The sequence below is a fragment of the Achroia grisella genome, unplaced genomic scaffold (genome assembly GCF_030625045.1).
Source record: "Achroia grisella isolate CSIRO2021 unplaced genomic scaffold, CSIRO_AGI_Agris_v1 utg445, whole genome shotgun sequence".
NCBI classification, from domain to species: Eukaryota; Metazoa; Arthropoda; class Insecta; order Lepidoptera; family Pyralidae; genus Achroia; species Achroia grisella.
In genome coordinates this window covers 314352-602709 of record NW_026712860.1, presented here as the reverse complement: position 1 = coordinate 602709, position 288358 = coordinate 314352, and the positions used below count along the sequence as shown (strand labels likewise).

General features: G+C 30.3%; 11 protein-coding genes and 1 non-coding gene across 16 annotated transcripts; 6 read left to right on the top strand and 6 right to left on the bottom strand.

The window, feature by feature from the left end:
* Nucleotides 1–15739: 15739 nt before the first annotated feature.
* On the top strand, nucleotides 15740–15812 carry Trnav-aac (transfer RNA valine (anticodon AAC)). Its single transcript has one exon. It is a non-coding gene; the product is annotated as a tRNA-Val (tRNA).
* Nucleotides 15813–84261: 68449 nt separating this feature from the next.
* LOC131844996 (Kv channel-interacting protein 4-like) lies at nucleotides 84262–194698 on the top strand. The gene is made up of 7 exons (XM_059194005.1): nucleotides 84262–84278; nucleotides 84344–84528; nucleotides 129733–129753; nucleotides 178632–178826; nucleotides 188666–188739; nucleotides 189470–189682; nucleotides 193616–194698. Exons 1-7 carry the CDS (start codon nucleotides 84262–84264, stop codon nucleotides 193724–193726), a joined length of 816 nt encoding a protein of 271 aa, XP_059049988.1. The 3' UTR covers nucleotides 193727–194698.
* LOC131844969 (small ubiquitin-related modifier 3) lies at nucleotides 184993–187402 on the top strand. Its single transcript, XM_059193966.1, has 3 exons — nucleotides 184993–185166; nucleotides 185320–185436; nucleotides 186840–187402. The coding sequence occupies exons 1-3, from the start codon at nucleotides 185149–185151 to the stop codon at nucleotides 186978–186980; spliced, it is 276 nt and encodes a 91-aa protein (XP_059049949.1). The 5' UTR covers nucleotides 184993–185148; the 3' UTR covers nucleotides 186981–187402.
* A 3512-nt stretch (nucleotides 194699–198210) lies between the features above and the next one.
* Nucleotides 198211–202202, bottom strand: LOC131845029 (delta(14)-sterol reductase TM7SF2). Of its 3 annotated transcripts, none has more exons than XM_059194048.1 (4): nucleotides 202001–202201; nucleotides 200588–201935; nucleotides 199780–200200; nucleotides 198211–199201 (listed from the first exon to the last, which is right to left on the bottom strand). In XM_059194048.1, the coding sequence occupies exons 2-4, from the start codon at nucleotides 201911–201913 to the stop codon at nucleotides 198915–198917; spliced, it is 2034 nt and encodes a 677-aa protein (XP_059050031.1). In that variant the 5' UTR covers nucleotides 201914–201935; nucleotides 202001–202201; the 3' UTR covers nucleotides 198211–198914. The 3 variants fall into 3 exon arrangements, with proteins under 3 accessions (XP_059050031.1, XP_059050030.1, XP_059050032.1); XM_059194047.1 differs by having other exon boundaries at nucleotides 200588–201914; XM_059194049.1 differs by having other exon boundaries at nucleotides 199019–199201; nucleotides 199926–200200; nucleotides 200588–201914; nucleotides 202001–202202.
* Nucleotides 202203–203964: 1762 nt separating this feature from the next.
* Nucleotides 203965–207322, bottom strand: LOC131845032 (uncharacterized). Its single transcript, XM_059194052.1, has 4 exons — nucleotides 207169–207322; nucleotides 206367–206575; nucleotides 205770–205933; nucleotides 203965–204892 (listed from the first exon to the last, which is right to left on the bottom strand). The coding sequence occupies exons 2-4, from the start codon at nucleotides 206569–206571 to the stop codon at nucleotides 204749–204751; spliced, it is 513 nt and encodes a 170-aa protein (XP_059050035.1). The 5' UTR covers nucleotides 206572–206575; nucleotides 207169–207322; the 3' UTR covers nucleotides 203965–204748.
* Nucleotides 207323–207506: 184 nt separating this feature from the next.
* Nucleotides 207507–210336, top strand: LOC131845030 (uncharacterized). Of its 2 annotated transcripts, none has more exons than XM_059194050.1 (4): nucleotides 207507–207635; nucleotides 208977–209182; nucleotides 209343–209506; nucleotides 209995–210336. In XM_059194050.1, exons 1-4 carry the CDS (start codon nucleotides 207544–207546, stop codon nucleotides 210136–210138), a joined length of 606 nt encoding a protein of 201 aa, XP_059050033.1. In that variant the 5' UTR covers nucleotides 207507–207543; the 3' UTR covers nucleotides 210139–210336. The 2 variants fall into 2 exon arrangements, with proteins under 2 accessions (XP_059050033.1, XP_059050034.1); XM_059194051.1 differs by lacking the exon at nucleotides 207507–207635 and adding an exon at nucleotides 207760–207879.
* An 898-nt stretch (nucleotides 210337–211234) lies between these two features.
* LOC131844967 (iron-sulfur cluster assembly scaffold protein IscU) lies at nucleotides 211235–212945 on the top strand. The gene is made up of 3 exons (XM_059193964.1): nucleotides 211235–211456; nucleotides 211846–212149; nucleotides 212600–212945. Exons 1-3 carry the CDS (start codon nucleotides 211367–211369, stop codon nucleotides 212674–212676), a joined length of 471 nt encoding a protein of 156 aa, XP_059049947.1. The 5' UTR covers nucleotides 211235–211366; the 3' UTR covers nucleotides 212677–212945.
* A 237-nt stretch (nucleotides 212946–213182) lies between these two features.
* On the bottom strand, nucleotides 213183–226264 carry LOC131844968 (protein Son). Its single transcript, XM_059193965.1, has 14 exons — nucleotides 225384–226264; nucleotides 224868–224960; nucleotides 221906–222091; nucleotides 221075–221238; nucleotides 220650–220825; nucleotides 219767–219913; nucleotides 219282–219361; nucleotides 218760–218836; nucleotides 218396–218472; nucleotides 217957–218037; nucleotides 217284–217394; nucleotides 214414–214605; nucleotides 213813–213983; nucleotides 213183–213410 (listed from the first exon to the last, which is right to left on the bottom strand). The coding sequence occupies exons 1-14, from the start codon at nucleotides 226250–226252 to the stop codon at nucleotides 213297–213299; spliced, it is 2538 nt and encodes an 845-aa protein (XP_059049948.1). The 5' UTR covers nucleotides 226253–226264; the 3' UTR covers nucleotides 213183–213296.
* A 2200-nt stretch (nucleotides 226265–228464) lies between these two features.
* On the bottom strand, nucleotides 228465–250564 carry LOC131844989 (uncharacterized). 2 transcript variants are annotated; one of them, XM_059193997.1, is made up of 6 exons: nucleotides 250372–250564; nucleotides 234889–234949; nucleotides 233982–234085; nucleotides 232758–232874; nucleotides 230833–231065; nucleotides 228465–230701 (listed from the first exon to the last, which is right to left on the bottom strand). In XM_059193997.1, the coding sequence occupies exons 2-6, from the start codon at nucleotides 234920–234922 to the stop codon at nucleotides 230308–230310; spliced, it is 882 nt and encodes a 293-aa protein (XP_059049980.1). In that variant the 5' UTR covers nucleotides 234923–234949; nucleotides 250372–250564; the 3' UTR covers nucleotides 228465–230307. The 2 variants fall into 2 exon arrangements, with proteins under 2 accessions (XP_059049980.1, XP_059049981.1); XM_059193998.1 differs by lacking the exon at nucleotides 234889–234949.
* A 49-nt stretch (nucleotides 250565–250613) lies between these two features.
* LOC131844990 (transmembrane protein 230) lies at nucleotides 250614–255215 on the top strand. The gene is made up of 3 exons (XM_059193999.1): nucleotides 250614–250694; nucleotides 253018–253174; nucleotides 254019–255215. Exons 2-3 carry the CDS (start codon nucleotides 253150–253152, stop codon nucleotides 254378–254380), a joined length of 387 nt encoding a protein of 128 aa, XP_059049982.1. The 5' UTR covers nucleotides 250614–250694; nucleotides 253018–253149; the 3' UTR covers nucleotides 254381–255215.
* A 627-nt stretch (nucleotides 255216–255842) lies between these two features.
* LOC131844971 (dnaJ homolog subfamily C member 21) lies at nucleotides 255843–261084 on the bottom strand. The gene is made up of 7 exons (XM_059193974.1): nucleotides 260604–261084; nucleotides 259229–259373; nucleotides 258721–258868; nucleotides 258189–258403; nucleotides 257613–257837; nucleotides 256851–257213; nucleotides 255843–256526 (listed from the first exon to the last, which is right to left on the bottom strand). The coding sequence occupies exons 1-7, from the start codon at nucleotides 260792–260794 to the stop codon at nucleotides 255987–255989; spliced, it is 1827 nt and encodes a 608-aa protein (XP_059049957.1). The 5' UTR covers nucleotides 260795–261084; the 3' UTR covers nucleotides 255843–255986.
* Nucleotides 261085–261705: 621 nt separating this feature from the next.
* On the bottom strand, nucleotides 261706–274384 carry LOC131844995 (MORN repeat-containing protein 5-like). Its single transcript, XM_059194004.1, has 7 exons — nucleotides 274341–274384; nucleotides 273333–273407; nucleotides 272464–272588; nucleotides 271203–271389; nucleotides 266046–266213; nucleotides 263099–263300; nucleotides 261706–261980 (listed from the first exon to the last, which is right to left on the bottom strand). Exons 1-7 carry the CDS (start codon nucleotides 274382–274384, stop codon nucleotides 261876–261878), a joined length of 906 nt encoding a protein of 301 aa, XP_059049987.1. The 3' UTR covers nucleotides 261706–261875.
* Between the last annotated feature and the right edge of the window lie 13974 nt (nucleotides 274385–288358).

The following is a 288358-nucleotide window of genomic DNA, read 5'->3' as shown; positions in this document are numbered from 1 at the left end:
TCGCTTCTGCTATATGCTTAGATCTCTTAAACTATGAAACGGAGTTTAATGCATTCAAGAGGAAGGTTTATATGTTTCATAGATGTACATCTGTGCAGAGCTGGGGCGTGTAGCTAGTAATAAATAAAGACAGCACAGCACTTGAAGACTTAAAAATAATTATTAGTAAGGAAAAACAACATATATTTAGTTACTTATTAGAACAAAAAGACATTTAACAGTACCCATCTATATTTTATACCTACTATAGAAATATCATAATAGAGTTGAAATTTCTAACATATAATGTACTATAAATTATGATTGAAGTTTTGACTGTGACATGGTATGGAAATAACATTAGTTTACAATCTACGCAGTATATGCGGCCATTAATCATTTCTGCTAAAACTATTTTTAAAGCTTCATATCTTGCAGTTCCAGTTTACATTGTTACGTGTCTAGGGAGCTAATCTTGACTAGTTCAGTAGCTTCACGTTACACCTTGATCTAAATCCACACATGACATCGCATTACGCTCCACTGAGTGCATTGTGCTCATATCAGTCTTTTTACAACTAATCACTGCTCAGAGTTAACTATTATTTACTAGTCTGTATTATTTTATTTATACAATTTATATTTGAAATGTAATTCGTGGACGTAGTAGTTTACGTTCCCGACTTCAGCCAAGACATCGTAAGTTGAAATGTGGCGGACACCAAAAAAAGATTTTCGTGTCAATTTATATTTGATTTGTTTGACTTGGAGAAAGGGAATTGTTAGTAATGTGAATTGCTATCAATGGAATTATTAACTTTATTGCTAGCAATGTACCATGTCAAATTGACTTCCACGATGTTCCCTCTAGAAACCATTATATTAACTTCCTGCTGAATATACCACGATGGGATAACTGACCTGGCCTCATACTCATTTTATCATCCTACACTGGTGCTCCGCCAGCGCAAGCAGGTGCACCATTCCATTATCATTCAATAGAAAATAAAGACTGCGGTAAAGGAAACATATATATTATACCAAAAAATAAAATGAGCGAAGGTGTTGCGGTAGATTCGTCTTTTGCCATTTTGAACACAAATATACCCTATGAAATGTGACCATGTGAAGCGTTGGCTTCACCACAACATCGATAGTTGACAATGCCTCTAACTACCCCCACAGAATAATAGTCGTGATCGTACCTATATTATTATTATTACTCAATTACATTTTGTCTAGATACTGACTCATTCTTTTGATGTGGTTCAATGAAAAGGAATTCATCGTCATGCATTCCTAAATAAACAGAAGTATAAGAAAAAAAGTAAATGAAATAAAATTTATCTTATTAAGAAGTAGATAATAATAGTGTAATACATATGGTTACTTGTATGATTAATAAAAGAGTAATTACTTAAGTGTAATTTATGATAATAAACGCTTACCAAATTATTTTTTTCTAACAAGACAATTCAAAAAAATACTGTGAGTAAACATAATAAATAGCATTCATTTATTTACTGTGCATCTATCCATTAAATATAAATAATACTACAGTTACAGAGGAGTATTTTACAAACTATTAATCCCAACTCCGAAACAATTTTCGGGACAATCAATTTCATTGAAGGTTGGGTGAACTCCCCATCGATATACCGCCCTCTAAATCTGTGGACAACTTAAAACAGTCGTCCTCGGAAATAGTGGTTGGTGTGTAATCCATGAATATCATACAAATACATGTATATATTTGTATCTGTGAACAATCTTTCATCGACTATTTTAGCTCTTCCAGGTTATTTCTTGAGATAAAAGATAGCCTATATCTATCCTGGTGATATATTTGTTGTACTTATTTTCATGTAAAGTTTTATTCGGCCATTTAGCAATAGCAAACAGACAGACATAAGGTCACATTTGTAACATTGGTAATTAAAATTGATAAATAAAAAATACAAATACTATTTCAATTAATTTTAGGCATAGAAATGAAATTTGTTTCGAAATAATCTATGAACTTTCTGCTGATGAGTAGTTGACTATATACAGATGTTTATCTTTTGGGTTCGTATGGGCTTTACACCTAGTTCTGTCTCTTACTATACTCCTAGGATGAAACAGTGTGGTGACACATCGTTGTTACTCCATCACTATGTGAATAATAAATGGGATAGGTAATGACATTTTGTTGATTTACCATTAACCTGAACGTAACACTCACCAATATTTTACCAACCATACTGGTTAATAATTGACCTAACAGAGGGTTGGCCGACCCTCTCTCCGATTAATTAGGTTTGTTAACGGTAATTAACGCCGATAATGTTATACTTACTATTAATTGTGAAATAAATCACGTATTATATAAAATGATTAACTTAAGGTAATATTAGATATTAACTGACTCGCGCAACTTCGACTATCTTTTTAAACTATAGCATATGTTTCATTCTGATCAAAAATATATTATTATAAAGTTCAATGACCGTTCAGTAGTTTTTGCGAGAAAGAGCAACAAACATCCATTCATCAATGCTCATGAACTCTGCGTTTATAATATTAGTAAAAAGTATTTTTTAATTAATTACAATTAAAATTGTTTATAGCATAGAGTACATATACATAGTAGCATACTACTGACGACTACTATTAGATCTTCTTCTATATTAGAATTATATAATATAATTTCATACTATTATTATTGAGATTAAACTTACTTTGAGACTCGTGCTACGCCTCTAAACGAGGCGTCATGAAGCGATTGATCGTTTGGCCGATCGCTTTGCGTAGTATTAAGTGTTCGGTTTCCATATACAGACGAGACATTCGCAATTTATTATATTTGTGTATGTCAATCAACACCGCGCCAAATCATTGTAGTCTAAAAGTACTTTCCGTGTGTTGATTTAAGAACAGATTGTACCCATCGCACCTTGTCGCATGCCTTGTGGTGCATCATTAGTACATGCTAATGGGAACGGAAATAAAATAACCTAATTTAGTGGATTGGACTACCGGAAAATTAATCTTATCTCATTTTCAGGTTAAAAAATATGCATATAAGATATTTCAATTAAACATTATAAAACCCGAATAACTCAACGATTCTCCTTGTAACAGATATAGTAGGGACTATCTATTGTCATATGCTATTCGATAATGACAATGTTTTTATATTAGACTAACTGTTAGTCACGACTTCGTCCGCGTGAAATTTAATTTATTATTTATTGAAATAAATAAAAGTAAAAGTTACTCTTTACAACATTAGCTATCTGCGAATGAAAGTCACATAAAATCGATCCTGCTGCTTTTTATAATATTTTTATATACATGTAAACACCGTATATACTTTCATATAAAAGTGAAACAGTAATTACAAACAGATATTTAAATTTTATTTGTATAGATAATATGCAGATTTATAAGCCACACATGAGTTTTCGGGCCAAATCCAGGGTCTAATATACAATAGAGAAAATGTAAGCAATAATGTACCCAATAAGAAACAAACGAATGTAATTTACTATATCTATTTTTCTAGTTGCATGCAACCTTTTCGTTCAAGAAGTTTATGTTGGAATCCTATTAGTTAGCAAATTAAACAACTTCTTTTATCTCAGTTAATGAGATAAGTATTAGGTATGCCGGAGAAAGTTGAGTATGAATAATCTGGAGCAACAAGCAAATTACTACGTTTTTATAAACTGTAATAAAACTATTTAATAATGTTGAGTCCTATTACAATTTATGAAATGTAGTATTTTATATTAATGTAATATATCTGTATAAAACGGTATATACTTCTATTAGAAACCATTAAGAATATTTACGAGAGTTAACTAATTGATAATATAACATTATATTTATGTGAAGCAAAAATATAAAATAAGGTAAAAATAGGAATTAATTCACCACATAGAAAAAGTTGTCTACACTCAATTACGCTTCAGCTACCTCTTTCTTTCTATAAGAATAGGAGAGAAGTAAGGAAAATTACATCGACACATATTATTCATATAATGAAACATCGAAACGAGCAACTTGGGAACTTATTAAACTTTCCCCGGATTCCCCAATTACGACTCTTTGGCCAGTCCAAAATGTAAGACAAGGGTCTCTTGCTTTACTTAGTTACAATCAAATTGTTTTGGAGCAAAATCTCCGCTTTAGTAATTTGCCTGATCTATAAAGGAAATTACTATCCCTAGAAGCCGAACCGTAGAAGTTTAAACTAATTGATGGTCGAAGCCTCCGTTAATCACAGATTAAATATACTTGATCGATCTGGTCAGAAATTGAACCATTACTGTATTGATTTTTTTATTTGCCCTATTTGTATTTTACGTAGACATGTATTTAATGAATATAGACATTTGGATAATGACCCAAATATGAAGGTAAAATGCTTTGAATGTTTGAAATGTGGGGACGGGGGTTAATGGAAAGGATTCTAAATTTATAATATTTCAATATATAACAAGTGCACATTAACACATAAAATACGTTTGAACACAGACATGCTTTGTATATATACAAACTTCGACAATACCGGTAAACGAATTATGTCTATTTTATTACAAAAAAAGTGACCAGACCCGGATTCACACGGCTAAACAGAATATTTTTTATACATATTTTTTTTCCATGAAATTCTTGTGTATAAAGTTGTATCTGTTACGTTTTATTTCACTTTTATTAAATTTCATGGAATACTGTGAAAACCTTTTAATAAAATAGGCTACATGTTGTTTAATTGTATTCGCCAGAGAGCCGGCTCGGTTTACATTCCAATCTTAATTATTATGCCACTTCTACTGTGTAAATGTAACTTGCAATGAAAAAAAAATAACTTGGATTATGTTCTTTTATTTACACAACAGAAAATAAAAGGCCATTTCTGTGTATTACCCAATGCCAATTACTTTATTACAAAGTTACAAAACCCCGCCGCTTAATCTGGAACTTTTTGAACATAATTCCGTTAAAAATAAAAAACAACAGAATTTCTTTTATACCATATATAAAGATTCGCAATAGAGTCACAACCCTTAGCAATGAGAGAACTAATAAAGAGAAAAAATATTGCGTACAATACGCATACCATAAATTTTAATGTACTTGTAAATTACGTACCTATTTCATTTGTTATATAATTATGGTGGCCAATGTTACCTCTATATTTTTTATTTGATGACAATGGAATGAAGCATCTACCTCCGCTAGTGGGCCCGCCAGCGGGCTGGGGCACCAGTGGTGGATGATAAAATTAACACGAGATCAGGTCAGTTAACCCATCATGACAAATTCACGAGGAATTATTTTCATAAATTGGAGGTCAACCTGACGTATCATACATTGCTGGCTGGGTTCATTAGTTCACATGATTGACAATCACATTCCCCTGTTACCTTAATTGTTCATGATAGCTATTCGACCATGTACACAGTCCACATCAGTAAAATTTATATAAAAAATCTTATATCGTGAAATTAATAGGTATCTTATTTAAATCATCACTAAATAAAAAATGAATTAAAATGTGCACGCACTCAGAGTAAATCTAGGCTCAAATCCCACCTGCACCCCTGTGTATAATTTAAAAGATAATTGGCAGTCCTCCTCAGACCTTAATGGTGTGCAGTTGACCTCTTTATGAGATTGAGGTAGTCGGTTAACGTGCTCGTTACTGGACCGACAATTCTTCTGAGCCTTTATTTTATGGTAGCTTAAGCAGTCTGGACTCCGAAGAAGCTTTCTTTAAACATGTAAGTGTCTAGTTAGCTATCATAACAGTTTTTAAGTAACCTACACTAATATTGTAACAATGAATGGAATTTTTATATTACAGTTGTTTGTTGTAATGGAAAAGTTAAGTTTGTGAGAAAGTATTTCACAAATTTAATAAAAATCTGTAAATAGAAAATTATTAGCGAGTAACATAGACTGTATTCAATGCAGACAGAGTCGTGGTATATATATAGGTATTCCTTCAAAAATTCCAAATAACGCTGACATTGCCGGATTATTAGTGATTGTTTTTACGATTATAACAATTTATGCAACATAGCCTCATGGTATGATGATTACATTTTAATATCTCTACGGCTTCGGATATATTACTGACGTGACAGACATTTTGATATAATTTTTATTGGCTACCGATCTCGAGGCCTAATATAACATTTTCTTCCATTAAACACTATATAACTGTCAAAAACGGTCAGCCGGAGTGGTGCCACAGCGATATGAGGATTAAAAGAACTTAAATCTCATAAACAATCACAAAAACTAAAAACGGGCTTGCGACACTAGGAACAAAATATTGTTTTATATGAAACTCATATATTCGTAAATATTTTTTAGCACGACACACTTTCAAGAAATTGTTTGCATTTTGAAAGTTTTGTCTACATCTGTAAACACAAAACAATATTTTTTTTAATGTAAAATGTGGCAGCTCTTACAAAACGTTCTGTTTATTATTCTGTATCTCCAATCATATTAGATTTTCATTTTGATATTTTATAATTTAATCTATACAATTAGTCGTACTGTAATATGCATCTAACTAGTTGCCTGATATAAAAAAAAATTAAAGAGAACTATAGAATTACTATAACAAAAGGGACATTAATTAAGACATTTCCAGCTAATTAGTAACATAAAAGAGAATTCTATTATTATAAAAAGTTTGTCTATGCTAGTGACATACAGTACCACTGCATGGATTTTAATTAAAACTCGACATTGTGGTGGCTTCCACGCTAGCTCAACGCAAAGGATCCTTTTATCTCGGAAAATCAAAAGTTTTCAACGGTTAGCCAGGTAATAGCTAGTAGGTATGGTATACAACGGGTTAATTATAATAATATTATGTGAAAGAAAATTTTGGAACACGAGGAAAAGTATTATGATATTTTACCACATTATCAATATATGAATTAATTAGATTAAATAATTGAATTATTTATTTTTTACAGTACTTCTTTTCTTTTTTGCATTTTCTCCCTCTCTTTCTCTAAGACTGTTCCACTTTACGCAACATTATATCCTATCCCATATGATAATAGTGATAATAACACAAGAAAATTTATATTAATACATATATCTTATACACTGTACTACCCCTTAATAAATAAATAGCATCAATCCATCCAATAGCATCAATTTTTGGACTCATAAGTTAATACTTATGAGTTCAAAAAGGAAATTGTTTTATTTTGTGGTACAAAATAGCAAATTCGTTACTTTTAATAATTTACCTTAAAATAAATAAAAAGTTTATAATTCGATGACTTACCCAAAAAAAATTAAGAGTAACTTATGGAACTTAATTACAATAATATACAATTTACAAGTTTGTCCTCAAAAACATAGTGTTACATATTCAATAAAGGTAATTGGTTCAATTCACAGAAATGCTTGTAATTACTGCACCGAGGCGATACGATCACTGTACTCTGCCGATTAATTTTATTAGTTAGATAGCTATAGTATTTTCGTACTATACATTGTGATTTTTAATTTTTACCCTAGTAAGCATAAATATGATGTAATCTAAAAAAATCAATTCATAATATATTAAATTGAGGTACAATCTATACTAATAAAATCTATATAAAAACTGAAAATTTAAATGTATATATAATGTATAATAGCTTGAAAAAATATGTCTTAGCAGACATTATATCATTACGTTTAGTAGTGCAAAAACGTTAGCTAAAGCTATATCTGTTTAAATCAACTGTCTAATCATTGATTCTTTATGGCTAGCTGCTTATAGTCCACATTTCCTTCAGATTTGTTTCACAATTCTACTTCAGTAAGTTATAATATCCAGAGGACTAAGATAACATGCCTCTTATCCTGTAATTTCACTTCTCATGCGCTTTTAATTGTGTGTTATATGTTCTTAATTTCATTTCTTATACGTAATATGGACCCCATAACCGAAACAACGTACAAAGCAAGCTGCTTAGTGACTAAAATACGTGAGATTTAGGTACCGACGTCGACGACTTTTTACTTTCTACCACTGGTAAGAATAAAAAACAGCTAAACTAATCGTTGTAAAATTTTACAGCGTAAATTTTATACCGTGAACGTAGTTATGAAATTACAAGGAAAGTGCTGTGTGTGTACACTTCTCAAGTTTCGTCCATCCGCAATGCGCCGGATAGCTGAGCATTTGTGTAAACCCTTGTCTATTCAGGTGCAGGGTACACGGTCCTGTGTACGGCGGCAACATTGTTATAGCAGCTCGTGTCGGTACTCAATCAAGATCATATGTCTTATGATATTAAAAAAATCGAATTAAAAAGGACAATAATATTCAATATATTCTGTCTTTTTGTCGGATTCAAGAGATCGGATTAGTTATAAATAAAACTAATGAATCTATTATTGTTCATTTTAACAAAATATATCCTCTCAATATGGTCCCCTCTAGAAAATATCGTAATTAATTTGTAGTGAACACGCTTGGACGGGCTAACTGACCTGACTTATCTTCCATCATTCACGACGTACGTTGGCGGGGCACTACCCCGCCAACGTATACTATTAGCGCAGGCGGCTACACTATACCATTAAAATGCTTTCAAAAAGGAAGTAGAAATTGGTGAAAAAATTTCTAAAATGTATTATGAATTTATAAAATTTATCTATTACAAAAAGATGTTCTACCAATAAAATAATTAATATTAGCATAAATAATTTAGTTGGAACCTATTAATTAAGATTAGATATACACACGAAACTAGACTAATTTCTAGATGTAAATTATAACACAACAGCATGCAAGAATTCAGTAGCGATACGGCCTAAGTACATAATTTTGACCGGTCTAGTATACAACTCTACACAATTATTTTGGCCCAGTGCCACGCTGTCATGCTGCCTATCGTATGTTTGTTTTCAGTTACATTACTCGCCAACATTTCAGCTTAGAAATCGGTTAATAAACGTTTTATTCTGAGCACGGTCTAAATAAAAAATGTTATACACAAAAGATAAAATATTTTACTTAATTACATCTTATAAGTAATAAATAGTCGCAGCATATAGTAAATTAAATCAAATAAATTTTAAACTTCTATAAATATGGAATCATAGATGGTGTCTTTTGAAATTATTTTAATGAACACATAATAATAGTATAAGAAATTTTTTTTTTGTTTTAAAATTCAATTTGTGTTAATATATAAATGCATTCTATTTTTTACAAATAAATATCCTTGAATTGATTATTATCTTATCTCTATGATAATCTTATTGTACTATTATGGAATAAGGAAAGTAATTAAATTATATTTTATTGTCTATTCAGGTGCAGACTACATTACATTTTTAAGAAATCCTGTATGATTGGTAGACACATATTTATTACTAAATTACATAATTGAAATCAAAAAGTACTATTTTACTTTACTCAAGCATGCATTTCTGTTATAGGAACACTTGAGCGTATCTATTCTTGATTAATAATTTATATTATTACGTATTTACTTACTGTGCTACATCTTTTATCTTTTCAGATGCACCAAATTGACAAGACCGGAATCAACTCTTGGTAAGTTCTTATTACAAATTTATAAATTTCATTAAAACAAACGGGTCGAAACTACTTTAAGTATGTTCTAGTTCTAGTTAAAAGATAAATATAATTTATTTTTAAAGAAATAGTAATCCTATATAGTTTAGTCTTTAATGTACTTGTATGAGGTTTTTCTTAAAAAAAAGTGCTAATAACCTTATCTTAGAAAAATTGGAACTGTCATTCCCATACAGTGCCATTCTGATTTGGGGTTAAGAACATTTTAATGGAATTCTCTTTCTTTTCTATTCGTGGAATATACCGATAATGTTTTGTTCGTGATTTCGCATTATGCTGTTTTTCTATAGCATTTCTACCATATTAATCTTACATCTAATTTTATTTTCAAATATAATACTGATACTCTTTTTTGGCCAAATATTTATTCCTTGTCCTTAAACTTTCAACGTAAAGAGTTTCATATTCAACTTTGATGACTATTTGTAATTATATCAATTTTGCTTTAGATTGTGAGAGATTACAAGTACTATATGTATATGAATAGTATATTAATAGCATGTAACAAATATTATCGCAGTGTGTTACAAAATACAAGTGTTAAATCGGACGCCATTACTTATTTATACAAATGGACATCGTACAATACTCCACATAACTGTAATAGTTGTAAAAATTTTTTTTACTATCTAAAATAATTGTGTATAATCATTGTACTTCAATATAGTTGCATTCATGTGAAAAGGAAAGTAAATTAGCTTATTTTTCTGATGTAAACCAGTTCAATATAAAATAGTCATGTTTTTCTATGGAGCCAATGTTTCGCATGGAGCCAACTTCAAAGATTTTCTGTGATTTGGATTAACTTCAACATAAATTAAAGTTAATACTTAAGTAGTTACGAATTTCAAACAATATTACAACGCGTGTTCATTGCCTCACAGCAAACAGCGGTGTGGTGTACTCGTACCTAATCAGGCGATTCCCACAAAATTTTACTACCAATAAATGTTCCTATCCCTAAATACAATAAACAAAAATCATGAAGATCTTACAGCTACACTGGCCGAATCTTGCTGGCGTCTGTTAGGAATTTCCTAATGTAATTTATTAGGGTGCCAATAAAACTGTCGCCATAACGATTTATAACCATTGTCTTTGAAGGTGGTGTGAAGCGATTACTTAGTTTTCTATCGACTTTTATTGTCTCATGAAAGCGAAATGTATCGGAAATTCGGGAACGAACTTACCGGTAATATATCAAATATGCAAGATTCCAAAATTAATTACATTATTAATTTCCTTATTGTAATGAGTTTGTCTGAAACCAGTGTCTTAAATTTAAAAATAGTATCTTTGAATAATCCATTTATCAAGGAAGGCTACTTCGCATAAAGCAAAAACCGAGCCAAAACGGAACACAGACGAAACCACACGAATTTGCTAGTCGTTAGTATTACGATAAAGGTTATTAAGTATATTTGATACATTACATAAGTAATTAGTACTACTAAATAATATTACATAGTACTACTAAATATCTACATTAAACCTTTTGTTGGAAACTTTGAAGCATTACTTGCGATAGCATATAAAATTATTATTCAGATATACTTTTTTTATTTTAACATTATATGGCTATCAAAATGTTTAGTTATAGAATAAACAATTCAACTGTGTCATAGGGGTGTACTATTTTCCAAATACCTTTAGGTACATTCTATACCTCGAGACATCTGTACTTAGTACCAATAAAATATTACCTACTGATAGCTTGAATCCCCCGACAATGGTCATAATGTGTCAAAGGATATCGTATACCTAATGGATTAATAATTTATTAATACGTTTCTGGCCGTCTAAATTTCAACCTAGACACATTATTATCTTCATTTTCAACTTGAAATGCGTATAAAAAATTATTAGAAAGAGGATATGAATTTTATTTTATTTTTACATGCAATTTAACGTGACTTTAAATTGTGTGTAAAAATAAAATTATTTCTATGTTTGTGTATTTGTTGTATACATGTATAAAATTTATACCTGAATAATTATTTTTCAAAAATGTCTCAAAAAAAACTCTTTTAGTATGTACTAAATTTTAATATGAAAATAAAGTCAATGTTCTTAATTTCTAATGCAATTTCTAAAGATTTAATGGAATCTAGTAATGGAAAAATAATCTACAGAATATTACGAATACTTCTTAATATGACGATGTCTATTAAAAATTCCCTTACACCTTAAATAATAAACGTTTAGTATAAAAGTCAAAGGAAAATAAATAGAAGGAAAGTATAATCTCGTCTCTAAGGTGGTTCTATATAAAAGAATAGGATATATTTTTGTATTTGCAAAAGTACTTAACAGTAATTATTGGATTCCCCTTCGTCAAAATGAATCTACATTTACATCTGGAATTCGGAAAGGAATACTCGATTCTTGAATGATCACTCAATAAAAGCGAATACGGAGCGATTCTAAATCATATTTCTAATAAAAAGGTACGTAATTTCCTTATCTGTTACAGCAGACATTCAGTATGATGTTCTAAGAATAAATAGGCTTTTGTAGCTTCTCTCTTCACATGTCAGGTTCGTCTGGATTGATTTAATAAGCGTAATATAACATTCATAATAATTTATCTTTTTTTCGAGTTAACCAAGCAGGGCAGGTTTTTGAAGCAAGATACTAAAATATCAAAAGTATTTTAGTATCTTGTTTCAAAAACCTAATAACATATCCTAGACTCAATACAGATTTATAAGTATACAATGCAAGAAAAGAAGGAATGTTTTTTCTTGTTGATAAATGCGTATCCAACATGAAGTTGATCTATTCTCATGCATACATACAGTATTTTTTTGTATATTTATAGACTTGTATAAACCTATAATAGTCAGAACCCACAACCATACTTACATCAGATGATCTATTTTAAAAATAATATGTAATCATGATAAAATTTAATACAAAAAGATTTATCAGCCATTTCCTAACAGTGCGAACGCGGCATGAAGCGACGTATGCCGAAAATTAATTCGATAAGGTAACGCGTAGATTTGTTCGAATACCACGTCATTGGGACCAAAGCTATTAATTTTATGTAGTTAAAGGATCTTTACGTAATATGTATAGGTCCAGTAGCTACATAAAATTAATAGCTTCATTATTGATCTGGCAAGAATAAAAAGGAATCCATTTCTGATAAATAAGTAGTACTACCTATTGATGGCTGTTAATATGAGAATTATGGGAGCCACATTAATGTTACTGTAAATGTATATATATGTAAATGTATTCAATTTAACGTGGCATTACCACAATATTTGAATAAATAATACAAAAAATATCTTGCAAATCAATAATAGAAAAAGCAAACAAATCGTTTCCCACGTTTATAAAAGCATTGATAGACAGACTTATAACCACGTACAGTTATAGATATATTAAAACCAAACGTATCTAAGAGACTGCGCTCGGTGGTAATGCTGCCATGCCACGTTAAATTGAATTATTTTTGGTTACAAACAACTCTTGGCATTACATGAAGTGGACTTATTAGGCTCTCTTTACGCTATCAGCGAGCGATAATTTCTGAAAGCATTTTTATAAAACTTATAATAATTAAACAGTTAAAAAATATGTTGTAGTAGTGTAGTAACTATAAAGTACTAATATATGGAGTAGTAATCATTTAATAATACCTACTTAATTCATAAATATACATTCTAAGTTGCATATCATTCTGTATGACTGTGACATTACATATAGAGACAGTCGACGACTAGGCGAGGCTAAATAGGGAGGCGGTGGTTGTCACTTTCCATTCCATTAGATGGACCGTCAACTTGTTTGACATTCTCAGCGCGAAAAATATACCATATGAAAAATTTGTTAACATTTGTAGGGAGTGGCATTGAAACAGAGTACAGAATAACCGTACCCTAGTGATTGACCCACATCATGGGCGTACGAGCAACGGGTATAAATTGAAAAATATTATATATACATATTATAACATATAATATAGAATTGTAATAACCTATCGCTATAGCGTTGTATTGAAATTCAGACAATTGGACTACTTACTGTTTATTTTAGACTGTGTACCTTGACAGACGATGCTTTTACACAATATGTATGTTGTTTACCATTCCGTTTCTAAAACGGAAAACTCTTACTGATGTAAAATGTTCTCTAATTTTACAGACATAGAAAAGAAAATCTATACAATGCTGATCATAGCTGAAACGATACAGTAGCAGAGGCTAAAAATGTTAGCAATTGGAGATAAGATTATATTTCAAGGTTCTTGCTCTTTGATTTTTTATGCGCAATAAAAACACAGGCATAAAAATTGTGGCTACAGGCATCTATGTTTATATTTTGCGGCAGTACAATATCTTAATAAAGCCTATTCTAGTATGTTGTCTGTGGTACGATGATGTTATTGCATTTGAAGTCATAAAGTCTCTTCTTGTAGTTACTAATTGGAATACGTAACTCAGTCGCTAACTATCATATGGTATCGATATAATAACACTTTTTGCAACAAAGCTACATGTAACCCAGTTTACAAGTGAAACTGTTAAAAGTAACATACGTGTACGTACCTAATTGGAATACTGCACGTTTCAATCAATTTGAAACGTGAATTACTATGAATTGTATTACACAGTCTATCCACTGAAATATCAATATTTTTTTTTATGATTGCGATTCAATATAAAAATAAATGGACACAATTGTATGGCGTTCTGAGGATTATTATAATATTACACATAGGAATAATCTATTTATATTATACATTTTGACCTTTATTCTCTATTGTCATTTTTAATAATAACGACGTCATATTTCAAGCGTCGAATTCTATTTGCATTGTTTTATACACGTTTTGCTATTCCCATTATAATAAAATGTTAGAAAAAAAAAATTAGGAACACTATTGATATTGCGATGTTGCGATAGCATTGCCATCCTAATTTTAAAACAAAAGAGAATGTTATATTTTTATCAAGTATTATTAACAGAATCAGGATCAGCCAATCAAAAATTACATACATAGCTTGTTTTTGTTATACGGCATGTTAAGCAAATAATTAGTGAATAATTAGTGAAGAGTTTATCCATCTATCTAAATATTGTATATATATAAATAATATGTTCACCATGATAATAATAATTATTAACTCCCGTTTCGAAACAACAGTGTTTTTGATAAATCGCTTGTATCTAAATATTATTTTGTAAATACACAAAAGTATGTTCAGTGAGTTCTATATCAGCAGCTTATGGAAATTTTTAGAAGGGAAAATAGTTGGAAATGTGTCTTTCGATGTCGACATTGGTGAGATAAGGGCCAGCTCGGTTGGGTCTTCGCATAAATCTTAACTCCCCGGGGATCGTTATTGATGAATTTACTGCGAGTTTAATACTCCTTTTCAACTTCAATGTAGTGAAAATTTCACTCAAATTTATCGGATATATTTCACCAGTATATTAATATAACTTTGTAATTTTTATCCAATACGTTTATTTAACGAGTATATGTGGAAGAAAAGTTTCTAATGCTTAAAAGGTAAACTTTATGCAAATTCATATGCGTCACCTCAGTTTTACCCACTTCAGCCGCCAAGCAACTTGCTTTGTAAGCTATGCTTCGGCTGAAAGGTGAAATTTAGCAATGAAATTATGCTATATGTACCATACATAAGTATCTCGGGCTGATATAACGTCTACGGTATTATATACATCAAGCCCCCAGAAATTCATTACATTCTAGTAATACAAAACCAAACGGTATACTTACTCGAATAAACGATATAATTTGCTGGTTTTAATTTGCAATTTAATATATTTAATAATAATTTATAAAATTATTTAATTTACATTAAAACAAATTAAGAACAAATTTGGAGTCGTGTCGTATCAACTTTTGAAGAGAATGGTGAAAGATCGTGGGGGGTGGCAAGAGTGTGGCTATTAAATTATATATTAATTTATTATTGTATAAAATATTATATAATGCTTAACCTAGTATATAATACTTATAAATAGAAACCCAGCATTAATACATACCTGTTTAACAACCTACTATAGTCACTATCTTGAATTTTAATCAATCGCGCAATAAATTTACTGTCACAATCATTTTATCAACTATCGGTCTTAAGTTTGCCACACCACGATATAGTTTCCGTGGTGTAGCGGTTATCACATCTGCCTAACACGCAGAAGGCCCCCGGTTCGATCCCGGGCGGAAACATTATTTTTTATTATTTTTATAGTACATTACTGAGGTACCATTCTTTTATATTTTATATCTAGATTGATACAAAAATTTACTCAGCTGTAATTCTAGTACGATATGAACAAATATTGATTTTTATACAATTTCACTTTACTAATACTAAATAAAACCTTTGAAATAGTATTTTAGTAGAATGCCTATAGGAATGTGGCATGTGTCCCAACAAGTAAAATTCTTTGTTTCTCTATGACTTTTAATTAATAGCGTACAGTGTTTTCGAGTACTTTTAATCAGAGACGACTATTTTTATATTGTCATTCAAAATATACAATACTATATTTAATGTACATATATAGATATACAATATATATATAATAAATGTGAAAGAGTAACTATCAGTTTGACTATTAACTTTTCATTATTAAATGACTCAATGGATCTTAGTAAAACTTAATTTGACATTAAAATAGATTTTAATTTTCACATACATGGACGTATTAAGCTATATTTGATCTTAAAAAATAGACCACATCGCAGATAAGATCATGCTTGTATGTACATACATAATAAGTTTCATGTCGGAAGTTTAAACAGGGAAGTATAGTTAAACTTTTTTTTAAATACATCTATAAGTTAAAAGGTACTGTTAAATTATGTTAAAATATAACAGGCGAATAGAATGAACTACCAATTTGCTACTCGTAGCTCTGATTATATCACTATAGAGCAATAACCCCCTGTAATCAAATTGGAGTGGATCCGTGATAAGATCCGTCAGTCCTTTTGATAGCACATTGTTAATAAACGACTCAAAGGGAGGATTCTGATGCAAATTAGATACATTAGCGAGGATGCCAACTCGCCAGAATGGTTAATGCATATCGATTTATATTATCTGTATTTATATGTACTCTGTAACTTATTGAAATGAAATGAAATGATATTTATTCAGTAGAAAACTAAAACACACATTAAACAAACAAAAAACAGTACACAAATTACGTGTGTGCGCGTATGCGTGCATGTGTATGTCTGTCGAAGCATCTACTGAATAGGTCCGTGCTCAGCATAATGCTGCAGCGGCTGGAGCGCTGCAACGCTGTTTTTCAGCACAAGACCTGGGGTGGTGTATTGTCGTGTTGTACACGATTTATGATATGATACAATACTTAATATATAATAAATTAATATACATAAATACACATTTAGCTAAAATAGAGATAGTACACAAATGACAAGGCGATAATAGATATAAATACAGTCCAACAAAAGAGATACAGGAGAGGGTATATAAAGATACAGATATATAAAGTAGTAATGTATTTTTGGCTAGATTGATTTTTGTACCTGCAAGAAGTATTTTTTTAGGTGTCATTTAAAAGTGTAAATTGATTACACTTTTAATTAGTTATTGAGTAAGTTATATATATTTACCATGATAATACGAGTGTACCCAAGACCAACACATTTGTACGTCAGCGTCGAAGTACCGGGAGCTCATAAATAATATTATCACGGTAACTATACCGTATAGATATGTGTATATATGTATATATATAACGAGTATGACTGTAATAAAAACACGAAGAAACTTTAAAACAAAGTTACACTATTATTATTTAATAAAAGATTAAGTTTAAAACTTTTCATTAGAAATACATTATTTTTCGTGGCATAACGCGAGCAAATACCATTTTATATTTTTTAAGTAGAGTAATGATCATTAACATTTAGAAAACATACAAAATTACAACACACATGTAGTATTCTCAGTGTAATTTTAAGCTGACACTAACTGCGTATTGTGTCGTCCTAAACAAAATACGAGCACATACGCATAGCTTGTTGCATTATCTACAGAATATGTATACAGTTATAGCATATATATATAGTATAATTATATATATAGTGTAGTATAGTAATTTGAATACAACAGTAGATACGTTTAAACTACGTTTGTATACATACTACCTACACGTAAAATTTTATGTGTATACATTTTATTGTAATGTGTATGTATCTACTCAATTAAATATAGGCATAATATCGGATACTCTTTATTACTATCTGCTTTTGTATTTTTTTTTTAAAACTTACACTATGAATATTTAGAATCCTAAAAAATATCATATTAGATAGTCCGTCAATCTCCTGCTCTGACGATAAATTACATTGATAGCTTATACCAATCATGTTATATTATTTTCTTTTTTATGTAATTGGAATGACAAACAAGGTGACGGTCCACTTACTGGTAAGTGGTAACTATCACTAAATATATAGATGAACAGCACCACGGATTCCACCCCATCTATCTCAGCGTCATATCCAGTGATTTAACTCGCTAATCCTACTCTTGAATCAAAAACCAGCTTACAAAGCAAGCTTTTACAGGCAATTGAAATAGGTGATACTAAGGTACTCAAAGAGTCGAGTTTTTACAAAGCCTACCTGTATACAGTATGGCATTTATAATGTGTATACTATTTGTTTAGACGGAAAGGGTAAAGGTTCTATTCAAGTTTAGGAGGGAGTGATACTGTAGACGGAAACATGAGCAACTAAATCCGATATAAACAATTCCAATTCAGTACGAGGCAAGATAGTTATTATTGAATGAAATTCACAACAAGATTCCGTGTCAAAGGCACTTTGCTTGGTGTCTTTTATGCTAATATACCACAAACACGATATATATACTTACTATGCTTTCACAAAATTTACATTTCAGTGGGTAAAGGCAACTCAGATAAAGGCGAAAGAAAAGGAATTCTTTCTTGATCTCGTATTATGTTCTGATGCCCTTTTAGTACATTCGTAATATATTAAGTGTGATTTGTAAGGAGCCCCAGCATGATTGCATACTTTCACAACGAATAAATAAGGCACTGGCTATTTTTATACACTAAATACTGTATAGATGTAACAGCAACAACATTAAAAGTGACTACTAATATGATTATATTCAATATCAATAAATAAACCTTTGACAATTCTTTTTACAATAAAGCTTAATTAGATAGAATAATAATAACAGTGCTTGTAACAAGAAATTAAAAAAAAAAAAAAAACAGTGTATAGAAATTATAAAAAATATTTCTTTTTTACATCTTTCATCTATTTATGAAATATTGTAAAAGCGACAATAACATATTAAATGTATAATTTAGTATCTACAAATTTAGGTTTTATTACAGAGTAATAAAATATTGCGTACTGTAGCCTAATTTCATTACTGATGCGGATTGTTGTAAAAAAAGTTGTCCTGTGAAACCCTCTGAGTAATTTATACCTATAATGATCCAGGCGTCAGAATGAACGTTACTAATTTAATTTATTTCCTCTAACCTAAGTGAAAATGTAAAACAGACGGTATATTTTAGAACAGTTTTAGTTTTAGGTATTTTTTCTTAAAACAATATAATAAGTAATAATATTTTCATTGATACCACATTTACAAATTTACAATCATATTCTCCTATACTATTACGTTCTTCTTATTACATGGGTAATGCTACCCATGCAAATTATCTGCAATGTATGTACATTGCAGATAATTTGCCACTAAGCTAGACCGAGCCTGTATTTCAGACAGTAAAAAGTTTATAAAATGCAAAAATATTATTAATGGTCCGGCCTGGACTTGCCTCATAACTTTAGAAACTTTAGAAAACTTTATATATGAACATAAAACATTATATATCACTCTGGAATATTATACCTTACAACATTAAAATAATTTCACAAATCAGTATACACATAATACATATTATCATTTCATGATATATGTACATCCAGATATATATTGTAGTATCATAATGTTCTCCATTTCCTATATTAATTATACAAAATTACCTAAAGGTTCGCTATACAGCCTTACAATATTACAACTCTTTGCGATTCGTTAACATTAATTGAATATTTAAGGGACTGTTTACAAATTAGACCCTTACCTTAATACTGAAATAGACGGTAATTAAGACACTCTCATTTAATTCATTGTTTCCAAGGTTACATCTGGAAAGAAAATCTTGTAATTAAAATATTTAATATATATATTTAAACATAAGACATCTCGCCTCGGTATTGTAGTAATATACATATATGACAAAAAACCACTCCTAGTATTTTGATTGGGAAGAGTTTAGCGCATGACTAAAATTATGATAAACTAATACTCTCTCAACCATTTATTTATACAGAGAATATTCACATATGCGAAACAATTTTGTACATTCTTTTTTTAACTATATAGTCAACTTCTGACTAGTATATATAATATAATAGCTTCAGCAAAGAGGATTTGACATGGCTCTGAAAATCTAATAGATGTATTATATCTAAAAATAAAATAACGCTTGTAGGTATGATAACGACAAACAGTTAATTTTATCGACCATAGTATTAAATAATGTTTATAATCATAAATTTATTTATGATAAATTGATATTTAGATAAGGATCATAATCCAGCGTATAGGCGATAATAAGACTTAGTATAACAGTATAGTGGTCACGCCGTGTAGTTATGACGTGGTGTAATTTCCTGAAACATTGTATCTCGAGGTCGCCTCATGTACGGTTCACAACTCTTTTCTTTCAGGACCTAACAGCAAATAAAATTTTAAATACTCTTGCTTTTTCTTAATTTTTAATTTCGTAGCTACAGTAGGTTTGAATAAAGCGCAAATACATTACCAGCAAATACCATGTGTATATATTAGAATAAAATCACAATTTATACAAGTATAATCACGTTAAAATAAAGATGATAGTCTAATATCATTAATTAATAATTAAATTGAGGTAATATTTAAGAAAGAAGAATATTTAAACAACGTATTGTGTCTTTATTTTATCCTGCAAAATCCGCCGAAATAAAAATGCTTGGATACACTAGCCTTGCCCTATTTACCGTAATTACGAATATAAGACTTTTATATCTGTTTCGGGTCAGTAATAATATAGAAAGGGTTTGTTGCTTTCACAATGTTATTAATTAAAGTATCTATGTTATACGTATGTATCTAACACAGAAATGTATCTAGTCTATATCTACTTTGAACCTTTATACATTTCCTAATTATAAATAATAATCGTTAAAAGTAGAATCTGCAACACGAGTAACATAGGCAATGCATTTATTAGAAAAAAACTCCATGTAGTAAATTGCACACCACCATCAGCGCACCGCCTTTATATAAGATAGTTGACAGTAATACATTGGAAAATTAATTATTAATTTTGTGTATTCTAATAAGAATAAAATGATAATTGAAGCAGAATTTCCATTTCACAGTAGACCCTTAAATTATACACAGACTCCGCCTTTGTAAATAATGCCGTTATTTGGATTAACCTATTCAAATATTATCTTAATATCTCAGAGTGTTTTGCTGTTGCCTAATTAATTTCAATAATATAAATCTAAGGGAATGATTGCCAAGTTTGTAATAGCTTATCCGATTTGAATTTAAACATGTTAAAAAGTCATTGGAATAAAGAACGCGAATATAATATGTCTTTTTATTAAATATAAAATACTCTGTAACTTAAAAGTTATATATTTAATAATAAATTAATAGTAATAAATAAATCTTCACACAAAAAATCACAGTGTTCTCCAGCAGGTAGTCCTGCAAAGCGCAAGAATACGTATCACAAAAGACCACTAATATATATATTACTACTATATCCTACTAACAAACCTCTGGTACGTCTCCTAGTAGAATATATTAGTAGTGGTATACACATACACCTAAGACGCAGGTCTCAGTGGTTTAACGTTTTAACATACCGCCTTACCTCCGATAGTCGCGGGTTCAATTCTTCGCAACATACAAGCATTTGTATTATTAAGCATGATTGTTTGTATCGGTGTGGGTTTTTTCTATGTATATATATATTGTATATGTATATATATTTAAAAAAATATATATCTAAGTATTTCAATAATATTTTAACTTGTTCATAACACAAGTTTTGCTTAGCTTGAGACTAGCTGGCGCTCTGTGATAATATATTATTATATCATTATTATTAATTCTCTAAACTCAGAAATTACAGAAACGACAATTATTTCTACTCTAATAATTATGCATTTTATTATTACTAGATAAGAATTACGATCTTTCAGTCCATTCAGTTCAACAACATATCGTCAAGTGACTATAACGAACAATGTTCAATAATGACTTTTTACTGACGGTTAGACTGACGGACTGACGGAGTGCCTTCCATCGTAGGTGGACATAGGTTACCCCTGAGATGGACGGATTTCAATGTGTAATGCCACGTCAAAGAAAAAGGTTGTTACAATTACAAAATTACAGATGACTGTAATAAAATAATCAATAAATAAATGTCACACAGTTAAGTAATATAGACAGTCTGTATTTATTTTCTAAGTATACTCTGTTCTCTGGCATTGCAAGAATTGGTTGATCTACAAGCAAAAAGAATAACCAAGAATATGCATACTACATGTAGATACAAAAGTAGTTCTTTTGCTAAATTCACAATTTTAAGCGTTTCCACACAAATAACCTCGTAACTGAATGCAAAAGCTAGCTAGCACAGAATAAGCAGGTACTCCATACTCGAATGAGCTCGAGATTCGTATTTAGAAATTGTTCTAGCGTAACACACTCCCTGCATTTGCCTTGAAAAGTATACCGGGATTTAAGCAGCAATCTGTCGCTACCTTTTCCGTAAGATATTAAACAATTTTGAAATGGGAGATCTAGTTAAAATTAATAAATTAAGGCAATGAAGTGGGTAGGTATTATTTTGAAATGACAAGATGTAAATACCAATATACATTTAGTATAATATCGTATTCATAGATTTTTAATAAATTCTAAAAAATACAGAAATAAGCAAAATTCTTGCTAGTTCTCCCAGTCTAAGTTAAGACTAACCTAGTTAGCTAGAATTTGGTCTCCATTCGGATGTTTTTATCGTAGTCATTTTAATATAGGTTTTTAACACTTACAACAATTATGTGTAATTAAAGCCATGTCTATTAGTTTATTATTAGTGATGTATCTTTTAGTCGTCAAAAATGAAGAATTTATCAAATTAAAGGTGTTACGATTATATATAACATAGACTAGTATATATATTACTTACTACTTATTTATATACTTGATAGTTGTAAGTACATCGAGCACTAAAGCACCGCAGAAGGGACAACAATCGTTAAAAGTTTGTGAAAACCTGATACGATACGGTGAACTTACCCTTTTCTAAGTTTGTGACGCTTCGATTAGAATCGATTGAAGTTCCACTAGAGTTTCATAAATCTATATTGTATATTGCTTCTTTTAAAAATGAGTTTGGTTCTTCTTTTAAACTTAGGTTATCCCTAAATCTATTTGATATATCAAGTATATAGTTATATCAAGTAACTTCATATTTGAATAATTCCATTTTATTTTCATTTTCCGTTATTTACCGGATGATATGTTTTAATAGTATTCTTTTAATGCCATTCATTGTATGACTTAGAATAAAATAAGGCTAAAACTATGCGTGTGTAATAAATAATTATAAAATAAATTATTAAAAATAATAACATTAAGTATTGTCAAATAATAACAGATAAACTAGCCTTCACAATTTAATATATGTGTAGATTTATAAGTTATTCTTAACCACAAGAACTGACGTAAAAGTTGGGTACCTCACGGAAAGTAATCCATTTCTGCATACCAAATCTCAATAACAAACAGCCACAAAGAAATTTATCCAATAAAATAGCATATAACTTTATATTTCAGGTAACCTTTTTCTTTCAAATTCTATTTGTTGTTCAGTGATTTCTCAACAACTTTATTATAAATTCCGGACCAGTACATCTCGGTGTTGCTTACAGTTAGTGATAGTTTAAGATCCTATTTTGCCACAAGAAAGCTTTTTGTACACTGTTTCTTTTTTAAATTAACAACTAATGCAATGCAGACATTTCATCATCCCAGTATCACTTTCCTAAATAATTAAAAATAGCTTGGATCACTGGTACGCTCATAGGCTTCTTGTATATAAAAAAAATGGACGAAATATCAGATAGTACATTTTGTAGTGTACACGAGAACGTACAATCTCATGAATGACTTACCCTTTTTTAAGTCGCTTTAAAGAAAGGAACGATCATCCTAATGACTTAATACTGTTGAGAAGGGCGTGGGAAATAAATCGAGCAGACATAAGCCACCATCTGCAAACCAAAAACGTATCTAAATAACAAAATCTAAGTATTGCAACTCATTCAACTATGGGGATGAATAATTTTAAATTAATAAGGTAAATCTTTGTTGGTAACGCGATACTAAAACTTTTGATTATTTAAAGGTTGAAATAATAGCTGTTCAAAAAAAAGGTATTGATATACGTACCTACGTACTGATTGTAAATATACTGTCAGTCACTTGTAATCGATTTTAGAAAAAGAAAATATATATTATATCTGGTTTGATACGTAAATATTTGTTGCTATAATTGGGTAAGACATTATACGTTACTTTATAATAAACTGCATTAAACCTGAAAATTATTTTACTAGAAATCGACTAGAAGTATAAAATTGTTGTTACAATTATTTTTAAATAGTTACCCCGGCTTCGCGCGGGTGTGCATGTAAAGATTCTCTTGAAAATCACAACACCTATCTATTAAAAAAAAACAATTTTATTCAAAATCTGTTGCGTAGTTCTACAGATTTAAGCATACATAGGGATGGACAGACAGCAACAGCGACTTTGTATTATGTAATAACGATGATTAAAGCAGTTTATATCAAGTATATGATGATTCTTTATGTATAGCAAATTTCATTCATATTAATCACGTTTATGTCACTAAAAACAAAATGGCAAATATTGCGTTCACCAGAACATATACAATTTCTCTACCTACTTTATCATATACAGAAGACATGAAAGTGTATATATAAAAATAAATAACCCGGGATAATTAACACAGCGCCATCTAGTCCCACGGTAAATAGAGCTTGTGTTATGGGTACTAGACACTGATATTAATACTTAGTTTTTTTTTGTAGTTACATACATAATATACATAGAAAATATCCTGACCTATACTAACATTCATACTCATGAATACAAATGTTTGTACCGTGTGAAAAAACGAACCCAAGACTATCGAAAGTAAAGCGGTGTGGTATACCGCCAAACCACCCAGGCCGTCATATGTTATATAATATTTTGAATATAGAATGTCATTTAAAATGTTAGGCTTAGAAATAATCGAGTAATATAATTTGTGCTCGACTGGCCATAATGCGGTTGGATCGTTGGCTTTGGGAGTTGCGGTCACCGATGCCCATGCCATTTACACATATAGATTAATTAATCCTAATCTAATAATAAATTCATATGCAGTAAAAGCCCAAATTTATACGCAAATGCATTTACTGTTACTATACTATCAGATGGCAATTGTTAGTAGCTATGACATGGTCTAGTGTCTTGAGTAGTCATGCTCAATAAAATGTCCAGACTTGTGACGGCGTAGTGGGCCGGGTCATTGGGCTCCTTAATATATGGTCGAGCACAGTGATGGCTAGCTCATCGGTCATACTCGTGATCGGGTGGTGCTTGTAGGGACTGGTCTGCTCTAATCACTATGACCGATTTCCTCTTATTAATTGTTTAACCAATATACAACATATTTAATATTTTGTCTATTTGAGTATTTAATTGAATTAGTATTAATTGGTACTAATTCATTCGGAAAGTTGTCTCATCACAAGAAAAACGAGCAAGAAACTTGCATGTTGCTCTTTTAAATAATTTTATTCTTACTTTACATTTTTAAGTTTAAGTGCAAGTTTCTTGCTCGTTCTTCTTGTGATGAGACAACTTTCCGAATGAGCGAAAGGTTATTCAATAGATGTATCAAAAGTATAGAAATAAAATGTCGTCAAAATACGATAAATATATATATATTATTATATATGTATATACATATAAAACTAACAGAGACGTTTAGTTAATTAGTTAGTTATTATATTTTTGTTGTATTACTTATTCCTTTTTTGTGTTGTTTATAATTCTGTGTGTGTCACATGCATTTTAAAATACTTTATTCAATGATAGCAAATCCTACTTTGTATGTTTTATATGTCATAGTTTAAAGTTAACTTAATGAAAATGACACTTTCAAATCAAAGATACAGAAAAAGGTGTAGTTGATCTGAAAATTTGTTTAGCTTACAATCGATAAAGTAGCATTATACTAGAGTGCTACTTTATAAAATAATATTCCGTATAACACAAACAATTATACACAAAGATATAAAAATGTTTGAATCGAATCGAAATCTCGACCATCAGTAGTTACACAGTGGGTGCAATCGCTAGACCGCCGAGACTGTCAATTATATTATTAATATTCTAAGAAATATATACGCTGTCCAAATAATTCTTAAAATAAATTCCCAAAGTGTGATTGGTCGATTAACTGCGACTCTGAGTATATTATCCGTATCCGATGCCAGCTAACTTCATAAAGTAACTATAGGTAGTTATAGATATTGTGAAAGGATAGACTTTTTCATTACCTACTAATGGGTTCCTTAATACCATTTAACCTTTACCATGCTACATTTAATATACGGTCTAACACAATAAATAACGGCAAATGAACGTTAGTTCTTTTAACAAAGAGAGAGGCGTTTCACCTAAATCTACCCATAGAAAACTTTTGTACGGGTATCATTCGTCATGATAAATGATAATGTCACGAATAAGTAAGCCATCGAGGTTTGTTGGATTTCACATGATATACCACTTTAATGTATTTGTCTGATGGAATAAATATACATTACTTAAGTATTACGGTGACATGGTAATAATATAATGTACAGCCACACCTCATTATACATACATAGTATATGTCGTATTAGGTCTCTATGTAATAGACCAACATAATCTTTAAAAATACAATCAATTGCGGAATATTTGTAATCGCATCATTATACGTAAGCTTCATCTGTTGACCAATTCCTTTTTATATGTATTTATACTTGATATGACAAGGATTGTTTGGAAGAAAATGCTTGAAATACCGTATGTACAAATAAATGTAAAAATAAACACCTTGTTCCCTTTTTCTCACCAAAATATGTAAAATAATTTATTTCCCACTGTTTCGAAGTAAATTACCTGCCAGGAATGTTTTCTTTTCAGTTGCATTTGAAATTTCTGTAATATATTGTGGAAACCAACCACGTTGTGGAATCATCTTCCAACAATAGTATTTCTAAACCGATACGATATTGAAACCTTCAAGAAAAGAGCTTATTCCTTCTTAAATGGCTAGCAGCGCACTCGCAATTCCCCTGGTGTCACCATTAAGTGAGCCGCAGGCTCGTTTATATGTGTATCTCACAAACAAATAAATATATATACACTATTAAAAAAATTAACGCAAACTAATAAATTATGTCTGAGTGGCGTTTATTTGTATGTTTTTTAAATGCTAAATTAATTCTCGCAGGTGGAAATCTCAAAATAAAACCTAGTTCCTTTACCTTTTCTTATTAAACAAGCTGTATCCATAATTTCACCTCCTTTTTAATTTACAAGAAATCGGATTAAGGCATGCAATGATCGGCTCATCTCGATAAAACTCGGTTCGCGTTCCACGGCCGGGGTGTACGTCACCCTGTGTTATCTTCTTCACAACGCCATAATTGTCTATTATTTTTTAATATAATATATCTTACCGTACCTTTTATAATATATTACAATAATAAATAATAAATTAAATAACGTATTCATTATTTCATTATCAATTAAGTTGTCTAGCGCACACCTATGTTTGGGTGTGGCAATATTTTAATACCTCCAAATGGAAGTATTAAAAAATTGCCCCACCCAAAGACATTGCTACATTCATTACTTTGACTTCTATTAGGTTTCGTTAAATATGTATTCTAGTATAATAAAAACAACGTTTAAAAAATATATATATTAAGATTATTATAACCTCTCACACATATGTTATTCAGTGGTTACGACCTTAAATTAATAAGTAATTAACTTGTGAAGTGTTCATTAAGTATTTAAATTCTTAATTTATTAATATCTTAATATTTAAATTTACAATTTAATGTATTTGGAAATATTATTATCAATGTTTTCCGTCGAAAATATTGTCTCTTCGAAATATTTTGCTTTTCATATACATACATCCACACTTACATACTTTCATTACAATGGTGATTTAGAAATTTAAATGTTTTTTGTATATTCTTTATAGTTACTTTACAGTCAGTTAAAATACCCATTTTAAATTGTTACAGTGCATCTAAAATAAGAAACCGACCTCGTCCCAGTTAACGCTACAAAGGATTTATTTGTAGACAAATCACTTAGTTACATGCTAGTGTCGACCACAGAAACCTAACAAGCATTTTCTCACTAAACCTGTTAAGTGTGCGGGTCGAGGCCAAGATGTTCGCAGGTTACATTTGTCTCATAAGAGAAGGATTTATTTTATATTAGCTTTGGTCCTTTATTTAGCGTGAAGATAGATTGATTATCTTTTATCTAATAAAACCGGTAACTATAGCGACGTATACTGTAAAGAATTATCTGCGTGGGAATTCAATCTCACCTATATTAACCTCTAAGCAGCTAGCTTTGGAAGCTGGATTTTGTTTTTGTGAAAATTCAGTGAAATTATAGTATAAAAGACATCTTTGACATCCTTGGCTACACATAGGCGGTATTACAGGCATGACATTATAACTTGATGCCCGTAGCGCTGTTCGTGTATATAGGCAACGGTTACCACTCGCCATCAGCCTGTTTGCCATATCAATAACATGATAAAATACATTGTATTATACTATATAATCTATATATAAATTTCAAAGACCGATGCAATCCAATTCGATTTGTCTTTCATAGAAAATGTAGATTGTTCGGGTAAGTTACCGACTCGGGGGGAATACAATAAAGTTACTTATAAGTTATAACGCAACAAAGTTTTCCTTGTATTGCTATATTCCAGTAGGAAATATTACTAAACATGGGGTTAATTTTGATATTTCACCAACTTCAGAAATAAGATGCGCGGTTCTACTGTATTTTTTGTGTAATTTATATATACAAAATATTAAGTTTACTATTATTACGATTGAAGTCTCTTTCTACCGTAATATTTTAATACAATTATTGAATTACTTCTTATAATCGGATATTTGTGTTAGATACTTAAAAAATTTTCACCGCTTGATTTATTAATAACTATTTTCCTTAAAAAGAGATGTTTCGGCATCGACATGTTTGTATTTGTAGTTGTATTTTATGCTAAATGTTACCTACATATTAAAAATAGTACACATATGCTAAATGTAAATATTAGTATATTCTTGGCCATACATATAAAATAATATATAAGGAACGAAAACTTTCAATCACATTAAAACCGCTTAACTAGTAAACGATTTAGCTACTTTCTAGCTATTTCGTAAACCAAAAATTAAATATATATTTCGTAGCACTAATAAAAATGATAAATTTGGCACTGGATTTACGCGCGATTACGTTCACTGAGTTTCTGCGCTTTTTTTTATTACGTCCCGGTTTAATTTATATTTTTCGTTGTAAATTAGGTTAATTACTCCTAGGGTTAAATGATAAATGTTACTCTTTAGAAATTACGTCGTGCGAAAGGAATTAAAGGTCGTTAGTGTCAGACAAGACGGAAAAAGTGTCACCTCCATTTCGCCATAGAGTTGACTACCAGTAGAGTTGAGAGATTGGGTGTACTTTTATTTTTTTTTAAGTGCCATACATAATGTACTAAAATATATCAGAGATAAATGTTAATTTGTATCACAGTGATATGTTCCCTAAAAGTAAATATATGGTGGCCTCAGTGATTGCGAGTTCGATTATAGCACGTTACAAACATTTGTATTCATGAGTACGAATGTTTTCAATAGTCTAGATATTTTTATGTATATGTTTATAATAAAATAAAAATTTTATCTGTCGTTTAGGACGTTTAGTAAACGTTTTGCTTAAATTGCCACTTTATCCTGAATTCTTTCATTAATTCTAATTTCTAAAGCATAATTTAAATTACTCGAGATATTTTCATAATAAACCCTTGATAAGTTTGACAATACTATTTACAAAATTGTGAATTGTATATATAGTTTGTTGTATGCAGTAGATATTATCTTGTCTGTCATATTAGTTACTATATTACTAATTTAGATTTTTGTTCCATTCTAGTTACTTATATCTCTGCAAGCGGGCTCACTTCAAGATGAAATATTGACGTTAAGCGCCGACATCGAATATTTCATTAGGGCTCGTTACTTGGAAATATCCACCTCTCAGCGTTAACGCTATTAGGGTTAAACATCCAGAGAACGCAGTGCACATCTTAAGACATTTGTTTTCTTTAATATATAATCTTTTAATAGTAAGTCTATGGTATACCCTTGTAAGGCATCAGTTGATAGCATCCTAATTAATACGCTGCATCGTAAACTACAAAATACAGGCAAACTATAAAGCAGAGGTATAACATCTTAGTCGGTCAGAATGGTTATGCATGAGTGGTACAATGTGTGTCATATGATAACGTGATGGTATATATAGTAGACAATTATCATTTTTAGCATAGCATAGCATAGGGGACAAACGAGCTTGCCTCTCACCTGATGGTAAGTGATTACAGCCGCTCATGAGCACCAGTAATTGCCGGCATTTTCAAGAAGGAATAAGGAAGGAATAATTCTTGAAGGTTTTTATCATGAAGTAAATTAGATTATATATCATACCAATTAATAAAAAAAAACAGTAAGTAACATTATCATGGTTGTATCCAGTAGAAATATAGATTAGATAGAGTTTTGGTAAGAAATATAGAAATAAATTATTAATAAATTTACAATTAAATCGGCTTCAGTACCATAACAAAAAACTATTATAACTATTTTGATTCATTACGACTTAATATGACTTATGGCTCGGGTCGGTCCATCCATACTATTATAAAATATTAAAGTGTGTCGATCTGCCTATTTGTTTCCTTTTCAAGGCTAGTGGTAATGAAATTTAATTCGAAGATAGTTAAACGAAGATGACTCTCATATATGGCAATCTTTTCTCTCAAGAAAAGCAGTTGAAGTCGTGGTCACTAGCCAGAGATTGATCCGATCAATATCTCATTCTGCTTGTAAACGAATGTATCTCATTAAACTCAGCCAACAAACTAGTCTAAGTACAACAAAGTCGTTGTAACTTAAGATACGAAAACTTTAATGCATCTCCACCCTAATATAGTAAATACCCAGAATTGCTTAATATGAAACTTGCTCGAAAGTTGGATGAAAACTCGTGAATAGATTAAGTTAATTTGTTGACAGCTGCATGAAGCTGTTGCAAGTTAGCAAACCAAGCCCCGTCTAACTTACTACTTCTTATTTAAGTAAGTTCTTACTTAATATTAAAAAAAACTCTTAACAATGCTTCAAAGTAAACAAGTACTTTAAAAAATATATATAAAAATCGTTTATTGCCTGGTAATAAATAATGTGCATATCTAGTAATGTGTACTGATTATGATTATGAGAAGTCCAATATAATATTAACATTATGTTGTACATTTAAACCCGTACAAATGTTGCCACAAATAAAATTGTTACATTTTTTTTCTTACATAAATTTCGTCGCAAAAGTTTGCACGACATATTTGTCTGTAACATAACATCACTATCTTTGAAGTGTCAGCTTATTCTTTATAAGTGTGTTACGTGACTGTAATTCATATAATAGTTGCAAACAGCAAAGTTGCTGTGGTATTTGGCATTAATTTGAATACACCCACGTCTTATTTATCTACAACTGTAAAGGTCAGATAAGATAAAGAACCGAGTATTGTAACGTATATTTTTATATAAAAGAAAAAAAAAATATTATATTGTTGTGTTGTTAAATATATAATTCGCTTTCGCTATATTCCTTTCGTTGAGCGATCAGATATCCAATGTGGAAGATGACGAGTAATCATAGTCAGTATCCATCTAAACTAACATATGTTTTTAGAGTGAGCGGGAATCAAACATAAGATATAGTAGGTACGTAATATGCATTGAACGACTAAACCACAGTGCTTTCCCTATAAATTTCAAAACAGCAATAAAACGCTGAGAAAAGTGGCTAGAAAATAGTCCGGTCACGTAGTAACACTCCGAAGTATCCGACTCACTCACAGCTAGTGAAGTTGTATGTTCAGTTTCATTCGGTTCATGGATTTGTCTTTGAGATGCAATAACAGTAATTCAATTGACTCAGTTTTCCTCACAAATAATAATATGTTGCTGTTCATTTTCAAACACAGCAAATTAATTTAATCATAATTATATCTATATGTTTGAGGCTTGTCTCAACTAACTGATCTACAGTTAGTTGAGACAAGCCTCAAACATATACATACACACAATACCAAATAGATATAGCTAATAATTTTATATTTTTAATGCAAATTCATTTTAAGAATGATATTATAGCGATGTAATCTTTGTATGAAGTCGTCTGCGAATCTCTATTACTTATTTCAGCCGCCAAGCTATTTGTTTCGTAAAATGTATTTCAATAGGGAGTGAAATTTCAACATATTGAGGCACATAAAAGTCATCAGAAGACTGTCGCACCGTCTTCACTATATGACGTTATGTTCTGACTGTATGTATGCATATGTATATTACCGATGGCGCAATTGATGGTTAATAGTATCTATTTATCGTCATTTGCGCCATCGGTGTATTAACCATTCTAATTAGATAAAATATATCCAAGAAATAACTCTGAAAAAAAAGTCCAAAATTCTGTATTTCCAAAAATGGCCATAAATGATTTATGTGAACGAAGCCGCAATAACAGTTAGTTGGACATATAACAAGAAGGACCCTCAGTCAATATTTTCGCATACCTTTCGCTGTTCACGTATTCAAATTCGCCATTTTGGTTAGCTTAAACGCAATCTTAAATCACTTCTAGAATGAGCATTATTTTTATCTGAAATTTCCAGGTGACGTAATTCGCCATTTTCGGATAATTCTATTCTTTATGATCGATGTGGTGAACTCATTTTGAAGATAAAATATTCGATTTTATTTTGGTAACATTCTAATTTTAGCCATCATTATGTGGAATAGTAGACTTTCATACTATTTTTGTTATTAATAAATACTAAACAAAGATGTTTTTGACAAAACACAAGAAGAGTATATATTCAAAGATTAACTATTTATCATTACGAATTTTGTACTATTTTAGTATCATATTATAGAAAATACTAAAATTCTTGAAGTCTCTAGCATATTATAGGAAATTTTCTGTTAAAAGTTTTCAGATGTTTGCTAGACGATGCTGTCCATACCATTTACGAGTATACCATATATAAAAAAAGACTTTGTTAGACTAATTATATTATTGGCATTTACTAACAAAAAAACCTGGAAAATTATTTACTGAAATAAATATAAGATGTATAAATGATAAGAAACTAGGTCAAGTAAATTTACATAACCTCTATTCAACTTATCCAAATAAAATTCAAATAGAGTGCACCTAAATATACATTCAATTTAAATATTAAATGGTGAGTTAATGATGAAGTAGCATATCGTCCACATTCCAGCGGCGAATAAAGCGAACATTATAATGTTACCCAAGGCGAATATAGCTCTTAATGCTTCGTTTCTGTTTTATTGTACAAAGTTAAAAGCGTCTTCCTATTATAAATAAGAGACGTTACTCGATTAATTAAATAAATAAATAACTAAGAACGTCTATAACGGCATTATCTGGACTCAGTTAAACTAAACACAGTTTTTACTCGTAAAATTTATACCACAGAACTATACAACATGTATTTAGACACGTGATTGATCAATACAAATATTAATATTGTACACAGATTGGGGTACCACCGACTAACGTGTACATTATGCCTCACAAAAATATTTTTTTATCCTCCATCCTTGAAATAACAATTTTACATAACTCCACTACAACCTTACCCTACACATGCAGTTACATACATTCCCTATCTCATACAGTTTCCACCCAAATATCTCACACTTCCCTCCATATCATACAGGATACATCCCCTGATGACTGTAGAGTAAGCGAAGCACTAATGGGAAACACAAATTCATAACAAGGCCAAAAAACTTAAACGGTACACGTTCTACTGTGGTACTAATTGTAACGTACCTTATTTATGTTTTTCTGTCTATAGACCTGATGTGCGTCTTTTTCTTATGAATATGTTTTGAGTGGCACCGTTATTTAGCCAAGTGTATTCCAACTCATCGTAACGATAGACGATCGTACTAGTCCTCCTCCCGGATCAATAAACTCTGTTAATGATACTTACTCTCTGGAGTTACCAGAGTGACTTAAACAAACAAACTCATATTCACTGGGATAGCCATTATAAGAAAGGCGGTAAGTATTACTTTTGTAAATGTAAACAGTACAAATTAGTAATAATAATTAGGAAATATATTAACATATTTACAGACAGCGAAATCTCATGTTTTTTATGCAGTTTCCTATAGCAAAAATCTTTTCATTATCTTGATTTTATTTTCATTCATACACTTATTTTACCTTTATATGACACAAAGCCACCGACCTCATACATACCTCCTTAATGCTATTTTTATTACGTAATTAGTACATTTTTAATTGACCTGAGAACAGTTACAATTAACATTAAAAATCAATTAACTTTTTATGTATTTTTCTAATTTTATTTCTTTCAATTCAATGAATATAAATTACCGTAGATAGGTAAGGCGCTTCAGACATAGTGTAGAGTTTTAGTCAATAGAAATTCCAGATATTCCACCGGCTTCTCTCAGCGGGTTTTGGTTAAGATTTCTTGCACGTTATAAAAAAATATCACTATTCTAGGATTACCTCACTAGCAAGCCCATGGCATTACACCTTCATGACTAAGTTGCCTAGGGGAGTTTATGTACTGCACAGTTCGTGCAGTATGTATATATTAGGTTGAATACTAATTTGAAGCGACAGCAATGTCAGCTTCAATTAGTTACTTTTTGCTTTAACAAATACTACTCTATTTGTTTTACTTTGTGTACAAACGTTATAACTATTTATTCAATAGTTTGTAACATTGTTTCAATGTCGACCGGTCATATAAAGCTTATAAATGTACACACCAAAACTGACTATAAAATATAAGGCCATAACAGAGCATCGTTTTATTATCAAATAAATATAACTTTATGTGCACTGTCGCCTTGAAAAATAACAGAAAAAGTCTTAAAGGGTTGTAAAAACAAACCCCATTTTATTATTACATGTTACCAAGATTAATGAATTTAGCCTTTTTAGTAGGTTTTTTTATTTGATGTAAATATGTAGTTCGAAGTCAGTTTAAAAACTACATAGAATACATTGAGTACGTAAAAACTAATTCATGCCTCATATCCTTTAATAAGTGCTACCTTTTTATCTAACTAGAAGCGGAATTTTTTTTTATAATAAAACCTTAAAATCTCATTTTCTGAGAATAAAATAGACACTATATCTTTTATAAGTCGATTGAATAAAAATAATTAATTTTTTTTTTCTGTCAAATATAAGTAAATTTGAAGATATTTACTTGAAACTTGTAAAGCTTTTTAAACATCACCGACGGTTCAACGTTTTTACGAACAATAAAAGCTATAATCCAACAAAATTGAATTTTTCTTCGCGATAAGGACATCGTCAGACTCGTAGGTAATCCTTTAAATTAGGGGTCATTTTTCAGAGTGGCTTTTTTATCTTATATACTGGGAATAAATGGCAAAGATTTGGAAGTAATGTCCCGTAACATGGCTAGAGAAATTTACTCCTCGTTCGTAAAATCATTTTTAGCTTTTGTCTCTTGATACTGAGTAGAAATATACGAGTTTCATGCAGATAATCGCATCCAACTGGTTTTTATCGTTTCACAGAAAGCAATTGCACTGTTATTCGCAGATCTAGAACATCTGGAAGCACTACAGCTATTGAAAAATACTTTTGAGCATATACATATTTTTAACTATCGTATTACTCTATCTAAACTGTTAGTCTAATAAAAGTAAATTCATAATCATCATCCTCTACTAGTCTATCCCCTGTCTTAATTGTAATAAAAACAAATTGTAGGTATTAATGCTAAGTGAAACATCGTCTATACATGCCGATAAAACATATTAGAATATATTAGTTTAGAACTAGACAGCGCTATATGATAACAGTGTCAAGGGAATATGTGTAGAAATGGTAATAAATAGGTTTTACAAAAAATCTAAATTTAGGTTAAATTTGATTTTTTGTAAAACCTATTTGATATAGCAATGACGAGTTGAACGAGTCGTGACGAAAGTCGACATTAATAGTTGGGAATAACATAAATCCCTTAATTCCCCGATTGGCTCCACAAAGGAGACGTACGCAATAAATCCGGATTAGAGGAGTATCAGTCGATTTCTGAATGAAGTCGATATCTGTAGTTAATTTATTGCTTCTCTCCACCTGCTGGGTATTGTGAAAGAATTGGACAATTTATTCCTCTTCGACAAATGTAAGGGTAACTCGGAAACTTTATTTAGTGAATCCTTGGGGATATTAAGAAAACCCTACCAGTTGGGTTTAATATTATGTTATAGGTATTTTCACGGTTTACGGAAAAAATCTTACATTAAATGAGTGAATATATCAAAAATTAATGTCGATTTTAGAACATAATTGGAAGTGTTACACAATCGAACATGAAATTTGAGTAATATTAAAAAGTATCAAGTTCAATCAGTTCCATATTCTATCTTAAATGTATAATTACTAACTATCTAACTTTATATTTTATAATGCTATTGAATATACAGTGGGTGTAAATCCTCTTATTGCTTTGGAATATAAGGACAGCTTATTCTGAATAGGATATATCCAAAAGTTACAAGTGAATGTCATGACGAAAGATATAGCATAATGCTATAAAATTATAATCAAGTAGTAGATAAATTATCAACAGTAATAATTACGTAAAAATATATTATTTAGAGCAAAGGTAATTCTTACTTACATTGAGTTATTCTTCAACATTCTTTGTCGACTCTTCTCGTTAGATAGAAACATTTATGTTCAATCAATACCCAATTAACATTTGAAAAATGTCTCAACAGATTAGTATCATTTTACCACTCTATATCATATTTTATGTAATTAGTGCATGTAAATAGATTTATATTTTACACAACTATACCGTTGCTTACACAGCAAAGTACCTAATATTTTTGTCTGTGACATAAAGGATACAGGAAAATTCAGGAAATAAGTTTCTACTTGTTCCGATTTTCCCTTTCATTTCGCGACTAAATACGATCGTACCGTAATATTTTACAACGAGAAATAAATGTCATAAATCGTAATGCCGAATCAGTATTCAAACACGTTCGCAAACTGTTTACAACTGGCCACGTTGTGCCAAACGCAATAAACACAAAACCCAAATACGAAATATCTCGATTTTTATTCGATTCCTCTGAGTTTACAGTTTCAGTTGAGTTCCAATCGATCCCGAGTTCGGTGGAATCGAATAGAGATTGTTTGCCTAATTATATGTAATAAGTGGAAGAGTTTGAGTTTAGTGAACTTTGTCTAATATCAACAGGTATATTTGAAGTATTTTTACATACCTTGTGAGCGTAATTAGAAATTAGAAATCATAGCAAACCGAATTTATATCATCATAACAAGCTATGTTTTGTGGTTATGTTTATGTTTACTCTATATATTAATATTTTTGTAATACCTAAAGAGGAAAGATTTAATTTAATGTTTGTTTGTTTGTTTGTCATGGATAAACTTTTAGCAATCAAAATCTCAAATGTTAATATAAGTCTAAAAGTAACAAAATTCGAATTTATATTTGGATACATATTTTTGACACATACCTATACAAGCCATGTTGACAAAGCTCAATAAACATTTCATGATGTCGTATTATCTTCAAAAATATAACACCCAACCGTTTTCCTTTTACTAGGTAAAAGTTATGTTCATCCAAAATATATGGCACATAAACGTTCAATAGATTTCCAAAGCGTTCTGAACTTGGTCTCGTAAATATATCTTTGTATCCCCGCTTTGTATGTTCATCTATAATATAGTGCAGATTACGTGCACTGTGCTCATATGTTGTGTTTAAAATGTTATATGTACGGCAAGGTTGTTCATAATACCCGTGCATAAACAGAACGTAACAGAGGTATTAACTGTATGTACCCATGATATACCCGTTCCTCAAAGATAAATATAAAATTTGTTACACATATAAAACGAAATATATAGACAAATATAATATATATACGTAATACCTGTATTTCATGGATATCATATTTTAATTTCTATCCCTGGCCTTTGCGAGGAAAAATATAATATTTATAGAATAGACAGATAAAATATGCTTTTATTTGAGGCTAGAATTCAACTATACTATTATACTACTATTAATAAATATATCAATGAAAGTCTCTTATGTGTTGTTACTCAGAAAAATAACTAGGGCTTTACTTAATTACCTCATGAAAGCTATTGAATTGCCTTTTGGAATTTGTAATATAGCAATCATCTAGAAATTACCGTCAACAACAGTAACGATACACTATCAATTGTTGCATCGTTGTAACTAGTGGCTGATGGTAATTGTAAATCCAATGTTCGTATTTTAATTGGACCGCAATTTGAACGACTTCTGAATACTGAATTGGAATCCAAATCACTCTACATTACTAGGTAGATCTATATGTAGGTAGGTACAATGTGTCTAGAAGATTTGCGTATAGACATGAAAAAAAAAGATATTCAAAATGTATACACAGCATTAATTCCTTTTATAATTTACTAATCATCCATTGTTCATACAAAAAGTACAATAAAATAAATGATTCATAATTATAAAACTCAGGTATCAGAAATCGTTGAACTGGAATTACGCATGTGAGTTCAGTGATTCATTTTCTACCTGGCTTAATATATGATAAGTAATTAGGATCCCGTTATCATTAGGCCAACCATAATTAATGTTAGAGCTCCACCCCTCTGGGTTCCATTATTAAGAGTTAGGTGTGACCAGTCCCATGATCTTTAGCCACCCGATCCCTGATTTTACGTATTTTATTAATTTATTATCAGTTACCTGTAAAACGTATGAAGGTTCCGAAGAAATAATGTCTATGAGTTTCCTTTTTTTGTAGTCATAATAATTCATTAGAGTATGAAGTAATTTATTCACATACATTTACATATCACACACAAAAGTATATATATTTAGTGAGTGGAGTCTTAAAGAAATTTCGTTACAATCAAATTCGACTGTGGAATATAACAATGTATTCTAGAAAAAATTCAGATAATATGGCTAAACAAAAATTGACAATTATTTCATTATTAGGACATGTGCGCCACATTTTCTCTAAAAATTATGTTAATCAAAAGTTTGTAGATAGCTGTTAAGATAAAGATATAAAAAGTGGTGTGATATACATACTCGTTTTATGATTGCCGAGATATTTTAGTACCTAATACCTTTTTAAGTTCCTAATCTTAAGTAGTATATTGTTTCGTCGATTGGAAAGTTCGACGTTCAGCTGCAAATATAATATCTAGACTGGAATAGTTTGGTAGGTAATTAACCGACAGATCGATTTGATACAGCTGGTTACTCATGTAGTCTCTATATATTTTAGGTTAATTATCCGTCCCACAAACTTATTATATATGCACTGTGTCCACACGATACATAATTAATGAGCAATCAAGGCGTGTCCTTATTATTTCGTCGTCATGACAAAGATTGGATCTCCTATTGTTGAATCCACTTAGCTGTGATTGGGATCGTGACCGCATTTCTATTTAAGTACAATCAAGGTCACAAATATATACTAGCCGTGCCTGTGGCTTCTTCCACATTATAGTTAAACATTTGGGAACACCACCTCGGTGATCTAACGTTTTAGCACACCGCTTTGCTTTTGATGCTCGATGGTTCGATTTCTCACGGTACAAACATTTGTATTCATGATTTTTTATATCGGTCTGGGTGTATTCTATATACATTATGTATGTATTTCCAAAAAAGACTAAGTATTATATCAGTTGTCTAGTACCCATAACCCAAGCTCTGCTTACCATGGGACTAGATGGTGCTGTGTTAATTGTTCAGGGTTATTTATTTATTTATTTACCTAGCGGATTTTATCATGAACATGATCATCCAATTAAAAAAGAGCTCTGGGGATTGCGCGATTCGTACGTTGGACAATTTAAGAAATACGATGTCATTTTTAATTTAAACAACTGAAACAAAAATATAAGTGATTCAACTTTACAATTAATCTAACTTACAACAAAGTATTATATTTAGTTATAAAGTTCAACTGAAATTGAAAATTCATTTGAACGCATTTGAATATCAACCAACAGTAAGTATTCGGAAAGTTTAATTGACTGTAACCTGACTTGGATATCATTGTATTAAATTTTAGTTTTTAAAGTGAAAACTAATTTTTACTGGTAACATTATAAGCATCAACCAGAATATAATTATTGACTGATTGATTGAATACCTTTATATCCTTCGAAACAAAAATATTAGCTACATTTTATTTCAGTTTTTATTTATGACATTTATATACATAATTTCTGATGAAGCAATTCCAAATTTTATGACGATTCTGAGGCGTTAAGGTACCAAGAAGACAAGTAACAAATGTACCACAATTTTTATTCAGTTACTCAATGATATATACGAGTACTATATTAACTATAAACGTTAATTGGTTAATTTCCTTAATTTCCAATGTTACGATATCATAAACATAAATATTATATCACTTGTTCCTCAATATTATGTAACTATTGAAATATTTTATTAATGATTTATTAATAGTGTAATGTATTTTACAGACTCAGTGGTCTAGTGGTTTAACACAGCCCCTGCTAATGGTCGCTTGTTCGATCCCTTGTACCCTACAAATATTTGTTTTCAAGAGAATGATTATTTGTATTGTTCTGATATAAAAATGTATTTAAGTATTTCTAACAATTGTTTTGAACCTATAATACATGGTTTGCTTAGTTTGGAACTAAATGACGCTGTGTGAGTTATTATTATTATTTTAACGTATTATTTTCTCTAATAGAAATAATTCTATTATACGAAACTTCTGGAAAGTAAATATGTAGGTATATTACTTAGTGATTAATTGCATTTGCGTAGCGGTCGCGAAGCGTGGTGACCTATACACAGGTAGTCAGTACATTTACTATATCACTTAGGCCTCAATATTCTCTAAAGTGATTGAATATGATATTGAATACATAATCGAATGTGTAGTAGGTACGTATTCGGTAAAGTTAGAGTATGATAGGGAGGTAGGGGATTGTCAGTAATGTGTAGTAGTGACTCTAGCCACTTGACCACCACGCGATCTTTCCTGGAAACCACTGGAGTCCATTTCTGTTGAATTTACCACTATGGACTGATGACTTGGACTTTATCCTCATTATATAAATGTCTAAGCTAGCATATGGCGCTATCGCAGGTATGAGTATTATTCCATCATTCATTTAACAAAAAAAGTTTGTAATACAATTGCGTTATTTCAGATAAAATTTAGGACCTATATAATAAGTTACAAGCTACTATTATTTGTGAATATACATCTCCATATTTTTCAGTTTAAGTTAATCTGTATTTCTACATATGAGTACAACTTTAATAGTTAGTCCTTCGAAATGTACACCTTTGAAATGTACAATAAGTATATTAGTGTATTATTATATGTAGTATTATTAATTAATATATATGTAGTGCTATTTGTAACTATACATATATATATATGCTTTTAACTATAATGAGTAGTACTGTATATATTACTTGTAGTATATAGATAGAGATTTAATTTTGCTTTACTTAATCCAGCAAAATAAAAGCATTTGTATATTATTGAAAATGGCATGGGACTGTAAGAACGAAAGTAATGTTAAATATTATAATGTTAATTAATAATAAATTTTGATAAAATCTGCTAAAAATATTGCGTAACTTGTAGCTATGTTGTGGACTCGCAAATGGAAAACACGATCAGAAACAGAACTTTTTTCTTTTCAAGTCCGTTGAAAAGAAACTTCGGAAAACCGACTTACCCCAGATGGAGACGGTATATGACGGATATGATCCATTTATCTAAGTTACGCTGTGAAAAGAACCACAGTCTTGGACGAACGTAAGGTCGAATATTTCCTTAACATTTTCCTTTCTTCTATCCGGTCTTTTTTTTTTTGCTGGAAGTCGTCCCATGCATTCATCATTCTAAATTCTTTATCACAGTTACAGTACTCGTTTCAAATAATTTTTTCTTACTAATACCACTTGCTACACTTGTTTGCAAATTATTACGAATACCTTGATTTCCTAGCAGAGAAATAGGCATACCACTTGTGTAAATGAAAGTACACAGATTCAATTCTTAATCAAGAAAATAAAGTTTTTTAAATTCCTGTGTCATTATTTTGGTCTTTAGCCTAAAATTGTAACTTTTGTCTCTTTTATCTTAGTATAGATATCATAGTTTGAAGCTTATAGAATTGATGTTTGTATAAACTATATATATATAACTGACTGTTATTACTAACTGGCAAACCACAACTTCGTCTGTTTTTCTGTTTGAGATAAAAAAAAAACTATATTCAGCCTCATCATGCTATCGATCTTCACATCATTTATTAAAACCTTATTTAGTTATTTAATGAAATATACCTTTTTAGAATATTAGTATGGATATGTAATTACTTAAGGATGAGAATGCCGTAATGGGAATGATTTTTTTATTAAATAGTCGTATAGTTTGGTAGCTACGAAATTGGATATAAAATTCTCGCTCCGTGGCCAGCTGCGAAATGAGAATTCTTTTTACCATTTCCTATCCGAGTTTGGAAGCCTTCAAAATAGAAAATAAGATTGAGGTAACCTATCTTCATACTATAATTACTTGAATAGAATATTTGTATAGAATGATACTAAAATATTACAAAGCCATAGATAAATGATATTTTCATTACCTTATGAAGTCCTTATCTGTAATGAAAAACGATGCTAACGCCTATAACTTTCTTTATGGCATATGATTTAATTTGTATATACCAAATTTGAAACCAAAATATACGAATTCTTTTAATGTAAGAACGTAATTCTAAAGACATAGAGAAAGTAAGAAATTTAAGTAATTCATTTGTCAGCAGATTATGTATATTTAATATTACTCCTTTATCTAAATTATGAATTTAGTAAAAATTTAAACACAGTGCCCATTCATCTGATATCTAAAGGCATGAATACGGTTGCTATTGTTCGACGTGCTATTGTTAATAGCAGATTGCTTGCCATGACTTATTATGTATATATGTATCTCAACCTCGTTTAGATGGAATAACGATTTATTGTTCTCCTTTTGTTTTTGTACTCTATATAATTATCCTATATTATATAACCGTATTACTTAACACATAATAATAGTTATGATAACAGTTTAATGGCCGTAAATAAATTCTATAAAGTCTATAATGTCCAATGATTAGGATTAAAAATTGCACATTAATAATGTCCTGTTTTAAAAATTTCATTTCATATATTTCAATTTTAGAAACACATGGGGTTACGTAAATAATTATAACTTCTTTGCCATGGTCGGGTAAACAAAAGGCTACGAGAGACACTGGGTCGCCTCGGTACTTCATAAACAAAGAGACTAGCGTATTCTCATTTAGAATACAAATAATATTAAAAAGGAAAAACCTGTAAGCGATGTTTATCTATTATATTACATTCCATCAGATATCGTCACATATAAAACATAAGCCATATCTTTGAAAGATATGAAAAATGTATCTAAAAATATAACACGTGACATTGTGCATGTGACAGGCATCATTATTGCTTAATTTCTTTGTAACTTTTCAGTTAACAAAAAAACGTACGTACATTCGTTTTACAAAAAAAAAATTATTCTTTAGCCTTAGATTGTAATACGATTTCTGATTAATTTATTCCACAATCAATACATCTTTCATGTCAATAAATTTATAAACGAATTATGGTTAAAATACACCTACGTTCAAATCTATAAATTATTCCGGTCAGTTAGATAAATGGCGTTGCCACTGTACCCCTAAAATCGACACCCAATTTATTTGGAGACGAAACAAACTACGTACCCACTAATGCGCTAACAAGCTGACCCGAACGACATACATTTTATCTGCTACCATAAATCGCCAACCAAACCCGGGAGGAATCGATGCGCTATTGTGTTTAGCGTCCATTCGATTGTGTTGCCATTGTACGAGTACAAGGTATTGTAATTTGAATCCATTCACATTCGATTCAGTGGGTGCTGACGCTTTTCATTTCAACAAATCGATATATACTTTACAGTACATAATGCCGTCATTAAATTGTCATCATGCGGTTATTGTTTATTGAACACGGATTACATAGACCGTATTCAATTATGTTCACACATTTGTGAAAGCACTTGTATTGAGATGGAATAAAAATGTAAATTGTCAGTGGTATTAATTTCGGGATGTGAATCATTGTGTAATTAATATAATTTCATCTGAATATTGTACGTCTGTTTTTTAAATTCCACTACATTCTGTATTTGTGTTTGAAGGATTAATATTTAATTATCATAGTGAAGCTCAGTACGGAGACTTCTTAGTACTCTGAAATAAGCATGAGACATAGTACCTACTACTACTAGTAGTACCAATAAAATATAAAATATTCTGTAACATTTTATATATTATTGGTACTACTCATAAAAAATATTTAAAAAATCCCTGTGATGAAACCAATGCACGTTATTGAAATAAATTATAATAAATAAGCTGTTTCCGAGACTCCGCCAGCGCGATCCCGTTATTTCTCGTTGCTGTGGAAAATGTGAAAAATACGCCTTTTATTTTTTAAGAATAACGCCGCTTTCTATTAGTAAAAGATTTTCAATGTCTTTCCATTGCCTTGCACTAACGATCTCGTTAATAGGAATGTTCTTTTAATAAAAAGACTGCAAAAAACTAACTATGTTATGATTAATTCCACAAACAATCTCCACCGGTAATGCGTTTCTAGAAACAATCGTTTTTAAAATGTACATAAAAAATACTAACATATAAAAAAATATTACAGCGTGACTGTAAAATAACAAATAGTATAACTACCAAACATAGTAATCTATTGTAGTCATTTGACAAGTTCGTGGAACACAAAAATTCTTCACGTATGTATATAATTCAATAAATCCTCTCGAAATTTGAAAGCAGCTAGAGTAATTTTGAATTCATTTAAAAATTGCACTGTTAAAAAAAGTGTTTTATAGAATTAAAAAACATTGTTATTTCTTGGTCCACTAAGGTCAATTTATTCCAAATAGGAGCATAAAACTATATATGATGGCGCACATTGTTCGAGTGAGAATTCAAGTTTGAAAACTTTCGAGACCGTTTTCTCTTCTTGCAAACTACGAAGTCAATTCGTTTTCCCTCAGCCTTTGTTTCGCCAAATAGCATTCGAGAACTTTATTCGATACCTCAAGCGTATTGGCCGTTGTTTACTCGGGATGCCGGTCCTTTCTTCATAGTTAACGAGCGGGGACCGAAAATCTTATATTAAATCGGCCTTATTTCCTCAAGATTCGAACGCTGTCCCTTGGACCTTTGCCTGGCATTAAGTAGTAGAGTGACCGTAAGAGACCTCTGGGAGCACACAACGGTGTGAAACGGCGCATATTTTATTCATGAATACCTGGAATTCCTCAAACTACGACAGAGTTTGTAGATTCTGAAATACGTACATATTCTGTTTCATACACTGCGTGTGTTTGATAACGATCGAAATGAAATAAACTATTTTGTTGTATTGTTAACCACGCGATGCTATTTATTATTCATTGATTTCTAGGTGTGTCTCGTAATCATCGTTTTATCCTATTGTATAGTTAATACAATCTAGTCATAAAATCTATGTAACTTTGACAGAGCTCTGAATATTATATACAAATATTAAGGACAGGGTGTTTTATACATTTGATTATTGTAATTTGACCACAATAATTTTAATTTTATTACAGACGTCAAAAAGGAAAACTATAAAGTACTGGTATGATATATATAATTTAGGTATTTACTGAATAATAAAGAAAACTAACTATTATCTAATTATTTATATTTTAGTTTATTGAATAGATATTCTTGCATAGAATAATTTTCTCTTGTTCTCTTGGGTATTCTCAATAATGCTTTCTTCCGTCAAATAAAAGATCACTGCACAAAAGTTTAAGTCTTTAAGCTTTGAACATTTCGTAATTAGTCTGAGTGATGTTGCCTTTGTATAATTGTTTCTATTTATATATATAGAGTGGAATTAAAATAAAAATATTTTATAGAATAGAATAGAATAGAAAATCATTTATTCAAATAAACTTAATTTAAGCACTTTTGAATAGTCAACATTTTTTTTAAATCTGCCGCTTATTCGGAAAGCTGTCTCATCACAAGAAGAATAAGCAAGAAACTTGTGTGTTGCTCTTTTAAACAATCCTTGTAAGTTCACATTTTACAAGTCGAAACGTGTGAATACAAACTACCAACCAGCACTAATTTATTTAGGCTCAAATATAAAAACACAATAAGATTAAATCAGTCGTAGTGATAAGAGCAGACCAGTCCCTACAAGCAGCACTCGTTCACGAGTATGACGGATGAGCCAGCCATCACTGCGCGCGTCCATATTTTAGGGAGCCCAATGACCCGGCCCATCACGCCGCCACATGTCTGGACATTTTAGTGAGCATGACTACTCATTCCACTCGACCACGTCACAGCTACAAAAATTACTACATATATGATAGTTACAGTGTTCGCACTTTACATGAGGATCCATGCGGCAATCAATACAAAAGCCGCTGCGCTATCATATATCAAGAAAGCAGTATGAAAACTAAATTATAACGTTGTCCGCAAATAAACTTATACTTGCTATATATTGCTGTCCTATAAATTCATCTATCCTAATAATATTAATTTTAATTATACAAAATATTTTTAATCCAACTAACACAGTTTAGATGTAATTTGATGGAATTTTTATAGGCGTTATAATTTTCACTATGATATTTCTATTTTATCTCTTTGATTGATATTTTATGCAGAGAAATAATCTCTGGTAGGCTTATGAAATCTTATAGTAGGCTTAATAAGAATGTGCCGTAAGGTGGTCAGTTTTTTAATTTAATTATATTAATTAAATATAGTTGTGTTAAAACCATTCTTAGCTGAGAGATTCTATATGAGACACTAGTAAACATCTGTTTTTTTATTGGAGTTTTTGAGCTATTGTCAGATGCTAAGACCTGTAAGACTGCGATCTGCATTGATCTATTGTGCTGGCCCTTTTTCAAATTCGCTACCTAGACCCGTCAGGAATAAGAACTAATGGATATTCTTAAGAGCGTTGGTTTTTATCTCCTCAGGATAGACTATATAGTTTTCAAAGGAAATATTTCATTTATGCATGAATGGGCTACGACCACATAGGATGCATAGTGGCGTTTCCTCTTCTGCTGCAGATTGTTGTTAAGCTAAGGTCTTATTTCGCCATATGATTATTCAATTTGCTGTGTCCAGTGAAGTCATGATACATATATTATTTTTACGAAATGTTTGTTTAACTTGAGATTAATTTAAATTTCGAACAACCTACTCTATTAAATATCATTGACACTAAGTATCGTGAGAAACCCAATTAATGTAAGGAAGGCCACCTTGCCACGTCGGCTTCGAATTGTGGTCCGTATTATCTTACAACTATAAATATACAATAGACGGCGAAATGCCTTTGTGGCTCTGAAAGTACTTACCTATAATTATAGTTTATGAGTCTTCATGACAGATTATAATACACAATAAATTTGATTACTGTAATAATTCTACTGATATGTTCTAGATCAAGTAATTATTGTATCTAGTAAAGTAAAAATCGAAAGAAAACACGCAAAAAACTTAGTAATAGTAAATTAATATTACGAGTATACTCTTATAGAAATAAACTAACTACAGTTAACGTAAATGGATTGTTTGTCATTATATTAGTAATATAATATGTAGAGTTGTTTTGTAACCAGATGTATCGTGTATAACTCTGAGCAATACAAAGGATACGTTTTGTGAAAACCGTTTTAGAATATATTAAATAAATATAGTACATAAATACCTTTTATTTTATTACTTCAAAGTAAATGTGCATTTACATAACTTAAATGGAAAGTCATACTTAATCTGTAATTGAGATACAAAGTAAAGCTTAAGTTTAAAACGAGTTACCTAAGTGTGCTTAAAAACTTTCAGACAACGTGACTTTTAGTTTGTCGCGTAACTCTATATCGTTTTTACTTAATTAATGGCAATATTTTATAATTTAGGATTATAATTCTACAAGTTTAGGGAGCACGTCTCAGTAGATACCTGTTTTTCTGCTTTAAACAGCAATATTAACACTTACTTTACTTATATATAGCATTCCTTACATAATATATAAGGAATACTCTATGGATCCATCAATATTAGTCCCTATTAATGTCAAATTTGAATTGAATATATCATGAACATAGAAAACAAATTGGATACTTTTTAATTACATTTCATCTTAATGTAGGTGTTCACCGCAAATGAAAGGACATGTCAAATAGCTGTTAGTAATATTTTTTACATGTGAATGGCATTATGTATTGCACACCTCAGCCTGTCAGTCAATGTCAGCGCATTGATGTGAACTGTCAATCTATCACTTCTCAGTCCGTCTGTTTACAGCTACAGCAAAATTGTATGATATGATAGCTAAAATTTTAAGTCACTAAAAATTAAAATATAATTTATATTTTTCATGACCGGAATGGCAAGTGAATTATCATTTCTGAGAAATAAGGTGTCGTGACTTTACATCATGTAATTTCACTCCCAAATCTATTTCTATACTGAAGCACAGATTAAGATGCAAGCTTGTCATCAGAAATAGCTAAGATAGACATACACATAGACATAGACTAGACGGTTTAAGAGTTCTTTCACCTGCTACTCTAATATGTCAACGCATGTAAATATGTTTCTAATATGTCAACGCATGTAAACATTTATAGATATATAAAAAGTTTTACGAGGAAAATAGAATAAAAAAATGTTTACATCTTTACAGAGCAACCAGTATATTTTAGGAAACACTCATCTTTTTAAAACCAAATAATAATTGAATTTCTTTTTCTTACTATTTATACTACTATTGTAGGTCAATATTCATTAAATATATGGATAATGATTAAACTAAATCTTTTCAGATATTTTGTAGATATAAACGATGATATACAAGCTAAGCAAAGTACCCCTCTCTCTAAAGTCGATAATAATTGCTTCAGCTAAGTATCTAATACAAACAACATACCTCTGGGGAATTTTCTAAGATGTTATGCAAATGTTGCAACGTAGCAACTTCGAAACTTTATTCTTTAAAATATTCTGCATAATACTTAGTTTGTAATAACAATATTGAAACTAAACTACAGCGTTATTTGAATACATATTGATTCTAAAAGTAATTAATGTCTCACTAGACATGAGAGGTCTGCACAAAATATTCATAACTAATTATAATGCGCATGCAATTAAATATGTAGACATATATTAGTATACTACATAAATGTTTCTTATCAAATAATTAAGTATAAAGTTAAATACTAATAAAATATTTAACAAAACATTAGTTACAATCGTAATAAAATAAAATATTTTAAAAGAATTTCTAACATATTATTACCATCGATGTACTATATTCGTACATAGGAATATAGTACATTCTTATTATAGTACATTCTGCTCATATTCAGTGCTAAAATGTTTAACAAGAATATAGATTATTGTTATATTAAATAACTAGCTATTCGCCACGGCTTTGCATGGGTGTACATGTATTATATATATAAATATATATACATGTAATTTCCTCTTGAATCGCTCTATCTATTAAAACTAAAAACCGCTTTAAAATCCGTTGCATAGTTTTAAAGTTCTATATATAACTATATATATAATGATACAACTTTAAAATTTAATGTATATAGATTATTAAACCGAAAACATGCTTTGAAAAAAACGACTACTATAATATGTAATCAAATATCTTATAATAGGCATGTTACAATATCTGTAGTTATTAGGTATCTATTTAATGTCCTTTTACGCTTTTTGTATTTTTTGTCATGTTAATTCAATTTCATTCATAAGGCATTTTAAATCAAACATACACAAGATCAAAATAATGGTTTCTTAGAATCCAGTTACATTGAAACATAATTAGATACAAACATAACGCGAAATTCCCCTCCGCGTAAACATTACTTAATTGAAAGAAAATTACATAAAATTACTTGTAAACAAAGTATTACCCTGGATCTCAGAACTCTGATAGTATCTGCGTTACATTTTTTTATTTAAATCTAATAGATCTTTGAGGTATTTTTGAATTTTATTAAAATTTTGGTACGGCCGCAAAATCGAATTTTACAAAATCTGCCATGGTATGCAAATGTACCATGAACCTTTAAGAAAAACTTGCAGAAAAAGTAATCCTCGAAGAAATTCAGCCGCCAAACAGGTTGCTTTTGAAATTGTGTTTTTGTCCAAGATAATTTATTGAAATTATAGAATAAGAATCTTAATGTCTTTATCCTCATCAATTGCAGCGCAGCTGTATCCTGTGCATCAGATGATACATAAGTTCTGATTATATATAATGCTATTTAGATATACTTGCCATCAGTAGAACTGTCAGGTTGTTAGACATTCGATTTACATAAGAAAGTCTTAAACTAAGTTATATTAGATAATGTTCCACACTGAATTTATGACGATTTTGTATTGCTCACACATACAAATTAGACAACCGTGGTAAAGTTGTCCATATAAATAAAAGTAGATTTGAACCCCTGATAATGGTTTCAAAAATGTTATGACATTTTGTATAAAAAACAAAAGCTGATCTGGTTATTGTATTCTATAAAATGCTTAAACATTTGTTTGGTATTAAAGCGTTTTCAAAGTAAACCCTTATTCCATGTTGGCAGGTAGAATCCACATCTAATTATTTACCCACAATCAACACATTCGTTATTTCTGTTCGACAGGTGGAAACAAGCGGTAACGAATAAGGAATTTTTATCGAGAACACTGAATAACGGAAATAGCGGCTGTGACCCATTTATTAGATATTTCAGTACAAACTGTTCGAATGCTTTTAGAATTTAATTTACCCGGCGCCGAACGCCGCCCGGTCTATGTTAGGATCTTAATTATTGTGAGATAAATAATTGTCTATTTTCCATACAACAATACATATTATATTAAAGATGGACTCTTTTATTAGCTTCTTGATCTCTATTAGCTATACATTTTAGTTTCAATGATAAAAATTCTGAATTCTTTTTTTTTTTATTTATAATATACACACGTTTTTTATATCCGATGCGATGTAAATGCAGTGTAATAAAATCGGAGCTGCTTACATTTTTCTTGTACTATTGTTATCTCAAACATACAGATCCTAAAATATCAAGCAAATCGATAGATTTATACAATCAATTTCTATTACAGTATCTCGATTAAAATTATGAGTATATTTTGAATATTCTGTAATTATTAATATCTGTCCTACAGTGTTTATCAAATATGTAGGTAAATATAAATTAGGACTGATATTAGTTGGTAATACATCAACATAATTTGAGAAAATAAATTTATAATACCTATTGATGCGTGATATGGCCAGTAAATAAGCTTTTCAAATCAGTACATATTATGAAAATTCCATGAAATGGATATATGTTTTGCCTTTACACAAAACGAACTAATACCGCAAATACAATCTAATTAAATTTTGGTTATTATCTGATTGTTCGGTAAATATATAATTGTTTGAAAAAGCAAATAATATATAATACATTTTTGTACTAATTAACAACTACTAAATTACATGTAGGTACATATATATTGGCATATAATTTCTATATGCTATAATATGCATTATTTGCGTATTCTAATTTCAATATCTTCACATCGCTTAACAGTTTCTATTGCAAAGCAGTTTAGCGGAGTCGAAAAAATCAAACAGAACATATCATCCACGCAACTATTATAAAACACTAGCTGTCCCGGCAAACGTTATTTTGCCTTAAATAAAAAAAAAAATTGGGGTGGCCGGATTCTCAGACCTACTAAATACGCTCACAAAATTTCATGAGAATCGGTCAAGCCGTTTCGGAGGAGTATGGGAACGAAAACTGTGACATGAGAATTTTATATATAAGATAAAGTTTTGCGTTCATCATGATGACAGATAATAATGCCTCTGACTATGCCATCTGAGATAACAATTTTGAAGGTACCTGGAAAACAATCTTGAAGGTAAATTAAAAACAAAAACACAAGTACATCCATCTGATCAAGAATTAGATAAGAACAAATCTTACGAAATAAGGCTTCGGACACGAAACGACACTCGCCGGGTAGGCTAATTTCTGACAATGAGAGGAGATTGCCCTAATCTCCAGCCGCAAAACAAACGAAGTGTTAAAGTTGCCCAAATCTCATGAATTTTTACCCGGCCCGGCAAACCTTGGCTTGGGGACGGACTGTGTTTGTACGCTTATTTTCGCTTATTATAATGAAAATCGCTAAGAGGCCAACTGTAAAACTTAACTTTTAAAAATAAAATTGCAGAAAATAAATTTAGTAGAATTATTTATTCCTGACATACTTTTATTACTTAATTAATTATTTCTATTATAAATAAATAATACTAAAATAATTGTAATGTAAATACTGACATTTTATTTTGTACAATTTTAAAGAATCAAATATGAAAATCGGTTTTTTTATGTTAACATCATCATTACAGTATGTATCCATGCATCTCTCCGTCTCGTACAACGAATATCGAATATAAATGTAGTATTTTTTTCACTGACTGCCTGATTTACTTATTCAATTGACCTTCAAAAACTAAAATTATTGGAACATCTTATTCTAAGTATAAATACTTATATTAAAAGTGCTTTACGTTCTGGAACAAAATCTGATACATATAGCGGTACAATTATAAGATACAAGGGTATCATAACATAACAACTTAGTTCTTAAAAGAGTAATAGGACCATGTGTGTGTTTATAATCATAACCGTTATTACCATTCACCATCACGTAGTGCGCCAGCTTCTATTCTCATTACGTAAAAAATACACACATCATTCAAATTAACACTTTGTACATTTCAGTCAGTTATTAGCGAACATATCGTAACAGTGAGGAAAATATATTCAGTATCAAGCTTTGACAATCAACAGAGTGGAACAGCAACGGAGCCTTTGTAGCGCGTAAATTTGTCACACAATTGCTGCAAAAATTTAAGTTTTACGAAATAAAATGAGGTATTTTTCTTTCAAATTTAATCGTACTTGTTACTTTCAGACTCAAAGAGTTTTAGTATTAGCTGCAATGAAAATTTCTATTATAAATAGTATATTTTCAACTATATGTATTATACATATATTATATATTGTTTATACGAAAACATTAATAATATAATTATTTTCTTGTTTTAAAGATCTATTATCGTACATAAGGATATAATATATTTTTAACTATTATTTAGAATTTATGTTTAACTAAGAGCCGTTTTTATGGACTCAAATTACTATGTAGATATTCCAGATGTATTATGCATACGAGTATAACCAAAAACGAATTTCATGCCTTCCCCAGTTCCCGTGAGTACTGAAGACTTTTTAGCGCCTACATACATACATATAAATTTCGAGGTTCTGAACCTTTACAAGATACTTTTGTTTATGAACTTAATAAAACGTTGGGAGGACAAATGACTCCAGACTTCGGGTATATACTGCAAATTTATTATTGTACTACAGTATCAGCGTAAATATGGACATAAATATTATATAGTAAAATGGTCTTCTTATGGTCGTGGGTTCGGTTCCCCGCACAGTGCAAACTTATGAAATCATGAGTATGGTTATTTGTATCGATCTAAGTATTTTCTATGGATAGTATGTATGCATTTACAAAAAAATATCTAAATATTTATATCAGTTCTCTAGTACCCATAACACAACCTCTGCTTACCGTGGGACGTAGACATAGGTACTTGTAGATGGCGCTGCATTAATAGTCCAGGATTATTAATTTATTAAAAGTGAACGTATGTCTATCTATGTACTTGTTATCTTCTCTTATTGATTTACAAATATCGAATCGACATGAAAAAAATATAATAATATAATAGTATGCTAAAGCTAGGTTTGTAATGTAAATAAATGAACAAATACACTTATGTATACGAACTTATGTCCAGCATAAATGAAATACGTTACTTAATTATTTCCTTGCTGAAACTCACTTGCAAACCAGAGCTACAATTTAACATCTCTTTTAGGATTCAGTCAGCTTTTGCAAGGCGTAAATAAACATACTGGAATGATTGAGGTTCATACAAACGACCGGTATGAACTAAATTAATTTATAGTAGATTCATTTTACAAATATTTTAATATTTATGAAATACCAAATTTCGTAAAATAGTGCCTTAGAGGTACGGTAGGTTTACGGACATTTATTTTCACGAAAGTATTAAATTAAAACGGCCATTATAGATAGACTGAAAAAAAATATTTTGAATTATTTCATAGTGTCTATATCTACACCTACATCACGCTTACCCTGTAATAGACCTGGCATGAAATTAATAAACATATGTGCTTGTACCGTGAATTCGTTTGTACAAACTTTTAGCACTTTATCTCTTAGCAGAATAGTTTTTGGGATAAAACGTAGGGTATGTACTGGTGGTACAATATATCGACATGTAAAAGATTAACAGCCATTTTAGCCGTTTAGTTTTGCTCAGAAGCTAACAAACAAACAGATTGTCTATCTGTTGACTAAATAAATTTGTTATCATATAAAATCAGTGGCATAGATAAATCGTAATGAACTCCTATCTTGATATAAAATTGTGTTCGAGCAAAAGATTGCCATTATACGGAACAAAAATAAAGTGTCAGTTGTATTCACAGTTCGCACAAAACAATGCATAATAGTACAAAGGAAACGTTTCAAGGCAGTTATCTCTAAAAGCTTGTCAAATAGTCTTAAAATATATCCATTGTGACGAAGAGTCCACTACTATATTGAACTTTATATTATTCAGGTTAGAGTTTACAATAGGTATTTGATATAATAACAATATAATTTTAGTATTTTTCACTAGAGGACTATCGCTGGCAGCTTAATGATATTAGTGGACGCAAATATTCATCTCTAAATAAATTTATTATTGTAAGCAGTTCTTTTGAACCACAAACGATTTCTATATTAAAAGCAATTTAAATTTCTTACTTTATTAATGAAGTGTTATTCTTTATTGTGTGCATTCCCCCGATCGCTCTGCATACAAAAAGTTACTACAAAACTCTTAGTAATATAATAAACGCGAATTTTTGTGTGTATCGATGGATGGATGTTTACTACTCTTTCACGCAATAACTACTAAACGGATTTTTAGGAAACTTTACAGTAATGTAGCTTATACATAAAAATAACACATACGTATAGGCAATAAATATCCCCGGGGTAAAACTATAGTGAACGTAAGTTTTAAATATAACTAAACTCGTTGATATCATAAGGCAACTAACATCTAACTCTATTTCAGGAATAACTGTAAAACACAATTTTCACCAAAAAAAGGATGAACCTTTGCTTCTTTCGTATGAATAATCCAATACAGTATAAAAATTTGACAAAATCTGAATGAGATTGGAATAGTAATGAATTAGTATATATATAAATATATATATAATAAAATATAATAAATAAAATATATATAAAATAAATAAATATTCAAATTCAAATTCAAAATATCTTTATTCATGTAGGTCTATTACAGACTCTTATGATATGTCAAATCTACCGTCAGTTCGGAATGATATCGAGATGAGAAGAACTGACAAGAAACTCAGCTCGTAATTTTTTTTCAAATAATAGTGGAACATGTTTATGATAAATACAGTTATTAAAATTCAAATTTGGGAGAACAGAGTGACCACCAGCATATGCTATCGCAAAGAACAAAAAATTTAATCAGTGTTCACAACCTGAACAGACCAGTCCCCACAAGCAGCACCCGTTCACGAGTATGACGTATGAGCCAGCCATCATTGTACTCAACCATATTTGAGGGAGCACATCGACCCGGCCCACCACGCCGCCACAAGTTTGAACTTTATAGCGAGCATGACTGTTTCAGGTTACTCCACTACGTCAATTATATTATTTACAGCATAGGCTGTACCGATCACAGTTTTCACCCATTACAATATTAAATTTACATTATTTAATTTACAATATGTCATTACAAAATTTATAATAAGTTTCTTTATTGTTATTACATTATCCATGTCAATGGGAAAAATTATATGCCTCATAACAAAAGTTAAAATTGTAATTAAGTCCACACATTGTAGTCATTTAAGTAGTCGTTTATTTTATAATAAGCTTTAGAGCAAAGTGTTTTTTTTACATGTATCTTAAATTTGGCTTCACTTAAATTTAAAACACTATCTGGCAATTTATTATAAAAACGTATACAATGTCCCATGAAAGATGTACTTACTTTTTTGAGACGATAACTAGGCATATTTAATTTATTTTTATTCCTTGTATTAAAAGCGTGTAAGTGACTATTTTTTGGAAATAAATTTAAGTTTTTGCGTACATACATAATATTTTCATATATATATTGAGAGGGAACAGTAAGAATACCTGTTTCTTTAAAGCGTTCTCTAAGAGATTCGCGACACGGTAAATTATATATTGAACGAATTGCTCTTTTTTGTAATATAAAAATTGATTCTACATCAGCCGCTCTTCCCCACAATATAATACCATACGACATTATACTATGGAAGTAACTAAAATACACTAGTTTCGCTGTTGCAGTATCAGTCAACTGTCTAATTTTTCTGATAGCAAAAGCAGCCGAGCTTAGTCTTTTGGCTAGTGTGAATATATGTGGACCCCACTGCAATTTATTATCTATTACAATACCAAGAAACGAAGTCTCATCAACAAAGTCCAAAACATGATGATTCATACTAACAGTTGTCGTTACTTGTTTTACATTTGGTAAAGAGAATTTAACACATTTTGTTTTCATTGAATTAAGCGCTAGATTATTTGATGTAAACCAGTTTAGAACATCCTCAAGAGCAATATTTATATTATTAAAATCCTTTGTATTTCTTTTCACTTTGAAAATAAGTGATGTGTCATCAGCAAACAATACTATGTCAAGTATGTTTTTAAACTGGTATGGTAAGTCATTTATATAAACAAGAAAAAGAAATGGGCCAAGTATAGAACCCTGGGGTACACCCATTTTTATAAATGACCCCTTGGACTTGCTTCCTTTAATGTCTACCACTTGAATTCTATCGCGCAAATATGATCCAATGAGTTCTGAGGATTTTTCTCTAATTCCATAATGCTCTAGTTTGCGTAATAATATCCTATGGTCAACGCAATCAAACGCTTTAGAGAGATCACAGAAGACACCAATGGCATCCTGTGAATCTTCCCAGGCACCGAAAATACTTTGTATTAAGTTAATGCCTGCATCAGTAGTAGACCGTCCACTCATAAATCCAAATTGCTGTTTATGAAATAAATCATGTGTATTAAAATGAGCTAACATTTGTGTAAGTAGTATCTTTTCAAAAATCTTACTAAATACTGGTAAAATTGAGATAGGTCTAAAATTTGATATATTGTCTTTGTCACCAGATTTAAATAGCGGTATTATTTTACTCACTTTCATTAGATCTGGAAAAATACCTTTATCAATGCTCATATTAAATATTTCAGTTAAATGTGAAGCAACTTCACTTATTACAGTTTTCATGACTCTAACTGACATACCCCAGATATCCTCAGTTCCTTTTAGATTGAGAGCGTTGAACGTTTTTATCACACAGGAGCAACTGATATGATGAAAAATAAAGTCATGAACGCAAGGATTTATGGTATTTTTTAATAATGTTTCAGCTAAACTAGGTGACGAGTTTAAATTTTCCGTAGCTTTGAGAGGTATTGTTGAAAAGAAATTATCAAAAGTTTGAGCAACTAGTTCATTATTATCAATAATAACGCCATTTTCTGCTTTTAACTCATATTCTGACTGGCGCGACTTAATGTTACCTGTTTCTGTATTTATTATATTCCAGGTAGTTTTTATTTTATTTTTAGAAAACTTAATTTTATTCTTTAAATAGAGTGCCTTGGCGGCCTTACATACTTTTTTGAATAACTTTGAATAATTTTTGACATATTCATAGAATATAGGATCACGCAAATATGATCTAATATCATATAATTGATACATATTTTCCCTACTTATATTGATACCTAATGTTGACCATTCAGCGTACTTAGAATTATTGACTTTAAGTTTCTTTACTGTAAAATTTTTATCAAAATGATTTTTTATTATATTGAAAAAACGATTATATGATATATTTGGATCAATATTATCAAATATCAAAAACGGTAAACTTCCATTTAATCTGTTTTTAAAATTCTGTAATTTAAATGCTGTTGTTGGTCTGTAGAACTTATACATAATCTCGTTTTTTTCATTACATGCGAATGTTACTATTTGTCCACAATGGTCTGACGGCAATCTATTTATAATCGATTTATTTAAAATACTAAAATTACAATATATATTATCAATACATGTTGCCGTAGTGGATGTAATTCTAGTAGGTTCAAAGAAAATATGATCCAGATCAAAACTTTTAAAAAGGTTTCTAATTTTATTACTTATAGGACTATCAACAAGAAGATCTATATTGAAATCCCCACATACCAAAATAAATTTGTTACTTTTGAATGCTAACTTCAGTACATCTTCCATGGTAGACTCAAATTTTTCATAGTCTGAGTTAGGAGGCCTATACACACATATAATTATGTGTTTCTCTAGTTCTACACATGATAATTCTATAATGCATTCATTTGAAAGTGCTACAATATCTTTACGTTCTTTCCCTTTAATGTTATTTTTTAATAAAATAATTGAACCACCTCTAATTGAAATTTGCCGAGTAAATGTACTCAATATTTCATAATTTGGTAACTGAAATACCATGTTGGACTGTTTTAACCAATGTTCTGTGAGGCATACAATGTCAATATTAAATTTACTTATAAATAATTCTATCTCTAATTCTTTGCCAAGAAAGCCTTGAATATTTTGATGTACTAAATTTAGTTGTGATGGCTTTCTCTTTGTCTGTAACTTAAGTTTAAAGATTCTTGCACAGAAACATTAGTAAAACTACTAAAAACTGTGCAGTCAGAATAAGTACCCGTTATACTACTTATAACAGGATTGTGTATATTATAAGCTAACAAAGTAGCTATATGTCTTTTATCAAAATGTGACAAATACAAAGTATTTTTAGTCAATGTAAATTTTTTTACAAATTTATTTGTATCAAAACAATGAATGTTGTCATTATAACAGCTCATGTTATATATATGAGTGTTAAGTTTAAAGATATAATTATATATATATATATATATATATATATATATATATATATCTTCATATTTACTGTAATGTACTGTAGAATAAGCATAGCAGACAAATCAATAAGTAGGAATCGTAAAATAATTTTACACAAATATAGTTTGGACCATACTACATTCTAAGAAATATTTCACTGTAACATATAGAATCAATCAATTTATCAGTTATATAAATAGGAAAGTACCACTAAATACCTAATGTGTTAGTTACATTTTGAAAAGAGATAACTAAACTGGTTTAAATAATTTTATTGAGGCTCAGTCGAGATATATGTATACTATAGTAAGTAATATTATTACGAAATATTTATGATACAATAAATATTCTGGCTATACAAATGTGTCAGCCTATATATTCTCTTCAATTTCTACACATCTTACAAAGCAAGCTACTTGTACTGCACGACTGAAATAGGCGACACGTAAACAACTCTGTACAAGATCTACCTCGGTAAACTACTAGTCAGATTTCCGTTACGGCAAAATAGTCACACGTATTTGCGCATCACTCGATCTTTGTAGTGCACCGCTCACGAGAAAAGGATGACACGATTTCTGTTTAGTTATCTACTAAACAATCATGTTTCATATTCCATACACATGTTCCTTCATATTGCTGTAATCATATTTCTACACCTACGTGTTCAAATATGAAGTAGTAAATACAGGTATATCTCTCTACATACTCATCATAACATAAACATTCAATAACATACTCTATTTATATAAGTATATACCCTATAATCTCTTATAATGGGAGGATCTGTTGACCCGTGACACAAGTTCTTCGGTTACCTAGTACAGGCACCAGTTATTCATAAATTTGTACTTAACTGTTACACTGTCATGCACAGTGTAACAGAGTCACTTTGGAACACATATTAATATTTATGTTCCAAAATGACTCTGTTACACTACACATTATATCAATGTTTTGAAAATAAAATAAATATCATTGTTGTGACATATAAGCGTTAGTGCTGCATAATAATTCCTAACTTATGAAATAAAATAAAATGTCTTTGTAGATTATTTTTTACATTTTTTTGTTTTATGATTTAAAATTCTTTACGGTTTTATTTCCATCCGTAATATAAATTATCCTTTTAAATTTATCTTTACCTATTTGCTTATTATAATTATTATTTCTTCAATTTTTTTATTCTTCAGCAATAGCATCCTCCAAAGCAGACCTTCACGCGGTCCCCTCTGTAAACCATCATAATTAATTCCAGGTGAATTCGCCACAATATGCTGACTTAACTTCATACTCATTCCATCATCCTCCACTAATACCCTGCCAGCGTGTACCTACTATTAGTGCAGGCATGTGTACCCCTCGATTATTACCCAATAAAAGTGGTATAATTCTAGGTTAGATTCACCCTAAACTTCTTTATTTTTTTCTCTAACTGCAACAAAGCTAAACATCACTTATTTAGTATGAAAGCTATTTAGAAACATGAAGTTACGTTGGATATAATTTATGCGTTTCACTCTGAGTGGTTGTGTGAAAAATTGCCAACATTACCTTAATACAGTAATGCACTCCACACCGCGAGTGCGATCTTTAGTGAATGTAAGAATTATGTTTTCATGTTAACGTTCATTTTCATGATTTTTACATGTGTACTAAGATATATAATAAGATATATATAAAACTGAATCTCTACAAAAATTAAAGAAATAATAAAATTTCATTTGTTATTGGATTTACCTTTGTAATATAATAAAAGATTGTAAATGATGATGAATTAATACACGTTGAATCTTAAATTGATGTGTAAATGAAAACAAATTAGTTGTAGTAAGTCGAAATCATTGATGATATAGTGAATGAACTAATCGCATTATAAATCTGTCATGAATCACCAGCAACTTCCCTAACTAAAAGAATCAACAAGAAATTGTATGCAATGAAAAGCACACTATTATTTGCTTGCTTCCCATAGATAAATCGGTCCATCTATTGAAGAACAGCAGTTAGATGATAAAATTCAAAATTCAAAATAACTTTATTCATGTACGTTACAAACTCTTATGATATGTCAAATCTACCGTCAGTTCGGAATGATTTCGAGATGAGAAGAACAGACAAGAAAGTCAGCTCGTATTCTTTCCCAATAAATGTAATCTTATTACCATAATTCAGATAAATACACTTACAAATAATATACATTAAAATACATATAAATAAAATTACATACCTGGGTGTACGTACCTACATGTAAAAACTACATACATGGCTATTACAAAGTTATTACAGTTAAGTTAATGGACTTCAGTCAAGTTAGACGTCCACTTAATTAGTTCTATGTATAATATCGAACTGACTAAGTAAAGTAAAACTTCTACACACGAGAACGTCAAGTAGTATTTTTTTTCTAACTAAGATGAACTTCGAAATAACTTATCAAAGAAAAAGTTAAATTAAAAGTGGGAGTACTGGACTTGTGTTTTGTTTATTTGAACTATAAATTAGCATGTAAAACTAGCATGGTAACTGTGAACAAAAAAGTTAAAATAAAAAATGCATTAATAATAAAATTGGGAATAAAAATCCATTAATAGATAGATAGATTAGTTTAGATAGATAATTCACTTATACCTTCAGCACACATATAAAGACGAAATATATAACAATAGCCGTAATAAACAAATAACTGTACCTACGCCAAAAGTATTATATAATGCAAACTGTACATGTTACCGAAATTTGTGTTCTGTAGCAGTCCAAAAAGGCCGTAGTTCTGTATGGTTTTTGCTTAGGGAGCCTGTACTTTTCAGCTATAGCCTACAGTAGGTACGAGCGCAATAGCTTGGATATAGTAAAAGTATAGTAATAAGAGTATATATGTATATATGTGTGTAAATAATAGGACTGATTAAGAATGTAAATAAAAAATTATATTTTTCTTGAAAATATAAACTTGATAATCTGACCTTAATATGATTCTGATTTAATATTTGACTCATATTGATAACCTAATCAGGTATTTAATACTCAAAAAATTTGCTAGCAAAAGGTATCGCCCATTTTAGACTTAAAGTTTCAAACATCTCATTATATTATCTATAAGCTTTTACAAACAATATTATTAGAACGTTAACACATAATTTCAGCTCCACTAGGATTCATCTTAGAGTCACCCAATTACGACTTCTCTCTTTGTAGTAATTATGGATATAATGCCGAGCTGACGACCTTTCGATCATTATTTTATAATGACTAAAATGCGTTAACGACGTGAAGAAGCTGAAGTAAAAACCCTACTACTAATATTATTTTCTTCACTGTATGAAATCAATACGTTTTTCTCTCATATAAAAATGGTATGTACCAGAAAGTTAGATGAGACTTATTTTGATAGTCTTAATTTAAGTTTTTGTAATTTTGAATATGACATAATTAGTGTTAAAGTTGTCATTATTTCATAGTATAAAATAAATTCGATATCGCTATCTGTTGTATGTATGCTTAAATCTTTACGCAATGGATTACGAAGCGGTTTTTTAATAGATAGATTGATTCTAGAGGAAGCTTTATATACATATACATATTATATATGTACACCCGTTCGAAGCCGTGGCGAGTAGCTAGTTAATAATATAATACATACGATGTGTTATAGATAGTAAAAATAAATACATACTGTTTTAAAATTTTTCACGATTGTTTACTATTCAGAAATCACTATTCAAAAGTGCCTAAAATCAAGTTTATTTGAATAAAAAATTGTCTATTCTATTTACGGTAACTATATTTATGTAATGTGTACACACAATACTAAGTATTATAAAATATTTATATACGAAATCTTTTTGAACATGCAGGTTTGCTACAGTTTGAGATGTTAGATACGCATAGTTTAGAATGTTTTTGAATATGTTGATATTTTCCAACTCTGGATAGTATCTAGAAAACTCTTACGAAACTAAATGCAGCATAAATCCACGATTTCTTGTAGATATAACTTCAGTGAAGAAAGTTTCCGTATTCTCTTATTCCTCGAGGCATATTTTAGCGACCAAAAAGAAACTTGTTGCGTCTTAAACACAATATTTTAACACGGCAATTTATTCCGGTTATTTCATATAACTTATAATTGCCACGCTTGAACTATTTATTAACTATAATGATTATATGACGAGTTAATTTTAATTAAAGCCAACGCAACTTGAGTCTATATCAAGCTTTCACTTTTCTTTTGTCTCTTGTGTTAATTGAAGATAGATTAATTCATATTACTGACCTCCGGTATGAAACCATTTAGTTTATAATAATTTGTTCTTAATAATAATATCTTTATTACTGGATCTAAGTAACTTTATACTGATAGTACATCAGTATAATATGTTTTTAACTGTTTACATTGTAAGAATTTCTTCCATATCTGTATTTCTCTCGAGACGACATGCAAATATCTGAATTCAAGTTCAGTGTTTCTATTTACCCACTCACTACCTTGCACGTCGGAAACAATTCGCCTTGAAGTAGCTCTCAAGAAAATCTTTTTGCTTCAAACTGATACTGTTCTTGTTATAGTACAAATAATAATATTCAATATTATTATTTAATATATGTATATTGTACAAATTTAAATTTTGTATAATTAATGGATTATCCTTACTTATATTATGCTATTATAGATTACCTTATATACACCCAACTTTCAAACTTTACTACTTACTGTGTTTGAGACACATTAAGAAAAGTCAAGAATCGATTTAGATTCAAAAGCTAACATGAATGCTTCATAATATACAAAATATTTAATTCACGTTTTGTATAGATACATACACAAATATAAATGTTGGTAAAACAACTGAATTACGAATATATTAAAAGAACTGACAGGCGCATAAAAAAGGACTAGTGAATTATGTTTATAACACAGCTGAGTAAATATATGTATTCCTTTTTATATTTTATGTTTATATCTTTTGTATTTGGATGACAATTTACAAAAACTTTATGAAGATTTATCACTCTATATCATCTTTCATAAATGACGATGAGACGATAATATTTAAAAGATCAAAAATTCCATTTTCATTCCATATATGAATCAGAAAATACAAGCACAGACAAATCGTTTATATAACTTGTATATCATAATCACAATTATTAATAACTAAATCAATTAACATACATACATTTTAACGTTCGTCCTGACGATCTGTGATGGTACAATCTCACCATGTGGCATATTTGTAAAATTAAAAAGTCCATAACCGTACCAACAATTGATCGCAATTCTTTCATTTTCATGAATTCAAGGTAAGATGTAAATAATTATAGTTTAATATACTTTATTTAACACTAAACTATAGTAATCAAATAGACCACGAAACTATTATTTAAAATAAAATACAAGATTATAGAGTTGTTAATTTATTTCCCAATACTTTATTATAGTACTTTTAAAAGGTAAATTCAATATATTAAAATCATCAACTAAATTAAAATAAAGAATTGGGGATATCATGATGTACTTATATCTATATTGTTTATATTTTTTAAATAAAATTACTATATTTCATTAGGTGCGTTAAAACAAGAACTATAAAGGAAACATTATAATAGTAGTCGTATTGTTAATTTCAATTTGAATCGGCACGGTTCTTTAGTTCTTTTCTAGCACAATTACTCGCAAAATGCGTCCAATATTTATAGTAATATGTGATATTAAGTTGAATTATGCATTCAAGTATACCCGTTCCGTTGTTTTGCATCTCACATCTTCCTTGAAGTAAATCCTCACCATCAAATCTACATGTCTGAAGATTCACCCGTGTTTTAACATAAATAAAAATTTACGAGCGAACTTCAAGGTTTGTTTATGTAAATTTTATCGTTGTTTCGTGCCCTCTATCGATATTACAAGGGATAGAAGCAAAACATCATTTTCTCTTAGACCGAAGTCCAGATTTCATTATTAACAGAATATATTATTATTTTGACTGATGAAGGACATCGTTCTAAAGGTATGAGTTCAGTTAGAGTTAGTCATTATATCTATATTTACTAATAAGCCACTAAAGAATTATACGTTCATATTCATCAGTGAGCAATTTACAGAAGTAATTAAGATACTGATGTACAACAGAGAAACTAACGCACGACACATGAAAACTATTAAAAGCGCAAAATATTATTGCAGATGATATTATCATAGTAACCGCTATTATTGTATTAATATTTCATAATAACACTTATCAAAGACCCAAATATACATGAAGCCTAAATAAACCCCAGACGATACCTGAAACATGTTTACAGTATCCCAAGCTTATACTTAAATATAAACAGTTCAGTATAATTAGAGCCTATAAGGTTAGCTTGAAGATATCTTGAAATTTATTATAAAAATAAGTTCTATTCACTAAAATATGTAAAATTAATAAAGTAAAACAAATCATTCTCATAAGACATTAATTATAACTTGTACTTTATATTTTATAAGTATGAATATTTCGCAATTCTTCTACAATATTTACTCTAAAAATATACTTATATATTATATAATATAATAAATTGTATAATATAACTTTATTATATTCCTATAAATACTCGTTTTGTTTTAAGCAGAATTACGGATACTCTATCTCAGTATATTTAAGATATCTTGCCATGTTTACAGATTTATTTTCATACACTAGTCTGTCTAGCTTGCTTGCGATATCGTTAATTTTTTTCAGTGTAAATTAGATGCGGCCTTACGTGCTTATCCACTCAGATACTTTTCTTCAACACTCCGTCTAACTCTAAAAACTAACACATTATGTTTATACTATTTTTAACTTAGTTCAAAAGTTAAAAATTTCTTCGGTAAACAAAAAATACTTCAATTATGATGATATGAATTAACATGTAATCTAAAGCGATTTAAATTTAATAATTATCTTTGTGTTAAAGTTTTAGAAGAAGAATAAGATTTAGAATTCATTGAACAAATTTCTGTCAATAATAAAAACCTTGTTGACTTTATTCTTACTCTGTTTCTGTCTAGATTGTAAAAACGTATAAAATTATTTTAATTTAGAAGAATAAGATATATATATATGATGATGACCTCGGTGGTCTAGCGGTCTAGCACAGCGCTTTACGTCCGATGGTCGCGGGTTCGATTCCTCGCACTGCACAATCATTTGTATTCATGAGTATGATTGTTTGTGTCGGTCTGGGTGTTTCCTATGTATATTATGTATGTATTTACGAAAAAAAATTATCTATGTATTTGTATCAGTTATCTAGTACCCATAACACAAGCTTTAGCTAGCTTAACTTGGGTCTTGATGGCGCTGTGTGAATTGTCCTGAGATTATTATTATTATTATTATTATATATAGATAACCTATTTGTTATACCTTTTTAAAATACTCACAAACTTTGACAAGACTACAGCATATGAAATAGTATATACATAGTTCTATACAGAATACTTCAATTTATTTTTTGTTTTGATCTGTATCTAGATTCCCTCTGAGTGATAAATAATTCTACTGAGTTTATTAGTATTTTACATTAGGTTTATATGTAGTAAAAGTGAAGTTTATTCACTGATGGAGAGCATACCTAACATTTTCCAGTTGCAGCATACCATACGCCGACATAAAGCCTTTGATGTACTGTGTACGTCACCGGCTGAATAACAAGACGTTCTAATTTAGGTTGAAGTCAATTAGCCCTTAATAAATGGGTTCGTGTCGCTCTAGCTAAGGAATTACATCGAGCAGACTAATTGTGATGCACTGTGGACATCGTCTATAATAACGTTTAGGTATAAACGTTTAAATAACATTTCTCAAATTGTGGGCAAGCTACATTTCTAAATTATATAACTAAAGTTTCCAAACCTTACAAAATATGTGTGATACATATAACTTGCGTTTTAACAAAATACTGATGAATGAATTGATATTCATTTGTTTCGGCGTTCAAACTTTCACCTTTCGTAATAAACTCACCCGACTTATTACTAGATAATATTCAGCTAGAATTTAAATATGTAGAAAATAAATGGCTGAATAAATAGAGAGAGTGAATGGAATCCAGTTCAAACTCTATTCGTAAACTTTACTCGAATCGTAAGAACATAAGTTCAAAAATATATGTATGTACTTTTTTCGCACTAGAAACTTAAGGTGTTAAGCAAAAAATTAGGACTCGACAACCTCTCTTATTTTATTTATCTGCATTACTATATTACCAACAAATGATAAAAGTACATTTTGCGCACCTTGAGGCAGTTTCTACCAGTAAACTAAAATAATACAGAGAAACTTACGCCACTACATGGAGGAAGTTTTTACCATTATATTTTTAACTTCTAAAAAGAATTGTATGTTTATAGAAGAAATAATGTTGTGAAATAACTTTGTTTAACTATGAATACATACCGTGGACTGACTGTACATAAATGTTTAATTATTTCCTAATATAACGAAACAAAGGCAACTTCAAAGTGGATACACAAACTTCTAATGCATGAGACAGGGTCTCAACGTCGCCTCGAGCTTTCTGAAAGCACAAAAGCTTATTATAAACGCCTCAGAAACCAACTAAATTCAATTGTCTTATATAAAGACGCTGAGGTTATAAGGGCCCTTTAAACTAAACAGTTCCAAATGCTATTTTACTTGCATTGTGAATACAATAAATTCTTGCCCAGAGAACGTGTTTCTACATTTTTAGACTTTTTTTCGCCATATTATTTTTATTTAATATATATTCATTTAAGAATCCATATTATTTTACTAAATGCAATTTACATTTCTGTCAGACTTTTGTTATTTACATAAAAACAAGAACAAAAATAATTAATGATTGTATTATTATTCTGCATTCCATAATAAACTGGCTGTAGATAGTAATACTAACGACCAATATATATTTTTAACCCTGTCTAAAAACTTGGCTGTTGGAATATTAGACATTTAATAACTCCTAAATATTTTTAACCTGAGATACGATATTACACCATCGTCATGGTAGTAATTAAGTAATTAAAACCATGCTTAACAGCGTGAATGTATGTAGGCGGGACGACATATGAATTCCTACCATAAAATCAAAATTAAGGTCCTCTTTAACAAGCCTAGATTACAATATGACTAGGCTTCTTTAAATTTGAGTGATTTATTACGAATATGTTACCCTCTTCAAACCGTGTTGAAATATGGTGAAGTTTTATTAGTTATAATAAATAGAATACAAATAGTAAACTGAGTAGAAACTAATAAAGTATTTATGTCTCAAATGATATATATCAAATGTCAGTTTCAGTTTTTGTTTTGATTATCTGTGAGTTTTTATCATCTTACTTACTGATTTTGTTTTATTTCACGTATTTGGTTTATCATCTTCATTTCATTATAATATATACTGTAATAATAATAATTAATATACTTCATTTATTTAATTTATTTGAAACTGCAATAATATACACTATATTTTTATTATAAATAATGTTAGACGTATTATAATATTGGCCGTGAATGAAGTCCGGATTTTAATAAAAAATTCAGTCAGAATAAACATACGAAATTTCCTCTTTATTAATTTTGCGGGCCATTATAATTCCTTTTTCCTCCATAGCTTCACAAACAATTTTGATTAAATGCGGCATAATATTGAAATCACCTGCAAATGTCTTCATTCAACATAATGAATATTTAAATTTATTATATTTCAGTAATGATCGATTTGTGCAACCGACTGGGACACTTTTTAAACTTGTCAACTCTCTCTGTAAATCAATTTTTCTTTATAATAGGTACGTACTGTAGTACGGCAATGACAAATGCAAATACAGTAGCTGTACTATATAGCTATACTTCAAAATCAAACTTATTACCCCCAATTTACACACTCAAAGGTACCGGTAATTTACTTATAAATAAATCAGTAGTAGAATGAACAATAACATGGAGTCTTTTTTAAATCTGCTAGTCGGTGGATAGCTCTACACACATAGCTCTACACATACTTCAATTCTTTTGTTGACAGGAAATAACGTACGTCTTCTTTATAACTTGCATCATTCACGGCAATGATTGCGAGACCTGACTCTTAAGAGCGTTCGGTTTCTTTTCAGTCGTAAAAAGTTTTCCATTTCGGTAGCAGAACTCGTTGTTTCCTCCGGGTAATTGGCGAGTCGGAGTGAGCTGAAGGGTCCCCAAAGTCGCTTGACACAGATCCCGCTGCAATTCACCGCTGAAAATGTTTATTTCTGATAATACTCATAGCGCTACCACTGTACCCAATACGATATTAGCGTATAAATTCTATTATTGTTATACTTAACTAAAGAATATACTTGTAGTTTCACAGTTTTATTGACAAAGTTTTTTATGACGAACATGGATAAACAAACTCACGTGAAAGTAGGTGATCATGGAATACTCACGATATCATTCTGTAAATAATCTGATCTCGTTGGTATTTTCACAATTTTTATTATAGTAGTTATTTTTACGATTTTCTCATCTTTCTACTTGTTACTTCCAACTCATCAATAATCGAATACTGACGCTAATATTATAAGAGCGACACACTAACTTATTAAATGAAAAAAAAATGAAGTAGGTAAATTGTAACATCACATGTTTTATTAATTGTAATTACCAATTAATAAAACATGTAACATCACAAAGTATTTAAAAATATATATTAGACTATACAGCACAGATTTAACTAGAACTCATATACTATTGATATATCTGCGGAATTTACAATAACTATCACTAATATGTCAACTGAGGAGTGATTCTTTATTTTCGCTAATTTCCAAAAAAACATAACATCTAGTACTATGACTGGGTACAAATAATAATTACTGATAATGATGTTACAAATCACTAACATTTCTAAATTAGACAATAATTTGTTACTCTCGTCCATTGTTAAATAATGCAGAGCCTAGATTTAATTCCAGACACATAGCGTTCATTAAACTGCTTCATTCGAAATAATACTTTAATGAATAATATTTTAATCACGTTTTCATTGATTCGCATAATAATGAAGTTCGTTAGGGAGATTTTCCGCCATAAAAGCGGCAGAATGGCAAATTAACACGATATACATTCTAATTAATATCATACGCTATTAAGCCTCGTGTAACTAACTATGTGAGAGATTCTTGAATAGTCTTTCAATAATTTAATATGTCATCTAATCGATACATGTCATCATTGTTTCAAACAGACTTAGCATATATGTTTTAGGCTATACTACTTCATATTGACCTTATATGAACCTCTTGTTTTCTCCAGACAAAGATATAGATGCTAATACTGATTGTTAAGGACCACAAATATTTTAAGTATAATTAGTAAATCACGGGATCTTACCACGTTTTATTTTTATTGAGTTCCTGATATTTCGGCAGTGTTTCAATCGCCATGATCACGGCTAACCGGATGGTAAGATCCCGTTTACTAATTATACTTATAAATAATGACCGCGTCAAATTTAAAACACAAGTGTTTTGTTCCAGTAATTTGGCAAGTAACCTCAAGTTGTTTTTTATTTTACATATAGTTCTAATAACAGTTTTAAGTAGTATAAAATAATGAAGTAAACTAACGAAGATTTATACTAAAAAAAGCTTCCATAAATGTTAATATAATTTATAAATTTGGAATCAATAACTTTGCAATATTTTGACAATTGAACAATCAACTAAATTACTTACAAGTGCTTGTGACATACTTCAGACAATAAACAGAATTGGTTATCTGCTTGATGGCTGATGACTTTGAGCTAGAGAGCTAAAGCAATACTCTATATTGCTATTATATAATTTAGATATCTATCTATACAGGGGATGCGTAAAAATTACTTATAGCATAGATAACATAAGATTACATACTATAACATTTTTTATTATTTTTTCTGTATGGAATACCACGTATAGTGGTATTACTATTATTATTATTATTAATTCTATTCGTCTATTTTCGTGTCATTTTAAAAGCTTTCCTGGAATGTTACGTCGGATTAGATATCATATTTCATATCGTGCCTAATACAAATAATTATTCATTGATTTTATATAAAATTATTGAAGTTAATAATAATGGTAACAATAAATTACTGAATAATAGATAGATCAGACTTATTTCAAGAGTATGTTATAAACTTTCATGAAAAAATTATAGCACTAATACTCAATAACTATTACTTAGGAAGTAATGAATCGAGAAGAACTGGCAAAAAACCTGATTCCACATTCAGATATATCGAAATTTGTAAATACATGGGATTCTAGTATAGAACAAGTAAACTATGGGTTAGATTAGGACATCTTTAAATTAAAATTACAGCATTATTAATGAACATATCTCTTTTGTTACAGTAGCGACAAACACCACAAATGAGCTTCGTTGATTGTACGTATAATACCATAAATAATTATATGTTACTTTCTAGTTTTGCCCATAATTTGACTGTATTATGAATTATATTTTAATTATATACTAGACGTAATAATTAAATGACAATATTTAACTTTATCTTACCGTCTCTACTCGTAAATTACCATCAGATGGATAGTATGCTTGTTTGCCACATACGTAATATAAAAAAGTACATGTAGTGGTTAATAATTACTATGCACATAATTTAATTTGGAAGAAAGTGATAATATTTAATCAAATTTATCAATAGTACCACAGATAAGATAATGTTACATACATTATCTTATCTGCAAGGACTAATTTTCACAAACAGACTTTATAACAAACTTTAGTACACACGTTTTTGAATATTATAAATCAGTCCCTAATGAAGTTGCATCATCTGCCGGTCAATTAACAAATAATACTATATATTATATAGACATATAATTTAATATGTGACCTCGACAAATGAATAAATGAAGGTCTCAATGAAGGCAATACAAAATATAAAAAGCCTAAGGAATATACTTCTCGTAGAATTACGTTGCTAAAAGATTGCTTTGTCAAAGAGAATTTGTAAAACAAGACAGAAACAACAGCCTTGCGACAAGTTGGATATTATTCTTTATTTGCTCGTAATGAAACTGTAGACGTACTCTTTTTAAATAGGTTTTCATCGAAAAATATATTGTGATGATGCAAGATGCTACCTATATATATTTAGTATATATTGATATCTTTCGTAGATAATAAAAAAGATTAAGACCATTAATTTTATATGAATATACTGTTAGAAATTTTGATTCAATTAAGTGATTAGAGATTGTATTAACAATATAACTTATTTATTTTTATTTGTATCGTATATTCTACAATATATTTTAATAGAAATGAATTGACAATCACCAATAACATGCATAAAATTAACTTAGACAATTGACACTTCTTCATTTAAACCTAAACTAAGCAAATTTTGTAATATATGTATGTAAATATTTGTATTATGTGGAAATCGAACCTTGGAAAGCGTTTTACTGGGCCATACTGGTCGTAAGTAGTAATTATTATATAGACCTAATATATTTGTTTAATTTATTATGAATGGCAATAAAATTCAAAAGAGAGATTTACGTTTGATCCTACAGATCATTTAGACAGTATTAGATATTTTTTTATTATTAAGGTACCGTATAAAGTAATCACTCCGAGTACTTGAACCGTTTTTAATTTAAGCGTATAGATATATGTATTATATTTTTAACGTGTTTCGTTTTGAGGAGGGTCGTTAGGGCAATAAATTTTATTGTAACGAGGGTTTTATTATGTCCGACCGGTACCCACTCAGTTTGTACCAGATGGCAATTAACTAACCACCTTATAAACTTGTTTTCGTAATTTTTCAACCAATAAACTTAAGTTCTTCATTTAAAAAGCCATTGTCTGTTTTATGTAGAAATATATATATAAACTGTGCCCGCGGTTTCACCCGTATGAAATTTGTAGCCTATATGTTCGTCTCATGTATAAGCTATATAACTGTAAAGTTCCATCAAAATCCGTTCAATAGTTTTTGCGAGTGAAAAAGTGACAAATATCCATGCGTACTCACAAACGTTTGCGTTTATAATATTAATAATAAGATAGTCTTTAGTTCAAAATTCAAATTTAATACAATTTTTAACGTTCTTTACAATTACGAGTATTTTCCCAATTTTCATGTACTAACTGTTTCACGCGACTTCCTCTGCTATTTATAGATAAAGTATAGCCTTATCCGTCCTTGCGATGCACTCTATTTCAGTGCTAAATTTAGATCCGTACAGCCGTGTAGTGATCAAGCAGACAGCCACAGGTCTTTGAATGTCGAATTTTATTTCCGCAGGAGCTAAAATATCCACCAAAATATAAGGATGAATTGATATACATAATATACCTAGAAATGTAAATAATAAATATTTGTTCTTTATATAGAAACTTACAAACAAATTAGGGTAAAGGAATAAAATTACATTTGGCTTTATTTTATTAAATTTACCACAAAGCAGGGTTTATTCGGTATACAACAACCAACACAGTCTTTATGAAAAGAAAAATGTTTCTATCATAAAGAGATAAACGCTGTTATTTATTCAATTATGTGTTTTATACCGATATGTTAATATATTAAACGTAAGTTAATTTCTACTTCTAATTGGGACGTAATAGAATAAAAAAATGTTAATTAAAAGTATCCACAAGTAGTTATATCAAGTTTATTTGTATAAACATAATTTCTATTTCTATTTCTTAACGCCTTAACAGATCAACCAATCGTCATAAAACTTAGTATACGCACAGTATTGGACATGGAGAAGAAGATATTCATATTCGTACTACTTTTTATGATGAATTATCTATAAAAGAAAAGTATTTTCGGAATTAGCTTCAAGAACAACTATTTCTTCATAAATATTGGTTATGAGTGTTTATTATGATTATTATGTATTACACCTATTACTATGTATAATACTCACGTATTTGCCCTTATTCTTCTGTTTTACAGGCAAACTAGCTAATACAAACAATATTGTCTGCACCAACTTCCAAAGCGCATTATAACCTATCCTATGCTTCCTATTCTATTTTCATCTCAAATTTAATTAGGATTCGTCCAGTTGATTAGACGTAAAAAAGTAACAAACGGACAGACAGACAGGCACATTTTTGCATTTATTATATTAGTACATTAGGGTGTATGTATAGTATGGATTTATATAACTTCATACAGAACTTAACGTGAAGATACTACTTACAATTCACTATGGTCTGAGATTTATTGTAGCAGATTTTTCTTATGCTTATCTTTTTTATTGTTGAAGGATAAAAATGTACATTATCTGTGCGTACTCTCGTACTTTATGATTCTCATATTTCACTGTACTTAGTGATATAAACCCGTCTTTTTAAATTAAATTTAATGATATTTACTGTAACATACATCATTATATTCTTTGATTTGATAATACACTGTTACCTGCTATTTTAAAGGCATGGTGTTGCCATAGTTTTCATAAAACGTTTCTTGGCAAATATTTACGTTATAGATAAATTTATGTTCTCAATTTCTACTCTCATATTTTAATAGTATTAACTGTACATTAATAGTTAATCAGGACAAACAATTTTACAAAAATAGATTATACTTCTCTCCAATAATTTCTAACATTTAAAATATGTTTAATTATTATTATTTGTTACTGTAAAATTGGATCAATCCAAGGAATCTTATCCTAGTCTATCAGTCACGCGATGCCTTGGAAGAAGTTATTACAGAATACAACAATACAAGACAAGTAACAATTTATAATTGTTACTTGTCTTGTATTGTTCTTGTATATACTGATTGAATTATTTATACGTAATCAGAAATGCACTCAGTATAGTATTACAACGTCAATTTTATAAAGTACATTTTACGGAGAGAGAAACCAATAGCGATTATCCTGAAAAGTTGAGAATAAAAGCGAGCTAACCCTCTAGGGTTCTTAGCTATGTATTCAGATAACATAGGTATATGCATTTATATTTCCAAGATTCCATCTCAAATAAGGAACGTTTATTTTTATCAACATATTTGACTTCAATATTGAACATAACTGCATTATTGTGTTTATATAAAATTTGAAAAATAACATTTTTATTCATTTTTGTTTAATAATATCATAGTATATCCTACTTTGTATATACATAATTCAATTTGCAAATACAAAAAATCCAAAGATATTTCATTTACTTTGTAGCAAATCTATCTAAGAGTCACTTTTCTTTGTTTACCTGTATGACAATTTTTATTAAAATATGTAAGATCTTTTGTCTCCTTTCATATGTGTCATTTATAATCTTTGAGCTAGATGTTCTTACAGGAGAAAAAAATATAGTTAAGTCAATATATAATAGAGAACATTTTAGTGTTTTTTTTTAATATTTGACGGCATACTATACAACCCATTCACACTTAATAAAAAGTAGTAAAACATATATGCTGAGTATTGATTGACTTATATTTTTTTGGAATACTAGGTATATAGAATATAATATTTATACGACAATTATTTCAAAACAGTAAAAATGTCCCTTTGCTAAGTTATATTATTTTATTTTAAATATGTACATGTATGTATATTTAGTACATATAATTGAATAAATAGTTATTATGCTGTTATATTATCTAAAAGTCGTATAGGAAGGTTGAGTTAAACATAAAACATTTTACGAGCACAAATTAAATTTTATCTCTAAATGTATTCTTAACTTTGAAATAAAATGGATACTTATACTGAATTAATTTACTGTCAAGAGTATATAGTTAAATGTCGTTGTCTCTTGAATGTTGTAAAGCTGTATTCGGTTTATATAGGTTGTCATTGTATTTAATATTGGTGTGGGTAATCGGTATATATTTGTAAATACAAATATTCAGCCAGAATATATTTTTATCGGAGGCATGACATTTTTGTCCTCCAGAATTATATAACATCTGATCATAAATCATGTGTAACATGATATATCCAAATAAAATCAGAACAATAGTATTGTTTCGCTTTTAACTCTCCACGAATTAAAAATTTAATGTGTGTATGTTTGTATTTGCATAATATAACAAAACTGCAAACTAGAGCGGAAATTAGTATGATAATATAGAGTAGTCTCGCTACCGTTGCCTGAAATTTACTTGAAGCTCGTCACATACGCCGTCTCATAGTGATACTAAATGTGGAAATACCCCCAAAATTTAGGAGGAATTTGTGGTGATAGAAATTTAGATGATAGAATTGTGGGACTAAAATTGTATTGTGATTTAAAAAAAGAAGTTTATCGACGACGTATAAGTATCAATAACAGACCTGCGATCATATGGATTGTCAGAATACAGACTTTTTATTAGGAACATTTTTCTTGAAACTTCACATTTTGGGGGGGATTTTGGAGAGAGTGTCACACAGTTATCTGACAGATATGTGTATAGTGTATGTAATAATTTGTGGCCCAACCTCGACCGCACAAGTTTTAAAAGTTAATTCGAACGTGTGGTCTGCAAAACGAGTCTGTATTAACTGTAATTTGGAACATATTAACTTTATTTGTGGTTGAAATTAAATTATAACATTAAACTGCAGAGTCATATTTGTATGGCGTGCTTTTGACGTAAAATAAAACTACTGCCTCATGGAAATAACCACATATAGTTAACTTTCTGCTACATTGTTGTAATTTTCCACAGGCATACGATTAACGAACTATATACTATTTTGATAGATTCAATATTAAAGTAGTTTATTAGACATAATAATATCCTATAAATTTTATATCGCGATAGCTATGTTAGACAGGATGTTTCATAGACTAACATATTATTATTCTATGTTAAATCTGTCTTAATGAATAATAAATAAATAAGAACCTAATACAAGGGCAAAAATATACCTAAAATATTTTTGAAGCTAATTTGAACTTATACTTCACATAAAACCAAATTTAAAAATATGAACTTTCTTATTTTGAAAATTGGTTACTTCAAAAGTATAATGAGTTAACAAAGACTTGCTCTATTGGGTACTACTCCTACCGTAAAATTCTTCTAACTATTGTACCTGCATCGAATTTTCATTGCATCACTACTTTTATTTTGTAATTGGAATGTCAATAAATCTGACCGCCCACCTAATAGCAAGTGATGGTAACAGTCGCCTATATATTTCACCAGTACCACGGACGTCACTTGAACGTGTGACATATGTCATACCGGATGATAGACATGAGTTTCCATTATGGAGGATTAAGATATCATATCTCGTATCATGTAATTTCATTGCCTGATTGCGACCTTCCAAACGAAAAATAACAATACAAAGCCAGCTGCTTAGCGACTGAAGCGACTGAATAGTTGAAATATATGTATAATCGGGGAACGTAATTTATCAATGCGACTTGACTATATTTCTTAACTCCTGGTCATCAAATGTTCATTTCACAGGTTATTACGGAGCATCCGTCCGTTCTTCCAGCGCCTCGGTGACAGTGACGCATGGTCTAATTTATAGACCCGCAACTTTATCAGTGCTGTAAAAACTACCTTATTCAACAGAAATAAAGTTGGTTTATAGTTAAGTGCATAGCGTGCGTTAAATTGTTTAAGTTTCTGCGACGACCTCGACTAGGACCCATTGTCCCTTTAGAAAGAAAACTGTGACAAGATCTCGGAGTAAAGTGAGTTTTTCACGCCGTGATTTATATTAAGCGATCTTCGTTCATTTGTTTTTAACCGACATGAAAAAAGACTGTCGATTCGACTTTTTGTTATATGATATACAATATCTTTGTTATTCAAAACTGACTGTTTTTTGCTTATTTCCCGTAACCTTCATAATTTATTTCATTTTATCCATTTCATAAGTTATTATTATGCCCTTCAATGATAGCTTAATATTATAACATAAAACTATTATTGTGCCTACGGATTATAATTTTAATGATTTAAATTTAACTCATTTGTAGTCAATTTTACTTACTACTTCTAAATACGACATTTGTATTATCACATTAATGTTATATTAAATTATTATACAAATTTATTTCACATTTTTGCCCTGAACATTCCTAATAATTCGCTGGAAGAAATCCTTTTCAAGAATATACCCGCTGTCAAGCTGTTGTTCTCTTTTGTTAATATTCTTGCAGAAAAATATTTTTTCACAACAAATATAATAAATAAGTAATGTTATGAGTGAATATATAAACATAAATATACAACAACAATAATAACGTAGACATCTTAAAATGTGTTTTCACGTAAATGTAATTGGAATTGATAATAATGACACTATAAAATGCTTAAATAAAATAGTTGTAATCTAATACTTTTTTTAAGTCAATACTTTAATAAGAATGTTTATATTTTTAATGTTTATTTAACGGTCATAAAGATATACTAGTGGCCCGTCCCGGCTTCGTACTGATGCATTACAAAGCTTTGAATTTCTCGGCTTGTTCTACTATAACACGCATGTACCTATTGTCCATATGTATAAAACTTCCTCTTGAATCACTCTATTTGAGAAAAATGCTGTAAGTTTTGTAATAAAGGTTTATAGCGTAATATTTACAATTATTGTATGTATGTTATTATAACTATAAAATATAAGAACTAAATAATTCCAAATGGCTATATTTAATATAGTAGTAACTTTATTTAAACAGCAAATCAGCTGAAACATATGTTTATGCATATATTTAAGCTAATTGATTAAAGTTGAAAATATATTGTATGAAAGTTTTAAACAGAGAAATAAGCTATGTATTCAGCCAAATGGGAACGATAATCCCTAAAAGCTGAACATCATTTTTCATAATACCAATAAGTTGCTGTATCACCTCTCATTAATTTTCTTAATCGTGATTTCATTTTATCGGCAATTATTATAATTATAATACCTACATAAGCGACGGTTACTACGTAACAACATGTTATAAATTTATGTTAGAATATATTCACACGTTCATTTTAGTAATAGCAAAAAAACTATAGAATAAAATTACATTTATATATATTTAAAAAATGCAAAAATAAACTAACTTGTGGCTCTCTGCAAATTCTAATAAGTCTCTGGTATTCCTTTTTATTTGTAAACATCCTATCAAGATTATTTTCTATTCCATTGCTTTTTTTAATATCAATTTACACAAATCTATAGTAAAATAATTAAATATCCATACACGATATACTTAAATAAACTTCTTCAAAACATTCACCCCGTTCTGAACTCCGAAAAGTTTTCCGTAATAAAGCTTGCAGCGTTTCGTCATTTTAATTAAGGTAACATAAATTTATTTTGGTAAATATAATAAATAAATGATAAATATATAAATGTAAAGTAACTTATAATATATGACATTTAAAAAAGTTAACATAATGTTTATCTGTATACTTAACAGTAAATAAACTATACAAGAATAATTCGTAGAATGTTTGTTATACGACACACTAAAAACAAACCATTGTAATGTGAACTACCGATTGAACAATTAACGGGTAACTACGGGCATTAATATTTTATTATACAAAAACAAGGTTTCCAAATTGACTGTATTTTTCAAACATATATTGCACCATTTCATTATCCATTCTCCATAGATTTTGAATAATATTTTTGAAATGGGAACTCTATCGTTTAACTTCCGTTTCAAGACAATATAGAATAATATCTTCAATCTCATATGTCAGTAGTTATTACATACATTTCGGAAATCGTATGTAATATCCACCGGACCGACATATTGATTGCATTGTATATAAGGTAATGTAAAATAATAAACCGAGATAATCTAAAAGTGAAACTGGGACGTGAAAAATTTAAATGAGCTCTTAATTGAGGCCAGATAAAAATTTTATGGAACAATAAATTATTTTAGGTTTTAGAGCTCTTGCTAATTTGCTGGATGGAATTAAATTTATCTCATTTATTTCTAGATATCAATCAAATACGAAACTCTGCTATTTAATATATATAGACAATGGCGTTAATACAATTACATCGGATAACATTCTTGTTATATTTACAACAAGCCACTGTTTCCCAAGACTTTATTTGTTTTTTTTTTTGAAATCTCGTGATATAATTGACAATCGCAATAACTAATTGATATTATTAATTTGGGTAATTTAATATAAAGGGAGGAAATTTATTTTTAAGTTAATTATAATTGTATATCAAGTACAGACATAAAGACTTATACTAGTTTCTAAAGTCTTATCTACTATTAAAATAAGAACCAGCCGTAGCTTCTTAGTCATTTCTTGCTCATTCTTCTGAATAAAGCTGAATCTATTTTATTCTAATAATAATACGTTGAATAAACGATACTAGTTTCCTAAAACGATCACGGATAAACCTTAAATGATATTGTTTCCAAAGGTTTATGATCACTTGATCCTTAATTTCTTGCAAGCCTTAAATGCATTGAGCGGACAACCGCTGAGGATACAAAACCTCAAATTCCAACTGTCAACAAATTGGACGAAGGGACGGTTCTTTTTTATATAATATTATCTGTACTAGGAATATTATAAACTAAGATAGTTTGTAATATTACAATAAATACTAGTTTAAAATTAATGAAAATTATATTTGCTGCAATTACATATATTTTTAAGGATGGAGGTTTGCTTTCAATATGAAAGTTAGTTAGGTTCTTATTAAATTTATTTGTTACCTCTAGGCGCCTTGATGGCTCAATCAATCGTCATAAAATTTGGTACGCAGTATATGGAATGGAGAAGGATAGGACACTTTTTATCTCGGTCAATCAATAGTCGGTAATCCCTATATCCTGGTCGGAGAGACGGACGAAGTCGTAAAAACTAGTGAAGTAAAAACTACTTCGAAATAAACGAATCTGGTTTACTCACGGAACACACATCGGTACCTATGATTTTTCGAGTAATAAAGTTTAATGGACTAAATTCTAAGTACCTTTACCCCAAAGAATTTAGTAAAAAAAATAAGTAAAAATAGTATGGAACAACACTAATATAACAATAAGACAACTTCGTTGCTACGTCGTTGGGAAACTCTGATGAAAGTTCATTTCATGAGTTAATTATAGCGACCAGTCTCCAAACATTGACTTAATCTGCAGCCCTGTAAAAGTTTTAATTATTATAATGCATGCACTCTAGCTTTTTGTTTGTTGTCTAAAGATATAATAAAAAACTTATTGCGTTACATAAATTTGCTTTAGAAAATGGTAGTTATTATTATTTTTTAGATTTACTGTTATGTTCATTATATTCCATAACTATAATATTTTGTAAATATTCATAATCGTAAAAGTTTATCATGACTATAACTTTTATCTCAATTCATGTTAAAGTAGTTACCATATTGCCAAACAATAAGAACTTTTCAATATTATTATACGTTTATTATTGATCGATGGAATATATTATCTTATCTTCTTACAGTATGAATCCCTTTGAACTTGTAACCATATTTCTTATTGTGTACATTAGTAAGATAACTAACACATGACAATGTATTCATATCCTTACCATTTCTACTACAATACAATTGTTTCTTCGAAACAAGTACATAATATATCACGTGACAGATTTTTCGTACACACAGGCGACAAATTTACATGAGGCACGCCACGGAATCCAATTCTAATGCAAATCCAGTACAAACAGAGAATGCCGCGTCTTTATTCATGAGTAGTGTTGCCATATCATTTAAAATATCAGGATAGGAATAATATTTATCTTCATTACGGGGTATACGAAATAATTGTAGCATCGCATTTGTGTTTTACCGAATATACGAGTACAACGGACTATGTTCTGAAAAAGTCTTTGACATGATGCTTACTACAGGGAATTTATCTCCATACATTGGAACCTACGTGTCTCGAATAGTACGGTTTCAGAGGAACTTCCTCCCGCGTACACTTAGATTCAGTATATTTTTATTAAAAAACATTATTACTTTACGAATATTAAGAACGGTGCAACGTTTAGTGTCAGAATAACTTTGTAGATAGTCGTTTAGACGGTACCTAGCAGTTTGCAATGTTTTTGTTTGCAAGGAAGCTTTACACCTTAGTCCTCTAGAATGATAACTCATGGTTGGTAGTATTATGCGAGTCACATGTCCCATAATATCCCCAATATGTTGTTGATGTTAACGACGTTTACCAACACGGACACTGGGCCGCTCATTTGCAATTTCCGTGAAATAAAAAAATCTTCGGATTCCCATTTTGCTTCTTAAGTAAACACGTTCAACGGCATATAATCATTGACTTTTCACTTGGTACATGCAGCCTTACTAACACTGAATTCGATAACCTTTTTATATATATTAAATGAAATGCTTTTATATCCATAAAATTAATACTAGTACCATGTTATAAGGTAAAGTTCTATTCAGGACTTCCAGTGAATAATATAACATTTGGATACAGTGTTCATGAATGACTACACTCAAATTAAACACTAAGTTCACGTTGGGAAGTTTACAACTCACTGGTTTACATCTCGCAGGTTTAAACTGAAAACTTGAGTTTAAACTTTAAATATCGTATCGGTTCTAACTTTTAATAGAAGTGTAATATAAAATCTACAACTAGTAAACTGCTACCATATCTCAGCAATATTAATTTCAATTTTAAACAGATTGTATACCTTTTTCTCTCTTGCAAATATAAATAATTATGATTTCATAATAAATAATCCATTATAGGAAAATTTATAAAGTAATTTAAAAAGCACATATTTTCTTATGAACCTACATACATATTGTACCTATAAATATTATTAATTATAAACCTATGAAAATCTGTTTAATATAGATGAAAATGCTTACTAGTTTATGCTCTTTTTTATTTTTCATTATCAAGTATTTTCAATATATCGATAAATGATATAAATGTAAGCCACTCAATTATCATTTCATTAATAATGTAAACCGTATTCTGTATTAAAACTATATTATCATGTAACCTATATTATATCTACTACACTAAGTACTACAACAAGATCTTGAAATGTTATAAAAATGAATACATTAGTTATTGAGGCACATTTTATATTTTAAAACAATTATAAAACCAATAACTGTTAACTAACACGTTTAACAAGAAACTAATTTCGCCGTGACTGCCCACTAACAAGACTAACAAATTGTTTCTTTGTTCACAGATTCCCGGCTTCCGCCTCCCTAACGCTTGCTGGGCACTTATTGAAAAACTTGACAAGAAATAAGAACATAACTGCTTTTAAAATCTTTTGCCGCGGCCGCCTCATGTTCAAGTTTATCTAAAAACTGTTGAACGTTCGTGGACTTCAAATATACTTGAAAATTACTTACAATAAACTTTAAAAATAATATATATATATGTAATACTCTGACCGCTGCTTATAAACCGTCTCGAATACCGTTTGAATTATTAAACAAGTCAAATATCAATTTCAACAACCCCACGTCAGAAAGTTGAATTGCTTGATTTACATTACTGTGCATAATATCCAATTATACGAACGCTACTCATCAGGACTTCACTAATTAAGCGGAGTTCACTGACGATGCGAAAATAGACAAAGATAAATAACAATTGTGGTGCATCAAGACTCTAATGTGTGAACAATGCATGTGAGTGAATGTGTGTGTGATAACGGTGCGGTTTCATTAACGGAGAGCGAGCGTTTCGAGTAAAGCTGGGTGCGCAACGCCACGGCGTCGTCGGTGGAGGGTCGCGGGGGTGCGGGCGGGGCGGACGAGCCCGCGCCCTCGCCCGCGCCCGACGCGGAGGCGCCCGTGCGCCGCCGCCGCCACCGTCCGCTCTACCGCCGACTCTTTCACTATGTGCGCACCGCATGGACCGGCGTCAAGTTTGCCCTAGGTAATTTGCTGCGTGCACTATCATGTTTCATTGCATGTAATTATTTCTATACTCGTAGCGTAATAGGACAAGGTTTCATTTACATAAAAAAATCGCAATAAAAATTTAAATGAACCAAAAAATATAAATATTATTATAGAATTTAGTTTTTTGAGTTGATTAGTACGTAATTAGGTTTAATAATTATTCGTTAATTTTATAGTATTTATTAAATATAATACAATCCAAAATTAAACAGTATTTAATATAGTTATATATAATTATCCAGAATTTTATAGAATTAGGTAACATTAAAAATTTACTCTTAAAAATCATTACTAATGTCACGCCTATAAAATCTTGCAATTCAATTTTATTCCTTTATTATCATAATCACAAACAATACCTTTAAATCATAGCAAATAAAACAAATGAGGAGTAGCACAAACGTCACAACATCTCTTCCTTCAACTAAAAAAACCGCACTGTTTATTCATTTGTGAGCTACAGTAATACAAGAATCAGGGGTTAAGAACTGAAATAAACGAACAATAACGTAGAAAATACACAATTTTAGCTACAGGCGTTGTAAAGACAATTCTAACCATTCTCTAAATACGGGTACAGCGCCAAATGTTTAACTTGAAGGTAGCAAATGAATTTCTCTGTTTACGTTCCAGTGAATAGGTACGTATTTGTTAAGACCACGTAAATGTTTCTTTAAAAGCTACTTAATGTCGACATTTTCAGTTCTTCCAATCCTATTTTCATTATATTTTAGTTGCGAAGGTAATAAGAAGTACATCATAGACATGTGTATGTATATTAAAGAGATTATGAGATAAACTATCACTTTGTAACAAAAAACGTGTAAAATTCCAATGGTCTCTTAAAATATTACTATTTTAAAAAATATAAAATCGTCGTTAAATTGAAATACTTTTTATTATCAGAGAAGCCTACAACTAAGCCTACAAAGTAATAACAAATGCCAAGTTCCCTAGTAACATCGAATGAACAAATTTCGATATTTGAAGGAGAATTACTTTATTTCATTATATTATATGATATATTTAGGTGTAATGGATTTTATTATATTATTTTAAATAAATTATACTATAATTATATTATCTATAATAATTAATCTTTGCTTATTATACACGTGCAAAATTTCTAACGTCAGTATTAATTTTCCAGACTGGTAGCGGATCCAATATTGGTAATAAACGCGATCTATTATAAACTAATAAGTAAGTAGTGGTTTACGTAATTAAATGGAAGTACATTTAATTAAACTGGCTACCTATAATACATTTTACTATATTATATTAAAAAATGTTTACGTATTATTTAAAATAAAAAATATTTAGTTTAAAAATTAATAATATTGTTTTATCCGCTCCTTTCACATTAATATGCAGCGTAGCATCCTTCTATGCAGAAAATACTACTTGTATACTTGTAAAAATAGAGACACATACATTAACATATCTACCATAACAATTTTTCTAATAAAAACATATTCGATACATTAAGATCAAGTTTTAGAGGACCTCAAAAGTACATCTAAACTTATACCGAATACTGTAATAAAATGAAACGTTTAAGTTTACCCATCCACATAAAATGGGCGTCTTTCGAAATATCAACATTAAATATAGTACTAAAATTCAATATCTCATTCAAATAACTCAGCAAATTCCGTGGCAATTTTCATCAATATCATTTTGGCCTACCATAATCGTAAAACGCAAAGGTGCGGGAAAAATAGTAAATTTTGTGGTAATCTGAGGTCGATCCCATATAATTCTGTATGAGCTCATAATTTTCATTATTACTGACCATTACACTTCTAATATTGAATTAGGTAATATCAACTTCATTATTACCTTATAAAACGGATTTACAGACATTAGTTTATTAATGTTCTCATTAGATTACATTATATTATTATGCACTAATATAGAAGTGACGTTTTGTAATTATAAATTGAATAATAATATTATGTGTAATGTTTTAATCATATAGTATAGACTATATAAATTAATAATTATTAAAATAATTGCAACATAAATGCAAACTAAATTGTAGGAAAAAAGAGAAAGATAAAGTATCTTGCCATTATGATATAACATAAAGATTACTTAGTATAAAATATTTTAATTTTTGTTTTGTAATGCATTTAATCCTAATATAAATCTCTTTGTGGGTCATAAAATAAATAAATCATACAATTTGTTCTTCATTATCTACTATTATTACTATTATCACTCATCAATCAAAATAAAACTGTGTTAACAAGTAGCTTATTCGAGATCCAATACCGAAAGGAAACATAAAGGCGAAAAATATAACCAAGTAAACACGGAAAATGACAAAGCGATCTTATATATTTAATTTATTTTCTTATTTATCAGAGTAGACAACATAGCGACAGGGAAATCCAACAATTTTAGATATTTTCTAAATTAAGCGGTCGGAAAATACCTGTTTAGCGTCTGTGTTCATAATTTACAAAGTTTATTACTTGGAACCACTGGCTGTCAGATAAGTTGCCACCAACTTGCCAATGATAAATTACTCTCGCGCCCTGGCGATTTCTTAATTGTCTGTTATTAATGCTAATGAAAGGAACAAAGAAGAAACAATGAATAAAATGTTTTCAAATGTAAATACTTTTCTCAAGAAATTAGAGCTTACCTGGACGGAATTTGTTTTATTCTTTATTAGCTATGAAATCCTGATAGAGGACTGAATAAAATGTTCTTGAATATGAGTTTATTTAAATTACGCTTTACCACATTCACTCTTCATTCCTAAATTCATTGCTTTCTTATAAAGTAAAGCAACAAACTCTATAATTGACTGTCGATCTCTAAAGTATCTAGTATCATAATCTAAATTAAATTTCCCTGCATTGTAATCATATATGGTAGGTAATGCATATATTTTTCAGAACTTCGATATGTTAAATTATTTATATAAACTGACTTCAAGTACAAAAGGGATTTTTGGATTTAGTTTGTGTATTTTTTATAGTACGATGATAGCAATCAAGCATACACCTCATCTGAAGAATGTTTACCGCAGCCTATGGACGCCTTACACACCAGGGTTGTCACTTATGCGTTGCCGATCCTTAACAAATTATACCCTACTTGAAAAACCCCATGCTGTAATTTCTCACACCTCGGCAGTTGTTTTGTGCTTGTCCTGTCTTCGTGTTAACTTTTTACAGATTTTATAAGAGAATTTTAGGGTAAGATCTTTTAAATGAGACTAATAACTACGACCAATAGTAGTGTGTTTTTATGGAAAGGCATTAGATATATGAAGGATATTGAAGCTTAATTAAAATGATTGACGTGTGACATAAATCAATATTATGAACACAGTAAGAATAACAGTATTAAATGTTATAGAAATTTGTCAATAAATCTTACAATACATAATGACTCCATCGTTTCTTTGTTATTGATGAGATCGTTTACAAGATTTTGACAACATAAATACATTGTTTTGTAAATTTGCTGTCAACGTTAAAGACGATCTTATTTTATTGTTAAAAGGTCAAAATTTTAATCTGTTAAATTGTTTATTATTTTGGAAAACCAAATCCATTTCAAGAATTATGAAATGCAGACTAAACAGCGACCTTATGCGAGCAGCTAAGGAGTGGAACTCTCTACCAGCCTCTATTTTTCCTGCCTCTTACAACATTGGGTCTTTCAAGTCAAGAGTGAATAGGCATTATTTGAGCTTACGTGTAACAGCTTAGACCACATCATCACTTAACATCAGGTGAGATTGCGGTCAAACGCGCTCAAATTTTAATATAAAAAAAACCTTATTAGTATAAACTAACTTATGGTACCTATCACAGTTCTTTACCAATAATAGTAACAAATAATAAATAAATAACCCTGGTCAATTAACACATCGCCATCTAGTCCCAAGGTAAGCAGAGTTTGTGTTATGGGTACTAGACAACTGAAATAAATACTTAGATATATCTATATATATATATATATATATATATATATATATATATATATATATATATATATATATATATATATATATATATATATATATATATATATATATATTTGTAAATACATACATAATATAGAAAGCACCCAGACTGATACAAACAATCATACTCACGAATACAAATGTTTACAGCGTGCGAGGAATCGAACCCGCGACCATCGATAGTAAAGCGGTGTGCTAAATCGCTAGACCACCGAGGCCGTCATCAGTCCCATTATATTGTATTTATTGAGACAAAAGCTCTTCATAACTTGAAGCCTAATATAATTAATACTTGTAATGAATTCAAACTAATTGGGATACTTAATGTTTTGAATATTTGAACAAAGCCAACATAAGTCGAGATAAAATTTATATTTCATCACCTCAATTATAAAGTAAGAGCCAAAGTGAAATATTTATTTAGATAATATAAAGCCTTTTTGGAGGTTCGACAAACATAATGATTCATTTTAAAATTTAATGAAATATCTTACGCTATCTAGGCTCAGGGGCTTCAAACTTTAGTAATGAGTAATAGCTATATTAATCTATATTATTTATTTATGTCTAATAACCGACTTAGAAATCAATTTGCTCAATTTAAACTATTCTATCAGAGATTACAAACGTAAGAACATGTCTCTGCATATATATTTACATGAGTTGCCCGCGACATCGTGAGAGTGTACATATTTAAACACCAAATATAAATTAAACGGCAATCATATATCAAGATATATGAAATGGTATATGGAGTATTGAAAATATTCACATAATTAATTATTTTTTCCTTTTAACAACGTTTTTCCCCAGCTTTCTGTAACATACATATTGATCCATAGTTAACAACATTTTCTGTAAAACATTTCTTCCTTATAACTCTTATATGTTTTCATGTAAAATCTTAACAGAAAAATAGACAGCTTTTACCTTGTCACGATTTCAAGATTTTTGTAAAGAAAAAATGATTTATCTAATAGTAATAGTAATAAAAATATACCGTACTACGAAAATAAAAAACAGGGTCCATATTATGACGTGGACCCAGGACCCAAGGACAATGTAATTACGGTGATATAAAACTTACCTTAGCTAGTTAGCTATGCATACTATGAATAGGGAATGTAGCGGGTATATCGGGTTACCAGGTTAGTCATGAAATGAATTTAGCAACGAAATGCAAACTCGTAAGCTATCCTTGTGAGAAAACATAGTGGTTATCACCATCTTGAAATACTATTTATTCTGTCGATTTTCACCGACACGCTTCATGTTTTTCCAAACGCTACCATAACTCTGTATGTGTTCGTAAAAAATATAAAGATTGTGATTAACTCCTATACTTTTTGATAGGATAGATGTCGGATTGCATGGATTGGATTGTGAAATGTTCCAACAGATGGAAAGCAAGTACAAAAAATAGTAATTAGTAGAAGATAAAACAAATCAACTGATATATGGAGGATTATAGGTAAAGGCAGTTATTCTCTAATACTAAATTCGATATAGATAGGGCTCGTAGAGTCAGGCCTTTAGAACCTAATAAATAATGAAAGCATTAAGAACTTCTGTTTGGGAGTCTTCACCAATTTTTATTTAATCGATACAATTAACAGGTTTTAAGTAGAAGATCACGTTAATTTAGAAGTACGCCAATAGAAATAGTAATAATCTTTCTTCAAATAAACTTAATTTCACTTTTGAATAGTCACACACACAGTCACATTTTATGATTCTACCGCTTATTCGGAACGCAAATTCATCACACGAAAAGTTTTTCAAATCTGTTCTATCAAAGGATGTGGCTTTAATTCTGTAACAATTTGACTTTTTTATTTAAAAGTAGAATGTAGGGGATATTCTACTTTAAATAAAAAAGTTAATACCACATGGTAATACCTATCTTTGGTTAATACCCTACTACTGGTTAATTTATTTACCGTTACTGTTTATATTTATTGAATTACATGAAAAATATAGATAATTTAACCAAGCACAAATGAAATACTCATAAAAAGTTCTACCATAAAAACGAGGTTCTACTGTAATACCGAATAGATATTACCTCATTACATAAATTCTAGAAACCGTAACCCTCAATGATAAAAATGTTCAAATTGCAATCAGTAGAAATAAGTAATAGTAGTAGAGAAGAAAAGCCTTATTCTGAGGCGATATTTTAGGCTGTAATGGCGAAAATGGGCACATTTTACTGTAGCAATAGTGGATTTCTCCGGGTTGTTAGGAGCCGGTTAATTTTCACTTCAACTTTGAAAAGCGTTATAAAGGATCCGTCGATTTCCAATTTGGTCCCTCACGAATTGACACTGCTCTTCCCGAAAGCGATTCTGATAAAAAGATTATGCTATTTTGAACGCCTTGCGTATATTCTATAAAATCTAATTGAAAGGCCACCTGTGTCTTTTCACTTTGTTAAAAAGAAAACCCTTGATCCTTCCTTCCCTTCGTATATACTTGTAATAGGTATATATCTTGATTGGGTCTATTCATGGAATGTGTTATATAATACATATAATGCAATTCTATTATCATGTTGGCATTTGATCTCTACGTTAATACGTAAGATATCGTATCTTACGTACATTTACACATAAATTTACAATTAATAAGTGGGGCAGGGTGGGACGTTATATCTACTGTCATGGTAGTGAACGCAGTACTTAAGTTATCCACATTTCACTGAGTACGTTACATTAGCCTTGTGTACCTATATAATTTTATTGTTTTATGAAAAATGGAATAATGAGAATGTTTATACACATTTTATGTCTACTATTATAGGTATGAAATTACGTCTGCGTAATGTTTTGACTAGTAGTTGACATTCAAACATTACTGACAATCCACTTTTCTTTAAAGGCTAGTTAAATACATATAAAATGTAATAAAGGTGTGTACAAAACGTCCTTCCTAAATACACATTGTACCTTGTTCAATAAATAGACTATTTTGATGTTTAACTGTTCTCCAAACATCAATTGCGCATTGGAACCAACAGAATTGTTTTAACCATTATTGTTACTAAACTGTTAATCAATAGTGAACAACAATATCTAAATGTACATACCACAAAAGAAAAATTCAATCTTGACTAAATTCACTCGCAACACTTTTCGATTAATCATTCAACAATTCAAGGACTATCAAAATCGATTCAGAAGTGCTACAATATCGAGGATCGTACAAAAAACAGTTGAATTGAGAATTTATTACTTTCTAAAAGCGTTTGATCAAAAGTTATTACTTTCGTGCCAACGCCACACAGATGCGTTAAACGTTAATTATTCTAATAATAATTACCGTTTAATGCACATACTATAATTTATTTATATCTTATATATATTTTATGAATTCAAATAGTTAATAAACTTAAATAATACATAAATAGTAATATATAACGATAATGAAATACGTATGGCTCCTTGAATCAGGTCATGAACAGGATACCATCTAATTTGCCAATAAATAAATAAAATTTGGCGTCATACCAAACTGTCTGTACCTACTCGTCCCTATCTATTTAGAGACATATACTATAGTATATACTATAAGAACAATTTAAGAATACTAATATTTCATATTTGATTGATTCACAATGAATATGTCTTGCATATGTCGTCTTATTAAACGTCTAGAGGTCGGCAATTGAAACAAAGCCAAGTGTCATCTAAACACAGTTATATGTATCGAACCGCAGTTGTCACCAAGTGTCTACACTCTCAGTGCCGTGTAGCGTTAATACAATAACAAACACAAAATGGCCGTATAAACGTGTCTAACACGGAGCTAAAAGAAGTAAATAAAGTGAAATACAACGTTAAAGTGAGACCATTATCTCTAAGGGAAAAATACACTAACAAAAATGTAGTAAACACAAATTTTACTAGAGACACGTGGAATGTGGAAAGCAAAACTAAGGTAGTCTTTCAGAATGAAATGAAATGTGCTAAATCAAGTTTAGTGAGTAATGCTCCTAAAAAGAATAAGCAAGGTGCGAAAAAAAGGGTTAGGTTCTCGGATCTACAGCCGCCAGTGCAGAGAATTTCTGTCTGGGAACGGTTAATTCATCTTTTCCGTTTTCTGTGGAAACGCACAAGGTCTACAGTTCGAAGTAAGCTAATTTTCTTTTTAATTATTTATAAAATGTTATTATATATATGTATATATTTTTTAAAACATAAACCCTTTGACCTTTGTCTATTACCGCATTTTTACGCGACAATAACTACATTATTCACGCTCTCTGCTTAAAATTGAACTCGGTCGTTCTTTTCTAATTTTGAAAGCAACCTTTTTTTATTATTCCCAGCAAAAACCTTTTTTATTTAAAAGTACGAGGTTCAAGTTTATTTATAATATAGGTATCGATAAAAAACGTGATCAAACTGTTATAAACAAAGCCCTTTTTAGGCCTATAAATAAATTAGCAAATTCAGCAGGTTTTATATCAAGTTTTATTTACTTAAATTTAAATTCTAATAATTTTCTTTAAACATTTGTAGATTACTTGGGACGTCTTCAATATACAATGTATCCTCGCCTTTTGTTCCGTATATTCCCTCGACTTATGTCGAAATTACGAATAACAAATAAGTATATTGATAGCAAAGAAAACTCAAAATAAAACCCTAAACCAATATGCTAAGCTAGCATGATCAGTAGGCATCCTTTTCTTACAAAGTAAGATCCATGCACAGAAACGATAATTGCTTGGCATGATTATTGTGACGTTATTATATATGTTGTACTACCTATTAAATTAAAGCCCTTATATTGATAAAAAAATCTTGTTTTACAAAAATATTTAATATAATAATATACATTACTAGGTACCATTTTATGTCTAAACAATGTGTTTTTTCTATTAAAACAAAATGCAGAACTTTTTAATTTTCTTTTAAAGCAAAATCATAATAGTCCACAGTAGCAACTTCATTCTTGGAAAGTTCTCAAAAACAACCCCAGGCACCGTCGTAAACTTTTTAAATTAGTTAAATATCCTGCGTATACTATAAAATACTATATTTCCGGATTAACTCTATCAACAATTCGGACAGTTCGTTCGGGCGCAGCGGCAACTTTCGCAAACTTTACTCTTTACGGAATTAATGAAATTTCAGATCCGAACCAAATCGATTACTGTGCTGCTTCGATCTAATGAATGGCTATTTATCAATCATTTTGTTTCACAATTTTGAATTGTATGAAAACTTAAATATATACTCAACATTGATTAGTAAAACTTTTAATAAATAAAATATAGGCTAATTTTAATATATAAAACCACAATGCTATCGAGTCCTTATTTTCATCATCGTGCCAATTACTTTAATGAAATCATTACTAACAAATATGTAATGTAATCCTGTGCGATACTTCAACATTAGTGAAATAACATGTGACATACATATACTCGCATTTGACCACATGCATCACTACCTTTAGTCCTCAGGAATGGCATCCTAAGCATTACAATGTATGTCTGTGCTATCCTATGATATATATGTATATACGACGATGATCCTGTACATACGCCGTTAGCTAATTTCTCATTCCGAGTGGTATATTTTAGAAGAATATAATTTGATTTGTTCCAAACAGAAGTCCCTTTTTCGCTACTCGTCTCTTAATCACCAATTCAGTCGTATCGCTGATAGGAGAACGTTCTTAGACATAAACATAAAGTCCACGACTGAATAATAAAAGCCAATAGTGACCAGATCACGAACTATATACTCGTAAAGTTGGAGACTCGGTCTCGGACGTGAGCACAAATGCTTGAACGTAATTGCAATTCGAAATACTATAAAGTGATGCCATCTGCTTTCACTTTTAGTATCTTGAACATTAGTTTTTATTAATTACAATTTCATCATAAATAGTATACCGATACTAACATCTTTAAATGGCACTATAATTTTTAAATCAACTCTTTATTAATAATAATCGTCATTGAATCAGTTATATATATTTATTTTTATTAATAGTACTGTACTTTCTTGAAGTCACACGAATTGAAGTTACTTTCTTTAAGCAATATATAATCAACAAAATTATATAAGTTATGAGTGAATATATAGAGAGATATGAATGATAGAGAAAGGTTTATTATTTCTTACTTAAAAAATAGGTTATTATGAAATAGCTAGTCAAACTTGTATATGATAACTTAATTGCTCGTATTTTCCTTACAACATCTCGTTAGAATTATACAGTATAATATTAGTAAATCATTTTAACACCGGCTAGGTAAATTACTTTCCTAATTTATTATTACAGGGCTCTCCTTTATTGCTATATTTCGCAAGTGCTTAACAAGAAATATGGCAAATAAAGTTAATTAATATAAGGAATGGCACACAACCCTGGACTTGGGAGCATGGTATTACGTTTACGTAATACTATCTATATTGCCGCCAAAAGGGTTGGACTATGTCTGTTTAGTTATTGTGCTTATTCAATTATTTCTTTGTCGGTATTCGGAATAAGAAAATATATTGCTGCTCAGTGCCCGGAAGTTATGAATGAGAAGTGTATGATAGAGTCATACATTTTAATTATTATTGTAATTAGGAAAAGTTGTATTCTTGTATATAATAAATAAACTCTATATTATTTAACAGATTTTAAAAGCCTTTCACGAATAATAATGAATAATATCAGCTAGTATAATGGCGTATATTCTATTTTCAAATTAAAGGTCCCTATAATAATTTAACCATGAACATTTCATTTATATTCTGAACATCGTTTAGCATAAATAATCTCTTTCTACTAGAATATTAAATACGATATACTAATATAAAAAAACAGTCAATATAAGTGCAAAATAAAACCAATAAAAACATACTAATATTTTGTAATATCTAAATATGTATAGAGTACTGACACTTGTAAAAATATTCAAGAGTATCATATTCAGGTATTTAATGAGCAAAGTTCTTGCTGCTTTCCAACAATGTTTAAGAAACATACTCTTCCACGTTATTGCGCTTGCATAAATGAACTTCAAATTCTTCAATAACATGTTTATTGAAGAATTTGAAGTTCAATTATGCATTAAGTATAACTTTACATATAAAATATGTTGTATTTTATTATTTATTTCAGACATTCGTCCATTTGCTATTACAAAATTATATCTTTTAATGTCGCATATTATATAGGATGGAGAGAAATCGGTATGGTGTTAATGGGTTGTAATAATTTAATTTTGAGTTTAGTAACAAATAGAATTTTATATTTTTTTCAGGACATAATTAAAATTAATATTTCGTTACCCGTTAATGTGTACGTTAACAATGAAAATAGAAAAATTGTCAGCAGCTAAAAATTTCAAAACTATCATTTCTTTACGTTGTGTCATTATAAATTACAGTATAAATGTTATTCATAGATAGCGAAGAAAATAATTTGCAAATCCACAAAGTCCTAACCACTTAGTTGATTATAAGATAAAACGGGCAGTACATAAGCTCGATCTAGCCAGTCTTTTGCAGGAAACGCAGTTGAGAAAAATTCAATCTTTTTCAAAGTATTACTTTTCCCCTTTGTCGCTTGCTTCGTAACACTTTTGTTGTGCTACAAGGAAAATATAACGTAATTGAAACAATATTTTAATATTATCTTTGTTTCTTAAGTGGCAACAGTAGTACATTTCTGTGCTTTGAATAATTAGAATTATAATAAAAAAAAATGTACACTTACAAGAAACAAAAAAATGTATAAATACGTATTCATTTATAGGGTAATTAATCGAAAGGATAATGAGACAAATGTTTATTTAAAAATATAACCAATCTTACATGGCATCACATGCCTTGTAACATTAATTAATCTAACTGTGCATTTTAGCATTAGTCCCGATCTTGTAATAAATAAGATTAGAACACATAACATAAAGGAAATTTTGAAATAGGCAATAGTTCCGGAAAATACTTTCCATTTGCATAAAATTTTACATAATTCGTATCCCTTTAATACTACTTATACGAAATTGGTGAGATGTTGGCTAAAACAATATTGCATAGACTGCATCATGCACTCAAGAAAACATATCCTACATACAGGTGAAATAATTATATTTCTCATATCTGGGACATACCTACCGGGCTTTTAAGCTGAGTGCGGCTACTAACCCACTCTTCTTAAAAGCCTATTCCAACATACCATATTTGACTCAGAGATTTTCATTGCACTATTAGGTATATAGCTAACAATATATATATGTATATATTTCTTTTTCTTCATTATTTGCCGTCTTCTACTGGAGGTTGGCGATCATCCTGGCAATTTTAATCTTGTCCACCGCTGTTATGAACAGCGTTTTGATGCTAATCCTTAACCACTCATCATCAAAATGAATGAAAAAGTTAGATAAATTAAGTTGAATCTAATCCAAGTTATCGTAATATTTGTATGCAATTTGTGAAGAAAAACGCTGACTGGATTGGATATATCAGTCGATGTACTAAATCCGACACGAAGGACCAGAAATTAAAGAATTGTACGTTTTTCATTGTGATACATAGTTTTCAACATTTAACCTCGCATTTAGTTCGTGGTGCATGTATAATCATCCTTTTTAAGTTAACTGAAAAAAAATATAGCCTTTAATAAGCAGTAGCTTTACTTGAGAATATTTGGCAGTGATTTGTTCCTCTCTATAAAACTTTATCGTCCCAAGCATCGCTTCAGTATTAGCTGTACAATTGAGTTTGTGCTATCCCAAATATAATCCTTTTGCTTGTTTTATAATTTATGCTGCTACATTAGTCATATATTCTAATTAATACAGATACATTAGTCGCTTTATTTGAATCGTTCTGTGTTTTCACCTTTAATCCTGCAATCCATTATATTGTAAATGTTTAATTACTGCGTAAACTAGAACTAGGCTTTTAGTCGTTAAACCCGCCATTATTAATATCGATTTGCTCAGTGTCAACTGATCCTCCGGCCTTCATATCATACTATACCCCACAACTATAAAGCTAGCATAATAACCATATACATTATTTGTTAAATTCTCTCCATGAAAATTGACTAATAAACTTTTGTCAGCCATTTTTAATATCGTTATTTTATTTCGTAAAATACTAAATACAATATATAATAAGTTAATTACGGTTTGGATTGCTAACTAAAATCGTGCTTATCAATTAAAAACCTACATAAATAGATTATTAAAAATTACAAATCTGTTGCAAAGTCAAACATTATTGTAGGTTAAGATTACTTAATACTATAAATATGTGTTTGTAATATAGTAATAAGTAATAATAACTTATTTACAATTTATGAAGTGTAAAGTTTTTAAAATAAGTTATTCTAGATTCAAAAATTGTTTACGCAATTTTAATATTTTCTCATAACTGTACAACCTTATCACTATACCCTATCTCTACGCTTATCTAAATTGTACTCGTAGTTGACTCTACTGTTGCAAGTAACCACACATGAATGTCGCATGCTCAACTGATTTAAGCTACAAAAGACATTTTATACATACTGTAAAATTCCTCCACTTATATTGCTGATTTTATTAGTAGCACTATGCTATTGCCTTAGTAAGAAATACGACTTATTATAAAGTACAAGTACATATAAAGTACCGGCATATTGTAAACGAATATTTTTATCGCCACGGAATTTTAATCTAAAGAGTGCCATACGACGTAATTAGTAAGTGAAATATGAATACAATTTATAAATAGCACATTTAGCTACATATAGAATTCTGAATTATTTAAAAAAGCAATAACATATTGATCGTTCAACAATACTATATATTATCTTTAAGAATCAAATACGTTTTCAAACTTCGCTTTTCCCTGAACTTTCCAAACATTAAGTAAATAACAATAAATAAAAATCAAACACACAATTAGATTAATACAAAATGAAATTTAATTTTTAAATAAAAAAATATTGTTTTGTACATCTTGAAGGAGTTCTAGTTATAATATATTTATAGTATTATATAGTTCGTGAGTGAGAGTAAATGCTGTAACTATCGTCAGAAATGATTACTAAAATAATACAATAACATAACAGCAAATAGCTAATTAGTATGATAAATTGTTAAACGTAACTTATGCGTTGTTTCCTAAATGAATATTCCATTGCTTAACTTTCCTGTTGATCAAGTTTTGCACAAAGTTAGCTGCTAATCAAGTTTCCAAATCAGTTCTAATCCAAGTATCTACCATGAGTAATATTAAATCTGGTTTATTAAACAATGCAATATCCAACTATTTTCAACTTCACACGAAGGTAACCTAATAATACTACATATTACAGCTATTTATGTAAGGCTACAATTTAATATTTTGGTCTAATTTACCTTAGATAATCTTAGATACGTCTATGTAGACGTATCTAAGATTACCTAAGAATATTTAACTTAAGACTTAGTTTAAAAAATATATAGTGTCAAATAGAATGTATTATTTGGTTTTACGTACACTCTGTGCCTTAAATACTCTTAATTTCTTTACATTTAAAAGACAAAACAAGTATAAATAACGTATATTTTTAAAATAGTATGTTTTATTAAACCATACTATTGTTATAGTTATTATGTTATATAGATAATGTAAAACAGTTATAAATAGTATTAAAATAAATACTTATATTACTTTATTTAATAAATGCAAAATTATAAAATTGAAATCATTACTTATATTTCTTTAATAATTTTATTGTCTTCATGTTTGTTAATAAAGATACGTTATGAATACAAAATGTCCAACGTAAATAACTTTACTACCGATTAACTTGCAAATGTTCCAATAATATAACGCGTGTATTAGTAGTACACAACTACGTCATTGCAAGACGAATACTATTACTCTATTATCGACTCTACTACAACAGAACTAAACTTAATTTTGTAAAAGTAAAATTTGTGTTCAGCCTGAAGTAAGAATGATTCGCATTTGTATGCCAAATTTTCATTATTCATGCTGTTCGTATGCAGGCATGCATGTAGTGTTAATTTCTTGGTATAGAAAAAGAACAAAACATCAGTTATGTTTTGTTCTATATATATATAGAACTGCACTGTTAGAAATATAGGACTCCTAGAAACAACTTTTTAAATTAAGCTCTATAACAATCTGACTGACATGTTTGTAGCATGTTAATAGGCACTCTTCTTTTATGAGAGAGATTATTCATCCAAGGGCATCTCTATTAACATCGAAGGTTAAAGTTAGATATGATGAAGAGGCAAGTATATCTATGTATGTACATAGATACGAATTACTATATAAAGATATATAGCTTTATCCATTATGTATATCTATGTGTCTTGACTGGTTACTCATTTATACCCTACACAGTTGTTGAAATGCTTCGAAAATATATCAAAATATACATGTATTTAAAAAGAATGAATGAATAATACAGTTTTCTATTTAGAATTACTACTACGTTTTCTATTTAAATATAAGTAATATGTACGTACAATATAGTCAAGATTTCACTATGTCATTTCATCCATATTCATCTACATATATTGGAGTGCAGGCAAACAGTTCACCAGTTCACTTTATTGATACCAGCATGTGTCTATGGGTATATATTGTTAGTAAATACAATGCGGTTTCAGGGGAGGACGTTCAGTTTGTGTAAAATGCTCTGCACTGAACAGGGACGCCAACTTTATGCAGATCGTCGTATAAATACGAGATTTTCGTCCTCCCGTACGTAGACATTTTCATTTTCATACAAGTTTATTCGAAATTTGAGTTACAAATATCGGTTAAAATACTAGGTTAGAGAACAAAATTGAGCTAATCTACTACATTTTACACTTACACCCAAAGTAAGCAGTGTAACACCAAACTTACTAACCTTTGCTCAGGAACGTCCCAATGTGTAGTACAGTTTAGTGACCACACACTCTAGAGTGTATATTTTCATAAAAACAATTATGTTGTAATAATTAAATCAATAATCTTCTTGATTAATATAGTTAAAAATACGGAGCGACCTTTTTATTCCAGTTCTTATTTTAAATTGTTTTTTATTCTATATTCGAAATTGAAGTGGTCACATGTTTTTATTTGTGGCCAGTATTATCAAGCGCCCTTTGCTCCAGTAAACAAACCGGTGATACAACCTGCTTAGACTAAGGAAGTTCGGAATACGGAACAATATATAAACTATACATCATACAACACTGCATTAAAATGTTTTTTATTAGAATATGTGTTTGTCAACATATATTTATTATTACTACAAACACTATTTTGTAAGTAAGAATTACCTACATAGTTATAACTAATCCTATGGACGAAACTCTAAACACAGTAATGTAACTAATCTCTGTACATGAAAGATATATGAGAAAAACTATCATTCGGGAACTTTATTAACGTAACCCAGATTCCATGACGGAACGGGCGGATAACTAAGTTTTAAACCAAAGCAATAATTGTTAGAATATTATTAGTTTCTAATATCTATATATATTTCATTTCAGAATCGGCTCCTTCGATTTGTGTTCGTTATTTACTAATACTAATCATCTTTATTTGTCTCAAACAATAAAGTTTTACAATTGCTACTTATAATAAAATTTAGAAGTAAAAATCGAGACAAAACGGTTTATAACTCAGAGCGGGCAATGAGTCCACCCTCTCTGCTATTCTGTTACAGCTTTTATTAATAAATTAGTATAATAAATATATATATGATAAGCTTCACTTATTTTGCTTTCATTTTATAGCTTTACAATCAAATAAAAAAATAAATTGATAAGAAAACGCGGGCTCCGCTAATGAGCAATATACTATTATTGTACCTATTGGGTAGTACTTGTAGTAGATTAGAATGACGACATAATACTGAGAAACATTTGATTATTAATAAATCAATGTTCTGTAGTTTTAATTTCAGCGCCGCGATAACATTTATTTTTATTTGCATCTAAATATAATAAAGGTCGAGTGCGAATACGTAAGCCTACATACACATCAATGCACAGTTATAATTTAAAATACTATAGCAACATATACCACAGTAAGTTAATCTAAACCCGATCGAGTATCTCTGTGACTAAGATTAATATTTTCCGTTCCTTAGAAACATGGCAGTAAACTTCATAAAAAAAAATAGATATGTTATATTTATAAAACTTATAAATAGTGCATTTATAGCTGTAATCTAAGACGGGGTAGTTAAAGATATTGACTGTTGGTGTCGTGGTCATCGCAACACTTAACATTTTTGATCTAATGTGACAAGAGGCAAGCCTACCACCATTTCTTGGAGTAACTTGGTTTGTTATAGTTATATCCAGCATTGGAGAGACAATGATTTTTTTTAACTTTAGCCCCAGGTTTGAGCTCAGGACCTTCCTTTTAAACCACAATCCATAATAGTAACAAAAATATTTCATAGTATTATTTACTTAACTTTTAAACAATATAATAATATTATTATACTGTAAATTATAAAAAATGTTGTAATACTATATGATAAGGTTAAAACTACATTAATAGTTACATAAATTAACCTACTTAGTTAACCTACTTCTTCAAAACTACGCAAAGAATTTTAATACTGTTAATTATCAAATGGAGAATTTCTTTCAGAAAATTTATACGTATGTGTAATGTTGTATGTATTTATACGACCTTCGGCATATTTACACCCGTATGTAGTGGACCGCTAATTTTAATGCCAATTCTATATGCTATTGCTAATTCTATAATGTAACGCAGAATACGCATCTTAAAAGTATAACACATCTAAAGTCTTAGTCCCCCATTGGGAAATAAGACACGATCCCTATAAGATCTTTTTCGGCAGAATCCGGTTTTTTTTACATTTAATTCGTAAAATATTGTTTGGCATACAATTTCTCGCATTCAGTACACCCATGGGTCTAATTCTAAACTTACTAATATATTAGCACGTATATTTATGTAATTTATTACATGCCAAGGTGCTTACGACCCCTACATATGATGCATGATTGATGTGTATGTAAACATTACTCCGATCCTCGAGTTAAAGGAAAAATAATATACCTAACTCAATATTAACTCAACTAAAAAGAAATATTTTCAGTTCAGTTGCACAATTGAATAAGATTGATTTGCCTTAAATAGAGTATGATAAACACATTCTGAAATTTCATTAAGAAAAATAATGTATATATACCTTCACTACTATAATCCCTAGAAGGGTAGACAGAAGCATTGTTAATAGCTGTTAATTGGTGACATTTGATACTCACACATTTGTCTATAAATTATATTCAACGTATAAATATATCGGTAACGTACCATGTGGAAACGGCAAATCTATCACCGTCTCTCAGCTTAATTTAATTTCTTACGGTTGTTACCATCACCGAAGAGTTAGCCATAAATATTTATGGAGACACGCACACATTAATGTTTTGATATTAACCAAATTCGAACAACGAAATATGGACTTTATTAGTTTCAGTCCTTAATCTAATTAAAAACATGCTAACTGATATACCATGGTAACAAATAACTTTAATATATGACTAGATACTTTTAGTCGTAGTCGTAATATTTAAACAGTATTTAGAAAGTAAAGCTAAAAGTAGATAGTGTGTATAAGGGCTAGCTAAGACCCAAAGTGATCGTTTAGCATTGTTAATGAACCTGAGATATTGCGGGTTGCTAAGAATAGCAGTTGTTTACCAAACGTCCGACGGTGTATACAGGCCGCATCATACTCATCTTGTGGCAAATAGGCATTAAACTCGTCAGGTGTTAATATGTTAATAGAATTAGGATGAGTGGAGTTGAATTTATTATTTTTTTCTTTTGTTAACCTAATAAAATAATACGTAGAGTATCAATTTTTGGATTTAGTTTTTCGTGTGTGTAGGTAAAACTACTGAGATAATAAATTCCTTTTCCTATTCCTATATGAATAAGTGTTTGTATTGTACTTTTTATGTATATTATGTATGTATTTACAAAAATATATTTATTTCAGAATTTCTATTAGTTCTGTAGTACCCATAACACCAGCTCTACTTAGCTTAGTACTGAATGGTGCTGGTATATTAAATTATATACTAGATTATTATAAATCTTATAATTAGAATATAGTAATTTATTATAACATGCTACATAGACAGAAATCAAATTGCTGATCAATTATATTAAAAAAAATCCATCCCTTCTTCTTTAGGCTATCACTATTACGACTTACATATTCGTACACAATGTATATACTCCATTTTTATTACACGTTATGATTTATATACTATAGTACTAGCTGAGCCCGCGACTTTGTTGTTATATAACTTTTTTAAGTGAACCTTACCACAATATGGTTATGAAAACTGTACTCAAATCCATTTCTAATATTATCACGCACAAACTCATAGACAATCAGACAAAAATTGTAATAATTATTACTGTGTTGTTAAAATCTCCTAACAACAGTTTATCTCATATATCTTCCATGTACAGACAGCCACTAGTTATATTTTTATTATAAATTATAGTGCATAATTAAATTTAATTACTGTAAATTTAATATAATGTCTGTGCCAGCCATAAAGAAAATCAAGTAGGTACACACGGCTACACTGTATGAAAGTACATGAAAAAGCTTTTCTTCTCCCCGGCCGACTTAGACCGACCACAAAAATAAAACTTACATACCCTCTTACATTTCCTACACAAAAATGTAGAAAGTATGCAGGAAACAAGCGAAAAACATCGTAGGCATTTTTACCTGATACAACTTTAGGAACAAAAAACTGTAGAGTTTTTATTACGAGTATTTAGGTGTAGGACTATTTATTGAAATGCGGGTGTATCTCTATTACGGAGGAGAGAATTGTTAGAAAGTATTTTCAGATTGTTCTACATTATTTTCCCTCTAGAAATATGGGCTGACTAACCTGACGTCATGGTTTTTTTTATACTTCATTGATGCCCCACCAACTTTATACCATTATCGCAGACAGTTGCATCATTTTACCGATACTACCGATTATATGCGGTAACCGTCGCCTTTAAACGTGAACAACACTATGGATCCCACATTATCATGGGATACCCGTAATACCAATCAGTCGTTGCCATACCAGGATACTAAAATTCCATCATCATATTTAATTTCACTATATAATCTGCTGCTATAATCTAAACAAGCTGCTTGACAGCTGAAATATGTAGGTGCTATATATATATATATATATATATATATTTAAACTGAGGTACCTACGCAGACCTTTATGTTATGTTTATACTATGTGTTCAAATTAATTAGAAGTATAATTGATATTAAGTACCCTCGAGGTTTAAATAACAACCTTTAGCATAATTTATTAAAATTTATTTTACAAACAAATTACTTTCATAATATTATTTAGATACCTACATAGAAATGTCAATCTCAAGTTACTACCAAGTCAAGTTACCTACTTATCTAGGTAAATTGACTGACAGATAGACAGAGTTACACTTTCATAATTTTCTTTTCATAACTTTCATAATTATATTATTAACATGAATATTGGGAATAATTATTATTTTACTTCAGAAATACAAACATATAGTACATAGGATATTTAGTGACATAAGTCACTACACCGCCACAAGTGGCAGATACAATCTCGACACAGTCCGATCATTAGTATTTTTTATTATTACTATTTGTAGTAGCCCGGATCTATTGGAATGGATATATCCAATAGACATTAATGGTAATTATATAAATTTAATATGGACTACAAAATATCTTGAGAGTAATTTACAAAAAAATTATTCAATAGATATATATGTCTCTCAGTTGTCCCCAAAAAAAGTAGTCAAATTACATAATTTGTCCATTAATTACATGAGCAAACAACAAAATTTTACATTCTCTAATAATTACTTTAAATTTAACACCCGCCTCCATACATTTGACTGTTCGATATGAAGTCTTCGAATTTTCGTACAAGGACTGACTGTTACTGATATGCTTTTACACGCAGTATATTCTCAGCTTCCCGAACAAAAGGTATTCGCTGCGCAATGATATCTAGTACGGACGATTGTAAACTTAGTGTCCAGTAATAATATAGTGGTAAATACAATGTCAGTGAACATAGACATGGCAAACTTTTCGGCAAAAAAGAATTTGAGACGGCGAACATTGAATACATTCAAATCTGCAATGACAGCGTTGAAACAAATCGCCAGTAAGGAATTTTGTTCCTACTATTTTTTTTGTTGCTTGTTTAGGTTTATTGAAGTACTTTAACAACAATATTTTTAAAAGTTAAAGTTAAATATTTGTTTTTACCAATAACTGAAAATTAATGTTCGATTATCAAATTTAGTAAAACAACTGGCTATTTTTATTACAGTAGCAGCATTACTTAGTTTTTCTACAAATTATTATGTATTTTACGTATGTATGAGTTAATGCATTTAATTGCAATTATTTTCATTATCAAGCCTGTATTAAACTAGAGTGAATGAGTTTAAATGTTTGTGCATAAAACATGTTATTTATATATTAAACGTTTAATAAATTATATGAAAATCTATGTACATTCAAATAAGGCCAAAGAAAAATATAAAATTCATGTTAAAATTCATAAACTTAAGAATTACTTTTTCAAATTAATTATAAATTACATATTTTATTTAGCTATATAATTTACTATTCTTATATCGAACAGCTCTAATATATAAATATATGCCAATTAGATAATAAATCTATATTTATAATTATTCTAATCATGTAATACTATTTTTAGCCGCATCTTCGTTTGCTTTTATTGAGATAAAATTTAGCCTCGATCTTGTGATATAATCTATCTTCATATTAAATTTCATTAAGATCCGTTTAAGAGTCCGTTTAGTCATAAAAAGATAATAGACAGAAAGACAGATATACTTTCGAATATATAATATATGATAAGATGGTTTCTCTTATCTGTGATTGTAATAATTGTAACACCAATCTACTAATACTTTTTAAAATATTGATGTAATATTACTTCGAATATCCATCCCATAGTGTAGTGTAAGAACAAACTTTAAAAGACACGACACAACGCACCTTTCATAACACTCAAGTGCGATGCGGTCGTAACAATTTACAGAGTATTTGCGAAACGTCAGCGTCTATAATGAAGGTGTCATTCAGGAGCTTAGAAAAGCCATTGTGTTTGTCGCCTTGCCTCGAAAGGCCTCGTCACTCCCCCAGCCCGCCCCCTGTTATTTGTCGAGCTTGATGATCATTTGTTTTGACCTTGAAAACACTCGGTTACTTACGCATCTTTTGGCCTAATGATTTACTAACCCGAGTTCTAAGTTGAATTTGTAAACCAGTAGGTCAAAAAGTCGATTAGGTTAAGACACCAAAATACTTTGCATGTTAAGTAACTTTCCGGTGATGGAAACACCGTTAACAAATCATAGCCATCCTAGAGAGATAGTAGGCTGACCGATTCAAATATGTATATAACTGACAGATTAAAATATACCCAGCGAAGTGTGTGCTTATGAAGCATGCGTTCACTAGGGTTCACCTAGATTCAACATATCCCCTCTCAGTATATTGGTCTGGAACGCTTACCGTTGTGCCACCTTCTCAGTTATTTGGTTCTTGACGGTTATTAATGAATAACGATACTGGACCATTGTACTGCGCTACTGTTCTGAGTGTATTTTGAGAAACGTCAGCCGTCAAATAAATTATGGATTTACACGAATAAATTGAGTTTGTTACTGAAAGCTTCCGATAAACAGTATTTCATAATTTATGAATAGAGAAATCGCTAATGACTGACTCTGGCATTTAATTTAAAGTCGTGTCACTTTAATATATTTATATTGTACATTAATATAGTTGATAAATATATACTTTTAAAATTTCCCGCGAGTTCGTCTGCTTTTTTTGAGATAAAAGATAACCCATGTTCATCACCGTGTTACAATCTATATTCTCTCCCCTAATTTTACTAATGTCAATTTAGATGCCTAACGTGAAAAGGCAACAAACAGACAAACACTTTTACATTTATAATAACACTTAGACCTAAAAAAACAGTAAATAAATATGTCGCTTAAAATAAGATATCATATCATATCTCTCTATAACATTTGTTAATACAATTTATATAATTCATTCATTCATTTTAATGCGATGAATGAAATTTAATACACACTTTCAGATTAGAACAATGAGTTTGTACTGATTTAGTCACCGGCAAACTTTACTTTGCAAATACTGGGCCCCAACATGGGGCTGATGCGATTAAATTATGAACACGCTTACCATTTAAATTACATTAATATTCATGCATTGCTATATGCAAACAATTATGTATAAGGAACAAGGGAAATGTCGAAGTGAAGAATAATTAGCATTTCATATATTGCAAGTTCTAATTCTTTAGAGTAATAAATAAATGTTATATTATTTTACAACTATAAGTACTTGAAGTATTAAATCATGTAAATGATGTTTTATGAAAGAAACATAGAAATTCAATAAAATATTAAAATTTGTCATGTCTGTAATTACATGTTTTTCTCACTCACGTAAAAATGAAATATTTTGCATAAAGCATTGTAGCATACCTACTTCTGACCTTACGTATAATACAATACGGTGAGTATATACTACAATAAAGAAATATTACAAAATAAAAACAAGTTATTGAAGCCGCGCCACCAAATGTAATCATAAACAAAATGGAACAAAAGCTTTCAATTCCCCACGTTGGAAAGATATTTTCAAGCAAAACATAATCGGGGCCATCGTAAATATCTATCCCTGTTCCCGCCAATACGTACCCTTCGCGGTCTTTCTTTATATTCTGGGGAAACGTTTCCTGACCGCGATTTTTTTCAATTGAACATCTTATCATCTAGCATTCTTTACGACAATCCTTCACTGCCGCATGCCGGATCAATACTCAAGTAAGGAATAACTATCAATTGAACAAACCCCTATATATTTAAAGTATACTACCTACTAACGATAATATACTACACTCGATTTATATTTATTTGATATAAGAATATACATTAATTTCTATCATAATCAATTACATAAATCTCAAAGAATACCAATACTTTTAAAATTAGGTTGATATTAAAAGTTCACAAGTTACTCGGCAACAATATTTCAAAACCAGTAGTAATCAGAAAAACCGAGATAAGTGTGTAGTGTAGTCTATACGAATATAAACTACATTTTTTAATTTAAATTTGTGTCTTTTATTTTGTATTCAGGCGGTGAGATCGTAATCTATTAATAAATATTATTAGATACTATTATAATCTAAAATAAATTATTAGGAAACAACAACATTTAAACAAAAACAGGACATATATTTACGCTTTATGTCCCCGAACGAGCTATGGAAAGCGGACATTCTTGGAGTAGCACTCCATGATAGAATGAAAAACGAGAGAATTATTATAAAAAATTTACTTGGCATACACATTTAAAACGACCAGGAAGCAGAATTTTTATGAGGAGACTACCACATATCTTGATGTGATATACTAGTCCCCTATTGTAGAGTAGAGGCCGTTTATAGTTTATGTTCTATAAATCTTATATTTATTTAGAACTCCCTTCCTGGCACTGGTTTTTCCATTATTTTCTATTATTTCCATTTTTTTATGTATTGCCATTATTTTCTAGAATCTATCGCCAACAGCCACCCTTATCCTTCCGCATCAAATTGAACTATCAACCTCTAAAATAATGCAAGGACTCAATTGATAATGATAGTCTAAACCGTACCTACTCTTCGGCATATAGGAGAAATGGTAGGTGACAGTATATACTAACGATAATAATTATGATGATGTATCTTAAAATATATAATTGTTTAATATTCCATGCCTGATAGTATAGAATTATAGTAAGACTATTGTGTTTGCCAGCGTATGGTCATTAAATTGATCCTAATATACACGAAAAATACACTTAAAAAAGTTCCAACTGCAGTACGGACGTCAATGCTAACCGCACATAAATTTTAAGGCCATCAGTATAACAAACTCGCGTTCGAAAGATGGATTTTGTGATTTATCGAGGCTAGTTTGGCAGGTTGACTGTGCAACCAAATTGAGCGCATTGCGTCACTATGGCGCCACGGTAACATACAACATGATTTTCAACTTGGGGGTTGTCTCTCTATATTAAATGGAACAGTAAAAAAAAATTAATTCTACATTATTTTATTTATCAATACCTATATAATTTTGTACAAATCACTTTAGAACCGTAATATTATTATTAGTTATATATAGGTATTATTATATTATATATACTAATTTTACCAGTTACTTCATAAACAGTCTAAGATAGCATTGTAGTATCACAATATTAGAAAAGTATCACACACACATGAAAATTAGAACATCTGTATTTTTATTTTGGGAATAAACAATCGGAGTCACGGATAATTAGTGCATTATATACCCTTCATACTCAGGATATCATGAAAAGCGAATTGAGGAATAAAAAGAGCATCACTTCACAGCTGAGTTATCTCTGAAGTGATGTTCTTTTTATTTAAGATAATTTATATGGACGTCATGATATGATCTTAATGGTGCCTCATAATATATATGTATGCAATGGAATACCACTTACTATCAGGTGGGTCGTCAGCTTGTTTGCTATTCCAGTTACATAAAAAAATGTATAGATACAACATAACTTCTAAAAAATTAGAAACGTGTCTAATTTTAAGTTATGACGGTATTTAAATGTTTCCCAGCAGATGTTGCCGCTGTCAGTTTGTAACGAAAAAGTTGAATACAGAGACTCCTACTGTCCGTTTGAATACAAAACACCTGACAACCCTGAACTTGGTTGGTGTTGACATGTCACGCGATGGTCCGTTTTACCGCTACTCAGACGTCTGCGCCACGCACCAACCCGAGTAATGGATGTTTTTTTAGTATGAGCACGTAATCTTGTAATAAATGATAATACTATCTTCATGTTGTTTCATGAGGAGTGCTCTCATGTATTGTTTCTTATTCAGCGTATACGGAGATTACGAGCGTTAGAGAGATTGTATAATATTCTTACAAACACGACCTCGTGGCTGAAATATTATTTGTTCATCAGGATAAAAGAAACTTTTAGTCACAAATCCTACGCTATTAAACAAACAAAAAACAAACATCTAATATGCCAACTTACCAGCTTATTTTGCATACGTTTATAAAATATGGGATCGTTGCCCTATTTACATATAAAAACTTACCTACACATACTTCAGAAAAATATTGCCCACTTTCTTTTGGCTATCTGGCAAAAATGCAAACAACGCTCTGCATTCCTTACTTTATTATTTAGGAAAATATTTTAATGAGATTTTTCGTTAACAATACATAAACCAACCAAACACCGCTGAAACGTAATAACACATCAGTTCATATTTGGTTAGAACATTTTGCGAATCCGTTTCGCCAGTATACAATTAAATTAATGCGCGAACACTCGTTTACATGGCTTCACCCATTTGTTTTTAATCGGGGGGCAGGCGACCACGCAATGCTCACTGGAATGTTGAGTTTCAGTTTCCCATCTGCGACGGCGAAACGAACCAATTAAAAACTGGTTGCGATGCAGAGCCGTCGCTAGGGGCAATTTACAGACACCTAACACTTATTTTTCGCTTTACGGCCACCTCGGGAACGGGACAGCTATTTCAATTACGGCTGAGTGAAACTTGACGTTAGGAATTTTAAGCTATTTTCGGCTTGACCGCGTTGTAGAGCCCTTAACGAGCCACTGACGCGTTGTGATAACGATTAAAACAGTTTTGGGTTATAGCGATTAAACTGTATTTATTGAAATTGATTATAAATTGTCAATAGTAAAATACTAGGATAAAACCTATTAGTTACCTATTTAGTTTTAATCGATCCATAGAAACGATAATTAAATAGTGTGTTTGGGTACTAAACAACTAGTATATATACTTAAATACTTTTTATGAAAATACATATATAATATACTTAAAAAACATTCAGACCGATACAAGCAACTTATCGTGCGAGAAATCAACCCCAATTTACCTATAATTTACATGATACACGACAAATTACATTACTTATTTACTAAAATTTACTAGATCTTGCGTACATTTCAACTGCCTATATTCTCTAAATTGAACATAAATGTGATACTTTTATTCAGTGAACATTCCTATTGTAACGTCTACAAAGTTTGTTCACAAATCCATCCGAAAACGTGAGGTATCAGTATTGTTAGGTACTGAGAGTAAACTTAATTCGTAAAACTATCTATTTAGATTCGTCTTTTCAATACGAAAATGGACGAAATCGCTTGTACCTTTGGGACTTTCGAGTCTTTTGTGTTATTTTTGGCTTTGCCAACACAAAATCTCGTTCCCCATGTATAACTTTGATGTGGGTTCTAGCGAAGAGTTCGGTCATTTTTACAGGTGAAAATTAATGATTTCTAAAGATTTGGTGTTGTCATGGAAAATAAAATATGGCTCCGACAATAGTTAGAAAACATTATTTTACATAGAAATCCCCATCCTTATGTAAAAAAATGTTGTCAACGATATCTGAAATTAACGTTTGATTAAGATTTTTACATTTTTGTATTTTATATATTTTTACCATTTTTATATACAAATGAGTTGCTGTGTAAAATGCAATATTTATAAATATTGATGTTATACAAAATAAATAACTGAGAATTCACTTTCAGTTTAATATGCTTACATTATTCACTTTCATCTATTTTGTACTTGAACTTTAATAATTGACTAAGAAAATATGCTGAAGGTATATAAACAAAGAAGATTTGTCTACATACATATTTCGTATAAAAAATATGAACAACTACATGACATGCAATCTCATAACCAAGCCAAAATATATTTTGTTATTCATTGTTCAAACTTTTATTCGTAATCTCTACTATAAGGTTCTGAATAAACAATTTTAAAGCAAAAATATTTACCTGTATAAATAAATAAAAAAATAACATGAAATAGGGAAATTTTTGTAGTTAAATAAATCAAGTTATAAAAATCGATTTTAAATTATAACTTATTGCAATAAAAATGCCAGTTGCCTTATATGAAAAATGTTATTGTGATCGAAATGAAATATAATATATTTAGGTAATCGATTTAACCCTATCGACTATAAAAATTATCATAGGTCTTCATTTAGTTTGACGGAAGATCACGTTACGTATTCATATAAATATACAATATAGAAACAAAGCAATATATCAGTACCTAGAGTGTGTATCAAGCAGTTTTAAGCATTCTCATGTTTATGTGTAAACAAATATTGGAATATCATATGCATATAGAAACTAATGAGACTGACAACACAATTCATAGACTTAAATTGTATTATTATAACAGTAATTTCTGTTTATTTACTGGTTAGTTTTAATATGGCAAGAACATTAAACGAACTATAATGCAGCCGCCTCCAATTGATCCCCAATCCAATTTAAACGGGGATCGAAATTACGATTGTCTGAGCTGAGATTCGAACTCCTTAGCGGTGACATCAGTCTAAAGTCGTATCCGTTAATTAGGAGTTGGCCTTCAGCCGCTCCATAAGTTTTTCCGCGGATTTGTAGTGCCATCTGCACTCGTCCCTTGGCATTCGATGAAGCTGAAGACGAAAAAATAAACTAACTCGAACTCTTATAAGTTAATTTAAAAGAACCAAGAAATGTTAGTACATGTGTTATATTATATTATACCAATGTATCCAACCTTTGAACATATATAAAATAATAAATAATTTATCACATATTGCCAAATCACAAATCAGAGCATTAACCACAATTTGCGCTAAACATGAGGCATTCGTCCATGAATGCGTATGTTAAAAACGTTTCCATTAATTTTCATCCGCTTAAATCACCCCGAATTAAGGTTTATTTACGAGTATATTATACATGATTGGGGATGTAAAGCTCCTGAGAAATTGATTTGCGTCGTGCTCGTATCTTGGAAATTTTAGCACGTACGAAACACATGGAACTTTGGATTTATTATAAGTATTATTTATTTCTTGATGTCCTATTATAGTTATTTATCGAATAACTTCTGATAATATACCTAAAATATTATAGCTCTTAAACATCGAAACTTCAACAGTGTTTGAATTAGACTGTAATAGCATAAAAAGTTAAGGCCTTATAGTAGATTACAAAACGCTTTACAACATAATTGCATAAGGTATACTTAAAACTCCTCTTTTATAGTTATGCTAGAATCTTAAAGTAAGCTGTAAAGAACGAAAGCGAAACCAAGTAATCATTTAACGCAGTGGTTTTGTAAGCTCATCAAATATCGGTCGCACCATGTTTGTTACGGTTCACGTTCTGTACACACCACTATTGTTCTAAGTTCCTCTACAAACACACTGTTGCCATCGGTAGCAGTGGATATAAATACGCCTATATTGTCTATAATTACGAGTGTCTTGGTTTAGTAGTTTTCTACTCCGAGTTAGATCATCAGATAGAATCCCGCGGATACAAAATAAAAGTTTTATACGTCAAATTACATTTATGAGTATGTCATTAAAATACCTATAAAAAAAACGAATTAATACGAGATCGAGCGGTAGGCTCGCCTTTATGTCCTGTTTGATTTTAAATATACCCAGCAAAATGTGTCATGCCAAGTATTGCTTTCACCATGACTTCAGCGATGCTATTGTGCACTTGAAAAAACATTAACGGTCTTATTACAAAAAATCTGTTAAAACTCGGACGAAACGTGGTCTAAATGGTCGTGGTTTAAACCATTCCTAAAGTTAATACTTGGAATAAACCTAACATTATTACGAATCCAGATCTAACAGAGGACTACTTAGTACTACAGTTAAATCGTTCATTATGTATTCCATACAGAAATCAGTCACTCATGTCTGTTAGCGTACAATTACGTTCCATTTTACCAGAAATATGAAAAGATCAATAATAGCATAATTTGAAATAAAAATGTATAAACTAAAAATAAATTTATTTCTATTTATCTATGTCTTCATTATAACTATTTCATTAATATATAATATTTGTTAATGTACTATTAGGCTGAAAATCAGTTTTAAATTACAAGTAGGAGTCCTATACGGAGAAAAGGAACGGCGGGATATTTTTATTGGATCGATTCGAATGGTGACTATTTCAAAGTCAAATGAGTGAAATAATAACAAATAACGTCTTTTATATATTTTTATTATCGTAAAATTTGCTTTAAATATTTTTAGTTAATATATTTTTAATTTAGTTAAAATATTTTTCCAAAAACTACAACTTACAATAGAATTTTTAAAATGGAGTTTGTATTTTTGCATTTAGACCACTGTTAAACTAGGGGCATCGCAGGTCTAACTTTAGACCATAGACGAATCACGATTTAGAGATAAACTTCATTTTGTAATAAGGAATACATTGGTGAATGGTTTATTACTAGTGCTAAACCAGGTTTATCTTTTTGTAATAAGGCCGTAAGAGTCTAATATTATTGTCTCTATATAAAATGATAAATATTGCTTAATAACTGAAAGGAAACAACATATCTATTCAAATAGTTAATATTATGTTCATTAGCGAAGATTAACGTAATTAAAAAATAACAATAGGTACAACCAATACGCAATAGAAAATCAACAATATAGCGATATATAATATTGAACATCTCTGTCGCTCTCTCGGTGTAAATATTTCCCTATTTTAGTTATAGTTTTCTACGAAATTCAATAAACATATTCGCGGTCTCAACTACATATTGAATAGATATTATATCGTCGCCTAAACCATTCTTGAGCGCTCAAGATACAAGCTCAAATTAATTTCGTTTAATCAATTAACAAATTAATATTTATTTATCATTGTCTACATTATAATGCTAAGTAATAGTAATTTGAAATTTAAAACTAAAATGTTGTTAAAAATATTACTGTAATTGTATTCTTATAATATGTACAATCACAAAAAATCATTTCATGTACGAACTATTAAGGCATACTGTTAATTGCACTTACAAGGGCTTTATAGCTGCTACTACTTGCATACCAAAGCCATGAAGCAACCTTAACATATATGTAGCACATTTTAGGTTACAAGTCTCATGTTTTAACTGTATTTAGAACCCCTACCCTGTGGGTTAAAACATCGCCAACTGGCTGTGCTATAGAAATTCATGAATAAATTTATCGGTCGGAAAACGTGTTAAGTGCATCCGATTGAAAACTCCATCTAACATTCTCAAGTTTACACCCATATATGTCAGCGCTGGAAGATGTTTTCCGTCGTCTTCAGTTACTATAAATAACAAATTCTCCTTCAAAGCAAAACTTATTAGAAATCAAGACAATACAACTTTACTTGTTGGTGTTTGATCAGTTTTGCGTTATGTAGATATCTTAACAGTAAAATGCTCACTCACAAAATTTTTTTTGGATAAATTATAGCTACTATAGTAGTTGTTATATTTTTCATGGGACAAAAATAATGATATCTATTATGTTCGACCCAACATAAATAGATATTTTTAAAAAACATACTTATAACCATAAGTAATTTAGACGTCGCGTCGTCGTCGTACGTCTTTTAATGTAATTTGTATAGTGTTAGTTTTGAGGCCATTTTAGTATCATAATGTAATAGTAAGTATAAAATCTAATATATCTCATAACTGTTATTGATTCTATTAGTGATTCAGCAGCTCATGGAGGACTCTACTAAGTCGTGTTCAATATCTCTCCCTCAATTTTTAGTTTTAACCCTATAAACTTTCAAGCTGTATTCCAGCTGGTAGTAGTGTGAATTTATAATACAAATGTCATTTAAGTAAAACTATTGTTAACGAACACCATCAGATAGAATACAATTCCAGTAGTACAAAAAAACTAGTAAACAATTTAAATATGCTTTTAAAATAATGTCACGTTTAATAATATTTATATAAAATTCAGTTTTTAATATCCTAATATCACAAAATATACGCCTAGACTATGTTTCCAACAAGAAGTATTCTGGTAAAATTTTATTGTCTCGCCATGTGGCACCTTATTTTCACTCAGTTTACGTTTCTACAACTAATATTGGGACTACAATGTACATATGCACGTGACTCGAACATTTCGTTTAATATTACTTGGGAACGAAAACCGTAAAGCCAAACATAATGGTTGGTAGTGATTGTGGTGACTACATTGTAACTGAATTAAAGATGTCAAAATTCTATTGCTTAATAGAATTTTGACCTGATTCCAAAAATAAAGGGTTCTCTATTTTTTTGTTTCCTTTTAAGCACATTCATTATTCAATATTACTACCTTGACATTGTCATAATACGAATGATTTCTTATTGACAATATATAATCGAACCTGTATTTTTGAGGTAATAAATCATAATCATAAGTTATAGATTAGTTTCCATACTTTATAAAATAAGCAATGGATTAAAAAGAATGCCATATCTCTAGTCCTCACAATCTTCTAAGAGATTTATTAATTTTTAAGATGGATTATTTTTACTACCAGTCACTTGACTAAACTTTATAAAGTGAATAAATTAATTTTCCTAAGCTTATCGAGTTTGAGTGCTCTGAATTATACTAAGACTAAAATCAGATATCATCTATTTCTTAATACTTTAATAAAATAACCTAAATCGCTTAGTTTTTAAATTTTACAATACAAAAATAGAAAAAGTCCCCGGTTTCTGAATTGAATAAAAAAATATGAATACATTTTAAATTTAATAATACTTGTTTTATCAATATTTAAATATATATGTTGTTCTACAAACGAAACATATTTATTATATGAACAAAACCCGCTCTAATATTGATGAATTCAAAATGAAACCCCGGCAAATCATGTGGCGAAATATTATAAAACACCCATTTAGTCGGATGATTTATCAGCTTGTTTTTAAAAACCAGGCAGATTAAAAACAGATCTCTATGCGTTTATTTCTTTATGCTAGTGCTGATTATATTCATGATAAACGGGTAATACAATATATAACATTTTTAAATAAAATCATAAATATCATTGTTCATATAACTCCAATATGTACTCATTAACACATTTTAAAATAATAATAATAATAATAATCTTTATTAAATTCAGAAGGATCGTTACAATATTACTTATACAATAGGTACACATTCCAGACAATATCAATCCTTTCAGTATTTATGTGTAGTCCTGGCTTCTGAACTAGCATTAGCCGTATGACAGAAGCCAGTTCCTTATACATGTACTTTTATTATAGAAGGATGAAAATTATTATAACATGATATATATAAACAATATTTTAACAATAGATACATATTTAAAAATCTAAATTATAAGAAAAACAAAGGTGTTGATAAACATAACATTTTGCACTATATTGTGTGTGTCTTATGTACAAGTATGATGTAAGTGTGTTTATATGTATGTATGATGGATATGTAGGTGAGCGTGCATGTACGCATTTGATGCGTGTGTTTAAGTAAAAAAAAAAATATATATTAATCTTTGTGATGTTAACAAAGAATATTACTTTACATTTATAAAATTTTCCGTATCATCGTATTGTAGCTGATTTAACCATTGTTTAATTTTATTTTTAATTTGATATTGAGTCATACTTTTTGGGTTTACAACCTGACTAAACACATTGTATAGTTTTGGCGCAAAAATAATCTCATAATTATAAATGTATTCATAAATAACTGCGGGAATTTATATAACAGATACTTTACCTTTATTTTGACTAGTTTTTATAAGTAAGAATGAATTTTTTATTGAATACTTTATTTCTGATATTTCATTTTAATTTAAGAACTTATTATGTACACAATAATCATGAAACGTACATAAAGATTTATAAGTAAAATTAGGATATATTTTAAGCTATGAAATACCATACATAATACATACATGAATTCAATTTATATTTCCACCACTTCTGGTATATAAAGGTAGGTTTCAATCGTATTTTAAATCACATTATTGCTCAAAATGATCCTTTAAATGCCAATATATTGAACATAATATGATTACCAACACAGCGAATAAAAAGGTTCTCATCCCTACGACATTTAAATGAGCCTACGATGGCTCTATCGGATTTTTACACGTCATCAGTTTCACCGAGCACCCTTCATTTGGCTACGAATGGAAAATTCTCGAAAGCAAGTAGGTCCCTTAGTAGTCCTTAGTGATGCGACTTGAATCGCTTTTTACTGAAGTGGAGTTTTTAAACATGTTCCCGAGTAAACGTTTCTTGTTTATATACTCGAGCTCATTAAGTAAATTTATATATTTTTATATTATACATAAATAACAGTGAAAAATGAAAAATATTTCGTACTGTAAGAAAAGAGTTGGTAAGTAAACGGAATAACATATGGGAGCGGATGGCGAATATATTTATACAAAAAAATTGTAGATAGTAATAAATGTTACTGTAAGAATAACTATCACACACAATAAATTTTATAATCATAATATTGTAAATTTTATTTTTACTTGAGATCAATTTAAATAAGAGGCGATGTCTGATCTAATATTGATATTTCTGGTGAAATGTGTAGTTCAAATTATTGTTAGAATTAATATATTAATCCACCTTATTGCTATTTTTTACAACTATTGTGACTACAATAATAGTTTTTATTTACTTCATTTCCAAGATAGTTCAAAATAACAAGCAATTATATTTCTAATAATTTCTTCCTTAAATTTAATTAATAACAGGTCAATTGAGAAAACTAACGAAGCATAATTCTAACAACCCTATCTATCGAAGTTCAATAAGGAAGTTATTTGTAAATAAATTTGTTTCAGTGATACTAAACGTAATACCGTCATTCAAATAGCATAGATGTATATATAGATAAGTATTAATATTATTTTTGTAATATGTATATAGTTTTGTGTGGATGGATCGCTGGTATAATCACTTCTACAGAAATATTGTTGCTTTCAAATACTGATAGTATTATACACGTAATATATTATCATCATACTATGGAAATTGACGGATAAATGCATTTTTCAATATAAAGTCGAAAAAAGCCTTGGATAAACTTTCACCTAAACTCGATAGCACATTCTGGACACTTGATAATTTTATTTTAATGATAATAATTTTTTTTACATGAAAGAAAATCTACTATAAGACAATCTGTTTCAAATGTATGTTCCACTTTGCTGAAATCCAAAATTCTTTTTGAAGTTTAGTTATGTATATCGTTTTAAAAAAGGAGTTTAATTAAAAAAAATATGCAGAAAGATCGACAATTCGTAAAATTAAATACGAATACGAAGAATGAATGTATCTAAAATATTAATTCATATGGAATTAAAAGTGCCTTTTTTATATGTAAATGCATACGCAAAGTATCTACGAGTACATGTAGTTGCACTATCCTTATATCCATATTTGTGCATGCAACAACATGATATGAAATCCCTAACGTCTATTAACCTAAGCCAGGCCAATGTAGCATCTGTCTATAGCATTTGAATGCTGAGTTATATTATTGTTTGCATTTGCTACTATGATTTTTTGCCTCTTTCAAAGACGAGGTCCATTCAGTAAAACAAAACAATTTTAACCATCACCAAGTCACATGTGGAATAATAGTATGGTGGTTCGGATTTATTTACAATAATAATCAATTCCCCGTTTTCAATTAGTTAAATGGACTTTTAGAGTGTCAAAGTTCGGCAACTGTAGGCAAATACTATAAAGTTTTCGAGTTTCATAAAAATCCGTGACCGAGAAATAATGATCCGCAATTGCGAGTTTACACCAAGAATATCGAATAATTTTTAAAATATGCTCGAAAATAAAATGGAAATGTATGGCAAACTGTTCAATAAATCTAGCAACCCGACTGTATATTTTTATTTTGGTATAAGGTTTTATTAAACGCTATATGACAAAGTTGTTTTACAACCATAACTATGTTTGTTTTACGGCTATAACAACCCATTAATGTGCCACTGCAGTACACGTATCTCGTATAACAGGAGTATGTTATGTTAGTGTACTCGTACCATAACCACGATCCAGCGACAGTACAGGCTGTTCATGTGGAGAATTCCTACTATTACACTGTATATAAAATTTTAGCTACCCTAAATATCATCTTAGTAATAAAGATATTGATTGATAATTGATATCCCTTAGCCACTAGCGATTTCCGGATAATGAACATTCATGAGAGTATAACAATAATTAATTACTTATTATCAATATTATAGTGTCTCATTATACTCATAATTATACTGTAATACATTTAGGTACTAAATTTATTTTTCTAGCACTGACTATAATCAATATAAACTGTTTTTTTTTTATATCTATGCTGCTCAGATGCCAATTTAAAACCAGACCGACTTTAAGAAATGTTTTCTTAAAACTGTTTAAGAAATTCATGGAAAATAAATCATATAACGTATAAAACAATGTCATTAGACTAATTAAATTTGTATCGGCTAACACGTAGGTAAGACGCGTTAATCAAGCTTTTATAAATCTCAATCAATTTATTTTCAATCGCCCCATGTGTTTGATTTTTCCCAACTTTCATTCTTCATGAGCGAATCAGAACAAGATTGCGTACAACTCAAATCCATCATTCACTCATCCATCCTAACAATGAACCTATTCAATTAAAATAAATTTTCTTCGTAGAACAGACTGGTTGAAGTTTGCAACATGGAATAAAACCAGAATTAGATTATCTCTCAACGCTTAATCTCAATTTTGTTCTACGTAGATTTACTCGAGTAGAAGATGATAAACATCTGTGCAAACACGTTTCTGAGACTTAAATTTGTTATACATAATTTAAGATTTTATTCCACAAACTAAAATCGACTTCATTCTTCACACAATTAGTAATGAATACGAGATTAAACGCAATCCACTGGAAAAGGATTTTCCTAAAAATAACTAAAATAATTTAAAATCATAGTTTTAATTTATGTGTGTGTGTGTGTGTGTTGAAAATGGTATACAAATTTGGTCTAATCAAAAATCTCAACCATATTCTACTATTATACAGTTTTAAAATTACTGACTCAATCGTCTTCATTCTAAAATAAATAAATATTGCAATTGTCAATTAACATGTACACAACAAGTAGATACAATATTCATCATTGTATAGGTATATAATTTTGCAATTGTAATATGAAATTTATTTTGACATATAGCAAATAACATAATAAGTATTATTATGTTTTCCTTACAAGAGTAAACTTTCTAGTGCTCCTACGTTGTTATGATATCATTGCGCCATAAACTCAATAGTAAAAGTGTTGTTTGTGTAAAATTTACAACCTTTCCTGTACACTTGTTACAATAGCATTGTTTTATCGCTTCGTGTACGTCTGTCATCATTACTTTAACCATCTCCTAAAGTAGAATTGTATTGTTTTCCGTTCAATAACTGCTGTAATATGTTTAATTAATTAAATTATTTATACGATGGATCTAATTTTAAATATCTCTCAGATATGTATGTAAATGACATAAATTGATATTGATGAAGATATTTATTCATAGTCAAAGCAGACTAATAATAAATACAATATTATACTCTAAAAAGCGAACATTGACTTCACGGTGTAGGGTCTACAGCCTTTATCATAAATATTCATTGTAAATATTAGTAAAAGTATTTTTGGACTCGAACGAGTTATTTCTTTATTTATGTGCCTTCTACATTCAAACATTACCTCTATAAATACACACAATAAAAGCTATGTTCCGGCTTTATCGTCGTAATACCAAAAAATGCAAATAAAATGTAATTCGATTATATACTCGAATTACATTTTATTATAACCTCACATTATTCGCAGTATAAAATTTATTTGTGTAATTTAATATTACTCATATATCAATATAGCCAATATCTCAAATCTGAAAACAAATTAAAAAAAAATATATATTCGAATAGAAAATAAAACAGTTCCAATATGAGTAACTATAAATAAATGATAGTCAGCATGCAATATTTACCTTCTCGTAATATAGCGCCGCCAGGTACACTTAATGTCCATTACACACAATTAACTAAGTACGGAACCCAACCATAAACTCTATAAATAATGTATAATAATAATGTACAGTTACTGCAGAAAGTTTTAATCTGTTTAACCAGCAGAGGTTTTACAGTATAAATAATTTATTGCCACAAAATTCCCCCCAGTGTTTACTACCATGAATGCAATAACATACAAAGTCGTAAATGATAACTTGATATTCATCCCGTTACTTAATGAAATCATTATCATCATATCCCTTACAACCCTTATATCTATTGATTTAGAGCTCAAATTTCAATAGAAGTAGCCAGTTACATTCCTGAAATGTTCAATACATTAACCCTTTATTTCAATTCCAAGGCTAACACTTAAAGCCCTGTAGGAAACTTCTACGTAAGTAATAAAACGGTTCATAAATCGCACACTAGATACAAACTGCTTCACCACGCGTAACTTATTTGACCCTAGTGGTAACTTAGTGGAAAATTTCAGCTCTGGACTGTTAAATCTGATCATATTGCACTATTATTATGTAGAGTATATCTAGAGTAATCTAGACCAATCTATTCATTCATGAAGTCAGTATTGATATGATTATATTTTGTTTACTAGCTGTACCCGCGACTTCGTTCGCGTGAAATTTAACTTTGTTTTCCTAAAATAAAAGTAGCCAAGTTACTCCTTATTACATCAGCTACCTGCCAAAAAAAGTCCCGTCAAAATCGGTCCAACCATTTCAGAGATTAGCGAGAACAAACAGACAGACAAAAATTGTAAAAATGTTAATTTGGCGTATGTACCGTACCGTACCGTATTTATATGTATAGATAAAAAATAGAATTTAATGTATAACTGAAAATTTAATTATTTTCAATATATTCATTAATGTCCCCGGTAAACTTCCAGAATACTAGGCCTAAAATTATTGGGAGGGAAGTTGCTATATCGAGATGTTAGAAGTTCCTATTCCTATTATAGTAAGGGAAGTTAGGTGACATTACAGTTAGGGAGGGGATATTGGTTTATGCATTAGCTTCGTATTGGTTCGAGGAGTAGTGGGTATGCAATTGCATATTCGAAAATCCTCATTCTATGATCAAACAAATCAGTATAATGGTTCACGCCTTAGATCTAATAGCCGAATATTATACTCATATCACAGATAACATAACATTACATACTCATACCGATACAGCCGAGCTACCTTGTAACTACCGACTGGGATTACATTAGTCACATTGATTGAAGTAGAAAAAGTATAATCCATCACATTTAAAATAAGTATTGTTGCTAAGTAACAGTTTGTATGTAACGTGCAACTGCAATCGGAACGAAGTAAATTATATTTACTACTATATATGTAATCCATTTACAACAATTAACTTTTTATCACCATCTAACAGTTTTTGATATAAACATGGCTCTATTTTAGATTGTTCGAAACCTAAATTCAACATTTCCCTATCTAACTCATTAAACCAAGCATTCGAAGCTTGTTTCAGACCATAAAGTGATCTTTGCAACTTACATACTTTTGATTCTTGACCTTTAACAATCGCCCCCTCGGGCTGATGCATGTAAATATTTTCTTTTAATTTCCCATATAGAAATGCAGTAGTAACGTCCCATTGATCAATAAACCAATCGTGTTCAGCAGCTAATGAGAATAGTAACCTTAAAGTTGAACTTCTTACTCCTGGTGAATAGGTTTCATTATAATCTATGCCACGTACCTGTGTGTAGCCCTTGACAACTAATCTAGCCTTATATTTACTTATTTTACCATCACTATCTCTCTTAATTTTGAATACCCATTTGCAATGAATAGCCTTCTTATCAGGTGGAAGATCTACTAGCTTCCACGTCTGATTTTCTTCTAGTAATCGCAATTCATCGTCAATTGCTTTCTGCCATAAATCACGATCAGATCTCGCTAATGCTTGCTTTATTGTTAATGGATCGCCATCAATTTCTGCAATAGCATTACAATGGTAATAATTTACAGGTCTACGTTCTCGAAGAGGGTATCTCCTCTCGGGTTCCACAGGATCAGCTTCGATTTCAGCTTCTGAACTCTCCAAAATCTCACTGTTGACAGGTTCATTAAGTGTGCTTGAATCAGCTTCTAAAGAGTTAATGTCATGATTCATGTTCCGTTCAGGGCATGTTCTTGTCACAGATTCTTTTTGAACCTCCTCCAAATTTATAGGAACCACTGTGCTTTTCATTTCATCAGAAACGTTATCGCCAGGAAAAATATTTTCTAAAAATTTGACGTCTCTCGCAATTTTTACATTGCCCGTCTTTGGATCGATTAGTCGGTATCCTTTTATTGTTGTGGAATAACCAACAAAGATCAAAGCTTCCGTCTTTGTATCAAGTTTTTGTATAGGTCCAACAGAAATTATTAGTATTTTAACAGATTTAATTTTGGATATGTTTTTTGCTAGTAGTTCTATTGTTTACTCTTCTGTATATTGTTTTATATTATGTATGTTATTTAAATGTAGAGATGTAGAATGTCTTAAATGTAATGGATTAAGGGACTGTATTAGGCACATTGATTGAAGTAGAAAAAGTATAATCCATCACATTTAAAATAAGTATTGTTGCTAAGTAACAGTTTGTATGTAACGTGCAACTGCAATCGGAACGAAATAAATTATATTTACTACTATATATGTAATCCACTCAATATCTCTATCAGATTACAGCCATGGCCATATTCTTGTAGTATTATATATGTAAATTGACTTGGTAGTTATTAAACATTTCGGTTGGTTCATATTCTTACGAAGAAACTAAAGGTATTTAAGGATAAGCGTAAATATTCGTATTTTATTACGTAATAAAACTAGGATATTTGTCTAGAGACATAGGCAGATTTTGCGGTTATTAAACAATGTATTCCATATCCCTATCCGAATTTACTTTACTTTTTACTGACTCTGCCAGTTATTTTTTTGTGTAGGATTTGTTTGTTTTCGCTAATCTATGTATATATTTTTCATTTATTTCAGAAATCTTCTTACACCACTTGCTTTGATCTTTAAAACTTGTTCTGACTTATTCATAAGCAAAATATATTTTATATAAGTACTTTGTGCGTTATAAGTTCTTTCTGTAAAAGATGTGATAAAATATGATGAAGAAAGTGATACTGAGATTCAAATACACCTATTCAAACGAACTTCACAATCTATAGCATAGTTTTGTAGTGTCTAAAAGCAAGTAGTAATAACAATTAATACTAAAATACTCGTTCATCAAGTAATAACTAATAATAGATTTACTTTATACATTAATATATTATGTTATTAGAAAGAAAGGCGTACCTACGAAATAGATACGAGTAGGTACGTATAAATTCCGCCAGTATAATGTATTACGATTACAAAGGCGGCAGTATCAGGTTCTAAATCAATAGATCCTCTGGCCAGTGGGTTCATTAATCATCCATTTGTAAGCAATGACCGATGTAGATCGCTTCACGCCAAGTGGGTGTCGACCCTCGACTTTTTTTCGTTATTCAGAGTAATTAACAGCTATTCGCACCAATAAGCCGTATAAAATATCGTTTATTTTTATCATAATTATTATCAAGTGAACATTTATAAAAAAGACAGTCATGTAGAAATTATATACCTACGTACTATTGTTCTACTATTTTGTTGTATAAATCCACGGATCTCAAAGTTTCCGAATAAAGTTTTATACAGTACAATAAAAAATATTTTAATTTAGTTAACTGACATTAAAATATGCAAGTTAACCAAAATTTAAATAATTTTTGAGAATTTCTCGAAACTTTCAGTTTATACTGTTTTTTTCTACTATTACATTTAATTGTACAAGCTATAAAAAATATTGTAAAAGGACATTTGATCAGCGATGATGCGTCTTAAATCGCATATAAAAATACTATTAGTTTATGATTGATGTACTTTTATTAAATGAAAAGACTTCCAATACTTCGTAATCGATAGCCGCGTGGGTTTGATGTATGTCGCTATTTGTCATACCCGAATACAAAACATCGGAGATATTTTGCTGAAATACCGTTATTTTGTTGGCAGTATTCAGTGTTGCAAATAAATGATGTTCAATATGGTTGATTTAAAAGGTACCGTACTCGTTAACCGGGGCATCGAAAGCGTGAAATTTATGATGACTTGACAACAAAGTGACGTCATCGTAACTTGTATGATTTTACCATTTTATTTCATCAGTTCTGCTATACTGTCATTATAATTGAAATATTGTTTTTACTTCTCTTATATGTTATCATCTTTAGCAATATCCTGAATATAATATTTTTCATTTCTTTCTTCACTATAATATGTATTAATCTTGATAAATCCTGTGGTGTAAACAATGCAAAATGTAAGTTTTTTTATTAACAATTAATAAAAATCTAATTACCTATATCTCTGATTAATTTCCAATTACATCAATTAGTTTAGAAACATATAGGTAAACACACAAAAAATCATTTTTTATAATATAAATTCCAGAACGAAATAGAAAAATTTGCAGTTACAACAATTGCTGTATCATAAATTGTGGACAAGGCTTTTACGTATATTTTCAATAGCTATCTAATAAATAAACTACCTGGGCAGTATATCAAAAAGTCGAGCCCCCACGGAGGCACCCTTTGTTGGCCACCGTGACTTATCACATTCTGCTTTCACTCTAAACCCATTTTCGTTATCATGAACAAGATTTACGAGGGCAGAAACTGCGAGTAGTGAATGTTTGGTACGATATTTATAAAGTAACAAAAATATTATTCGGTTTAATTGAATAATAATAAATTAGACTGTCTCGCTGATCTAGCTGTACAGCTCGCCGCTTTAACTCTAATGGTCGCGGATTCGATTCCTCGCACGGTGAAAATGAATACAAATTGTATTCATTACTATGATTGTTTGTATCGGTCTGGGTATATTATGTACATATTTACGAAAAAAACTAACTATATATATCAGCTCTCTAGTACCCATTACACAAGCTCTACTTACCATGGAACTAGGTGGCGCTGTGTTAATTGTTTTATTCACATTGCGCAATCTGGTCTCTAGCTAAGCAGAGATTGTGTTTTGGGAATTTTAGTCCAACTGAGGCAAATACCTATTTTTTTTATAACTATATAACTACATAACGTAACACCAAAACCAATACAAACAATAATTCACGAGTGTTATCTCAATTGGGGCGGTTAGAATCACTTTATTCTTGTTTTTTTATTTCTTGTGTTCGTGTGTTTACGATGCCCGTACTTTGTGTAGTATATTGAAAATCAATACACTATTTCGTTATTTGTTATTAGTGTTTCCAATACCGGGGTGTATTACTCAACAATATGTATTTTTTTATTATTAAAATAATGTATATGAAATAATAATACGAAATTGATTATAAATTAATAGAAATTTATGGATCACTTAAAATTATTGCCGTAAAAAATATTTCTCTTATGTTCCTCGATATAATTCTGATATCGTAAAATTTATTGATTACATCCGTCAAGATCGAGGTGTCAGGTTCGAGCAAGGTATAATCCCCAGTAGAACCCTGAAATATTACGTAGCTAACAATAGGATAGGAAATATTGATGAATGCGCTATTAATCATACTAAAGTTTGGTAACAGTACACGTGCGACGAAGTAGTATATACGGAAAAATATAAGGCAGTTTATATACTTGTAGCAGTATGACGAAATGTTGTCAGTTCAAATCTGATGGACTCCTCATTATGTGAAGTTATATATTATCACTGACTCTTCGGTGATGCAAACACCGATAATAAACCAAATCTTTAACAGCTGTAGATTCGTCAAGATATATTCGACGACTTCGACAATTGACAATTCATCTGACTACCCTATCAGGCGAAAAATCCTTTACACGATAAAGGATTTTTCGCCTGCTCCCAATCAATAATAAAATAAAAACAATTTTGATGCTCTTACCCTTAATTGACCTTAAGGTCACCTTTAAAATATGACTGAACGCATGTAGGAGTAAATGCTAAGGGCACTTTAAGCCCGCAGGAAGATTTAAGTGTTTGAAGGACACCTCCCACGGAAATCTAAGATATTCGCAGTGCTCTAAAATATTTACCGCAGCAATTCTGTTAAACATCCTTGGAATAACGAAACATACTATTTATAGTTTTATGTACGCTTATTTTATTATTTATTAAATAATTATATTAACTATTTACTATTAAAGAGATTATGTTAATATTATTATATATTTAAAATACTAATCTTAAAAAACAAATACTTCAATACTCCATAAGAACCATAATGGATGTGTTTAAATTACCATTGGCTTAAAAGTTTAGAAAGTACATTTCTATAATTGGAACGTAAAATGTAAAATGAACATAAATTTATTTAATATTTAAAATATATTTGTTTTTAATAGACTTCAAGATATAATTATTTAAGTATTTGTGTCCAGCGAAATTTTTCGGGTATATAACTACTATAATCAGAATTTTTATTACAGGTAAATAATATAAAATAATTATTAGAATTTTGTTCCTATAATCACCGTACAGATGACTAAGCAGCCAAGGCTTTCTTCCATCATGATTATAATCATCTCAGTTACAAGACCATCATCAGATACGGATAGTAACATGAACCTCAGCTTAAAGACCCTAAGGGCCCAAATCACCGGCAGGGCATGTAGAGCCTTGTATTACGTCGTACTCCTGTATATGCATTACATAAGCGTTTTGTAGAATGCAAGTTATATTTATATAAATATCAGTCAAGTCAGGATTATATGAGGGTGGAAATCCACGAATTGATCCAACCTGTGTACCAAATTTCATTCAAATCCATTCAGCCGTTCAGGTGTGAATAATTTACCAATATCTAAATAATCTATCACGTGTGTAATGTTAGCAGGATTACAATAATGTGAAATAGAAATTATTCCTTGAATTATACATATACATTTTGGTAAATATTATGTAACTTCGATTATTCTAACTTAGATAACTTTGAAACTTTAGATACCTCAATCCTCATAAAATTGTATGCTAACCCAACATACTAACAAGTTGCTATATTTCCCAGGTCTCACAGCGCAGTCCGAAAGTAAGCTCAAATTCAACTCAGCATGTACTTTGTAGAGTTTCAAAACTCCGATAGAAAGCATATCTACTAATGAAGAACTAGCAACTCATTACTTTAGATTCAACCATCTACTACTTCTAATGTAACATCGCAACTATTTTAGATTACACATTTATAGCTTTTGTACTACAAATACTCTTAGTTGCAATATAATTTAGCAGGGGTAAAGACGTAAACTGACTTGAAGACTTTTAAGTCTAAAGAGCTAATATTTTGTATAATACATATATACAATATATACATATGTATGTATACTGAATCTCGAAAAAAATATTAGCGATTTGACGATTTAATTATACAAGGAATTATGTATAAAATTATAACGATCTGAAAAAGCCTTCGTTCAATAAATTAAAAGAAGGTTCTTTCAAGTCCCGCGGGATAATAAGATTGCAAAGCTTATAGCATTTTTAATAACTATACCTTCTTATTCTAATACGCAATAAGTATTTGAATCACTGTTCCTTTAATTATTGCTTTATGGGATCCTTCATATTTTGCAACTGGGTGTATCGACCATATCTAGTTGTTTAATGGATTTTAGCTCCAGATATTGTTTAATTAAATAATTCTAATTTACCTTATGAAATAGAGAATGTTTTTGCTCATATGATACTACTGAGATTTCAATGAGTTGTGCGTTAACTTTAACACAACTTTAATGCAAGCTCTTCTTCACTAGTTTACTACTACACTTCTATAAATTTTCCGAAATTCCCAAATATCACTAGAAGCTTGAAAGTAGCGCATAGTTTTTAAGTGAAAACTAATTATCTTATCACAAAACTATACTTAATATTAGGCATTTTAATAAAATCCACCATAGTTATGTTCAAAGCTTTTATGTGCTGCTATTTTTAAGTAATAAATTATACTGTAATGCTATTTATTAACTAATTTATATCAATTTTATTATTATGTATAATACATTGGGTAACTACTATTACTTTATTAAATTTATTAAATCAAATGTGTTTAAAATATCTGGAGCTTTATCTGATATACTTCAAACATACACTTTGGCATGACGTATGTTTACAGTAGTTTTATACTAATACCTACAAAAATTTCATTAGTACCTATTATCATCATACTACACACAAAAATAACCTAGAAGGTAGTTCATTTAGGTTTGTTTATGCATTGTTAGTTAAAATATTAGTGCACAGTAGGTATAATAGTTCGACCTGGTTCAACCATGAGGTAAGTGGAAATATACGTAGTTATACATATTCTGAATACCAGGTAATTCTCCTTTTTATAATATTATATAAAATACAACATATTACAAATTAAGTTATAAGATAACATATTCAGAAAAGCAATAGTAATTACACAATAATCATAAATGTTTCTGAAATAATTTGTTATAGTTAGTTTATATAAAAAAATATGTGTGCACTTATAAATATGATAAATAAATGTTTAACATTATTTAAACAATTATTAATATTTTTAAAAGTGTCGTATGACGATCTCGCAATGAGTGGCAACACGCACATGACGCATACTATGTTTATGCCATAATTAGATGGTCTGTAAACTTATTTGTATTATTGTGGTATAAAAAAAAACATACATGTATCACTTCGCATCTATACCTACGTGCAAAAAAAATGAAAGTATTGGCAAAATAAAAACCGAGTTTAGCTACACTTAACACGTTTCTCATACAAAAGTTTTAACATCAATTTTACTGTTTTCATCTCCTTCAAAATTTTAACGAGACTTGCAACATGACTAACACTAGACTAGCTTTATAGTATTAAAATATTGCAAAACATACCATGTAGACTAACCTAGTTCCTACCTACTATAGAGGAAGTTCGTGTCGTAAAACGAAGAACCAACGTTCCTAAAATTATATCTTCATCGCTGCCCGGATCCCAGAAAATACAGAATATTATGTACGTAACGAACACAGAAATTAAAGTTCTAGTAATTAAAGTAAATCAATTTCATGTGAAATTCCGTCCCAGAGAAATTAAACTGAATTCAGTTTAATGAATTTGGAACATAATGTGAGAAATTCCTAAAATTTCCTTCTTTGATGACATCAGCGTTTTATGTTTTGACCAAAATGAATGAAATTTTTCGGGCACCAAATTAAATTTATGTATTAAATATACTATAAAATTATTTAAATAATCATTACTTTGAACTGTTTGCAAACGGAAGAAGAGTATACATCACGACTATATTTTCTTGTGTGTCCTGAAAACCGACTAAGTGAAAAGTCACAGTACAGAAAAAAGATATGAAATTATATTATACCAGGCCATACAACCAGATAATATATTCACGCCTTAGGGGATCATAACATAAATATATTATTCTGGCTAATAAGACACATTGATATGTGGAAGTAAATGATATGCAAAAATATAATCTCTTGTTCATTTCTTGAATATTAACACTAGGAAAGGACAAAGGCTAAAGATCGAATTTCTGCTTTAAAGGAACGAACTCTTGTACGTTTAAAGCTTCACTACCCAAGTAGTTTGTCGGAACAGTGGAAATCGTTTCTCTTTTATCTGCTATCAAATATTTTTATAATAGCGGATTTTATTCCTAAACTGAAAGTGTTACTTTTTAAATTGCTCTTACTTATATTTGATTATCAATTTATGATGTAATAGTATTTAAATAATAATTATAATGCATGTATTTTTTTTAGAGCACACTTACAAAACATTAGTTTTTCTACCCAATATTTCTGCTATAAATTGTTGTAAAAAATAAATTGTTGTTAAAACTCCGTATGTACATGAATTATGCTTCACAAAGTCGAAAAGTCAGGTTTATAAATTTAGACTACCTTACATCTTTTTCGTTATTATTAGTGAAGTAAAAACTTTAAATTAACTTTAGTTCTAAATTTAAATCATTTTTGTTACTTAATTCCGTAGTAAAATTGAATAAGATTAATATGTTCAAAGTTCCCAATAAAAGTCTAGAAGATACCTTTGGTTGCAGATCATTAGTCAACAATTATACCCAAAGTGAGTTCGTGAGATAAATGAGATAAAGTTGGGTACCGAACGTCGGCAACTACACAATGGAGAATTTAGTTAAAACTTTAAAGTTAGGACGTGTTTACATGCATTTAACAACTCCCAAGAACATTTAGCAGCACACGCGGCGCAGATAAGCTGCTTTTAAATTCCATAATTCAAAAGCACCGTACACCGTACCTTTACAAAGGGTAAAGGTGTAGAATATCGTAGTTTTAATTACGTTTGATAGAATTTATTTGATATTTATTTATAGGTAGACAGGTTAATCCTAAGTCAATACAGTAGTACAACAATATATCTCTATGATAAGAAGAGACTAGTGAATACAAGTCATAAATATATAGCAGAGAAAGTAATTTCGAAATAAAATACGATATTAAACCACCTGGCCGTGATAATAGTAACCTAAATCCTCGTGAGAAGGGATCTGTGCGCTGAAAATGCGACGATAATAAGTTGTTATGATGAACCCTTTCTAGTAATTCGGACTGAATTATTTAAAGACTTCGTGCCATTAATAAGTTATTTAACATAATAACTACGTAAGGTTCTTTAGGATAGGTGAAGATAATCGAATGCTTAAAATTAGCTAAGAAATAAGAAATGTTTGTACGTAATATACTTATCTACCTAGCTTTTTTTTCTTTATGTAATTTAAATAATAATAATAATATCTCAGGACAATTTACAGAGCGCCATCTAGTCCCAAGCTAAGCAGAGCTTGTCTTATGGGTACTAGTCGAATGATATAAATACACGGATACATTTTTTTTGTAAATAAATACATATCATACATAGAAAACACCCAGACCGATACAAACAATCATACTCATGAATACAAATGTTTGTACCCTGCGAGGAATCGAACCCACGACCATCGGATAGTAAAGCGGTGTGTGTGTGCGGTTGAAATGACAAACAATTATGGAAAGTGGTATCAATCTCTAATTACATGAACATCAACTATACTATATTACGATAACGTAATACACCCGTAATACCACTCATTCTTTACTAATCCTGAGGAATAAAATGTCAGGCCTCTTATCGTAATTTCACTGCCTAATCGAAACCGTAACATAACTTAAAAGGTGACATGGCGGCTAAAATAGGTGATACTGAGGTACCCCGCAAACGATTTTTTTCCAGCATTGCTCTATTAATTAATATTCTAGAGGTAGAAAAAATCGTGTAAAAGATCGTCTGCATCTGTGAAAACTTAGAATTTATATGCTAGAATTAGCTAAATTTCAGCAAGCAGCGTGGACAGCGTGCTCGGAATTTGCCAAAACTTTAACAAATAAATTGTATCCGGCAAAAACAAAATGGCTGTTTTCTTGGAGCATTTATCTTTAGTTACATAGCCAATTGCCAAGAAATTTATTATTTGCACATCTACATTCCTTATGCCAGCTTCCTATCGCAAGTTCGAGTCGGGTACATTTAAACTGTAAACCGTTCTTATTACTATACCTTAAAATCACACTGCATTTTATGAGAATATTTAGTTAAATTGAATCGATTCCAATTATCACGAAATTTGTGGAACCGAATTTATTTATCACGAAACAAAAGACTTACACTTAAAAAAATACAGTCTAATTGACATTCTTCTACCGAGAGTTCGATGAAAATAATAGAATAGTTTTTTCCCTTATCTTATCTATAAAGCTATAATACTCCTTGTATTAAATCCTTTTCAGCTTTCACGGTTCAATAGTTGAATGGTTTTGGAATGGCAGCCAACGTTTTAATAGTGCTGAGTAAAGAATAGTCTCACGCTCGCTCAGCTCGTGAAAATGGAGCGTGAACTAGGTGGAGCCGGTTCAGTTGGTGGCCGCTCTTTAATTTGCCTCGCTGCTGTCCAAATTGTTTATTTGGCAGTAAAAGGCGATGAAGAAATTCGAGAGAAAATATCACTTTATTCATTTAATTCGCTAAAACCGAGAAATTATTTTTGTAACTAAGTAAAAAAGTATTATCCATACTAATATTAGAAATTCGAAAGTGTGTCCATCTGTCTGTACATACACGTTTGTTATTTTTCACTACTTACGTACACTATTTGGCTTGAAGATACACTCTATAGCGAGGAGAGATATAGGCTATATTTTATCTTTAAAAACAAAACAACGTTACGAGAAATAATAAGGTTACCTATATTTAGGTTACCTAAAATAAATATATATAGCATATAATTTACGAATTACAAGACTGTCTAGTTGATACAATAAATATATTTACACCCTAAATAAAACAAATATTATTGTGGACTTTTTAATTTCATTTTTAAATCTAACGTAAAAAACATATAATTTACGAATCCCTTTTATTTACTTACTGGAGTACCGATAACAAGCCAAATTAATGTAATTGCGGCGATATTCTGGCCCTCAGCCACATTGCATTCGAATTATTGGCGTTTTCAGAGAAATGTATGTCAAGTGTTACACTCACCATAGCGATTTCAGACCTTAATGTCTGCTATCCTATCTACATTTCCGTTGTAAATTTAATGCAGAATATTAGAAAAGAACATTTCATATACATAAGGGAGTAGAAATATGTACGTTACAGGCAAATATTCCCCCAAGGATATCACATAAATACCGACTAGGGCAACAAAATGCACCACACCGATACAATATAAGGAAAACGTAATATGGAACCATATATTAACTAATGTATCAACTTCTTTTTTAGAGAATAAGTGATTTTGCACGGGTATAATTACGATAGAGGTGTATAATTAAAAAATACTCGCATTTTATGCACGTATTAAGTAACTTAATAATGTACCTTTCGACAGACAAAAGAAATTTTTAAATCGGTCCAGTAATTTTATTATAACAAACATACAATAGAACTAATCTTTTCTCTATATAATATTAGTGTAACGAAACAAATAACCAATAACAAGAAAAAACAAAATTGAATTCAAGTAATCCACTTTATGATATTAATCCAGATGAATTCTATGAAATTATAAATAATTAATTAGCTTTGTTTCTTTGATCATAAATCCTAAAACTTTCACAAAAAACGATAATACTAATAGACTGTTACATAGACAAACATAATGTCTTACGCACATAGACAGGACATTATTGTGGTAGCACATTCTACCAACCTTTATGGAGCGTACGAAGCGAGCAGTATTTCATATTCGCCCAGCCGCCGCTTTCCGTTTCCGATTGCCACACTCTGGCTTTGTAAATGTCTCTTTCAAATACATTTACCTTTTCTTTTGTCACTAGTAATGACACTGCGGAAAAATTATGAACACTACATTTTCTATGATTTCTTTTCATTATATTAATACCTATAATTTCGTTTTTTTACACACATAAAATAAAAAAATTACAGTATTTTTATGCCCGAAATCTTTTACATAGATACAAAGGAGCATAAGCCATGAACATAAATATTTAACATTACTACATATCTTTTAAAGGAAATTTAGCAGTTTAAAAGTGAAATTATATAAACCTGGTTGAAATCCGCAGCGCTGCCTGGCTGACTTTTGGGTTAAAATAGATTTTTTCTTGAAACAGTAAGTAATATAAATAAATCTTAGGAATTTTCGCATTTATAATATTATTAAAATATATAAACTGAAAGTATATAATATTACATTACCAAATGTAAACTAATTTCAATGTATAAATAATAATTCAAATAGATTAGACTTTCATGAACCTATCACAGCCACTCTGCAACTTTGCAATCCACAAATCACATTGTTCAATATCAGATTTTTCATTCGACGCCAATTTTGAAAGACTTATGGAGTCAGTCATTTGCAAAGCGCAGAGTTTTAAGTCCGCAATATAGACTGCAGAGTGAAGAGTACAAAGTTGCAAATTAGTTTCGTGGAATACGGCACTGATATGTGAAGACACATAAGTATCTGACAATGTCAAGCGACGTAAGATAGACTTCATGACTTATTTTATGGAGTGAGCAATTTTTCTCTGAAAGCGTTACGGTAATACTATGACGGTTTATAACCTCCACTTATAAGACTAGAGTCTTCTAAAGGTGATTCAGTTGACATTACAGACACCAAAACACTAAGAAAATTAAACAAATTAATCAGACTAAGCCCGATAAGCTTGTCCTCTACTACGTAATATTATCTTATATGTGCCTCTACTATGATGCATTGCGAAATACGACGAAATGTACAAATACACTTTCAAGTCTTATAATGATTAACAAATTCTTCTGCTTATAGTCTCATCATAATTAGTAATACTACTGATAGTATAATTCATTAGATTAATTTTTAGATAAATAAATCTTTCTTGCTGCGAAGTATCCTAAACAAAACCAAATTTTAACCAAAACAATATAAATAGATATACTTATTAGTAAGACTCTCAATGCCCTTAATTTTAAGTGCAAGTGGAGTTTAATAAAGATGAAAATGTAAATCATATCATTCCATGTAAGATCACTACAATAAAATAATAAAAAAAAAATCTTGTTACCCATAAATACAATTTTTAAAAAATAAATCATCTGCAATAAGGAAACTCTCGACCTATATTTACATTACAGGACAACGAAGCTCCTATTACACAAGTAGAGTAAAATAACAAGAGACATTTTGTTTGTGCTCTTACAATTTAGATGCATCGTGCAACTCTGAGCAAACATTGTATGATGTTTTATTCATGGCTTCAGGAGCAGTTAAGCCAGAAAGTCGAAGGTTTAGTACGAGTTAAGTCTTTGATGCACGTTTGGAGTCCAACCGACACAATCGTTGCATAATAGAGCTAGCGTCCAATATATTTGCTTTGCAAAATATATGAATATGCCAAGTAACTAGCTGCCGAATTAATATTATTATACATATAAAGTAATAAAACAGAATAGAAATAAGCCCTTTTAACAATATTTTTTAATTCGAAATGTAAAGTTAGCCAAGAATTGAGCAAAACATACTTACATTATTATTTTAATAGGATGTTGTTCTATTTTACATTTACAAAATATTATGTGAACATAATCTAATTATCTAATCAATCTAATCGAGTATTACCAATTCACAATCGTAAAAAATACAGAAATATGTGCTTGAGGAAACAAAATAAACAATAGTGATCACAATAAAGTCTCTGTAAACAACCCCTAGGAGTTCAGGGCAAACGCTGTTAAATAAATATCAAGCACGCGGTAGATATTCAAGAAAATTATGACGCACGTCAAATACAAAGAAACCCATGAAGGTCTCAAAACATAAAAGCTATTAAAAGTCACTGAACACGTTATGAATAGTATGTTTTATTCTCAATCAGGTATAGTTCTTATTAAAGACACATGATAGAACCACCATTTCATTAATTTGTTATGCTGTTGGTCATAACAAGCAAGTTGACGGCTCACCTGACAGTCAAGAATTCTCTGGTAGTTAGTTAAGCTACCTACGATCATATAAATAAATATATTCTACCACAGTCGGGAATTGTCGTAACCGTAATACATACATCGGAATTTCTAATAGACAAACAGACGGCTTTACGCCTCTAGATGTTAATGCCAGTTCATAGCAACAACGAAAATATTACTTAACCCTAAACTTAGAGACAAAATAACACAGTCTCGATGTCGTAATAATTAAGTACATCCGCCTTACATCCGATCGTTTTGATTCCTCGCACTATACAAGCATTCGATTTCATAAGTAAATTATAAATATCCTGGTAATCTAGTTTCTGTAAATTTTTTAACCCACAGTGCAAGCTCTACTTGGTTTGAAGAACTAAATGATTCTGGTTAAAAATATATAATTTATATGTATTACATCATCCAGATAGAGTATCGGATTCTGTACACACGACATACAAAACAGGTCTATGTAACACACTGCACGAATAAATGTTCTGTAAATCTTCCTACATGCGATTGAAAATAGAGGCCAGGTTCGGATTTGTAGGTACGGACAGGAGTCTTACTATTGTTATATTATATTCTGTGGCGTGGAGACCCATGACTAAAACTAGTTCCATTATCTGATAACGGCAGTAGATCGTGTGAGTAACACATTCGCAAACTTAATACGAAAACTTGTCTGTTAATATGTGTGTGTTAAAAACAAACATTCAAATCATTTAAAACGTCTCTGGAACTAGGAATCGTATGCAAAAAAAAACAGCATATAAAATTTCCGTAAAAAGTTTTTTTACTTTGTTAACTATTTCATATATATATTTAATATTCAGACTGATTGATTACATGGTCAAATCGAAACTATTATTAAAACGTAAAAACTAATTTAGCATGTCATTTATGAAAATTCAGCCACAAAATAATATTAATTTCCAAAGGTTGTTCTTTTCGTAAATGGTATTCCGTCCTATACAAACGAAACTGAATAAACGACTTTAATCATTCCCATTTGTATATGAGCAAGACAAATAATAGAGCAAAATGAGAATATGCAAATATTAAGCATTTATGTCTATTCATTGCCGTCACACAAAGAAAAATCTTTGTTACAAAATCTATTAATATCATCATGAAATAGCCTTACAAATAATGAAACGAAAGTATTTCTTAATATCAATTAAATATATTAACGCAATATTCTGGATAATAAATTTACTTCAAATACATTGTTAAATAAATAAATATTTAGCATAACTTAAAATCTACTAGTTTGATCTTGACCAAAGGTTTATGAAACAATGAGAGAAGCATTAGCTTTTAAATAAAAGAAGAATGTATGCAGAAAAAAGTTATGAGATAAGTATAAAAATATAGTCAAATTGACAACCGTTTCTCTTTTTTGATGTCTGTTAAAAATGATACTATAATTTCAGTAAAAAAAAATATCATCAAGAGTTAAATAAAGATTACATATATATCTATCTAGATTTATCATTAAGATCGTATAGTACACAAAATAAATTGAAATTAAATTTGAAGCAACTTTTATTTTTATTACTCTCATAAGAGTGATCTTTCAAGTCTTTGCTCTCTCTGGAAACATATTGATGATACATGGAGATATTAATAACATGATATCCATAAAAATCATATAAAATTGTTACCCTAATGTGATTAATAATGCTTTTAATATTCATGTTATCGCTGAGTCACACTTTCTCTATAAGCTATAATCACACTGAAGGCACGTCAGCTTTCGCCCATCATGAAACGGGCTTACCATCTACAATTCATTACTAACTCTGATTTAATTAATTGTGTTATTAATGTAGGCTAGCATAAAAATATAGTATTCTTACGATATACTAAATCCATGAGGTTTATATTTTTACAAATATTTAGTTTATTTGAACCTACTTATGCTGAGAACCAGCTTACTTTTAGAAATTATACTTATACGCTGTAATATTATCTTAAATATTAGTAGACCAAACAGAATGGTATCTAAAAAAATAGAAATAAAAATTATCAAGCACATAAAAGAAACCAGTATACAACAATGCATTATAAAAAAATAACAATTACATCTGACCACGCCGTGTGTCCTTAATGCATAAAATAATAATGTTTAATTTTGTACCTCCTACAATTTACAAAATCGCGCCAATGTTTTGGACACTTCTCTTGGAGATCATTTTTTTTTTCTAAATAAAGTGTTGTATAAATACGATATTTTTTATTGTAAATATGTAGCCATAAATATACAATCGTCAGTGTATACTTCTTTATATATAAATAAAAAGACATTTTTAAGCCCTACCTAAACCATCAAAGGGCTATCAAAATACACATGAGATTCACTAGGCGTCGACCGTCGTTTATTTATAACCCCAAACTCTACGTGTAAATGTCCCAGGGAAAAGGGTTCAGTGTTTAATAATGGGATATTGCAAATCGTAAAACTATGCATATTTTATCGTAGTAATTTGTAAAATAGGATTTAAAAGATAGATAGTGCAGATGTCCGTGTGATTTTTTTAATTTCGTGATTTATAAAATTATTATTACAACTTACCTAGATTATATTTCTATTCAGAAACTTCAAACTATATCTATTTAATTAAATCATATTGTAAACGCAAATATTTATGAGTATGGATGGATAGATGGATGGATGTTTGTTACTCTTTCACGTAAAAACTACTGAACGGACTTTGATGAAATTTACAGTAATATAAACTATATTATTGTAAATTTCATCAATACTTTACAATAATACATAGGCTATTATTTAAAAAGATATTATGTAAAGTAATAGAGTAGTGAGCGATATATAATAATAAATGTCAAGTATGTGTGATGCAAGCTATGTTGCGTGGATTAGCTAGCATTAAACAAGAAAAATAATTAATTATATCTACCAATATTAGACAGTTCTAGGAAGAGATACAGGATTTCAAAATATTTATCGTTATGATTATGAATACAATGTCATAAAAAACGCTGCTTGATTAACTACGAACCGTCGACAATCGAAATAAATATAGTATATATAGCTCTTAAGTTTTTACGATAATAATACAACAAATATACCGAAAATTATCTCTGTATGCAAAAATATAATAAACAATTCTCTGTATAAAAAAATATATGAATTTTAGCGATTTTAATTTTATTAATAAATAGTCAATAACTATAATTAATATTTGTATAACTATAACCCAGAGTGTATTCAGAGTCTCATGAAATTATAAAAATGAGAAACCTATTCAACATACAGAATTACGAGTATATATATGATTCAAATCCACTAATCTTTATAAATAATTGCTCCAAAAGTCTTTAAAATATTCACTTTTAAAGTATTCGTGAAATGTAACTGCTAGTTAATAAAACACCTGCCTTGTATGTTTCATTAAATAAAGTCAATAATCAGTCGTATGTACGTTGTTTGAATACTGGAAATCTGGAATAATCCAAATAGCTTCCTCATAAACTACATACTTACCTACACGCCATGAATGAGCGTCTATAAACATAGATGCTCGTTTACGATATAGTAGTTTTAGTTTAGGATTCCGTAGTGAAATGAAAAGGACAGGTTATTATTTTGTCATTAAAATTAATTTTTGGTCATTAACAATCTACTGATTTAAAAGAAAATCGAGTAACTAAATATTACCTTGAATAAAATAAAACATAAAACGAAACCGTTGATATTGGCTAATTCGTCAATTATGAATGCTAAAAACGTAACTGAACTAAAGGTGATAGATAGGTGACAGAGTAGGTATTATAATACTACATAATATAGAAGTAAATAATCAAAAATCTTTAAAAGTAATTATAAGGAATTCACTTATTGCATGTCCAGTATACCCTTGACGGCTTTTCATCTATAAAAAGTGCAGTAAAAATCAAGCGCTCTTTCGCATGAGCGAACATGTGCAGAACGGTGCAAACCCGCAGTCACTATACAGTTCACCATAGTACGTACCGAGTGAGATAAATTAGTTTTTTTTATATAAGTGTTGCCAAAACTCAAATGTTGCACTACCAATGTATAAATTTAATCTCCCAGTTTTGATATGTAGTAGATTACCGTATGATAATAATTGATAACTTTTGATTATTTAATTTTTTAAATGTTTCTTAATGCGCAGTTGATTGATATATATAAATATTTTTTAAACATTAAATCTCCGGTCACATGATATTGAAAATTTAAAATCATTTTCTGATTTCCATTACATACTGGTGTAAAAATAAATGTTTCTCAGAGAAAAATAATTAGTATAAAGTAATAAACAGAGAGACAAAGATGTATATATATATTCACATTTATAACGTTAGTTTGGATTACGAGGTGATATTTTAAAAAGTCAAAATAGTTTTAAACTTCAGATTTATAAATCTAAAGATTAGTTAGAATAATATGATATACTCATCAAGATTTGTACAAGGGATCTAAATATATTACTATAATTATATAATGCATCACAACAAGGCTAAAGTTTAACTGTTTCTAAGTTTACGAAGTATGAAGAATAGTTTTACAAAGAGCTTAGCACTTACTATCAAGTGACGATGCTATCCGGCAATACTGCCAAAGGCATTTACTTAATCGTTGGGGCTAGTTAAGTTAAAGTTCGCCATTCACCAAGTATATAATTGTCCAAGTTTGCGGTAACGAACTCTGGACTAACAACCGGGTATAATTTTTCTTGTGACCTGTTTGTGACGTCCTGAATAGGGCTAGAAACTTTACTGAATCTTATTTTTATGTAATTGGATGGTAAATAAGACGTTAGCATTGCCTTTCTAGAGGACTACGATCTCATTTTTCTTATCCGGTAATTTAAATCTAACTCATTTAATGAAATTGAGTTGCCTAAATAATGTTAAGTATGCATTATTTCTCTTTTAAATACATTATTTATGTATGTTAATTAAAAAAACAATTAGCAAAGAACTGTTTAATTATATCTTTCATTTTTTTTTCATTTCAATTATTTAAGTATCAATTTAAATAACTACGCGCTGAAACAAAACAAAGTACCTGTACTAGGATACGGCTTAAGAATATGTTTTATGATTGAGGTTTAGTATGTAAGATAATATGTAAATTTATAAATAGGATATGGGTTTACTTGCTAAAAACAGGGAATATAATAAGAAATTACTTAGGAGATTAATATCACCAACACGCCCACATTTCATTGTGCAAAGATCCATTAAACTTGCTATGAATACGATATAAAGCAAAAGTTAAATGTCGTACATTATATTCATAGTGAAGTCAGTATTCCATTTTTAAAAATAATACCAACTATGTGTTGTGTATATGTTAGCTATTTCATTTAATTTGAGAAAATTTAATTCTTTAAGCGTGTAATAAGAGGAATAAAAGTTTTATGTAAATTAGTCAATGTCAAACCTAGAAACTGTATAAAACTGAGAGATATTTGTTTAAATCTACTATATATAATAAACAAATTTAAATATTTTTGTGGAATTATACAGATTACTAACTCAGAAATATTATCAGACTGAAGATAATTGATTTTAAACTCATTGTATATTGTTGACACCAAAAAACTTTGTGTGTTAGTTTAAAGTTTTCGGTGAAAGAAATTGAACATAAAAAACCAAATTAATCCGATACCCTAAGATATTCGTCCCCTATCCATATAAGTATATACAAGATTAGTTTCTTGCCAATTCTATTGAACTTGGTAGATAGCCGCACCGCAAGGATAAAATAAAAATGTTAATGGCAGACAGGGTAGACATGTTACATTCATCTCAAAATCGACAGTTGATAATACCTATGTTTATCCCATCTAGCATATTACGTCGTGAGCATATTTATTTTATTTATTTATGATAGCAATGTGTAAAAATCTTTAGACATCTTGTCGCCACTGAGAACTGAGACTTTAGAATACAATAAAACTGAATCCAAGTAAAACCCGCATGCGACGGACTTACTGCTTTGTGCAGGCTCCGAGGCTCAGATGATAATACTCTTCTAAGGACTCACTCACTTTACGCTCCGTATACGGGCTTTTGTATCCGATACTACATTGAAAATAATATCAATTGTTGAAAAAGGAAACCACATAAAAATAAAATAATAAATTGATGTAGGTTGACGGCCTCTGTGGTTTAGATGTTCAGCACGCCGTCTTACTTCCGATGCACGTGGGTTCATTTGAGATTGCCTGCAGGGTATAAACATTTGTATTCATGTATAATGTTAGTTTTTCATTTGGGTTGTTTCTGTGTATATTATGGTTTAACAAAAAATATGTTTCAGTATTTTAATCCGTTATTACTTAATATATTTTTGCTCAGTTTGGGACTAGATAGCGCTGTGCTTATGGCTTATTATTATTATTAATTAAAAACACAATCGTATTGTAACATAATATCAAACTCACTAGATTGTATGTCGACAGTGTAATGATAACAAAACGGGAATGTTTTACTGAAATTACAAAGTAAAACGTGTTTTAAAAATAACATTCATTAATTACCGACATGCCAACATCCACGTAAAATGAAACCGTGGTTTGCGTCCGCGGGGAGCTGATTAACCACCGTTGCCGTCACTCCTCGGTACGTAACTAGGGAGCTAGGGAGACTGAAAGTACTGTAGGGCCTCCAAGCATTAGGACATTTTTATATCGGATGACTTTTATACTATTTCGAGAAAATTAGGGCATATATGTTATACAAAGTAGAAGCACTACGCAAAATCAAACTAAAATTGAAGTCAATAAATTATCTCTGAAAGTACAGAAAAAAGCTCCACGCTCCATCTTGTATTAGCTCGGAGTACGCATCTACCTACGCAGCGCCGCGCCGTAGTCATATATATACCTATAAAGTGTTTTTATTATCAAGTATAGGGCGACTATGACTTAACAACATACGGGAAAGAATTTTTTTCGGTAAATTGTAAAACATCTGGAAGGAAAATGACAATACATAATTCCAAGAACTGATTAAATATCATTTATATAATTGATAAAAAGTATTTAAACTTTTTATCGATTATACATATATGAAAATGTAATTATTAATGAGAAACCTTCTATTATGGTAAACCGTCTTACTTTTGTTATAGATTGTGTCATATTTGTGTTAATGTTACCCAAATAGTTCGATAGATGATCTTATTAATAAATCTGATTTATAACCTCCTATGTTATGTTCCTATATCTTCATTGTTTATTTCATTCAGTTCCTAGATATCTAATTGTAACAAAAGACATCAAAGATTGAAATTTAGCGAATTCTGTGAAAAAAAGTGAAAAAATGGTTACCCCAGTTAGTAGGTATGTTAATTAGAATCCAGCACAAATGAAGCTAATCCTTGGCTCAATGCAGACATTGTCATCACTAGCTCGAAATTGAACGCGTAGTTAGCTCACAATGAGCCGGCTTATCGCTGAACCTTAATCCACATTAAAGCCATAACAAACGCTGTCAAAATCCCCTAAATTGTTTCGCGTTTCAACTCCGCGCACAATAAAGTGTAAATGATTATTTAGATAATCCTGTGATGCGGTGAAATTTTCTTTTATCAAGGATCAAAATTATTATTGCCTGGAAAATTTTTGGGCGTAATAAGGATTACCAACATGATTTTGGGAAAGCGCCTTACAGGTACGTTGAATTCACTTGGACAATACCTATTAGAACGAAATCTTTCCTTGTATAAAATAATACTAATATTATAAATATGTGAGTAAATTTCTTTATTTGTTGTTATGGTTTCATGCTTTAACAGATTAATTACTCATCATGTAATGGACAATACCTACATTTAATCCCAGTTTTCACTACCAAATCTGTGAAGATAGGTTGATATAATGTGATATGTATATATTTCGGGTATTTAACCTTTGCATCTTTTTTTATTTTATGTAAGATAGTTTGGCTCAGTTAAATTTTTTTACGATTTCCCTGAAATAAAGATAAGTGGTTATATCTGTGTTCTCATTTAGGATAGGACAGCAGTAAACAGTTAATTTTTGCAAAACTATTATTTGTCTTTCATCAGCTTTGTGCTGCACTTTACGTTTATTGTTATAGTTAGTTATGTTTAAAAACTTTTTAAATGTTCCTTAATGTTATAGTTGAAGCCATTAATATCTACGTTATTTATATCAATAGCAATTACATCAAAACATGTCAGATATTACCACTCTACTTTTTGAAACCTAAGTGTCGAAAGAACCAGTGCTATAAAAGACCTTCATTTAATAAATAGATATAGAACTAAATTGCAATAGGACAATATGAATTCTTGGTAATAAACAATATAGCTGTAAACAATGAAGTGTAGGTACTGCGGACAAAACCTTTCAGTGACGTCACACGGCTCAACAAAGGCTGCCTTACCCGAGGTTTCAAGGACGCAGGGTATTGAGGATACCTCTCCACTGAAGAACAGTGTCTATATATAACCTGTCACTAACATACTAACTCTCGACTTGTATATAGGAAGTCCTTGACAAATTTGCACAAGGTGCAGTAATTATCTCTCTTAGCAGGCATACCTTTAAACGTTTGATCACATATTAAGATATTTTTACTTGGATTCATCACATGGTGGCGTAAATAAATATTGAAGACATTATTATGTATCATTAATTGCTGAATATAGGTCTTTCCCAGAATTTTAAAAATGATACAAAGGCTATTTACTGCTAATGTAGTTGGAGCTAAATTAGGACAATTTTAACCGCTGTGGCTACTTTTTGTAAAGAGAGAATTTGCTGATACTTTCTCACTTTTTCAAATGCTTTTGTCAAAACCTGTGCTTGCCGCGGTGAATTTCTTCACTCCCTACCTTTCTGTACATTAATAATTGCTGTATTATATACTGATTTCCGATATCGTGACAAACATGTTTTCAATACTTAATGGTATCCTAGCAATAATCTGATAAATACTCTCTTTTATCAAATCTAATCTCTCTGTATAATTTTGAACGCTTAGCTATTTCTGTCATAACTTATTTACATAATCTGGAAATACTAGCAAAGGAATGACGAGAAAACATTTAGATCACGATCTCACCTGCTTCAAACACGTGACGTGTTAATAATACGTCTTTCTCTCCAGATCTATTTGTCTTAGCTATAAGATAAGGAAATAACAACGCCGCTCAGTCCCCTGTGTCTGACACAATTTCGTGCGTGAGCAACGACACCTGCGAACAACGGAGTAACTCAATAACAACGAATCAAATACCACGTTTTAGAACTCTATTGGGACACCGACGGTAACGAATAAATTACGTAATATATGTGGTAATCTAAGTTCTTACATTTAGATTAGATTCCGTATTAAAAATCTTACATATCTGATATAAATATGCAAGTTTTTTAATACAAAATGCTTAAAAAAGTATAAACGATAGACATGGGTATAGAAATGTAATAAAGAAAATTTATTTTTAATTGTTAAATTCTTCCATCCTTCTAATTCGTTCCAGTATTAGATATTAGAAGCTCAACAAGCTTCCATAAAATAAAAATAAAAACGCACTAAGAGGTTATGTAAATATATTGATAACGATAAAAACATTCATATTAGAAAGTGATTGAATGATAATGTGAGGCATTGATCAAGCATCTAACCCTCGTCAATGCAAGCAGCGTGATTTTTTTACATTGAATAACATGGGTGCTCCTGAAATAATTTTATGAAATATATATACCTACTTAAACTTTGTTTTATAATTTACTAACAATATATAAAATAATACAGTTTTTATACATTTACAATTAACATTACATAAGATTGCAGCACTGCACTTGCTGCACTTTAGAGCCTACATAATTAATACTCTCAAGTTTGAATATCAACTATAGGGCAATTTGGAAATTAAAGAGTAATTATTAATATATTATCGTCAGGTTGGAAGATATAATGATCGATGGAGATGTGGTAGTTTGACGTAAAACTTCATAAATGTGATGGAATTTCATTTTCCGTAGGTAATATAATAGTAACACCAAAAAATGAAATTTCTTGATAGGATAAGACTCATTATAAAAATCGTTTTAAAATTAGAATACGAATGCCGAACTTATGAGAGAACATTTATAAAACCTCTTTCTTTAAAATATATCTTTCTTAAAACTTATCTATCGCAAAATGTACAATGTTATATATGTATAGAATATACTACATGTTTCAAAAGACAGTTCATGGCCAATGGCGGTAAGCATACAACATATACGCTTTCACCTTAACTAGGCCGGTTATTCCAAAACAAAAACGGCTCGCAAACACTTTCAGCAAAACCAGCATCACGTATCTTCCTGTTATTGCGAACTATAATAATAATAAAAGAATAATAAAAGATACGTGACACTATTTTAGCTGAAAATTACAGTATAGTGTCATACGTACGCACAGTTAGTTGTTATAACAATTATTAATTCAAAGGAAGTATTTTCATAATCTGTAAGTTATATTATACGAAATACTAGCTGTCTAATTATAAATCATGGATATCTGTAGTGGTTTTTCTGTTGTATTTTACTATTATTAATTTATATGTATGTACTTAAACACTTACTGCATTGTGAAACTGTTTGTATTCCAAATAAAATAATATAAAATAAAAATAATTAAATTACCAACACCAACTTTTCCAATAGTACACAATGGACTAAAAAAGTAGTCCTCTTTATGGAAAGGGACATGGTACTAATAGAGTAGGGAGAACGCAGTATTTTAGATACCTTGTTATTGCCAGTAAGGACTAGGTCTGTTGTGTATAACTGTATTAATATAAAATTGACTGGAGTTTTATCATCGAAAATGCTCGTAAAAGGATCATAAAATGCCACAAGGGCATTTGTTACAATATTCAATGTGATACTTTCCTCAAAAACATAAAATCAAACAAATAAAATGTAATTCATATTATGTTAACATAATTTTATTGTTTATAAATAGTAATAGGTTACTGTATTATTTGTAGTAATCAATGACATTTTGTTTTAATTAAATATAGAAATCAACAACGGTATGTTTTTTTATTGGCGGATTGTCGTAAATTAATGACGAATTATACATTTTATTATCAATGCAATAAGGGGCAGAAATCAGGACAAAGCAATAAAATCTTATTTGTTACTGTGACAACTGAAGGTAACATTTACTACCAATTAATAAAACGGTATAAAATATTCTATTGCTATAGAGCCTATAAAAATGAAGCAAATAAAATTATAGATATAAAAGAAGGAAAAGATATTTTCTAAATGTTGGACGAATGTCTAACTCATTATAACTCCTTTTTCAATATCTTTTAAATGTCCATTAGAATAGTAAAATACATTACAAGAGTATAAAGAAAGTAAACTCTTTGGTAAGAAAATTATGATTGTAAACATTATACAATCGACATCGAATCAACTTCCGAACTTCTGAAGTATTTCTGAACTTACTAGTTAAAAGTATATACTGATTCAAATTTAATTATAGTAAGTAGATATTCTATTTAAATATTTCCCTCAAATTTATTAGCAGTATTGTTAGTTTTACCACGCTTTGTTGGATTAACTGAAAGATAACGATAAGTTCCCCTTTGTTCTCATTGTCTCTAATAAGTTTTATTGCCGTATTAAGTATGAAGTGTGTAAAAGAGTGCAATGAAGAACATAAATACCTAGTTTTAAGGCTGTCAATACTACTTCAATTCTTCTAGCAACATTGCTAGTACTAATGGATCGCTGTATCGTTTACATTATATGAGTAGTATGCTCTTTTCGAAAAAAAAATGTAAATTTTCCTCAATTGAAATTCTTAGAATAAAAAACCATAGTCTATATATAAACTATAGTCAGTTATGATACCGTAGGAATAGTAGGTATGTAATACTAATTTCATAACGACTGAGTTAAGACCTCGTCACTATGAACTTATAAACTACTAATTCTTCAATCTGCAGGTACTATTGAAATAAAATTACAAAGATAATTTAATTGTACCGAGCACAAAGCCAGATAAAAGATTACTTTCTCGAGTGCGGTACTCCCGTATAGACCCGTTCACACACTATCTACATTCTATTCCATTTTTATAATGGTCTTCATTAATAGATGTTGCATTATAAAATTATTTTTTTAACTGATTGTAATGAATGTATTTACTATAAAAACTGTTGCCGACAATGCATATGTTGAGAATAATGATAACAATAGAGCCAACAACAGTCGTTTTCTTATCGGGATCTCCTTTGTGGAACAACCTCTTAGTGATGATCCTTCTCATTCGTGAAACTAAAATATCTGTTGTATATGGAACTTGCGTTTACTTGTTTATTGCATTTACTTGTTTGTGAAAATGTCAAATAATAAAAGTAATGATATAAAAAGTATAGTATCGTCAACAGCAAATACTGTGAATCCATTGTATTATGTGAAGCTACTTCTATTGTGACATTAGATTAATTTTAAATAATTTGATAATTTTTAACATTACCTACTGTGAACATTACATAGCTAAATCATGTTCACCTTAAATAAAGAACATAAAGCCTGGTTAGAGATTGTGTTACCGCCTTTATACCACGTCGGGGACTTATCGAATAATACTAGGGGATCATGAAAAGAGCGGACTTTTTAATAGGGCATTATTGAAAGGGTTTAGCCCGGCATTATTCTATCCACTTTTCCACTTCCTATAACATGGCCCCATTAGCATGTTCTGGAAAGTGAGCGCTAGGAGCTGATCTTACGCTATATAAGGTAATCCTATTACATTTGCTTTTCATATGGTTATCCAATGCAATAGATTTTCAAGTTATTTATAGAACTAACTTCGCTCGCGTGACTTAAGGACTATTTTGTTTTTTGAAAACAGTATAGGGTATGATTATGGTACAACTTATTGTTACTATTGAGATTGTAATAAGTAGAGTTTTGTATTATGATTGTAAATTGGTAAAGAAATTATCTATTATTAACCTGTTTATCTATTAATAGAGTAATACTTGAAAATATAAAAAAATCTGTTTTTTTTCTATTTCTTCTGAAATTTAGTATACTGTAAATACCTAAACCTTTCCGAAATAAAAGAAAATTACGACAAGTCAAACGTCTCAATTTATTCATAAGCGCCGCGTGCGGCATCCATTTCTTTTCCCAATGTCATATGACGTTAATCTTATTAAATATACTTAGTATCAAATTCATATCACGTACTGAACAGTTTGGATGTGGGTACGTGGCCGCTAAATACAACCTACGTGAAGATAGAATTGTAATTACGATTGGCACGTTTGAATTTCAAACGTTTCGTTCGAGGCCGAAATAGAATTTTGGTATAATAATGGAACAGTCTGCTGCATAATCTTATCTCGTAAATATTAGATATATACTTATGTGAACACCTACGTATGCGAATTCGTAGATTAGTTTATTACGAAAAATTATATTTATTCGAACAGTTAAGTAACCAAAGGGTCAATGCAGATCAATTGTAATATAACTAATAGTATACGGTTGAATGAAACTTTTAAGTGTTATTAGTTATTATTTACTTTTGTTTCTTGTAGTAGATAATTGGATTATTCTCTTTTCTTTTTTACTTCTTGTGTAATGGTTCAAAGATTAGTAGGTACATACTATATTATAGTATTTATTATAGTTAGTGTAGCAATCAAGAATATTTATACACATTTGCTTTTAAACCATCTGACACGAGTAAATTATCTTTTATGTTCACCCGAATAATTACATTAGACAATCACGAGAAAATACATCCCACAGAGAAAATTAGATTCTGGAAGATTCTATAATTTATAAGGCTAAATAATGCTACATCAATTAACGTAGCACATTATACAGTTTCATTAGTATATCTGCGATGCTGACTTTACGGACACGGCTCTCGTGAAACGAATGAGTCGGCGCCCATTCGTTTCAATTTGCGTCCGCAAACATAAATATTCAAGTCCGTTTGTGTTCGATCATCAAAGGGTTTTCCCATTTCCAATACGTACTCTACGACAGAAATGGGCATAGCATACATGTTGGATACTTATAGAACAAGCTGATATATCTACTTCACTATTTTTTTATGTAACTGCTATGGTAAACAAACTGACAGCACAGTAAGTTGGCAATAGCAATACGACTACCACGCCATTGGATATCCGTAGCACCACACATATGTTGTCATTCCAGAAAACTAAAATGTCATGCCTGCCTACTTGGAATTATAAAACGCATCTTTTAAACGAAACACATTTTTTAAAATAAATCTAATGCTATAAACTGACTGTCTACGTGATGGTAAACAGTAACCATCGTCTATGTACATGAACAGCACTACGGACGCATTATTATATAACATCCATAATAGTAAACAAAATAGCATGAGTTGCTATTCCAGATATCTAATATGTCATGCCCTTCTATTCTGATCCTGCAATCAAAACTCAACTGACAAAGCAAGCTGTCTGAAGGCTAAAATAGGTATAGACAGACATTAGATATAAAATTTAGATGACTTTCAAAATCTACCTTGGTAAAAGTAACTTAATTTCACGTCATGTATAAATTTTATTATATTTTTACTCTTGAAAGGAAGAGTTTCCCAGTCGCCTATGTTTTTTGTATGTTGTAGATTTCCGCCGGCCTTTTTAGAAGCGATTTTCTATTATACTTTTTTGTGTGTGTTTTACCCGATATCTTGGTAAATTGTTTTTACAATAGACTGGTTTACTCCTGTGTAGGTTTTATTCTAATTTTATCATAATTGAAATCTGTTTTTTGATACCAAAATGTTATAGTGTTTTTCTCTGCCGTTTATATATAGAGTAGCCTGGCGGTCGAGCTATTCATATTGAGTCTTTTCCTCTGTGTCTGAACATATAAGAACAATTTATAATAAAACGCTGTCAAGCTGTGCAATTTCATTCAAATCTTGTTACAAGATAATTTATATGCATATATAGTAAATTCTCATATGATATTGAATCATTGCACATTAATCAATAACGATATCTCTGTCCCATATTTATTATTTTTTTACGCTAAAGATATTAAAACTACTTATACAAATTTACCGCATTTGATATCTTATTAACCGAGAAATACGTTCACAATTTCATCTTTCAACATAAATAAAAATGTAATTCTTCTGTCTTTTTCCATTTTCTAAATGTTTCCTTCATTGCTTTACGTTCTTCTCTTGATTAATGTAGGTATAATTTAAAAAATGGAACATGCTTAATGGGTATTTTTGTTTGATCCGTTAAAAATGCTTAATTTCTATTTAAGTACCATTTTCTGCGGCTCTGCTCGCATAGAACTCTTGCTCAATTTCATTGGCGTTTGGTTTGCTGTACCTGTTATAAAATACCCTGTTTACTAGGACTGATTACCATTACCATACCAAATAAATGTGAAAATGTGTCCGTCTGACTGTTTGTTACCTTATCACTACTAAACGGCTGAACGAATCTAATTAAAATTCAACGTTATAATAGGTCGTATCTCGTTATATCACTATGACTATATTATAAATGCGAAAGTTTGTGAGTATGGATGGATGTTTGTTACTTATTCAAGCAAAAACTACGAATTTTGATGAAATTTTACCATAAAATATCTATACATCAGAATAACATATAGACTATAAATTTCACGCAGGTGAAACCGCGGGCACAGCTAGTAATTAATATGTTAATATAAACCAGTTTAACATTTCCTATATAAACACATACAATGTTATTGCCACGTATAAGGAACGTGATCAGAGGTTGTGTTGGAACTCTTGACAACTTCAAGAAACATTATCAAACTTTGCCAATTTCCCACAAATTAGTATAGTCCACGCGTTGGTAACTACTGAAGACATCAAATTAACAGGACTTATTTTAATGGCACGATGAAGGCTGTTTGGAGATAGTATAAATCAATATGGCAATTATTATTATTTAATTCAATATTATTAAAAATATTATTACGCCGACCCCAAATAAAAGGGATACGAAAGAAGCAGATGTTGATGATGGATCCATAATTCGACATCTAGTACCAAGCTATGTAAGAGCTTGTGTTAGGGGTATTAGACAACTGATATACATTATTTTTGTAAAATCATAAATACCATACATAACAAAGAAAGAAAACAGCCGGACCGACACAAATAATTATACTCCTGAATACAAATGTTTGCAGCATGTGAAGAATCAAACCCACGTCTGTCAGAAGTAAAGTGGTGTGCTAAACTGCTAAACCATCGACCCCGTTAAAAATATGAACTGTTTAAACTTTATCAAAATAAACTATTAAAAGTCGAAATTAGCTAAAATAGTCTTTTATTTTAGCTAATTTCGAATTTTAATAAATTTGTTTTAACTATAAAATTACAAAATAATTTTCTTACATTATGATTACAATATATATGATTGATTTCTGTGCCTTATGTTATAAAACGAAGGTAAGAAAAATTATATTGGCATAAAGAAAAATCTATTCAGGATATAATACTGAAATTAGTATATTTCGATGTCTATAAAATTCTTTACCGTTCATTTTTACCTCCTCTGTTAAATTTGGTTTCACGATTTTTTTTATTATTATCGCTACAAAATTACTAAAGTCTTCATAAACTTCGATTATCATTTCAGGGAGTTTTCCATCTGGCATTGTTATAGCTTTTGGTCTTATTCCATCTTTTTCCGCAAACATAGTAGTAAAGTGTAACGTAACGTTAATTAAATAGTATGTATTAATTAAAGAAGTTACATTTTTTTACTATGCCATTCATATTGATCCCTAATAATGTTGCAAGGGAAATATATTAATATCTGTTTCTTTCTTTGATACCCAATAACCCGCGGCCTACATGCATGAACAGTACCACAAACATCCAAGTTGCCATTCTAAAGGACTAAGGTATCGTGCGTCTTGTTGCGAATTTTACATGATCCTATATTTTATAATTCAACCAATAGTATATATTATATTTTTTTCCACTGTTTCAAAGACAATAGTAAAGAATATTTTATTAATATATAAAAAAATGATTTAATGAACAAAGACTACACAGACCGAAATTATTTTTACAGTTTAATATACATTTATACGTGCCGAGACGTAATTGAAAAACATTATAACTTTTGTTGTTTTTCCAATATTCAAACATAGAACAATCAACTGCCTGAAACTCATTTCCTAAATCCAAATAATTTAAAAAGTTTAACATCAAATCGTTCCCTCGTGTTTCTCCTTTGTAAGCATTCTGAAGTTTCATTTCAATATTCGTTTCCATTCAATGTTAATAGTATTTCAGGAACAAACAGCAGTAGTTTTTTAAAACGATCTATTTTTGTTATAACTTGTAAATTATTTCCATATCCATAAAATGTTAATAATCTGTAGATTACATTGATTCAAAAATATTATATTTTTACTTTAGCAATTAATTTTATAAAACCAAAATTTTATTATAAAAACACTCATTATATAATATTTTGTTGGTTATTACACTATAGGTTTATGTTCTGGGCAAACAAGCCAGGATAATATATTATTTAAAAAAGCTCTCGAAATCGAATTTATCTACAAATAAATGCTTTTATATATATATTTTCAAATGAGTACCCTTACAAAACCTTATCACAAATAATATCAGCAATTAGGCAATAAGCATTTACATTAAATATTTAATAAACACCGGGGCAACTTGTTGCTACCGTAAGATTAGGGTTGCCCATTATTCGATTCATTAGGCCAGGTTATTTTTAAATTATGTAAATCGATAATTTTCAAACATTCACACTCTTAACTCTACAACAGGGTACACGTATATTGTCACTATCATATTTCCTATTAGACTAATATTGACAATATTATTTCCCGTACTTAATTTCATTGCTAATGATTCTGGAGAAATGTTCTTGGTCGTAACTATTACCGTTATAGATCCGGTTTCCCGTTTGTACCAGTATTTGCAAATTGTCATAGTTGATGCAATTATTTTGTAGTGCTTTTATATTACTGTTTTAGGAAAATAAAACAAAATAATTAGATATATTATTATTATTATACATACACTATTCTATAACACTATTTTTTTCTGTGATTACACGATATTATATGAAATAAAATATTATACTTAAAAGTTTTATATAGATTATATTGGTACTAGTGAAGAATAATAATTATTTTATAACTTTAGGATACTGATTCGATTCTATTCGAGTTACTACGATAAATACAAATCGGACAACTTTTGTCAAACAGTCTCTAGTCACCTCACTATCACAATCACCGCTATTATTATACCCCTTTATTAATGATAATTTATATTTCACACGCTATCAAGCCAACTGATTAGCATAAAAGCGTAGTGCGGCTTTGTCGGCTATAAGTACCAATTGGAATATTCGGTAGCTTCATGTAATACGACGAATACAAGGTATGTACTCGTATATACCAATAAAATATTTACACTAATTAATCTACTTTTTTATTTAAAAAGTAATAATGTAGACCCATATGTATAAATTATATTAAATTCAGATTTAAAATAGACTGAGTTTATTCTATTTTGAATTTGAATGAACTTCTCGGTGTTAATCTATATTGGATTTTAAGAAATCGATTACTGAGCAGACCCATTTGTAAAGATCAATTTTTTGTATATTTTATGTCTTCCGTGGTACAAATTGTGTATGAATACCAATTCTAGAGTATCTTTTTCACAACATCTATCTAATAGATGTGGGTAATACAAATGGTATTCAGTTAACGATATTGTATAGCATCTAGTATTGGTCTAATACCCGTTGACTCGATATCGAACGATACAGAAGCCATGTATTAGTTGTCACTCATACGATGTCGTGAGTGACGATTATACATATACGACTCCATATATCGCCCAACGCAGCGTATTAGCAATAATTTAGCTCAGATTCTTGACGTGTACATGCAGTGCGTTGGAATGTAGTGCAATATTTCACTTAATAACGTATCTCATCGTATTAAACCATTTATATCAGGATGTTACTTTATTATATGGAGTACATACCGTTCATGTCAGTTACGTTTAACTAAATGCTTTGTATCGGTATGGTTTGTCAAGGTACAAATATCAGAGACATCAATTCGTCGATATAGTTTATAGTTATGTCAACTGCTATCCAAAACCAACATACAAACAATTTAATACCTACCAATACCAATGTTTGTCTGTCTCTCTACTTGTATACAAGTAGAGAGACAGACAAACATTGGTATTGGTGTTTTGATATATTTTAGTTCTACCTTTTAATGAATTCTAATTGTATTATATTTTAAAAAAACCTACTTAAAATAGTCTGCCCTAATATGTAATTGTTTACTTAGAAGACCACCTTGTATGGCGTTAGTTGTTCTAACAAGGAATTTTCGATATTTTAAATATGTTAGACTTATACACAATTTTGAACGGAAAATTCTTATTTAAACAAGATTGTTTTCTAGATTAACAATAATAAGGACAAAACATGTACTATTTGAGTTTCTTGCCAGATCTGCTCGACTGAAGTAGCTATCGAAAGTTGATGATAGGGATAGAGATAAAAAAATGGAACTTGCATAAGTGCCCAAAAGTGCCCTATTTGAATAACGTATTTTTTACTTTAACTTAGACTCCAGACTAGTTCTACACTATTATTATAATATCGAATTACTTAATATTTCGAATACATGGTATATCTATCCTAATACTTTTTCTACAACATACCTATTCATATCAACTTAGATTTTAAAACCATCACATTGTAATCCATTAAATCACACATTACGGTACAATTACCTGCTGATTGCTGGTTATTGTTTTATTTGATCGGTAGCCCGGGATTAACTGGCAAAATCAGGCAAATATTCACGAAGCTGGTAATGGGAGCCAATTGGGAACCAATTACATATTCAAATGTTTCATAATCTGGTTTATTTGTGAAATTATTATCTTCATGTACCTACGTTATCCTTCCTTCTTTTTTCTTCTTTCTCTTATCCTTGTGGTGATGAAAAAAGATTGTATTGTCCTAAAACTATGTTTTATAATGTATTAGTAGATTCTATTTATTTAAATTATATTATATATAAATTATATTATTATAAGTACATTCGATTTATTTATTATTAAATAAAATGGGAATAACAATTTTAAAATTTAATATATAATTTTTAAATTTTCAGATTTTAAAATTTAATAAATTAAAATAAACACTGAAATTGTGTTAAAAAATAATAGTAAAATGTATAGTATGGAAGCATCTAGTAATAGAACGAATATGTCTTCGTTCTTTTACTTACTATTGATATGTTATAACCGTTATTACGCTTCCCACATATACTTTAATATTGATCAAATGAATCAGATATGGAAGTATCTAGTAAACAAGCAATAATTTTATTAAGTACCTACATGATTGTACTACAGAAGAATCTTATCATAGGAAAAACAAAAGTTTGTAAGTATGGATAGATGGATGGATGTTTGTTACTTTTTCACGCAAAAACTACTGAATGGATTTTGATGAAACTTTACAGTAACATAGTTTATACATCAGAATAACACGTGGGCTATAATTTAAAAAGATAATATATAAATTGAGCGAAACATAATTATAAATGTCAGTAAGTTTGTTGCAGACAAAGTCGCACGGGTTAGCTAATTCAATATATTAAGTAAGAATAAAGTTGGCATTTGACGTATTTTGAGGTTATATAATAAATTATTTTCATTGTATAAATACTTGATACACCCGCTGTTGTTTCCCATTCCGTCACTTCGCCACCTGTCACCCGCTGTCAGTAGTCAGCTCAGCAGAGCTTGGGAAATTAAAACCATTCATTAACACAATGTTGAACTACATTTTGTGTCAAGTGTTGTGTAGTTTCCTATCGCTTTCATACTATTTATATACATTGAAAAAATCACATTTTACATATATATATATACAGAGTTACAGGTGTTTCGTCATAGTGTCTATTGTTCTTAATTTCCATAAGCGCATTGTCAATTTTTTTATTTAATACATATTCTCTTATCTGTGTATTACTATATTTCTAAAAAAACATCTTCTCATGTAGAAATTACTTTAACCTTTATTAGAATTACAAATGTCTCTCATGATACTTCCACAATTTATTATTAAGCGATAGATGTTTTCATTACTATGTGGTTAATTCAGGTAAATTGCAAATATCTATGATTAAAGAAACGTAAGTGAAGCCGTTTGTAAATATTTGGTATGTCCTTTCACAAATTTAAACGAGTCACAGAATAGAATATTGAAAGTAGACATTGAAAGAAATAATGAACTACTGCTGAAAATGCAGCTGAAATGTGAAATTCTGTTCGACGCACACCTTTAAAAAAAATCGACGGTACATTAGGCTACATTGAAATAAAAAATAAACAAACACTTCAAAGAGACACGAAGCAAATTGTGTACCGTTTTTTTCCTCCCGAGTGCTAAAATTGTTTTGTCTCCGAAACAAATGGATAAAACATTAAGCAAATGCGACTAACGCTCGAACTCTGCGTTTGAATATTTTCGACAAATGTGAAAATCCGAAAGCATTCGTACTGTTGCGTCTATTGACATTTGTTTTATTGCTTGATTCGATCTTACGCCAGTGTGAAAAAGCAGTAAACAAAAGGTTTTACGATTGGCCCTGTCTGGCCGACGTTACGTGTTCATTGCACATTATTTTACCTACACGTATACGGTACTTAAATAACTGCTATAAAAATAGAAAAATGTCGTTATTTTTTACACTTTTAATATATTTTCTATTCGGTAAGCACTAAGGGTGTTGTTTATTATCGCTACATATTAATATAATCAGCCTTCTACAGTACCGTTTTAAAATGTAACAGATGTATGTACTTTGTTGAAGACTAAGAATTAAGTAGTTAATTTAATTTTATAGTTATTTGTTTTAGGTTTCTCTAGCTGCCTTACTATATTTGTAATTTTGCAAACGTAATCTTTTACAATATTTTTTGCAAATGTACTCTTTGGACAACTGTAAGAAAACTTACATTAATAAATCACCATATTTTCATAGGGTAGTAAATATCAACCAATGCAATTCGTTCACCTAACTTAAATATTTGAAGTAAAAACAACAGAGAACGCTTTTTCATTGGCTATTTGAAATAAGTAAATATAATAATTTTGGAGGAAAATATTACAGGCTCAACCAAAATGTAAATTTGGAGTGCGTGGCCATGAATATTTTCATAATTTTGCAAACCATCTGCACACGAGTGCCGCAATTTAGTTATTTTTTTAGGGTATCTCGTGTAGAAAAGTTACGGACCGTAAACAAAGCTTTTTTTATAGTAAATTATACGAAAAAATCTTTTGTAAATACACACAACTAAATTCAATTTCATAATTGGAATATTGGTATATATGTATTATATACTTATCCTGGAATAACACATTGGAGTTTATTACCGGAGTTCAGGTAGGTAACGCCTTGGGATAAAGCTAATCCATCTATAAAATAAAAATCTAATTCAAAATAAAAGTTATCGTGGTCGTGAATGGCGAATGAAGTAAATTAAGTATATAAATAAAGAGAAAATGAAATTAAAATATTGTTTTATTGTAGAGTACGTACTTACTAGTACTAGTAGTATTATATTCCAACGAGTCTCATTTATTCTATTGTTTTGGTATTATTCAATTTTTTATTATATGTTATTAAAATAGCTAACAAGCCAAAGGCATAAAGCAGCAATTGTCGCCTATATACATGAACAGCACGATGGACATTACCTTATTACGTGACAACCACGATACCAGTTGTGCTATTACAGAAGACTACGATAATATGGCTCTTATCCTAGAATGTTGCTTCCGAAACACTTCTCTCAAAGCAAGCTGATTGATTGTTGTAATATGTGAAAATTAGGTTCCCTAATCAACAATAGTTGTATAAATAAAAATATTATTATATCTTACAGATTTTATCTTACAGTTTTTATATATGTACTATAAACTCTATATTTTTATATTACTTTATAAGTTACTGTAGTGTGATCAACTTCAATGATCAACATCAAATCTGTAATTTTATTTTGGTATCTAGATGCTAATATTATCAATAATATAAATAGCAGTATTTACTCGTAGATGCTAACCTAATATAAACATCTGCAAGATTCAAAACTTTTAACAATAGCACTCTATCTTTATTCATGTATCCGGTATGTAACTTCCTTTAAATTACTTTCATTATTGACTAGATTTTTTTTTAGGTTTTGTGGTTTTTAATTTTGTATACATATATCTACAGCGTGTCTGCTATTTCTGTGATCACCTTCCATGTTCACCACCAACCGTTAAACACGCATTAATTTGCCTTTCTTGAAATTCCTGTTATCACAATCCATGACTATATTGTTTTCCATTATTATCATATTTGCAAGTACTTATTAAATTTCTGTGAATCGTCTCTTTGGAACGATCCAATTATATAGCCATTATTATATGAATGAAATTTAATCCATATTAAACTATGTAAGTTTCGCAGTAACGAGACAACAAGAGCGAATTTAAAATTTATTTAATATATAGGTATATATATCTTTCCTAATAACTTCAATGTGCCATCCTGTAATAGTAGTGAAAATGCAAATAAAATTAGTTAGTTGCTAATTTTTCCTACCTACTCAGAACATACTGATGAAATTGAAAGAAGTAGTTGTTGAATATACATTACCTAGAATAAAAATTGAGTAAATACTATCGGCCTACGAATCAGTGATTTTTATTGTCCTCGTGGACTGTCCCAGATTCGAAGTTGTCGTAAATCTATTGTTACGAGCTGACCGAATGGCGAATTAGAGCGATGAACGATGCTCCACCCATAAATGTGACCAGAGGAATCACATACAAAGTTCTCGTAAAATTTAAACGGCGTTGTTATATTACGGCAATGTCCTACTTACTAAGTTTGTCAAGCCTGCCATAGACTTTATCACATCTGAAATGTAAAGTAGCTATGAAAAATATATTAGAAAGAAAATCTGGTACTTGGTTTCAAAAGAAACTTTGTGTAAAATCGCCTGCGTAGGTATCTCCTGTGTAACCTTATGCTGCCGCCAGTTAATTACTTAACAAACCCATTTGAAGGGTGCTACATAGAGGAGAAATTATAGAGTATGGAAATATAATATTAGTCCTCAGGAATGGCAACACATGAAAATTGCTATCACGGGCATTACAAGGTCTTTGTTGACCTGCGTAGTGCTGTTCATATATACCCAGGCGGCAGTGACTACTTTTCATCAGGGAAGAATTACTTATTAATTCTTGTACATAAAAAGGTTATAGAATATATTACACAGAATGAGAATTTTAATAATATCTTTTTCAACATTTGTTCCAATATAATATGATAATACATTGATTGTTCATGAACATGAGTGAGGATAGTTATGCATCAAAATAAAGCACCCATGCAGCCATAACAAGCATATGTTGGACAACTGAGAACTTTCTCTATCAACGCTGAAAGTCTTGCTACTCAAATAAATGTCACGATCCTTTCATATTCACAGCTCTCCACTATAATGCCTCTTTTATGATGTTTTGTGTGAATTGTTGAACCCAGCCATTTGCTCGTAAAACATAGTTCGGTAGAGATGACAACTATGTAAATTTAATACAGAATATTATGTTGCATAAGTTTACGATGAACCAGGTTGCAATTTTATGTTTATCTGTTAGCTTTGAACGGAGTACATCGTGATGAAGTAAACAGATTCTTAAGAGTTTAATGCTATAATGCAAAGATTGTTTATCTTTACACGAGTTCCCTTATACAGTAGAAAAAGAAAGAAAATAATGGTTCACCCATTATTTTCTTTCTTTTTCTTTATGCCTTCGTTGGACATATTTTTCTTTATTCAATTTTATATTTACAATCTGTCTTATATACGTAAGGTTGTCGTGCTAGGTATAGGTGCTATATGTATATGTAGTATATGCTACCTCTCTATTTCTACTTTATTCACCTAAATAGCGAATACAGTAACAAAGCACTAATATATTAGTACAAGAGAAGGATCAATCGAAATTAAAGAAAAAAATATGAACCATAATCAAATAGATTTATCACAAATTATTTATATTCATTTCTTATTTTCAAGTACGGAGTAATATGCTAGCTTTTTTTACTATTAATTATGTGTTCTGAAAATAAGGTGCATGCTTATTATACTTATATTAAACGCTGTGATGCACAAACCTCAGTTTTTTTAATTTCTTAACTAGACACTTGGTCTGCGCTGTAGGAATAGGTTAAATCCTCATTTATATGGAGATTATGTTTACATTCGTAATACATTGTGAACTAATATACATTTTTACAAAATTAATTACGAATAAGCTTGTATCTAAATAAGAAAATTCGAAACAAGTTCAATGTATTGCATATTTGTTATTCTACACGCGTTGGAACGTGCCAGACTTAAATCTAAACCGAAAATGCAACGGCAGAGTAGCTCGCTCCTCTTGCCACCTTCTGCTTCAAAGGCGATCTGAATAATGCAGCAAATACCTCTATCAAAATATCTAATTTTACATAAACTCACAAGTTATTCATATCCATACTTCTATAAAAAAATTATAAATATGTGCAAATAATATATACTCGTAAATGCATTTATCTGTAATTTGTTACGTTTTCACGTCTAAACTAATATTAATATAGTTTGACGTGGTGTGATACATTATTTCATGAGATAAAAGATAACATATGTCCATCACACAATCTATCGACTATCGGGCAACGGCTATTTACTTACAAAATATGTATACTTAATATTATACATTTCAAATGCAATCAAATCTCTAATATAATTTATAACTTGTTATATCCTGCGATTTGTCATTCATTAATTGGGATACAATATATTATTGAATGTAATGACATAACCCGTGTACCCAATTTCTATAAAATTGATAATAAATATCTACACATCTCGACTAAGTGACGCATTCATATTGTTGTTTATATAAGCATATTCAAGGCTTTGCCTAGAGACTAGTATTACACAAAATTGAAGTACTGCTACTATTATGGTGCTCTTAATAAAGTACTACTCCAATGTCAAGGGCTGGTCCCGACCGCCACACGCGATCGCGTGCTTCACACCCGTGCCAAGTTTCCCGCGAGTAGCGCCAACTGTCATTTTGCCGCCATTTTTGTATTGCCAATAAGTAGACATAAAAGTGCAGTTTAATTTTAGTTTCATTTTTCTATTTATATATATATAATACTAGCTACCAGCCCCGGCTACGCACGCGTATATATTTATTATACATATATATCCTCCTCTTAAAATCTGTAGTTTAAAAGATAGACAGGGGAAGCGACTTCATTATATACTGTGTAAAGATTACAGAAAATGTTGACTGATTTTTTTTATATTCGTGTTTTTTACTATTTGAAAAGTACATTATTCCAAACTGACATAGGCTACTAGGCACTAGTAAAAAATATAATAAAAACCTGTTTACCGAGAAGTAGAGTCCTGTGTGTACCTAATAACCATAGACAAGAAAATATTACATAGTATTAATATATATTCATGAACAATATTTACAGTATCACAAATATGTATATTGTTTAAACTTCCCATTATTTATTATAAATACTAAATAAATCCGGTGTCATAAAATGGATGTAAGTTTGAATGTACTAATAAAATATCTAGTATATTATATTGGTCTATAAATATAACTCCGGTATACAACGATTATACTAAATTATTGGACTATTTATATAAACTATAAGAATATATAATTATTTATACCTTGGTTATCCAACAATAAAATAACAAATATACTAAATATTTTAACTGACTATCCACATCGTCAAAATTCGAAATATGATAAGAAAATTAATTATTTATAATATTATTTTACATCAAAATTGTAAATTCCGCAATTGCATAATATAACATAATGCAATTAAAAATGTATTGCGGAATTTGTCCATTGTTTAAAAGGTTCGTTTTAGTTTTGGAACACATTAATTTTGTTAGCCCTGTATTTAAAATTTATGCTCGTTATGATAGTTTTTTAATTAATGTCCTTATATGTCTGTACAACTTCGTTAGCGATAAACCCAATATGCTGTGAACAAAAACTCATATTAGAGTTACGCAGCAGCATGGAAATAATATCTAAGTAGGAAAAACAAAAGTTACGTGTTAGAGATGTGAATAAAGCACAAAATGGCCGCTGTTGGAATCGCTCTTGTCATAAATGGAAAAACTCGCACGTACTCAATTGTTATGAGAATGGCCTTTACTGTTCTTTAGGTATATCATCCAACTAATTCCATAGCATAATGTTTTTATACCGTGGCATCATATATCCATCTTTGTGTCACGTTTTTTGTTTTTCTATGTCTGCAATCCCATCCCGAGCACATACATATTGTTTCATAGTTCTATTAAACATTTAATCATTTCAGTTTCGGTTATTTTAATGCTTACCTACATGTTTAAAACAAATTTAAATCGGTACATGCTATTGTTCTTACATTATTCTACCTAGCATAATTTGTTTTAAATTAATGACTCATCATACAATTTACATTGTTATATATTATTATATTATATATTTACATTATTATACATTACAAAACATCTAAGTTTCATATATTTTTCTTCAATTAGTCTACCTGCATTAAAACAACATTATTATTTTTATGATTCATAGTAGTAATGCAGATTCATCAAAGTGCCATTCTTTTACTTCTAGTTTTATATAATTATACATATAACAAATATAATATAATTTAACATGTTGCCCACCTTTATGAAGGAGGACTACTGGCCAAAGGAGGTGGTGTATCCGCGCTACCGTGGCAGATTGCCGTCGTCAGTGCCGTGATCACACAGACAATTTAAATATCTTAATTTTATATTATTTCATATATATATGTTAGTCTATAAGGTATTTATAATATGGGCCTAGTAGCCTGAAATAAATAAATGTAATAATACCAAATATAAATTTCCGAAATACCATACCTGTTATTTCATTCAATGATCTCTACTAAAGACAAAAATATTGTAGTGGAAATGAAAACTGATATTAATAACTTTTATACAATCGTTGTTAAAATTCTCCTCTTAATTAGTACCGCACATCAAATATTTTTCAGGAACGGGAGTATGTACACTTCACAGAATGTAAGCAAAATGCACTGAATACTGTAATTGCTACGTACGCTTTATGTTGCTTCAGCTGGTTTCCGAGCGAGTATGGCGTACGGAAATTACAACAAAGTTCAGCGAGCTGTTTAAAACAATATTGTATCCACTTCTTACTAGTTTATCTTCCATTTTAAAAAAAACAGGATATTGTCTAAAAATATTAGATGGACATAAAGACGATAATATTAATATATACCAGAGAACCAGAGAAAATATGTAGTGTGTCACAGATCGCTTGATTGCCACCATCGTAGTATAAAAAAATTATACATTATTTAAATTATTAACCGGGTCTTAACACGAATAATATTATGGCAAATAAAGGTATTTACCTCTCTCGACGTTTCGACTAGATTGCACTAGCCGTGGTCACGAGCTGACTGGAGTAACAGCGATGTCAATGTAGATAGGTGACAGCAGTTTTTTCTTCATCTACCGTCACTAGATTGTTCAACGAAAGTTCGCGACACACAGCACTCACGGTATCCGTACACTTATTGACTATTGATGCTACTGAACTTTGCTTGAATTTATTTATGACTGGATTCCACGCAAATGATAATTTTAAGCCACCCTCTCTGTTGAAATTGGGATGTTTTTTAATTTCAATCGCCTCCCGGACCATTCGTGGGTTATAGTGGCGATCAGTAGAGACACAAAACTTAGTTTCATATATTTTTCGCATGTAGTTCAATCCATTATTATTTGTTCCAGCGTTCAGTAGATGATCGGCAATCGCTGATTTGTGTGGTTGTCGATTTTTAACCGCTGAGAAATATAATATAATTTAACATGACTCTCTCGGCTATTGATCGTTTTTTCGCTACACACAACTACAGTCAATTTTATATTACATATATATATGTTTCGTAATAATATGGTAGCTTATAAATTGGTGAACGTAAATTGTTCGTTACTTTTGAGGGCGGATAATATACAGTCTTAATGGAGTATTTATTTAGTGCTGTTCCAATTTTGTTTAACAATCTAGTGACGGTAGATGAAGAAAAAACTGCTGTCACCTATCTACATTGACATCGCTGTTACTCCAGTCAGCTCGTGACCACGACTAGTGCAACCTAGTCGAAACGTCGAGAGAGGTAAATATTTATTTGCCATAAAATTATTCGTGTTAAGACCCGGTTAATAATTTAAATAATGTATATTAAACACGAAAGTTTAAAATTAACTAAAAAAATTATATTCCAAAAAAAAATTAACCGCGTATATAAACGAGCAAGCATAGAAATCTATATGGGGACTACATATCATGAGACAAAAAGGCAAAAAGGTGATGATAATTTTACCTAACCTTGTTTACAATCATGTATAGAAATTAAATTTCAATGAAGTACCTATATGAAACATTTCTTTACAAAGCCATCGCTGTATAAAATATTTACGCTTGATAAGCTTATACATAACGACTTTTTTATGACTCAAACTCAGCAGGTAACATTTACACGAATTTAAATATCTTTTTTAAGTCTACTTGAACGCTAAAATTTATAGAGAAATGCTTGAAGTTAAAAATGTGACAGTTATATCAAGTCATATCATTGACCCCAACTATAAATTGTCTAAGTAGCTGTAAAATATAAATAGATAATTTAACCTTTTATGGCGACCTTGCGCCAAAATGGTATACCTCACAAGACTCATTCCCGTAGATATCTACGTCTGTGTTCATTCCATTTCACGGAACAATGAAACCTCAGTGTGAGGATAGCGAGAGCTTATTTAAGCTACACCGGAAATATCTCCAGTTGCTCCCTCCTTACTTTACGTACTCGCATGCTGTAATTACACAACATGCAGGAAATTACTGTTCGATATATCAGCGCCAAGGTCTTCCTTATAAAGTATAAATCTGAAAAAGAAATGTGTACATTCTTGTAGACCATTACTAAATTGCTTTACATTGTTCTCCAATCTATTCACGACAGTTAACTTATAAAATCCAATAACACCTGAGGTACCGTGACCGATTATAAAAGGTTTAGCGCAACCTGGAAATTTCCTAATACAATCGTGAACGTGGAGATTACTCCACAATTTCACTTAGCAGTGTATATCCTATCCTAAGCGAAATTGTGAAGTAATCGAAATGGATTAATTAGATAGAAAACTGACTAGAGTTAACATGGCTGCATTTCGCTTCAAATTCTCTGTCCGAAGAAAGCTTTATACCTTGTCTTATGTCCTCCAGAATAGCAACGTATGAACTTTATTATAAATACTCTCTGGTACTGTGTTTGTGTATTATTAGTATATTATATTATTTGTATTAGCACATATAAGATAATATTACCTAGTATCAGTATTGTATTCTACCTTATTTAAAACTTATTATTTGTACTAAAAATAAAAGACTGTACGTAGGTCAGTAATTTTACAGATTCATCAATTTTTGTCTTTATTATATTTTAAACTTAAATATTTCTTCATTTTAAATATTATCCAATATATTTTAGTCACCGTGTGTTAATGCAGTAAAAATATAATGTGTCACCCATATTTTTCATTCCCGGGATATCATAAGAATGGACTAATATCATTAGTTTCATTAGAAAATATACGTTAAAAGAAGAACACTAATAAATTCTACACCTTTCTAGGTGCTAGGTTTCTTCTAAGAAAGCTTAGAGTAGGAAGTATGAGAGTAAAAGAGTTTTGAGTTTTGAGGATTTTGAAATTATTCTATAACTCAACCGAATTATATTGCATATCATTATATGCATTATCCAGCAATGAAATGGTAACGAATTCTCATAAATGTATACATAGATATATATTTTCGGTAGTAATTATCAATAGACAAAATTGATTCCCAATTTCGAACTGATCATGAAAGACTGCGCCGAAATTCAATTTCGACAAAATCCCATATCCGATAATCGGCTCAAGCAAACGCGTCGACGTGAATGCAATCTAGATTTGTCAGTATTTCACAGATACCTAGAATAAAATCGTTTTTATTATTTTAGTCCTCTAGGGGACTCCCGCAACTTTTCTATTTACTGCCGTAACTAGAGCGTTTTAATCTTGAAATTCGTTTCTTTTGTTTGTTTTATGTTACTTTTTTGTTATGACTTCATCATACTAGTTTTTATTTACTAAGACAATAGTAATAAACTAACTACCAACCTGCGGTGGTTTCCAACTCGATGGTGTTTCCACATGTGTCTGGATGTCTTCAATAAAATTAAACAAATTTCGAGGATTCTACTAGAACTACCTTTCACATTATAATTTGGTCACAATTGGTATCTAATTTTTATGGAACAAATTAGATAAGTATATTATATATAGTAATTATTATTAATGTATATAACGATAATTTAATTTTCTAAACAAATGATACTATTTTGTGTGTAGGTATCTCATTTTTACCTTAATTCATATTTTTGTGGAGTCTGTGATAATCACTCTCAACTCAAAATTACATATATAAGATTTAAATGCTAAAGACGATTCTTCAAAATTTGAATTACATATTGCAAACTGCTAACATCTATCCGTAATAACTATTCACAACTTTTTATTTTTACCAAATTGTTTTATTCATAGACAAAAACTTATTATTACTCAATAAGTTTTTGCAATCACTCTATTTGTGTAATAAACTCCAGTTTGTGCATTTTCAAGTAGTTTAATATTTGTCCAACTTAAGTAACGTTTTAAGTAATATAAGTAAGATAACATGTTACAATTCAAAAACCACAGGACAATATGTTATGAAGAAATTAACACGAAGAATAAAGCTATTTTCATTCAAAATCATTAAAATAACATTAAGTATAGTTACAAAAACTGCATTTTATATGAAAGATATTTTATTCAAAAAACTCCCCCGTATCTGTATACTCGGTAGTTTTTTGTTTGTAACAAATGATTAGTATTTTCATTTAATATTTCATGTCTTATTACTTATTATTATATAAAGGTTCCATCGAAAAGAACACAGTAGGTACATATGTATAATCTTGACACATTAGATCAGAGAGAAAGGTATTATTAACTGTATAGAACCAATACAAAAACACAAATCAGCATAGCGAGATAAATGGATACAAACAAATTAAAGTTACTTGCTCTTTTGTAATTATATATTAGTTATATTAATATCGATGAAAAGCAAGAAAAAATAAGCGGAGATCGAGACATGTCACTTGTTACAAAGTTTCAACAACAAACTCTTAATATCATTAAACTGTGGCCGGCTAAATTTTCACAACGTAAAACTGAGATAGCGCCGAAAGTTTCCGGTGATTTCCTACACCTGACGGATGCTCCGCCATTTGTTGGCACAAATTGTTCTTTTCGGAGTATTCAAATTGCTCATCCTCAAATGCGACGCACTGCGACAGACGTGACACGGTGCCTTGCCTTTAATTGAAACAATACACTGTTGTGTGATTAGGTTATAGACAATTTACGTATAACGTAGGTGATTTGTCTATGCATAATTGTTCAATTTAACATCATAATTGACACGTGCTCACTATATTACAGAGTACAGCAGTATATGTATGGAGATATATATAATATTGTAACGTGGAGTGTACAGGTTAACCTCAATATATTAACTAAATAATTGCTTACCTTAGCGCCGCTATTCCTGAGATATTCAAAACATTTGCCTTAAAAATGTATTATAAAAAATTTAAAAATACAGAGAACAGATAATTTGCTATAGCAATATCGTTAGTATTGATCTAAAGGAGACAGATATACAATTTTAAAAATTATGTTTCCATTTTGTTCCATCATAATTTCCCAATAATGTAATAAATATTTTAATCTAGTGGATTACAATTTTTATTTAAAAAGGAAAATTAATATTAGAAAGGACAAGTAAGTATAAAATAATTAAAAAAGTTAAAGCAATTAAAAAGCAAGAGTATGTTTATCAAAATGTCCAATGAAAAGCTAATCTTCCTTGCTACAATACAATATTTCACAATATTCATTTATTTTCACATCTAACCATACTCTATAGCAACTTTATCATTTATAATTTTAATAAATAGACACTATTAATTCAGATTTCATTCATGTAAACACTTAATTGGAGTATAAAATTAATTTAATCAAGATTTTGAATAAACATCAAACCGTAATTTACATAATAAGTCATCACAGTTACCATTATCGTTGCTCTAATGAAACGTTCGGTTGTTCGCGACAAATTGTTAGCAATTCGGCAGACTCGTGACTAATTGCCGACTCCGGAATTCGTCTTGAATTCACATTCCATTTCCCTTGCAATTAGAACTGATAACGAGTAATTTATGGCGTACCCTGAGGCAAATACGTTTTGAACGCTCCTGTGGTTACCCAAGGGACTATAAAATAAAAAATAGGGATATCTTCAAACGAAGCTCTGACCTTGCTGGTTTCACTGTACGCAAAAATTATGAATGAAATGAAATTATTTTATTTGCACTGAATATTGTAATTATACAAATGAAGATTATGAAGAAATTTGAGGTAGTCCTCATATTCACTCTAATCAACATACAAAAATTAAAAAAGTAATTATCCTTAAATTTTCACTTATTTTTACATATTTCATGCACAGAATAGATTCTAGAAAAATTGTTAACATATAGGATGAGTTTTCCCGGAAAAAAAGATATAAGGTTTTACAGTTCCAGTCTTCTCTCTGACTTCACAGAATTATGAGCATATACTTGTTTGTCCACTATACGAGATAAAAAATTCGAAGTTTGTGGCGCAAGTTTTCCACACTGTAGTGAAATTTTAGTTTAGTTGCGACTTTGATAATAAATTAGCTGAAATTGTGACTGATGTCGGAGTTAATTGTAATTAATTACGATAATAAATTACCAAATGAAATCAATCTATTCTATATTTCAATTGATAAATATAGTCATATAAATCTACAAAATCGAATTTAAAAAAGGCTTTTTCTTATTCAGTTAAAAAAGTTCTAGGAATAAATGTTTCAAGGTACAAATTAAAAGTTTTGATGGTATCCGATTGAAATTAGAAATTAATGCACAAGGGTCACTTTTATATTTTAAATTAGTTAATATTCCCAGTTCACCCTCTAAGGACATATACGTAGGTCAACAAAATTTAATTTTACTTATAATAATCCCAGCTAAAAGTAGAAAGATCCCAAAGGACATTAAATTAAAACGGGAAATGTAGATCATAATAACTGGTAATGTTTAATGTTGAAATTAATTTCTTTGTTGAACATAATAATAGTTAATAATAATTATATATATGTTACAAATAGTTACTTATGTAATAAAACAAATAGATTAATATTTTATACTCATTCATAACATCACTAGTAATTAACATAGTAATTTATTGTATCATATACGGAACAATGTGCTATCCTGCTTTTTAGCACACAGTCACACAATTCTAATTGTCAGTCATTGTTGTTTTTAATAATAAAAAGAAAACTATATGTAATATATATTACATATTATTTTAATGTATTATACTACAAATAAACAACTTAGGTCTTGATCGTGACCATATTAGAAGAAGCAGGAACACAAGAATCAAAATCAAAGTAATTTTTTCTCATATCGAGGTTTACACTTTTTAAATTCAAATCTAGTGTATTGTAGACATACAGAAACCACAGTAATCGTTTCAGTCAAGTGCCATCTATGTCGATTTGAATGAAATATAAAAATAAATTGCTAATAGTACAATGAAATGGTACATACCCAAGACATTTGGTAATATTCAAATATCTGACACTTATCCAGAGTGTTCATATAACGCGAGTAATATCGTTATGATGCTATAAAATTACGCCTAAAGGATCACGTAAGAAATTTAGCCGTTATCATAAGCCTCATTCACATAAAGCCACATAATATAATATAGAGTGACAGTCTGTGCCCTAGTGGATTATTGGAAGCGAGGCACGTGTGTGGCGTGACAACCGCAGCCATGAATATCAACCGTTTGACACTCAGTGTGGGTGAAAACAGGCGTGAACGATTCGAGACGTGCGTTTCTACCCACGCTAGCCTATGAAACTTGCAGATTTTCGCGGTTGTTATTATTTACTCTTAATAATAATATATCCAACGTAAACAGTGCCTTGTCAATATTTTCAGAGCTCAAATAGTAGATAGCTATTATATTTGAAAGGAAAACACGGGATACAAAAGTTAAGTTTATATAACTCTTTATTACGAAAAATAGTATCAGAAGAACATTCAAAGGATCTAAGGATGTGCTGTACAGAAGTAACTTTTATCGCTGGAAGCAATCTCTTACAAGTTGCAATATAATCGAGATAACCTGAAGAAAATCTGATAACAGTATGAACATTGATTGTTATAGACATCAGAAAATAATAAAATACAAATTGATACTTTATTTTTTGTGTTTTACGATATTTTCATCAATAGTTATTTTGTCATTTCTATCAAAAACGACTTAAATTTACTTAACTTCCCATTAGATAACGGAGTATTTTTTTTACTTCATATTCATTTTAATGATATTCAGATGTATGCATGCTTGTTTGCCATCATAGTAGTATAAAACAATAACAAAAGTAAACCTTAATTAGTATAAGAGACCAAAGAGTTAATGAAACTAAAATAACAGTTATAATATCAAAATCTGGATGATACTAAACCTACAAAATCTAAAACTTAATTAAGTGATTCCATTGTAATGTGGCATTATTCGGCAAAGTTTTCAATCCTTCCAACTAGGATTACAGAACTTAATATTGTTTATACATATAATTAGTAAGAATCACGGTATCTTACCACGTTTTATTTTTATTGAGTTCCCGATATACAAAATACGTTAACGTGTACAGTTTAATTTAAAAATTAGTAGATACTTGGATTACTTAAAATTTATATATTTTATAACTAACACGCGACTACCTGTGCTTTTTTGAGATAATAGATAGTTTATATTTGTCCTCGTGATACAACCTACTGTTAAAAAAATATTCTTAAGATCTGTAAAGCCGTTTCAATAATAGCCGTTTCAGTCATAAACAGGTATCACACTGATGACCAGGTATAATATTAATATGGATTAGGTATTATTTTATTTTACTATGTAGTAATAATAAAAAATTGTACCATCACAACTGTAAAGGCAGATGACAGTTTATGAATAATTTCTTGTCTATTCTCATGGGCATACTTATCTGTTGACGATATGGTTAACACATAGATTGTAACTTACGTATCTAATATCGCTGAAATCCACATCCGTTAGAAATTGTATTATCACTCCCGTGATGAGCAAATTGAGTCACTTGTAATTTAATTACCACCAATGCTGGTTTATCTATAAAAGTATATAATATATATTAGATATATAATAAAAAAAAATTGTATTACTGAGCTGTTTCGCCAATTATGACGGGACTTTCACTCGCAGATAGATAGCTAATGTTATAAGGAGTAACTTATACTACTTTTAAGTAGCCTATAACATTTTAGAATAATAAATTTTGTTTTAATGAAAAAAATTAAAAACACGCGAGAGAAGTCGCGGGTAACAACTAGTTAATAATAAATTAATTAACATAAAGTTGGCAAAACAATTTCCCGAAACAGAATTTAATTGAGCATTCCAAAAAACGACATTTAATCATAGCACTAGTGGACAACATTTTAATAAAGGTTGTCTAAAAAATCTTATTTTGTAAGCCGCATCACAGATAACATGCATCCATTTTTTCCCCCTAATGGCGCCTAATTACTCATATACACATAGTCACGTTCCAGAGTAAAACCCGAGGTATTTCAACGTCTGGATCACTCGTCGCTTTATGAAAAATCTCCACAAAAACCTCTCTGGCATAACATGACTAACTCTGGATTTATATCAATATTAATCCTACAGATATATTACTTTTCCGACTTCCCCAGTCTGCTGACAAAGCCTGCATTACTGTAATAGTAATAATATACAACTTTTTCTAATACAGTGTATCATTAATATCCACTACATATATGGAGGCATAGTGCCCCCACTAAGGATTTATTATATTGTAACGCAGTACTCAAGTGTAGTCGCGTAGTAAGAATACACAATAACAGTGTAATAAACCAGTGTAATACTGCAAGAGACGTAAAATAAAACCTAGAACCAAGCCGTCTGACCAGCATAGCAATAGATATAATAAACAAACACTCAAACAAATCATACAGTGCAGTCTAGTCCCAAACTGAATAGACCTGATACTTTGGGTACGCAACACCCAATCTGTGGCATGGAAACAGTTAACTTATGTCAAAACTTGAATATGTCTTTACTACTGGTGTGAATAGCAGTAGCCAGTGCTGCAATATACCCAATCACGAGGATGCTACGTGCCCCTGAAAATAATCGTAGTTAATTACTGGTGAATTCGCCACGATGGGTTCACTAACATTCCCATTTTATTATACTCCACTGATACCCTCCGCCAGTGTACGCCTTACTTATTAACTTACTTATTAACGATTCACCATTCTAATATCATAAACTAAAAAAATACACATCCAGCGCTTTAATTTAGTTTCAGAGGTTACAACCAACTAGCATTAAGAAACATCGTTAAAACGAAAGAATGAATTTTTTTAAGTCATTTAATTAAGTAGATTAAAGCATTCAAGTCCGAAATCTCGTATTTTGTAACTTAAATAAAACAAAACTTTCCAGTCAAAATTCCCTAGTGGAACCTTGGTAAAAGCAGTGAGAAAATTGAAGTTATATTAAACAAGAGTAACGGAATAAGCTTTTAGGAAATGTGTTTTGTAATCTTAAGACTCCGTCATCATCGTCTGTCAGCGTGTATTTAATTATATGACTAAGTATACCCCTAATGTCCATCAATTCAGTATTCCAGAATATAGTAATGTCGTTATGTTTTTTTTTATATTACTCTGTAGTGTAAGAAAGGAAAGGTTCACAGAAAAATCTTTACAGTTTATTATTGAAAAAATACTTTGAAATATGTATATAATATGCATTGCAATATAAAAAAGTTATCAAAGTTTACACGCTATTTTTATACTACAAAATGTAAACGTGTCTAGAAGTAACTTCTTTAAGATATAAGATCGCAGTGTGTGCAATAAATAATATATACAAAATTCTGTTCCATGTTTTACTATACACTAGTATACACCCACTTATTAGGATAGGTTACATTGTGTAATAAATATGTCCCGCTCCCCTAGGCCAACGGTTTTTTCGGAGATTGTTCATATCGTTACTAATGAAAAGATATATAATAATAATCTAACATATCTAATTAAAATATTGTAGTTAGAATCTGTTTACAAATATAAGACCTTCAAATAGGTGAAGATTTTGTAAAATTCAACTAACCTTGGATAACGAATTTAGATGACAAAATCAGATGTTAATCACCAACGGCCACATAATACTTTGTCTACCCCTCATTGTTCCGAGTTTTAGCTTTTCATCGATAAAGCACGAAATCGTAAGGACAGAGAAGCTTTCATCTCGTCCACTTTGTAATTGCTTGCTTCCTGGCTGTAATATTGTCATCCACGAAGAAGAGACAAAGTTTCGAACTTACAATTTATTGCCGATCAGTGATAATTTTGGAAAGATATAACTAGGGCTACTTACAAATTTAACTAGAGCTACTTATAATTAAATATTATGTTATTTAAGTACTTATTATTTAACTATGTACGATATTATTTTCATAAAGTTTAAACTAATAATAATAAGGTTCCTTCACAGCTGTTACCCCAGATATAAGATAGCAAAAAGAGAACAAATCCTTTCGATTAAAAATCGTCAACAACTAGATGACATAATACACAATAAAATGTCGTGAAATTGAGAACCTTTCCTTTTATTGGTTGAAAAAGGTATGCTATTGTTATACTTGATAAAAGCTAGTCGTGCTAAAAACGACAATGCAGCAATGCTAATAGAGATACTATTACAGCAAATAATGATGAATATACCATAGATACCTACATTGCTGTCTCAATGAAATCTCGGTGTCATATATACGAATACTAGCCATAGATATGTGACACCGAGATTTCATTGTAACAACAATATGCCCATAACAATAGGTACCCATATTCATCATTATTTGCTGTAAAAATGTTCATAATAACTTTTTACAAAAATTATGCAAACGGTAAAGTATGAAATTTGGTACAGTTAAACTTTAGACACAATAATAAAAATAGGAGGGTAAAGCCCTATTATTATTTTATAATAATTGCGATTAATACACCCAAATAACTCCATTGATAAGTCTTTGATAATAGAACTTTAATAACGTATAAAATCAAACAATTATATAATTAGTTAAATGTCAACTACTAGTCGACCATTAATATTTCTTTTTTTATCTATCTATATTCTAAATACATCAAAAGATTTAGACTACACATCTCTAATACGAGTATTGACAGCTGACAGATATATACGAGGATATACGACATGAGCTTACTTGCACTACGAAATGCACTTACACCGCCGTGGCTCCGATCCAAACGTAAAAATCTAGATTTATCACATAGACATATCCCCGTGTTAGCCTTTTACGAACTCCATGATACAATAATCTACGTGTATGTACATCCAATATGTCAAGGAAGTCAGTATCGACTTCATTGACATCATATGTGGGAAATACGTCAAGAATTTATTCCAATAAAGTCTAATCAACCGTTACGAAATATGTATGACAACTATAATGCAGTAGGTAAATCGTTTATAATATAATATAATATATGTTATTTAATAAACACAAATAAATTCAGATGCATTAAGAACCAGCCTTCTCTCACTCGTGATCATATATTGACAAAATAAAAGGAAAAAATAATGAATGTTATCATCTGTTTATTTACCATTCTAATTATATAAACAGCTAGCTAGCAAGATAGCACCCTTATATTGCCCTTATATACTAGCTACTCGCCTCGGCTTCTCACTTCCTCTAGAATCACTCTATCTATTTAAAAAACCGCTTCAAAATCCGTTGCGTAGTTTTAAAGATTTAAGCATACATAGGGACAGACAGCGACAGCGACTTTATTTTATAATATGTAATGATGATAGTAACAATATAATGTGAATCATTCTAATCAGATTTTTTTTTATTTTCAGATTCCGAACTAGAGGAGTTGGGTGAACAGCTTCCTCGGTATCGGCCGGACTCAATAGCGGCGCTCCGTCGAGCGACGCGATTTACAGAACCCGAGCTGAAGAGACTATATCGTGGCTTCAAGGCCGAATGCCCAACAGGAGTAGTGCGAGAAGACACCTTCAAAATTATATACTCACAGTTCTTCCCACAAGGAGGTATGTATACAAATCGAGCTCTGTACCTATGTACAGTGTAGTTTCTGCCACAGAATAAATACCACGCAAGAAATGTTTAAATTACTTGCATGTTATTCTGTGAAATTACGAGATACAGAGACATAACAAATTAAGTTCTCAGGAATTATAATACACGAGGCCTTATCTTCTTAATGTCTATGGAAAGACAATAAACAAAATTAAGTCAGGGAGACCTGTCAATTTGTCCTACCAAGCCGTGTAAGAAACGTTTCACTAAAGCCATTTAGTCTCCAGTTGTACACTGGATTGTGACTTTCAATAATTAATCCATAGATAAGCAAATTCTCTGCAAACCTAAATAGATTAAGCATTAAGAGGCCGTTCCTTAAACGGCTTCCTGATCTCCTCGACTTCTGCCGATTAGACTGAGTTAAATAAGTCTTCTAATTACTAATTGATTTGCAAAGGCTTTTTGTATCGCCCATCAATTATGGAATAAAATTGATATTGAGTGATTTGATAGTAAACCTTATTATTATAGCAGTGTTAGTGACTAAAGTGGTAAGTAATATATCAATTTCTAAACTTTATCCAATAAATTAAATAAACAAGACCTCCTCGAGTTAATATATCTATTGAAATATTTTTAAAGAATGACAACAGTTCCTAACATAATTCACTTATTTTAGGTAATTATTTTTTCGCAAAAAGTACAGTTAATTCCTTATGCTAGTAAAATCTATTAGACTATTTTTCACACCTATAATAACATATAACATATATAACACCTACGTGGTATAAATAAATAAAATTAAAATTGTGTTTAAAATAAAAAGTAAAGACAGAGTGGATATCCACCGACAGAATAAATAAAGTTATGAAAAATAATGAAGTTTTATTTACCTTTCCCGAAGACTTCAGCTGAACCGCAATTTAAGAAAATTTAAGGTAAGTTGTAGGTTTTGATATGTCACATGATTTTAAGTTTAATATTCCCTGGCTTATATTTTAATCTGTATTATGTTATAATAATAATAAAGTTACATGTTTATTTTTTAATACAATAAATTTTGCTGTTTAAACACGACCGTCTCAGTGTGCTTGGCTGTCCACGCTGTACGCTGTGTCGTGCTCTCTTGCCCTTTTCCCAGCGTTCCTTCAGCACCGCTTTAGTACCGTAGTAGATACTATTAAACAAATTTTGTACATAAAATTAAATTAACATTTGCCAAAATTGGCTTTCAATAGCTACGGTAAATTAAAATTGAAATATCATGTAATAAATCAAGTAGATACTAAATAATAGATTTTTTAACTAATGTTACAAATACAGCAATATTTGTGTATAAGCTTCGAAACATATTTGCCTTAGGTACTTGAAAGTTCCTTCGATACTTAAAAGGTATCCACATTAACATTTTTATTGTGTATCTATATTGTTCAACGAAGGTAAAAATCGAACTATCGCTGTGTCATTATTGCCGTAATAAAATCGACGAACCGGACATCAAGGCTAAGGTTTAATCTTAGGAAATTGATGGATACGTTTAATTAATAACACCCGAACAATCAATTCTAAAAGTTTTACTTATTAGAAATTCTTACGTCACAAAATTTTACTTCATTATTTCATTCATTTACATTCTGTTCATCAACTATTTGTTCTGTTTCCATCACATTTTTTGATAATTAATTTTGATTGGAATAATAATAAATTATATTGCTATTTCTGTGAATAAACGTTACTTGGAAATTTGGTTTTTGGTTGTCGAAATGAGTCCCATTGTACTATAATTTTATAATCTACAATACCTATTTAATTAACAATGTATATAATTGTCTTTGATACAACAAGAAAATTATAAAATTGGAATGATATTACAAAGAAACTTATTTGATATCTGCAGAAACCATCCAAAAAACACATGTAATAAAAGACTGTCTCAGAGAGAAGAAATAAAATATTGGTACCAAAGAGCAATTCCCATTTAAAAAAAAATTCATCATAAATTATTATATTACTGGTTTTATCATTTATGTGATGATTGTTGACTTTTTTTTTTTTTATTACTATATAATTAGAATGAAAAACATTAATTTTAAATTATAATATTCTAAATTATTCTAATATACAAAATTTGAAAACAGATTATTATTACCTGATAATAATATCTAACTGTATAATACGCAAATAAAAATAAATTTCATTTCATTTCATTTTCATTATGAGAATATATATAGAATACAATGAAAACTGTTTTACAATCTCTTGTATTATGTGGATTGAATGAACCCTTATGCACTTCGATGTTAGCGGATTTTATATCATTCACATTAAAAGGCAGAAGTAATCATTTACCTATATTTTAACCTTAGATATACTTTATAATATCTCGTATCGTTTATGTAGTATTTGTATTTTTGTATATATGCGATCCCTAAAAGATCCCATCCATATAAATGTTAAATCAAGTAAAATTATATAAAAATATAGCATATATTTCACATCAAACATACCTAAATCCATTCATGAATCACAACTTTATGTAAGTATAAGGGGATCTTTAAAACACCCACTTTTTAAAGAACGTTAAATAATAAATACATACATGTACCTATTTGTATATATTATTTATAGGTACCTACTCGGTTAACTCAAGAGCTCTAAGAAAAAATAAAAAAACAAAAAATTAATAAGGAAACAAGTACTTTGAATGTAAATTTACCTCATTTCTTTCCAAAGCGAGAGACCGAGATATTGCAGACTGAATGAACTCAGTGTTAGAATGAGATTATTTTCTTTTGTGGCAAACGCTAACGCTCACTCAAATGTCAAACTTAAAAATAATACAAAATACTCAAGGGTTTTTAAATAATTTGCATCACGAGCCTGCTATTATAGGTATATAAGTAATGTGTATATATATAGTATACGAATTACTTAAATGGATTTTAGCCTACAAATATATAAACACCTCTTTGGGCAACATATTTATATATATATATATAGTTATTTAAAATAGTTGCTTGTCAGTTCTTCTCATCGCGAAATCATTCCGAACTGATGGTAGATTTGACATATCATAAGAGTCTGTAATGGACCTACATGAATAAATATATTTTGAATTATGGACCAATATAATATTTTTCTAATTAGCGGCTGACTCAGTTCTGCAAAACGTCCGAGTCTTATTCATTATTATTAGTAATAAAATGTAATACATACCATTAATATTGTGTAATTTTGAGTAGACCTTTGAAATTGATACAAATTTTCCTTTCCCAAATATCCCTTAAAACAAGGTAAGGCCAATATAATATACGCGAGGAATGTTAATAAAAGATACGGACCGTACTAAAAGAATAAAATGGGGACATGAAAAACGCATCACATAATCATATAATCCCATCAAGTTGAGTGGTCTCGGGTGTGAATACTGGTGTTGGAACACTTACATTCGTTCAAATTGTCCAGCAGACCGTAGTAGGCCGTGTGAACTTTGCTGTCTGTATTACAGTAAAACATATTTTTCTGCGTTCCAAATAAGTCCCAAAATCTGGATTTAGGAAAAAGATATTCCATTGGAATTTATTATCATGTATGTTTTGTTAATATTTATTTATAATTTTGGACAGTTATTTATATTTTTGCGCATAGAGAATTCTTATTCTAAATTCTGAGACAGTCAGTCACTAATACCTTCACAGTTCATATTAACTGTGTTAATAAACGTCCATGACTATTGTCCTATATATTTATGTTTTTCTAATCACACATCGTTACAATTTTATCATCTGTAAGGTTGAAAAAAATACCTATAATTATTTCAACGCCATTTATTTATAAGTATACAATGGTAGGTCTAATATATTTATTGTTTTTTTTTACTTTACTGCATTCTTATCCTAAAAGACCTATATAATGTAGGTACTTAAAAAGAACTAAAAGAGTCTGTTATATTAGATAAATAACTTCATAAATGTAAATAAAAGGTACAAAAAGAAACGTTAATGAAGACACGACAAATAAAATGTGGAACACAGTGATTTTTTTCAAATCACTTTAATCAGTTGGTATATACATGTCTACATATATCTGAAACATTAAAAAACATAGGTATACGATTATAAGACTTTTCTACAAATATATATAAACGAATAAATATAATTTATTTCCACACTTCATCTACAAGTAGCTTTTATTGGATATAAAAACTATATATAATTTAATATACCGACAGAACAATGTTCTAAGCTGATTTATTTCTATTTGTGAAACAAACTGTCCAATTTGATCAACATCATCAGTTAAGAGAAACTGCTACCATACCTATCTAAATAAGGATAATTGAATTCATAAACAATAAATAACATACCACTGTAACATGTTGACTAAATTTAATTAAGTCCAATTTATAGGAGTCAAATTCAGATACCGATTATTTGCAACTGGCTATGAGAGTTTATCGCAACGCGACATGCTGGCCACAAATCTAAAATTCACGGCACATCCCGTAATATCATTGGCTACACCCGCGTGAAAACAAACAACCATCGGCCATAAAGTTCACTTGCGAGAAAAATATATATACAGCGTCATTTATTTCCAGACAACGCAGTTTCGTTGCCCATAATTATAACAGTGATTGTCAGAGATAACTCTGTGAAATTAATCGGCGGGTTACAGGCCACATAGAACATTACATTATTTAACAAAGTATACTATTTAATTAATTATGTGAAAATATCAGAATTTCACAATTGTATTCAAATACTAGACACATTATAAGACGACACCGGAAGGGAATAATAGTAACTATTTCTTAAATACAAAAAGGAGCACTTCAAAGATGTACAGTGGACAAAACAAAATATAAATCCTAACTGTTCTGGTAGTTAGTCGCTACAACTACTTCTATAAATATGTCAGATTTGCAGAACAATAATCCATCAAACTGTTGGTCCATTAGGTCATACTGCGCCAGAAGTTCACTTGGCAATTTAATAAAAACGACGTAAATGTGGCACTTTTCTTAATTTTTTTTTGGAGGACACATATTTATTGGGAAATGTTTTCGAACTAATCTCTACTGCTAATTTGCTTTTGACTAAATCACTAAATTGCCTGATAATTCCATATCTTATGAGTAACCCCACATATACGGCAATTCGTCGAGTATACTAAAGTGATATATGTATATAGTTGTTTTTAATTTGGTTTAAAAAACAACAGGTGTAAGGTGTTATTAATCAACAATCTCTATTAATAATATCAAACCCCTACTTCGGATACTAGAAACCGTTAAATCAATAACTGCTAAGTGTCAACCCCATCAGAACGCCGTGCCGCTAACCCTATTATAATTCTATAACTGTAGAGAAGACCGTAATAAACATTTAAAAAGTAATCCAATAACATTTCGCACTATATTACTTTCATTTACCAATTTAATTAAATTAAATATATGTATATTGTGTAAATTAATTTAATTTCGGACCTAGAAAATTAGTATACAATTAGAAAAAAATTCAATTCTGCGTAAAAAGAAACATATCAATATCGATATGTTACTAACAACACTAAGCGTATCCGGTATATTATCGATATCGATATTTGATTTGCTGACGCTAACAGTATATTTTTGGAGTTGGTAACAGCGGATATAGATTTAAAGTTTTACATGAAAATCATAATCTTTATGATCTTACAGTATAACTTACTCTACAAATGTACATTCTAAACTGTCTAATATTTCCATAAATTAATCTTGTAAAAATAGACCATTATATACCACTTTACTATAATCGCCTAAATAATTCTGTTGTTTTTCTAGTTACGTTATAGACATAAATATAATAAAAAAAATTGATTACATTAAATACAAAATATGTATACAAGTACCCACATTGTATATTGTATTGTATTTATAAAGTATAAAATGTACATATATGTTTTTTAAAGTTATCATGTAATTCAAAGATTGTTCAATTGACTATTTTATTCTTACAATACTTTATATGTATAACGGCGAGAAATTTTTTTTAAAGAAAATTCTTGGAAGAGCAATTATACCTTATATTTAATAATAAAGCTATCTATCCCCACAAACACACAGTAAACGTCCGAATCGTTATGCGCCGAAGCGCGCCATTTGCGCCGTTATTCTGCGCATCAGTTGGCAACATTGAACTCTTTCCTTCCAAGCCGCGATCGGACGCCATTACCACGCCACCGGATCACGAATGTGTCATTAGTGTATCTTTTGTGTAATTAAGTTTATATTATCCTAAACGTTTGTGTATTTGTGTTGTTAGTTTACAAAAATACATTAATCTCAAAATGTCTGATGAGAAAAAGGTACGTAAATATATGTATTGTCAGAGTTACAAACAAATAGTTCTACCGACATGGCGTTCTATATAAAATGTGGTTATTTCTGCGAATACATGTTTGAAATGTGTTTATATTTTTTGATGCTTAGTGTTTTACGTTATACTCACTTTATTACAGGGAGAAAGTGAACACATCAACTTGAAAGTATTAGGTCAAGATAATGCTATTGTCCAGTTCAAAATTAAGAAACACACACCTCTCAGGAAGCTGATGAATGCCTACTGTGACAGAGCAGTAAGTATGCTTTTCAACTATTAATCGCATGCAAAATTCGTAACAATAACAGAGAATTAGTTAAATACACAATAGCATCTTTCCAAATTTACAAACTCCATTCCACTGATATCTGAATTTAACAAGTCAGAACTTATTTTTAATTACAGTTATACAAATTTGTTTTAAGATACTGTAGTAGTACTACATCCATAATCACTCGCTATAAACATGCATCATATTACTTTTATCTTTGTCAGTGGTTTTAAATCACAAAATGACTACTATTATCTTCTATTGAACTGCTTCATACTTTAAATAACTTTGTGTATTTTGTCCATAGCAATTGATTTATCCAATAGGTAATACCACTCCATTGTTTCCAGGGTATATGTGCATTTTACCTTGTTATATATTATTCTTTTTAATATCTTTTAAAATAGCACTTCTGCTACAGAGATCTACATATTGTGCTATATATATACAACATTGTTATATATTAAATTAATGAAAATGTTTAAATGATATGTTCGATTATAAAATGTGCTATTGATTATGATTTTCTTAGCATGAAATAATAATCAAAATAGTTATGGAGAAGTTATATTAGTAATTTTTCAAATTCACATAATTTTTACACTTTTAGATACACTTATTTTAGTTCTGAATTAAACACTTATAATACAACAAATACTATTTTTAAATTTAACAATGTACTACTAAGAACTTATTAGTGCATATAGATAGATACCTCTAACATTCAATGCCATGTAAAACAGAAATGAAAGCAAAAACAAAAGCTTAGTACACTGCCTTTTGATTTTTGATGTTTTGCAGACTAATTTTAGCCAGTATGTTATTGCATTGAACAATGTACACATGACCTATGTTTTCAATGTTTGTATATTTCCAAAATTTTTTTAACTAAATGATGCGTTTCTGGATATTACAAGCAACAAGGATGGAAAATTAACAAAATACTATCATTTATAGTAAACAGAGGTTTCCTCTTATATATAAAAATTTTTAGGAGCTTTATTAAAAAATAAAGGAACCATACATATAAGTAGATAAAATATATTTACTGTATGTTTTGTGTAGGTAATAATTAACATATTATCTTTGTTCTTATCTCTTACACTATTCAATTTTATTATTTATCTATCCATTTATATATTTTAATAACATTTGAAAATGCCTCCAATACCTAAACAAATTAATTTTAGGGGATTGCTGTAAATCACTAAAAATGAACATAGTGGAATACAAATAGTTTTATAATCAACAGTTATTTCTTTAAAGTTTATTTGTATATTATTGTATTAGCATTTTGTAATAAGTATTAGTATTATGTAATAAGTATTAGTATTATGTAATAATTACTGTAATATGTAAAAACTGTAATAATTCTTGTTTACTTGCAGGGTCTATCAATGCAAGTGGTCCGGTTCAGGTTTGATGGCCAGCCTATCAATGAGAATGACACACCCACGTCACTGGAGATGGAAGAGGGAGATACAATAGAAGTTTATCAGCAGCAGACGGGTGGAGCGCCTCTAGTGTAACTTTATTTTTTAAGGAACTGTCCGATCCCAATGTGAAGACCACTGTGGTGTGCCCATCTCAAAACTTTAACATTAAGTTAATTATAATAACAACATTTGTATTGAACGGATGTTAATGAAATTTTCAGAATATATATTATCTGCAGAAATAAACCCTGAATTTTGTATAAACTGAAAATTTCATTGTAATTAAGAAATTTGAGGAAAACCAAATGTCTTAGTAACTTTGGAGAAAATATTCCATTGTGATAATTAGTTGACATTTTACAGAATCAGCCAGTATTTTTAAACTCTGGCTTAATTAAGATATTTTTTCATTTCTGTGGTAACTATAATTTATTGGACTCATGGTCCATTTCAGTTATCAAGGTCTGTAATAGCAACTGATTTAATATCAAATAAATGTAATGATAATATTATAATTGTTTTATTTTAAGAATTTCTACAATAAAATGTAAACACGATTATACATAACATAGTATAGAAATTAGTAATATATTGTGACATTATTTATAGGATTTAGGTCCAATCAATATAAAAATTGACAATTGCAATATACATCTCGAGGAAGTAAATAAATATCAATAGTAGATAGTATATATATCATACTATGTTATGTCCGTGAACAACTTATGGTACATAACATTCTCTATTATACCTGAATCAATCGAAGGCTAAATACTTTACTACTACATAAATCTATTGAATAAAAACAGCTTTCCATTATTATTTTATGATCAACTCTACATACAGTAATATAAATTCTATCATTATTAGACAATATAACACATATTTATACAATACTATTAAAAAACTACCTACATTTGTTTCATTTCGCCTTCATATACCTACTTCATTATAAATAGCGCTTACGTCATAGCGTTTTAGTAGGTATAGCAAGTACCTACTTGCACAACTATTTCAAATACATATCTACCGGATCAGATAACAGTTTCATAAACATTTCAATTATAAATATACCTACATATGTATAAAGTTGATTTAAGATTTTTTTTTAATTCGTGGCATCAGTTGGGGAAAGCGTTGCTTAGGCATCAGGATAATATCGGATATAGGCTTTTTACTTTACGTGTCTGGCCAAAATGATCAGTGTCCGGGTAGTGATGGCTTTTTATACATCGGAAATGAGCGAGCGCCGTACGGTAGCCGATTATATGATGGACTGTTTAAAAAAGTATTTAGACTGATTTGGCATTAAATTTTGTTCATATTTCATTCGAATTTACCACATTTATGGTAATAATAAAAAAAAAGCTTGATTTAACATAAAATTTTTTGGTCATACCTATTGATGCTGAGACAATTCTCAATGTAGGGTGTCCAACCAAACTGACTGATCTGTCCGGCTATTAGTTTTAGCGATCTGGCAGCCCTAGATGGGTTTACTTTTACTTGTAGGCCTATGAACCAATATGTATAAACCGAATTAAGTAGGCATCTCATTATGAAAATAAATAGACTACGTGTTCTACTAGCTGACGGTTATTACAAAATTAATCAACCAAGTCGGCTATCTTCAGTCTGTCGGCTACCTTCCCGTGTTTGGTTTAAAAGGCCTGCATTCCGTCGACTAATCTAAACTACACTATGGGAAGGTACCGATTGTACCTGAATGTGTTTTTTATAATTGTACGTTACTAAGAGTAATGTTTTCTTCTTCTCAGCAAATACCGCCCAATATGCACACTACGTTTTCAACACGTTGGACCAAGATAGAAGTGGCTTGTTAAGTTTTGAGGTAGGTCAACAATAATAATATAGGCTAATATAATCTAAGGCGCGGATGAATGATTGATGTACATAAATATAGAGTGGGTACCTAGCCAAAGTAATAATAAATATATTATGTCCGGATTCTGATTATCGTTAAACTAAGGTGATATCCACATTGTTTACAAAAGCAACTACTAATGAATATCACTGAAAAAAGAACTTCGGTGTTAAATTATATTGTAATTCCATGATTATCATATCGTGGAATTACGATATAATATAACGGTATTGATTTATTTCACTCTCATTAGCAAATTTTGTTACTTATGCAATGGTGTCCGACACACCATGGTATACGTAAGCGTCCTGTCCTCCAATGGTGAAGAATAGGATGAATATTAATATAAGATAGTTACCCTGTGGTAGCTAGAGGGCTACTAATAACCAATCTCCATGGAGGGGAAGGGGATTGTTAATAATGTGGACTAATAACAATATACCCATTGTTGTACCATTTTTTGTTGACTTCGACGCGGTTCCCCCTGGAAACCATCGTGATAAATTCCTAATGAATTTGCCAGGATGGACTAATTAACCTGACCTCTTACTCTTCTCAGAGTCCTCCATTGTTGACTCGCCAACGAAAACCGTTAGCACACAGGAGCACCATTACATTATCATCCATTACAAAATCCAGTTCCAGTGACTAACAATCCCACTGCACTTGGAATTTTACAACTTGTATTCGTTTACAGGAGTTTGTTACCGGTTTATCAATCCTATCGAGAGGAACATTAGAAGAGAAACTTCGGTGGACTTTCTCCCTGTACGACATAAACGGGGACGGCTGTATCACGAAAGAGGAAATGACGGAAATAGTGGGCGCTATATACGACCTCATGGGCAAGATCGTGGAACCAATAGTCGACGATGAAGTCGTACGTGATAAAGTTGAGAGGCTATTTCAGGTAAATATAAGCGTATTAATAAATACCTAAGTAGATAATATACTCGTAAGTACCTACACGACTATCTCCTCAACACGTGATTATACAATAACTAGTTATTTCTCGCGGTTTCGTTCGCGTGAAATAAGCTTGTATTTTATTATATTAAAAATTCTAAAATAAGAGTATCCTAAGTTACCTACTCCTTATAGCGAATGTGAATCAAATCAAAGTCAAAATCGGTCCAGCTGTTTCAGAGATTAGCAAGAACAAACAGACAGATTTTTTAATATATTTTTTTATCTAAGTACTATATAGGTACTACTTCATAAATGTATTTAGTGAAAAGCTGTCAATTTGAAATTACAAACAGAAATTATTTATTCTTATAGCAATAAACAATAAATACCTATCTAATAAATACAGCAAAATTATCCTGAAATTGATATTATTAACGTATAGTTGCTATTCTCATTTGCAATGGCTGATATAGATAATTTCCAGTAGGTACCTGTAACAAGTGTTAGAATTATATAGATTAGTATGGCAACACTGAACAGAGATTATTAGAAAATGTCTTGCTTGTACAATGTCATGTCTTCTGCTACAATAAAAGTATTAAAATATAATAACAGTATTTATCATTATAACATGGCGCAGTCGATAATTTAAACTGAAAGAAGTGATAATAAATAAGTGATATTGAGTAAATAAACCAAAAAATATGGATATGTTGAAGCCGCCGCCATCATTGTCGTTTACCGGCGACATTGCCGAAAATTACAAAAGATTTAAGCAAAGATATCAGTTATATGTGAAAGCGTCAGGAGCTGATGTAAAATTGGATGATGAGGGACAAATAGCATTATTTCTTCACACAATAGGTGACGAGGTAATACAAATATATAATACTTTTGATTTAACCTCTTCTACAAAGTTCGATGACCTAATAAAGAAATTTGATAATTATTTCATACCACAGAAAAATGAGTCTATGAATAGACATATTTTCTTCAGTAGAGTTATGAAGGAAGACGAAAGTATCGACGATTACGTAACAGAATTACGTATATTGAGCAATGATTGTAATTTCGAGTCACTGAGAGACAGTTTAATAAGGGACCAGATTATTCGAGGAATAAGAGAAAAGAGCCTACGTGAAAGATTATTAAAAGAGCATGGTCTTGATCTAAATAAATGTATACAAATATGTAAAACGTTCGAAATAACTTGTATACAGATGCAGAAGTTTGAAAAAGAGAAAATAGAGGTAGCAGAAATAAAGAAAAGCAGTAAGTATGAGTACAACAAGAGCCAGACAAAGGGAAAAAGTCAAACAGCACAAGGTAGACAATCTGAGGTATCAATACATAATGCAAGTAAGAAAAATAGTTTGTGTTATAAGTGTGGTTATAGTCATGGTTATAAATGTCCAGCATACAATCTACAGTGTAGAAAGTGTGGACGTCGTGGTCATTTCGCGCGAGTGTGTAAAAATAAAAATAAAGTGCAAGTGATAAATGAATCCGTATTATCTGACATTGTGATTAGTTCTATAGAGGTCGGAACAATAAATAAAAGTGATTTATTTGAGTCTCTTCAAGTAGGAAGCAAAATTATTGACTTTAAGTTAGATACAGGATCTGATTGTAATGTGATACCATTGAAAATTATTAAGCAGTTAGGTTGTAATACAATGATTAAAAGTAGTAATATTAAGTTACATAATTATGACGGGTCACAAATTAATAGTTTAGGTTTTATAGACTTGAGATGTAAACTGATCAATAATAGGCAAGTTAATTTGAGATTTCAAGTAGTAAAAGCAAATTGTACACCAATATTAGGTTGGAATACTATGGAACATTTAAAACTGTTTGAACGTAAAAATCTGAGGCAAGTAATATGTAATAAAAATATGCAGTGTCATGATATAATAAATAAGTATATACAGATATTTGATACAAATAAAATAGGATGTATTAAGGAAAAAGAAATAGAGGCACAGGTAGGTATGATTATAGAAAATATTCCAGTTAAATCTTGTAGATTAGAAGAAATTAAGAAAGAAACAGAAAATGACAGGGAATTTAATTTATTAAAAAAATATATTATAGAAGGATGGCCAGATAATATAGAGAAAGTACCAGACAGTTTGAGAGATTATTGTACATTCAAAGAAGAACTTTTTGTATATGATGATTTAATATTTAAAAATAACTGTGTAGTAATACCAATGTCAATGAGACAAAATATGCTTGAACAGTTACACTACAATCATTTAGGTATTGAAAAATGCAAGGCTAGAGCTAGATCATGTATATTTTGGCCTCATATGAATAAAGAGATAGAAAATAAGGTACAGAATTGTAATACATGTTGTAGATTTAAAAAACGTAATAGTAAAGAACCTATGACCATAAGAGACATGCCTCATAAGCCATGGTCAGTTTTAGGAAGTGATGTTTTTTATTATAAGGAAAAGCCATTTCTAATTATTGTAGATCATTACAGTAAATACTTTGAAATTATAAGTTTAAGTAATTTATCTGCAGAAGTAACAATTGCTGCATTTAAATCAGTATTTGCTAGATTTGGTATTCCTGATATTTTATATTCGGATAATGGTACTAATTTTTGTAATCAAAAGTTTAGAGAATTTACAAAAAATTGGAATTTTACTCACAGAACTAGTAGTCCTACATTTCCTCAGTCAAATGGTCTTGCTGAGAGATATGTGCAAACGGTTAAAAATTTGTTTAAAAAAGCTGATTATGAAAATAAAGACAAGTATTTAGCATTATTAGAGTACAGAAATACTCCTAAAGTAGAAATGGAGAATAAAACTCCTTCTGAATTGTTAATGAATAGAAATGTTCAAGGTTTATTACCACAATATTCATGTCCAAGTAAAGATAATATAAGAATACAGACTAAATTGTACAAAAACAGTTTTAGACAGAAAAAATATTTTGATAAAAACACTAAAAAGTTACCAGAATTGAACATTGGGCAAAAAGTTATATTAGAATGTGATAAAAAGCCTTTTACATATGCTGAAATAATTAGAAAAGATTATAGACCTAATTCATATAAAGTAATGTGTGAAAATGGACAAATGCTAGATAGAAATAGAAAGTATTTGCATAATTGTAAAGATCAGTCTAAGCTTATTATTAAAAAAGAAAGGAAAATAGATGTAGATTGTGATAGTGGTCAAAGTAAAGATTGTGATGATAAAGAGCAAACTGTAATTAAAGATAATAATATTGAGTTACAAGTTCAAACTGAAAGTCACAATAATGAAAATCATTACTTTACCACTAGGTCAGGTAGAATAGTAAAACCTCCAAGTTATTTAAAAGATCATGTTTATTAAGTTCATTTATTGTGAAGGAAGGGGGATGTAACAAGTGTTAGAATTATATAGATTAGTATGGCAACACTGAACAGAGATTATTAGAAAATGTCTTGCTTGTACAATGTCATGTCTTCTGCTACAATAAAAGTATTAAAATATAATAACAGTATTTATCATTATAACAGTACCTACTTCCTCGTCACCTGTATAACACATATAGAAAACATTTATCTACTCGAAACCCAAACAAATACTATTACTGCCATTTAGGAAAAGGCCAGGTTTGTACCCGATTCGAACAGAGCCAGTTTCTATAAACGTTTTATTCGTTGCGTAGATGCAAAAATACGGCGCAGCGCTACTACACTTCGCTTCCATTAAAATTTGTATTTTTTTGACGGCGGACGAGGTGATCCCTTAGATATGAGGCATGTTACTAAATAATAATAATACACGATATTCAGCTAAGGCGTAAAATATTCAGTCCATCTATCTACTTATATTTAATGACCTTTGAAATCTTTGTCAAAGGTCTTTTAATTCAAATCTGTTACTTATTGTATCTAATACCCCTCAATTGATTGTTATTTCAGAAAATGGACCTCAACCGAGATGGTGTCCTAACGCTAGACGAGTTCCTCGACTGCTGTTTGCGCGATGAAGAAATCTCTAGATCTATGGGTGTTTTTGACAGCAACTTCTGACGGCCTGCGGACGGCGCGCGCCCGGTACCACGCTGCGCTCCGTAATTTTTAGAAATTGCCAGTTCTAATATACTTTACATTACCGCAAAACCTTGAAAATAATTACTAATAACGGATTTTCATCGTGTTTTCAAGGTCAAGGTCGGATTTGTAATATTGAATGGCGATTCAGGTGCAATACTTACATCTATTTAAATAAGAGCTCCAACAAGTGTTACATGGTGACATACTGGTGCAAAATGACAATTAAAATTTATGAGCGGGTTTGTCTTTTATTATAAAGTAAATATTAGCGCTTCGGTCTTTTACTTGATTGGAAATCGGACCCTATGTATGTACGCCAGATTATAAAAATAAATAATTTGCTTCGTGTCGCAGTACCGAAAAATACCGTGTGACAAAAGTCGATTAGTTAGTGTATTTGTAATATGATTTAATACGAATTAGCCACATAAAGAGTGTATATGAGCGATAGAATTTGTAGATAGATATGAAATTTACGTAAATTGCCTTATCATTAGGGCTGCACGCGTAGATAATAACATCAACCTACCACATCCAACTAGTTCACCAGCTTCCTGCTTCAGTGAACATCTAGTTCTAAGTTTATTATTAGCTAATTTTATATATAGAATTGCATATACAAATTAAAAAAGAATTTCTTAGCAAAACAGAATATAGCTGATCTAATTTTTTTTCAAGTAGAAAGTATAAAATTGGGTATTTAAAAAGACTAATTCTAATATAAAAATACTCTTCTTCATTAGTATTTCTCATATGTATCACTTTCCAAGTGTGTAGATAATAAAAATCTCGTACTTTATATAAAAAAAATTATCTGTACGTAGAATCCTATTCGAAATCTTTACTAAAAAAAAGTAGAAAGCATTAATTCGACTTGTGGTCAGAAACTTACGAATAAACTAAACTTGTAAAATTCTTGATATTATTATAAATCTTGTCTGTTCAAATAAGTAGATAGTTAGAGATAATCCTATTTTTTTTTTAAGTCTTATAATACTTTTAAATTATTACTAGATGTACGACTACGTCTTCTGAAGTATAATTTTGTATCCAATATGTTAATTAAAGACCTACTATCTATGTATGTACTGTACTTTCACATATTTCACATCTATCATACTCAACTCTTCGTAACAGAAAATAGCGCTTTTAAAACAAAATAGTGCAGACTAATTTAGCAATTAACCTGCACTATTTTGTTTTAAACACCACGATGGTAAAAATATACGCTATAGTCTGGATTTTCTAAGACAAATTTACGAATAATTATCATTTACAATTTCATTACGTACATTACATACTTTGCACACTCAGAACTTCCCAACTCTTCTTTTTTAAATCGTTCCGGCCATTTTTTATAGAATATTTAGAGTAACTATTTATTTAAGATTAATACCATTTAGGTGTTTAAATTTATATGATTTAAACGCATTATTAATACTTCAATTTCTGCAATACTTACCTACTTACACCATTGGTATATATAATGACATGGTTTTTAACAATCTCCACAAAAGGCCTAAAATATACCCGTAGGTTGAAACACTACCAGCAGGCGTTGATACATTTTGTACCTATTTACATACCAGAAGAAAAGTAATGAGTAGTATTGCAAATGGTGCCATCTCCAATCACCTGCCGTTTGTACCTTCGCTGTATATTCAAATATACGGTCTAACAAGTTATTATTTTCAGATCATTCATGCTTTACATTGTATGAAAATAATTATTTTTCTGCCAACCATCAAGTGATGAGCCGCCATTTTGAATTCTATTTTTTTAACCGTGCATGTTGTAACTTTGAAAACTCTAGTGTTGACCATTATGGTGGTAACAATGTCCAGGAGTGTCCAGAACAGTAACAAAATGCAGAGTTCTTAAAATTAATATAATATCGTTATCCATTTGGAAATTATCAAATAATTGTATTAAAAATTTTGTTTCTTGTATTTTACCCACCTAGTTAACACCGTATTAAATTCATATTCAGCTAAATTAAAATATAAGATATTATCATAGCTGTGTAAATATATGTAATTGTAAATAGATGACAATATAGATTTAAATGTGTATATTTTCATAGTGAATGTTAAATGGAACCAAATAACTAGATCATAGATGCCGTACTAAAAATATATTACAGTAATACCAAATGAATGTTATATGTCGCTCACATAAAAAACAGTCATTTTTATGAATTAAATGTGATTAAAAAGGTGTTGAGAAAAATTAAATAACAAAAGAACTTTTGGTTGAAAGTTCTATATATATATATATATATAAGTAGACAATTTCCAATATTATCTTACCAAGCAAGAATGTTAGATCTAAATATTTACTATTTTAATTAAATGATCTTACGAATTTTATTCATCCAGAAATATTTTGTTATATTTTAAGCATCATTATTGGTCGAGCTTACATAGATAAGAAATTTATGTGTCTTCCTAAACATGTAACTCTAATTATGTTCTATAATCAAAGATTTTAATATTCTCGTTAGTTTAAATTTAAAAAATCAACAACCAAAAATTATTGTTAAAATTACCACTGAGATGCAACTGTTCGCCGCTAAATTACATAACTACCATAGATAGTAATATAATAAAGTCTTATGATGGAAGTGTAGTAAAAGATGTTAGATAATATAGCTACATAATATATCATTTGGCTTATTACTTATTTATATTATTATATACTTTAGTTGTTTAAAACAATGGTGTAATAAATATATAATGAACAAAGTATTTTAATAAAGGGTACCTTCCATTATATACTTTGTTACATTTTATCAGAGCCAAATTCATGCTGATGTCTCCTAAACATTTGTATTTTGGATTGTTAGGCTACTTCTTGGTTTGTTGACGAGATATGTATAGTTTCGGTACAGAAACTGTAAATTCGATTCATATCACGGACTTATTAAATTATAGGAACTTGGTTTTTTTTTTTATAACACAGGGGACAAACGAGCATGCGGCTCACCTGATGGTAAGTGATTACCGCCGCCCATGAGCACCCGCAACACCAGGGGAATTGCAAGTACGTTGTCGTACGTTGGTAAAGAAACAGTATGTATAGTTTCTGCATCGTTATGATACCGTTCAGGACAATTATTTAGGAAGTTGCTATCTGTCTTACATCGTTAGTAAATTGATATTATGCATGCATTCTGTGGAAATTAATAAAGGGGTGTCTTAGTGCCAAACAATTATTGATCCTTAAGGGCAAGTGTATTTTGGCTGTTTTGTTCTTATTAAAATTATAAGTGTTATATCCGTTTGTAAAGATTCCATCGATGTTACCTTTTTTAAGATTATTTGTTCCGCGTAATAATAGGCCTATTAGATTATGGGATACCGATTTGGCCATAAGGTCCACATTCTAGTCTAAAATCTACAGGTACTTGATGTTAGTAGTTGTAGATCTACGCTGTTTTGTTCTATAGGACGTATATTGCATGCGATTTCATTATGTATCAGATTGTTTTTTTAAACTATCCGTTACTACTAAATATGTTTCACGTGACTATTAAATTTTAATTCTAAATTATTTTTTAAAATGAATAACATATCAGTCATTTGTCATTGTCGTGTCAAATATCATATTGCATATTTTGTTGTAACAAGTAGTAATATTCTGGTATGATTTCATATAATTAATTTTAATGACCATTTTAAAATTTAATACCTATGCCAGATAAAAATAATGCATAAAATTGTACTCCCAGGGTAGTGAAATATAAAATCAACAAATTATCAATAATACCCAGTGCTACTTTCCTAATTGTGGTATGTACACGATGTACTTAGGTCAAAGGTCGTTAATGGACGTTGATTTAGGAACGATATCTGTAATTAGATATTTGAATATTAAAAATGTTTATTTACAAATCGTATGTGTATTTTATAGAAAAATAAATAAATTAAATGAGTTCTGTGTTTTATTCTTCTTAAGACTTGGAGTGCAGGTATTTTCAAAACATCATTATAAATGACAATGATGTTTTGAAAATAATAATTAAAACATTTTCGTTCATTAAAATATTTATTAAGTAATGTTTTGACACCAATAAAATTAATTTTACCAATATAAGTAAATTAAAATCGTCTTCAAATACATAAAATAACCTAGATGTGCCGTATTATTGTTTGTGAGTTATACATTTAATATTAACATTACAGAATACTTAAGTCATATTAAGTGCGAGATGGCAAGCATTTAACTAAATTTAAGTAAATTACGATCCAAAACTGAGGCGGAACCACTTATAGTAGACCTACAGGTAAATATTGAAAATTGCACAATTTTCTTGAGCAATACGTTTTACAACAATAGTCTGATATGTCTATTAATAATAATAATAATAATAATATGAGCATTAATTAAATAACGAACTATAATCTATAATTCTTTACAAGTTTGGGGCAAATTCCGAGGCACACAAATGACAATAAAATATTCACACACAATTAAGTAAATTAAAAAATTATAATATTTGAAATCAGATAAATACAAATAAATTTATAATTAATGTAAGGATACACCAAATAATTTTGTTTACAGTAAAACATATTACCTTGTTGGCAAAAAAAAGATACCAATACCCATCAATTATTTGAATTAACTTCTATAAACTTAGACCATAATTTTATTTTTATAATTCATGCAGATTCCTTTGCTACAGTTATGTCATACCTTAAAAATAAAAAATATTCCGAGATTTCACTGAGTTTCCATTGTATATATTTGTGTAAAGTAATCGCGCCTAAGCACACTATGGCCTAACATATAGTAAATAAAACACCACTTATATTCGTAAAATAACATATCGCCAAATAAGGTCAAGAGAGCTAATTTGTAATAATTTGTCCGGTGGTATATTTATGGCAGCATACTAATCTCAGTAATAACAATTTACATAATACTCTATGTAATAAAAAATATTAGAGAAATTATATATACTACTCGAGATCTTTATAAAATTAAGATAATTCCTTTCAATAATAAACATTCCGTCATGTATACATATTTTTATGTACATAATATCTTATATGTCACCTATTCAAATATAAAAGTAACCTGTCACCGGAATGACGCGTAGTTCAACATACCAAAGTTATTAATAAAAGTCAATAACTTACACTACTAACACTGGCACTTATTATAGTACCTTTGGTATGAGAACTGAAGGTACTCGCTTACAGTACCTCTGCCATGCTGCTCCATAGCGACGTTTGCAGCGCGCATGGTCCCGCCATGCTCGGTGCAACAGTGCCAATATAGACAACACTGGTGGGGCTACAACTACATATTGCTGATTCAATATACCTGGTAACGCAAACGCGATTTGCACCAAAATATCACCCATATAGTTGGGATGACGTACTAAACCCCAGAAGCCGGCGACTAATAATTTCTTCCCATGGAAAGTAGGCATCGAGTCTAGATCTGAAAAAATAATATATATAAAAAAAATTAGTGCAAAATAGGTTATTACAATTTTTATTTACTAGTAACAAATAAGTTTATCTGGAATGATAACAAAATGACAGACTTTAAAAATGGAACAAATTTTAATATAGGCAGCTATCTATATATCGGCCATATGAACTACTGCAAGCTTTCTATTTATATAAATCTTATGACAATAGAAAACTCTATGTTTGAGTATACTTCTGCTAACTAATGTGGATATCAAAAAATGTACCACACAATAAATGAACTTGCTCAAAGTGAAGAACAAGCCATACAACAACTACAATATTGATATAGGAGACAGGAATAAGTAAGATGAAATAATAAGACATGTATGACAAATATTCATGATAAATAGGTGATTCTCATAGGTCATTTTTAAATTAAAATAATAGCTAATAATAAATTTACTTTAAATTTAACCAACAAAGCGCCCCTAAGCTACATAAAAAATATACTTAAATAAAAAATACATTATACAGAGGTAAAGACACAATAAAAATTTTATATTTTAAAATAGTTATTAAAATGTTAACTAATGAACAACTTACTTGCTAAGCTGGGTTGCAGTGGATTTTTCCTGAACTCATATTTAATATTGTTACTAAGAAGCATTATGAAGAATCCCAGCAAAAATAATACAAAAGCAGAGATTAAGGTGTTAGTGGATAGAGATAATTTACTATCAACCACAAACTTTGATACTGTTGTGAAAAGGAATGGATAGAGGGCACTTGACACTGTCTGTAGATAACCAACTCCTTCAGATTGCCAGAAAAATGTTGATGTTATTCTATGTTCCTTAATTATAAAGTTTAGAATGTATATAATTTGCATAAATGAGAACATCAAAATTGATGGATTCAGTGTCACTTGATTAATGATTTCTTTATAATTCTCTATTGTTATAGGTTGATTCTCCTTCACTTCCAGATGAATACCATGTTTCAATATAATGACCACCAATATGAGCTGAAAATAATATTGGAAAAGTTTTAACATTTTATTAAATAATTTTTTTAGAAAATATTTTAGACACTTCACATTAGTTACTTAATGCATATTAAATGAATAGCATAGATGGCAACTAATGATTATTAATAGTATGGGTTGATTTCTTATACAATTAATGTTATACACAGATAAATACATTTAGCATTAGCTAGGATTATTGTTCTAATTATCCTATTACTAATATTCCTGTTTTATTTCTATAAGGTTAACACATACATATAGTATGTTACGAAAATACCAGATTATAGTTTTTTATTTATTAAACAGTTATAACAATTCATTTGGAAATTCAGTTCACTAATGCAAAGATATTATTATTATTATAATATATAGTATTATACTCACAGCATTTATGTTGCAGATCCTTGATATCCAAATTTTAACATCCAGCCTCTTTATACAAGGATGTATCTCTTTGCCCATGAAGAAATCATATAATTTATATCCAGTGGTGCCATATGGGTTCAATTCATTGTAATCAGTTGTAGGACGTTTAAAATACAGGACTATACTCAATACAACAGCACTGAGATAAGACGCTACAGCCAATCGCAGATAATCATTCAATATAGCATCTTTGTTGAATAAACCAAAGGAATCCAATACAAATACTGTATTGACAGTGATGAAACTTGCAAAAAATGCATTGAATGTATATTTTGTAGCAGTACCATCCATCTTGTCAGATCTTGTACCAAATATAGGCACAATAGCAAAAAATGCTTGTATAACAAATTGGATTAGGACAATGCTAAATGCTGGCAAACTAAACCACACAGATAGAGAAGTCAATAAATGCACATCAAGGAGGGACTTCAATGAACACAATTTAGTACAAGAAATTATTATCGAAAACACTGTAAGGGGTATTAGCAATATCAACAATGCAGATCCTATTCGTCCTCCAAACTCCCATCGGCTACCGACCATAGTCAGTTTACCCACACTACTTCGGACTGGTGTTGCAAGTTTCCTTGTCACCGATTGAGATTTTTCTCTTTGTATATCATTATCAGATTCCTCCTCATCAGAAAATGTATCAATTGACTGGCTGATAGACTTACTAACGGATTTACTGACTGACTTACTGAGACTTCTTCTGATATCGGGAATATTATCAATAAAGTCTCTAAGTCTACTAGACCGACGAGGCAATGTTTCATCTATAAATCTTCTAGTTCTCAACCCATAGATATCGTCATAATTTGATTCCAAACCATTCACTCTAGTAATATCAGTCAAATTGTCCTTTGTTACATTTGGAAGATCTTGGACAGAATATTCTAAGCGCTTAGAACGAGTACCACGGAAAATATCTAATTTACTAGATAAATCTTCTAATTTCACAGATACATTAGTTTTGGATGTTTTAATCGCTGGACGCTTAACGGGTGATTTGGACGAGGCCTTTTCCCCAGTTTCTTTAGTCGCCCTAGATGGTGATTTTCGCGCAGGAAACTGTGACGATGGTTTTCGACTTGGTGATTTGCGAGAAGGCGACTTTCGGTTACTTCGCGCAGGAGGTGAAGTTTTCCGCGCTGGCGAACTTTTTCTGGCTGGCGAACTTTTCCGCGTTCTGGCGGGAGATCTGTTCGGTGATACACCTTTACGAGTCCGCGGTGGACTCGTCTCTATCGCACTAGGCCTTATTCGACCGCTTCTCGTAGACATGCTGGAATAAAATTATACAATACTTAAGGCCACACGTTTTTTTGCAGTATCTATATTTAACACTTCACCACACGCTATGATATTTACCTAGTAGTTCTTATTAAAACTCATGGATATAATTTTAATTGATAATTAAGAATTAGTTTCGCTTATTCACTGACGCTAAAATATATATTTTATAGATGTCCAGACAATAACAAACAACTTTTATACTTAATCACACAAGCACGCCACAAACAACTAGACACGCATCCAAGAAATGAAACGCCAAACGACGCCAGAATAAATTTCAAAACGCTTTCTGTGATTGGTTAGAAATAGTCGCGCCTATGTTTAGTACGGAAGCTATCTGCAGTCTCTTTCATGTTCATACACAAATCTGAGATATACTATAACTCATTATGATGTTGGTACGACTGGCAGCGCGCCATTGCACCGATTTTAAATTAAATGTAATCTTGTCTAAAACTGCTTCTGACCGTGCTAGTCTATAAGTCTAGTGTATTGATTATCAGTGAAATGTGTTATTAGTACTGACCTATTATAGTAAGCAAAATAATGAAAAGTAAATTATATTAATTGAAAAAAAAATATACGAATAGAATCTTCTTTATTCAAATAATCTTAATGTAAGAGCATTTTCGAATAGTCATATTTTTTATTGTAATACTCATTCGGAACGCAGTTATCATAAGAAGGAAGAGCATGAAACTTGGGTGTTGTTCTATCTGTGGCGAATTTACGTACATCGTGCGGCAACACAGTTGCCTAGTTACGATGCTAAAATGAATAATAGCCTTGTCATTCACGATCGAAGCGCCTACCTGCTTGTAATATACTTCTATATACATGTCTACCATTTGCCATATACATCTGTAAATGTTGTCATCTCTCGACCACCATTCTTCCTAGTTCTGCTGCTACAAACATACAATAGTCGTTAAATTTTGTGAATGTTTTTCAGTAATTTCCAAGATCTTCTGCGAATACACACTGTCAAATACCAAATTTGACATTAATAAATAAACAATCACTTGAATAACAAAATAAATCAATCATAGTTATTAGAGCAGACCAGTCCCTATAAACAGCGCCCTTTCACAAGCGTGAGCAACTTAGCTTCACTGTGCAGCCAAGCTCGATGTAGGTACTCGGTGACAGAGGGAAACTCCTAGCAGTTCCTGGGATTTATAATCCAGGTGTAGATTTAAGGACCCCCCTTGTCAACGTACGTTAACTGCTTGTGTTTTTATCCTTATCCAGCCAAGTCTGATAGCAGCCTGCTAATTCAGCTTAAAATATACATTCTATTATACAACTTACTCCAGTAGTAGATACGCCAAGATCTTTTAAGATTGAAGAGATTTCGCTGATATACCGCTCGCTCCCACTTTGACCGCATGTATTAATTAGTTCGTAGGTAATATTTATTTGTGTCTAGGTGTATCTGTTTCCCAGTCACCACCGTCAGTACATTAGGTACTATACGTTTAGTTTCTTATATGTTTAAATATTTAAAAAGAAAGTCTTGTCATTTTGTTGTCTTCCCGTTGAGTATCCGTATTTTTTATAATTTAGTAATTAATGTGTATTTATATAATTTTATATTGACAGCTCATGCTCTTCATACAGATATTTTTTATCAGTTGTTTTGTATGCACGTGAGAAGTTCTGAGATAATTTATCTCATAGACAAGATACATACTTCTGCTCCTATTAACTAAACTTAACATACCCCAACTTCAAAAAAAGGTTGTGTGTCTGTCCAAAATAGAGAACGAATAGGTAATATATAATAAAACAAGGATTTTTTTAGTAATCATATACAAAAAAATATGTTACAGTCTTAATTTATTTATGCTTTGACCGTAAGAATCGGTGAAATGTGAATTCACGAATACACCACGGTAAACTACACTATTAGCCTAAAAAAAATTTGTATATATTGAAGGTAACGCTGATTACACTGACTACACTCGTAAGCTATTGGTATAGATCAGTATATACCTATAAGTATAGGGAAGAATTCTTTCAGAAAATAAGGAAAACACTTGTTAACAAAAAAATATATATTATGACAACCAAATATACATTAACATTTTACATCGATAAGACTATAATATAATTCACGATATGATAGTGATTAGGTGTGAATGTAATAACTAGACAACAACTAAAATCCAAGAACACAAGATAAAACATTTAAAAACTTATAATTATTGTGCCTGGATAATATTATGCGTTGCATGAATACATAATTGTGTATGGCACTCCATTAAGGTCTGGGCAGCATATTGAATGTGGTGTGCGACATCTAAACATATACACATAAATACCACCATCATGGAAATATGAAATACATTGTGACGTCCCTAATGTGTCTTAATTTCTCAAGCAATATGTGTTCATGTCCTATGATTTAACTGGATTGTCTGACCCTACAAATCGTGACAAAGCTAGAATATCAAAATGGCGATAGAAGAAGGTAAAACAGCTCTCCGTTTCTTTCTACTATAGTGTGGAATGGTGGATAGTGTAATGTACCTGACACCCAGTAGATCGCGGATCAAGTTGATAAGCTATAAAATATCGAGGTGAAATTACCACAGCAATTATATTATTAACAATTGCAAATAATTATGGACATATGGAGTACCCACCTACAATAGCATAATTATTAATATGTATATCTAACACCAGTCATATAAGTGTGTTATTCTATAGATTTTAAAGATTTATAACAAATCACCCTTAAAAATCACAAATGGCGTATCCATTTTATAATGGTACCATGATACAGCTAACTTAAATATTAGATACATTTTTGTCTGTTTTTCACCAGTACTTCTCCAACGACTTGAGCAAATCTTTGGGATCAACATTGGGTCCATGGCGTTCGACGGGAACTCCATTCTTGTCAATGATGAATTTGGTAAAATTCCACTTGATGAAGTTGCCCAAAGTACCGCCTTGCTTTTTCTGTACAAATAAATAAAAATATAAATCTTATATCATCTTCATCACACTAGAGTAATTGAGGTGTCAAAATATCGTAAAAGCGCTTATACGGAATATGACTACAATTTGCAGTGGCAAACAACCAAACTCACCAATAGTGCAAAAATCACAATACAAGAACATTTCCAGCCAATTCTCTTACAATTTAATGTTATACCTACAGATGGCCTTTCGATCGATCCCCAATCCAATTAAAAGGAGGATCGAAATTACGACGGTCCCTAGCATTGCCCTCAGATTAAAGTCCTATCCGTCAGGCGGCAGTTGGCCTTCAACAGCACCATAAATTCATAAATAAGGAGGTATTAAGTACTATAATATATATACATTATGGTACAAGAACAATAGTTCCATAGGTATAATTAAAATTATGTATGTAGGTATAGGTAATGTAAGTAAAATCAATACAGTAATAGCAAGAAATAGACTACCTTGATATGAATTAGCAATCTATTTAATTTGATTGTGTGAATACACCAGATGCGGATACATATAAAGGAGGTATTGATTTTATTGTAACACTTACGTTATATGTGTTAAAGGTTACTGAGTTAACAGCTCAAGGTTAAACAAATCAATACACCTGCTATGTATGCCAGTATTTGTATCTATTTGATAAGTACGGAATTATGCTTCATCAAAAACTCATTAATTCCTGATAACAATCTATAATCAGATAAAGACTGGATTGTATAAATAGAAAAAAATAGTATTAGTATTTCATTTTAAAATATAACACTTACATTATCTGCTTTAGATATATATATATACATATATGTAGACAGTAAACAAAAATACTCATCCATTAAATAACAAATGACGTAAATATTTATCTAACCTTTAAGAATTTCCACAGTGGACTAGCGCCATCGCCGTTGACATCAATTTTATTAAACAAATCAAATTTAACTTTGCGTTCTGATGCAAAACAAACTATTTCTTCGGGGTTCCCAGGCTCTTGACCAGCAAACTGGTTACATGGGAATGCCAAAATACGCAGACCTACAAATCACAAATAAATTTAGTATACAATCACAGTACATCTTAAAAAAATAACAATAACAAAGACAATTATTGTGACTTTTTGATTGTGATTCCCTATGAGTTTACCATAATTCACTGATTTACCTAAGTTCATTTTCATTGATAGGATGAGGATGAAGTTAGGTCTATCTAGGAATTTAGAATGATAGTAACAATAGTGACTATATAAGTTAGGACTCACAGGTGCCGATTTTAGTTTAGTTCTTTTTATGGTGATAAAGGTATGACTACAAGTGCATACCTTTATCACCATAAAAAGTTAACAACACATTAATTATGTCATTATCATGAAGATATCATGTCTCATTGTCACAGTGGCTAATTCAATATTATATGAATAGAGGAGAAAATAAATAAATGGGAGTAAACAATAATAACAACAAACATTAACCTTTGCTCTCTCCATATTGCTCATATAATTCATTAAGCTGCTTATAGTTGTTTGCAGTGAGACCACACTGCGATGCAACATTTACAATGATGCAGACATGACCTTTGTACACATCCAGGGTGACATCTTCACCTTTTATATTTTTGACAGTGAATTCATGGATAGATGTAGCTGTGTTGTAATTGAAATTACTTGCTTCTGCCATCTTTCTGCAATCATTCACCAAAACATTTTTAAAAATTATAATCACATAATAAACTCTCAACTCAAACTATAATATCCAGAATATGGAGGTTGACCAGACACACAACTAGATTTTTTTACATTGACTAGATATGAGTCTTTTAGATGTGGTAGCATTACAAAAATTTAAAGAAATTTTATAAAGAGTAAAATTTTAATTTATTAAAAGTTAAAAAATTCTTATTTTTAGAAATTTCTTGCAACTAGCTTGAAGTGTGAATGCAATACTACTATATAGTATATATGCATATGTAGTGCATATTGTGTAATATATATTTATATATACTTAGGTACAGAGATACACACAAACAAATTATATTACAAATAGAATAAAACTTAGGTAATTTAAATTAAGTAATAATTTATTTCATAGTACCATAACAACCGTAATGAAACCACTCCTTATTTAGAGATATACCATTAATAAACTATACTGGTAATGGATTATTAATATAAAAATAAAATATGTGAATAATGAAGTCGAGAGAGCTGCTGCAGAATATATGATTGTAATCTATTAATATATGTAACAACATATTTAATGTATAATTAAACTTACGTATTAAGCCAAGATGTACTGAATTAAATGAAACAATTTATTATGTATTAGCAAATAACAAATAATTTTTATGTCTACTTGAAGTTGAAGACGAAGATCAGAGAAAACTAGAGAACCTTCCGCGGAACAGTTACAATCTGTGGTATCAATACAGTTTATATTTCAGTCATAGTTAATGTTGCCTGACTACAGTTTTATTTTTTCCCAGAACTGGGACACATACATACACATACTGCACAGGCATTTGTTTTTTTAATCTCATTCTTGCCCCTAACCATTTACAAGTTCTGCATACTCACTTCACCAGGAATATTAAAGCTCTAGTATCCAAAGCTGTAAAATTATTAAAAAGAAAAAAAATCATTAATATCAAATATGAAATTTATTGGCCTTAAATCTATAACAAAGCTTGCGGTTCCATTAGTTGGAAACCTGTTTTATTTAACAAGGTCTCAATTGGTTACCATGTGAGTAAAAGTACAGTTAAAATAATATTATGTAGTAATAGTAAACTAATTTGACAAGTATATTGTTAGGCTATATATTTGTAATAATTTGTCGTTTATTTTACCAACAGTTAACGGCACCAATAAGTGAAAATACACAGCAAAATATGGGGGAAATCTGTACTATATGTAGCCTACTTGTTTGTATAAATAAATATTCTCATATTTATTAATAGACATTTGCATATCCGGTGACTTTAGCTAGGTAGTTTTTTTATTTTTTATTAAGTATTTTACGGCCCTGGAAGTCTCCTTTCAGCCAAACAATTACATTCTACGTGAACAGGGTTGCCAACTATAATTTTTTCGTCTGGGAGAGTAAAAATCTTGAGTAGAATAATAAATAATAATACATTAATTAAACAACGTGCATATAACTTATAAAATTAAATAAACATGTTTATATTACTATTATAATAGCTATTACTTGAAATTATCATTTTGTTCATTTATTTCAATTTTACACTAATTTAAAATTATCTTCGATAATTGCAGTATGGATTTATTTATAAATATCCTTATGTCAAAATCTTGTACATCATGCTGTCCTCGGAGGGTACCTCGTACTGGTAGCAACCCAGTGTGTTATCAGAAAAAGGACTAAACTTGACGAAATCAGAAATATACATAATATTTATGGCTACAGGCTTGTCACTTAAGTTACAATATATTTTCTCGCCTAGCATAGTCAAAACCTTGTCTCTTTTGCGGATGTTTCAATTCCTCAAGTGATGTTTCTTTTTATTTTATTTATTCATATTTGCGGAAGTGACATCACTTGAGTAATTGAAACATTTATAGAATAATAAATAGCTTTACTTTTCGTAGTCAATATTTCTTTCCTCTCTTGTTTCTTTATGTGGCTGTAAAACAAATTGTCAATTGCATTTACTTTTTGTGACACAAAGTATTTGGTTGGCTTATATATTTCACACTAATGAATATTATTGTACCTTCAACGTGCACTAAATGTCGTTACACTTCTCATACTGTTTTCTATTTGTACTATCTGCACAAAATCAGAAAAATTTAAACCAAATTTTATACAAATAAGATAATATTAAATTTAATGCCGTTCCCTATAATAGCTTTTGCAGAATTATAATTGCTTGCTCGCCATTGCTAGTATCTTATTTGTATCGATAATTTAGAATTCCATAGCAAAATACCTAAAAATACATTATATACAAAATAGGCGTGGAAAGATGTAGAATATTATACACATATCAATGATTTATTTTAGAGATTAACGGTCAATTTCTTCTTTCCATATAATTCTATCAATATTGCATTTTCTTCTAGAAAAATGACCGCATCTGATCCTGATTTCAAACTGGCTAAGTCTATTCATGAATTCACCGTAAAAAATATAAAAGGTACAGACGTTAAACTAGACACATATAAAGGTCATGTCTGTATTATTGTGAATGTTGCTTCAAAGTGTGGGCTTACCGCAAACAACTACAAGCAACTTAATGAATTATATGAGCAATATGCAGAGAGCAAAGGTTGGTGTTCATTTTTGTATAACGATCAGTGAGATTTATTATAATAAAATTCATATATGATGATAATAAACTCTTGTTTGTATTAGTAATAGATTTAAAACTTTAAAATTATCATACCTACGACGATATACTTAATGGAAATGGAAACAAATCTTTCTAGGATTGCGAATTCTGGCATTTCCATGTAACCAGTTCGCCAGTGAAGAACCAGGAAGCTCTGAAGAAATCATGTGTTTTGCTGCTGATCGTAAAGTAAAGTTCGACTTGTATGAGAAAATTGATGTTAACGGAGATAATGCTTCTCCATTGTGGAAATTCTTAAAGGTATTTTTAGGTCTTAATTAAGAAACTATTCACATTTAACACAGATAATATAATATACTATACCATAATTTTAGTATATATACCTGTTAGGATTTAATTATAAAAAAAATAATGTTTTATAGCGATTCTAGTTTTGGTGTGATCATTATTTATAATATTTTTTTATGATAGGGTAATTATTTTCGTTAGCCAATTTCCAATAATAAATATAGTGTACCTCTAGCTTAAATAAGATAATATTACATACCTCTAAGAGCATTGCTAACAAAATTGACTACATCATTACATATAGCTAGCTAGCATAGCTAGTAACTTATAATTTTATAATTTCCTTAATTACCATTTGTCCTTCCACTGCCGGACATGTTTTTATAGGACTAGGATTTAGAAGCTGTAGAATGTACCACCCTTTTTTGTTGATAGTATCACTTCCTTCTGGAGTCTTCAATTTGCCAATCCAATCCTAAAAAAATATTAATTATTTGTAGCATAAGCAAGGCGGTACACTGGGCGATTCCATCAAGTGGAATTTTACGAAGTTCATCATTGACCAACAAGGCGTTCCAGTTGAACGTCATGGACCTAATGTAGATCCTAAGGATTTGGTGAAGTCTCTGGAAAAATATTGGTGAAACCTTTTTAACAAAAAACTGCGTATTTACTATTATGCTTACTTCAACATTATAGTTTAATTTTTCAAATTAGGTGATGTTTTATTAATAGAATAGATATGTAGCGTTAACCATTTTAAGTTCGACCAATAAGCAAAAATGATTTAAATAGTTTTAGAGTTCATCTCGCAAAATACGAACAATTTATACATATATATATATATATGTGTAAGATGTATAGTATAAAATAACTATAACCACCACATATAATATACACAAATATTTTGCGGAGGTGTAGGTAGTGGGCAATCACACCCACGCTTCGACATCTTGATGGCAAAGATTTTGTCCCAGTTATTTGTTACTCGAATAAATAATATGTGTATATTACACGCATATATATTACTAAGTGTATGATGTAACTGATGTAACTCTGCTATAATGTGTGATATTTAATTAATGTTAAATATTTATTTATTTACAAATATAATTAATAAATCGAATTGATAATTACTTTTATTTTTGCAAACAACTAGGTATATCGATGATCTTACTCAGATATGAGTAGGCCCATGTATGATAGCAAAAGTAACGGCAATTGGAATACCTATACTAGTTATAAATAAAATGGTATTCGTTACTACAGTTTTGTTAAGTTACTTTTAGTTTAATTGACCGCCATTTTTATAGGCTGCAGTAGTTCTCGTTTTTAAAAAGCACTCTGTACGTATTTGATTGAAAACATTTAGGGCTTTAAGCCCTAAATATTTTGTCTTATATAGTTAATAAATTTAAAGTTTATTATGACGATAAACATTTTCTTTTTATATTTAATAACTAAACAACCCTGTACCTCTAGTAACAAGTGTACTCAGTACCATACCATTTGCGATAGTTGCAAGTCATTAACCAAAAATGATATAGATTACGCTTTAAAGTTTTAACAACGTTCTAATTTTTATTAAAAATGTCATTCAAACAACAGTCATATGTGAATAAAAAATAGACATTTTTGCTGTTAAATTATAAAACAGGCCTCTTTTTTAGGAGCCAAAACGCTTGAAAGTTGGAAACCCTTTTGAAATGACTGAACTGAACAGCCAAAGTCATAATAAATTAAAAAAGGTAGAATCTAGAATAGTAGTGACATCTGCGTGTTTTCACACTTTACAGTAGTTTCCAATCACTTTCGTCGATATTCTTTTGTAATTACTACTTATTCTCATTTGTCCGCTTTTTAATTATTATAATGGCATTTTTGGTCCCCAATTTACGCAGGTGTGTTAGTTTAAAAAATTTGAATAGCAGTGTTATTCCAAAAGCATCGTACCATGCAAATGTAAGTTAATTTTTCTGCTTTCGATGTATGTCGCATCAATCCATTCATATTCTATTTTAAAACCTATGTATATACATAATTAATTAAATAGAGGATGTCTTCTAATGTTGATTGAATACTTTATTTAGATTTTTTATTTACTCCAATACTTAAGTTATCGTAAATATTTTTAGGGTTCATAATTTATGAACTCTATTATTTATAAACGCATTAAGTACGACATATAAATAATAAGTGTTATGACGTTTCATCCCCAGAAAGTCATAACAGGTAACAAATTACAAACTCTAGTCCAATGTTAAATACAAACTATAATATGAAAATAAATAAAACCATATATCAATCTGCTTACTATTATCATGCTGTACATTACACACTTGTTTGTATAGGTTATTGATCACTATGAAAATCCTCGGAATGTTGGCTCACTTGACAAGAAAGACAGAAATGTTGGCACTGGTTTGGTTGGTGCTCCAGCTTGTGGTGATGTAATGAAGCTCCAGATTAAAGTTGATGACAATGGCAAAATTATTGATGCTAAATTCAAGACATTTGGATGTGGTTCGGCCATAGCTTCCAGTTCTCTCGCCACGGAATGGGTAAAGGGCAAGACAGTTGATGAAGCTTTGAAGTTGAAAAACACAGATATAGCGAAGGAATTGTCTTTGCCACCTGTTAAACTTCATTGTTCTAGTAAGTACTTTGTCAAATTTTAGAGATGATAGCAAGAAATTGTGATTATAAAAAAAATACAAAATCATATAACATACTCCTGATAGTGACTGAGTGAGAGTACTACCCTGCCAATAGAAAATAAGATAACCTAAGTGTAGAACAGTTTCTGTTTATTGGCATAAAATTTTCATAACAATTTTTCTGCATTAGTTTTTTGTAATGTCAACAATTTGACAAATAGACTACATTGTAATTTCTACACATATTTGTTAATACAAAAACAAACTGTTCATTAAAATTTTATACTTTCATCAAAATGTATATTAAATTCTATGTATTATATATATAGAATTTAATATCTGCAATTTAGACATTTTTTCATTTATTCAGTGTACTGTACATATAAAAGTTTAAAATCAGAAAGAAATATTTACAGTCTTAAACTAATCAAGTCTTATTTGATTTCAGTGCTTGCTGAAGATGCTATTAAAGCAGCATTATCAGACTACAGAATCAAGAACCAGAATCCTGGTAAAAATGAATAAATAGAATATTGGAATGGAACAAAGGAACAGATCTGTGATTTTTAGATTGATGAGGAAGATAAAACTCTATATTTATTTATATATATGACTTAGCTATGTATCAGTAGGTGGCACTAAGATTTTGTTGCATTAACTATTGGAGTGTAATATATAATTTACAAAATGTTTGATTTGAAAGTAGTAATTGCTGTTGACAAATTAATTGAGAAACAAATTTCATTGTAGTACCTATATTGTAGATGTTATTGTTTAAAATAAATTTTAATTGAGCTTAGATCCATCTTTTATTCATCTTATTTTATGTGTTGACCTTGAATTTCCTTCAACTTGACTGCTTTAAATGAATGGAGGAATATTGGCAATGCATCAATTGTAATATATGTATTTGTATACCCATTGAATAGCTGAGGTTCAATTATTTATTCACTTTCTATTGTAGTATTGTAATAATAAAGACAATTTAAGTTGCAGTATGATATAGAACGCAATAATGAAAGTTCACACAAATTCCATAAAATGTATAATAAAGTTATAAACAATGTTACATTAATTTGAGAAATTTACATTATCATTTTTAGGATATTTTTATATTATACAATAAGGTATAAAGCTACTGGATCCTATGGAGTTACAATACCAATTTTTTGTAATGCAAGTTGGGCAGCATCTGCTTTCGCTTGTTTCTTATTAGCACTTGCCACTGCCGGTTGGTATTCAGTACCTGCGACCTTTACCTGTGATAATAGTTTTAGTTTAGTGTTTGCATTCGGTTTTAAGTAAAAATAAAATATGTAATATTAACTTTCTATACTAAACTGTTATTTATTCAACACTAAGAAACTACTGTATAGGTTTCCTGACAGAAATGATCAAAGGAACAAAGTATTTTTACACCTTTAAAGATTTGCTGACTTTTAGATGCTAATAAAGCATCAATAACAGTAGTTGTACAATGCGGTGTTTTATTGGATGTTGTATGGGAATTCCTTCTATCCTAATATTACAATTACTAGAAATAGGCATTCAGAAATAATAGTTATTAATTATCATTTGCAATCATGTGATAACACATTCATTATCATTTCACAAAGTTTTCTTATATGGGTTAGTTATATAATTTTTATTATATTACTAACTTTGAACAAGAAGTTCTTCTTATGGTCAGGTCCACACTCGAAGCAAAGGTTGTACTCTGGCGGACCGAGTTTTTGTTTAGAGCAGTATTCACCTAGTAATGACACCGGGTGTTTGCCACCCGCTATTAATGGAGCTGGGCCCCTTCCACGTGTTTGTCGATGAGGTTTCATCTGCAAAATGATATAAGAACAATAACTCTAGCTAATAGGAATTACCACACAATTATGTTGATACCAAGATCAAACTGCTGCATTACCATATAAGAATTCTGAATTTGCAACAATGATACAATTATAAAAATTAGCTATGCGAAGTATGGTCATTTATATATTACTAGCTGTGGCAAACGGCCCGGCAAACGTTCTTTTGCCTTAAATTAAAAAAAAAAAATTTAGGGGGATGAAAAATAGATGTTGGCCGATTCTCAGACCTACTCAATACGCTCACAAAATTTCATGAGAATCGGCCAAGCCGTTTCGGAGGAGTGTAGGAACGAAAACTGTGAAAAAAAACACGAGAATTTTATATATAAGATTATAATATACTATAGGACAAACTTTAAACACAAATTAATACCAGAGCTATTGAAACTTTACTTACACCTTTGTTTGGTCTGTTACCAATCTCTTCTTTTGACTGTAGCCCTCTTGTGTCCAACTTAACCTCTAGCAGCAAAGGTTGGAGAGTTCCTGTACCTTCTTTGCCCAGCCCCTGTCCTGGGGTCCAACCCATCTTCTGAAGTAGATGCATACCCATTCCACCTTCAACAGGCGCAGCACGGACTAGTTGATCCTATATATATATAATAAATATTGTTTATACAACGTAACATACATATCAATATAAATTATATTTTTATGATAAGATGACTCGAATATTATATATTGTAATAAGATTCCAATATTTTCATAACTACTAATCTTCCTTACAAATGTCAAAAATGTGTTGCTAATTACTGTATCAAATAATTGTTTTATTTTTGATTAAGTCATCCATCTCAGATCAAATTCTGCATTTCAAAAGGTCATTGGTAACGGTAAGTAGTATTTTAGTTTCCAACTTATAGTTATATATTATACTATACTAACTTATATTATACTATATAGTTTACTATTGTAGTTCTTCTTGTGATGAGACAGCTTTCCGAACGAGTGGTAGATAAAAAACAAATTGTTATGACTATTCAAAAGTGCTTAAATTAAGTTTATTTGAATAAATGATTTTCTATTTCTATTTCCAACATAACAAACTATGAACGCCTTATTGTTAAGCCTGAGTCTCACCAATAAGAGGTGATTTTGACTATCAGATTTAGACTAGACTATCCCGAGACTTCCTTCTCTTATACTGGTGTAGCATATCTGGCTTTAGTCACCTTTTATTATATTCTGGGGATGAAAAGCTACTGACATGGAGATATTTATTCTTCGAGCGCTGGTAATTAATTGTACCTATTCCCCGTCTATAGATACTTACCTCACGTTCATGGGAACATTGCCCCTATCACCTGTCGACCATGCGGTAACGAGGTGCGAGCATCTCCTTATCACATAAAAGCTGCAACAAATATTCACGAATTCCCCATAGCAGCCATGCTTTTCTATGACGTCAATCTATTACGGAATATAGAAACTATTTGATATATAATAGACAACTTCACAGAATCGCAAGGCTTTTATATATAATATTTATATGAGACTGACATGGAAGGAAAATAGTACGATAAAGATAGTATACCAATAAGAGTAGTAAGAAATAAAATATGATTAATATGAGAATATGCAATAATAGTATTAATATTCATAACTATAATCAAAATTATATAAGTACGAAAACATACTACTGTATACACAGTTATCAAAGGCTGAAATATATTACATACATAAAGATGACATTGATATTGCGATTATCAAAATATACGTGACATGATAAAATAATAAGCATTTATCTATACATTTATATGTGAGTACACAACGGGAGCTAAAAATTAGTCAGTCAACAAAAGGGGAAAACTGAATATTTGTGTGCAAAATTCGGTAATGATAATCGGCGTGCCATACACAGTGGCACGAGAATTACCATCACTTGTTGATACTAAGACATTTAACGGTGTAACGATCGAACTGCGCGAGTTCTCTCTTTACACGAACCGAGAACTCGATTTTAAGGGTGATGATTACAACAACAACATATGTAATTTACATATATTATATTTGAAATACTAAATTACTTTTTGTTAGTAAATACGTAGACAAAGTGGCAATATTTTTATGCATGGTGTTATGTGTATTCTAATAATTTGTGTAATAGTCATACCGAAATAATGTTGTTAACCAACTAAAAATGCATTCTAATATATTTAACGCATTAATAATAATATTTCTATTTCTAAATAATTAATTGTCTCTAATATGTATTATCTATGGTATGGTACCAATTTATAAAATAGTTTATTATATATAGCCTATCCATGTCTGTGTTAGTGTAAGTGAGTGTGTAATTTACGGTTAAATATTTATTTTGTATGTAAAACTAGTCGAATATAAGAAATTTTAATTGATTCTCAAGCGTGTAGTACATTTTTGCTTATCATGTTATCTTTATCTATCGTCGAGATTATAATGATAAAAAACCTATCAGTAAATTGTCAATAGCAATGATGTAAGTACATTATAATGTTATGTAAAATATATGTGTCATATTATTAAATAATACTATGACTGACTATGATAAAATTTATTGATAAATAAGTAGGTAGTTAATGTGTCAGCGAATGCATAACATGTATTTGTCTAAAATATTATATATAATATGTTACATTAATTTATAACATATATGTCATACTACTCAAAAAATTTTTAATAGCCAAATAATGGGTTTCTATAATTTTGATGTTGGCAAATATTGAATGTTGTTGAAATCATCACCCCACAATCATAATGAAAGAGGTCAGAAAGCATAATACATGTGTATTATAAGTTCTGACCTAGAAGCCGCATACTGGATCATCAGAGTACCCGAATCCCGACCGATGGCACTTTGAGCTGAAAGAAAATTCATTTGGACAGACTTAAAGTATCAAACAAACCTTACGACTTACTTCTGCTATATATTTGTACTAAATATATGTGGTGGATATAATGGTAAAATGGAACAAATGTAAGTAGGATGGGCAGAAAGCGAAATATTGACTGCAAATTGGATTTAGATAGGGAGTTTAGTACAAAATAAAATAGCATTATAATAGTCATGTTTTGTTTGAAACTTTACATTTCTTTACGCTAATGTTACCTGTTCTTTTATTATCACAATAAGTTGTACAATATATTTATATATATTATTATAAAATAGAAGTTTGTGATAAATAAAGAACACATTTGGATCATTTTAAAAGAAACTGACATTGAATTGCTTTTCAAGATATCACTACTCTGGTTTTGAAATTGTATATAACATAAATCAGTGTATACCTTCTTAGCCCAAGCTTGTATTCCACTTGCCAATTCTCTAGGTGTAAGAATCTGTGCTCCTGTGGACCCCGTGAACTGACCCAAAGTTGAATCCTTTGAAGACCAGCCAAACTGTTGAAATAAATAGTGAATTATAATTATTATTTTTAATTTCAGATATTAATAAATATTCAAGTACAGTAATATCCAGCTTACCGCCGTTTCGGTTTAGCGCTTGTTTGTTTCAACCCAGGGATTCGAAACATAACGGAGAGACGTCGAGGAAATAGTTCAAGAAACAAGAAAGCAACTAGTCTTTCTAATAATAAGCTCAAGGAATTAACTGAGCAAGAAACAAAAATTAGTAGTAGTACTAGTAAACAAAAAGTAATAGTAGTGATTCCGAGTAGTGATTAAAAGAAAGATAGGCTCGTTCAATACTGTTTCGTTTAGAGCTGACTCTTATTGGAACATATCCCCGACGTGAAGCGGGATTTTATTATTGGAAGTAATTTTCTTGTGATAGAATATATACTATTAAGAGTATGAAAAGAAATTAACTAATAGTATTTATGAAAGTATAATCTAAATCTGTATTGGCGAAGACAACACTCAATATATACAAAAAATGTTGTTGAAGTGTAATAAAGTCTCTTTCCTTTGGCGTTCAAAAGGTTAATATATTTTAACTTACCCCACAGGTGCTAGACAGTTCATTTTCCTCTTGTTCTTTGCGTATCATTGCTATTTTCTGTGAAACAATCGACGCTACATCCTATAAGGAAATTTATTTTTCTATAGTTAAATTAGGAGTACACATAATAAAACCACTTGTACTTAAAAAGTTAAGTTATATCTCATGCATTTAGGTATCTATATATAAAATTTTAAAGAAATCATTTGAACATTTCAGTATTTGAATTATAGACAGCTTTGAATTAAGCACAGAAAAATTTGTTTTAATGGATTTCCTAACAGAAATCTCTAGTTTTGGTGCTACTATTGGTAGTATATGGTGAGTATGGTTATTATATAAATATCAATGAGACCTAGTAGTGGATACCTGATTGATGAACAAATATATTTGCTATTATTTTTATAATACCAGTACAGATTTCCTAACAGTAACTCACTATTTTGGCTCCTTCAATACTTGGTGGGTATGCTTGTGGTCCGGGCGCCGGTAACGCTGAAGGCACGGAGGACAACTCTGAAACGAATAATTAATATTTTAATAAAACATATGGCAACACTTAAATTATTTATCAATATTTAAAGTTATAAAAGTGTAAACAAACTGACGAAAGTGGCAACAGTCATCTATATATCAACTGTATAGTTAAAGCCTCATATGATGGGGCACATCAGCCGGGAATATCAGAAAAGTACTATATCAAACCACATGGCCACCTGAGTAATAGTCGTTTTTTTATATCCAGTGCTATCTATAGTCCAAAATTTGTCGTTCAGCTTAATGTATAATTGATTATGACTTACGGCTTCCTGTCGTAAAACTCTTCATATACGCTGGCGTTTCGACTACAGGTGGCGCGGGTAAAGCAAGCGGACCAGATCTGAAAAAGAAAATTGACACATTAAAATAGATATGCTACATGTAAAATGGCAATGGCTTATGACAATTAATATTAACGGAATCTGAAATATATTATAGTTTAATTTTTTACAGGTTTAATTTACGGGTCTTCACTATCAAATAATATTCATCCATGATTTACACTTTTTGCCAGAATATTAGGCAAAGATTACTCTTGTGTGTGATTTACATCTACTGACTGATAGCTATGTTTATTTCAATAAAAGTAATATAATTTACATTTTTATTGGGATATTATTAACGAATTTCAATATTCTACTTAAATTTATCTTATATCTATATAATTTGTGTTTCAAAATGTTAGGATACAATATTACATGCGGTCACATATTTTATGCAATTGCAATGTTAATTATTAATTAAATAATTATAACACTTTTTATATTGATAAAAAAACATCTTACTTGGTCGTTTCTGTAGTGCTTGCTGTGATAGCTGCAATTGTTTTTGTTGCTGCTGGCTTTGAGTTCAGCTTCGCTACTTGCTGTGAAAACACCATTAAATGTAAGTTTATTTTAGATTTACTGTACAAGTAAAGTGTCATTACTACTGTACTGCTTGGTAAGAGAAAGAAATAGTCTGATATACTATTCATTTATCAGACTATTTCTAGACAGATATCAATACATTGAAATTGTATCTAAGAGCAAATCACGTGACTGAATATGGGTCCATTATATTCTATCTCTATTTACTTAAAAATATCATGTTATTTTCTTAATTTATTCCTGTTGTCTTGTTCTTCATTAAAGAACAAGACAATTATGGACATACAATGTGCAGTCTGATACTCGGCCGAAATATTCCATTAATGCTGGCAGCATTTCCACTCTGAAATCCAGATATAATCAGAAACTGTATACAAGATTAGCTGTATAAATGACATTACCATATCCTTTTTAGGAGGTGAGACAGGGACCCATTCTGAAGCCTTCTCTCTATGTTGAGAGCCAGAAGACACTGGAAATTGCAGCCTGAGTTCATCCTTATTGGCCACAGGCAATGTACTGGTTTTAATAGGCAGTGGAGCGCCACCCTGTGTGTTTATTAAAGAAAGAAATTGTATGAATGGTTTGCACAGAAATTTGTCTTTTATACAGAGTGTTATGTTTAATTTACAAAAATGTCAAAATGTGGATATTTCTACTACAATATATAATATGTTATATAGGTTATCAAACATACATTGTAGGTTCCAGTTTTAGTGAATATTTAATGTAATTTTTATTATCATAAGAAACAAGTTATAGAATTGTTATGGATTTTGAATCCATAACAATTCTATAACTTGTTTCTCAATATATATAGAAATATCTATTATATCAATCTAAAGATTTAAAGATTTAGATACATACAGTCAGATTTAGGTATCATCTGTATGTAATCTCAAATAATGGATTTAATCTATAATTTTTACTTTTTTGACTGACGGCCGACATGATGGCAAGTGGAAACCATCGCCGATTATGAAGAGCAAAACAGATATGATATGGAAATCATATTATCATGTGACGCTTCTCATTGACATTTCAGAGGACTAAAACGTTATATTTGTAATATGTTGGATGTTGTGTGTGAACATTATGCTTTATCCTGTAATTGCACTGCAAAGTCGCATCCTACAACTGACCACAACTGCAGATTACAAAGTAAGTCGCATGGCGGCTGAAATAGGTGAATCAGAGAAAGATATATCATACAGACATTTTTTAACATCTACCTCTGGTAAAATAAATATATATAATAGTTACTTTTTAATATGATGAACTCACCCTTATATTCATTACTATAGGTGCTTTTTCTTTTACAAGGAATGGATGATGGAATGCTAGGGTGTCCTCATTTTCACTCATATCATCGTCATTAGACGACACAGAAGACAGTTCACCGAGGGCTTCTTTCTTGGATAAATGCTTGCAAAAGTCTGTCAGTTCATCTACCGATTTACCTGTTGATTACATTGTCTACTATGTTACTAGTGTCTTTACAAAATTACAATGCAAATATGTACTTTGTGTATACATAAAACTTAATGATACATAGTGTATCAGCGTTTTTTTTTTATTTAGACAGAACCTCGAATTATAAGGACAATTAGGTTTACCAGATAAAATATCAATAAATATATTAGACATTTAACATATTTAGTATTAAGAATGTAATTGTAAAATTAGTATATATTATTTCTTTGACTTACCACCAGATTGTATGGCGGCCATGACTTGGTTTCTTGTGTGTGGCGGCAGCGCCGCAGCGCCAGCAGGGACAGCGCCATTTTTAAGCATATTGATTGCATTTCTTCTTGCTACTTCTAGAAGACGTTTCTTCTCACTATCCGCTAATTTTACTCCGCTAGGTGATCTATAAATAATAATATAAATATTTATTAAAAATCATGAATACAGAAACCAATGGTACTGTAAATGTAAAATAGTGAAAAAAATTTTTTTTTCTATTCCTTGTATATCCGAAATCAGTAATTGTACTATAATCAGATTGGTTGGTAAAGTACTATGCAAGTCTACAGTCCAGTGAGTGCACGACTTTTTATTTAAAAGATGCCTCTGACCATTGGAGAATTTCAATGTTGAAGCTACTAGCACTTCCCCACAATTGTATGCCATAGGTCCAAATTGGTTTGATGGCTACCTTATAGACAAGTAATTTATTCTCTACTGAGAGGTTACGAGTTTTTACCCAAGAGCCAGTACAAATTCCTGAATCTGTGGTTGGCTTCATCTCGCACACAATTTTTAAGTAGGTAAAATATTTTAAGTGATGTCCCTCTGTCTACTGTACGTACACTCAAAACAAAAAAAAATCACTTTATCTCAATATTAGTTTTTTTTTATAAAATAAGGTATAAATGGTTGCAGCATACATGATTGTGAATGATTATGAGTACCCGCAACAATCCCCTGGGATTTGCAGGCGAGTTAAAAAAGCTGTTACCATTTAGAAAGGAGTGGAAATAATTACGAAAGCGATATGAAGAGGTATAATGTAATATCAGTAAATATAACTTTACCTGGATCTTCTAGTCCTATGCCTGGGTGATGATCTGTGACGGGATTTTACTCTGGATCTGGATAAGGACCGTCTCCTTGACCTAGATCGGTGTCGAGATCTACTTCTCCGCCGTGACTTGGAACTTGAACGGTGGTGACGCCTTGAAGTTGAGCGAGATCTCGATCGCCTGGATTTGCTTGTAGATCTATAATTTTTTTAGCAAACAATTTATTATATATTTTACACAGTGTACAATATGCTACAAGAAGATGTGTCAAATAATATTTAAATGTGTTTTCTTCCTTATTCTATTAGTATGTGAGTTGACTTTTTACTAATAAAAAGTCAGGTACTCAAAAATTGCAAATTAAAAATTTAAAAAATATCAATTGATAATATTATAATTGTATAATAGTCAATAATTATCATTGTTAAGTAATAAAAGTTAAGTATAAGAGAGACATAATCGAATTTATTGGTGTCACAGATAGAATAGCTGTCGTTCGCCTCAAAATTCGTACATATTTGAAAGAGTTGGTAATAATTCAAATATATACAGTCAACCCTCCTATAACGCGGTGAGTGCGTACCGCGTTGTATGGAAACCGCGCTATAAGAAACTCGGATTTAACCGTACAAACCAGGCTAATTCGTAGCGCGTTCTATGGAAACCGTCTACCGCGTTGTATGGAAACCGCGCTATAAGAGACTCAGAATAAGTACAAATCACATCATTCGTACCGCGTTATATGGAGACCAATAAATACAAAAGACAAGATAAATTATAAATTATTTTTATTGAATTGAAGAGTATGAACTCTTCAATTCAATAAAAATAAGTAAATGATGAAAAAAATGAAACAAAAACTAAACTAAAAAACTGTTTTCCAACAAAAACAAAAGAAAGACTTTTGTAAAATGATGTAATCTTTCAACACTCATCCTCACTGTCAGATATGAGTCGCCTAACTCGCCTTCTTTTAATGGGCAAAATGTCTTCCTCACTTGGTTGATCTACACATTGGTTTTAAGCGGCTAAGACATAAGCAGAACGTAGTTTTTCTATAGTTCACGCGACAATGTAGTCAAAAGATCACATATATATCTTTCATGTTACAGTTTCGTTAGACACACACACGCATGGCACGCTGTCGATGCGAAACTATTTAGTTAATAGAAGTGGAAGATAGCGCATGAGGAGAACCACCCACCCGTGAACCACGCTGATATAAACATATCCAGTTAAAACCATTCATTGGGTGCACGGAAAGAACTGATGGGACGTTGTTGAACGGAGACCGCGCTGTAAGAGTACCGCGTTATAGGAGGGCTGTCGCAATTTCAGCTCCGCGTTATATGGAAACCGCGTTTTGAGAGTACCGCGTTATAGGAGGGTTGACTGTACACCTACTGAACAGGCCGAACAGTCAGTAGTAGACTCCTTTTATAATGACCTCTCAGAAACAATTGGAATGTACTCTAACAATCATATTGTAGTAATGGGAGATTTTAATGCTCAAGTAGGAGAAAAACAAACAGAGGAAGAATTTACAATTGGAAAATATGGCTACGGAAAAAGGAGCTGCAATGGGCAAAAACTAATAGAGTTCACTTTGGAACACAATCTTACGATACTAAAAACACTATCTTTAAGAAGAAAAACAACAAGTGGACTTGGATCTCTCCGGATGCAAAGTACAGAAATGAAATTGATTACATCTGTTGTAACCATCCCAAAGCTTTCAGTGATACAACAATAATAAAAAACCTAAACTTCAACACTAATTACCGCATGGTAAGAAGTTGCCTCAGGATATCCAGGCCTAAATTTAATAGAAATAAAATACATAGATACTGCAACCAACGACTTACTTCTGGAACACCACACAAGTCCACTCTTATGTCTCTAACGCAAATAGGATACGAAGACTTAAACCTATTAGATAGATATAATAAAATGGAACTAAAACTTAAACAATCAACTGGAAGAAGGAGAGCCACTCCTAACAGAAACAAATTCAGCGAAGAAACTTACAAGCCAGCCAGAACGTAAAAGTCTAAGTAAAGATACATATACAACGGAAAGAGAAAGAATAAGAAAGTTAGCAGAGATAAGTAAGTAAATTAGAGAAAATATGAGACGGGACAGAAGAAAACGCAGACAGGAAACATTGGAAAAACATATTAAAAAAACAGGCAGAGTAAAAAAAGCTCTCAAAAAACTTAAAGAACATGATAAAGAATCGATACCAAACCTCAAAAAGAAGGGAAAAAGCGAAAGAGACAGAAAACGAATTAAAGAAATAGCTACAGAATTCTATACAACATTATATTCTGATAAGGATAAAATAAAGGAGTCTGGAATATTAAGAGAGACAGAAAGTGAAGTACCCACAATCCTACCATCGGAAATAGCTAAGGCAATAAGAAGCCTACCTCCAGAAAAAGCACCTGGACCCGATGACATTCCAAATGAGGTAATAAAGGCAGCCATGAAGGAAATAATACCTTTACTGATGTTGATCTTTAATGACATACTAAAAACAAAAATGATACCATCTCAGTGGAGCGAATCTCACATAATCCTTATACACAAGAAAGGGACAAAGAATGACATAGAAAACTATAGGCCTATAAGTTTGATGTCGAATCTGTACAAAGTATTTGCAAAGATAATCTTAGACAGAATATCAAAACAGTGGAAGGAATTAGAGGAGGCCTTTGCCATAACCCACTCTGTACTGCGGGATATAATTTAGAAAATGAAATTAAAAAAAAAAATTAAACTTAACAAATAATAATAGTAAAAAAAATATATATAATAATAATAAATTTATAGTATAATATAATAATATGAATGAACAGGAATGTAGAAAAAAAAATGTATAATAGTACAGAAATAAAGGCTTCTTTATCTTTATCTTAAGTAATAAAAGTTACATTACAACAATAATTTTGTAAGTTTAATACTGACTACATACCTTTTCGGAGATCTGCTTCTATCTCTTTTAGATGACTTCCGAGAACTCTCTGTGGTTTTGCTCTTTTTAGTGACAACTTTTTCTTCTTCGGTACTAGAAACACATGAGTAGTATATCAATTAAAATTAGAATCACCTTTGACCTACACAAAATAAACAACTACAATATTTAGGAAATCAACTTTTTAAATACTAAATATTGAAACTATATATTTAGTATTTGCCTTATTCATAAAGATTAAAAATTCTAACAAACCCACTTCTTACAAATTAAAAAACTAGCTTAAATGTAATAGAACATAACAGTTGAACTGTTAAAATATGTGTAAGGATTTGGCGTATTAGCTGTCAAGACAAAATCTAATTACTAGTTAACTAGCTAAATAGTATTTATGGACTAGTTAACTTTAATACTTTAGTTTGCAATTACTATTTATAATTTTATTAACAATATCTAGTCATATCAGAAAATTTACTGTTCCATGGAAACTGTTTTTATTGTGTAAAGATTTCTCACATTTTAATTTCTTCAGCAGCTTGTTTTTTCAGAATGCCCCCAGGATCCGAAGATTTTGGGAAGTGTGAGTTTGAGATTACTTCGTTGACAGAATCACTAGAAGAATCTGTGTATTCTCCCTCTTCATATTTCTCTGCTTTCTTTCTAGCCTCTTCCTCTGCTTTCTTTACAGTCTCCTCAAATACAGTACTGAATTTCAAATTCTTAATTTGAATTTTACCTTTGGATTTGTCACTTTCAGTATTGGTATCATTTTTTTTACAGTCCAACTTGTTTCTCAAATCACACAATTCTAGTTTTTCTTTAGGAGACTCAGGCATAGGGATTAAACTAGTATCAAGAAAACTAACACTGTTGGAATCTTCTATTATAATAGGAACTTGCTTTTTTCGTTCTTCTTTTGTTTCTGTTTTGACTCTCTCGATTTTAATTTCAGTCTTGAGTTTTGCCTCTTTAGGTTTAATATCCTCTGACTTCTTAGTACGTTTAGTTTCATTTTTAACCACTTCTGGTTCGGGCTTTATTCGCAAGGGAGGAGGGTATGAAGGGGACCGGTCGTAGTCTTTACGTTTTTTGGTCTTACCCTTTTTTCTCTTTTTGCGTTTATGGGAGTAGTCACTATCGTCAGAATTGCTACTACTGCTACTACTCCGGCTTCGCTTTTTCTTTTCCTTTTTATGTTTCTTCTTACTCTTCTTCGATTTCTTAGTAGAAGCTTCATCAATTTTAGGTGGGTCTGCGTTAAAAGCACCGAACAACTCCGACAAGATCTCGCTTGAAGATTTAGTTGAATCATCTTTTTGTTTCCTCTCTGGAGTAGTTCTCTCCCTTTTGATTAAATGTTCTATTTTGTTAATGAGACTCGTCATTGTAATATGCACTAATCATTTAATGAGAATAAACACGTGAATACATTTTTTAAGAAATAAAAACAACGGCCATATTGTGTGTATAGTGTATTATTATTTCAGTTTGGCTTGCAAGAATTTATCGATATATCGATATTAGTAGATGTATCGACTTTTATATTCATAAAAGTACCAAATAATGCAATCATATAAATATGAATTTTATGATTCCAAATATGAATTAATGAATACGTATAGTATTTTTTTATAAATCTAAAACTATTGGTTATTGATATAAAAATATATATTATATAACGAGTGCCTATCATGTAACAATAGGAATTAATCAATTCAGTAGTCTCTAGCCTTAAATTTTAATTTGATGTTTCCTGCATAGTCTTATAAACTTCAATGAATGAAAATCTAAGTAGATTTTATTCAAAATCATATATAATAATAACCTTGGATAATTCACAGAGGGCTATCTCTCAGTTCTAATTTAAACAGAGCTTTAGTTATGGATACTAGACAACTGATATAAATACTTTTTGTTAGTTGTAGTTGTTAGATAAATGCATACATAATATACATAGGTAATACCTAGATCAATAAAAATAATCCTACTCAGGAGTACAAATATTTTCACTGTGTGAAGAATCGAACCCGCGACTATCAGAAAGGGAAGAGATGTGTTAAATCACTAGACCACCGAGGCTGCCAAATTCAGTTAATATTTATTAATTTCGATAAGGTACATCGATACTTGTAATTTAGAAATCCCTAAAAGTCTTTTTGTTAACATATTTTATGGCACTGGATGCTTTGACAGTTTATTTCCAGGGTTACCAGCGCTCTTTGTTTGGCAAGTTGCCAGTGATTTTTGGCTTTTGGTTCTATTTGGTTTTCAAACTGAGGACTCATCATCGTCAATAATTGCCATTTTTTACCAGATTCTGATCTATGGAAATTTGTGAATTCATTTTTCGCTGCAATAAAAATTTTGTAATAATGCGTGGGTCAAACATCATTTTCGGTCGTATAAGTATTTAGTAAGGGTTTAGTTTAATAGGTAAAGTATATACTACGTAATAAGTAATACCCATGTTTAAGTAATTTTACAACGCAGTTATATAATATAGAATGATAATGTTAGCGTTTCCCATTTCGTCTACACCGATCTGGACTGAATATAGATGCGTCATACTTTCTTATTTGGTTTTCTAGGCATCATACATAATAATCTCCTATTGTTAATTATTGTGTGCTGGTGATTAAAGTTGTTATTCTACCTAGCTATCGCCATCTCTCACTTTCTATTTCTATCGTCTGTCCCTAATCCACATCATACGAGTATTTCTGTATATATGCAATGTGCGATCTTGCAAACTTCCACTTATTAGGTACGATCACGATAGTATCTACTATTATGTGTACTTGTGTAATAATTTGTTTTTGTAGTAACTGGTATGGCAAGCTGATACCGTATTTGATAGAATGTGTAAGGTGGAGATGGAATGAGGAATAAGGTGTGATGTCTTCGTACCCTGCAGTCTTATGTCTCACACCCCGTAGCATTATTAAAAAATCTGAGCAATTTCAATAAACTCCAAGTTGTTCAGTAAACTGTGGACTGCTAAGCTCGAGTTTCTAAAAAAAATTCACTAAAATCGTATTTAAAATTATGTATGTATACAGAATATATTCAAGGATCAGAGCTTTAATATTATATAGTATTAAAAAGTAATATTAGAGAGGCCTATAGAGACTACCTAGACAGATAATCAGTCTCATGCACGCCGGCTCCGGAGTTCGTTGTTCTGGAGACAGCTAGATTGAGGGTTAAAACATATTGTTAAAATAAAACCACTTTATTTTGTATATTATCTCTTTATTGTTTCCATACCTTTGCAAGGTAAGTAAGTCATAAACTGATAAATCATACAGAATGGACACTACATTCTTTAAAGCTGCAGGAATTCAAAACTGCGATTTCACTGCCTTATGCAACGCTAAGGACGGAGCTCGTGTCCTTTATGAATTATACTTTCGGAAATATGTTCTTATAATTAATAATTTTTAAGTAGGTAACGTTTGAACTACTTATGCGATGTAGGTTTATTACCTATTTATTATGTAGGAAAAGCTTATAGCATGAATGGATGTACAATGAGTGTTATAATTTTGAACGGTATTTTTCTGTATAGGTACCGTACGTACCGATGTACATAAGTCGGTTAGACGTATGCATTTTAATATAATAATTAAACAATTCTTAAACGTATAGATACGGATATTCCAAAACAGTTTTCCGAATCATAAAAATTTTGAGACAAGCACAATTTATAAACAAATACAGTAGCTAAATTAATAATTATAGGCTTTAATTTGGCCTTTCCCATTATGATTTTAAGATGGAAGCTCCTTGCATTGAGCAATATTTATGCCGTCTTAATATTATGCCAATTGTGTTTCTAATACAAATTATGTGTTAGTACCCATGTTTAAATAAATTAATTAAAATTCATTTTCTTAGGGTAGCTACAATTTTGTTGTTTAAAAAATAATATCCTAATTTGGATATTTTTTTTCTCCAAATTGCTTCTACATGCCAGTCTTTCGGAAGACAGTAAAGTCTATGAATTGAGTAAACCAACGTACTATACCTACTGTCATTAAACGCAAAGCAATATATAGTATCACACAATAGAATCTCCATTAGATATAATTAAAATCGATGATTAACTTTCTAAGTTTCCTCGGTTATAATACGTATAGCAAACGCCCTATATAGTATAGCTACATACTTGATATAGGTATGTAGTTGTAAAATATATTCCCGTATTAAAATTCCTACCTAACTACTTTTCGTATCAAACTTTAGATGATTTTTCAAATATTCAACAATGCATTATGTTCTTTAAAAAAGAGGATTTCTGATATCTAGGCATTATTAAAATTTGTTAGGAAAAGGGAGTACTTAACAATTAAGAAAAAAGAAGTTTTTCAGTCCGTATTTCACTACGTTTTAAATTTTTTTCTCATGTAATTTCTTTCATTATTATCTTCGACGTATAATATCTGTATTGAATGGAGAAGGGATAAATCATTAACTCAATGTAGAGATAGTAACTTGGAATAAACATTTTTTTATTTAAAATGGATAATCAATTTAAATTTGGTGCTTGAAGTTTAATTTGTCGAATTGTGCAATCTGTGGTGCAATTACGGGAACATTCTTTCTCATGTCTCTCCTTACGTTTCCAACGTCCTTACTTCGAATATACGCTAACATTTTATCACACAGATCATAACGGGTCCCAAAATTTTTTAAACCATGAGACAGAATAGTTTCCGCTCGATCAACGAGTGGAAATGATAAGCGTTCGCCTAAATGAGGGGCTAACTGTGTCGAGAAGCAATAGAACCTCGTTAAGGAACGTGTTTATGGTTGCGCATATATTTCTGTGCAATATTTTTATGATTTCTTTTAAAGGTTTGCACTAGATCAATTTACAGCTTGGCACTTAGAACGCTATATTCAATAGGAAACTTGCGCAACCAGGTTACATACATAGTGCCCATTCATTTCTTCGCCTTATTATCATAATTCTTTGGTAAATATCTGAACTTAACAAGTTCAGGTTCCGAGTGATTCTAGACAAGTTAGAATCATTGAGATCAGTGACTAGGCTAGCGCCAGAGAACGCAGCATACGGCTACGGCTCTCGAATCTGCTGCGAAGCATTATAAAGATGATAGATATTAATTTATATACCAAAAATTGAGAAGTATTCTACATTCGTTGTCGATGTCTTCGTAGATCAAAAACACACAATGTAGAGTATATATTTATAAAAAGGCTAATGGCAGAAATATTACGCAGAGGCTCTAGTTTTGAATAGGAATTGGAAAATCACGGTCGGAATATTAGTTCGAGTCGCGCAGATCGAGAGCGCTAGCCGCGACAATCTTAAAGCTACTACTAAAATTCACTAAGCGATCAAAGATCGCAAGCTAGATTGATTTTTCAAAAGTCTTAAAAAAATAAAATCTGCTAGTGATCAACTTTTTACTCGCTAGCGAGGTCGCAAAACGGCGCGCACCGTTCGGAAACGTTTCTCGAAGCCAAGCTTGGAGTAGAGAGAACGGGACGCATCGTTTTCCGGACGAATCACGACGAATGGCTTGTACCCGCGAGCAGCCACCTCCTTTGTTAGACGCTTGGCCAAATAAATGCCGTATCCTTTCCTACGAAATTCGGGACGAGTTTGCATTGAAAACATTGCTCCGTAGTAGGATTGGACCATCCACGCGGCCAGCTGTCCCTCGACGAAGATTCCATAGGCAGGCAGTTCAGCAACTAGCTTCTCGAAGACTTCACGGCATTCAATATCGCTCGCCGGGTATAGATCATGTACGGCTTTCATGTTTTCCGGCTGCAGACGAACTAGCTCCACGTCCGATGGCAGCCTAAATACAAATAAAAATACAAATTATATAAATATACAATTAGTTTGAGAAGTAAATTTACAATGTAGCACAATAATAATTATTATTAAATGTATACGAGACGTTTTGGAGGCAGACAAAATGCTACCTACCCATCAGTATCGGCATCCTCCGGTGGGCTATCACAGACGTAGACATCACCAGTGATCTTGTCATGGGCTTCATAGCGCTTCTCGAAGCGGTTTACTATGGCCTCGTGAGTGAAGTTCAGGTACAATGGCTTGGTGAGATCTAGCAGCACGTCCTCGGATGTGAGCAGATCTACCAATTCAGCGCGCTCGGACGGGCAAAACACCGTCACACTCTCGTATGGGTGGCTGTTGGGCTGTAAAAGGCGAAGCGGTTTCATGTTAGTACTGCTATAGAAAATAGATCAATAGTCTAAAATTAAATGCCATGCATATGTAGACCATATAACCTACAATATCGACATGCCGCAAATCGTGCAACGTGGAAACAAATTGGACTACGATACCCTGCGATGATGGGCTACCGCAGCAGAAGAAGAAATGGTAAATTTTGTATTTACCTTTCATCGGAATGTTATAAAAAAGACATACTAATTAATAATACTACTATTACAATATAACTACTATCAGAATAATACGTATATAGAAAAACACAACATAATTTATCCCAGTTCACGGGGATAAGGTGTTAGATGCAACTGATTTATAACTAGGTTTAACTCTAAATTTATTAGAGTACTTTTTTTTAAGCAAATTGATACTTTAGACAAATGACTTAGAACACACATTAGAGCATAGTACTTTATAAGTAGATTGATAAAGTCGATCGCATCGATAGGCTCAGCGAGCAGCACGTAGACCTGATTGTTTAATTAAGTAGTTTCATCAGGGCTATAAATATGAAAGCTAATACATTTTTAAGAGGTGGTAAATGGTTGTTATAAAGTTGCAGATACGTTGAAGTTCCCTCCACTAGACGCGATGTGAGGGCATGACGTCACAGCAAGACGGGTACAGTAGGTACAACAGTAAAACGTGGGGCGCTTAAATGCCTCACTTTGAGGGCTGGATTTACAAACTTTTATCTAGTAAGCTCTTACTCTATCATCGTTAATCGTATTATGGCATATACTCAAAATAATATGATTAGAAAATTTCATATACAGAATTAAAAAAAAACACCTAAGCGGTACTCGTACAAGTACAACCCGAAATGTAACGATAGTATTTACTCGTAAATTGTAAAATCAATTAAATTCTGTCACATTGTTCTTAGATGTTACTTCACAGTTCTATATATATATATAAAGGTAACATCAGCATAAACAGATCTTCATATCTAATATGTAAGTAATCTTAATCACGTCAACTTATAAAAAAAATGCGTTAAAATCCATCTCTTTGGCAGCTCTATGATACCACATACAGACATATAAAGACGAAAAACACCCCGTTTTAGAGTGTTAAACATTGCTTGAGGTTGAATTTATTGTTGGAAAAGGAAATGAAGAAAAGAACGAAAGGAAAGGATAAAATCTTTGTTTAGATTATAGGCAGAAATCATTACGCCACTAAGCGACTTCAATTCGCGCCTATGTTTTATTCAATAGCATTCCACCATATTACCGAGATCTGAATGAGAAATCTCTGAACACTAGGAAGAACATATAAAATATAAGAGCTATAACTAATATTTTTTTTATAAATTTAATTCCGTTATAGAATTCTATACCGCCTATTAATTCGCACATCTTTGTTGTATTACATCACATATTTTCGGGGAACATAGTGAATCAACACATGCTGGAAGAGGTCATTTAAAAAAAAATATTTTCATTTAGTACTTACAATAATATTGATTGAAAAGGGAGTTGTATGCTTCTTATATTCAATGGTAAAAAAAATTGCTATTAAACTGTTCATGGAATAGGTTAAGGATATGTACTACCACAGATAACATAATATTACGTACTACTATTTACCCAGATAAGGCAGTTACGCAGACGAAGTAAAGGGTAAAAGCTAGTATTACTATAAATATGACTTACAGTACTAGTACAGCCAGGGAAATGCAGACAAATTGGATCCTCCGGCCAATTTTTTGCTACATAAAAATGGAAGTCCCACACTTTGTTGTTTCGATATGTTTGAATCGTTTGATGGAACTGAAAAAAAAATGGTATATAAATGTATAAGTTAGGTAGTAATGTAATTATACCTACAGATGTACATATTTATATCAATTATCTTATTAGGTACTGTAGTTAATAATAATTTGGAGTTTCAAGAGATTCAAATTGGTTGGTTGCGAATTTGTATGACTCATTTCAGATTTGGTCTCACACAAATGTAATCATAAAACTGTTGAGATTACCCTGTTTCCAATAAGAAATGTTAGCTAGTTGCTAAGAATTCTAAATTTTGTCAACATTAGTCAGATCCTAAATTTTATTTCATTCTATTCGGTATCTGACGCATTACTAAAAAAATATAATCAATATTTTATTGAATATACTTTTTTACACTTGTTACATTAATAAATAAGTATAATTATACAAAAATGTAACCAAGGGTGGGCTTATCTCTGCTCTTGCAGATCTCTTCCAGCCAACCTAACGCTGTGACAGAGGTGGTAGTTCGCGGGTAACGATAGTTTTTGTAATAATAATATTCTGTTTATGAACTAGCTAAGATTATTAGCACACAGTTTATAAGATTGACGCCGAAAGAGGGTATAAAAGAAACTGTTACGAATGTCACGATATTTAAAATTATTTGTAATCTATATCTGTATGTAAGTTACAGATAAACTATACTTATATTATCTCACATATATAAAAACTTTTACCACGTAAATAGACACCCATAGAATGATTTACAATAATTGCAAAATCCAAGCAGTAAAACACGGGGCCGTTTACTCGGCCACAACTTATCTTTGGGTGCAATTTATAGTCATAGGTCCTTGCAGCTTTGCCAAGATTTAATCTTAGAAAAGAAAAAATATCGTATTTTCCGCTACCTGGCTAATTTAAAACTTTGGAAAGTTTTATTTGATAAATAATAAATAATTTTCCTCTTAGAAACAAGCAGTCTGGTTCTGGTTAAAAATTAAGGATCTTAAGCTATTTAAGTCTAGTATCATGAGTATAAACTTAACTCTTTTAATTTAACTTCGATTAAGACTGGATGGTGCTTTATAATTTTTAGATATTTATTTTTAAGACTGTTCGGTTTATGATAATTTATACCTATTTTTTTATATAAAATACCTTTAAAGATTCAGGCATATACTGCACTAAGATATCGGCCACTGCTGGGAGCTCGTCTTCTGTTACCAATCGAAAGTTTTTCCCCTCGGGCACGATTTCCATCTCTGAAACAAATACGACATGTGTTTTTATTCCTATGTTAGGCATATTGTGTTAACAAGACTAGCAATGAACTGTGAGGTACATTTTATATTTAATAGCATGGCAATAATGATATATCACTTGTTTGCATTTTAGGTAAGTAATGTGAAAAATATTAAATGTAAAAAGTATTTTCGTTTTGATACTAATACCCGTATAATCACTTCATATCAACATTCAACAGCATGGTTCAAAATATTAAAAATATTTTTTTTTAAGAAAGAGATGTTCGGCGTATATGTAATGAGTAATTGTGAGTACCTAAAAACTTATGCAAAAGGATGCCGTTGATGAATAATATATAGCTGTATAGATAGCTGTTACTAAAACTGCAATATGCTTGTCAAGATCTTATTAGTTTTAGTAGATTTGACTTATTTATTATGATTTTGAAATATAATTTCTTTTTTAATATGCGGTTACGATCTTGTTACCGACGTATTATTTATCGTTCTGTTCCCTAATGTAAACCTAAAGCTGACTGTATCTATTCAAATGATGATATAACAGATTGACGGAATGTGTAATGTCTAAGAAAAAAATATTTTACTACTAATATCAATAAGATCATGACAGGATAATAGAAATAATAACGTGTTTAAAATATTCGAAAATAGAGTAATGTTCGAAATTTAAGATTTGTAAGTAGCAAAGCAATGATAGATTAATTTATAAAGTATAATAAAGTAAGAATTTGTTTACGTTAACTGTGGATATGCACAAAATAATCGTTAACCTAAGCAGGTACACAATGATGTCTACAAACCTGCAGTGAAGAAGCATGGTGGACTTTGGTCCATTCCCTTTTTGTGATGGTCTCCTGTGCCCTGTGGTGGAACGATATATTGTATACGAATACATGTAGTTGCCATAATAAATTAATATACTGATTTTCATAGTTTTTTTTATAATGTATCACATTAAGATCTAAGTTAATTCGAAGGCTATTATGAGTATTTATTTATAACTACTAAATCTAAATGGATTATATTTAACATTTAAACTTTTTATCTAAATCTCTTTTTAAACTAAAAAGGTTTTGAACTAAGTTAGACTGAAATTCTTAATTGTGCTATATATAATATCTTCCATCCCAATGGTACCACAAAAAATGTACAATAAATGTATTGTGTAGTAAAAAGAGTAAAATTCTTTACCTATTGATTTAATTAAAATGTAATCAATGCCATAACTTAATAAAACTTACATATTGAGTGGGAATTCTGTTCGTGTTGGTGAATGAAATGGTTGATATTAGATACGATTAGAATACGACATTTCAGTACACTTTATAACGGGGCCACTATTCCTTATACAAACACTTATGAATCACAGCGACAATAGACTACTTTTTATGCTTCCATTCACTTTATCTTGGGCAGTAAAGCTGTGACGTAGGTACACAAATCTTCGAAATATTGAGGTCGTTCTACGAAGTGTACGAAGATACCAGGAAGCTTCTGCGCTTCTGGGCAGTGCTAGGCTATATCATTTACGGCTCTATATGATAATATAAGTACAGATGCAATGTTATCCATATTTTGTTAAATTATAATGTCTGATCTGCGTTGCTGCAAGTTAATTTTGAATATTGAATAGAAGTTCTATTTCGATTGTTTTATTTTATTGTTTACAGTCGAATCGAGCAATATTAAGTACCTACCGTAACAACTGTATTAATATTGTAGACTAAGACAAGTTATGTTGAATTGGAGTATGTTTGATGAAATGTGGGCATCGGATTAAATTGATTACATTTTGTAAATATTAGGTAATTTCTGCCTATTCATATTTCAGACTATTATTATTTTCCAGGGAATTATAGTTACTAGGTCATGTACGCTATTTATATATATATTGGAAGATCATGTAATAAGAGTTTAAATTGAGTTTGAGTATATTAAACCTATTCACAATAGGTATAAAAGGCATGGGCATGTAATTATCATGAAAAATTTGACCTCCCTAATATTTCTAGCAATTTATACATTATGTAGGTCAGCATAGATATGCCTTAAAACACGATTTTAATAATGGTGTTGGCGTGATGAAAATTACTGCACATGCCTGCATTAGGTCAGGGTCGGGATACAATACTGCATGCGGCCACTATACTATGCACATGTGCGATGCAAATCAATTGATGCTTTAAATAAAATATATATTTTTCTATAAAACCTACACAAAATTAATATGTTATCAACACGGTATCGAGTTGTGGGAGTGATTTTAGGAGCAATATATATTTTTTTATATAAATTTTATAAAATTTAAAGATTTTCATTCGTAATTTACTTTGTCATTATTCTCTCTTCTTTTTACAATTAATATTTGACCCTGTTTTTTCCTTGACTTTATAAAACCTACAAATGGGCAAAGCATTTTCCTCACACACCTACATAAAAATTTATAGATCAAATTAAATAATTTATTTGCTTGGTGCAAATAAATTAATATTATTATTATTACATTTTCTGTAAAAGTAGTCATGTTCCTAATATATTGTAGGTTGTATGTAGGCGGATATTATTTAATTATAGACTTAATTTCGAAATTTTATATATATCTTCTTTATTTTAGTTGTGTAATTTCAGAAGTAGACATGTGGTTCATGCCTTTATTTAGATTGAATTAATGACTGTAACCACAAATTGACACACATATAACTTCATTGGTGAAAATTGTCCAATAATTGTATCTTTAGACTTTAACACTACTCTATAAAAATATAGAATTTATGATTGAACTCAGCAATTGAAATGTTCCATGACTTCCTCGAAAAATCGAATACATCGAATGTATTCGATTTTTAATAAAAAAATAGACCATATACTCTTATAGTAAATACATTTATCGGAGGTTACGTTTTGTGAATAATACAGGATATCAATAAGTATGGAAATAGGACAGTGTTATTTATTTTCACGTATCACGCGAACGGTTGAAAAGTTTTAATATGTACGTTCTATCTTCTATTCACTAGGTACCACTATGTAATTTGTATAGATTTATTAATCCAGTGAAGTACTTACTTATACATAAGTTTTTTTAATACTATCTCTATACAACTCTTTGTTATTATGAATATAGCAAAAACTGTACTATGTTCAAACTAGGGATAGAGTAGTGGGCGAAATTTGCCTGAGGACTAAGGTGTAATGCATCTGTATTCTGTAATTGAAACACAGCTTGTAAAGCAAGTTGCATCGAAGCTGAACAATAATAGTAACAATTTGTCCACGGCGACGACTTACAAAATCTATCTCAACTCTACAAGCTGTTACAGACATAATATTAGATAGATGTTCACTTATTGTTTCAGTTTTTTTTATTTATAACTGTTCAATGAATTGCAAGAAGGAATTGTTTCGGTATTATTTTCATTCGCATGTAGAGCAATATCTTCATTAAAAGTTAACGGATCTCGATGATTCTTTTTGCAGCAATTGGAATTCACTTCGTTGTTGGCCATATTCAAATGTTATTTCGATTACAATGAACTTTTTCTATGGAATAATAATGCTTTAAATATTTATATTATTTTCGGAACTGAGATAAATTTCTTTTAGTGAATCTTAACTTTAATCCTGTACAGCGAGAAAACAGAGAATAAATTATAAACCATGTTGTGGAAATGACACAACGAAAATAAAATACTATTTATTTCTGTTTATTGGTTATAGAATTTGATATATGATGTAGCGAATTTAATATATCTCCATAAATATAACATGTATGTAAACACATCACTTCGGAGCAGCTGCGCGATATTAAGAACATTAAATAATCTGTTGTATAATGGATTGTCATTGATTTTTAATTATATTAAGGCAGTTAATGTGTACTGACACTATACTAGATCTAAAATGTCAACGTCACATGCTCTTATAGTTTTTTAACTTAAAAGCTTCCTTAACTATCTATATTTATTTATTTATAAAAAAAAATAACTATCTATATCGCATTCCTACCGCCTTCTGATCTTGAGATGGAGGCTTGATTGCTTGGCTTTGTTATTTTATAGCGCCTCTATTTTTACAGGTTTATAGAATCATAAAAAAGTTAATACTATACAAAACCAAAGGAATGAACAATGAAATTATATAGGTATAACTGAAATGAATATGCTATGTAATAATAAATTATAAATGTATATAATGACTTCATCGTAGGTGAAATACATCTAATTAGGGTAGGTACATAATTAATTGAATATTAGTCTAAGATGTTATGTGTCTCATTTTGTGAGATATAGTAGACTATAGAATATGTATAGTTATTTATTTGTAGATAAACAAAGGCATATAAAAATAAATACTAATATATAATAATACTATATATAAAACGAAGGTCGAATGATATAGGATTTTATGGTATTTACTCAATGAATCTGGTAAAATGGAAATGTGCCTAGGAATACCTACCGTTCACAAAAGGTTTCATTCCATTCAGAGGACACCTCTGGAATATCTCGCGGTTCCACAGAATTACGTGAAGGTATTAGAATCCGTTTTAATCTCATTCACTGTCAAGCTTATTATTAAAATCCATTAAATTCGTAAATATTCTTTGTGTATTTTCTTTGAAATTTTAATTAAATTATCGACTTTTCTTTGAATACCTACTGGCATTTGAGATTATTAAATTTAATTAAAATGTTCTTCAAGAGAGTCTAACAAATTATTAATTCAGTTTATTTAAGTTCTTTTCTTTGAATTCAATAATTTCAAATCTTTCTTTTTGTCTCCTATATTTTCTCATATCATATAAGACCTACCTACCTACCTACCGACCTGGATACCACTGTTAGACATAAATTCTACCATTATTACAGTGGCTCTGTATGTAATTTATTAACAGTTTATATAAAGATTTATATTCATTATAATGAATCTATTATTATATAGTTTTAAGTATGAAGTTGCGGGTAAAAACTACTTAGAGCAGTATTTGTAACGATATATGTTATATATACAATGCTGTGCACAGCATGCATTGTCATAATAACGTTTTCTAAAATTACATATTTATTAATTATGATATAATTGTGAGAAAGCTATAATTATTATTATTAGCGTATTATGTCTCTACGAACTTCGAAAGACACATAAACAAATTATCGATGCGTACAAAATTTTCGGAGAATACTTAATTCGACGTATAACATAAAAGTGACTAATGTTTTTTATCTTACGTCTGTTTAATATTTTCTCACAACATAACCCATTAACGGATCTATTATACTTTTCTACGAAATTTATAAGACACAAAAAATGATTGAAATGAAAAATGAAATCAGCTATGTAAATTAAATTCGCAATAATGCACTTGGAAAATAAGTTCTATTATAAAAATGAAAACGTGTCTACCTTTTTTTCGGTTTAAATGTCTAATGCCCTTATTATATCACAATCTAAAAATATCCTAAAAATATTTTACTTATTTTTTTTTTTCAAGAAAACTACACATTTTGATATTATTATAATCATTATTTTTATTCTTCAAACTTAAAATTATATGCATTAGACTACAATTTTTTACTTTACTTCACAACACAAATAAGACATAACATTTTGCGAATAATACTGCGCAATAAATTCACCCTCGATAGTAACAGGAAGGGTGGTAACTAATTGCACTGGGGTTCAAGGACAATGATGACGTCATAACCACATGCAATCCTGGTACCTAACACATTATGTACTCACATATGCAACAATTGATTAACATAACCACGTAATGGCCCAAGTTAGGTAACTACAAGTATAAGTTGTAACTAAGTTCAAGGAAGCTTTAAAAGCTTTTATATATATTAATCACTGGTTCAAACAAGGTTCGAGGCAGTTACGAAGGAACCACTTATCCTGGAATAAATCGAATGAAATAATCGGTACTTAGAGATAAAGCACATTAAAGATTAGTAAAAGATATATGTACATAAAGAATTTATATTATTTTATTGAATTCCGTTACTATTAGCATTTGGACACAAATATTCAGTGTGGAATCCTGACTATTGCTTCTGGAAGCATTACGACATTCTCTATTGGTGGTCAAATTCCAACCGTTATTGAGTCTATCATTATACAGCAGCGTAGTACAGTACAGTAGTGGTAGCGATATTAAACAAAATAATATAAATCCATTAAGTAATGAAATGGACTTCTGCAAAATAAACACCTAATTTGATAAAATATAAGGGTACATGAACGAAACCGAAAGTTAGAGATAATATATAAATATAAAGTGTAAATAATTTCATTTTTTTAAATCCATCACTTGGGCGCTCACGTCTATGAAATATTTTCAAGAAAATTTAGTTTACATATTATCACCAGTCAAGTAATTAACTAAAAGCCTCTTTGACTTGACATACGACATACATCTCTGTTCAATTTGAATACTTCCTTAAAACCTAGTTGTCGCTCCTCCACATGGTATTTATATTTCAAGTCAATCGTTTGCTTCGCAACTTCCCAGTTACTAGTACAAGTTTACCCTCTTTGTACATTATATGCAACAATTGCCTACAGTATATTAGACGTTATAGGTGCCACCGTAAACTCTGTTCATGTCAAATTTCTCCCGCTCACGTCATTTTCATTGTTCGTCTACATAACTGGGTTTGCGTGTGAATCGGATTGGCTGTATTTACAGGGATGTCAACTAAACAACTGACGACTCTATCAACATGGTGCCTTCAGTTTCTCGTCGACTTATTATGAAACAAATAGCGATGTCTATTGCTTTATTTAAAATCTAGGTACGAGTCTTTAGATACAAAAGAAATGTAAACAAAAAGGGTTTATACATTATGTAATTATTTAAACTTCGAACGCATACCAAACGACCTAGACCAAAATACCTAGTCAAAAATAATAACAATTGACAGAGATCTTATTTTGTAGAAAATTCAAGAGTTTTTGAAACTAGCTTGAATGAAGGAAAAGTAGTATGCAACGATAGAACGCTACTTGATTTCACAATTATGACAGTCAGTAGATACACATCTGAATACGATACAATTTATTATTATTATTATCTATCCCAAAAATCTTAAATAATTATCAATTATCTAAATATCTTTTAAAAGTATTTCCGCAAAAGATTTTGATTGAAATAATATAAAAGCTTTTGTTCTGTTATCAATCAACAATGTAACTTTTAAGCAAATCAAATGCAACTTTGCAAATACATCAAATGTAGGTATAGGTACTTGTAGATGACTCTATTATTCTTTACATTGATTAAACAGTCTGGAAAATATCCGCAGACTAAAATAAATGGTCTGTGGGAGATAGACAATATTTTATGTGACGATTAGGAAGGCAGTAGTAAGAGAACACGAAATAATAAATAAATGTAAATGCGACGCCGGATCTCTTGGACTGAAAAAAATGACAGGATATAGCATGTCGTGGCATTCAGGATGTAGTGGCATTCAGTGTGGAGTATGTTATCTATAAGCGACGCCATTTTTTTCTAGCGATCATTAAGCCAGTGTTTCATATAACTAATCATACCTATCATTGCTAGAACAAATAACTATAAACGCACCCTATAAATTACCTCGCAGTAAAAAGTGCTCCTTTTTTGCAAAAAAGCAATTCAGAAGCAATTTGGGACACTTTTCCACCATTAATAGACTAGAAAATAACTATAATATTGTAGCGAAGAGTTCGGATATTGACGTGTTTTCTGGTTTCTCCAAGTTCAAGTCAACCATTCATTAACACATATTGAGACAAAAGTCAAACCCGTTTCATTAACATAGTTAAAATTAAAACTTTAATTATTTATACACATATAAATATATAAATATAATATAAATACATATATAAATATAATATATATTTAAAAAAAAAAAATTGTATACATATACATATATATATAAACTTCTGTAAACAATATCGCATGCCGTGGCAACCAGTAATTAAGTCAACACTATATACCTGAACTCTTTGCAAGTTATAATAATTGTATCCTCATGGTGTATGTCTTGTTGGTCGCTCAAATAAATAAATAAATACCTTCCGAGCAACTGTAGACCGACATTCATTAACTACATTGACAGATTGATCATTTTATAAGGAAGTACCTATATATACCGTGTTACTGATATTTATTTTAAAAACTCTTTGTCTGAAATGTTTTAGTCAGAACGTTTTCTACCGAGAGATCATTAGGTCAATGTTACTCCAGACATAAAAGTCCCAGAGGAGTCATACGAATAGTTGGGGCATTAAGTATTCACAATTTTATCACTTTTCATCTGTTGTACATAGAATGCAGCATTGTATCCTATATATTTATATAATTTTCTAAAATAACACTTGTGTTTTAAAATTTGTCTCCAGTTCTAATTGACAAAGAAATAACAAAATCCCTATTTAGGTAGTTAGTTATGTTTCTACACTTCCTTCAGAACAATATAAATATTGGTAGCATCTAATATCTTTGAGAACAAAAAGAATATTTCAACAAAAAGTTCTAGTTAGAAAAATCTTGCGGTTGTGGAGTGCTGGGATATCACAGTAGAGCAACCCTGGGTGTCGACGCCGCGCCGCGCCGCCGCGTCGCCCTTGAGTCTGCGGAACCACTGCAGTGGACGCCCAGCCACTTACGCGTCTGATATCGATTGTTTTTTAGGCCTAGTATATGTTGAAGTCAAATCATGTAATCTAAGCATCACTACAATTAATAATCTTAAGAGTTACCCTATGTTTATGATTAAGAGATTTCGTGAGACTGGACCCACCGGCATGTTTGTGCCGGTAGTAGCTAACCTCGCTGCGGATATGTTAATATTAGGTTGTGAAGAGATTTCAATTTGTAGGTTACACGCAATTTATTTCCATAAGGCACGGTATAGGTAAATGTCTAGAAGTAGAGGATATTACTATTAATAGTATGAAATACTTGATAATATCGTCGTTTTGTAAATGTCACCCACATTTATCTCAAATCTATCGTCACGTGAAAAGGTAACAAACAGACAGACAAGCACGTTTCCACCTTTATGGTATTAACTGTGGCATTAGTATGATGCTATACTTTTGAAGTCGGTAAAAAGTGTGGGGTATCAAGAGAAAAGTTTCAGTCGATACCCACACATATCTGGCCATGGCAAGCATATTTAGTTTATTTTAACATAGTTATTTCTTGTGGGTTTTCCCGCGTAGGTCTCCAACTTCCGTTCATATGATAGTTCAGTAGATATTTATGAGGGTTGTATAATAGGCTCACTCATTATATTATTAAAATTGTATTGATTGCTCCGACTCTGCTGCCTTTGTCATAACACAACCACTAAATTGTGTTGTGTTTTAAATGACGGACTTTTAACACTGACTTTAACCATTCGCTAACAAAGTGGAGAGTTGTATCTGGCTTGCTTTAGTATACCTATTCGTAAATTACCTTTGCTAAAGTATACGCTTATATAGTCAACTGTGTATTCATATTTTAAATTAATTTATGTTGTATGGTAGTTTATAAATACTACATGCAGATATTTTAATTAAAAATGTAACATTTATTTAAAAGAGCAATACGCAAGTTCTTCGATCTTCTTGTTATAAATCTGAATTCTCTCTATCTCTTTCCAATAGAGTGGAAGAATAAAAAAAGACGATTCTATATTAAAAGTACTTAAAGTTATATTAATTTGAATAAAGTATTTTATTTATTACATTTCTAACCCTTTACGACTAACCCTGTCATGTGTTGATAGAATTTACTGCGTCAATTTGGTTTCTATGGCTTCAGTACACAGTTTCGTATTAGTGATGACTATCATGACTATCCAGTTAATTAGGATTGAACTTTATTGTATTAATATATGTTATAATAAATTGTAAACTGTAATGAATAAAATATGTTTTACATTTACACATTCAATATGAAATAATCAGAAGATAAGGCTAATAAAAGTAGAAATATAAAGCCAAGAAGAGGAAACTCCATAAATGTATAAAAATATTATATAATGTATTACAAATCAAATTACACCATTATAATGTTTTATTTGGGCCGCCCCTATGCGTGTGTTTGTGTTCATAAAGCTAAGCTAAATCTACAAATACTTAATCCTGCTTTTGTTATGGTATACTGCAGCCAATGTTGCTTCATTGTAGGAACAATATTTCAACCACTTATTTCACGATATAAATATAACACGACTCTTCCTTCACTGTGTAGATTACATAAAGAAAATGTGGTTAAGAATATATGTTATTTTTTGTTGCGTTCATATCTACGTGACATGAGTTATGGTTTCATGCGAGTTTCATTCGAATAGTACTCGAGAGGCTCTTATTTAATTACGATTTCTGACTTCAGACAATTATATTATGTTCCTCAGATATACATGTAGATTTATCGTATACTCGTTTATTTCGTCTCAAGGTTAGTTTCATTCAATAATGTTTGCAGATAAAACGGCTGATGTAATCAAGTGCTGAACATAAGTATTATTGACTAATATTATCTACTCTGTTTGATAGACAATCGCGAACCTAATAACTCCATTTATGTATTTTGAACTAGTGAACCACTCTGGCTTCACACAAGCCGTATATTATTTTATTATACCGTCAAACTTTCGTCAGGAATTATTCTGTTTATACATGAAAACCGTATGAAAATCTATTCAGTAGTTTTGAGATTATCCTGAATGTACGCATAGACACGGGGTCCTCTCTCACTTTGCTTTGTAAAATATATAAGTAAATAATATCGCGTAATAATAGACGGTGTCGGTGGTATAGCGGTTTAGCACAGCGCTTTATCTTCGATGGCCGCGGGTTTGATTCTTCGGTTTCCTTAAAGAGTACAAACATTTGTATTCATGAGTATGATTGTTTTTATTCGTCTGGTTGTATATAATTTATATCTATGCTAAGAAATAAGTATTTACATTAGTTGTCAAGTATCCATAGTACAAATGCCCTACTTAGTTTGGGACTAGATGGCGCTGTGTGAATTATCCATTTAGTTTTATTGGTTTGTTTGGGCTATATATCTATTGTGCTTGCCCTGCTATTACCCTATTACCATTATCATTAACGTCATGGTGTTATTAATTACAATAGTTTGTACTTTTCTTCGATGTTTAATATAAAACCACGATGATGACAAATTTACATTAAAGTAGGCTGTGGTACCTATGTATATATAATGAAATTCAATAGCACTGTACTGACGAGTTTATGAACATCAATAAGCGTAGGAAGAATTCGTATGTTATTAATTCGGTCACGTCATGGTGGCAAAATACTCCAGTGCCAGCCGCCTACTAAGTTATGAGAATATACACAACAAAAAACAAGATATAATATAAGTATAATAATATTAAGGGTTATTTATTTTTTATCTTTACAATTTGTGGCAGATGAACGGTATGATACTAATAATTGGACAAAGTCACACTATTTGTTTTTTCAGGAAAAAGATTATGAAACTCATTTTTTGACTTTCTATATCTTACAATTAACGACACACGCCTAGCACGGGTGCATTACAAATCTTTGAATTTCTCAGGAATTCTGTACTGTAATACGAAAGTATTACACACTTAAACTTATTCTTGAATTACTTTTTCTATTGGTGTAAACTGTGGTTTCGTATAGTTTAAAAGATCTAAGGCTGTTTGTTGGCTTTTGTTTAAAAAACTAGGTAAAAAACTGGTAAAGTAAAGCTTGTAGTCTAACTGCCATGCTTTCAGTGTGTATATAGCTCAATAAGGAAATACACTATCTATATGTTACGGTTTCTTTGAGCGGTTTTCTTTGTGGTTTACCGACTTAATATTAATTTATGAAAAAATGCATTTTTTCATAAGTGATTTATTTTTTATTCAATGAACATCTTTTCTACTATTATTATTATAGGGTATTAATTATATATATTAGTTACACTATATGTCATGTATGTACGCTGCTACAACTTGTGCAGATTATTTCCTTTTAGAAGTCAGAATTGTAAATAAATTAAGAAACAGAAATTACCATAATTTTAATAATAATTTGTCAAGCAAGAACATCAGTTGAAAATTTTAGTGATCCAGCTGATCAAGAAAAAGAGAATAAGAACATCTGTTGTATCTAAATTATTAAGTATAATTTACAAGTATGTTGGCTTATATTACAGTACATTGTCGCAGATGAATTATTTCAAATTATGTCTGTATTTGTCATTTATAAAAATTATCCAAAATGTTTATATGCTTCTATATTGTTTTATGGAATTTGTAGGGAGTTTAGAACAGAAATAGGTATATTTCCTGTGATTGTATATCTATTAGGTAATTACTTTTTTTCAATTACATATCAATTTGAGTAGGTACTGGTTTACGTGTTTAATATATATAATTTTTATAAAGAATTTAAACAGAAAAATGTCGCAAACTGGGTTGTAGTAGTTTATAGTTCATCTGTCAGGTAGTGTTAGGTATAGGAAGGTTTATTTGATAATCGAACAGCGTATAAGCAAGGCCCAAGGTGTGTCCAAGGGTCATAATTTAGGTAGGTTTATGTATAGGTAATGACCGGGGGTAAGCACGAGTGCCAAATGACAATGGTTTGTGGATACGTTACCGAATAAATTAGACATAGTATGTGATATTTGTTGTAGTGTTTCCATTTGTTATTTATTACAATAATATATAATACCAATGTCATTGTAAGTAATTGTAATCATTACTTAATCAAAACTAAAAGTAGTAGGTAGTTTTATTATTTGCTTACATACGTATTACACTTCCATGAAGACTCCCTTTCTATTATCAAGCCCGACGCATTATATTATAAGACAGTTGATAATATACTTAATTATATATATCTAGTAATAGACCGGTGTTGTTTTAATTCAGCTAACAACCCCCTAATGTATTCCGCATTGTAATTTAACAAGAAAGTTTGCGTGATAGTCAGGTGGCGTGTATTCAAGTTCTAAACTACTTTCTCACTATACTATATAAAATTAATTCATTATTACACATGAAAGTACGGTTAGTAACTTGGTAGCACTAATACATTTTTGTAGTTTTTGATAAAAATCTATCTTAATACTTGATCCCACAATCTACAGATACGATAAATAGAAAACATGCGATCTTTTCTGGCATACTTCTACTTCTACATTTATACAAATTAAACAATAAATGTGGATATTTGTTTATTTGGATGGGTTTCACTTAATCATGGTAAATGGATACTATACGGATTCGAATATTTATCTTAGGCCAAAAAAGTATGTGTTATAGGATACTATTTTCGTGAATATATGTAGGCACTACGAAACGAGTAGGCAAGACATGGTATCTTTTTCGTTACATTGATTTCACAGACACATAGGTACTATGATGGATGATAGGTACCACTACATAAGTAGGTACTTTATATATATTTATAATATGGAAGATACGTAGGTCAATTAAGACGACGCCGCGACGCATCGCAAATATTGACGTTAGTAATCTTAATTTTTCTTAGAAATGACAAACCATCGGTTCTGATATTTATGTATTTCTTTTTTCATATTTTTAACATAATTTTAATGATTCTAGTTACATTATTGATTAACTTTTGTAGCAGATAAAAAAATGTCAAGGGAAGGTTTTATAAAACATGATGGAACAAACACGGAATAATTAAAATGGAGTGATTTAAGACAAAAACTTTCCAGTACATTACACTAAGTACACACTTAAAAAGAGTAATTCAGATGCATATAATAACAAATAGTTTTTATTTTAAAGATAAACTGGTTTGGCGCATAAGACCCCAAACTCCAGCTCTGAAGTTATAATCAATACGAAGAGAGAAAATATTTAGAATGATGAGTATCAGGAGACAATCACAGCATTGAACTAACAAGAAATCACATTTGCTGGAACGAATGCCAAATTACTTGGAGCGCTACCAATCCACAAGTTCCATAATAAGTGTATAGCTATCTAGACATCTGTACTGAAAACGCGAAAATACATTATAAATTACAAAAAAACCAGAAATCTTCTGAGTAGGAAACTTTTTACTTTATTTGAAACTTGGTTAAAAATATTATAGTGGTACAATACGCATTAAAAAAATTCTGTAATTTTGTTCTTAATTATCTTTGTTGATCAGTTTTAAATAAGTTTTCCATATTGGGAGATAGAATAGAAAAATTACGTGTGTGTCATTATAATCTAACTCTAAAGCGTCTACCTGTAAATACATATTATATATATTATCCATTGTAGCGTATGTGCCTTTTTAAATACTTTCTGATAGGTATGATCATCCGCATTTTTAACTCTTGCTGTTCTAGATTCATTTATATTAGCTTTAATACTGACATCTGGTTTAAATGCATCATAATGAATCGTCCTTCTATCTGTTTAGCATTATTAATATGATAGATATGGGTTTAACTGACTATTACTTCAGTAAACAGGTTTATAAGCCTGGACAGTTTTTGATAACGTGGAGAAGGGGATTATTAATACTAGGCACTAGTGACCCCCATTGCAAACAGTTACTATGTCGGGTCAACCTCCACGCGGTGTCCCTTGAAAACCATCATGTTAATTCCTGTGGAATTAACCACGATAGGCTGACTGATCGGACCTCATGCTCATCTTATCATCGTTCACTGGTGACCCTCCAGTGTATACTGTTAGCGAAAACGAGTGCACCACTCCATAAAAAAATAATACTTTTATCTTTTACCTAAATTTACATTATCCATTATTCTCCCATTGTTGAGGCCGTTCTCGTAAGAGGAGGATGTATTCAACATTTGCCTAGTTTGTTAGACGGCTTTTAATACTTCATTATAACAATGAATACGTTGGGTATATCAAAGTCATTGCACATTGATAAAACACGTTATCAGTGCGCTAAAATGAGAATGAATCATAGATTATAAACAAAATATATCAGGCGACTAATTTTATCCAATCATTGAGTACTTAAATATTTACATGATCCCTCCATGTTGTTAAAAAAAATGTTAGGGGCGATTTTTCGCAGGATTTGTAAGCAAATTCTAGTGGGTGGGGAGGAATATAGTAAAGAAAACATAGGTCACGTATTTAATATATAGCACAGAATACTTGTGACTGCATATCGAAATACATATAATAAAATGCGTGGTACAAGGTATTTATAATAAGGCGTGGTAGGTATATAGATTACCTAGGTATTATTGTATCACGTTGTGGATAATGTGGAATTACATTGTTAATATTTTAGAAATAAAAAATCTATTAAACAGTGGACCATGACTAGAAAATTGACAATATATGTACGTATATTGAAAAACTATGTCTAGCGCGACGCCCCGCTTTGTCAGTAGCTGACAACCATCTTGTCTTGATATATTTTTTTGCGTTATGTATACATAACCTATCATTTATCTGTGATGTAATTACTTGCCTGTAAGCTTTAGAACCATTGTAGTGATAGGATATCAGGAAAATATTTATGTATTTTTATTTTCAGGTAGGTAGTGCTTCCTTCTTATAATGGGTACCTAAAATCGACATTCCTTACAATAATATATCACGACTAATATCCAAGATGGGCAAGTCGCAGGTAGTGTCATCTGTCGACATCGAGGGGAACGCAACACTTGAAAGTCCTTCGTCCGTTGGTTATTTGAATTCAATGTGGCAGGGAGTGAGCTTACCGGTGTCTCTCCGGATTACTATGGATTAATATTCGGTGTTTCCATTACCGAAAAGTCTATTAGAATTTCAAATTAGCAGTTTAGAAGTCAGGACCTTTGGGTCGAAGTGGGGCAGTAAATGATTAGGCCAGACGCTGTCAATCGATGATTATAATAAATTAGAACTGCGATGTCTGTCCAAACAGGCGACAATCAGTAACAGTTGTCAGAAGATTATAAAATTTATAAGATAAATACATATATGACGCATACTATGTGAACTTTGCTAGCTACTATTGTAGCCATTTACTTATAATGTAGCATAAGTACACTAACAGTGGAAGCCGTAATGAGGGAAGGTCAAACACAATACTCTACTTCCAATTAGAGGATTAACCGTATGTTAACTGACAAAGGCATAATGGTTACTAAAAGGAGTTACTTATTTTGCCATAATGCAGTACTTTTTCTTTGTTATCAAAAGTGAAATATACTAACTAAGGAACACATTTAAAACAGTTTAATATGGTATTATTGTTAAATCAAGAGCGATTCAGGGCGGACATGTCATATATTGCAATAATGAAAGGTATACCTTTTATCCGGCGAGCCCTGTCTGCGAACGCCGGCGTCCGTGGCGCTTTGCCCCCACAGGTGGAGTGTTGAGTACTAGGGTGTTAGAAGCGCCAAGGAGGGCTCCTGGCCGCTAGGGGCCGGCGTTGCTGCGCGTAGCGAGCGATGGGCGCGCGTGTGCCTTGGGGTCGATTTGCCGGCGGAGTGGTCGCCTGGCTGGTATGGTGACAGCCGGCGAGGGTGCGCGCGCCTGCACCACCACGCATGCGCCCCGTTCCACCGCAAGTAACTCAGGGATACGCAGCGTCACTACATGTGCTATACTGTGCATTTACATAAACAGAGGTGAGCAATGATATTCCAGCAATTATTTTTATGTACTTCAATTGTCTACATTTTTATTTAATAACAATGTAGACAATTGAAAAAGTTAAAAGTTAATAAGTATCTATAAAATATTGTCCGAGATATGGTACAACGTATCTACGCATTGGCTATTAATTACTTTGGTACTTATTTTTTGGATGTGTAATCAATTAAATATTTAAATTTTGAGGTGATATGTTTTTGTATTTCATAAAGTGGTGTTATTCATAACTCTACACAAAAGTTCAAAGGTTTTCTAAATACAATTTAAATATAGGGCGTAGCGTGTGGGGTGCCGAATCAGCTGTTCTGTGTAGGTTATCGTTAGGGTGTTATCGATTGGTGCCACTTTCTCCGCTGGGCGCGAAGTTCTTTGTTTTGGCGACGATCCAGTCATGGCGTCGACTCTGTTACTAAGCATATGTAGGCAGTAATGTGGGAGTATAATTAAGTTTTTTCGCATTTTATTAATTAACCTAAATATTTTTAGATTGTGGAAATAATAATGCTTATTTATTCATTATTCATATTTGTGATCGATTTTAAGGCCTTTTGAATAAGAGATCCCGTTACATCACAGGATGTCTGAAATACAAAGCAAGATATATGAATGAAATAAAGTAAAATATAGAATCGAAATAAAAAAGTAAATATACTGTTACTATTGTCGCAATGTTAGCAGATCCTGCCCCATCTCTGTCTTACAAGCGGTAAAAGTACGCACTCGGTTCCAGTGCCGTCGGTCGCCCTCTTTCTGTGTGGCTCCTAAAAACTGGAATCAATGCCAGTTTTAATCTTAACTTAATGATGCAGCATTAAAGGCCCGCACCAGAAAGAAAACTATTCACTAATAAATATCAATTGTATCTATACACAGAAACAATAATTGGTAATTTCTTGAATCGTCGATAAGCGTGTTTGTCAGTTATTTGCATATGAACAATGTTTGAAAACCACTGCTGTAAAGACAAGTTAATACATTCCAGACCTTGTAACCAAAAATTCCGATCGAGACTGTAAGAACCCGATATTGATGTTATGATTTAGCGTAAAGTTAAACCTGAAATTTTACTTTATCTTATACCTATATAAAATTCTCGTGTGACAATGTTAGTTACCATACTCCACAGAAACGGCTTGACCGAATTTTATGAATTTTTATATGCATATATTCAGTAGGTCTGAGAATCCTACCTATTTTTCATACACCTAAATAATAAGGATTTTTCACCCTTAACCTTTTTTGTATTTCTTGGATTTTTTATAATGTGACATTAAAATACACATACAACCCTAAATTTTCACCCTTCTACCATCAACCCCTATTTGTTATAGTGATTTTAATTTATATGGCAAAACAAAGTTTGCGGGGCCAGCTATGCATCAACATGCATAAAATTGTTGTATTGTTAGTACCTAACTAAAGCTTTAGGTGTAGACCACATTCAAACTCACGGCCTTCCGCTACCGTGTAATTTGTTATAAATTATTACATTTAGCTCAATGTAAGGTTACATGCAGTGCAGAGTGCAATTTGCCTGTCCAGTTTTTGTTTTATGTCTACTGCATACTGCCGAATTAGGTCAAGGACTATGCGATCTGCAGTGTATAATCCTAACACGAACTATGTTGGTGGCGCATAGGTACCTATATCATACGAGTAGATTAAAAATTCGAGGTGAAAATTAGTTGCATGCGCCATTGTTTGCTATCAGAGGTTGTTATAAACGTAAAGAATAACACAATTGAAAAAAAAATGGGAAGTATAAGTATGTAGGTACTTGCCTACAAATGAATAAATAAATGGCCATTTGCCACAGTTGCCACAGGCACTATTACATCAATTGGAAATTATAAGAACTATAAATAAGAATTTAATGCAATTAATCAGTTATTTGTATTGAGGATGAGGGATTTTTAGTAATTGGTGCCATTCTTTGTTATAGACCTCTTAGCCCACGCGGTTCCTCTGGAAATTTTAGTGAAAACTAACTCTCTATACGGAATTCACCACTTTGAATTAGTAGGCGAAATAATAGCTTAAACCGAGATGAAGCCTGCGGTACAACGTCTATAGCTCGAGTCGACGCTGCCGGAGGTGCGGTAGAATTCAATTGCGACCCCGTGACTCCGTCCATAGCAACTCGGAGGTACACCGTGCGTTTTTTAGTACGGTAAGAACACATTCCTCACCGGCACCTCACGATAGTCTTTTTTAGGAAAAAAGAAATGAATAGACGCTGTTAGCGTAGGTGAGTGCATAATTCCACAATCATGCATTAAAAAGTTTTTTTTATTGCAGGTGCAGTTAGTATTTCGTGGGCAAGATGATAGTGGGAAAAACGAGAAGTGTCAGAAATAGTTTATAACTTCGTAGTCGTAACTTCTTTTTGTGTACCTATTATTATCTGTTATTTGCATATGAAATCTATAGATGACTTTTCTACAACATATTAAAGGTTTGCATAATTTAAAATATTAACTAATAGTTACGGCAAATACAGTAGGTAAGTAGTAGGTAGTAATAATTAAGCACAATAATTTACGTGCTTATTGTTCGCCGAGCTTGTTTCAATCTAACTAGTCAGAGCGCGAGACTACCACAATGAAATTGATGATTTATCGATATTTTTTATCACTGGAGCTATAACCAGAAATTTAAATTGATAAATAATTTTTAGATGTAACGTAAATTTATGGTTATTGGCCTTTAAATTTGTATAGATAAATTAATTTATATGGCATATAGACTACGATACTATCTCCTAAAATCGAGAAATAAGAAAATCAGAAGAGAGACGTAAATACCTCGGACTGAAAAACCATTAGTGGTTGTTCAAAACAATAATTTACATAAGCTTAAACCTTCTTCACGTTTACGTAATTTTCCTTAGTACACCCTAGTAAGTACTTCATACTTCATACCATATGAGTACAAAAAAAAACAAGAATGTTAACTACGACATGTAAATGTCATAATGACAGACGACAGTGGCAAATGTGACATTAGTGATCAGTGACAGTCCTAATAAGTATTTGTTTATTGTATTTTTGATTGAATTTTGTGTTTTCATTTTCAATTTTTCAGTCTGAAATTAGGTTAATTTGTAATACGTTATTTAGATATTTTGTGAAGGCTAGCTACTAACGAGTATAATTAGGTTAAATTAGAACTTCATAATTTTTTAGCTATTTTTGTTTAGTAATTTCCTTCTGCAAATTTGTTATTTAAAATTTGGAATAAAATATTTAGTTTTATATTCCGAGATTAAATTTCTTACCAATATTACCTGCTTTTCACAGACCGCATCAAAAGATTAAGAATGGCAAGATTTCGGTTTGGAAGACAGCACGAAGGTTATCGCTTGATATCCAACGACGACAGCGGTTTCTCTGATGCCCAGTTTGAGGAACCTGTACCAAAAATTCCTTGGAAAGCCATTACATTAGCTGTATTCTTGTTTGTTATTGGCACAATTTTACTTATATCAGGTAGTTTAATAGTTTCAGGACATATAGACACTAAATATTCAGACCGATTATGGCCAATGATAGTTTTAGGTGCAATAATGTTCCTCCCTGGAGCATATCATATTAGAATAGCTTATTATGCTTATAAGGAATATCCAGGGTACAGCTTTACTGACATTCCCGAGTTTGAATAGATGTAGGTTAGTAGTTAATTTTGATTAACAATTTGAATAATGTAATTTTTATGAAATTAATTTTTACTGCACTATCAGTGGCAAGGTGTAGGAACATGATAACTTTAATTATAGGTTTTCTACTTTTGTCTCAAATGCTTCACATATAAATTCTAATTTTTATGCTTTAAAACAATGACAATGAATAAAACCTATCTCAAGTTCTTCCTGCCAACCATGGACATAAATATATCCTTAGATATGGAATTTTTATATGATATTAACATATTTGAAATTGCCTTATGTAATATAGAATGTCTGTTGTTTTTAGTGCTGAAGTACTAGACTAATGAACGATTGGATGTCAATCAATTTCCACCTACCATAGTTATATTTATTACATTTTTAGAGTATATGGGCAGATATTTGTATACTTTGTTTATTTTATCTGTATGCCAGAATGTATATTTGTTTTAATACAGGCAAACTTGCAATGGAAACAAGTACCATTGATTTTGCCATTTCAGAGTTAAGCCATCTAGCACCAAGCTAAAATATATTACTTGCATAAATCAATTAATTTAATATGTTCTTATTAAAAATATTTATTCATCAGTCCCTAACTGGTGTGTATGCTGATGCATAATTGTGTGTGCATCCACTTCCATAACTCATCTGATGATGAGTCATGGAAGTGGATGGAATATGAGTGAATGTAAGGATAAATGCCTATGGCATTTGATTCTTTTTATCTCTAAAAACTATTGATGTAAAGATATTGTTTTGTTACAATTTGTCTTATATATATCAGGAAATGTTTCCATAAATAATGCTGTTTCATTATATGTAAAAAGAATAAAGCAATTAAACATACATTTTCTAGTTTTACTTATTAATACTTAACATTTCTTTGATTTTATTTTATGTATAGGTATAAAAACAAAATATCGAATAATATTGAAGGATTCAATATGTATTTTTGTTGTTTGTTTAAAAACTAACTCAACTGCATCAATAGATAATTGAGGTGAACCTCCTTCTTTGAAGTTATTATTTCCATACTTGGAGTTAGAGATATAAGTTGACAGTTTTTTATGTTATTCATATATACTTAAGCAACCAATCCAATTATAGTAGACAATGATCGCGGATTAATCGGAAACAAAAAATATATATATACTTTATACTTTTAAGGTCTTGATGTCGAATCAAAATTGACATGAATTAATTAAAAATATGACATGTACGTTTTTGAAGTAGAAACGGTAAAACATTATTAATAGCTAATTTCAGATTAGCTGCATTTACTTTTTTTAGTAATAAACCCCTAAACACACAGACATCTTTTGTATTATATTGGTAGGATGATGATAGACCAAGTATCAACAGTAGTCAGTAACAGTCTTATATACAATAAGACTGATAAGGGTTGAACTTATTACATCATCAAGTGTAGGATGTTCTTAAACAAAAAGTATTTAGTTAGGCATAATTTAATGACAATGATCATAATTTTAATAAATAGATTGACAAAGTCACTTTACAACTTGTAGAGATTTAAAGAAAATCAAAACGATTCTCACTGATTAATTAATACTTCCATCCTATCTAAATACATTGCACATATTTATCTGTTAGCTCTCTTTCCTTTTTTAGTTTGTGTAAAGCTAGTCTGGGGCAGTGGCACAGAATGTCCTGTCTTTTTCAAATGTTCAAATAATTTGTTTTTCGATGGGAAGTCTGTTTGGCATACTGCACATCTAAGATTCATAGCTGTACTGGAATCTTCGGTTTCACTTGTTTTCGTTCGTAACGGTTTCCTTTCGACAAGCTTTTTTGGCTTAACATTTCTCTGCGTTTTCGGCAGTGCTGGCTTATCCTTTGGTAGTGCTACTTCTCCCAAGGCGTCGTCAGTAGGCGTTGTACTCGAAACTTCGTATAAATTTTCCGTTGAAGTCTGTGACTGGGATCCTTTCTTGAGATTAGCTTCCTTTTTAGCCTGTATCTGGCTTTTAAGCATATTGAATTTCTTAGCCTTTCTACTGCGAGATGGACCTTCTATTTCATTAAAACTCATCTCATCATGACTATCATTGCCTTCACTCTCAGGCATTGGTATAAATGATTTCTTCTTGTTTTTCTTCTTCTTTTGACTCTTAGGTAAAGCCTATAAATTGTAATAAAGTATCTTAAAATATTTTTAATTTGAAAAGCTTTGTAATAATAATAAATATTGTATAGGCACTATTAGAAACGGGCAAATGTATATCCCTGTCAGTTCTTAATATATGTGTTAGATATATTAAGAACTGATATGATAGTGTTAGACTTAATGCAATAAGTCACTTCAAACAAAAAAATAATTACGCGTTTTATCACATCTGCGTTACTAGTTTAGTAAAAACTGAAAGCTTACTTAAAGATATCTGTATGGTCCAACTTTATTGAGTCTAATGTGAAAAGGCCAAAGAAAGAAAATAAACCAACTTACCTGAATTTTGTCAGAATCATCACTTAATGTTTCTCCAATCTCATTATCTTCAATATCTGATGTAGAATTGCCTACTAGTTCTCTCTCATCCTCAGCTTGACCATTGATTTTTTCTTCCGCTGTTTCTTCTACATTTTTCACAGATTCATCTATTTCAGCATCATCTACATCATCATCTGATATATCTACATTATCATCAAATGTCATATTAGCAACATTTTCTTTGTGTTTCTTACTGTTCTCATGATTTTCAAACGATTTGACATTTTTAAACAATTTGCTGCAAGCTGAGCAATATAAGTTTCTCATAGCTTGTTTAGATTTTGAGGAAGATTTTGCTGTTGTCCTTGATACTTCACTTGCCTGAAATTTTAGTAATGAATGAATTTTTACTTTATTTCATTGTCATTTCTTAAATGTATGTAGAAAAAATATAAGGAATCATTTCCCTCCTATGTACTTAAAAAAATCCCTGACAGCTAGGCTCATAAATGTTGCATATAAATCATAAACATGTTCAATAAGACATGGACATAGGATGAACTTGTATATTATATTCAGAGTATAGTTAATAACTGTAAATTAATATTAAATATATTAATTTGTTAATTTTAGTATATATATAATATTAATGTAATTACTGAATTTAATTTCTTAGCAGTTTCACAATTATAGTTGTATATTAATTGAATAAATAAAAAAATAAACAGACATCAAGCTATAAAAAAATATAAGAATCATAATCGAATAAAACATAATAACCTCTTCAGTCTTGGAACTCTCTTCATTGCTGCTCTCCATACCACCCTCACTAATAGTGTCATCATCTGATGACAGTCCAAATTCTTCTGCCAACAATGATTCAATTTCACTCAATTTCTTTTGATAATCCTCACTTTGTAAGAATGAGCTTTCACCTTCCTTTTTCTTTGCTTCTTCTATTTCTTTCTGTCTTTGTAAGATTCTCTCCCTTCTTACTTGTTCTGCCTATAATATAAATATTTTTCTGTTTTATAAATACAAAATTACATAAAAATAATTTTATTTTGCAATAGTTAATAAATAATAATAATAATCTCAGGGCAATTAACACTGCGCCATCTAGTCCCAATTTAAGCTAGCTAAAGTTTCTGTTATGGGTACTAGACAACCAAATGTGTTTTCTATGTGTAAAATTTTTTGTAAATACATACATATTATACATAGAAAACACCCAGACCGATACAAACAATCATAGTCATGAATACATTGTGTCTTACGATGGATCGAACCTGAGACCATTGGAAGTAAAGTCGTGAGCTAAATTGCCAGACCACAGAGGCCATCAATATATATTACCTTTTTCTTATTTTCCTCTGCTTTCTCTTGTAACAACTTAGTGTGTTCAATCACTCTCTTGTCTTTCCTACGAACAAAACTAACAAGTCTTCTGATCTCTTCATTTCTTTCCTTGCGAGCTTTCTGTCGTATTTTATTGTTTTCTTTCTCCATTAGTTTTATAACTCTTCGATTATCACCTTGTTGAATTTCATATTGATCTAGCCACACATAACCTTTGAAACATAAAAAATATAATATAATTTGGGTATACATAGTTCATTAATATATACTTGGTAGAAGGTTTTATGCCTGTTGTAAATTGCATTAAATATATTTTAAATTCTGTTACATAAAACAATACAAATTACTTAAAATAGACATTCCAAAAATATAACATTTAAATAAAAAAAAAAAAATAATAACTATTGAAGATTATACAAGAAAACCTACACGCACAACGGCCCGAATGAGAGGCCAATTGCGGAAAATGGAGTCCAACCGACATTATACAAGAAAATAAACATCATATTGTAACAAAGACATTGCTTACTTTTATTAGTAGAAAATGCCATCCAATATGCATAGAACTCATGCACATCTTCATAAGGTGTGGTGGAATTACCAAATTTGGGTATTTGGGTAACATCTTCAGGATCATCAAGAAAATCTGTTTCTTCAGAAATCAATTTGGAGAATACCTGTAAATTAGATTAATTGAAATAATGTACATAAATTTACTGTTTGATAATTACAAAGGTAAATATTTTTCATGCATTTGTGAAAATTTTGTTGTAATTAAATACCTACTTATACATATTTATTATGATTTATTATAATGAATTTGAAATAAGGAAATCAACAGCAACGTAATGTCTTTTAAATTATAACAAATAATTGAAATTACTGTATATATTTTTATGAAAATGATTTAATTTTGTTATTTGGTAAGAAATTAGAATATTTTTTTTATATAATTGTTATATATACTAAAATAAAAAAGATACCTATTGATCAATTTTAGAACAGAACTAGAAAAGAAGCATATATTTTTAATGTACCTCTGCATACACTCCATAGAACCCATTGGGGTCATCTCCAAAACCTTTGTAGCAGGACGGACTGAAGTATGGATATACATCAAGGCTGTCATCATTATATGATGAGCCTGCACCACGTAATAGCTGCTCTCTGTGATTGTCATACCTGTCATAAATATATATTAATATATATGTTACAGTAGCAACTTGCCATGCTTGGTATATTTAAATATATTATATTAATTTGACAACTTTGAGAATTTTTCATAAGATGTCGTCATCGATGCCTATTGCTTTGCTCAAGTGATTCTTTAGATGAACATCTTTACTAAATCTATTAAGTATTTTTTTAATGTCACATTACAAAATATCAAATCATTCCTCTTATAATAGACATTAGTAAATACATATAGATTCATACAATTGCTAATAATGTGAAATAGTGACTCTTTCATTGGCTTACTGCAGCTGTAGATAGGCCAAATGTATTTCAGAAACTTGTAGAGAGATTTTGTTATTATACCTCTCACACCTACTTCCGACTGCCTATATAGCCATTTTTAGTTAGTTAATTTATCAGTTTGTAATACTTATATCTTTTTATTGTCTTTATGTATATTTGTTTCCCATGGTACAATGAGTTCTATCAGTATTATATGTTACGATTTTTTAGAGAATAGGAAAATATCCCAATACATAGTACTGAGATGAGATGGGTTTGTTTTTGGAACTTACAGTTGAGCCTTCTTATATAAAGTAAACTTGTATTTTGTTTGCAGTCCATCTTTTTAGGGTTTTAGCTACTGAAAGGTTTACAAATTCACTTCCACTATAATTTGAAGATCATGGCAATATGAGTAATCAGCCCAAATGAGGAGTTACTTGCAGTTTAAAAAAAAATGTTTTTGGGCGACTAATCAACTAATAGTTATCTATTGTTGAGATGAGTAATACTTATTATACCATGCTGTCATTACTATAAAGATATATTCATAGCGAAATTTTCAAATAAAACGATATGGATTTTTTATGGAAATACTTACTAGGATCACATAGTTACATCACATTGACCTCAATAGTAAAATTTATTAAACAGGCAATTGATTAGTGTTGGAATTCTTTATTTTCATCATAATCTGAATTTATACTACTTATATTGTACTTTTTGGCATGGTACCATCGCAGAAATTGAATATTTATCCATTTTGTTAAAGCTGATAAAAATTAAAAAGAAAAAATAGTCTACCATTACTGAATATGGTATATTGATAGTTTCGTGTGGCACTCATCATACTCTAGAAGTCTAGAAAAATAAAGATATTAGGATGGTTTAGATGGATTAGAAAGACAGACATATGAATGTCTGTCTTTATGCTAAGTGAGCATAAATTCTTACCAAGCTCTCTCCTGAGGGTCAGAGAGTACTTCATAGGCGTTCTGAACTAGTTGAAACTGTTCTTTCGCCTCTTGTATGTTGTCTAAGTTTTTGTCCGGATGCCACTGCAATGCTAGGCGACGATATGCCTTCTTTATCTCGGAAGCACTTGCTTCTTTCGGTAAACTCAATACTTCGTAGTGGCACTTCATTCTAAGACATTCTATGTAAACTTTCACTATATTTCACAATGTTCACAGCCTGTTTGTTCTCTTTTTAATAATATATTAATATAATATAACCTGGATTTGATCAATATTTTTCACATACTCAGCACTATAATAAACAAAGAATATTTAATTTACAAGCTATGAGAATTAATAAAGGAACTGTAATATCATTATGGCAAAAGTTAAAACTGAAAATTATTTATCAGTATATTTTGAAGATTCTAGCGGAAAATGCACGACGTCTGTTCATGCTTCTTTATTTTTTACATTTTCGTTCAATCGGTTCAACTCGGTTATTCGGTTTTGGCCATAGAGTTTTATTTCTTTCAACAATAACCAGTATTTACGGTTTTGGCGCATTGAACTTTCGCCATCTCAGTGTGGTCATATTTAAATTATATTCCGCTAATTTAATGCTAACATTTAATGATCAGGTCACATTATCTAGTGATAAAATCGTGTTAAATATAATAAGGATATATTTACTATCTAAATTGCTAAAATTTGCTAATACCTAAATAACAGTTCCTGACATGCTAAATTAGCTTTATTGTTTTTCGATTTTATTGATCTAATAAGTCCACAACTGTCATGAAGGTACTACAGAAATTTTATAATTTAACAAAAATCATTATACATATACAATTGAAATCAAAGTCGTAACTCGGGCAAGGTATACCTATGTATTACTCAGGCCTGACTTATTAAACACTATTTAAAAAATAAGACAGGTAATAATAATATTAATATTTCTTGTAAAAAAGTTTCGTTATAAGTAGTTCTCGGTAATTTAAAGTTCATAAATGTGCACCTACTTACGTAGCTTATTAAAGTTATAAAAAATAAGACTCAATACATTATACATTGAAATATATATTTGAAATGTCAATAGAGTTATAATAATAAAATTAGACTAATGTATATAATCAAAAATATTAAAGTACAATGCATACAAGTTTCAAAATACAATATTTCCCTTTTATATTGAATGCATAGTTACCTGGTAGGTAATAGATACCTAACCAGTAGGATCTTTGTTTACTACCTTGGTACCAATCTAAAATTAATCAGGGTAGGTATGTTTGCGCTTATGATCTGAAGACTGCACGGGTTGCATGGGCACTTGGTTCTTACACTTCCAGTTTGGATTGTAAAAATCCTCTTGTTGCTGTGAAATGTAATAATAATACATACTGATATGGTAACTAAGATAGTTACCATATAAGTATGTTCAATATTTATGAATAACAATATATAGGTACATTGGCAGATAATGCAGACGTTGAGAGATTGTAGTAGTGAACGGTAGACTGTATCTACTAGTATAACAGCTTTCTTTTTGGGTGACACAGGTAATTTATAAAAAAGGTAGATTCTATAATATAAAATAAGTCACAAATTGTTTATGTTTAATATATTTAATTAACATTAAAATAGGATCAATGGTATCTATAAATTAGATATAAAGTAATTAAAATTACACAACACAAACAATCCTTAAGAAGAAACAGTTTCTTGCCGTTATAAAATCATTTAGTAGAGTCCTCCTGAAGATTTTTGAATATAATTTCCTGGTGACAATTTATTGTAACAATTTTAATGTAATACACAAAAAGACAATAAATTATGATTAAGATGATATATCCTGTGCCGACTCTAAATTATGTGACAAAGCAAGGCAATTATGTTTTTTTTCTGTAATTTTGTATTGAAGTGCAAATCCAAAGCTGGTATAAAAATTATTAATCCGTAACTCTATTTTGTTGTTTAACACTTAATGTGTAATATATAATAGATACTTTACTTGGAAATACATAAAATTCAATGAGGATTATCGTCATCTTTCAATTAATTGACCGTGTAGATTGTTCGAAGCAATAAATTATATGGCGATATATACATACCTTAGTAGACATTAGATACCTATATGCAATAAAATTGATATAAAAATTAATAAACAATTTCTATTTAATAAGTAATATAGGTACTTAATAAAAAAATGAGAAACTTACTTTAAATTGTTAAAGTTTGTCAAAAATTGTATTATGGCTATACCTATTGAACAAAATATTTCCTTTTTAACATCGATACACAAGGAGAGAAACGTCTTAGTACGTCTTCAATTTATTATGAAATCTAATAAAAACATTAAAATATAATTGTAATTAATATGCACACAGAAACACAGACGATAAAATGTAATTCATTATATACCTAATACAATAAGAAATGTTACGCATTATCAAAATAAGCACATCTAAAAGCATGTACAAAATACATGCTTACCACCTCATTATCGTCATTAAGGTACTGGTGAGAACTTGGTGGCGCTGGGACTCGAGAGGATGATGCTGGGGTCGGGGACTGTTTGGGTTCCACTTGGGGCTCGGACCATTCCTCGTATAGGTCTGTCCGTGGCCCCACTTCACTCTCTAGACAGGTACGGCAATTTTCTATTATCCATTTCTGCTCAAGAACAGATGGTGACCTGGGTGCCATTAATATTTTAACAATATATCTACTATATCAATCAGTCCTATATTACAGTATACTAAATCAGTTTGGTCTTTCATATAACGATAATAACTTTTGTAAACTATTTCCAATGATATATATAGTTATTTCAATAGTGATGTTTAATTATCAGTAATAATCAATTAATAGTAAATGAGAATATTTAAAAATGTAGGTGGGTAAAATGAAATGCAAAAATCATAGGTTCTTTTATTATGCATTAGGACAATTTTTTTATATTTATAAAAATTGTAATGGTTCGTACTTACTACACCTGTAAGCAATATACCTATATAGTTTAAGAAAATGTAATTAGTTAAATTTAATATGTACTACGTTATACAAAATATCTAGTTATGCTATGCTATTATAAGCACTAAAAATATTTTTTTATACAAAGAAACTATTTTAAATGTAGTATGCCTAGTATTAGACTATCAAAATTATTATGAAGTGATAAATTTTATATTTTTTACAATAATTATGTGATGTAAAGTTTGCAGGGTAATTCTTAAAGGGAAGAGGGGGGATTAGTACAAATGGAACCTAGTAAACCAATAGTTAACAATGAGCCTGTTTCTCACGAACACCCTTATAAATCGCGTTGGTTATTTTTTGTGAATCTACCACGATGGTTTAATGAGCCTGAAATCAGGTCAGATTTCATGCTCATTCTATAATCTACAATGGTGTCTCGCTAGCACATATCTACTGTTAGCACAGTAAAGTGCACAATTCCATTATCATTCATTAAAAAAACTGAGTACATGTTTGCGATATAAAAAGTGCTATAGAACAGTATTAGATTACAAACAGAGGCGTGGTGGAAGGGTGAAGGCAATCGGAAAGCCAATTAACACGGCAATTACGGGGAGTTTTGACGGCCCACTAATTAAATCCACTCGGGCAATGAATGTACTGTTTTATGGGCATGAGATTTTTGTGGTATTTATTTATGTTAGCAGGTATTATTCCCAGATATCTTTTAAATATTTACAAGTCATATATCAATATTTACAGATGCATTACAAATCTTTGAATTTTTCGACTTGTTCTATATTATAACAGGCATGTATTATACATATAAACAATTCTCTTGAATCACTCTATGGGTGCATTAAAAGCCGTTGCGTAATTTAAAAGATATAAGCGAACAGATAGCGGTGGCCACTTTGTTTTATACTATATAAAAAATTTCTTCATCCTACAATAATTATGTTGTATCAAGGTTGGATTCAGATTTATTCTAGTTTTCACGTTTTGAATTTTTGAATTTTGAAATAATTGTTTGCAAGATTACATTTATCTGTGCAATTTTCATATCAGATTTTAAGACATTAAAATTTTTGCTAATACCTATTTTTTAATTTAATTGTAATGGACAAAAGATGACAACGCCGCTGAGAGTTAGTTTACCACTAATCCTCATCAAAATCATATAAAAGCACAGCACAGCATATTCAGTAACTTCACTGCTTTTCTCATGTTGAATCTGGATATCAGCTTACAAAGCAAGCTGCTTAGCAACTGGAATATGTGAGATTGAGGTATCAATGCAGTTGATTTTTTAAGTAATTATTAAATTTATTGTTTTACTAGTTGACTCCGTGAACTCCGTTACGCCTTAAAATTAAATTGACATATTTAATTTTTAAGGGTTTTTGAAGTTTAGTTATGCAATAAATTTCTGAACGCAGGGTGCGTTTGACAGGTATCAGCAGTTCGTATGGGAAAATAAAATTGTTGTCTTTACTATTTTACCCTTAATATTTTATCTCCGTTTAAAACTTCCCTGGAATTCCACGAATATTTTAAGACTAAAATTAGCCAAATGGATTCATACGTTCTGCAGTTTTAGCGAGACTAACAAACAGCAATTCATTTTTATATTTATATTTTGAAGATGTCAACTTAGAATACAGTTAATAATTTTATTATTAACTCTATTCTAACCCCTAACAACAATATAAACATACCTAACTTTGGATTTACATTTGGTTGACCTAATAAATCAAAATAAGTAGGATAGGAACCTATAAACACGTCGTCTTTCTACTAGCATTAATAATTCCGTAGTTTCGCCAACTAGGCTGACAGGTCACCGTGATGTACAAGGAAGACCTTGCTAAAATATTCAGCAACCTTTGAATAAGCAATTAATTTGTAATCTCTATTAGTTACATTATTCATTTAAATATTATGATAACAAGAAAGTTTTTAACGATTTAATTTGAAATGTAATACAAATAATCGTGTAATCCAATAATAATCACATTTAGTATGTTTTAACATATTTTATTCTAAGGAATAAGAAGGATTGTTAGTAACGTGGACTGCGGACCTCATTGCTAGCAATGTTTCACATCAGGTTTACCTCAGAAATAGAAATAGAAAATCATTTATTCCAATAAACTTACATTGAAGCACTTTTGAATTGTCATTACATTTTTTTAATCTACCGCTCATTCGGAAAGCTGTCTCATCACAAAAAGAATGAGCAAGAAACTTGCGTGTTGCTCTTTTAAATAATTTTATTATTACTTTACATTTTTAAGTTTAAGTGTGTGAATACAAACCACAAATTAGCACTAATTCAATCACGTCCTAATCCTAATCCTCTACGTGGTTCTCCAGGAAACCATCAATAATACTACTTTTATTTTAGTTTTTCTATTCTAGTAATGTATAGGTTAGATGGTAACTTAAAACTGTAATTTACCTGACAATAGCAGTAATTTCATCAGCTTTGTAGATTGTTTTAGTTTTGGGATCGTAAAAACCGTCTCCTGTATCATAATATCCTGGTGGTATCTTCCTAGTAGGCTGATCAGCGGTCAAATAAGACTGACCGGCCGGTTGTAACCCTCTCTCATATTCTATTGTAAACCTGTAATGATATTGATAAATAAATAAACACCGAACAGAAGAAAGTATTTTGTGAATCATATAAATTTTGGCCAGGTGCCAAATCGCGTCGTACGCAGTACCTTCGTATCTTCGTTATTATATTTATGCATCTTATATTATATTATTTAAAAAATATATGATATATACGAACCTATACATAAGCAATAGGTATGTATTTCTAACTAATTCTGCACAGCACTGAAATAAAAATGTCTTATTGCTGATCCATACTAATATTACAAATCCAAGTGTATCTGTTTGTTTCATATCTTTTCAAGACTAAACAGCTGAACGGATCGCAATGAAATTAGCAATGAATATACATTGTATCCTGAGTATGCACATAGGTTATCATTTATCAAAACAACAGACGAAGTCGTTGGTATTAGCTAGTTCATGGTATAATGTATTTTTTGTATAAATCATCTTTTTACAGGTACGACTTTAGATCAGATTATGTTGCTGACTAAAACTTCCAGATCGTACTTAAGTAATACAAACGGGCAAAAAGAACGATTAGTGGGGCGGCAAGGAAATTTGCTAAATGTTTTGTGGGGCGTAACAATTCATACCTGTCTATTTTTCGCGAACAAGCAGAATAGCGAGTAATTCTTGAGGAAGCCGCGTTTACCTTACAAATGAATGTTTAGCGAGAAAAAGTGGTGATTTAACAGCATCTCTCCTCATATTTCTGCACCTGTGTTCGGTCTTTGTTTAGGGTCGTTTAGATATTAGGTGTATATATAATATTAAACAATACAGAATACATAGCATTTTATGTAATACCATGCGCATAAGGTGGAAAAGCTCTAAGATGAGTGTTTAATATTTTTTGTTCTAATATACGAAAAGATATATATATATATATATATATATATTAATATACGTAGGTATATTATTTATTATTTTAAACTAAGAATTCACATGGTTTTTCTTATACACTTTCATATCAAGAAAACGTGTGTAATACTTATTAAACAATAGATACGTCTTTGCATTTCCTAAGTTACTATTTCAGTCATAAACAACTATTTCATTTTAAGTAAGAATATTGTCATCGCATTTCTTGTTATAGGTGGATAAGCTCATCACGTATTTTATTTACAGTCCTAATATATACAAGAGAATATTATGGGTACTTGGTATTTCAAGGAAAAAAAGTAATATCCATTAGTTATATTATGTTTGCGTATTCAAGCGTTTTGTTTATTTTATTCAAATTATATTGTTATTTAAACAATCCTTCAGTTTCGAAAAGTAATGAAACATACAAAAGATTTTATGTCTGTAAGCTTATTACAAGGTATCTATCTATACATATCACAATAAAACGCCTCTAATCCGGTCAACTTAAGATTTTTATTTTATGAATAGACAGTACTTTGAACATATAATAAGATTAATATAGGACAAAAGAGGACATACTGCGTCGACCCCATATAATAGGATAAAGGCAAGGCCATGAAGATGATACTGTAACCTATACGATATTTAAGATCACAATATATCTATGTTGGAAAAATATTTAATTTTATCATGTGTTTTTATTTTCAGCTTTCCCTTGAAATATTATATGTATATTGAATATGTTTTTTCACAATACTGAGACATTAATAATATTTATTGTCTATGGTAATTATATAAGCGATTTACTCTAAACAAATGAATACCATATCCTCTCATCCGTACAAGCATTTACTTCATCATCACCAAATATCATAGGATAGAAAAAATAGGGCACGGTAATATGAAGCACACATAAATATGTACATATATATTTTGAAAGCGGTACCACCGGACCCCTGTAATATATAAGGTTGTAAGGTTGACTTTATTAAAATTTCATGCAGTACTACTGTCGTACAATACAATACCTATACAGTACCTCTATGCCGAGGGTTCGCTATTACGTATTCATAATTAGAGTTCGGTGGCAACGTAAGTGCCTATTTATGAAATGTTCATTACGTTGCTTACCATTCCAATTATGTATGAGCCCTAATTGATGTAATTTCTGCTTAGAATCTTATTAAAAAATGACTAAAAGTAACAGGCAGGTATTATATTGTAGAGAAAGGGTTGTTAGTAATAGTTAGCTTTAGCAATTGGCCATAATGTAATTATTATTATCATAATTTTTTTTTTATAGCACTGAGTACAAATAAGCCTGCGGTTTCTGGTGGTAAGTGATAACAGCCGCCCATGAGGATGCTCATGGCACCACCAGGGGAATTGCTAATGCGTTGCCGGCCTTTTAAGAAGGAATAAGATCTTTTCTTGAAAGTTTCAATATCGTATCGATTCAGAATACTATAGCTGGAAGCAATTTTTATTTTTTAATTTATTTACACAATTTTGTAATAATTATATATTAAGTACTAGTAATATTGTAAATAATTATTATCAGCTATTACCAATTTACGTTTGAAACGACCTCTTCATGTTATTAAAATCCGCTTAGCCGTTTAATCGTGAAAAGTGACTATCACATTTATAATATTAGTACATATGTGTATTGATTTGAACTTTGAAATTATAATAAAAAATTAAAGTTTTGCTATTAAAAATTAGGGGTTGATATTAGTACGGTGAAAATTTAGGGTTATATGTATTTATAAATGTAGAATTATAGAACATTAAAATAAAAAAATAGTTCCAAAAATAAACAAAATATTTTTTTGTGTAGACCACCCCTATTCACTTAGGATTATAAAAAATAGACAACAACCTATTTTAAGATCTAGCGCATATACATATAAAATTTCATTAAAATCAGTTAAGTCGTAAGAGAAGTATCGCAACTCACACAATGTGACACGAGATTTTCATATAAAGATTAGATTGTAAAACTCTGTATATTTGAATAATATATATATCAAAAGCACGCGGCAATGAAGTTGTACGAAATAGGTACGAGTAGGTACAATAATAATTCGGCTTGCAGTACGAAGCTGACATTAGTCCGTTACTGTATTTTAATCTCATTTCAAATTCAATTCCGGGAACGGTCAGCCACCGTTATTACCGGTAGGTCCTTTTGGGAACAGATTTTAACTAAAATAATGCAAAGCGGTAGGGTTGTACCAATGTTTTTCTTTAATTTATTGTCATGTTTTTTTTTCTTTTAGGAATGAGATTGGGTGCTTGTGTTCAGTGTTGGATGAAAGTAGCTTTTAAACCACATATCTAATATATATTAGCCTACCTATTAATAATGTAAGGATATATCGCTGATTAAATGCCAAAGGGACACATGACGAAAACGGAAAATATTACAGGAGAGCTCATGAAAATTTTCACTGTTATATATTTACTTTTTTTTACAAATCTATAAGTGTTATATCTATATGTTAGCTCTAGAATCATGAGTGTCTTTTTTTAATATATAAATTATAACGATTTAGATATCATTTAAAAAAAATAGTTTCAGTTTTTTTTGCGATGTTTTTGTGTTTTGGCATTTAATCAGCGATATGTGGCTTCAAAAGCTACATATTATCTACGTATTTACTAGTGATGTTTTTGTGTGACAGCCTACGTCGTTCGCCATGTAACTTAATATCAATTTCAATCAAGTCTGTCCAGTCATTTACTCATGCAAAATAATGCAATAACAATAAGATAGACTAACATACACACTTGTACATATAGAATATTACTATGGATTATCTATGACTACATATTCTGTGAAAAATTTATTCTAATTACTCTAGCCATTTTTACAAGAAACCTTAACTCACGTACAGATAAATGGACAAACAGTGAGTCTTGCCTCGCCTTTATTTTTTTAGTCTATTAAATGTAAAAAAATATGTATTAACATGTCAACCCTACCTACTGTACTGGTTTCATTTAGAAGTACCAGCAAAGTCAAGAGTACAAAAATATGCTCTTATTTACAGAGGACACGATTCCGGTTGTAAAATAATGTTGTACAAATTATAGTCATTAAGGCATTTAGGGTTCCGTCTGGTTAACTACTCACGATCAAGATTAAGTTGAAAGTTTCTCTTAGAAAAATGTTCTTCGAAATGAACTATATTCCAGTATTATATGGATGACAAAGAATTTGTTTCAAACAAATATTACAATATGGTTTTCATATGATTATTTCAGGCATTAACAGTTTTCATTACGTAATTCACTATTGACCATACGCGGTTGAGATACACTTAATTGGTGTGTTTGTGTTGAATTAAAATGCTATCAATTCATTTATTTACTAATTTCACTTACCAAAGTAGATTTTATAAAAAGTTATCTGCATGTATCTCTGTCTACCTTTTTCAGTCGCTAATCAGTTTGCTTTGAAATTGCAAGATAAAAGTCATCTTAGTTCTCCTGAATAGTAGAACAATAAGTGTATCCCGAGCGTCACATGACAACAAGATATTCATAGCGCTGATCAAATATAAATATATATAGATCAATATATATATATATATATATATATATATATATATATATATATATATATATGTAAGGTGACGGATACCATTAACTTACCTGACGGTTGTCGGCTATTTCAACGACGAAAAATATAATACATAATTACTAAGTACATTATATTTAGTTAATAAATAATAAAGATTTAATATTTTAGATTGTCTAAAATATTTAAATGATTTAGAAGTATAAGAATATTATTAAGTAAGTTTATTTTGTACGGAACTCTTAATGTTTGAGTTTTATTTGAACTTTTTATTTATACTTGTCTTACACAGATTTTTTAGCCTACTAAATGTTTTAAATCTTGACAGATTTATTTATTTATGAACTCTATTACGCGAGATGTACATATATTACACAGTTGAATGACTTTATATTATGATAAGCAAGTTGACGATCGAATACATTTTTTTCCAGATGGCATTACAAACTCGCGGAAGGACATACAGAGCGGCTGAGGCTCAACCTCCGCGTGAAGGATAAAAAAATTAAACTATTAAGTGTTACTGTATGACTTTACCTTCTATCAGGCATTTGACAGTATTTCCAGTCTGTATCACTATATTGGAGGCCATCTGCAAATATGAGCGTCCTCTCCACCATTTCTCCTTTGTACCATTTGCCTTTCAAAATGACTCCACTTGGGTACCGTAGTTCCCCAACGCCGTGGAACATACCGTCGCTGAATTCCCCTTCATATATGACACCTTAAAAGAAACAAATGAATGAAAACTGGTATATATGTATAGGCTATATTTGTAAAGAAATGGTCGAATATAAACAACTCAGTTTGACAAAAAAATATAAAAAAAAAATGTTTCTGCCGTAGGAGGAATCAAACCTGGGATGAATTTTGTTTTTTATTTTAAATGCGCTTAATTTAAACTCTAACATGTAGCTACGATTTATTCTTATGATTAGGATATTGAATATTGTGCAGTGTTGGATACATGTAACCTCTATGTACCTATATAGTTGCTTGAGATGTCTATTCATATAACTAATCCATCACACTCGATTAGGTAATCTAGTAGCCTAGAGCTAGTAATTAGAAATTTTGTGTCTATGGACGTAACAGATTCGGGTATATAAAACCACATTCAGCGAGTAGTGTAATAAGTACATATGTTTGCTACTTATACCTACACTTAATAATTTCCAACTCAATCGATCTGCATATAAATAAAGGAAATTTATAATAAAGAAAAGTATAGAATTTTATGGTATCACCGATACATATTCGTTTTATATCAAAGAAAAAGTATTTTATTACACTTGGGAGAAGAGAAGAAAGGCTGGTAGATCGCATCGACAGGTTCAGTCGTAATGGGTATCTGAGCCTTAATCTCTCTAAGGACTGAAAGATTTTGTAACAAATCAATTCATTATTATTATTTCAACTTAATCGTTATCGACTTCTGAACATTTACATAATTACAACTTCAATGTAACAATAGGAATGTAGGATTCTTTAAAAATTACTCCAATGAAAAATAATTATCATACAAATTATTTATACTCATGTAAATATATTATGGTGTGGAAAGTTATAGCATTACTATAATAATGGATCTCACATTATTAAAATAAAGCATACTTTATAGGACTTTAGCTTTAAAAATGATTATACATAAACCCTTTATATATTGTGACTTTATTCGAATCAATAGGAAATTAATTATAATTTGTATAGTAATATTCTATTCAATCCAAATATTAGAAAGTTTCGACGAATATGTAACCAAACAAACATATTTCATACAAAAGAAACATAATCTAACCGTTAGGAAACGTATATATTCCCACTCCGCTCATTCCCAATACGTCCCAAGTGCCTTCGTATTGTGATCCAGTGGGAAACTGCTTGATCGACCGTGGGACCCGAGGTATGTCCACTGACACTGTTCTGGCAACAAGAACATAATTTGTGATTTACGACTTTAATACTATGCCTCACGAAATCAAATAACGTGATATTTATAGATATAGGTCAAGTTTATGGATGGTTGGATTTTATATTTTTTTTAAATTACGGTAATTTTATGTGTTGTTAGAAAAGGTGTCTTGTAACTGTACAGAAGCAAAGTACTAGATCGTTTACGTTTACCTCCTTGATTAATTAAGTGGATACTTTATCTATTTTTCTATTGTAATTATTTATAAATTAATATTATTAATATTATAAATGCGAAAATTTGTAAGTATCGATTTTTCAGGCATAACTCCTGAACGGATTTTAATGAAACTTTACAGTAATATAGCTTATGCATCAAAATAAGACAGGCTATATATTTTTTATTGAAAATAAAGAAATTTAACGGGCACCGCTTGTAATATTATAAACGCGAAAGTTTGTGAGTATGGATGGATCTTTGTTCACGCAAAATCTACTGAACGAATTTTGATGAAACTTTACAGTAATATAGCTTATATATCAGAATAATATATAGGCTATAAATTACGTATTGTAATAGGAAATATTTACACTTCTAATGCACTTATTACCGAGTTAGAAGTCCTTATTTTGTTAAAATATTGTAGATTTATTACTTAAATACTATAAATAAATTGCTCATGTGTTTTAATAATACTTAGTAACTGTCATGACAGCAGATCATGAGAAAATCAATTTCCATATATGGGTACTAACTTGCATTTTTCTTTGTGAGCTTCTGAAAACTTCCTCATCAGTGCTTCCCACTGCGACACACGTTTCTCCGAGAACCTAATGGAATGAAAATGGTTAGTGGATATAGTTTTTTAATAAAATTTATTATAAGGCATTGACGATTTCAGTGGTCAATATATCTATGTTTTTAAGAATATTTGCACAGTTGTTTCACCTTTGTGATAGAGTTTACGAGTTAAGTTTAGTATTGTATATTCTTTGCTTCTGTACAAATAACTCAGTATATTGGGGCAAAATATATATATTTAAATTATCTGTATTAGCAAACAATCCCACTCAATGGTATGCATTGCAATTCCAATGGTCTAAGATGCCATGCTTCCATGTCTGTCTTATCTCACCGTTCAAAAGATACACAGCTTACAAAGCAAGCTACTTGGAGCTTGAAATATAAGAATTCTGTAGTAATTGTAGTAATAAATTTTAAAGTAAGTAATAAATTTGTTATCTTCCAACTTTTTTACTTCTTTTAAACAGAGTTCCGGCATGTAATTGTCGTTATCGTGTGAAATTATTAATAAGTAATATGGTGAATAAATAAGTATGCAATTAGTGTCGTATGCATGTATTTATTCACTAAGGTAATTATCAAGATAAGAAAAACGGAACATTTTACAATATCATAGCTATATCTTTTTAAAATTTATTAAGAAAATGTCATTTCACTAAATATTGTATTGGATTTAATTTAAATTATATTAACATAAAAAAGTAATGTTTGGAGATGAGTTTATGTAAATAATAGTTATAGATTCTTCCAATCATTCGAAGATAATATAGTATTTTTAGAAGTACGGTAGTTCTAGTATTTGCTTTAATATGTGTTGGAGATTAAAACCTCCTTGTTAATACTTTTTTAAAGCCATATATTTTTAAATGTTCCTGTCACTGTTCTTCTTTTGTTTTTCCATTGCATTTGATCTTTTCATAATATACGGAAGCAAATTATTTTAATTTATTCACAATTACCTAGTTTTATTACAATCACCATAATAACCAACTGAGTAATCCATAATACTCCCCAACAATATGTGTGTACAAACAAAAACAAAGTTTACTTATTTATGTAATGTGCATACAAAATCGGCAAATACAATACTTATTTGATCCCAGGTAAATCAAAAACCTCAACACATAAGTAATCCTATTAAAATATAGCCTTACTTGTCATAGGATCAAAGGAAATGTTTAAATCCTATTCTACAGAGTTCTTATTTGTATTAATGAAACAACAGAACTTACACAGAGTTATCTTGCGATTTCTGCTGTGACATTGTTGCAACTCGTAACCTCACCAAGTTGCCAGTACTTCGGCTGTAACAAAAGTTTTATCTCGGTATATCACAATATATTTAGGTATTCGAGCTAACGAGCTAAGTTTATTGTAAGTCATCTAATTAACAACTTCTGAACTATATTCAGACTAAGTAAAGCAATTTTTTCAGTGTAATGCTAAAAGACGACTAACAGCATTTTTCAAATACTTAATGGCCTTGATAAAGTATTTTTGTTCTATTTATGGTATGGGTTCAAGAGAGTCATTACGTCAGTGTTTTAAAGATTCAAATATCCTCACCGTTACTTCACAATACATTTATGAGAATATCATGTATACACGGAAGAATTTAGACAGTTTTAGAAAACTTAAAGACTGTACAAATAGAAACTTACGCAATAAAAATAAGCTAATTTTACCTAAATGCCGCCTGCACAAAGTCAGTAATTCATTCTATGGTAATTGCGTAAGATTTTATAATAAACTGCCAGAATCTGCACTAAATCTGACAGAGAGGCAATTCAAATCTTATATTAAACAATTTTTGTGTAAGAAAGCCTATTACAGGATAGACGAATTCATAGACGACAACATATCAAGTAAATAACTAGTTTATTAGCATACAACGTTATAATTTAATTTTCTCATTGCTTTCTTGATTTAATTGATTGATTTTAGAAATATGAAAGCGTAGCGGTTTTAGTATTGATTGCCGCATGCATTCTTATGTAAAATGTGAATACTATAACTATCAGATAGCAATTGTAAGTAGCTTTGACGTAGTCTAGTGTTTTGAGTAGTCATGCTCACTAAAATGTCCAGACTTGTGGCGGCGTGGTGGGCCGGGTCATTGGGCTCCCTAAAATATGGTCGAGCGCAGTGATGGCTGGCTCATCCGTCATACTCGTGAACGGGTGCTGCTTGTAGGGACTGGTCTGCTCTAATCACTATGACTGATTTCCTCTTATTAATTGTTTAACCAGTTGGTTATATATTCAATATTATTTCTATTTGAGTATTTAATAGAATTAGTGCTAATTGGTGGTTTGTATTCACACACTTAAACTTAAAAATGTAAAGTAATAATAAATTATTTAAAAGAGCAACACGCAAGTTTCTTGCTCGTTCTTCTTGTGATGAGACAGCTTTCCGAACGAGTGGTAGATTAAAAAATGTAATGACTATTCAAAAGTGCTTAAATGTAAGTTTATTTGAATAAATGATTTCTATTCTATTCTACTGTACGTAGAGTATTGGATATATTCTTTTTAAATTGTATTAAAATCTTCTTGCTGCTTTTGTTCAATTGTACTTAAGGTTATTTTCAGATTGTTCTAGGTTTTGATTTGTTTTAGATTTTCTATTTCTGCTTTTACCTTGTTCTAATTTTTATTCTGTTGTATCTCCATTGTATTATAAACCTTTTTCAGATCCAGATCTAGATTTAGATCATAATTTTAGTCTTTACTAGTTTTTAATATTATGCCTTGCATTATTCTAACTTTAGATTACAAGTATTGCCGGTCAGAGTCGATAAAAACTATTTTAATATTTATGTAGCAGTTAAGACTCCAATAACAAATACGAAATAATTACACACTTCTTGTCATGTTTCAATGTCATGTGTTTTCTATTTTTAATTTTGACTGCACAATTATTAGGTACATTAATTTATTATAAATTTGTAAGTAAAATAAATTTTGATGATATTTAATCACTATCACTTTTGAATAATACTAAGATTAGATATGGCCAAGTCAAACAAAAGGAAGATCAAGGGAAACCTATAAGAGAAACGGTCTCCATTGTATCCATAGTTTAGTATTCAATGTGATTACACGGTCATGGTCAAACACGCCGCTGTATGCATTATTTATAAACGAAAGAGTGAAACTTTGTGGATATGTCACGACAATGCGTTTATTGCACTTAAAACTTATGTACCAGTTCCGGCCTATTGATTTGTAGGCTTTTTATATCGTATATCGGATGGTTACTCGATTAGAATAACAATTTTCATTTCATTGCCCTTTTTTATGTTTTATGTAAATAAATGATAATTGTTCTGTAATTGCGAATGTGATTGGAAATTATATCAGTCTTAACGTTTCTATATCTTTTTACTAGTGGTGCCGGAGACAGCAATAGTGTATGCGTATTTATTTAATGAATAAATTACTATAATTGTAGGAAGACATTGAATTGAAGAAGATTTTGTCTCCCTCATAGGGGTTTTTTGTCTGTAGCTCATATGCTGTGAAAATTTTATCACAAGACATAGTCGTTTTTACGTGATACCTTAACAAAATGGTGGAATTGACCACTGTAGTTAATTCCAGATCAATTCACCGCGATGGCTTAACTTTACCAGCAATATGAGCCATTAAAAAAAACCTTCACGTAAAGTTTTCACTTCGTCTGATTTTAGGTCAGAGTTTATAAGTATACAAAAAGATTATATATAAAACAATATAACTAGGTGTAATGTGTATTATATACTGGCTATTGTCCAAGACTTCGTTCTCGTGTAATTACTTTCATGACCTGGATTTTTCATCCCCGTTGGGACATCGTGGGAAAATGTCGGTAATGTATCGGGGAAATGTTGGTAAACTCCTGAGGATTAAGTAGCTTTAGATACGTCTTGTACAACAGATTGCACAGTATAAGTAAATAGCTATTTATTTTTATTATTCTATCATATATATAAAGGGGGTGGTATATCGACGCTATTATTTATGTAGGTATTAAATTAATATTAAGATTTCCGTTATATTTAGTTCATACTGTTCATATGATTGGTTGGTACATGGTTCATTACAAAATATAGAAATGATTATTCTGAAATGCTAACAGAAAACAAATAATGAATTCAAATACTCTACTTTCGTATTTAGTAACATAAAAAGAAAATTTTAAGTAATGTACTGATAGACAAAACAATACGCACAAAATCACATGACACTTTTTAGTTTATAGATGAAAAAAAATAAACAGAAGGACGAAATAACAATAAATATGTAGATCCTTCATCGTAGCTTAGCTATATATGTACATATAATATAAATAGAAACACATGATTATAATACTGTTATTATTTTAATTTAAAAAAATTTTGACATATAATAACAATATTTCCTGTTATTCTCCGATTGATTTGATGTAATATTTATTCTAATGAACGCATTTCACGAAGTTGAAGATAAAGCAAGTAATTATGAATTCAGTGGCTTTATATAAATCTTAAAGCTCGAAAGTAAATCTTAACTCAAAAGTTTTGGGTTTCACCAACATAAGATGGAGAAATTTTTCAAACTAAAGTTGATGTACCACCTTGTAAACGTTTAATGTATTGTAATACTATTATATAGTAACAATTGGAAATATACAATAATTAATTTTGATATTTACAGTCCGATAAATTTGTTCGTTATTTCATGAATCAAATAATATATGGCCTAGGTCTAACATGCATTATATATTACAGAAAATATCGAGAGCGATACAAACAATCATTCACTCATTCACATGAATACAAATATTTGCACTGTGCGAGGAATTCAATTCGTAACCATCAGAATTAAGTACCAGCGACACCACACATAATACACATAATGTCTATGTATGCGAAAGTATATTGAGTAAAAATACATTACAGAATCTACATTCACATTATTCAAATTCCTTGCGAAGGATTTATGCAAAAGCTAGCATTAAACATATTTCTCGAAAGTTCTGATTCGACAAGCGTCCCGGGGCAAATTAAACGCAACCATAAGATTTTGCGAGCGAAAACGTTTTCCATGGAGAAATCAGCCATGCGATACTGTGCAGTATTTGGACAAAGACTCCTTGTTATTCAACGAATTTCCACTGCTTTAATCTTGGATGAGTACTAAGTTCCTACTCATTATGCGCTTGAATAAGAGCTTGGAAATTTTTCTTTTTTGTAGTTCATTTGAAATTGCATAGGGTTGCTTTTAGAATTCTTTGATCTCTAGCTTATTAAGCTACCCACCATCCTTAAGAATAGCAACAATAGTTTTATAAGAAATGTGAGCATGTCAAATGTTTTATAACTACCTATTAGTAATTCTGTTAAAGAAATAAATTAAACTCAGTAATAGTTTTGGCTCAACAAAATATTGTGATAGATAATAATGTGTAATAGGCATAGCTTCCGACAGAGTCTGCGGTCTAGTTGTTTAGCACACCGCCTTATTTCCGTTGGCTTCAATTCCTCGCATGATACATGTTTCCATCAATCCATGAGTTTGAGTGTTTCTATTAGTTTATGTATTCTCTACGTATATTATGTATTTACAAAAAGTAAATGTATATATGTATATAAGTTTTCTTAGGTACCCAAACAACTGCATGAACAATAGAAGAACACAAGTTCTGATTAGCTTGTGACTAGATCCGTCCAGGTTTATTATTATTATTCTAATAGTGAATATGATTATTATCATAAATGTCACATCTTTAGATGATTCACATAGTATACCTCGTACGTACATACATACACATACGTACCTCTATTAGTTACCCTACCCTATATTATTGTTATATATACTAGTAGTTTTTTAGAATAGATGTAGTATTAATATGTTTGTCATATAACTTGAAAGCTAAGGTTACATAAGGAAATTATGTCTATATATAGAAGATGATTGGAATGTTCCGAACCTGTGTTCTTGATTCAATGCATAAGTAGTTTAGAAATTCCGCACTTCTTTCCACTATATGGCGGTATTAGAAGCTTAAAAATGACGGTGATACATACTAGTGGTAAGTTGTCTTTTGTCAATTTGACAAAAAAATTGTCACCGATATTTTAATCGAAATTCAAATATTAATACACATAATTTTCTTTTAATCTATGGTAAAATTAATATTAGGAAAAAGCAGTTGTCTTTACAATATTATTAAAAATGAATGTCATTTTAAAGAAAAAGTATTGTAAAATCTGAAATGGATATAATACATTCGATTCAGTGACTAGAAAATATGAAATTGAACAAACGCTATATTAGCGTAGTTCCGCAAATCTGCCATCGCTTTAAGCAAGTTAGTGTAATAAATTTAACAAAGAGCCCATGAAAATGAAATGCTATTTTCGGAGAGACTTTACAAAACTAAAACGAGTTTCAGTCCTCTGTCTGCACTGTCTGCACTGTACTGCACGGGACTGGATTGTTTTCACTTCAAATAAAACAATTGTCATATTGTCCTACCGAATAGGTATTTTCCAACTTAACAATAGAGGAAATTAAAAGAACAATCCTATTTCGTATATCTCTATGTCATCAAAATTTATTGTCATTTAAAATAGGATAAGTCAAATTATGACAAATAGAGAAGATATTTAAAAAGAAAGAAATTCTAAATTCAAATATTATTACTGTATTTTTATAACTATACTTGTGGAGGTAAAAACTGAATATCACAAACGACGTACCGTCACGTCTGTTATGAGCAGATAGAGGCAGTAAGAGGCATTGTCGTTGTTATGGGAATTGACTGAATAGTAAATAAATGAATTATATTTAATAAGCGAACTGTCATGGCTACTCATATTTGAAACCATAGACAAATAAAAACAATTAAAAAGTTATATTATGGACACTAATAATTTCTATATTTAAGAACCGACTTTAAAGATAGACATCTCATTTTTGTATTGCATACCTACTAATTGTGGTAAGATATAAGTAGATATTTGTATTAGGGACAGTTTTAAATACAATGATCAAACATAATGATGTTGCTATTTCATAATGAATAAGTGTGCTACAAATTAACATTGTAAATACTTGCTAGTGGAAATTTGTATTAGATTTTTATGAACAATGGTCGTTAGTAACGGTAAAGGTAAAATTGTCGATCTGCACTCTGCAGTCTCATATATACTTTCTCTGGAACGAATCGAATACAATCAACGTAACTAATTATTAAATGTGTTTGCATACAATATGTAGGTAGGTACTGAGGTAATATTCGTTATCTGTCCATATGTTAGTATGCATATTGATGCGTGCACTGTCTACAATAACATATATTCTGTACTAGCTGACCTCCGCATCTTCATCTGCATCATACTGGACATTTGTCACTTCGCCCAATTTACATCATATTTTTTAAATTATAGCCTATGTGTTATTCTGATGTATAAATTATTGTAAAGTTTCATCAAAATTCGTTGAGTAGTCTATTTTAATAACGAAATCTGTCCAATCATTCATTCTCATACACTTTTGCGTTTATAATATTAGTAAGATAATAAGATCTACCTTAGGATTTTATAAGCAGTTATAAAGATATGAGATTTATGATAATTATATATTACTAATACGTCGCGTTCTGTGGCGTTGTCTATTTAGAATAAGGCCTATATTACTCGTAGATAAACTGAATAATATAAAAGTTTCAAAATCAATACAGTTATTTTTTGAGTTTAATCATTACACTTAAATCATTCCTATACAATATCAGCATTGCTTTTAATAACAAAAAAATTGTAATTTCTAATTTTTGTACAAAAGGAAATATTGATCTATTTAGACTTTTTAAACTTTTGAGATTTAATGTGAAAAAATAATCTCATGACTATCGTACATGTTATGGAGCTATTTGATACTTTAACTTTCTCACCATAGTCCAATGGTTTGTGTTCGTAGACGTCTGCCATTTTTTGTCGTTTGAAAAATCTTGTTACACGAGATTTAGTAGCAGGTTTCCAGTCCACCATAAGTAAGCTCCTCACTTCACAGGCACATTCCTCCTTTGTACACTTAGAAGAAACTAGATTATTTATAGTTTGGATCTAAACTACGTATTACTGTCTACTTTTGGTCTAAATGAAATACACAATAGCAATTAATCTACGTAGGACGACTTTTTTTAAAAGACCACTATTGAGGTACCTTCTTAGTAAAATTAATAAGAGTAAGGTAATATGTGAATACGAATTTCATCAACAGGAAAATAATGTTTATATTTATATTTCTGATTAACACTCCGGTAACTCCAGAAAGAATTATAAATTAGAAATATTTCTAAAGACGGCATTAAGAACGCTCCCAGTAACCTTTTAATTTGAATATACTCAGCGAAATGTTGAGTGTTACATTCACCACGACCATAATAGATTATTCAATCGCTTGGTCAGAAGCAACTCGTCCACCGTCAAGGATTACAGGCGTGAAAATATATATGCTAATAAACTGTTACGTCCCTTTTTATTGCATTAATTATAAACAAAGTTTCTAACTGCCATGATAATTAAGTTTCATAAATATGGGTTAATACATTTTTAGTTATCAAAGTTGGCCATAAAATCATCTTTTTATTACAAGTTTATGACACTTACGGCGAAAAATATACGAAGAGGGTTACGGAATCCACACTAAGACACACCTTATGTAATATTTTCATATCATATAGACACTGGAATTTTGTGACATTTAATATAATTAATTCACTCTATTGTTAACGGACTACCAATTAAATTCATCAAGTGATGTCATTCGGAACAAGTGCTCTTAAATTTCAAAATATACACTAGAAAATAAAGCTCGGCAGATTACTTCCCACGATTGTGCAAATGGAATTAGTAAGGTCATAGTTCTTGCTAAATCAGCCCAGTTATATAATTTCTTCTCTGTGTTAAGGTTGCTTATGTTGTTCTTTATTATCTAATTGGAACAGTATAGTTTTTTTATGCCGTAACTATCACGACGTATTTCTGTTTTAGGGTGTGATTAGGAAGTGAAATGACAAAATAATAAGCATGTTATCATAGTCATCCAAATTGGCAACATAAGAGTAGTATGATAACGTGATCATATTTAAAGGCGACGGTTACTGCTTACATTCAGGTGACCACTCAATTTGTTTAAAATTCCAATTACATAAAAAAGGCATATCGGGACCATTTACCACAGGTATTTTCATAAATAGATAAATAGAATCTATGTCTTTAAAATGACTAGTTGTTTTACTAAATATAGAGTGTATATATATTTATAATTATATAGTCTAGGTATATATATTATAATCTAGATATTTTATTGTTGATAAACTTTTTTAGCGTTCACAGAAAGTCTTACAAATGTTCTTGGTAAATGACGGTTTCAGTAAGTGAAAAATATTACTTAGTGTTTTGGACATACTTTCTGTCTTCAGTGCGTGCTTTTGATACATGACACTGGCATAAATGGTCCTAAAAATAACGACCGATTGCCATAGAAGAAAGTAGTAGAAGAAAAAGAAGAAAAAGAAGAGAAACATATTATATTTTTCCATTACTCGTATTGAGTAAATTGTTCCATACATACTTTCGCGATAAGTAATGAGGTCCATGATCAATTGCTTAAATTACGACAATATTATTGTGTACGGAAATTTATGTACTTTCTCTCTTCAGTCATAAAAGATAGTTCTGATCTATAGAATTATTTTATAAATATTTATTGCTGTAATAATACTTCATCTTTATTATAAAATAAAGTAAGTAATGTACAGATCACCTTTTCAATATTTGTATAACGTAGCATTTCTTATTCGATACGCCTGAACTTTAAAAAATATTTTAAGATGCAATGCATGTTAACTAAAACTCGCGTGTTAATGATTATACCTATAACGAGGTATAAATTACGCGTAAATAATTTTAATATTCCGTTATTAAATATTAACGTGAGGCAACAAATAAGTACGTATTGGTAATTTTTTGAAAACATTACAATCACGGTGCTCATTACGTAAAAATTGTTTAAAATAATTTACACATTTAAAATATTGCAGGAGTAAAAATAACTGATACACGAATGTAAATGTACTTTTAAATATTAGGAATATATGTCTTTATGCAGTTTTAGTAGGTAGATGATTCACTAATATTATAAAATTATTTTACATGTCAAGTTTTGAACTTCAAACTGATTAATAACAAATAATGGTTCTCATATACTTTATCTATAAAATATACCCTTATATTTATAAAACACTGAGTACCTAATGAAAATAATATAGTTGTTGTTTTATCATGTTATTAGAAATAAACAATGACTATGACAAACATTTTGGTAGAATTGGCTTTGCTTTTTATTATCATGATCATCATCTTACAATTACGATATATTTTATGAGAGTATAGTGGAAATAAAATATTTATCTTGTTACAAGAGGCGGTAAATTAAGAAATGATTTATATAAAGCTAGATAAATTTCACCATAAATCAGTAAAATTAATTTAGTCTTCATCAGAGCTCCGAGTTTATTTACGAGAATTAGTTAACTCTCGTCGACAATAGATTTTGGCGAATGGATTCCCGCTCGCCGCTTGATTGAGACCTTATACACCACATTAATAATTCATTGTTTCAATTTACTAAGCAATATGGCAGGGAAGGTAATTAAGGTATGTAAATGTGAATATAGATAGTAGTGATCTGGGTTGTTAGGTTCCCTGGAGTATGGTTGATTGTAACTGTAGTAATGATTGGCTCATCCATCATTGAAGTAAATGGATGCTACTTGTAGAAACTATAACTTGCTAAAGTTTACTCAGACATACGACAGTATTGATATTCAACTCTATATTATAGGTATATTAATGTATGAAATAGAAACTTTGTACCCATTTTTTACGAAAATTGCGCGGACGTAAAAGTATGATATTTCGCACACTATTATTTATATAGAGAAGAACGAATATATTTACAAATAAAAAAAAATCGTAATTAATACATTGATACAAAAAAAAAAAATTACTTACATACACTTTACTTTACTCGTATTTTTACTATTATCTGTCTTTAATATTATTTATCTATAGTCTTTTTAAATGTTAAATTAATTATAGTTGAATTTTGACCACTAGGGGACCATTAGTTATAGGTGAATATATTAATTAAATCCTTTACAGTTTTATATAAAATTACTATTATAAGTGATCATTAGATAAGCATAAAAATTACAATATTACATTTGTAGAAATATATTTTATTTAATATCAAGTAAAATTTAACTTCTTTATAATTTCTTTTCGATTAAAATTTGACGTCTGTTTCTACTATAGCCATAGAATTTATTTACTACGTGACTTGCTACTATATTATGTGTGGGCCGTCAGCTTGTTTGCCTTTCAAATTACATAAAAAACTAAATATATAAATGTAGTATGCGGAATTTTTATAACATTGTATTTTTACTGTCTATATAACCACAACTTAGATGGCAATTGAATTACTACTGCACTTCACTCCACTCTACTCCTTTTACCTATATGTCTTCTATAGTTGATTAAAATACTCAAAGCTCATTTATTATATTACGAACTTTAACATTTAGGTCAGTTACAACTAGTACTAAACTACGCAGAGCTTGTGTCCTGGGTATACTAGACAACTGATATAAATACTTAAACAAATCTATTTTTGTAAATCCATTCGTAATGTATTTATATTTCGAACAACCGTGCAAGGAATCGAACCCGCGACCATTGGAAAGTAAGGCGTCCGGCGTATTAAACCGCTGGAACACGTTAAAGATAATCTGTTGTTTAATGTATGAACATACTTATACATTCATATGGATACTGGAATGATCGCAGTTATTTCTTAGTGTTTTGCCCGCGCAGAACTTATACTGTGTATCCTAGAATTTTTGTACTCTATAAAGTGGATATGTATATGTATTGTAGTAAACATGTTGGTTGCATAGTCATGAATAAACTAATGGACTAATTTCCATAAAATTTTCTAGGAAAATGGAAAGGAGGATAATACAGAGCATAGATTTTTATACACGCAAAGTGCAGATAATTTAGATTCCTAATTTCTTTAACATTCAAGTTTAAGGGTAAGAAAATTGCTAAAAAAATTTATATCTAATATCAGCATAAAATATATAATAATAATAATAAAAGATATTGATACATACTTTATTATACACTAGCTACTCGCCACGGCTTCGCATGTGTGTACATGTGTTATTTATATTAACCTTCGTCTTGAATCACTCTATGTATTAAAAAAACACATCAAAATCCGTTGCATAGTTTTAAAGATTTAAGCATACATAGGGACAGACAGCGGCAGTAACTTTATTTTATACTATGTAATGATTAATCAAAGGAAGGAATCTCCAAATTAAATATTATTATTATAATAAGATTTAGATTTATGTAATAAATGTGATATTGAAAGTTATTTAATTATTTCTTTACTAATATTCGTAGAAATTAACAATTTTATTGGGATAGTACAGTTATTACTTATACGGTTAGTTTAGTTATTGCTGTTAATTAAAAAATGTAGTCATCATTATTAATCAATCATATACATATTACTACTAATATAAGTATTAAGTTATACATAATACTAGGTAATAAATGACATTATTTCAATGGCTATTGTTTTACAAATTATTTTCTATAGTTCGTGTCATTCCACAGTATAATCTCTTAACATTAAATCAACAATTTTGGGCAATTTGAGGCCCATAAATCAGCTACCGTTTTAAAGCCAATTTTCTTGTCCGTCCGTCCCTTACCGAATTAACCGCAGCGGCTCGTCATTACGGTACTGCAGTTCTTTTGACCGCTACATCTAAATCTATTGCTACAAATAAAAAAAGTGGAAGAGAAGATCGTTAACGGGTTCCGTAGATATAAGTAACCGTTAAAATTATTATTGGGGATTTCATTTGAAATTAACATTTATAATGTTAAATTTGCTGTCGATTAAATGTGGAAGTAAACTATACCTATTAGAAATCACCAAAATTTAAAACCATTTTTTTTGTTACATATAAAAGTCCTCTGTGTTCGAAGTCGGTAAACAAAGAAGTGGCTTTTTGATTTGGCTTATTTTGGGGGTAATGAGAATGTTTTTTTCTTATGCTTCTAATATTTTTGTATACCGTGGTAATTTATCGATATTCACATAAAAGTATACGAGACCCTAAAAGTCTACTGCGTCCAATCACTGAACTTTAGATGATGACAAGTCCCGTAATGTTCACACTGCGCCGCGGTTTTGCTCATTTCCGCTGTTAACTTGGGAATGTGAGAAAAAACGGAAATAAAACAAAATGGACGGCTGCCACCGCGGGCGTTAAACAGACCGCAACATTAGTTAGGGCTTATTCACGCGTAGACTTCATTACTGCGACGCAATTGCTCTATCTTTCTGTTGGCTACAAAATTATAGGTATATTATAGTGATATACATTACATTACGGCAATAGGAAACAGGACATCTTCCATTATATCAGGACTAAGAGTAACCTAAACCTGAGGGTGATGCAGCTGGAATGGAGCACAACGAGCTTTAAAGCGTTTGTGCCCGGGTCCTCACCAACATGCTGTCAACAGGTGGACAGCATGTTGTTGAGGACCCGGGCACAAATTATTAACTGAATATAAGTATAGTATATTATAAATATACTATACTTATATTCAGTTAGTATATAAATATGGGACAATATCTTATATATAAAATTCTCGTGTCACAATTTACGTTCCCATACTCCTCCGAAACGGCTTGACCGATTCTCATGAAATTTTGTGAGCGTATTGAGTAGGTCTGAGAATCGGCCAACATGTATTTTTCATCCCCCTAAATGTTAGGGGTAGTCCACCCCTAATTTTTTTTTTATTTTAAGGCAAAACGACGTTTGCCGGGACAGCTAGTTGTTATATAAATATGTATTATATATTTCATTTCAATCTATAAAAATGTCTATTTGTATGTAACAATTGAGCTTAATGCTGTAGGACATAAATACGACATAAAAGTTGTTTATAGGTACTGACGGCATAAAGTTTTCACTTTTATTCTTGTTTCCATTTCTTCTTCTATTCACTAACACTAACTATCCCATGTCGGAAAGCACCGACAGTGAATACAATTCGAGACAGGATAGTAGGCTTGCTTCTTGCCAAGTAACATAAAAATATTTTCAGTAAAATGTGAGCATGTAAAATGTTGGGTTTACCACAATGTCCACATCTGACAATGGCTTTATTTATCTTTGGGGTTATAGTCGCTCGGATAGAGAATCGGTTACAATTTTTTTTTATATTTATTTGTTTATTTTCGTTCATTGCTGAGTGTAAATATCTTAGTCATACTTTAGAACAGAATTAAGCAAATCAATAGTACCTTCATAACAGTTTTTATCTGGATCGACAGGTCAACAAACTCTTTTATATGATTTGTAAGAGAAAGGAAATTACAGGAAGAACAAACAAACTAGATTATGGATCTCTATCGGAGGCTAATGAATGGATGGTGCAGCCACAATTGCAAACAATAATTTGAGACTAAACTCCACGGTAACGTCTTAGGTAATATGAACTGATAAAGTATGCAATTTGGAAATTACATAGGTACTTTAATTATATTGTCCATATAATTAAAGTACCTATGTAATTTCCAAATACATAATAATACGAGTATGTCTGACTAAGTTAGAATTATAACAGCAATTGTCTTTAATATTTTAATAATTACTCCCATAAAACATATACTAAGATAATTGATTAGGAATTTTACAAAAATCACATGAAAATACATCTTATTATGAAAATGTATGTACTCTGAAATAAATTAACCGTGTGTCTGGATCGTTCTCTCGTACTGGCGTGGCAGCAATGCAGGCGGAAATTTTAAAGAGGCGCAAATACTCTAATATGTAGGGA

Bases quoted from the DNA above. Each gene is read 5' to 3' on its own strand.
- LOC131844996 (XM_059194005.1), top strand. The intron at 178,827-188,665 runs GTATGTATACAA...TCTTCTTCTCAG, and splicing joins ACAGTTCTTCCCACAAGGAG to CAAATACCGCCCAATATGCA. The intron at 189,683-193,615 runs GTAAATATAAGC...TTGTTATTTCAG, and splicing joins AAGTTGAGAGGCTATTTCAG to AAAATGGACCTCAACCGAGA.
- LOC131844969 (XM_059193966.1), top strand. The intron at 185,437-186,839 runs GTAAGTATGCTT...GTTTACTTGCAG, and splicing joins ATGCCTACTGTGACAGAGCA to GGTCTATCAATGCAAGTGGT.
- LOC131845029 (XM_059194048.1), bottom strand. From the start codon at position 201,913: ATGTCTACGAGAAGCGGTCGAATAAGGCCTAGTGCGATAGAGACGAGT. The intron at 200,201-200,587 runs GTGAGTATAATA...TATTATTTTCAG, and splicing joins GGATCTGCAACATAAATGCT to CTCATATTGGTGGTCATTAT. The intron at 199,202-199,779 runs GTAAGTTGTTCA...TTATTTTTTCAG, and splicing joins ACTGCAACCCAGCTTAGCAA to ATCTAGACTCGATGCCTACT.
- LOC131845032 (XM_059194052.1), bottom strand. From the start codon at position 206,571: ATGGCAGAAGCAAGTAATTTCAATTACAACACAGCTACATCTATCCAT. The intron at 205,934-206,366 runs GTTAATGTTTGT...TGTGATTTGTAG, and splicing joins GCAATATGGAGAGAGCAAAG to GTCTGCGTATTTTGGCATTC. The intron at 204,893-205,769 runs GTTAGATAAATA...TTATTTGTACAG, and splicing joins CACTGTGGAAATTCTTAAAG to AAAAAGCAAGGCGGTACTTT.
- LOC131845030 (XM_059194050.1), top strand. From the start codon at position 207,544: ATGAAATTTATTGGCCTTAAATCTATAACAAAGCTTGCGGTTCCATTA. The intron at 209,183-209,342 runs GTTGGTGTTCAT...AAATCTTTCTAG, and splicing joins GCAATATGCAGAGAGCAAAG to GATTGCGAATTCTGGCATTT. The intron at 209,507-209,994 runs GTATTTTTAGGT...AATTATTTGTAG, and splicing joins CATTGTGGAAATTCTTAAAG to CATAAGCAAGGCGGTACACT.
- LOC131844967 (XM_059193964.1), top strand. From the start codon at position 211,367: ATGGCATTTTTGGTCCCCAATTTACGCAGGTGTGTTAGTTTAAAAAAT. The intron at 211,457-211,845 runs GTAAGTTAATTT...TTGTTTGTATAG, and splicing joins AAGCATCGTACCATGCAAAT to GTTATTGATCACTATGAAAA. The intron at 212,150-212,599 runs GTAAGTACTTTG...ATTTGATTTCAG, and splicing joins TGTTAAACTTCATTGTTCTA to TGCTTGCTGAAGATGCTATT.
- LOC131844968 (XM_059193965.1), bottom strand. From the start codon at position 226,252: ATGACGAGTCTCATTAACAAAATAGAACATTTAATCAAAAGGGAGAGA. The intron at 220,826-221,074 runs GTAAGTCAAAGA...TGTAATCAACAG, and splicing joins GGCCGCCATACAATCTGGTG to GTAAATCGGTAGATGAACTG. The intron at 217,395-217,956 runs GTAAGTTAAAAT...TTATTTCAACAG, and splicing joins AACTGTCTAGCACCTGTGGG to TTTGGCTGGTCTTCAAAGGA.
- LOC131844989 (XM_059193997.1), bottom strand. From the start codon at position 234,922: ATGGACCAAAGTCCACCATGCTTCTTCACTGCAG. The intron at 234,086-234,888 runs GTTTGTAGACAT...TATTTGTTTCAG, and splicing joins ACCATGCTTCTTCACTGCAG to AGATGGAAATCGTGCCCGAG. The intron at 231,066-232,757 runs GTAAGTCATATT...CGCCTTTTACAG, and splicing joins TCCCTGGCTGTACTAGTACT to CCCAACAGCCACCCATACGA.
- LOC131844990 (XM_059193999.1), top strand. From the start codon at position 253,150: ATGACTTTTCTACAACATATTAAAG. The intron at 253,175-254,018 runs GTTTGCATAATT...TGCTTTTCACAG, and splicing joins TTTTCTACAACATATTAAAG to ACCGCATCAAAAGATTAAGA.
- LOC131844971 (XM_059193974.1), bottom strand. From the start codon at position 260,794: ATGAAGTGCCACTACGAAGTATTGAGTTTACCGAAAGAAGCAAGTGCT. The intron at 258,404-258,720 runs GTAAGCAATGTC...TATGTTTCAAAG, and splicing joins GGCATTTTCTACTAATAAAA to GTTATGTGTGGCTAGATCAA. The intron at 256,527-256,850 runs GTAAGTTGGTTT...TACAATTTATAG, and splicing joins ATGATTCTGACAAAATTCAG to GCTTTACCTAAGAGTCAAAA.
- LOC131844995 (XM_059194004.1), bottom strand. From the start codon at position 274,384: ATGGATTACTCAGTTGGTTATTATGGTGATTGTAATAAAACTAG. The intron at 271,390-272,463 runs GTTAGATTATGT...GTTTCTTTTAAG, and splicing joins AATATATACGTTTCCTAACG to GTGTCATATATGAAGGGGAA. The intron at 266,214-271,202 runs GTAAAGTCATAC...ATATCATTACAG, and splicing joins TGTCAAATGCCTGATAGAAG to GTTTACAATAGAATATGAGA.